This window comes from Bos indicus x Bos taurus, chromosome 13, assembly GCF_003369695.1.
Source record: "Bos indicus x Bos taurus breed Angus x Brahman F1 hybrid chromosome 13, Bos_hybrid_MaternalHap_v2.0, whole genome shotgun sequence".
Taxonomy (NCBI): domain Eukaryota; kingdom Metazoa; phylum Chordata; class Mammalia; order Artiodactyla; family Bovidae; genus Bos; species Bos indicus x Bos taurus.
In genome coordinates this window covers 77,804,316-78,092,673 of record NC_040088.1, presented here as the reverse complement: position 1 = coordinate 78,092,673, position 288,358 = coordinate 77,804,316, and the positions used below count along the sequence as shown (strand labels likewise).

At 42.0% G+C, this 288,358-nt stretch overlaps 2 pseudogenes; both read left to right on the top strand.

The window, feature by feature from the left end:
* Positions 1-118,351: 118,351 nt before the first annotated feature.
* Positions 118,352-118,496, top strand: LOC113903798 (annotated as a pseudogene).
* Positions 118,497-118,625: 129 nt separating this feature from the next.
* LOC113902739 lies at positions 118,626-280,187 on the top strand (annotated as a pseudogene).
* Positions 280,188-288,358: the final 8,171 nt, after the last annotated feature.

The window sequence follows — 288,358 nt, the reverse complement described above, 5'->3', positions numbered from 1 at the left end:
AGTACTTTCTGGTACTTTCTTCCTAAGTGATCTCATCTGTTTCCATGGTTTTATATCCATATTCCTTCATTTAACAAATATTCCTATTTCTAGGTACTGGGGATACAGTAGTTTAAAAAAGGGAACAAAAATCCCTGGATCACAGAGCTTTCTTTCCACCCAGGAGACAGATGATGAGTAAGATGTGGCAGTTTTAAGCATAACCCTAAATTCTCTGTTACTCCATTTAGTGTGAGATAGGGTCAATGGCTACTTGCTTGAACTCCAGTGGTCCTTGGAGTCCGACAGAAGTGATGCTGTGTGACTTCAAAGGCTATGTCAACAAAGGACACGACCTCGTTCAATGGAAATGCTTACTCCTAGAGCCTTGCATGGTCACATTGGAAATATCCTGAGACCACCATGCTGGAGAGTCTACATGTTGGCGTTCTGGTCGACATTGCCAGCTGAGTCTGCCCTTCCGCCCAGGCATGAGATGCAAGAGGGAAGCCAGCTTGGAAGTGGATGCTGCAGCCCTGCTGTTCTGGCCCCAGCCATTTCATCACTTCCAGCTGAGGTCCCAGATATCAGGGGCAGAGAGAACCTGTGTTCACTGTGCCTCCTCCAGTACTGGCCCACAGAGTCTATGAACAGGATAAAATGTGTAAACGGCAGGCACATGGCAAAGCTCAAGAGCTAGCTCCACTATTTGGGGGCAGGATGTATATACTGGGTTCTAAATTCATATCTCCAGCCGAGACCTGAGTTCCAGGTCATATGTATAGCTCCACTATATTCAACTTCATTTGAATCTTTAAGCAGACATCTCAAAATTTCCTCTTCCACCTTCCTCTGCATCATAGTAAGAGGGAAATGTAGACCAATTAAAACAGGGAAATGCGTTTCACATGCCTCTTTTGTTAAATTACTTATTTATTTATTTATTTGTGGTTGTGCTGGGTCTTCGGTGCTGTACCTGGGCTTTCTCTAGTTGCTTAAGTGAGGGTTACTTTCGAGTTGCAGTATGCGGGCTTCTCACGATGGTGGCTTTTCTTGTTGCAGAGTGCAGGCTCAGTAGTCATGGCATGTGGGCTTATTTGCTCCGCAGCATATGGGATCTTCCCAATCCAAGGATCGAACCTCCTGCATTGGCAGGAGGATTCTTTACTGTTAGACCGCCAGGGAAGCCTCCATGCACATCTGCACACAAGCACATACATACACATGCACACATGACAAAAAAGAAGGTTCCTTCCATTCAGCCAGAGAGGTGAACACCAGAGCTCAGAAAGTGGCTGGTGACCCACTGGAATCCTCTTCAACATCAGAGCGTCTGGAGGCATCTGGGAATGGGAGTTCAGGTAGCAACAGCAGTAGCATCAGAGAGAACAGGCGCCGAGGACAACTCCATGCAGAAACGGCCATGTGGACCAGTCGTGTAAGAGAAGCAACTGCAGTTGACAGAAGCAGGGGTTAGAAAGAATTAAACATGAGACAAATATGACTATCATCTGCCAACTCTGCTGGCTGCCGGAGAGACACAGGAAAGGGACAGACTGAGATCTCACCATCTGGTAGCCAGTGAGTCTACAGATTTCAGGGTAAACCACTCAAGTAGCATTCCCTGGATCCTGCAAGCTGGTAAGGTGAGCAAACATTGGGTAATACAAGAGACTAATCTGGAAGGACACATACGGTTCTTTGAGCACTGGCTTGCAGATCAAATCTATAAAATCATATGCAGAAGTTAGCCTCTAAGATGTCCTCATATTCAAATCACTGTGAGGTTCCACACACATGGAATGGAACTAATCTGAGAAACCAGTAGAATATCACACAAACAATGGTGTGGGATTCTGACAACCAGGCCATGGAAGACACCATCAATTCTGAGCTGCCATTTCGGGCCGTTCACTCTGGGGAGGCCAGCAGCCATGTTGTGAGGAGCCTCAAGCCATGCCGGGGAGAGATCCCCGTGGCTCAGGACTGAGGTGTCCGGGGAGAGATCCCCATGGCTCAGGACTGAGGTGTCCGGGGAGAGATCCCCGTGGCTTAGGACTGAGGTGTCCTGACAACAGTCTTGCAAGTTGGTCATCTCAAAAGCAGGTGCTCCAGGCCCAGTCAAGTCTTCAGCTGCCTGCACCCATCTCAGCTTCAACTCCATTAGAAACCCCAAGCCAGACCAGTCCCATTAAGCTGGACCCAGATTTCTGACCCACAGCAACTCCATGGGATAATAAATGTTTATTGTTTTTTAATTACCTACATTTCAGGGCAATTTGTTATGTCTCAAGTGATAAGTAAAACGGGTTTTGGCAGCAGAGGCGAGGTCAGACAAAAGATTCTTTAAAGATTTAATGACTGTATCTTCTCCCAGATTTTCTGGATGCAGTGTTTTCACGAGTTCAAGCCCCATGAAACTGAGGTGACTTTGTGGGCTTCATGGACTGACTCCAGCAGGCAAGGCTGGGCTTGTAAACACAAGAATGATAGGAATCGAAGAGACAAAGAGAAAACACACGAGCACTTCTGATGCGTCTGTATGTGTCAGGCTTACTGGTTTCGTTAGCCAAAGAGCATCACATGTCCAAGCGCAGGGTTTAGGGAGGCTGATACTGAAGGACATGGATACAGGCAATTGTGATGAATCGAGGCTATCAGTATGGTTAATGCACCACAATAATCTACTGAGGTCGCTTTAAATATGTCAAGTTATAGGAACATTTTAAAGATGAAAGGCCTCTTATTCACATGTCCCTGTTTTCCACAGCTGTTTAATCTAATCCAATTTTCCATAAGTTTTAATGAGTGAGTCCTTAAATATCCACAGGGTTTTTAACATTAAATCCACTCCAGTCCATTTGGCCAGTTTTCACACCAAAATTCCTTCTTTCATCAGTTGCCAGAGGCCTCCCCTAAGCTTTGATATGCTGTCTAGTAATAAAAGTCTGACTGCTTACAAATACAATTTTTAAAATGCCTTTAAATCATTTTCTTAGGACTGCAGCTCACTTCTCCCAGTATATGCATGCAATAGGTCTTTTTCTTCCAGAAGCAGAAGGGAGATTCAAGAGAGAAAATGCAGTGCATGGGATGTGGACTCACAGAAACCCCATGATTATCTCTTCCCCCAACTGGAAAGAAATACCATCCTCCTTCCTTAATAGTAGCTCTTGGCCCTTTGAAGTTCAACTGCCATTGCTGATTTTGTCCTGGGTGATTCTTTTGCAACATTTATACCTGTTGGGTTAGCATGCTTATATTGCATATGCTTTCTTTTCCTTTTTAAAAAATATTAAGCATAATTTTTATCTTTTTCCACTTGCATAAAGAAAAAACACCTAGAACAGAAAATCTGAAAGGCATATTTAAACCAAATCTGATGGTGTTTTAATATAACTGCAAAAACAGTTGTTACAAGGCAGTTTCGTGGCACTGATCTGTATTGTAGGAGGAAGCCTCAGCTGCACAAAGCTCCTGAAGAAAATGATGTGTGACTTATGGGCCTTGAAAGTCTGCATCAGATACTCGTGGGGAAATGTGCCCTACTTAGTGCAGTCAGCTCTCTTCTTTGAAGGCTTTCTGAACTTAAAAGATGTGGAATTTGGCCTCTTCATATATATATATATATATATATATATATATATATATATATATATATATATATTTGTAATATATATATTTGTAATATATATATTTGTAATGTATATATATATTTGTAATATGGAGTGTGAGAAACCATTTGCACTTAAAATGTTGACATTGGTGGATTTGGCATATTCATTTCAAGAGTTTTCAAGCAACTGGATGTTTCAGGGCTGTTAGTAACTTGTAACTGTGTGGAGGCAGATGAAATATCTGAAAGTACTGTGAGGCTGGCTTTTGGGTAAGAGCCACTCACCCCCCACCCCTGAGGGGGAGGGGCGCTCCTCATCCTCCCGTTCCATCCTCGCCCACCTGGGAGCTCTTTTGAAGCTATAGTGGTAGCCAGGGTGTTGCCACTGCCTAGCCATCCCCAGGCTTCATTGCTCAGCTGGTAAAGAATCCGCCTGCAATGCTGGGGACCTGTGTTGGGAAGATCCCCTGGAGGAGGGTATGGCAACTCACTCCAGTATTCTTGCCTAGAGTATCCCATGGACAGGGGAGCCTGGCGGGCTACAGTCCATGGGGTCACAAAGAGTCGGAAGCGACTGAATGATTAAGCACAGCACAGCACAGCCATCCCCACTGTCCAGCTGCCTTCTATCCCCTTTCTAATAACCTGTGATGTTCTTTCTGGTTTCCACTTCTGTTGGGTTGGCCCAAAAGTTCGTTCAGGCTTTTGTATCATCTTATGGAAAAACCCAAACCAACTTTTTGGCATCACAGCTCAAGGTGGCCTTGCTTGGATTAGAGTCAGTTATAGTGATTGGCTGTGGGTTGATCAAGTGATTTAAAAAGAAGATCTGCATGTCATTTAGCTATTGCTATGTAACAAACCACCCCAAAACTTAAGTGATGAGCTTTTGTTATAATTCTGCAAGTCAGCGGTGTGGTTCTTCTGCCCTCAGATGGGCTCACCTACGTGTCTGTAGTCCGCTGCAGATCAGGGAGCGGCCCTGCTGCTCCTGGCCGGACTCTCACATGTATGTGGGTGGTTGGTTGTAGTTTGGTTGAGGTTGGTCCCCATGAAGATGGCTTATCTCTACTCTGTGTGGTCTTTCATTGCCCCTAGTTTGTTCTTATGGTGGAGGCAGAATTCCAAATGAGAGTGCAAATGTTTCTCATGAGGCTCAACGCTCAGAACTAACCTTGTCACTTATTCCATATTCTGTTGTCTAAAGCAAATCAGGAAGCTGGCCCAAATTCAAGAAATAGAGATATAGACTCCACTTCATGATGGGAGGAACTATAGGCTCACATTGCAAGGGGCATGGTTTCAGGGAGAAGTGGAGAACTGGGATCCTTTTTATAATCAGTCTACTGGAGCCAGAGTGAAATGTCAAGATTGACTATTACTCTGTCTGTCTCACTTCTCTTTCTCAACAAGGAAGTAGATGGAAGAACTGCTTGAAGCCAGTCTCAAAACAAGGACAGAACCACCAGAATTGCAGAAGCAAAGTTCCACAGCCCTCATGATGGTGTGGACATCTGAATCAAGCCAACTCTCCTCCTGGACTTTACAGATACTTAAGCCAAATTAAGTAAATTCTGATATCGCACCAGCCTGTATGATTGGGGTTTTCTATGTGGAACAAAAAGATACCTAAATGATACTGCAATTCAACTGAACAATAGCTTTTTTTTGCTACCTTAAAACTGCCCTTACCCCCAAGAAATTCAGCTGCTAGTGCATCTATGAAAATCAAAAGAATGCAGAGATACGCGGGAGACTGTTCTTAGTTGGACAAAGTTTCCTATAAATTAAAGAGTAAAATATCTTACTCAACAGAAGCTCACATCTGTGACTTTAATCCTATATTTATGGAATATTCAAGAGTCTGAACGGGTCACTTAAAATTTTCAGTTATAATTTACTGTCTCTTATGGAAAAAAAATTACATGTTTCAGTAGACAGTTACTCAAGCTGTTTTTTTTTTCTTTTAAATTATGTCTTTTGAAAGGCATTCAGCTTATTTTCTCTCTCTTCCCACCCATCGATTTTGTTGACCTTTGTGTTCTATGGCTTATATAAAAAATACCGTTGGTGTGTTGAATATTCTTTTCTTAAATGATACACAATTTCTTTGTGATTCCAACAAAAATGTCTAGGGGCATTGACTTCAAACTTCCCCACCTAGTTTGAGAAGTATAGCTTTAATAGTATTTTAACACTTCTAGATTTACAAAGGACCTTGGGACATATTTTTCCCAAGTCTCAAGTGTCTACTCTATCATTCCTTTAAGCAACAAATGGATATTTGTAAGTCATCATTGTCTAAATGATGTATAAGTAGTTTCAAACTCCAAGAGCTCTGACAGGATTCCCAGGCATGAAGCTTCTAAGCTCAGTCGTGCTGCTGAAGGAAGCCCTAGGCAAGTCACATAAGGACTTCCTAGGACAGTTGTCCTGTTGATCAAATCAGAGTCAGTCCTTTCCTTCACTCACTCGCAGACTTCAACAGTTCAAGTGAAGACTAGGAAGACATACTTCTGAGTGCCTTGAACTCTAGCTGCAAGCAGTTTATAATACAGCATTCACATCAGCAGTAGCAGTGATATAGCTGGGAAGACACAGGCCGTCGTTTCCACTCCATTGTGACGGGAAGGCAAGCATGGGATGGAAACACTCTAAAAAGAGCCTGGGAATCATATACAATCTCACACCTGCCCAAATTCTCAGGAAAAAAAGCTATTCCAAATGTTCAATCAAGTTTGGATGAAGCCCTCACCGATAGAAAGCTGTTAGTGTTTCTAAGAACTAACACCAAACGAACTTAGAGAACCTTCACGTTAGCTTAATAAGTTACGAAGGTCCACCTCCGCAGGGCAGTCACGCACAGCTGTGCGGTTTGTCTACTGCACAACATCGGAGAGCAATGTTTGCATAGTCTGTGAGGTGAATGGCTCCCTCAGGTACAGTATACACACCTATATATGACATCCCTACACTCAGGTCCCTGTGTCATTTGTTAATAGAGCTGGCACCGTCTTATCCAATGTCAGAAACTGTGTGTCTCCTTTCCCTGGCTGTTCAGTCTCCCAGCACAAGCTTTTCCCTATTAAGGAAAAACATGGCTCTGAGACATCATGACCCCTTTGTTGTCCCCAGCCTAAGGACCCAAGCCCTGAAGCTTGTTGTCCTCAAGCCTCTCCTAGGAGACGTGACCAGAGAGGCTGGAAGAGGGGAGGGGATGCGTCCATCCCAAACCCACCAATCAGCTCTTTCTTTCACGGACTGAAAGAAATCAGTTATCAGTCAGATACGTGTGTTTCCTCTCCTTCCTGGGAGAGGCATTTCTTCATCCCACTAAGCTGTTGGCTTAAATATTCATCAAGCCCTTTCCCACCATCAGTAAATAAGCTCCACAAACTCCTGCCACTGCTAATGGATCTCTCTGCCCCACTCTCTCCTCATCCCTCCCGCTCTTCCGTTTACCTTGTCTTCCCAGAGAATAACTGTGATGGTAAAGGCTGTGAGTGACTCAGTTTCCAGTGCATGCTTTCCGCCTCCCCTTTTGAAGATGAACTTGAAGACACTAAGTCAGGTAGGTAGGAATGGGTTCCAGGTCTGTGTGGAGAGCTGTGCTCTGAGTCATGGGATTTCACGATGGGCTGGGCCTGGGGCAGAGAGAACCAGCTCTGGACCATGACACATGGGCACGAGGGCCAGCTCACTGTGTCTTTCCTTCACTGTGCTATTCTTTGAATATAGGACCAACGCTAATTGAAAAGTGAGCCCATTGGTGGGTGCGGAGGAGGCCGTTAGTGACTATTCTCCATTTCTCCTCCGTCGTCACCCCCTCTCCCACCTCCTAACACAACCAAGCCCTGCAGCTGACTGGTCCTGGTGCTGTAGAGGGCGGGTCCCTGCTGACGGCTGGGTCACTCTGAGTGCCCACCCTCGCTGTGCACTCAGCCATGTGGTCTGCCTTCGTTGGGGGATACAGCATGGACTTGCACAGCACAGGGACATTTTCACTCCTCTTTGAGAGAATATGCCTGATTCCCCTGGAGAGGCGTCCAATATACACATGGAGTGGAGGCAAGTCATCCCAGCTGAGGCCACGCTGGAACCGCCAGCCCCCAGCTGACCAGTTAGCAGAGAGTGGACCCACCCACAAGCCTTGCTGAGATGGGCTGAACCCAGCCCAAGTCAACAGAACCACCCAGAAACCCAGAAAAAAGCAAAGATAGCTCTAACAAGTTGGTTACAAAGCAGTAGAAAACTGGTACAGTGTCCATGGATTATTACTGGACTTTAGGCGTAAGTATCCTCCCCAAGTGTCCCTTGGATGTAGGGATGTTTTCCAAGAACAAAGTGCATGCAATCTTTAGCATTCACCTGAGACCACCCCATGGAGATCTCACCTTGAATGAGGCTGCTCCTTGCTGAGGCGGTGATAGTGCTTGCTCCTCAGGCCCTGATCCTTGGCTGACTCTTGCTGTCCACGTGGCATAGAGTCAGGTTGTGCCTTGTGACCAAGGTTAGCACCTTCACTGAGACCTTCACTTTTGCTCACTGTTTTGCCTCCACAAATAAGTCTACTCACTGATGAACAAAGCCTGTGTCAGAGTGAAGCCTTGTGGGGCTGGCACCGGAGGCTTAGGGCCACCTGCCCATGTCATGGCACTGGGGACCCATGCAAAATGAGACAGTAAGACAGCCAAGCCCCAGGACCCGCACAGGCATCTGGAATTTCTGTGTCCACCCGCCTACATCCTGAGCTTCTCTGCCACCAGAGAAGGGATGTGACCTGCCAGTGACATCCCTTGATGTTCTTCAAGGTACCTAGAGCACTCCTCCACTAGCTACAGGTTTTCAGAAGGGCACCCATAAAGATTATCCCTCCTCCCCACCCAAGTTCTGAAGCAACTATTGCTGCTGCTGCTGCTGCTGAGTCACTTCAGTCGACTGTGTCCGACTCTGTGTGACCCCACAGATGGCAGCCCACCAGGCTCCGCCATCCCTAGGATTCTCCAGGCAAGAACACTGGAGTGGGTTGCCATTTCCTTCTCCAATGCATGAAAATGAAAAGTGAAAGTGAAGTCGCTCAGTCGTGTCCGACTCTTAGAGACCCCATGGACTGTAGCCTACCAGGCTCCTCCGTCCATGAGATTTCCCAGGCAAGAGTACTGGAGTGGGGTGCCATCGCCTTCTCTGGAAGCAACTGAGAAGTGAGATTTTAGAAATGGCAGGTGGAGGGGACTTCCCTGGCAGTCCAGTGGTGAAGACTTTGCTTTCACTGCAAGGGGCTCAGGTTTGATCCCTGGTCAGGGAACTAAAATCCCACATGCCACATGGCACACACCCTGCTCCCCAAAAAATAAAACTTTAAAAGTAAAAATGTCAGATGGATGTGGAGTTTTTAAAAATAAAGCTGATATTGGAGAATATGACTTACATTTTGGGGAAGGTGACTTTCTGTATACTAAGCCTCAAGCTTGGAAAGGCTTAATCACTGAGTTGTGGTTGGATTCACTGGGTAGGCTCCCTATTCAAAGGACTGGACACGATGCTTGCTTCCTGTAGGCAGTATGTTCTGTGTCTAGAAAGCACTTCCCCATATTGTTGTATAGATGGCTTTCTGGTCACTTACATCTGAGTGACTTTTGAGTGTGGCCTTTTCTGACTTCCTGGCCACCATCACATTCCCTATGTGGCAATTCTAAGACATGTCTACAAACTCTGCAACACTCCTCTTATCCTGAGATGGGACCTAAGTTCTTCCTCCTTGAATCTGGGCCAACCTTAAAGATGTTGTTAAAACCAATAGGACACAGCAGAAATGATGGCATAGCTCCCATACTTTCTGAAGTCAAGTCATTAAATAAAGGCCGTGGAGTTTCTGCCTTGCCTGCTGAGATGCTTGCTTTTGGAGCTGTGAGCCTGTGTGGATAAAGGTCAGCTGCCTTGAGGCCACCATGCTGGAGGAAGCCCAAACCACAGAGCAGGTGCCCCAATCGGTGCCCACAGCCCAGGTCCCGGGTGACAGTCAGCATCAGCCACCAGACACCTACACTAGATGCCTGAAGCCTGCAGAAGTCACGTGCCCCCATCTCAGAATCTTCTCAGATGAAGCCCTAGGTGTCATGACAGAAGCAATGTATGTCTACTGTGCCCTGCCAAATTTCTAAATTACCCAATCCCTGAACATAGTTAAACGGTCTGTTTAACGCCATTAGCTTTTGGAGCGGTTTGGTATGACATATTTGGAGGAGGAGATAGTATGACATAATAATAACTAGGACACTCTGTTTTTCACTTTTCATAGCACGGTTTATCACTGTCAGAAATCACATTGTTTATTTATTGTGTATTTACTGGTCCCTGTCACTCCTCTTCACGTGTAGGTTAGCTCCGCTAGTGCAGGGGTGTGTCTGTCTTAGACCTGGGACAGTAATGGCCCCTGGGAGGCAGTCAATAAATATTTGTTGAAAGGATGAACAAACGAACATCTTTCCCTTTGCAGAATAGAAATAAGAGCTTCTGGGAGAGTATTTCAGTCTTTTTATTCTTGATCTCTAGGCCCTGGGCAACAACACTCAGGCTATTTGTGTGAAATAGAAGATAGACAGTTCCTTTTATAATATCTGAGCAAACTATCCTGTAAAACATTCAGTTCTTCATTCAATGATATGGGCTCAGCAGCTGCCCTCACCCCAAAAGCCAAGCATTGTAATTCCCACTAGAGACATAGAGGTGGATAAGACACAGACTGCCCCTGCCCGGGACAATCCTCAAGGAGGGGCATGGATGAACTGAAGGGTGGAGAGGACTCTCGAGTAGAACACAGCCTCAAAGGCAAAGCCCTTGAAAGGCAGGGGCAGTGACTGCCACTCACACATCACCTCACCCCCAGACCCTGCTCAGAGCCCACCCACGACAGGTGCCGTAAGTATGTGTTGGCTCTTGAGTGGAGGAAACAGAGAGTGTTCCGAGCTGGGCAAATGGCAAAGGTTCGTATCAGAAGAGAAGCCTAAGTGCCTTTGTGAAAAGAAACTTGTTACATGTCTAAGGAACATCTAGTCCTCAACTGGCCTTGCTCTGCCATCATAAAAAGTCATTACCGAAGCCATGTCATATGGAGTGAAGTAAGTCAGAAAGAGAACAAATATCGTATGTTCATGTATATATGTGGAATCTAGAAAATGGTACTGATGAACGTACTTGCAAAGCAGAAATAGAGACACAGACAGAGAGAGCAAACATATGGGCATGGAGGGAGGGAAGAGACAGTGAGGTGAGCTGGAAGGTTGGGACTGATGTATATATACTGCGAACTATATATGAAATAGTTGACTGATGAGAACCCACTGTGTGGCACAGGGAATTTTATTCCGTGCCCTGTGATGAGCTAAATGGGAAGGAGATCCAAAAAAAGAGTGGATATATGTATACATATTGCTGTACAGCAGAAAATAACACAGCCTTGTAAAGCAACTGTACTCCAATAAAAATTTAAAAAAATAAATAAAATACCAAGGACCCCAGCACAAACACATCGCTATTTTTTCAAAGGAAGCCCATTTGAATGACATGAAAAAGTAATGAGATCTGTCTCAGGTTTCTACTTGGAGAGGATTCATGCAACCTCAGCATTTTATCTTGGGCAACTCCCCCGAGAAGAGGTGCTGGGGAAGCAATTTGTATCTCTTTTAACTAAGATGGGAAGCCTTGATGTCTGTGGGTTGTCCATTTCCGTAAGACTCCAATCCAATCCCACGGAAAGGTGCCAGATCTGAAGCTTCTATATGCTGTTAACTGCATGTGGTTTTTTTACCCGCTGGTATTTACATCTAAAGCAATGCAAAGCCTCCAATTTTACAGCCAAGTTAGGATGCTGAGAATATTCCTGAGTAGAATGTGCCTGAAATTAATTAAGATAGGGAGAAAAATTGAGCACATCACCAGGAACAAAGGAGGTATTATTATTTGTTGAATGAATGAATGAGAATAATGTATAAGATCATTCTGTAGTTTCACATGTTTCAAATGTAGTCTCATCCAGCCAGGCTTTACCAAGACAATTCCATGGAGGGAAAAAGGTAGTTTAAGAAAGCAATGCCAAGAGCAGTCACTCAGTACAAGGACGCAGCAGTTACCGTTTGATGGAGTCCTTAAATGGGATTTTTTTTTTTTTTTTTTTGCACAATTTGGCACAATTTGGTAGCTACAGGACCTTTCTGGCCCCTGAAATATCACCATCAGAAAAGTCCAGGATGGGACTCCGCCAGCGCACAGACAGAAGCAGCTGAATCAGTGGGTGGTGGCGCCCAGGGAAAGGGTGAGTATTGAAATAGTCGGTGATCTCTGAACATCCCCAGCAGTTCAACAGTGCTCTTTTGTGCCGTTTAACCCTCAATAACCCGCCTGACAGTTCTTTTTATTTCTTTATTTTTGGCTGCACTGGATCTTCCTTGCGATGCGCAGGCTTCTCACTGCAGTGGCTCCTCTTGTGGCAGAACACTGGCTGTGGAGCACGCGAGCTTCAGGAGTCAAGGCGCATGGGTTTAGTTGCTCTGCAGCATGTGGGATCTTCCCGAAGCAGGGATTGAACCCATGTCCCCTGCATTGGCAGGCAAAGTCTTTAACCAATGGGCCGCCAGGGAAGTCCCTGATAGTTTTTATGTGTGCATCTTACTTTCCACCCAGGAAGCAGTATAATGTATTGAGGGAAACACAGGTGTTAGTCAAAAAGTTCTGTTTCCTGGACTCCATTAAGCCTTGAGTCCCTCACTAATAAATTAGGGACTATGACACCTATCTTGTAGGATGAGTATGATGACCACATGTTCTAATTTCTATAAAGTCACGTATCCATGGACGGCCACACAGGAAGGCAAACAAACATTAGTAGCCTGTCCTTATATTTAAGCCAGCGTATAAGAACCTTGCAGGCAGAAAGCCAGCACAGAACCTTGCATATGAGATTTTATGAATATTTATTGAATGAGTGAACGCATGAATAACCATGGGATGAAATAGCATATTAATCAGGGTAACTCCCACAGCAGAAACAAATATAGTCCAGTGGCTTATCATAATGCAATGAGTATTGCTTACTCACCTGAGATCCCAGCTGGGGTGTTCCAATCAGCAGATGGTTTCCTTGCCCATGCTGATTCCTAGACCCGGGCTCTGTATGGCTGATGTGTCTTGGGTCTTGATGTCTTTGAAGACCAGCTCCAGCTGCTTCTTAACCTCAGAATTGGAAGGGAGAAGGATACTCACCACTCTCACTCAGATCGTATGGCCATCCCTGGATGCAAGCCAGGCTGGAGGACATAATCTCTCCTTAGCCAGCTGCCTTCCAACCGCCCACCAGGGAAGAGGGATCCAACTGTTACTGCCAAAATCATTTAAACAAAGGAGAAACAGAGAGATGGACACATGGCAGTGTTTTGAATAGAAGTTAGTTCTGAAACACACTTTTTTTTCGCCCGTGCTGGGTCTTTGTTGTGGTGTAGGGCTTTTCTGTAGCTGCAGGTCACGGGGACTTCTCTGGCTGCAGCTAGAGAATCCATAGGCTCAGTGGTGGCAGCACGCAGGCCTAGCTGCTCTGTGACACGTGTGATCTCACTTCCCAAACCCACACGCCTTGCATTGGAAGGTGGGTTCTTCATCACTGGCCCACCAGAGAAGTCCCTCAGAGATGCGTCAACCCATGGCAGTACTTTGAGTTGAAGTTCCTTCTAGAACCTGCTTTAATAAGAGATATCCTTCAATAACTGGCAAACTCAGACGCCTGTAGGAAATAGGCCCCTGACATCATGAGTCAAGGGTGAGATGATGGGGTGAGCGGAGAGCTGACTGGCCGGGGCTGAAACCTCCTTTCTGTCTTGGGCTCCTGGAGCAGGGAGTTAAATTCATCAGGCCCCTCCTTTTGTGTCATAGGTCCTATTTTAACAAATTTTACTTTATTTTGACTTTTAATTAAGGAATATCTACAGAAAAGAGTAAAATCTTAAGTGTATAGCTTGGTGGATTTTGACAAACTAAACACTCCGTTCCACCGCCTCCCAGAGCAATAACCAGAATGTCCTCAGCATCCCAGAAGGCCTCCTCATGCTCCCTTCCATGAGCTCTTCTATTTCACAATGAGCTATAAGTCTGAAGTTTAAAATGATTTCCCCCACATTCTTTTTTCTTAAATATTTATTTGGCTGCAGCAAGTCTTGGCTGCCGCACGCGAACTCTTAGTTGCTGCTTGTGGGATCTAGTTCCCTGACCAGGGGTCAAACCCAGGCCCCCTGCACTGGGAGCACAGAGTCTTAGCCACTGGACTATCAGAGAAGCCCCCTGATTCTTCACAAATTGGGTGGTGACCAGGCAAGAGACATCTGTAGGCTAGACCTGCTAGGCCTTTAAGCACCCACACTGCCCACCAGCCCTCCTCCCAGGGAGGGGGTCTGTGCTTAAGAAACCACCCCAAAATGTAATGGATTGAGTAACCATGTGTGGTTCCTCCTGAGTCTGGCTAGGCTCATGCAAGCATTTGTAGGCATCTGGTAGGTCACCAGGGGGCTGATGGTCTGGGGTAAGCTCAGACATCTCACCTCCACTCCACACGGGGTCCCATCCTCCAGCAGCCCAGCCCGAGCTGGCTCACATGGTGGCAGAGAGGAATTGGCAGCTCAGGCTTAGAGGCAGGAGGGAGACAGGAGAGAGGCAGGAGGGCCAAAGTTGGAGAAAGAGGAGTGATCATAGAGCAAAGGTCTGATGGATGTGACTGGGAACCAAAGAGAGTGCGGCAGCCTCTAGAGTCTGGAAAAGGCAAGGAGTGGATTCTCTCCTCGAGCCTCCATGAGACATGTTGCTTTTGACTCATTTCAGTCTTGGGATCTCCAGCACTCCAATATAAACTTGTGTGTTGCTTTGCTGCTAAGTTGGTGATAATGTGTTGCAGCAGCAACCGCCAACCAGTATCATGTGTTCTTGCCATGTGGCAGACTCTGCCTTTCCCAAGTCCTGGAGTGACTCTCGACTTTCTTGCATGGCTGAGAACACACCACCCAAGAGCCAGGTAATTGGGCCCTGCTCTGGACCCTGCAGCTCAGAGGCAGCCCCTCTCTGGCCCTCCTCCTGTGGTGCCCCTCCCCATGGAGCCACAGGACTTCTAGGCCCACGCTCCTCCAGCTGGATCTGTACAGCAGCGTTGTCTATGTGTTTGTTAGGTGCCAATTCCTGAGTCCACCCAGACCTACTGAATCAGGACCCTTCAGGAGTCTGTGTGTTTTGTTTTGTTTTTAATTTTTGGCGGTGTGGCCATCCCCAACTAGGGATCAAACCCTGGCCCTTTGCATTGGAAGTGCAGAGTCTTAACCACTGGACCACCAGGGAAGTCACAGAACCCTGTGTTTTAACTGCCCTCCAAGAATTCTGAAGGAAGAATTCTGAAGGAGACTTAAGATTCAGAAGCATTGCTACCTGGGGTCTGTGGGGGTCTTTTCCCAGGTTTTGTTCTTCTAAGGATGGACCATGCTCTAACATATGCAGTCTGGGCCCAAGGAGATGGCTGATTGGAGAAGGGTAGGGAGAGGATCAAGCTTAGTCATATCTACAAACATGTCTGTATCATTGCCAGGGGAAGGAAGAGAAGAGGGAGTGGACTGGGGTTTTCATTGAATCCTGGTTCCCAGAACATCTGATCTTAACAATGGACTGTCAGAGAGGAAAAGGTAAGTGCTTTGAAAAGTGCTGGAGAAATTATGATCATCACCTTACTTAGGATTTTAAATTAATTTATGGCATAACTGCAAAAATAAAGGGGCTTCCCTGGTAGCTCAGATGGTGAAGAATCTGCCTGCTAATGCATATTTCTTCCTGACCTGAATCTCCATGGGTCAGGAAGATCCCCTGGAGAAGAGAATGGCTACCCACTCCAGTATTCTTGCCTGGAGAATTCCATGACAGAGAAGCCTGGCAGGCTGCAAATCCAGTGGGTTGCAAATAATAAAAGTAGTTATCCTCATCATCATCATTATTATTCCTGTAATTGCTACCACCTAGGTCTGTTTCCTTGGAAGTGGAGCCTGAGCTAAGGATTCCTGTGCGTGTGGGTTACTGGGAATTGTTCTCATGGGGGTGCTGAGGGGCAGCGGAAGCCGGACAGAAAAGGGGAAGGAGCAAGGCAGCAATTACAGGCAGAGCCCCAGCCTCAGCCCGATCCCGAGGGCAGCACTCACTGTCAAGGGAGCTGGGCTTTGTGACTGCTGCCCAGCAGTCACTGTCTGCTTGGTATGACACCTGGCACCAGGCTGCCTGCGTGAGTGGGTGCCATGGCTCTGAGAGCTTAGGGGCAGGCCTCTGAGAAAGGATTCGGGTGCCTGCTATGAGCAGCGGAGCACAGAGAGCTAGGGTGTGGGCACCCCTAACCAGGACCTGGCTCCCGGAGGGCCTGGACGGCGCACTGACATGTTCGGCTCTTGCCCTGAACCAGGCGCTGTCCTCAGGGCTTCTCTTGTATTCATCCATCAAACCCTTACCACGTGAGAGCAGCTGCCACCCTCCCTTAATGAATGTGGTCCCCGGGCACAGGAGGACAAGTCATGAGACCAAGGATGCAGCAGAGGCAGGAGGTGGCTGCATTGGGCTTCTAAGACGGCAGCACCGCCCCCAGCATCCTGCTGATGGCCCCGTCTTGCCACCACTGTCTCGGGGCTTCACCTGCCCCGCTTGCCTTGGGCTCCTTGTATGGACAATGCTTCTTTGAGGGGCAGCAGGAAGGTGGTTCTCTGAGTCTCCTTTATCCAGGACATAGGAAAGAGGCTTGTGAAGAAAAGGGAATTTTTTATCAACCAAGAGAGAAAAATCTCAATCTATATGCTTAATTAGGTCAGATAACCCCTTTTCCTCTGAGTCTTTTCTGGTTCTTTGAAGTCAGAGGAAGCCCTGGGCATTAGAGAGGGGAAAAAAGTGGAAAGAGAATTGGGAGGAAACCTCCAATGTACACACTTACACCCACACACTAATCAATCATCAATCCTCTTTAAGGACTGAATGCAGATAAAGTCAGTTATCAATCTAATCAACATGGAAAAGAAAAAGAAAAAAAAAAAAAACACTTAAAATAAAAACTAGGACAATCCCCTGAAGGAGGGAAAGCTTGCAGTCTTGTCTGAAGACTTTCCTATATCGAGAGCCTCTCTCCCCCCCAGTCTTACTAAAATTCTGAATTTGTTTGCAGTCAGTCCAAAGACTCCTTGATGTTTCAGAGACTTTAGGTGAAGCAGAAGACTCAAAATATAGATGTGAGTGTTTCAAGGGGATATGCAACCGCTTGCCGTGGAGCTGTGTGCTGGGAGCGCCTGTGTAGACGGTGGGGTCAGGATGTCCGGCCAGCCTTGTCGGATCCGCAGTGAGCCTCACTCTCTTGGCTGTTCCTGCCAGCATCTCCAGGACAGTGCCCTGTGATCACAGGCATGTTTTGTACCTGCTCTCCATTCAGTGACCACTGGCCACACGGGACTATTAAACACTTGAAATGTGGCCAGCGTGACTAAGGCTGTCAGTTTTTCGCTTTGATTTAATGTCAATTAATCAAGTTTAAATTTACATTGTTGCATGTGTCTAGAGGCTACCATTCTGTACAGCTCAGCTCTGGGTCTTAACTTTTTCTAGACTTGGTTTTTCAGAAAACACCTAATAAATGAGATATTTATGTCCTACCCCTTTTTGTGCAGATAAAGAAACCGAGGATGTCAGTTAAACCTTGCCACATAACAAAACCATAGTGACTTTGAATAACAGTCACGTATTTAGTGTATGATACTGTGGGCCACACATTTGGGATGGGTGTAACTGGGCAGTTTTCATTGTCTCCTTGGGCTAAACATGGGCATTTGTGGGCAGCGCCCACTCAGCTGAGAACTGGCTGGTCTAGGAAGGGCTGGGCTGGAATGGTGGATCTGGGCTCTGCGCCGTCTCTCATCCCCTCAAAGGCTAACCTGAGCTTTTGCACACGATGCCAGGGCAGGGCTCTAAGAAAGGGAGCCACTATGTTCCAGGGCCCTGAGGCTTAGTCTCAGACTTGGCATTGCCATCCTGCTGCATTCTATTGGCCAAAGCAAATCACAGGGCCCACCAGACTAAGGGGCAGGAAATAGACTCCTCTTGTTTTTGTTTTTGCTTTTTGCTGCGGTGGGCCTTCATTGCTGCGTGTGGCCCTCCCTAGGTGCAGTGAGGGGGCTGCTCTTCACTGTGGTACGCAGGCTGCTCATCGTGGTGGAGTCTCACGTTGCGGGTCATGGGCACTAGTGTGCACTCCAGGAACTGTGCTCGCGGGCTCTAGAGCTCCGGCTCACTAGTTGTGGCAGATGGGCTTAGTTAGGCTTCCCTCATGAGTCAGACAGTGAAAATCTGCCTGCAGTGCAGGAGACCCAGGTTTGATCCCTGGGTCCGGAAGATCCCCTGGAGAAGGGAATGGCAGCCCATTCCAGGATTCTTGCCTGGAGCATCCCATGGACAGACCATGTAGTTGCAAAGTGTCAGACACGACTGAGCAACCAACATGTTCGTTTTCTTTCATGGGGTTAGTGGCTCTGCTGCATGTGGGATCATCCTGGACCAGGGATTGAACTGCTGTCCCCTGCACTGCAAGGTGGATTCTTAACCACTGGACCACCAGGGAAGCCTGACTCCTCTTCTTGATGGAAGATGCAGGAGAGACACATGCAAAGACCATTGAGGGACTTCCCCGGTGGTCCAGAGGTTAAGGTTCTGAACTCAGCACTCCCAATGAGGGGTGTCTGGATTTGATCCCTAGTCAGGGAACTAGATCCCATATCCCATAACTAAGAGTTTGCATGCTGCAACTAAGGATCCCATATGCTGCAACTAAGACCCAAAACCACCAAATAAATTAATTAATTAAATATTAAAAACCAAACCAACAAAGAGCGTGGATGGGGGAAGCACATTCAGTTGTGGCCATTTTTATAATCAACCACACTGAGGCCCCCAGGGTCCAGTGCTGGGCCTGAGGTCACAAAAGAATAATAATAGATCTGGTCTGGGACATGGGACCCTTGACCCTCAGACCAGGACTGGGCCTTGGTTCATTTCTTGGATTTTCTATATATGCTTTGTTTTGTGTGCCTCATCTTTCTCAGAAAGGTGGAGAGACACGATGATTTCTCTGACTTCTCCAGCTCTCAGTGTAAAGGATGAGCTTGGTGGTTGCCCTTGAGTGGGGTGCAGGGGAAGGGGTAGAAACACGGCCATGGATGATCTGGAGGGGCCCAGGCAGAATTCCTGAAAGATGCCCCTTTTGCAAAGGACTGTTGGAAAACCAGAAATTAAGGCACACTCGACCAACATAAGGTATTTACCATCGAGCTCAACCTTTTAAAAAAAAGTTCTTAAAAGACTGAGTTTGGAAAGAATAGAATTTTTCCTTCCAAGTTTTTCAAATTTACAATCCACCCACTATCTTTTCCTTTCATAAATATGATGTACATGAGGGGAGTGATCTAAATATCTTCCTAGTTCCAGAAGCTTGACAGTATTTTCACATTGATCTCCTGTTAGATAAATCAAGCCTTGCGGATCTGCAAAATGCAAGACCAATAAAAATCCCAGTGGAAAAGGGCTGCTGCTTCTGCGTTTTCAGTTTTGGGGCCGTGAATCTCCGAGATGACATTCCTGCTGATGGAAACGCCTCAGAGCAGCTACCTCGCTACTGTCAGGCCAAATTTGTGTGTTGAGCCAGATTGCTGGCTCACAAGCCCTTACTGGTGACCATAAACAGAAACTGATAGAAGGAAAAGTCTTCTAGGGGAAAGCACCTTCTAGAAGATGACAATGATGACGAACATGGAGATGATGATGAAGAGCTGAGCTGGGGAGTGGGGGAGGGGAGGAGGGAGTGGAGAGGGGTAAAAGGAAGAGGAGGAGGAAAGGGAGAGGAGTGAGAGAGGAAGGGTGGGAGGAGGAAGGAGGAGCAGGAAGGATGGGAGGCAACCCAAGGACAGAGAGGGAGAAGGAGGGGCTGGTGGGGAGGAGAGGAGAGGACAGAACTGAGGAGGGAGGGGGCAGGGAGGGCGGAGCCGGCTCTGAGGAGGGAGGGGCGGGGAGGGAGGAGCCCAGGGGCGGAGCCAGTTCTGAGGAGGGAGGGGTGGGGAGGGAGGAGCCCAGGAGGGAGCCGGCTCTGAGGCTGGTTCCCGGGACGCATACCAACCTCTGCTGCTCTCTGTCTCCTGGGAATCAGTGGGAGGCCCCAGGTTAGCATCAGAACGTGACTCAAGTCCTTAGTATGTTCTGTCCTCGGGGTCTGCATCCCTTCCACGAATTTGATTCACCTCAGTGTGTTTGTCTTTTCAGTGACAGAAACAGGCTTTATGAGGTGGTTTTATTCTAAACTCTTATCAGCTAGGAATCTTCCCTTCATGTGAACTTATGGGAAGAAGCCATATGTCCAGCCCACAGATGAGCAGGGCTGCTCTGTGCTCTGGGTAGGCAGTTGGGGTTAGACGGTCTCTTTGGAGCAGCCCCTGAGGTGAGGGTACGTGAGCCAACAGTCTCTTGAGGGAGTGCTCCCAGGAGGGAGTCAGGAGAGCAGGAAGGAGCTGGGAAGAGACCCAACAAAGATTCAATTTCCGGCAAACTGCCTGCTTCATCCTGACTCCGAGGGCTGTCCTGAAGTATTAATGATGCCCCGGAGTTTATCTCCATTGAGTAAGGCAGCTCAGTTTTCATGCTTTGGGTAGAAGCGGTCAGGAGGGTGTAATTCGGGAATTCCCTGTCACTCGGGAATTCCTTGTCCAGTCTGGTGAGTAGGACTCTGTACTTTCGTTGCTAGCCCTGAGTTCTGTCCTTGATTGAGCACTTAGATCATGCAAGCTGCACAGAGTAGTCAGGAACAAAAAAGGAGGATGTAACTCTTGCAACTGCCAGCTCCAGGAGCTCAAGGGCACCCCTGAGAAGATTCCCTGGGGCCACTCCTCAGCAACAAAGTACAACTCACCCAAGGGGGTGGGCTCGGGGAACCCACCAACTGAAGGGATCCTAGGGTATGAGGCAGGGAGCCAACAGTTTCTGCCATACCATCTTTGTGAGTCTCCCCAGAAACAAGGTCGGCTCTGTAGGCAGCTGAATGAACAGAAAGTGAGGCCAGCCTAGACCAGTGAGTTCATAGGCGACCCACCAGGTGACCGCATAGTGGTGACACGTGGTGGAGCCCAGCCCAGACCAGCAGAGCCATGGGGTAGACCCCCAGATCTTTAATAAATGACTGTTGTTTTGAGGCATTAAGTGTTGGCATGCTATGTATGCAGCATTAGCTCCCTGATACAGAGGAAAAGAAATGATCAGAACCCTGGGTCTCATTTTCATCCCAGCAAAGACCTATCTGTAGCTAGAATTTGAATATGGGGTCAGTACTGGAGTCAGAATTGGCCCGTATCCAAGATTTGCTTTCCTTTCCCCTGCAGTGGTGTTGAACTTCATCAGATCCCAGATAGTTCTGCCTGGAAGGAGGCAATAAGAGTCATGTTTCTCCAGTTATTACTGAATTAATACTAGACAATTGACCCTTTCTTTCAAGTCATCCCTGACATTTCAAGCTACTCCCGGGATTTAATCTACTGCCTTATCATCCTCGAGGTCACGGATACAATGGAATTTGTTATTGAAAGATAACTTAGATTTTTAAAAAAGAAGGAAGCAAATAATATAAAGACAGAAAGAATAAAATTACATGGCTAAGCAAAAAATGAGGGTGAATCAAAGAAGAAGGAATGAGAAATTAATTGAACTGTGCTTTGAATGATTGGTTTTTTGGCCAGCTTCTTATACAGTTAAGATTATAGTGGGGGGGTTATGTCAATATCTCCGTTATATATATTATATATATATCTCTCAGACATTTTCATGACTTTAATTAAAGTTATTTTTAAGCCTCAGGGGAGCCCAAATAAAAATGCTTAGTTCAACTTGACCTTTCTGGAGATTTTGCAGATTGCATGTATCTTGTTCTGGCTGCAGTGAGGTACCTACCATTCTGCTTGACATCATTCTTCCCCAGAATCATATTTGCATAAAAAATTAATATGAAAAGTGTGGTGAGCCGCGAGGCAGATGGAAACGTTTGACTAATTAGTTGAGCACGGTGACAACTTTGGAGACATGCTTCAGAACAGATTTCATCCTGACAGTGCTCTGCAAACAGGGGAACACAGTGTCACTTGCCTGGGAGTTGGGAGGGGAGGGGTATCAGGCTCAGAGAGTCAGTTCCTCAGCTTTGGAAGAGCAGCCACTGAGAGGCCATGCAAGGCCCCGAGGGCCTCACAGACGACAGATCAGTTCACTGAGCTCCTGGGATGCCTGCTTGTCCTCCCTTTTCTGCTCCTTGACCTTGAGGACTGGGGTCCTTCCACTTGATTAGCCCTGGATCTTGCCCTTGACTCCTTGCCCACACCCTGCACATCTGGTACTTAGTGCATCTGGGTCACTGGGATTTTGGTGTATAAAAGGATCACCCGAGGGACTTGTCAAACCCAGAAACCTGGCTCACCCTTCCAGAGGCTGGGTCCAGGACCTCTAGGACGGGGCTTAAAATCTCACCATTCTAAGCAGCTCCCAGGGGATGTTGATGTTGCTGGTACAGGCACCATACCTGGGATAGTTCGCTTTAAGGAAATGGTACAGGGATCAGTCTCAACATAGGATGTCAAATCTGCCTCCCGTGGACCAATTCAAGCTCCATTTTCTTCCTTACAGTATTTTAAGGAGAAATTACCCACAGGTATCTAGATGTTTCATCTTCTTTTGTAAAATAAAACATCTGCTATTGCAATGGTGGAGGTTGCTTCCATGTTAGTACCAGCATCTTCATTTAGAGTGGGCATACATGCCTCAGTTTGCCACAGTCTCCACCATCCCCTCTTGTACTACACGGGGCCTACTTCCATCATGTCCTTTATGTTTCTGGTCTCTGTTGGTCCCTAAGTTTGTGTCTCTTAATTTAAGTTTGCATAATGCAAATGAATTAACGTTAACCTTCGCAGGTAACATATTTGCATTTTTACAAAGGCTTTCTAGTGATAATGCCTTTAGTTCAGAGATATTATACTGATGGAGAATACCGATCTCAGGCTGTGGTGGTCAGCTTCCAAAGAGAACTCTGGGGCTTCTCCAAGGACCTTGCAGGACAGACATCTGTCATGTCTCCATGAGGAGGTTAACCTGGTTTCCCCAAAATTGACATGTAATAATGTGGAGATAGAAGCAAAAAGACTACATATGCCCTCTTGGGAATGAAGAGCCTTTTAAAACCAGAGTTTCTCACCACGGTGAAGGTGGTATAAAAGAGACAAGTTCAGAGATGCAAAATGTTTATAAGGACACTGCTTATGAAAAACTCAATTTTCTCCTTTCTCAATACCCTGAAAGATGCCATGTATAGTTGACATCAGTTCCCGGAGCATTGCCTGGGTTCAGATTCTCCTGCTAGTTTTCTTTCTGTATCGCCTTGTTTACATTACTGAGCATTGGAGTGCTTTGGCTTCCCTATGCATAAATCACAGCAACCTCACAGGTTTATATGTGATGGTTAAACAAGATAAAGCATATAAAGGTCTTAGAACAGCCTGACGCCAAATGAAGTCTTGATAAATGTCATTACCATCTGCTTCCTGTTATAGAAAGTACATTAGAGAAAGCAAGCCAATCTAAGCTCAGATCTCCTTACAAGGAGATCAGACCAGTCAACTGCAAGTTCAGACCAGTCTATCCTGAGGGAAATAAACCCAGAATATTCACTGGAAGGACTGTTGCTGAAGCTGAAGCTCCAGTACTTTGGCCACCTGATGTAAAGAGTCAACTCGTTGGAAACGACCCTCATGCTGGGAAAGATTGAAAGCAGGAGGAGAAGGGGATGACAGAGGATGAGATGTTTGGATGGCATCACCGACTCAATGGGCATGAGTCTGAGCAGACTCCAGGAGATGGTGAAGGACAGGGAAGCCTGGCCTGCTGCAGTCCATGGGGTCACAAAGAGTTGGACATGACTTAGCGACTGAACAACAACAACAAAGCTCAGATTCCTATCCCACTGAGCACTGGTCTTGTGACCTTGAGAAATGTTACTCTTTCTCTTATTCATTCCATTAACTGATATTTATTGAGCCTTTATTTCCTTATTTATAAAATGGAAATAGTAGTACCTATCTCATAGAGTGTTCATAAAGATTAAATGGTATAATCCAGGTAAAAAGGTCTCTCTTAGTACTTGACACATGTGAAGATTTTAATAATACTAGGCTGGTCCACATGAAATTGTGATTTTTGCAAATCAAGTCTGGCAGAAAACTGACAGTTTTCTACAGTTCAAATTGTGCAAGTAGTATTATCTTTGCTTTTAATATGGTTATTGTTGCTATTTTATCCCTACCAACACTGCAGGGGGTATATCAGTTAGCTATTGCTGTGAGGAAAAAAAAAAAAAAACCCTCAAAATTTGAAGGGACCAAACAAGGAACCTATCATTTCTCATGAATCTCTGGAGCAGGTGGGTGATTCTGTTGTTTTAGACCAGACCTGCCTGATCCTGACTGGATTTCTCAGGGGTCTGTAATCATCTGCTAAGAGGGAGGAGGCTGGCTGGTGGTGGTTGGCCTCACTCCCTCGTCTGGGGAAGGGAGGTGTGTGTCTCGTCCTCCAGCAGGCCAGCCTGTGCTCATTCATGAGGTGATGGCAAAGACCCAACTAGAGATCAAGGGCTCTTGGGCCCAGGTTTGGTACTGGCACAGTACCAAGTCTGGTACCATGCATCATTTCTGCTGCATCCTTTTGGCCAAGCCCAGAGTTAGTGTTGGGGAAATAGACTCCACCATTTAATGGGAGGGACCAAAAACTATTCAGGCCTTTTTTTTTTTTTCCGGTCAATCTTGATGAGGTAAAAATAATACTAATTTTTTACCTCATAATTTAACCTCTTTAACTTAACAAGTGATTTTTGAAAAGTTCTCCAGCCTCTGATGATTAGGTAATCTCTATCTTCCCCTCTGTTGACTCTCCTGGAGTTGTAGGAAGCTTCAGCCGGGACATGCATGGGGGGCCTCCTTTAGCACCTTGAAGACTCCATCTTTCTACTTTAAAGTATTAATGCAAGAAGCAGATTCACCTCTTCAGGGAATCAAAGTAGCTACATAGTAACTGGGTTGGTTGAACTCATACCTCTTGCTGATGAAATATGGTTGCTCCTGATATTCTTTTTATCTATCATCTCTAATCATAAGCAAGGACTTCAAAGAAGACACAGCTAAATACACTGTAGCCATACATAGGAGTGGGTAAAAATCTGACCTCTCCAATTTTTAAGACCTCAGCTACAAAGGGCTTCATGAAGACTTTGTAAGGGCGTTATGGATTAAAATAATAAAAGCTAAAATTTCTGTGTTGTTATATATATGCATAAAGCTGTTTTCTCCTCTCAACATTCTAGTGAAGGTACTAATACCTATGTTATAGGCTTAATAAAGTGGAGGCACAGAGAAATTAGAAATTGCCTAAAGTTACACAGCTACAAAGAGAGTCAAGATTTAAACTAGAGGATACTATTAAAAGGTTTGGAGCTATGCATTTAACCATTATTGGATTTGCAACAATGTGAATGACTATTGCCTCCTTACCCAAATGATATTAAGTTTTTTTTTTTTAATTCTACTGAAGATCTAGTAGAATCAGGACTTGTGAACTGACAGTGGAAGCTTACTGCTCTGTAGAAAAATGAAAACATATTTGAAATTTTAGGAATTGCCCAACAGGACAATCAAATATTATTCCCAGATACAAGTGAACATCACGGACAGAAGGTTTCAGGTCTCAGAGACTGGGTTCAAATCCTGGTTCTTCAATTTCTTACTGTGTGAAAGTGTCTGAGGCAATCAAAGTTATCTTTAGCCTCAGTTTCATCTTGAAAAGACAAATAAAATAACAAAACAGGAAACAACCATAAATAGCTCCATAAATTATTGTGAGACTAAGGTAATACATGTAAAGGCCATGATTCATGATAGATCACCAACGAGGACTGATTTCCTTTTCTCCACCATCAAAGGACTTGCAAAATAGAGTTTATAAGAGATCTTACAGGAATAGGAGGGATGGGACTAGGGATTCTCATACCCAGTAAAGGGTTAGTTTAGGTACTTGGTACTGAAAACATCATCTGGGATCCTATTTGACATGCAAATTCATGGACCAGAGGCTGAAGCTGAAGCTCCAGTGCTTTGGCCACCTGATGTGAAGAGCTGTCTCACTGGAAAAGATCCTGATGTTGGGAAGCATTGAGAGCAGGAGGGGAAGGGAACGACAGAGGATCAGATGGTAGGATGGCATCACTGATTCAATGAACAGATTCTGGGAGATGGTGAGGGACAGGGAAGCCTGGTGTGCTACAGTCCATGGGGTTGCAAAGAGTTGGACATGACTTGGCGACCAAACAACAGCAACAACAACCCTTGGCCTACTGAGTCCAGTCATCTTGAGGTGGAGCCCAGCAGTCTGCCCTCCTGGTGATTTTCAGGCTCCATAAACTTTGAGATGTGCTGGGCTAGTTGACCTCCAGAGTCTCTTCCGGCTTTAATTCTGTGGTTCTGGTGTCTCTGGTGTATCCCTTCCTCACCACCACTCATGTAGTAACTGCTACCATTTGTCGACTACATCCTATGTGCAAACATGCTAGTAAATACTTTCCATGCCTTCGTTTTATCCCTGCACCAGTGGGGTTGGTACTCTATCATAGTCTGCACTATGCAGATGAGAAAATTGAGAATTAAAGGAACTGGCAGACTAGAATTCCAATCTGAGTCTGTTTGAGCTCTAGCTCCTAAGTCCTGCTAAACTAATCACCACCCAGGGTCTCCCATAATTCCAAGAAGGACCCTGTGGGGAGCTGTGTATATAGGTCTTCAAATCTATTCCCCTGATAATGCACTGTGCTAAAGGAATTAATCTAAGCATTACAGACAAGTCAGAGAGAGGGCCCGTGTGGAAGGTTCTTGGTTGATAATCTGAGTCCTCCTAAGACTAAAAAAAGACTGTCAGGTCACAGGATAGTGGCGAAGGCGGTCGGGCAGTTCCTCCCAGGAGAAGGCTCCGGGAGGAACAACCAGGTGGGTGGAAAAGCTGCCTTAAGTGCCCTGCAATTGAGAAGCGCAGCTGTAGGTAATTATTTGTTCTCAGCTATAAATAAAATAATCCTAAGAAGAACAAGGGAGAAAGAGCAGTTGGGGAGCTTCATGCAGGCTTCCTCCATCAGCTGCTCTTAATGATAAAGCAATGAGTTGGATTTAACCACTTCCTGCCACCTACTGCCTTTTTGCCGATGATGTCTCTTCAGGGAATAGATCTTAAAGCAGAATTTATGGGCCAGCTGAGCCTGCAGAAGAGGTTTCCACGCCTGGCTTCCTGCCCCCATGGTCCTGATGCAGGAGAAAGCAGCAGCTCAGATCCAGAGTTTATCGGGTGGAGGAGGAGAGAGCTTGTGTCCTGTCCCCCTGGGGCTCTTCCCTGCCCTCTGTGTTTGCTTCAGCCGCCCCCCTGGAGCATCTGGCACCAGCATCGTGCACAGGCACTGCTCAGGGTGCAAGTGTGGCCTCGTGACATAGATCATCAGGATTTCAGATGATTTGAGAAGAATGTCCCCTGCCCCCAACTCAGACCACCCCTAGACTAGAATTTCACAGGAACATCATCCTTTCTTTGGCAAAGCATTCTTCATCTTATAAATGGCAGATTCTCCTGAGGATGGAAAAGCACCAAGCCTCCCTTCTAATGTGAATCTTCATGGTCAAAGGTCAGTTTCAATGATTAGACTTTGATGGCTTATGTACTTTCTGTTCACTCTGTGGTCCTTGGTCAGCAGCATCTCACCCCTGCCCCCAACTTCCAGCCCCTGTTGTAAAAGTAATCTCTGGTATTGCCTCAGAACTTCAGAAGTAGAATCTGCATTTTAAGACATCCCCAGGTGATGTGTGTGTGGATTAAATTTTGAGAGGCACTGATCTAAAAGCCCGAGACTGAATGTGGCCAGGAGCAGCCAGGTGAGGGATGGAAGGAGGACCAGATGAGATAGTTTCGCCTAGTGAGCAAAGCACACCCATTCTAGCACTGCATTTAAAGTTATTAAGATGTACACAGAGCAGAAAGCAGCTGGAAGAGCAAGGCCAAGTCCCTGACTGTGAGTCAACTTTTAGATCAATAGCAACTTCTCCTGGTGGCCTGGTGGGAACAGAACCCTGGGCCTCCAGAGAACACTAATGAAGATAAGGGCGATACTGTCTGGCTGATATCTGCTAGGCAATCTCCCATCACAAAACACCACTTCACAGAAATCTGGACACCACGCGTGGAGGAGGTGGAAGAGGGCAGGGCTAGAAGATTCTGTACTTGGGTCTGGAGCCCCCTCTGTGAGGTTTCTTCTGATTCATTCAGCCAAGCGTGGTGCAAGCCACTGAGATGAGACTAGACTTGGGGCCACATGGCCTCTCCTTGTGATGAATTAAGTTCATAAGTTCAAATTTTACAAACCCATTCCTGAAACGTCAGCATTTCAGTAATTCCAGTGAAATCTCATAGACTCCACACACAGGAGATCTTTGTCATGTCCATGGACTTTTGGCTGACCTAGGTTCTCAACTTCATAGTGGGCCACTTGGAGGCTCCCATCTGAAATGAGCTAAAACGGGAGCTCTCCTCTGCAGGAATTCACAGTGCATCTACATGTGTGCCTGTAAAGTGAGGTGGCTTTCTCATTCAAATCACCGTCAGATCTACTTGAGGTTCCTGGTTAGAATATGTCATCTTCTATGAAATAGACTGATGTTAAAGCTAATGCTTCAGTAGTTTGGCCACCTGATGTGAAGAGCCAACTCATTGGAAAAGACCCTGATGCTGGGAAATATTGAGGGCAAAAGGAGAAGGGTGCGGCAGAAGATGAGAAGGTGAGATAGTGTCACCGACTCAATGGATATGAATTTGAGCAAACTCTGGGAGATACTGAAGGCTTCCCTGGTGGCACAGTGGTAAAGAACTGCCTACCAATGCAGGAGGTGCAAGAGACTGGATTTCAATCCCTGGGTCAGAAAGATCCCCTGGAATAGGAAATGGCAACCCACGCCAGTATTCTTGCCAGGAAAATTCCACGGACAGAACAGGCTGGCGGTATACACTCCATGGGGTCACAAAAGAGTCATATATGACGGAGTGACTGAGCAAGCAAGCAAGTCACAAGATAGTAAAGGAGAGAGGAGGCTGGCATGCTGCAGTCCATGGGGTCACAGAGTTGGATACAACTGAGCAATTGAACAACAGAACAACATGAAATGAAGCATAGCCATAGAATGACTAACACAAATGGAAACGTCGAATCCTTGTGAGGTTCTCAGAGACAGCTCTGGTACCAACAACTGCACTATGCTATCCATCTAAGATATGAATTTTCACTATCTTTGATATGGTCCATGTGTATTTCATCCTGTTAAAACTCTTGACGATTATTTTCTCAGACCCACTTAGTGAATGAGAGCTGGGGACCCTGATTTGGGTGGGGACAGCAATGTATAAAAATGAAAATAGATAAGCTGTAAACTTAATAAAAGAGATGAAGTATTCGCTGAAATGACATGAGAGAATTCATATGAGGGATTTATCTGGTACAGTCTCCTCAGGTCTAGACTTTCAGGGAGAGGCCACTTCTCTTGTTTATGAGCAAGTTTCCTCTTGCACAAGGTTTAATTGGAGATGCTAACATGTGTGAGTGGTATCGCACCCACAATAAACCCCAAGGTTGTGTCTGAATCATGAACGATTGGTGTCCTGTGGAGGGGTGACTGTCCCAAAGCCTGGACCTCGGCACCTGCCCTTCCCATTCCCAGGGAATCAGGTTCACCCATGTTCACATTCCTTCAGCCTCTCATTCACGCAGGTGCTGTTCTAGAGATAGGGCAGATCCTGCTCTTGCTAGGTTTACATTCCAGTGGAGGAGACAACTAAACATGCGTGTGTGTGCTAAGCCGCTTCAGTCATGTCCGACTCTGTGATTCCATGGACTGTAGCCCACCAGGCTCCTCTGTCCATGGGATTCTCTAGGCACAAATACTCGAGTGGGCTGCCATGACCTCCTCCTAGGGATCTTCCCAACCCAGGGATCAAACCCACATCTCTTACGTCTCCTGCATTAGCAGACAGGTTCTTCCCCACTAGCGCCACCTGGGAAGCCCAACTTAAACATATTCAATAAATGCACACCTAAAGCCATGAGAATGAAAAAGGGCACCAGGAATGTAACTAGGGTAGGGGGGCTGCCTATTGCCATGACACTCAGGGAGGGTTTGGTTCAGCCGAAGCAAGAGCAAAGGCCCTGGGGCAGAAATAAGCTTGCATGTGTTTTTCTTTTTAACAAACTTTTACAGCTCTTAGCAGGGACCAGGAGCTGAACTAAGCACTTGACAAATAACACACCATTTAATCCTCTTGGAAACACCATGAGGTAAACGCTGGCACTATTCTTAAAATACTATATCTTATAAATGAGAAAATGGAGGCACAGCAAGTTTCAGTAGTTTGTCTGAGGGCACACAGCTGGTGTGGAGTCAGGAGTCAAACCCAACCCCGTCGCTGCCATCTGTGCTTGCAGCCACTTTGCCAGTGGTTCCCAAACTGGTGCATGTGGGAACACTTTCGGGATCTTTCAAAACTGCTGATGCCTGGCTTCCTCCACCCCCCACTCCCCGTCCCCCACCTTTGGATGTGACTGTAAAAGGCTCCCAGATGATAGGGACGTGCAACAGAACCTGGAGCCCAAGGGCGCAGGGCCAGCCATTTAGTATTGGAGTGTTGGAGCATCTGAAAGAATACCCGCGGGTCTAGGCCTGCCAGACGAGGGCAGAAGTGGTGCTTTCTCCCCTTCCAGCCCCGTTGTCTGATGTCTGTTTGTGACTTGGCTAAAATCAGGATCACCCACATAAAGAAGGGACGGTCACCTTGTAATCAGAAGGACGCTGGTTCTGTGGATGATATAGCACCCACACCAGCAATGTGTGGGTGGCTTCTCCTCCAGGCTGGCCGCCCGGCCCCCTCACTACCTGACCCGGGGAGAGCACCCCCTAAGGCATCAGAAGCCAGCTCCCCTGGGCAGGGGCGGCGGGGGGGCAGAGCTCGTCTCTGACCCAGGGACATCAGCCCATCATCTTTGAATGAGCCTATTTTCCAGGTTTTGCAGAAGTTAATAATACTCCAAGTGGACTCTCTAGTTTACCAAGAGGCCCTTTTGTGCTCCTGCTACACATTGCTCTTCCACTCCCCAGAAAGTTGGATAAAAACAGCTAGTGGTTGATTTCAGGCAGTGGGGGAAAGTCTACACTGTGTCTGCATTGGGATCACAGTTCATTTGAAAACTTAGGAAGCCAGCAGGGAATTTTTGTTGCCCAGAATCCCTGCAGAACTGGATAAGGACAAAAATTATGTCACTGATTCCAATATTTGGCCCAGTCACATCCACGCTCCTAATGCTTAAGGTGAGAACTTGGGGCTGTTTTTCTGGTGTTAAGGTTCTACTTGGTAGGACTCAGAGCAAGTTGAGTGGTAGCTATGGATCAAGTTTTGAGAGGTGTGTGGCTAAGTTGGTTTAAGTATCTGTAACAGGGCTTCCTGAGTGTCTCATACCTGAGTGATGGAAATGATTGCTCTGGAGTCTGAGGAAACGCCAATTAAATAAGAGCACAGGACAGTCGAGAGAGCTTCCTGGCACCGCCTTGCATGAGCTGTTGAACTGGAATTGGAAATGAGGTTGTCTGCGGGGTGTGGCTGTTTCAACTCCACACCCCTGTTCATGCAGCAAGAAGCTTTCCAAGGACTCCTAAGTGGGCAGCAAAGCCATGAAAAGAGGTGATTAAGGCACAGATGCCAAGAGCAGCCTCCATATTCCTTACAATCCTACAGCATAACATTTTATGTGATTATAATATTTCATGAGGGTAGCGAAGGCTGTGCTGTAAAATGCTCCATCAATGTCCCAGCTGGTAAGCAGCGATTATGACACAAAGCTGCACATTAGGAAGCCAGTGCCATCCACATGCTCCATTAATGTTGTGTACAATTAGCATTCACAAAGGATGGCTCAGCACTGACACCAGTGTGAGGATTTGTGGGGCTTTCTATGGAGCAAAATAGGTGGATACATGTCAAAGAAACTTGACTAATTCTATCCCTCCAATAATCCTAAAATTATGACATGCTTAGGACCAAGATGAGTCTTAATCTGCTCACAACTTTGAACACTTTGGAGAGTTCATGAAAAGTAATGTGTTAAGGTGAAGTTTTAAAATGTTGGTAGTGTGTGATTAAATATTCACTAAGTTAATTAAGTGAAAGGAATATCTGGCTTCCAGCCTGTGGGCCGTGGACAAGGGACTGTGGGGAAGGGGTCATGGGAAGAGTCATTATCTTGGCAGGATTGGCATTTAATACAGGAAATCCGAATCTATACATGTGTGTGCGAGGGTGCACACACATAAAGATATTTGAGTAGCCTACGTATATATGCATTTAAGAAAATTTTAAAGAGTTTTTATTTTATTTATTTATTTGGCTGGATCAGGTCTTAATTGCAGCACATGGGATCCTCATTGCGTCGTGCAGGCTTTTGCATTAGAGAGCACGCAGACTCCCTGGCTGAGGCACGTGGGCTCTCTAAGTGTCGCGTCCAGGCTTAGCTGCCATGCCGCATGTGGGATCTGAGTTCTCCAGTCAGCGGTGGACACCCAGCCCCTGTGTTGCACAGGGGATTCTTAACTACTGGACCCCCAGGGAAGCCCCTCAGATGTGTTTTTAATTGAATGCAGGTGCTAGTCAGCTGAATAAACAGCTAATGATTTCATATTAGCCCTTCGCCATTTTCTTAATCAGCAAACACTAGAATTTTGATAACTATCCTGCCCCTTTTCCTTGAAATAAAAGGAATTAATTCCTGGGGTTAATGATGAGGCAGTGAGGAGCAAAACCCAAGCACAGACAAGGCGGGAGGGTGCACACCTGCCTGCACTTCCTCCCAGGGAGGATTCTCAGGGGAAGAGCTCTAGATATTCCTCCAGGTCCTGTGTCTACTCAGGCCACGGGGCAGAGTGGTAGGGCCTGCTGAGATGAGCAGTGCTGGAGAGAGGGGAGGGCGATCGTCTTAAGACTTTGGCAGAAGAAATCCAGGGAGGGAAAAGGTTAGTGATGAAGGACCTGGAAGTGCAATGGATCTGTTCTGATGGAGAGGCAGGAGAGTTTTAAGAGAGGGAATAGAAAGAAGACATTGGAGAAGCTACTATAGATGTGAATATATTAAAAAAAGGAGTAGAGATATCAGGATCCAGACCTTAAGTTGTCTTTAAAGTTAAAATGGACAAGTCCTTTTTCAAGAGATTTCAGAAAAAATTCAGCTTGCTCTGTAGATACCCTTTGGCTAATGGATTATTATTTCCTTGAATATGATACCATATAGAAATGAACTATAGGGAAAACACCATGGAAGGCCTTATCCTACCCCAGTTACAGTGGCTCTGTTATCTCCAAGCCTTTTCTTCTTCCTGCCCAGCTGATCCTCTGTGAGGCTGGAAAGGGCAACTACTGCAGTTGAAGCTTTCTGAGTCCAAGGAAGCCAGCATCTCTGCTGTGACAGGTAGACCCAGAGCTTGACATTTTTAAGGAAAGACTATTAAAGATCTGGTGTTAATGAGCACAGTTTGCTGGCAATAGCCAAGTCATAGGTAGTAGATCAGCAGAAGAGGTCATGAGAGGGAAGAAATAAGGGCATTACATTTCCTGTCTTTTTGTGAGAAGGGGAAGGGCCGACTAGAATTTGGGAGTGAACAGCTTGCCTGTGCAGATGGTCAGTGCCGTTAAGAAGGGGAGCCAAGGGGCAAGAATGTCATGAGGCAGCCCGAGATTAATCTGGAGCTATGGAAGCCTTGGACTCTCCTGCCAACCATAACCTCCATGCCATGTGTGTCTTCCTGCCAAAGGTGAGGGTAGCCGTGCAACACCAAATGCACACCGGTGGCCGTGCTCAAGGGGGAAGGTGAAAGGTCATGGAGGAACCTTAGGATGCTCTTCTTCACTGTAGACAAGACTAAATTTATATAAGAACAGAGGAGATCATGCAAAGTGAAAACTCCAAGGGCTGAGGAGCCTGGTTAGACTTTTCTGCATTATTTGCTCTCACAGCATTCTACAGTTTTCATTCCTGGCATTCTTACAATTACAACTAATTATTGAATACTTATTTGTTGATGTCTTCTCCACGTGAGCAGGAGTAACGTTGTTTGCCCTAGTGCCCAGTGTGGTGTCTAACTTATGGTAGGTGTTCAGTGATTCTTGACTCACTGAATAAGGAAAGTAATTATGATCAGGGGTGGAGGAAGAATGAACACGCATGTTTAGGGGAAGGATGGTGAAGGAATGTGATCCAGAGGACAGAGGTAAGAAGAAACTCTGCAGAAAGTTCTCAGGAGAACTGGGTCTTCCGGAACATCGCTAGACGGAGTGTGGTCTGTGGACCAGAGCATCCGCATCATTGCCGTCACTTTGATGGGAAAGGGGAGTCTTGGCCCTACTTTTTGAAACAGAATCTTCTTTAAACCAATCCAGGTGATTGGTTTGCACACTGAAGCCTCAGAAGCACTGCTCTAGGCCCAGGCAAATGCCCTGCTTTGTAACGTGGCTGAGGAGAGGCGAGAATCTGCCCCACTGAAACTATTGCACAAGAGGTGTGATGTTTAGTCTTGAGATAGGGAAGCCTCTTTAATGTAGACTTCTGGCCAGTCCCAAAGTTGGACTGTGAGTGGTGACTGAAACCAAGCCAAGTTGACTCACATGGAGAAAGACCACGCCATCCAAACAGGAAAATGGCAAGCCTAAAGTGTAGGAACTGTTTGTCCACAGTTTATTTATACCGTTGGCGGAATTTCAGGGAAAGGAGAGAGAAAGTTAAGATAAATGAGTGAGTCCTGGGAGGTAAAGAGTTGGTTGGGGATTCTTGACGGGTCCTTTGGGAAATTACATGAGGGTGGGGAGAGGGAAGGGAGACCAGCAGGAGGCTGTGCTCAGCAGAACTGTTTTGTATGTTTGGTTCTGCCAAGTACTGGAGTGATATAAACAGGGCGTGCATTGACCTGCATGCCATGTCAGAAAGGTGACCAGAAGAGGGAACAGTTTTAATCTAACAATTATAAAAGGTCACAGGGTGTTTCTCCCCTCCTTAGAGACATGGAGAAAAAATACAGACTGAGGACATTTATTTTTGCAGGTACCTAATATTTAACAGAAATACACAGCACCCAAGGCATCATCATGACTCGATCCCAGATCTCTTTTCACTTGATCCTGGGGTTCATCTTAGCAACTCAATCAGGCACTACCAAATGATTAGAAATGGCTCTGGAGATGAAATTCATTTGCCAACTTGGGTTCCAGGAAACAGAAAGACATGTGAGTAGTTTCTCTAGTTATCTATGTTCTAGTAATGTAATGGTGACTTTTTCTGGGGACACAAAGTGAGAATTTGCCAATTTTCCTACTTAGTGCCATTTCAACACCCTGCCTATTCCTGGGATATTTTCAATCTTTTGAACAGCACCTTCCCAAGAAGGGAGCTCACAGTTCATTTCCCCATCTTTCTTTGCAAATAAACTCCACCAACAATGTTTGCCTGCACAAGACTTCTGACTGGAAGAGCACATCAAGATGAAGTGGGCACAGATTCCATTTCAGGTGAAGGGAACTGTGATGACATCCAGCTTTCTAGGACATTAATGGTAGAGATTCTGGCATCTGGCTACCAAGATGCTGTCTGCCAGGCTTAAAGTTCTAAAAATTCCCACCGTATAAAATATAACTCTCAAACAAACACACCTCTTTCTCTCATTTCTGGGGTCAGGAATATTCCATAGTAGCTTGGGTTAGGATCTCATTTGTGCATAAGATGTGAGCTGGGGCTACAGGATTCATTTCCAATGTGGTGACAAGTTGGTGCTAGTTGTTGGTATTTGGCTTCAGTTCCCCTCCATGTGGGCTTCCCAGACGGTGCCAGTGGTAAAGAACCACCTGCCAGTGAAGGAGACGTAAGAGACACAGATTCAATCCCTGGGTCAGAAAGATTCCCTGGAGGAGAACAAGGCAACCCACTCCAGTATTCTTGCCTGGAGAATCCCATGGACAGAGGAACCTGGAGGGGTGCAGTCCACAGGGTTGCAAAGTGTTGAACACAACTGAAGTGACTTAGCACACATGCACATACCTCTCCATGCAGACTCCCCTACAGGTCTGCTCCACTATCCTCATGACAAGCGGATGGTTTGTCCAGAGCAAGAAACCTGTGAATGTGAAGGAGGGAAAGCCAGGCAGAAGCTATCCTTTTTATGACCTAGCTCAGGTGCCATCCCTTCTACAATATTCTGTTTATTAGACGTGAGACACTTCCAATTAACAGAGTTAGTAAGACCAACCCCCATTCAAGAAGAGGGAAAATAGTCCCTGCTTTTAAATGGGCAGTGTTGGAACTTCCCTAGTGATCCTGTGGTTAAGGCTCCGCACTCCCACTGCAGAGGGTGCTGATTTGATCTCTTTCTGGGGAACTAAGATCCTGCATACCATGAGGTGCAGGAAAAATAAATAAATAAATAAATGAGGTGGTGTCAAGGACTTTGTGAACACATTTTAAAACTACCAACCATGCTTTTTGCCATGTAACTTTATAATGCCTTATTACAGTAGATGACCTGAGCCTTTTGAGTTAATTTGGCCAAAAGGATCTTTGGAGACAGGATTCAAGTAGAGACCTGAAAAGTGCTGGCAGGCCTTCCTTCACTGACTGTCCTGCATCTCTGCTCTCATGAGAATGTACCCAGGCTAGCCTATTGAATAATGAGGATTAAGTGGTGTAGGCTCAGTATGCTAGTGATCTATGACTGCATAGCAAATTATCCCAAAGATTAGCAGCATAAAATGATAAGCACTTATTATCTTTTGGAGTTTCTGGAAGATATTAGGAATTCAGGTGGTTTAGCTGATTGGTGCTGGCTCAGGGGTTATAGCCATCCGAAGTCTTGGCTGCGGCTAGACAGCTCTTCCATGTGTCCAGCGAGTTGGTGTTAAATGTTCAGGCCTTGGTTCCTTACCATCTGATTCACTCCACTAGGCTGATTATCTATTTCCATGCCATGCTGTCTGGCTTTCACTTTCTGTGTGATCCAAATGAGCAAGGCAGAAGTTACATTGCCTTTTGTGACTAAGCCTTGAAATGCCCATCTTAGCTTTGGAAGGTTCTGTTCTATACAGGACGCTCTTTGTTCTGTGGGAGGCGACTCCACGAGGGCAAGGACCTCAGAAGGTGAGTATCCCCGGGACCACCTGGGAGGATCATGACCATGTCACGTTGTCCTGGTCATTGCAGTTGAGGCCACTTGTATCAGGTAGTGGCTAGCCTGACCCAGACAGAGGAGCAAGCCCTGGACAATCAGCAGAGCTGAGCCACAAGGGTGAACAATAAAGAAGGTTCTGTGCTTGGTTGTTTGGCAGCATCATTGGGGCACAGTCACCACAGTGTGCTGGTATACAATCTCAAAAATCACAGAATGATCTCTGTTCATTTCCAAGGCAAACCATTCAATATCACAGTGGTCCAAGTCTATGCCCCGACCAGTAACGCTGAAGAAGCTGAAGCTGAACGGGTCTATAAAGACCAATAAGACCTTCTAGAACTAACACCCCAAAAAGATGTCCTTGTCATTATAGGGGACTGGAATGCAAAAGTAGAGTGTCAAGAGACACCTGGAGTAACAGGCAAATTTGGCTTTGGAGTACAGAATGAAGTAGGGCAAAGGCTAATAGAGGTTTGCCAAGAGAATGCACTGGTCATAGCAAACACCCTCTTCCAACAACACAAGAGAAGCCTCTACACATGGACATCACCTGATGGTCAATGCCAAAATCAGATTGATTATATTCTTTGCAGCCAAAGATGGAGAAGCTCTATACAGTCAGAGCTTCTGGTCAAAAACAAAACCTAGAGCAGACTGTGGCTCAGATCATGAACTCCTTATTCCTAAATTCAGACTTAAATTGAAGAAAGTAGGGAAAACCAATAGACCATTCAGGTATGACCTAAAGCAAATCCCTTATGATTATACCATGGAAGTGACAAATAGATTCAAGGGATTAGATCTGACAGACAGAGTGCCTGAGAACTATGGATGGAGGTTCGTGACACTGTACAGGAGATAGGGATCAAGACCATCCCCAAGACAAAGAAATGCAGAAAGGCAAAATGGTTGTCTGAGGAGGCCTTACAAATAACTGAAAAGAAGAGAAGCGAAAAGAAAAAGAGAAAAGGAAAGATATACCCATTTGAATGCAGACTTCCAAAGAATAGCAAGGAGAGATAAGAAAGCCTTCCTCAGTGATCAATGCAAAGAAATAGAGGAAAACAATAGAATGAGAAATACTATAGATCTCTTCAAGAAACTTAGAGATACCAAGGGAACATTTCATGCAAAGACGGGCACAATAAAGGACAGAGATAGTGTGGACCTAACAGAAGCACCAAAGAATTGATGCTTTTGAACTGTGGTGTTGGAGAAGACTCTTGAGAGTCCCTTGGACTGCAAGGAGATCCAACCAGTCCATCCTAAAGGAGATCGCTCCTGTGTGTTCTTTGGAAGGAATGATGCTAAAGCTGAAACTCCAGTATGTTGGCCACCTCATGCAAAGAGGTGACTCGCTGGTCAAAACTCTGATACTGGGAGGGATTGGGGGCAGGAGGAGAAGGGGATGACAGAGGATGAGATGACTGGATGGCACCACTGACTTGATGGATGTGAGTCTCAGTGAACTCAGGGAGTTAGTGATGGACAGGGAGGCCTGGCGTGCTGCGATTCGTGGGGTCGCAAAGAGTCGGACATGACTGAGCGACTGAACTGAACTGAACTGAACAGAAGCAGAAGATATTAAGAAGAGGTGGCAAGAATACACAGAACTATACCAAAAAGATCTTCAGGACCCAGATAACCATGACGGTATGATCACTCACCTAAAGCCAGACATCTTGGAATGCAAAGCCAAGTGGGCCTTAGGAAGCATCACTATGAACAAAGCTAGTGGAGGTGATAGAATTCCAGTTGAGCTATTTCAAATCCTAAAATATGATGCTGTCAAAATGCTGTGTTCAATATGCCAGAAAATTTGGAAAACTCAGCAGTGGCCACAGGACTGGAAAAGGTCAGTTTTCATTCCAATCCCAAAGAAAAGCAATGCCAAAGAATGCTCAAACTACCACACAATTGCACTAATCTCACATGCTAGTAAAGTAATGCTCAGAATTCTCAGGGCTAGGCTTCAACAGCTTCAACTGGGAACTTCCAGATGTTCAAGCTGGTTTTAGAAAAGGCAGAGGAACCAGAGATCAAATTGCCAACATCTGTTGGATCATTGCAAAAGCAAGAGAGTGCCAGAAAAACATCTACTTCTGCTTTATTGACAATGTCAATGCCTTTGACTGTGTGGATCACAACAAATTTGAAAATTCTGAAAGAGATAGAATACCAGACCACCTGACCTGCCTCTTGAGAAACCTGTATGCAGGTCAGAAAGCAACAGTTAGAAATGGACATGAACAGCAGACTGGTTCCAAATAGGAAAAGGAGTACGTCAAGGCTGCATATTGTCACCCTGCTTATTTAACTTATATGCAGACTACATCATGAGAAATGCTGGGCCAGATGAAACACAAGCTGGAATCAATATTTTCAGATGAAATATGAATATCCTCAGATATGAAGATGACACCACCCTTATGGCATAAAGCGAAAAAGAACTAAAGAGTCTCTTGATGAAAGTGAAAGAGGCGAGTGAAAAAATTGGCTTAAAACTCAACATTCAGAAAACTAAGATCATCAATCCACGCACATATGGACACCTTATCTCTGACAAAGGAGGCAAGAAAATACAATGGATTAAAGACAATCTCTTTAACAAGTGGTGCTGGGAAAATTGGTCAACCACTTGTAAAAGAATGAAACTAGAACACTTTCTAACACCATACACAAAAATAAACTCAAAATGGATTAAAGATCTAAACGTAAGACCAGAAACTATAAAACTCCTAGAGGAAAACATAGGCAAAACACTCTCTGACATACATCACAGCAGGATCCTCTATGACCCACCTCCCAGAATATTGGAAATAAAAACAAAAATAAACAAATGGGACCTAATTAACCTTAAAAGCTTCTGCACAACAAAGGAAACTATTAGCAAGGTGAAAAGACAGCCTTCAGAATGGGAGAAAATAATAGCAAATGAAGCAACCGACAAACAACTAATCTCAAAAATATACAAGCAACTCCTACAGCTCAACTCCAGAAAAATAAATGACCCCATCAAAAACTGGGCCAAAGAACTAAATAGACATTTCTCCAAAGAAGACATACAGATGGCTAACAAACACATGAAAAGATGCTCAACATCACTCATTATCAGAGAAATGCAAATCAAAACCACTATGAGGTACCATTTCACACCAGTCAGAATGGCTGCAATCCAAAAGTCTACAAGCAATAAATTCTGGAGAGGGTGTGGAGAAAAGGGAACCCTCTTACACTGTTGGTGGGAATGCAAACTAGTACAGCCACTATGGAGAACAGTGTGGAGCTTCCTTAAAAAACTGAAAATAGAACTGCCTTATGATCCAGCAATCCCACTGCTGGGCATACACACTGAGGAAACCAGAAGGGAAAGAGACACGTGTACCCCAATGTTCATCGCAGCACTGTTTCTAATAGCCAGGACATGGAAGCAACCTAGATGTCCATCAGCAGATGAATGGATAAGAAAGCTGTGGTACATATACACAATGGAGTATTACTCAGCCATTAAAAAGAATACATTTGAATCAGTTCTAATGAGGTGGATGAAACTGGAGCCTATTACACAGAGTGAAGTAAGCCAGAAAGAAAAACACCAGTACAGTATACTAATGCATATATATGGAATTTAGAAAGATGGTAACAATAACCCTGTGTACGAGACAGCAAAAGAGACACTGATGTATAGAACAGTCTTATGGACTCTGTGGGAGACGGAGAGGGTGGGAAGTTTTGGAAGAATGGCATTGAAACATGTAAAATATCATGTATGAAACGAGTTGCCAGTCCAGGTTCAATGCACGATACTGGATGCGTGGGGCTAGTGCACTGGGACGACCCAGAGGGATGGTATGGGGAGGGAGGAGGGAGGAGGGTTCAGGATGGGGAACACATGTATACCTGTGGCGGATTCATTTTGATATTTGGCAAAACTAATACAATTTTGTAAAGTTTAAAAATAAAATAAAATTGTAGTTGGAAAAAAAAAACAAAACTCAACATTCAGAAAACTAAGATCATGGATGGTCCCATCTCTTCATGGCACTAGATGGGGAAACAGTGGAAACAGTGAGAGACTTTATTTTTTGGGCTCCAAAATCACTGCATATGGAGACTGCAGCCATGAAATTAAAAGATGCTTACTCCTTGGAGGAAAGTTATGACCAACCTAGACAGCATATTAAAAAGCAGAGACATTACTTTGCCAACAAAGGTCCATCTAGTCATAGCTATGGTTTTTCCAGTAGAAAAGCTGAGCACCAAAGAAAGCTGAGCACCGAAGAATTGATGCTTTTGATCTGTGGTGTTGGAAAAGATTCTTGAGAGTCCGTTGGACTGCAAGGAGATCCAACCAGTCCATCCTAAAGGAAATCAGTCCTGAATATTCATTGGAAGGATTGATGCTAAAGCTGAAACTCCAATACTTTGACCACCTGATACAAAGAACTGACTCATTTGAAAAGACCCAGATGCTGGGAAAGATTGAAGGCAGGAGGAGAAGGGGACAACAGAGGATGAGATGGTTGGATGGCATCACTGACTCAATGGGTATGAGTTTGAGTGAACTCTGGGAGTTGGTGATGGACAGGGAGGCCTGGCGTGCTGCAGTCCATGGGGTCGCAAACAGTCGGACATGACTGAGGGACTGAACTGAACTGAACAGGTACATTGGTGACACTGGGAGAAATTTAGAGGATTATAAATTAGAACTGAAAGGAAAATCCCTAGCCTCAGTTTTCCAATTGGCTAATATGAAGTATATAAATAGGATTCATGTATAAACAGGATCTCTGCCTTTGAGGACTTCTAATAATTTATGCTTCCTTGGTGGCTCAATGGTAAAGAATCCACCTGCCAATGCAGGAGATGGCAGTTTTATCCCTGGGTCAGGAAGATTCCCTGGAGAAGGATATGGCAATGCACTCCAGTATTCTTGCCTGGAGAATTCCATGGACAAGGAACCTGGCGAGTGACAGTCCATGGGATCACAAGGAATCAGACATTACTGAGTGACTAAACAACAACAAATTCTGATACTTTTTACACACTTCAGCATTTGGGCCTTTGATTTGTTTCTCCTACAAAATAAAGCTCAGGAATAAAAGCAAGTACTTGCTTTTGTTCTGAATTGTTCTCAAACTGCTTTGATGTGTAGAGAGTAGAACTCTTTTTCATAAAATCTTTTAAAAAATAAGTTTTACTAACTAGAGTTTACAGGTAATAAATTCATCAATTTTAACTGTGTAGGTTGGTTAGTATGATCTTGTAATCACCACCGAAGTTGAAACAAAGCACATTTCCATCATCCCCCAAAGTTTACTCATACCATACACACTTTTAAGGAAAGTATTTAGCGAAGTAAAATATACACGCAGAAAAAAGCACCGGCGATACTTGTGTAGCTGATGAATTTTCACAAAGTGTATCTGTCATTCAAATCAAGAAATAGAACATGACTGACATTCCAGGGGTGCCCACATGTCCCCTTTCCCCAGCGGTAACCACTAATCTGGCTTTCATCACCATAAATCGGTTGTCTGCTTTTGAACTTTAATGTAACTGAAGTATTATGATAAATATTCCACTCCATCTGGTTTCTTTTGTTAAACATCATCCTTGTGAGATTGTCTCCTATTGTTGCCTGTAGTTGTAGTTCGTTTATTCTCATTGCTACTATTGCATTGTGTACATATGTCTCGATGTATTTATCCAGTCTATGTCCTGATGAACATTTGGGTTGTTTCCAGGTTTTGGTTCTTATGAATAGACCTGCTGTGAACGTTCTGATGCATGCTGGCTTGCATTTTTCGTTATCTTTGCTTTCGTTTGTGGACAGTAGGAATATAAGAATCAAACACTGCCCGTTCATTTTGATCAAATTTATTAGCTGGGGCACTTGCCAAAGACTTTTCAGAGGAGAATTTACCTGATAGAAGATTAGGCCTCAAACTTACTTTTGTTTTATTATATGAGAAAAAAAAAAAAGAGTGGGTTTCAAGACTTGAGAGGCATGTTACCAAGATGGTCAAATGTTGTTCACATTCTGGGCTCGGTACCAGCCTTTGATCCCTTTCTCCCTCCCATTTTTCTTTGCTTTTCCCCTCTTCCTTCCTTCCTTTCAATCATTTTTAGATGGATATGAATTTCAAAGACTGAGTTGAATTGTCCTCAGTTGGGGATTTTTTTTTTTTTTTTTCATAAAAGTGAAGATGAAGTCAAGTGCTTTCAATTTGCTCTAAATGACTTCTTTTCCTGGGAAATAGTTTGGGCTTTCATAAACACTAGACATTTTTGTTGTCTCAAATTTTGTTCCGCTTATTACATCCTGCCAGATAGGTCTCTGTAAATAATGAAGGCCACGACAACCGTCATAACCCACGTCCGCTCCATCGCAGAAGCCCTGGTAGCCCTGCTATTAGAGGAACCTCACATTTCATCTGCCGTTGGTGATGGGCAAGTTTCAATTTGGGCTGACCAGGCCCTGAAATGATCTACAAATGGCAGGTTGCAGACTGTTATTTTATGAACTATAGGCTAGTTGGAAAGTCTTACTTTTTTCCTAAGGAAGGTCATCTGTTCAATATGGAAATTACTTTTGAGCAAGGACTGCTGGAGGGCATGTCCCACATGCTACATGTTTCTCTAAGGAAAAACATTGCAAATTCTAGTTGCTTCCAGTTCTTTTTGTGGACAAGCCACCAGTTAACCTATTTTTTAAAGGTCCTTCCTGGCCATACACACATGGAGTGAACAGGTTGGGTCAGCTCTTCAGTCACCACTCCCCACCCATCCTTTCTCAAGAGCCTTTAATGACCCAGTTCAGTCCATCTTCCCTCACGGCTTCACCGTGGGCCCTGATGTGTTGAGTCAGCTACTCTTCAGCCTCTGATCTGGTCATTGTCAGCTGCTCATTGTAAGTCAGGCCAATCATGCCAGCACAACTCATTTCTGGACCTTTGGTTTGAAATTTTGAGACAGTTTACTGTTTCCATTTTGTGGGAGCTGGGAGCCATGGGCTTGCTGGCAACTCTCTCTGATGCAAGGCTACCTGCTGCTGTGTAAGGAAGGAACATCAGAGAAGTGATGTTTATGTACTTACTATTTATTTTATGTTTATTATTTATTATCATACAGAGCAATGTATTTACCTTCTGTCATTTCTTCACTCTCCTGAGTGAAGTTGGAAAAAAAGAATTTCTTCTTCCTTTCTCCCAGTTATGTCCATATCAGTAAGCAGACTCATTTCTTTTTTTTTTTTTTTTTTTTAAATTTTATTTTATTTTTAAACTTTACATAATTGTATTAGTTTTGCCAAATATCAAAATGAATCCACCACAGGTATACCTGAGTTCCCCATCCTGAACCCTCCTCCCTCCTCCCTCCCCATACCATCCCTCTGGGTCGTCCCAGTGCACTAGCCCCAAGCATCCAGTATCGTGCATCGAACCTGGACTGGCAACTCGTTTCTTACATGATATTTTACATGTTACAATGTCATTCTCCCAAATCTTCCCACCCTCTCCCTCTCCCACAGAGTCCATAAGACTGTTCTATACATCAGTGTCTCTTTTGCTGTCTCGTACACAGGGTTATTGTTACAATCTTTCTAAATTCCATAAATATGCGTTAGAATACTGTATTTATGTTTTTCCTTCTGGCTTACTTCACTCTGTATAATAGGCTCCAGTTTCATCCACCTCATTAGAACTGATTCAAATGTATTCTTTTTAATGGCTGAGTAATACTCCATTGTGTATATGTACCACAGCTTTCTTATCCATTCATCTGCTGATGGACATCTAGGTTGCTTCCATGTCTTGGCTATTATAAACAGTGCTGCGAGCAGACTCATTTCTGACAACTGTTCTAAGGACCCGTGAGTGGCCATAGACGCTAAGTACGCCTTCATTTAGGATAATATCTATTTGCATTCACAGGAGCTTTCAGGTAGCGTCCAGGGTTGGGATTTGTGTTTCTCCCCCTTAAGGCACGTGGGACTCTGAAGTACGCGGGGTTTGGTGTTACAATCTTGTTCTCGTTGAGGCAGAAAACTCACTCAATAGAAGCCACTTGCATTTCTGTTTGAGCAGCCTGGAGACAAATATAGTGAAATGAATAGCGCTTTAATTTAATTGGCTTCCCAGTGTGAATCCAAAAATAGAAGACACAATCCATCTTGGAGTTGCTGGAGAAATCACTAAGAATCAAGCCCCTGCACATCAGCACATAACTTGGCCCTTGCTCCCCCACCCCTGCCCCACAAGCAGAGTGTTAAGTACCTTTCTCATTGATGCCAGACCTTCCATAGAAACCAGGGTGAGTGGGAGTTTCCAGGGAGGTGGTGTGTCTGGTCCCAAATGGACATACCTGTGTGTCTTTATCATTATTGTTTAGTTTGATTGTCTTCTCTTAAAATATAAACTATGCATGTTAGGAATAAGAAAAAGGTGCTGTTACATATTTGTGTACCTTTCAAAATCAAAATAGAGACAGCAAAGAGAAAAAATCTCATACATTTTGACTTTAAAAATAAAAATAGAAGAGGGTATCATAGCGTGGCTAGAAGTAAAAGCCTGGTTGAAAGGCTGCCAGAAAGTGCTGACACTGCAGTCTTCTGCCTCTTAGAGCTGAGGTCCTGTTGGAAAGTCCTGGAGTTAATTTTGCCTTTGGGCAAAGAAGAAAAAGCTGAGAGGTGTACCCAGTCTGGGTAGTCAACGTTCTGAATTCCTTATTCAATTGAAACATCTCTAAGCAGAATTCTAGCATCTAATGGTCATCCCTTAGTTGGGCTGCACCCTGCAAGCCTTGCAGTTGCCCAGGCTCAAGACCAGAGAAAGAGCCTGGAGACAGGGGCAGATATATCTATAGTTTATTGGACAATGGGATCTTACAGGAAGGGTCCTGGAGCAACACCTTACTATCGCGGCAGACAGTGGGCAGGACACGGCAGACGTCTTCACTACTTGGGGGAGGAGTAGTTTTTATAGAGGAATTGACATCATGAATTCCCATTTATAGGGAAATTGACATCACTTCACTTCATCCTAAAGAATATATTCCCATAAGAGAATTCCAGGTGCTAGGAGGGATTAAGAATATTGATGTTCTTTAGGTAAATCACCATTAGATTGGTTTTGCCCAGGCAGGCTGGTTCTTGCTTCCTGTCTCCAGGGGAGGAGAGAGTGGTTCTATTTGAATTGGAAAAGTGGCCATGAGTTTGAAACAGTGAAAGTGGGGACTGATTCTTAGGCTTTGCAGAAAATGAGTCCCTTTATTTTGGAAAACACTTATCCTCCCTTGATGTCAAGTGTGGCAATGAAAGAGGCAGAATAGAATACAGAACAGGACTGTCAGTTAAAGGAAACATGTCTCACTGCTAGCTCCTTCCACGACTCTTGAAACATAAGGGAGGCCTTGCTTTGGGCTTAAGGATTTTCCCCTATGTGACATGAGAGCTTTTTATTAGGTGATCCTAAGGCCCTGTGTTCACTAAACTTCTGCTTGCTCCTTGAGAAAAGGATTAAATCCCCAATTAATATGCATGGTCCAAATTGGACACCTTTGGGTACAAAGGTTTCCAATCAACTTTTTTTTTTTCCCCACTTTTGCCTTTATCTCTCTCACTTTTGGGATCCATCCTGACTTTCTTCCTGGGCTGTTAATAATTAATAGCACAGGTGTTTATAAGCCAGTGGTAATATGTTTTGATTTTATCGTTTCTTTTCATGAATTATGGATATCATTAAAAAGCACTTTTTTAAAAGACCAAGACAGGAACAGAAGTTGATGGGAGGTCAGAGGGGATAAGAGGGAGCAGGATCTTGCTCTGCCATCATCTGTCAGGTTTAATAAATAGCTTTCAGCTTGAAGGAATTTAAAATTGCTGGTAGCTCCTGTTCTTTCTCCATGTTTCCCTTCGTGGGTGGGAACACACAGCTGCAGCTGGAATACAGATTCACACGAGAGCCTTGAAATCCTCCATCTGCCAGGGACTAGGTCATCCCATAAAGTAGGTCTCTTTTAGATGCAAACAAGAAGGTAAACCTTGAACTGCTCCTGAGTCAACACATCAAATTCTGTATAGACTTAGAATCTGAGAACTGAAGGTCTCATACTGACATTGCTCTGAAAAGCTGTGTGACTTTGAACACAACAGTGAACCTATAAGAGTCCTTATCTCTAAAATGTTAAAACAATACCAGACTCATCTAAGTAACTGTTTTGAGAGTAAAATGAGATTGTCAGCATTAAAAAAAAAAAAAAAAGCACAAGACCCTTGTTTTTGAAAGACACCATAAAGGAAACTAAAAGGCAAGCCACAAGCTGGAGAAAAATTTGCTGACCATAGGTAACAAAGGACTTGAATCTAGAATATATAAAGAACTCTTACAGCTCAATAATTTAAAAAAATCTAACTTTTAAATGAGTAAAAGACTTGAATAGACACTTCACAAAAGAATATATATGGATAGCCTGTAATCACATGAAAAGATGTTCAACAACATTAATCACAATAAAATACAAATTAAATCCATAATGAAATACTAGTATAAATCAGTCAGTCCTAAAGGAAATCACCCCTGAATATTCATTGGAAGGACTGATGCTAAAGCTGAAGCTCTAATACGTTGACTACCTGATGCTAAGAGCCGACTCATTGGAAAAGACCTTAATGCTAGGAAAGACTGAAGGCAAAAGGAGAAGGGCATGACAGAGGATGAGATGATTGGATGGCATCATGGATCCAGTGGACATGAGTTTGAGCAAACTCTGGGAGACAGTGAAGGACAATGAAGTCTGGTGTGCTGCAGTCCATGGGGTTGCATAGAGTCAAATGTGACTTAGCAACTGAACAACAACAGCATACTAATTAGAATGTCTAAAATCAGAAAGCAAAAAAGACTTGACAGTATTAAGTGTTGGCAATGATGTGGAGCAACCGGAACTCTCATGCCTGCTGGTGGGAAGGTAAAGTGAAGCAACTACTTTAGGAAACAGTTTGACAGTTTCTTATACTGTTAAATATGCATTTATCATATGACCCAACCATTCCATTCATAGGTATTTACTCAAAAAAGTGAAGCTCTTTAACAAAAGCTTTATATGAATGTTTAGAACGGCTTTATTCATATTTACTCAAAACTGGAAACAACCTGAATGTTCACCAACTGTTGAATAGATAAACTAATAATGACATCTTCATGCAACCAGATACTGCACGGTGATGAAAAGGGAAGCCTGAAAACTCTCTCTAGATGGTAAGCTGGGGTAATCATAGCTTCACTTTGTTTGCTTTCCTTCTCTTTGGGACCATTGCCCTGCTCTGTTTGTTGTAGAATCTCTGAAAACAATCTCTGAAAACCATAGTTTCATATGTTTTGTCTAGATTTTTAGTTATTTAAAGTTAATGGGGGGGGGGGGGGGCGGATTCCAGTCCTTGTCACTCCATTGCACCTAGAAGCTGAAATTCCAAATGGGTGCATTTTACTTCATGTACATTGTACTTCAATAGAGGTCACCATGCATTCTCATTCATGAGGCTGCACCATAGGCTATTCATTTAGGGTAGCTTTGTAAGACTTTGCCATTGCTGTGTGTGGGCTGGAAGATAACAGGGCAGACTGGCTACAAACTGCAGAGCAGTATATTATTTATCCATTTGCATGCAGCCCTACAGCTCATATCATGGCAGAATTGGCTGGCTTTGTCTGGCTATGCTTCCAGTAGGTAGGAAGTGCTGGAGAATCAATTCCTCCCAGAGCAGCCTCAAGCAATGGCTGGTGGGAGCTGGTGCACAGATACTGGAGCTACTTCTCTCTTCAGGAAGGTGACTCACTCTACATTCTTTCCCAACTTATCCAGCAAGATCAGTCTCAGCTGCTCACACTGGTCACTTGCTTGATGCTGTCCTGTCCTGTGTTTAGTCACTCAGTTGTGTCAGACTTTTTGCAACCCCATGGACTCTAGCCCACCAGGCTTCTCTGTCCATGAGGATTTTCCAGGCAAGAATACTGGAGTGGGTTGCCATGCCCTCCTCCAGGGGATCTTTCCAACTCAGGGATCAAACCCAGGTCTCCTGCGTTGCAGGTGGATTCTTTACCCTCTGAGCCACTATGGACACCTAGGAATACTGGAGAGGGTATCCTACCCCATCTCCAGTGGATCTTCCTGACCCAGGAATTGAGCTGGGGTCTCCTGCATTGCAGGTGGATTCTTTACCAGCTGAGCTACCAGGAAAGCCCCATTTGCTTGATACAATATCCTTTATTCACTGTCTTTCATATCCTATCTTGCATTTTCCTTCCTCTCCTACACATAGTAATTTCCTGGGATCAATTCCCAAATAAGCACTTTTAATTGAATCCTTGTCTCAGGGTCTGCTTCTGGGGAATCCTTGACTATGAGAGCACCCAACTGTACCTAAAACAAAGTCAGGCTTCCCAGTGGTCAGCTATTCCCCATTAGAGAAGAATCAGGGCCCCACAATTCTTTGCTTATCCTTGCCAGTGATCTCACACATGAATGGTGTTGCACATGCCTTTGAGGGTGAAAGTACCAAATGGGCATCCTTTTCTAGACAGCAATATTGGCAGTAAATATAGTTTTGAGGATGCTTATCATTCTTGGTTTACTTTCATTTCTAGAAATGCTTTTAAGAGAACAGATGAGAGACTGTGCAGTATTTGATGCTTTGCAGTGAAGCTCTGTCTTTAATGTCAGAGAAATGGAAGCAACCTAGGTATCAATAACAGGGTAGGTGGAAATGAGAACACACTCCTATAATGGCATATATTGTCATCATTAAAAGCATGTTAAATATTAATATATTTTGATAAAAGAAGATGTTGTTGTGAGGTGCAAAGGCAAGTCATAAAGCAATCAACAGAGTATGGTCTTCTTTATTGTCAGTTTTGTAGTAGATAAAGGAAATTTCTGGTTTGGCTTAACCCCTGCATAACTCAATGCCTGCTTGACTCTTCAACACATCTTACTGGACCCATTTGAGACCCACATTCCAAGAATAAACTACAAATGCAGATGGCATATTCCATACCATACTCTAGTGGTAATCACCCATCCCATAGTGATTTTTCAATCCCCTTCTGCCGCCAATCACAAGGAGCCTTTTGATTCCTCCCTTATTTGGGGAAGACTTCCTCCTCATTGTGGTCTGTCTGGCTCTCACACTCTGCATCAGTGGAGACCAGCTGACCTCTATCCTGATGCAGCTTTCTTTGCTCATTGGCCTAAACAGAGACCTTTCTGGGGTTTTAGTTATTCTGTGACATATTTGAATGTAATTTCTCATTAGTTGTAGTCAAACATGTATTACCTACGAGTCTTCTCTGACTACCTTTTGCATGCCATACACATGTAAATATGTACCATTGAGTTACTGACCCCAGGGGACAGAGGACCTTGAGGAATTGATTTGAATTAGAGCGAAAATTCTTCTACCTCCAACCTTGTCTCCATCTGTTTGCTCTTTTACTTTTTTCCTTCTTGCATTAGGTCCCAGCTGAGCTATAGGTATGAGAGTGGAAGAGATGATTCAGCCATCTTCAAGGAGAGTCTTTTGAAAGTGGCAGGTCTGTGAGTAAGACTTGGGATATAAATAAAAACAAATAGTCCAGAGTTTATTCCATGACTGGGTATATGAGAGAGATATAGTCAGAAACATTTCAAGCCACCTAAGCTAACCTTGCCAATTAACAGCTGAGGGAGAAAGCCCAAGAAAGTGCTACATGATTTTCTAAAGTCTAGCAGTTAATGGAGAAGGCAATAGCACCCCACTCCAGTACTCTTGCCTGGAAAATCCCATGGATGGAGGAGTATGGTGGGCCACAGTCCATGGGGTCACTAAGAGTCTGACAGGACTCAGCGACTTCACTTTCACTTTTCACTTTCCTGCATTGGAGAAGGCAATGGCAACCCACTCCAGTGTTCTTGCCTGGAGAATCCCAGGGACAGGGGAGCCTGGTGGGCTGCCGTCTATGGGGTCACACAGAGTCGGACACGACTGAAGCAACTTAGCAGCAGAAGTTAATAATAATGAATAAGAACCATAGAGTATTTGCATTAAGTGGAATCTCAAAGCTTTTCTATTTATTTACTCGGGGGAGAAGCTGCCTCTCACTGCAACCTCTTGTTTATTTTTAAGGAGGAAAGAGTAGGTAGGTTTTCATTAAAGTCATTTGTGAGCTGGAGGAACCATTTTGAGAGGACTGAGTCTAAAACCAGGCTATGGCCTCCGACGACCTGCAAGACATTTGAAAAATACCAAGCCTCACAACTCACTCATTACAAGTTCTGATTACACAAGTTTGAGGTGGGGCCCAGGGAGATGTGGGCTTCTCTGGTGGCTCAGACAGTAAAGAGTCTGCCTGCAATGCAGGAGACCCGGGTTCCATCCGTGGGTCAGGAAGATCCCATGGAGAAGGGAATGGCTACCCACTCCAGAGATTCCTTGGACAAGGAATTCTGGTGGGATCCTGGTGGGCTACAGTCCATGAGATTGCAAAGAATTTGATACAACTGAGCAACTAACACTTTCACTTTCAGGGAGATGTATTTTAAAGTTTTTACCCAGGTAATCCTCAAGGCAGCAAAATGTTAGACTCTGGTTGACAAAGCTTTGGGCCATCTGGGGCCTAGAGGACAAGAGAGGTGGGGAGTGAAAATAGGAGATTTACTCACAGAATATAGGCCACTTCTCCCTTCCAGAACAAATTCATTATCCACCCTGGTTGGGACATGCTCTCTTAAAGGAGGAAATAGAATCTACACCCTTGTAGGAATTTTGCCAGTTAGGGTGGAGATGAGTTTGGGGGCTGGTACACAGTCTTCCAGTTCTCTAATATGATAAACAGAAACAGACTCACACACAGAGAGAGCAAACTTCTGGTTACCAAAGAAGAAGGGAGGGGAGGGATGAATTAGGAGCTTGGGATTAACAGATACACACTACTGTATATAATAGATAGTCAACAAGGACCCACTATGTGGCACAGGAAACTGTAGTCAATATCTTGTAATAACTTAGAATGCAAAATAATCTGAAAAGAATATACGTATAGAAGACCAAATCAGTCAGTTCTAAAGGAAATCAACCGGGAATATTCACTGGAAGGACTGATGCTGAAGCTCCAATACTTTGGCCACCTGATTCGAAGAGCCGAGTCATTGGAAAAGACCCTGATGCTAGGAAAGATTGAGGGCAAGAGGAGAAGGGGACGACAGAGGATGAGATGGTTGGATGGTATCATTGACTCAATGGGCATGAGTTTGAGCAAACTCTAGGAGATAGTGAAGGACAGGGAAGCCTCGAGTCCTGCAGTCCATGGATCGTAAAGAGTCAGACACAACTGAGTGAACATCAGCAACATGTTTGTGGTTGATTCCCAAGTAGATCAAACAGTAAAGAGTCTGCCTGCAGTCTGGGAGACATGGGTTCATTCTCTGGACCAGGAAGATCTCTGGAGAAGGGCATGGCAACCCACTTCAGTATTCTTGCCTGGAGAATTCCATGGTCAGAGGAGCTTGGTATGCTACAGTCCATGGGGTCGCAAAGAGCTGGACATGACTGAACAACTTTAACTTTCATATATATATATATATATATATATATGTATATGCATATATATTACTGAATCACCTTGCTGTACACCTGAAACATGGTAAATCAACTATGCTGCTAAGTCACTTCAGTCATGTCCGACTCTGTGCAACCCCATAGACAGCAGCCCACCAGGCTCCCCCGTCCCGGGGATTCTCCAGGCAAGAACACTGGAGTGGGTTGCCATTTCCTTCTCCAATGCATGAAAGTGAAAAGTGAAAGTGAAGTCGCTCAGTTGTGTCTGACTCTTAGCGACCCCATGGACTACAGCCCACCAGGCTCCTCCATCCATAGGATTTTCCAGGCAAGAGTACTGGAGTGGGGTGCCATTGCCTTCTCCAAAATCAGCTATACTTCACTTTAAAAAAATGGAAATAGAATTATCAGCTGGAATCTGTTTCTGTCCAGAGTGAGTACCCAGTTGGACTTGGCTCTTTACCTTACACGGAATGGAGTGAAAACTCTTTACCATTTTATTTAAAAGTGAAAGCACTTGACCATTTTATTTAAAAGTCTTCCCCTCCTTTCTCTCCAATATAGGCTCAAATCACAATTTTGTCTCCTTTTTTAGTAAAAAACAAAACAAAACAAAAACAAAATGGGGGCTTGACTATTTGCTAAGACTGACAGATTTTCCTCATGATTTATTTGATTAAAGACACAGGAAACTTTGAGGAGTCCTGCTGATGGTTTCTTCCCATATTTGAATGAAACACAAAACAAAAAGCTTCAAGCGCCAAGGAGTAGGCAGGTATGTTTATGCTGATGCTATCTATAGCTGGTATTTATTTGGTTGTTAGGGAATGGGTTGCGTCCTGCTGCGAACTTTGAAATTATGGAACTTTAGAATGAATGTTAGGCTGAAATGCTCTTTCACTGTCTTCTCATTCCAGCCTTGACCACTTTGGTCCTTGAACCAGTCATGTCCCTAGAATCCTAGTGAGCCTGGATTAGAGCTTCCGTCAGTGGGCAAGCCAGAGACCCCAGCTATCCACGAGACCCCAGCTATCTGGGAGCCCTTGTGGTTTTGAAGAGAGGATGTGAGGCCTCCAGGCCAGGGATTGACAGACTTCTTCATGAAGGGCCAGAGAGGCAACACCTTCAGTTTTGTTGGTCTCTGTCACAATGACCAACTCTGCGTGGCAGTGGGAAAACATGGGTGTGTGCTCAGTTGCTCAGTCGTGTCTGACTCTTTGCGACCCCATGGACTGTAGCCCACCAGGCTCTTCTGTCCATGGGATTTTCCAGGCAAGAATACTGGAGTGGGTTGCCATTTCTTCCTCCAGGGGAATCTTCCTGACCCAGGGATTGAACTGGTGTCTTTTGTGTCTGCTGCATTGGCAGGTGGATTCTTTACCACTGAGCCACCTGGGAAGCCCAGTGGGAAAGCAGCCATAGACAAATAATTGGCTGTATTCCAGTAAAACTTGATTTACAAAAACAGGTGGCTGGATTAGGCTATGGTTCACTGACTTCTGGTATGGGACATTTGAAACATTCACGGTTAATGTACAGAGGGACAGAATAGTAAGTATGCTCACTAGACAGGTCTGGTTTTGAATCCTAGATTGTCCACTAACCAGGAATGTGATCTTGGACTAGTTACTGAAGTTAGCAATAAAATGCTAATAAAATCACCACCTTGTGGGATGGTGGAAAGAGGGCTGGTTCAAGTCCTGGACTGATCTTCAACCACTTGTAGTAATCTGGCTAAGGTATTTACATCCCTGTTTCTGAGATGAAACATGCCTGTTTTCTAGAGTTTCTAGAAATTAGACTTCAGCTGCAGGGGCCCGTGGGCCATACTCAGCTAACTGATACATTTTTAATTGGCTTATATAGTTTTTAAAGACATAAGCAGCACCGTGTATGAATGTTTTTTGATATATTGTATGTTTTCATTTATCTGAGATGACTACTGTGCTGTCTTTTGATTGAATAGTTTCACATTTTAAAATTTCCTACTTGTCATCTATAGGTGTTTAGATTTATGACCCCTTTATGGAAGGAGTCAAAAGTCTTGTCAGACTCGGAAAAGAATGTGGCTCTCCCACTCTCAGAGGATGATGTCAAATGTGTTTTTAGTGTATGTTTCTGTGGAACTAGCCCCACAAGACACAGTGGTTTGAAAAAAGTCATGCGTTACTTCTGAGTCTAGGAGTTAGCCAGGCTGCTCTGCTGATGTGGGTTGGGTTCGGCTGATCTCCCTGGGCTCTCTCATGCTTAGCTGGGGGAGGGCTGGGATAGGTCTGCCTCAGCATCACTCTACTCTCCTGTATGTGTCTCGTAACACTCCCACAGAACAGTGGAGGCGTGTGCTGAGGGAAGAGGGAAGGCGGATACTGTGCTTTTACAAGTGTCTGCTTGCATCTGGTTTGCAGCTCTCCCATTGGCCAAGACAAGTCAGATGGCCAAGTCCAGAGTCAGTGCGTGAGGTCACTACCAAAGTCACAGGGAGGAGTGCAAAACTGGGGCTATTAATGCCATAAATCTTTCACAAACAGGAAGGCAATGGTTTGTATGAGGGGAATGGAGGCACCATTATTCTCTGTCAATTGCTGAAAAATGTGGTACCTTCCCCTAGTCAAAGACAACAGTGAGTGTGGGTGTTTGAGTACACGGTGTGTATGGAAGAGATGATGTTTCATCTTTTCTCTCTCCCTCCTAAAATAAGAGTGAAGAGAGCTTTGGAGACCTTTGAGAAACTTTTCTATTAGTTCTTTTGGGAACTGTAAGACGATGACTTTTAAGGACACTGTCAACTGATATCATTTGCCAAATAAACACAGCCTTCCTTTTTGACATCTTGATTTTAACATCAAGAGCTGCCTGAATTCTTAACTTGGAATTCATTTTTAGAAAGTTGGCCATTTCTTTCTTCCTGGCACAAGCCAAGAGAATACACTTATTTTAAAGGTGAGAGTGAATTTTAAGAAGAAACATAGATTGGTTATGCTTGCAAAGTAGAAATTGTGAGTTTTTCAGAGACCTGTGTTCAAGTGGTGATAGTATAGTAAAAGATGTGGATCAATACTGAGTTTGTAAATCTTTTCCTTTGCACACAAGTGATGCAGATCAAGTCCCATAGGAAGCACTGAGATAACATTCTGAAGGCTGAAATGCTGAGACTACATATCACTTTATTTTTTAGAAGATAACTTAGGGAACATTGAGGGAAAAACACATTTTTTCCAAAGCACTGTGTCTGACTTTTTAATGGAGATAAACAGTGCCAGAGAACAGAACTCTCAGTCCATCTTTCAGCCACTAGGTTGGCTAAATGCTTAAGCTCACAGGAGAATAACGAGAAGAAGGCCACAGCTGAGAAAGCTGAGTCCGCTCGATGTCAGAGCAGAGTCCACTGGCCTGACGATGAGTTCCTTGACACGCACAGTGAGGTCCATGGACATCACATCACCTGGAGGCTGATCTCCACCCACCCTTGACTCCACCCGGACCTGCTAAATCAGTTGGCATTTTCTCAAGACTTGAGGGATTTGTGTGCACAGGAGTATTTGAGGAGCACTGGTTCATCATCAGTTATGATATAAATTAGAGGCTACATCTGGCTTTAATAGAAACATCTTTAATAATGATCCTGGATCTATTATCATTGGGCCTCCTTTTTTACATCCATCTGAAATGGAGCAAGACCTTATGCCTTATGGTCCTTCCCCCAGCCCACCCCACCCCACCCCATGTCCTCTCCCTGCCTTTTGTCTGTGGAAAAACTTTAGCCAAAGAATAAGTTTAATCAGAGAAGAGAGAAAATGCAGAAACAAAGGAAAGCACTCAAATAAGACAAAACAATAGTTTGGACAGTAGGCAAAGTCAGGGATCATTAGTTCCTCCTCAAGTGCTAGAGATAATATATTGAGCCATGGCCTGTGAGCTGTCTTGTAGATACTGAAACCCCGACCCAGGTGGAGAGGTTAACTACATGATGACCAGACTGTAGCCATGACATAAACTGCTGTAATTCTGAGAACTGGCCTCAAGGAAATGTGAACAAAATGACCCTGGAACTGAAGATTAACCGTACCTAAAACAATCAAGATGCCGCTGTTCAGACCACCAATGACCAATTTCAAGCTGACTGTCAGAGCTGCCTGTACTGTTTCTACATGTAGCCCCTTCCCTTAGCCTGTAAAAACTTGCCCACTGGTTGTCAGGGAAAAGGAGTCAGCCTTTGGACAGGAGTCCCCCCGCTCTCCCCCAGTTGCTAGCATCCAAAATAAAACAAACTTTGCTTTCCACCAACCTGACTCTTCTGGCTTTGGAGCGGCAAGCAGCCAGACCCGACCTTCAGTTACATGTCTAACGGGGACTCGTACCTCTCTTGTATGTTTTCCAAAGAGGGTGAGGCCACCAAGCTGTGGCTCTGGTAAGTACTTTGAAACAAGTGAAGAGACATAAATGTTGGGTCTAATTTTTTAAGGAAGTACTTGGATCTAAACATCTCAGTTCAAGTCTTAGATGCTGAGGAAGCTAATGGGACCAAGAAATGCTGTTCTACCTTCATGATGCCATGTATATCCAACTGCCCACCCTGGGAGCTGGCATTCTAGTCACTGTGTCTAGAATCTGCTCCATCTGTCAGTGATGAACCCTGCCTTCAAAGGTGGATCTGAACACCTGTCACTTGATTCCCTCTGAGATTTTGTGACTGATAATGTCCTCTGACGGGCGGCTTCAGCATCACCCAGGGTGTTGTTGGAAATGCACTGCTTCTAGCTGGATGCCCATCTACTGAACTGGAACCTGCAATTTGGTGAGACCTTCCCTAATTCTTGGGTAAATTAATGTTAGAGAAACACTGATCTAAGTGAATATTTCTCAGCCTTGGCTGCACGTTAGAATTCACTGTTGTTGTTCAGTTGCTAAGTTGTGTCTGACTCTTTTGCAACTTGGACTGTAGCCAGGCTCTCTGTCCATGGAATTTTCCAGGCAAGAATACTGGAGTGGGTTGTTATTTCCTTCTCCAGGGTATTTTCCCAACTCAGAGATTGAACCTGTGTCTTCTGCATTGGCAGGTGGATTCTTTACTACTGGCACCCCCTGGGAAGCCAGGAATTCATTGGGGGTTTTAAATACCTGCTAAGTCACTTCAGTCGTGTCCGACTCTGTGTGACCCCATAGATGGCAGCCCACCAGGCTCCCCCTGTCCCCGGGATTCTCCAGGTAAGAACACTGGAGTGGGTTGCCATTTCCTTCTCCATTTAAATACCTAATATTCTAATATAAATGGCTTTAGAATGGGATTGACCCCGGACATCTGTATGTTTTAAAAACTTCTAGATGATACTTTGAGATACAATTTGGGGGTGCAAAATGAGACCCAGATGAAGGCCAGGAAGAATAAAAATAATACAAGGTTTAGAAATATTTGGCATTTGAAGTGAATTGGAGTTCAAATGTAAGAAGAGTAAGAAAAAGAAGTGATGGCAGACAAAGAAAGTGGAGGCAAGTGAAATCCAAATTGTGGTAATGGCAGAGGAACTTTGGGCAAATGCTAGACCCCACATTCAGTGTTAAGTTATATGTGCTGCTGTGATATTAACCCTTCTATCATCTGGGAACTGTAGTAAAGGCGACAGGTGGTTGGCTTGGTTTTTGGCAAATAAGGAATAAGAGCAGCACCCAATGCCTGAGTTCATATAGAAACTCATTACACCACGCATTAAGACTGGTGTGATGATGTAGGTTACAGACTCAGGATGCCTGATTAGATTTTAAATTTCAGATAAAGAATGAAAACCTTTTTAGTATAAGTGTACACCATGGAATATTTGAAATATCTGAAATTTAAATTTATCTGTGTGCCCTGTATTTTTATTTGCTCAAGCCAGCAACCTTATCATGAACTTGAAACTCATTCAAGAGAAGTAGCTGAGGGCCAGAGGCCATCATGAGAATGTTAGTATTGAGTTGGGTAGAGGCTTTGGCAAAGACATTGGACTTAAAATGATCTGAGACATCTTACCTACATTTGGTTTGAATCAGAACCAGATGTATTCCAATCTTTATTCTCCATTTTTCAGTTTTCTTGCCTCTCTCCACTTTCCCCTCTCCTGTTCACCTTTGCCTTTCTTTTGTTTGTTTTGTAAAGTGAACTTTTTCTTGACTTGCTGTATATTGTTTTTTCCCAGCTTCCTCCAGTTTTAGCTAAAGCACAGCTCTGATTCTTCCAGTCAATTCAAATTCCTTGGTATTTTCGGACTGGCTCTTATTTATTTACTGTCTTCTATGGCACTGCAACACTGGGGATTGGGCCATAATTTTACATTTCTAAAGTTCTCTTGTTCTTTGCTATTTGGTGATAGACCCCAGTTTCCTGCAGGCAAGAAAAAGAGTCAGCTCAGGGTGGTGAGAAACATCTGGGGGTGGAGCGGAAAACAACAGCAAAATGAAAACAAGAATGCTGTCTGCAGCCAACTCCCACCAACAACCCTCTCTCCCTGTGCAGTCTACAAAGAGCTTTCTCAGATGGAGTGGTGAGCAGGCAGGGGAACTCTCTCAAAGCCACCAAGTCTGTTGATGTAGATTTTATTTTCTTTTGAAAACTACCTGAAAAATAGCCTTGTGAAGCATCTTTCAAGAGTTACCCCAAACTGTGGGCAAGCTCGGGTGGTAACGGAGGTGCAGAGAGAACAGAGGGCAGGCACCCTGGCATCTTCTTTCCTTGCTTGTTCCATAAAGAGGAAAGAGAAAGAGAAAGGAGTGAGACAGCCAAGTGCTTCTGAAAATGTCTTGTTTAAACCAGCAGCAGCAGCAGCAGCACCCTGAAACTTAATGAGAAATGCACAATCTCTGGCCTGCAAACTCAGAAACTCCAAGTGGGTCCAGCAATATGTTTTTAACAAGTCCTCCAGGTGATTCCAACATACGCCAAAGATTGAGAACCACTAAGACAGACAGTTTTACCTCTTCACCCTCAATAAGAAAACCTCATCTCTGTTGCCAAGTGCCACTGACTTCATCTTGGAGATGAGGATTGCCCAGATGTGCAGGGCTGGGCTAGGGAGATGAAGGCCGAGGCTTCCTTTTGCCTAGGGAAGCTTCTTCTTTAGTTGAGTAATAATAAGAAAGAGTGGCCAGGTAAGGACAGAAGAAAGAGTGCAGCCTCATCTTCTGGGATCGCGATTTGATTGATCCAGGATGGGGCCCCACCATCGCGTTGTTCTCGAGTGTAGCCAGGATGGGGGTCCCTGCTTGAGAGCAGAGGCAGGGAGGCAGCAAACAAACCAGCTAGCCTTGTAACTTGGCCCCAATATTGCTGAGAAAGTCCTCACCCAGAGTGAACCTGGCTTGTCTCCGCACAGCAGGAACCTGGCAGTTGAGTTCAGGATCACTGATGATTCAAATAAGTGCTGTGTGTGAGTCTGTGTCTCTGTGCATGCATCGTTAAGGACAAACACGAATTAAACCTAAGAGGCCTAATTCCCCCTGGTGAAAATAAGACGGCCGGGGGGTACTTTTCTCCCCCCTGTCAGAACATTTACCTTAGAAAATGACAGAATGTTTACTTTATAAATGAAGTAAGTCTTTGCTAGCTTTAGAACCAGGAAAGGCTTCTTTGAGGGCCCAAGAGCAAAATCTTTGATGGTAAAACTCAAGGGAGACAGCACCCTACCTCCTGGTCTCTGGGGAAGGGCAGGAGCCTAAGTCCCTTCAAGGTGCAAAACAGAGTCCTGTTTTCTGGGTAATTAGCAACACACAGGCGCTTCCCTGGTGGCTCACTGGTAAAGAGTCCACCTGCCAATGCAGGAGATGCAAGAGACCCAGGTTCAATCCCTGGGTCGGGAAGGTCTCCAAGAGAAGGAAATGGCACCCCACTCCAGTATTCTTGCCTGGGAAATCCCATGGACGGAGGAGCCTGGCGGGCTACAGTCCAAGGGGTTGCAAAGAATCAGACACGAATGAGCACACACATTCACAGCAACACACAGGTGGTCACCCCCATCCCCAAGTAAAGTTAGGGTGAACTATGTGTGACCAGTAGTCCTGTCAAGTCCTCCACCCAGAGGGCTCATTATTGTTTATCTTGAAAACATGTTTCGTGGGTTGTGTTGGGCTGAGGCGACTGCTTCCTGCCTCCGTGTCTCTTACTCAGCAGGTGGCCTGTGATGTGCTTCACGATCTGGTTTAATACTTACCTGGTAATAACTGACTTTGTGGGGAGGATTTCTGGATTGGGAGAAGACTTTAAAAAAAAAATTATTTCCCTTGAAATAAAAAATATAATTATTTTATTAAAATAAAAATATTATTTCGCTTGAGTCTCTCTGTGTGTGTGTATGTGTGCCGTCAAGCACACATGTATGTGTGTTGAAGGTAAGGGGCTGAGCATATTAGGAATTGCCCCACCCTCACAAGGCCCCATTTCTGCTGCTTTTATCAATTTTTCACTTTGATTTTCCTTGCAAGGTTTACATGAGAAGAGGCTTTGCTCTACTTTAAAAACAGGTTGAACACCAGTGAGCATAGTGTTTTCTGGGTCGCTGTGGCCCTGGCAATCTGGGAATCCAGGGCTCAGGCTAGGACCACGGCCATCATCCTGCTGGACTTCCCGATGCATCAGGGCACCACCTCTATGCAAAGGGAGCTGGGAAGAGGCCCTGTACCACCCGCAGGGAGGGAGGGGTCCTCCCGGGATTGTGCTGTATCTATAGGGTGGGGACAGGCACAGGGCAGGGGGCTGGAGGGGGAAGGCTTGCAGAGAGGCAGTGATAAAAGGAGGGAATTGGGAAATGATCTTCCCTTTGGGAGCAGTCCTGTTTCTTCTGGAGCCCAAGACCTGTGGTTCCAGCCTCATTTATGATAGTGTTTCCAGTAGTTCAAGACCACGACAGCCGACTACAACAATATCCGAGCCGCTGAGAATGCGGACTGGAGTTTGCCCTCGACTAAAGACATCGGTCAGGACAGTGGCCTCTGGAGCTCCTTCTGTTGTACTTCATAGAATTACAGGATTACTGGATGTCATGGGTGGTCTATTTTCGCTTTTCTTTTCTACTTTCACTATTGCTACCATAGTTTTAGTGACTCCTTGATCAGTGGACAGAGAGAACACCAGACTCCAGAACTCCCAGACTCTCTCTCCACCCTTCCACCCACCACTCCACAAAAGGCCTCATTGTGTTCCCTGACCTCTGGGGCCGTGAATGGCGCCTTTATTCCAGCCCCGTTTCTGAGACTGCAGCAAGTTTCCTTAAGCCCAATGTTTTTGACGTCATTTACACAATTAGAAAACAGAAGAGCTGGGAGGAATTTATGAAATGGTTTGATCCAACTTCATTCCTTTCCTCTCTTTTTTTGTAACAGAAATAAGTAAAGGACCAGAAGAGTCAAGACACTTGCCCAGGATAAAGCCGTTGGTTGGCCACGGAGCTGATCTGATACCCTGAGACACTTGGCCAAAACTCTGCAGATTCTTTTTTTCAATTTTGTCCTGTTAACATTGCCATGGGAAAGCTAATGGATATACAATCCCCTTACAAGATACATGGATTTTCTCACATTTACGGGTCCGGGAGAATTTCAGAGCTGGAACTCAGCTCTTCTCTGGTCCCCTGTCTTACTTCTTCAAACGCTTAATTCAGGGTGAGGTTTGCTGTAGAATTTGTTCAGCTGATGGATTTCCAATTCGAAAAGTTTCTGCTGCTTTGTCACTGTCCTAGCAAATGGGGGGATGCTTGTGGGAAAGAAGTTGGAGTCCTGGCTGGTTAGAGGCATGCATCCTTATCACTTGTGTCTTAGAGCTGGAGGCTAATGTTTTCCCTGGTCTCTAGACTAAAGTATGGGACCCTTTGCTGTTCAATAGCTTCTCTTTTTAGGGAGGAAGCTCTTTGTATTTTTGCTTGTCTTATCAAAGATTTTTTTTTTTTTTTTTGATGTGGATCATTTTAAAAGTCCTTATTGAATTTGTTACTATATTGCTTCTGTTTTATGTTTTTTGGTGTTTTGGCCAAGAGGCATGTGGGGTCTTAGCTTCCTGACCAGGGATCGAACCTGCACTCCCTGTACTGGAGAGCAAAGTCTTAACCACTGGACCACCAGGGAAGTCTGGAAGCTCTGCTTTAATGTCTCCTCATCCTTGGGAATTGATTCCTTTGTCTGTATGTTCATTCTTTACCTTAGGAGGCTGTGTTTGACTTTGTTGATCTGAGTCGCAGATTTCTTCCTCTGAGAAGACTTCTGTGACCTGTTGGCAATGTTTGTGCTTGTCTCCATTGCTTCCTGAACATACCTTAGAACAGCCTTGACATAGTGCCCTGGAATTGTTAGCTAGACTATGAAAAAGTGAAATGGAAAATTTCACTCTTACATGCATTATTCCAAGTGAAAGACATCAGACTAAGAAGGAAAGATACTATATAATTCCATTTATATTATATTCTGGAAAAGGCAGAACCATAGGGATAGAAACTGGATCGATGGTTTCTTGTGAGTAGTATAGGGCTTGATTACAAAGGGGCATGGGGACATGTTTGCTCTGATAAAGCTGCTCAATGTCTTGATTGCAGTGGTAGTTACAGGATTGTATGTATTTGTTAATACTCATAGAACTGTATGCCAGAAAGGTAAGTTTTATTGTATATAATTTACACCTTAATAAATGTGACTGCAGAGAAATAAACAAAGACACAAAGAGACCAGGTCTTCAAAAAAAATAAGTTCCAGACCAACCAAAATTGCCAACTCTCATAACTGAGCTAAAATAAATATAGCTTCTTTGTTCTGGGAGTCCAGTTTTTATGCTTAGAAATAAACTTCACTTAGTCTCAGAAATTAAGTTTAACATGGAGGTTCCCTCCAAGATAAATATGCAGATGGTCCCTCTGGAGCCAGCTCTATCACCCTGGCCTAGAAGGGCCCTGCAAGGAGCTGCCTCTCTTCTTCCAGAAGGGTGACCCAAGGTCCAATTTATCTTGTCCAAATGGGGATACCATACACAGGTTGGGTGGCCTCAGAACCGAAGGGGTTTGCATCTGCTGAGTGGGCCATGCTGCTGCAAATCTCCAGGTGTTATGTCTATGCAGTTGGATGGAGGACCAGCTGGAAGCTGAGAATGATACATCATCAGGGCCATACGTGGCAGGCCACTGCTCGATGCTCCAGACCCAACAGAGATGCAGCAACAGAGTGAAAACCAAGGGAATCAGGAGCACTTGATGTCAAGTCAGAGTAAACACATCAGGGATCAGGTGGAGATGCAGCCGAGTAAGTCCCTGAGAGAGCTTGTGATTAGACCAGTTGAAGGATGTGATTTTCTGCCTGTGTTGGTCAAGATGGACTCATGGGTGAGACCAGGTGCATCCAAGGGCTGAGGAACTCCTAACAGAAGCTAGGAGAGATGAGCCCTCTCAGTTGCCTCCCAGCTCACCTCAGGAGGCCAGTTTCTCCAGATGCTGACTGCAGTGGTGAGGTTGTGAGGAGACTGGGTTTTTCAGAAATCTAACAGAAATTTAATGCTGGTTTATTTCCCTTAATGATCATCTGGACTTCTTTCTCTCCCAGTGTCCAGTGCTGAGGGGCTGCTGCAGGCTGTTCTGGGTTGTATGTCTTTGGGAGGCTGAGAAAGCTCTGAGGATTGAATCCCTTCCCTGAAAGGGATCAATCACAGGGCCTGCAGGCCGTCTGGCCAGCACGGTTGAGGAGTTTGCTCCAAGTGACGTCCAACCCCCCTGGCCTTGTCGTCATCCTCAAGCTGTCTTGGCTGCATCTGTCTGCTCTGCAAGGTTTTTCCCAGCTGTGTCCAGGCCTGTGTTTGCATTGGGCCTGTGGTTAAAATTACACTGCTTGCAATTATCTGGGAGAAAAACTTTATCCCAGTGCTGTGCTGGCCAGTGTTTAATAACTGGCTCTCTGGGAGGAAAGGCCTTGATTTGTAGCATTTGCTGAACATCCTGGTATAAATACTCCCACCATGACTGATTTCAAGCTACCAGCCTGATGTCAGGAGCCAAGAGCTAAGATCCACCACACAGATCCCATTGCTGCCAATAACCTCAAGAAGGAAGAGATTGGAAAATGCCCTTAAAGAGTCAAAGGGATGAGTTTTGAGTATTTATTACTTTTGTTTCTATTATTATGTATTATTTAGTTTCTAGAATTAGATTTTACATAATGGCTGAAATCTAAAAAGAAATGATAATGATACAAGTAAACTTACAAAACAGAAAGAGACTCACAGAGGAGTTCTGATTATGAACAAATGGGGCCACATATCTCCGGAATGACCTCTGACCCTTGACCTCTTTTTGGGAGTTCTTGACTGTCAAGATCAAATTCAGGTGTATCCCAAGGGATGTTGGCAGCTCTGTAGCTTTTCTCTGGGTCATTGAATGTAAATGATGCAGCTGGCTTTTAAAGAGCTTTGCATTTTAAGACTTGATATCTCTGCCTGCTAAAGGATCAAGCCAATGTTTGACTCCCTCTGGGTTGTTGTGATTTTGGTTATTTTTGTTACTCCCATGCCTCTCAATGATGCCATGTATCTCAACTCTTTCAGCCCCTTCACTCTATAGGAAAAAAGAGATCTGCTGAGGTTTTCACAGATGCTTCGTAGAGTCTGTTTGGATTTTTTTGTTGCATTTTGTGGGCAATGCATTGAGTATTCTTTCTTATATTTGTACTTTCCTATTTTCCTCTCCAACCCTTACCCCTATCTCCACCCCGAAATAGTTTCTTTTCTACTTTTATGAAACATGCATGATCAACTATAGCTGACAACACCTAAAAGGGTGCTTCCAAGAAGACCCAGCTTTAAGAAAAAAAAAAAAATTATCCCCTCTCCATCTGCCTTTCTGGGCTTCCCAGGTGGCTCAGTGGTAAAGAATCCCCATGCCAATGCAGGAGGCACAAGAGACATGGATGCAATCCCTGGGTTGGGAAGATTCCCTGGAGAAGGAAATGGCAAGCCACTCCAGTATTCTTGCCTGGACAATTCCATGGACAGAGGAGTCAGGCAGGCCACTGTCCATGGGGTTGCAAAAAGTCAGATATGACTGACACACACACACACACACACACACAGCACACACACACACACTGCTTGCTTTCCCCAAGTATGCTGAGGCCTCCTGAAATAAACAGGACTCAGTTTGAGCTGTGTAGTTACCTTCACCAAGCAATTTGGGTCACCCTGAGCATGAGCAACCAATGTTTGCAAACAACTATGTATGCCAACGTTTCTCTAGAGTCTCTTGTGTTAATTTATGAGGTTTTTGGAATTCCTATACCCTGTTAAAAGAAATCACTCTGAAAAAATGGAGTTACCTTTAGCAATTCTGACTTCAGCCAGGAATTGTTAAGGGCTTGGAAACACTAGAAATATTTCAGGGCTTGGAGATGGGACAGAACAGGGCTATGAATGAACAAGGGCCTTGGAAGATGAACTTCAGTCATTCATACTCCACTCCAGCCTGGCCAGTGGTCCTCACAGGATGGTCAGTCTAGTGGCAGCATCAACACCACTTGGGATTTTCACCCAAAGTGCAGAACCTCAAGCAGCTCCAGAGGTGTTTAATCTCTGGGAATGGGGTCCAGAAATTCTGTGTGTCAGTAAGCCCCCCAGGGAATCCTGATACACAGGTAAGTTTGAGAAGCTCTAAACCACTGATTGGAGATCTTCCCTGGTGGCTCAGTGGTAAGGAAGCCTGAAGGGCAGGAGCTGCAGGAGAGGCAAGGTCAGTCCTTGAATGGGGAAGATTCCCTGGAGAAGGGCATGGCAACCCACTCCAGTATTCTTTCCTGGAGAATCCCATGGACAGGAGAGGCTGGTGGGCTACGGTCTATAGGGTCACAAAGAGCTGGACACGACTCAAGCGACTTAGCGCACTGGCACTGATTCAGACCCACTTTTCTTCAACTTTTCTACATAAGTATCAGGAATTTGGATTTTATAAAATATTAGAAGTCCTCTGGCATAAGGAGAATTTAATGAGTGTGTACCTACTCCTCAACATCCTTACAATGTTTGTGCTGAAAGCTTAGATTGTGAAGTAAGGCCAGCTCTCTCTCACTGTGCTGCAGTGTTCCCTTCCTTGTGATTCTTAAAAAAGAGTAAGTTTTGAGACAAATCTTGTGAATGATAACTGTGAGTGACAAAAATGGTGCATGCTCAGTTGTGTCCAACTCTTTGCAACCTGCAAGGTTCCTCTGTCCATGGAATTTTCCAGGCAAGAATACTGGAGTGGGGAGCCATTCCTTCTCCAGGGGATCTTCCTGGTCCAGGGATAGAACCTGCATCTCTTGCATCTCCTGCATTGATAGGCAGGTTCTTTACCACTGGCGCCAGGAGATAATTGTCCATAATCCTCTTTGATCCAGAAATCAGCCATGATTCAAAGAGAATCATGTGGACTCTCAAACCCGTCACTGGTTTGCACCCATAACTGAACACCTGTCTGAGTAGGAACATAGAATACGAAGAAAAAACATACAATGGACTAAAAAGAGGAACAACTATTGAATACCTAAGAATCCTTTTAGCTTTTTTGCTGCTAAGGTAACAGAAGAGCAATTTCCCCCACCCCCATGTCAGGTGGTATATTCTATTTAATGTATTTTGGAACCAAGCAAAAGCAAACTGCACTTCTGAAAAACTCTTAGAGTAAGAAAATTACTGGAGCAGATGTCAGAACACTTGAGCCCTTGTTCTGTTTTGTCCTGGTAACTCACTAGCCGTGTGACCTTGGAGAAGGAGACCGCTTCCTGAGCCTCTGTGCTCTCCTCTGTAAATCGGGGTCGCAGTCCACCCCCTCTCTCTATTGCAGTTTGTTGGGAAGATAAAATAAGAAAATGTGTACAAGTCATAGAAATATGAAGCATTGGGTTGGACAAAAAGTTTGTTTGGGTTTTTCTTTAACATCATCTTACAGCAATATCCAAACAAACTTTTTGGCCAACCCAGTACATAGGCAATATGGTATCCTGGGGCCATGTGCCAGAATGCCTCTCCGTACTTCCACCTCTTCTGCTTCCTTTTTGTAAAAATAAAATAGGCTGAGAGTCAGAGGAAAATCCCTGAGGGCACATTGCTTCTGAGCTTTACAGGGGAGCCAGAGCAGCAGAAGCTAAGAAACCCACACAGAACTGGCTGGCTTCTTCCGGAGGCCTAGACTGAAGTCTACAGGTTTTACTGCTACCCAGGGAGTCTCATCCATGAGGGCCCTGCAGAAGGATGCACCTACTTATCTGGGACTTGTGAGCCTTAGAGGGATTCTCTGAACTTGTGACACTTGTAAGCCTAGAAAAGAAGCACCAGTGGGCTGGGCTGCTACTGGACCTCACGTGTGAAAGGATTAGCAAGTGCACTTGGATAGGTCAGCACTGCACTTCTCGTTAATGAGCAATTTGGAGGGTTCTCTAACCCTATACCCAGCCGAAATATCATATGCCACGGCTGGAAACAGCATCCATTTTCAGAGTTCCAAAGTCTCAGAGAGTATATCTAGAGAATAAAACTTTCTGAACCTTGAGGAAAGTATTCAAGAACACAGTTGAACAAATTAGAATTGATTCACAACATGAATCTCAAGATAGGAATGTGCAAAGTACAGAAAGGTAAGACCAGTAATGGCTCCTGCTTTTCCATATTTATAATCACCAGGGAAAAGGAAAACAGCGTAACAGAGAGCAAACAAAATAGTCTGGACACAAACCATACATCAGTTATTAAAATAAGCATAAATCAGCTGAATTCTTCTTTCAGAGTAGATGATCAGATTGAACTGATGATAAAATATGCATCATAAAGAGTTTATCAAATATATACCAGGGAATAAAATCAAAACGAAGCAAAGTTGAGACTATTAACGCCAGGTAAAATGACATACAAGAGCAAAACATCAAACAGGTAAAAGAAGAATAAATGATGGTGAAAGTTTTATTCAACAAAGAAGATATAATAGTTGCAAAATTGTCTGCATTAAATATCTCATCTGCCATATACAAATCAAAAAATAAAATGGAAACAAAAGCACATTATAAGTTTAAGGAAACTTTGGAAAAGTACTAATACAGCTGTTGATAATTGATAAGTAGCTTTCTGAATTCCAAATAGCAAATAAATAGCAAATAAACAATTTACTGAAGAATAGAATCATTAAACTCAACTAACTAGAAACATGCTACCAAATGGATAAGGCCTTTCTCTTTGTAAACTAGAAACAGAAAGTATACATTCTTCCCTGTTTTGATGGAGCAACTAATAGTATTGATCATGTACTTAGCCACATTGAAAATCTTATTAAAATAATCCAAGCAAGATTATTATAGACCACATTCTCAGATTAGACTCAGTTAAGCTAGAAATCAGCAATAAAAAGGCCAGAAAGGACATTAACTACATGAAAGCTCAAAGTATTCTTCTAAATAATTATTATATCCATGAGAAAATTCAGCTAAATTCACACAGTATTTAAAACACTAGGGAGAGAGTGAAATAAAAAGAACACTTAGTACAAAAAATTATGGGATGTAGCTAAGAATATATTATGCAAAAATATCTTTATTGTTTTATTATTTATAAAAGACTATAAAAAGTGAACTTCATTTTTCAAATGAAGATATTAGGACAAATATGATAAACCAAAAAAAAAAAAAAAGAGGAAAGATGCAATTGTAAACCCTCAAAAAAAAAAAAAAGGGATAGAATAGAAAAAGCACAATAGGAAGGAAACATCAAACAAAAGCAATTTCACTGAAGAGATGAATGAGATTGAGTGACACGCATGACTAGTGAAAAAAAGCAGAAATGTTCAGTGTGTTGCATGAAGAAGAAAAACTGCAGACCCATGAGGGACTTAAGTTTTTATTAGAAAATCATATCTATAGATATAGTATAAAAATTTTATTACCTTGATAAGTATAATCGAGTAAAATGGGCTCAACAAGAATTAAAATATCTGGTTAGGCAATAACCAGTAAGTTGATATTAAAATAATTACATATCTACCATTTAAAATTAAAATCACTAAGCCCAGATAGTTTCATAGTCAACTTTAACTTTTAAAAATATAGGAATTTCTCGGCAATTGAAGTGATTGGAGATGGCATGTAAATGACAGAAAGTTATACATTTGTTTTATTAAAATTATATAAACTCAATACAAAATCTGACAAGGCTTATATAAAAAATAAAGCTCTGAGTCAATTTTCTAAAGTGTCAGCCAAAAATTTCAGTCAAATAGAATAACAATGCCACACTCAAATGTGGCAGTCAAAGAAATCTTATTCAAAGAATTTAAGGAAATTTCAAATTTTGAAATATATCAACCTACTTCCTTACCTCAGTAAATTAAAGAGAGGAAAAGCCATATGATTATACCAAAAGAAACTGAAGTACTTTATAAATCCAGCATCCATTCTCCTTAAAAATTCTAGGTAAAATTTAAATAGAAGGAAGCAGGATAAAGATATACTTAATAAAAAACATGAAGATGAATGGTTGTAAATTTCCTGGCAGTCTGGTGGTTAGGACTCAGCACTTGCACTGCAGGGGACCCAGGTTCAATTCCTGGTCCAGGAATTAATAACCTACAAGCTGCGCAGTCTAGCCAAAAAAAGTGAAAAAAAGATAGTAAAACCCTGAAATGAATCCCATTAAAATATAGAAAAGTTATGGATAACTTCTATTACTATTACAACTGAACACTGTTTAGCAAGTGCTAATTGATGTAATGCTGCTGCTGCTAAGTCATTTCAGTCGTGTCCGACTCTGTGGGACCCCATAGATGGCAGCCCACTAAGCTCCACTCTTCTGGGATTCTCCAGGCAAGAATACTGGAGTGGGTTGCCATTTCCTTCTCCAGTGCATGAAAGTGAAAAGTGAAAGTGAAGTCACTCAGTCGTGCTGGACTCTTAGCGACCCCATGGACTGGGGCCCACCAGGCTCCTCCGTCCATGGGATTTTTCCAGGCAAGAGTACTGGAGTGGGATGCCATTGCCTTCTCCGAATTGATGTAATAAAACTGGTAAATAAAATAATTAATTATTGTGTCCTTACAAAATTCAAGAGACTCCACTGAAACAACTATTAAATTCATTAAGAGAATATGAAAGTTGGGTGGGAGAGGGATTGGATAAATGTACAAAATCAACAAATAGCCTTTCTCCATATTGAAATATCAACTTAGAAATTATTATTTGTAATAATGAAAAAATATATTCAGGAATAAATGAGAAAATACACGTTAGAAATGAATAAAACTATGAAATCTTTCAAAAATAAATGAGAAAACAATCATACTCCTGGGTAGGAGGATGCACTTCATAAAAATACTGATTCATTCTCCTTTAATGTATAAATTTAATGAAATTTCAATCTGAATTGAATCTGGTCAGAATAATTAAAATTCCATTGGAAAACGAAATGATTTTTAAAAAGCCAAGAAATTTTTGAAAAAGAGTAATAATTAAAATATTTATGTATATTTAAATATACCATTTAAATATACAAAAAGTTACTCTGTTAGTGTCTTACTGGTGCCAGAACACATTACTGCACACTTGGTAGCTTCAAATGGCAGACATGTCTCCTGTCAGAGCTCTGAGTCTGAAGTCCCAGGGTCCCAGGGACCCTGCCCCGTGGCAGCTCCAGGGGAAGCCGTCCCTCGTCTCTCTCCGTGTCTGGTGGCAGGGGCATGCCCGCTTCTGACAGCGCCTCCCCTGTCTCTGTCTCCGCGGTCACGTGGCCTCCTCTTTTGCCTTCTAAGAACATCAGTGATGGCACGTAGGGTTCATCCTGATGATCCAAGGTGATTTCCTCCTCTCAGAATTCTTAGCTGAATTACACTAGTAAAGACCCCTTTCCCCAAAACAGGTAGAATTTACCAGTTTCAGGGATTAAGTCATGGCTATCTTTTGGAAAGTCATTTTCCAAGCTACCACATCCATTCAAATCAAAACCTATGGCTGTGAGAAGAAGCAAACAGACCAGTGGACAGAATGGTCAAGAAGTAGAACCACATACAAAGGGGAGTGATACATAGGGCAAAGGTGGGATATTTCAAGTCACTAGGAAAAGATGCTTTATTTGATGATTGGGTATCTAATGAAAATAAAACTAGATCCCTATTTCATTACCATATAAAAATAAGTCCCAAGTATATCAAATTTGTAAAGGCTATCGTGTATTTTTATAGCTAACTTGAAAGTCAATTTACTAACAATTAAGAGATCTGAGAATGTGTGTGTCCACATTAGAGAATGAGGGAGGGGAGTTGGGGGCAGAGAATAAGGATCTACCCCAAACAAAAATTATTAGTTACATCTATTCTCAACTGACATGATGAAGAGAAAACACTTTCTTTCAAAATAAGTATTTCTAAATTTATCATTTAACCTCCAATCTTTTCTAAAGTCTTGAACTGTTTTGTTTTTTGCTTTACATTTATGTTCCTAGTTTCTGGATTTATCTTGCTGAAAGAGGTATTTTTTGAGTTACGTCAGTAAGACTATTGTGGGAATTTCTAAAGTGTTTAGTTAGGTTAAGACGCCTTTGAATTACAAAAATCACATTTTTGCAAACCGATATCCATCATCAGTTAGGACACATTCAAATCTAGGAGATTATCACTTCCCACTTCCCTGGTGGTTCAGTGGGTAAAGAATCTGCCTGCAATACAGGAGACCTTGGTTTGATCCCTGGGTCAGGAAGATCCCCTGGAGAAGGAAATGACAATCCACTCCAGTATGTTTGCCTGGGAAATGCCATGGCTAGCATAGCCTGGCAGGCTATGGTCCACGGGATTAGAAGAGATGGACACGACATAGTGACTAAACCACAACTTCCTGTTTTTTGTTTTGTTTTGTTTTGTTTTTAACAAGTGCCATCACTTTTGGCTCAGATGGTAAAGAATCCACAGGAGACCTGGATTTGATCCCTGGGTCGGGAAGAGGCCCTGGAGAAGAGAATGGCTACCCACTCCAGTATTCTTGCCCGGAGAATCCCATGAACAGAGAAGGCTGGCAGGCTACAGTCCATGGGGTTGCAAAGAGTTGGACATGACTGAGTGACTAATCACACATGCACTTGAATAATAAATTAACATCACTCTTAGAGAATAGGGGCTTCCCTGGTGGCTCAGATAGTAAAGAATCTGCCTGCAGTGCAGGAGACCCCAGATCGATCCCTGGGTCTGGAAAATCTCCTGGAGAAGGGAATGGCAACCCAGTACAGTATTCTTGCCTGGAAAATTCCATAGACAAAGTAGCCTGGCAGGCTACAGTCATGGAGTTGCAAAGAGTTGGATAGGACTGAAAATTAGAGAATGGAGTTAAAGAGTTGAGGAATTCTTTAGTCTACTCACTCTCATCTCAGAGAAGAAGGAACCAATGCCAAGTAATGATCCAATTGACCTTCCATGTCACATAGATTAGGCGGGATAACACCAACATCTCCAAACTCCCAGCCCAGTGTCCTCCGCCCACACCCAAAGACTGTGAGGATCAGATCAGATCAGATCAGATTAGTCGCTCAGTCATGTCAGACTCTTTGCAACCCCATGAATCGCAGCACGCCAGGCCTCCTTGTCCATCACCAACTCCCGGAGTTCACTGAGACTCACGTCCATCGAGTCAGTGATGCCATCCAGCCATGTCATCCTCTGTCGTCCCCTTCTCCTCCTGCCCCCAATCCCTCCCAGCATCAGAGTCTTTTCCAATGAGTCAACTCTTCGCATGAGGTGGCCAAAGTACTGGAGTTTCAGCTTTTTGGGCTCCCCCAAATGGTCTATTGTCTCTACCTCTTGGGGCCTTGAATGGTTACTCTTTTCCTCTATGAAGGAGACTAGAACTGCATTATCCACGTCCAACACCCTACTGTGATTCTTTTCAGTCTGAATTCCATGGACATCACAAAGAGTTCCAAATACTTCCAAATACTAATGAAAGGCCTTAGGTAGGAATCCACTGACTATGCTGATGGATGATCAAATGGGCACAGAGGCCTGATAGGCAGGCTAATGGGGACAGAAATGGGAGACTATATCCCAAGAGAGATGGGACAAATAACTCACCTCATACTGGCATGCCATACACCTGTTCCTAAGTAGGGTTCCCACTGTGGGGACATTTTTCTTTGTACACATAGTAGAGGGAAAACAGTCTCCCTAATCTTTCTGAACTTAATATCAGACAACCAGACCATCCTCCACTGTAACCAGATTGCCAGTAGAGACGTCTCCCTTTCTGTGGACACCTGAGGCTAGGGTTGGGGTGCAAGTCATGTGGGTTGTGCAGGAGGTACTCACAGGGTAGTGAAGTTGAGACAGGGAATGGAAAGAAACATGGTGTGTGTTAATGACATGTGTTAAAGAGAAGAGGTGGCAAGAATACACCAAAGAACTGTACAAAAAAGACCTTCATGACCAAGATAATCATGATGGTATGATCACTCACCTAGAGCCAGACATCCTGGAATGTCAAGTCAAGTGGGCCTTAGAAAGCATCACTACGAACAAAGCTAGTAGAAGTGATGGAATTCCAGTGTAGCTATTTCAAATCCTGAAAGATGATGCTGTGAAAGTGCTGCACTCAATATGCCAGCAAATTTGGAAAACTCAGCAGTGGCCACAGGACTGGAAAAGGTCAGTTTTCATTCCAATCCCTAAGAAAGGCAATGCCAAAGAATGCTCAAACTACTGCACAATTGCACTCATCTCACACGCTAGTAAAGTAATGCTCAAAATTCTCCAAGCCAGGCTTCAGCAATGCATGAACTGTGAACTTCCAGATGTTCAAGCTGGATTTAGAAAAAGCAGAGGAACCAGAGATCAAATTGCCAATATCCGCTGGATCATCGAAAAAGCAAGAGAGTTCCAGAAAAACATCTATTTCTGCTTTATTGACTATGCCAAAGCCTTTGACTGTGTGGATCACAATAAACTCTGGAAAATTCTTCAAGAGATGGGAATACCTGATCTGCCTTTTGGGAAATCCGTATGCAGGTCAGGAAGCAACAGTTAGAACTGGACATAGAACAACAGACTGGTTCCAAATAGGAAAAAGGAGTACATCCAGGCTGTGTATTGTCATCCTGCTTATTTAACTTATATGAAGAATACATCATGAGAAACACTGGGCTGGATGAAGCACAAGCTTGAATCAAGATTTCCAGGAGAAACATGAATAACCTCATATATGCAGATGATACCACCCTTATGGCAGAAAGTGAAGAGGAACTAAAAAGCCTCTTGATGAAAGTGAAAGAGGAGAGTGAAAAAGTTGGCTTAAAGCTCAACATGCAGAAAACGAAGATCATGGCATCCAGTCCCATCACTTCATGGGAAATAGATGGGGAAACAGTGGAACAGTGTCAGACTTTATTTTTGGGGCTCCAAAATCACTGCAGATGGTGACTGCAGCCATGAAATTAAAAGACGCTTATTCCTTGGAAGGAAAGTTATGACCAACCTAGATAGCATATTGAAAAGCAGAGACATTACTTTGCCAACAAAGGTCCATCTAGTCAAGGCTATGGTTTTTCCAGTGGTCATGTATGGATGTGAGTTGGACTGTGAAGAAAGCTGAGCACCAAAGAATTGATGCTTTTTTTTTTTTCTTTTGAATTTTATTTTATTTTTAAACTTTACATAATTGTATTAGTTTTGCCAAATATCAAAATGAATCCGCCACAGGCATACATGTATTCCCTATCCTGAACCCTCCTCCCTCCTTCCTCCCCACACCATCCCTCTGGGTCGTCCCAGTGCACCAGCCCCAAGCATCCAGTATCGCGCATCAAACCTGGACTGGCAACTCGTTTCTTACATGATATTCTACATGTTTCAATGTCACTCTCCCAAATCTTCCCACCCTCTCCCTCTCCCACAGAGTCCATAAGACTGTTTTATACATCAGTGTCTCTTTTGCTATCTCGTACACCAGGTTATTGTTACCATCTTTCTAAATTCCATATATATGCGTTAGTATACTGTATTTATGTTTTTCCTTCTGGCTTACTTCACTCTGTATAATAGGCTCCAGTTTCATCCACCTCATTAGAACTGATTCAAATGTATTCTTTTTAATGGCTGAGTAATACTCCATTGTGTATATGTACCACTGCTTTCTTATCCATTCATCTGCTGATGGACATCTAGGTTGCTTCCATGTCCTGGCTATTATAAACAGTGCTGCGATGAACATTGGGGTACACGTGTCTCTTTCCCTTCTGGTTTCCTCAGTGTGTATGCCCAGCAGTGGGATTGCTGGATCATAGGGCAGTTCTATTTCCAGTTTTTTAAGGAATCGCCACACTCTTCTCCATAGTGGCTGTACTAGTTTGCATTCCCACCAACAGTGTAAGAGGGTTCCCTTTTCTCCACACCCTCTCCAGCATTTATTATTTGTAGACTTTTGGATTGTAGCCATTCTGACTGGCATTAATGGTACCTCATAGTGGTTTTGATTTGCATTTCTCTGATAATGAGTGATGTTGAGCATCTTTTCATGTGTTTGTTAGCCATCTGTATGTCTTCTTTGGAGAAATGTCTATTTAGTTCTTTGGCCCAGTTTTTGATGGGGTCATTTATTTTTCTGGAGTTGAGCTGTAGGAGTTGCTTGTATATTTTTGAGATTAGTTGTTTGTCAGTTGCTTCATTTGCAATTATTTTCTCCCATTCTGAAGGCTGTCTTTTCACCTTGCTAATAGTTTCCTTTGATGTGCAGAAGCTTTTAAGGTTAATTAGGTCCCATTTGTTTATTTTTGCTTTTATTTCCAATATTCTTGGAGGTGGGTCATAGAGGATCCTGCTGTGATGTATGTCAGAGAGTGTTTTGCCTATGTTCTCCTCTAGGAGTTTCATAGTTTCTGGTCTTACATTTAGATCTTTAAGCCATTTTGAGTTTATATTTGTGTATGGTGTTAGAAAGTGGTCTAGTTTCATTCTTTTACAAGTGGTTGACCAGATTTCCCAGCACCACTTGTTAAAGAGATTGTCTTTAATCCATTGTATATTCTTGCCTCCTTTGTCAAAGATAAGGTGTCCATATGTGCGTGGATTTATCTCTGGGCTTTCTGTTTTGTTCCATTGATCTATATTTCTGTCTTTGTGCCAGTACCATACTGTCTTGATAACTGTGGCTTTGTAGTAGAGCCTGAAGTCAGGTAGGTTGATTCCTCCAGTTCCATTCTTCTTTCTCAAGATCGCTTTGGCTATTCAAGGTTTTTTGTTTTTCCATACAAATTGTGAAATTATTTGTTCTAGCTCTGTGAAGAATACTGTTGGTAGCTTGATAGGGATTGCGTTGAATCTATAAATTGCTTTGGGTAGTATACTCATTTTCACTATATTGATTCTTCACAGAAATACAAAGGATCATAAGAGACTACTATCAACAATTATATGCCAATAAAATGGACAACGTGGAAGAAATGGACAAATTCTTAGAAAAGTACAACTTTCCAAAACTCGACCAGGAAGAAATAGAAAATCTTAACAGATCCATCACAAGCAAGGAAATTGAAACTGTAATCAAAAATCTTCCAGCAAACAAAAGCCCAAGTCCAGACGGCTTCACAGCTGAATTCTACCAAAAATTTAGAGAAGAGCTGACACCTATCCTGCTCAAACTCTTCCAAAAAATTGCAGAGGAAGGTAAACTTCCAAACTCATTCTATGAGGCCACCATCACCCTAATACCAAAACCTGACAAAGATCCCATAAAAAAAGAAAACTACAGGCCAATATCACTGATGAACATAGATGCAAAAATCCTTAACAAAATTCTAGCAATCAGAATCCAACAACACATTAAAAAGATCATACACCATGATCAAGTGGGCTTTATCCCAGGGATGCAAGGATTCTTCAATATCCGCAAATCAATCAATGTAATACACCACATTAACAAATTGAAAAATAAAAACCATATGATTATCTCAATAGATGCAGAGAAAGCCTTTGACAAAATTCAACATCCATTTATGATAAAAACTCTCCAGAAAGCAGGAATAGAAGGAACATACCTCAACATAATAAAAGCTATATATGACAAACCCACAGCAAGCATTAACCTCAATGGTGAAAAATTGGAAGCATTTCCTCTAAAGTCAGGAACAAGACAAGGGTGCCCACTTTCACCATTACTATTCAACATAGTTTTGGAAGTTTTGGCCACAGCAATCAGAGCAGAAAAAGAAATAAAAGGAATCCAAATTGGAAAAGAAGAAGTAAAACTCTCACTATTTGCAGATGACATGATCCTCTACATAGAAAACCCTAAAGATTCCACCAGAAAATTATTAGAAATAATCAATGACTATAGTAAAGTTGCAGGATATAAAATCAACACACAGAAATCCCTTGCATTCCTATTCACTAATAATGAGAAAACAGAGAGAGAAATTAAGGAAACAATTCCATTCACCATTGCAACGGAAAGAATAAAATACTTAGGAATATATCTACCTAAAGAAACTAAAGACCTATATATAGAAAACTATAAAACACTGGTGAAAGAAATCAAAGAGGACACTAATAGATGGAGAAATATACCATGTTCATGGATTGGAAGAATCAATATAGTGAAAATGAATTGATGCTTTTAAAGTGTGGTGTTGGAGAAGGCTCTTGAGAGTCCCTTGGACTGCAAGGAGATCCAACCAGTCCATTCTGAAGGATATCAGCCCTGGGATTTCCTTGGAAGGAATGATGCTAAAGCTTAAACTCCAGTACTTTGGCCACCTCATGCGAAGAGTTGACTCATTGGAAAAGACTCTGATGCTGGGAGGGATTGGGGGCAGGAGGAGAAGGGGATGACAGAGGATGAGATGGCTGGATGGCATCACCAACTCAATGGACGTGAGTTTGAATGAACTCTGGGAGTTGGTGATGGACAGGGCGGCCTGGCATGCTGCAATTCATGGGGTCGCAAAGAGTCCATACGACTGAGCGACTGAACTGAATTGAACTGAAAGATTACGCCCAGGGCAATAGTACCTCAATACCACTGGGGGCCTCTAGGGGCAGTGTAGAACCCAGTCCAAGAGTTGTCCTGACTACACCGCCAGAAGCAGGGGACCCACCAGTTCCCTCCCCTCATCCGCTCATGGGACTCCCCAGCTCTTGTGACCACCCCTGTGGGGGGAGCAAAGAGCAAACCTTCAGCTGGCAGCTGCATGCAGCTGGCCACCTTTACTTGAGCACTAACCCACCAATGACCTAGAAAGAGAGTTCACATCTTAATTTTCAATAACTTTATTTCATAAATAGGTTAGGGCTTCTAACTTGGCCTTATAAAGATAATTTAGTCTGTATTCTTAGGAAAAGTGCAAACAGTAAATTCATTCACTAATGGGCATTTGAGTTTTCTGCTCTAATATAAAGGAAAATTATATTTTTAAATTAAGATTCTAAATCTTTTTTTGCTATTACCTGTATTGGGAGTGGCTGGGTCCTGACCTAGAAGCTAAAGATCCATGCAGTTCACTCCTATTGTGATATTTAAGTCCCTACAATCTGATTAACAGGCAATGGGGCTCCCACAAACACTCATTTTTTAAACTGATGAGCAATTAGAGCTGACAGAGACATATACATTAAAATTTTCAGTGCATTTGCATTGGGACTGAAAACCACCATAGTTATCCTGCTCACAAAATCTGGCCAGGCGGTCAGACAAACTCCCTTGGGTATGTGCTTCTCTAGATTTTTCTCTCTTCCTTTGTCTGTGCTTCTTACCTTTCTAGGGGCTAGACCCAAGAATGGACACATTAAAATCAATCTAGTTTTACTTTGTGTCAGAATATTCCCTTACAGTGACATACTTTTCTTTCTCTTTTTTTAAAATTTGATGATTTTCTTCAAATCTAGACTTACTCTTATATTATTAAGGCTGGCACATGCTTGTCACAATGCCATCTGAGGCTTGTCTTATTGCCAGGAGGTCTTAAATCCTAGTTTTCTGTCTAAGATGTAAGGGCGGAAATGTTATTTATGGGTAATTACAAAATCACCTTGCTCCATTTGATTTATTGGAGAAATTTCAATCAAGGTTTCATGCTCATCTCAAGCAGAAAACTATGCTGATAGTATGTAATGATTTTTAAATTCTGCCAACTCCAGCTCTTTCTTGCTTTCAGATTTTAGGTGGTGGATTTGGGGAATGTATCAAATACACTCCATGCTATGGAGCTATTTAGTAGGTCCAAAAACAAAGCCCCACCCTTCCTCTTCCCAGCAGTTGATTTGATTGGTTGTGTTTTCTGCCTGTGTGCTAGCTGGGAGGGGCCTGAGGTATCACCAAAGTTGGCCTGGCTCCTGATTATAGTATCTACTGCCAAGGTGTTGGGATGTGAGTTTAACTAGAGGTGACAGGGCAATCAAGGTCACTGAGTTAGTGATGAATTTAGTGTTTAACAAGGTAGACATTTCTATTGAGTATATATTCCATTTGTGTTATGTTTTCCAGATATGCCAATATTATATTTTTAATTAAATCTTTTTGATAATTGAGGCATAATTTCCACAGAGTGAAATGCATGGCTATTAAGCACATGGATCAGTGAGTGCATATACTCATGTAACATACACCCCAATCAAGAAACTGAACATTTTCATCACCCCAGAAACTTCCTTGTAACTGTTTGCAGTCAGCTCCCCCACCTTCAATCACACTTGAAGCTTCCTATCAGTATAGGACAGTTTTGCTTGTTCTTGAATTTCATGTTAACTAGAATCATATAGGAGAAGGAAATGGCAACCCACTCCAGTATTCTTGCCTGGAGAATCCCATGGACAGAGGAGCCTGGTGGGCTGCTGCCCATGGGGTCGCACAGAGTCGGACACGGCTCAAGTGACTTAGCAGCAGCAGCAGCAGAATCAAATGGATGCGCTTTTTGGTATCTAGTTTCTTTCATCTTGTGTTTGGTTTTTGAAATTCATCTTTGTAGTTGTATAAATCAAGTTTGTTTCTTTTTATTGCTGAATAGAGTTCTATTGTATGAATATACAATAAGGTCTTTCTCAAATCTCTTGTTGATGGATATTTGGATTATTTCCAATTTTTGGCTAGTATGAGTAAGGCTGCTATAAATATTCCTATACAAGACTTTTGTGGACATATGTTTTCATTCCTATTGAATAAAACCTCAGAGTGAAATTGCTGGATCATAGAAACGGTCTATGTGTAAATTCACATCATTTTTATGATTTAGGACTTTTCCCTTAAGGTTCCATGATGAAATGTAATAATAAAAGCACTCCTAAAATTTAGAGTGAATTTTACCTATATATAGTATCCCAGCCATTTCTGTCTCTGACCAACATGTTGTTCAGTAACCCGAGGTATATCTTGCTTTTTTGGCACGTGAGGATGTCACCCAGAGGCCATTTTAAGGAGTATATTCAGCCTGTGACTTCACCCCGGTAGGATTACACCCTTGGGCAAGACAGGAGCCCAGGACATCAATGAATCCTTATTGTGATGTCTCAATTGCATATTCAGCCTTTTCCCTGGAAGAGGCACTCTTGAGACTGGGTTCTGCATGAGCCAGAAAAAGTGATGACTGCTACGATGGCCCACAAAAGATGTATGTGAAGGGGTGCTGGTCAAAGACCTTGTAAACAGCAAAGGGGAATGTGAAGTCAAAGAATCTTTTGGAGGAGCAACTAAGGATGGAGTCAGGATTGCTTTAGAGACAAGGGTGATAGGATTTTAAAACTAGACATTGTTCATTATTTAATCTGCTGTGGTGCCCCCCCTCCCCCCGTTTTCTCTGCAGCAATTTATCAGAGTTAAGCACATAAGCTTCTTGATAGGGTGAGAGTAGGAGTCTTCTGGAGAAACCGTTTTTCATGCTGGGCGCTGGAAAGACATTCTATGGGGCAGAGTAGATTGTAACAGAAAGGGAACCAGCCTCTGTGACCTTAGGAATTTGATGTCTGTAGGCTGATGGCACCCCACTCCAGTACACTTGCCTGGAAAATCCCATGGATGGAGGATCCTGGTAGGCTGCAGTTCATGGGGTCGCTAAGAGTCGAGCACGACTGAGCGACTTCACTTTCAGTTTTCACTTTCATGCATTGGAGAAGGAAATGGCAAGCCACTCCAGTGTTGTTGCCTGGAGAATCCCAGGGACGGGGGAGCCTGGTGGGCTGCCGTCTATGGGATCGCACAGAGTCAGACACGACTATAGTGACTTAGCAGAAGCAGCAGCAGCAGGCTGATGGAAGGAGGTGTCCTTCAGTGCCTGGAGGCTCCAATACTGTTAAATTTTCATCCATTACTATGAATTGACCAACTTATAGCCTTGTGCTGGTCCAATGAATCTGTGCAGCTGTATTCCGACTAAGGCATTGTGTGACCTTGACAAATCCATGTGACATTGCGTTTTGGCAGATTTCCTTGGGCAGTTGTGCTGGGTGAGGGTAATACTGGAGTTTTCTGCTGCTATCCAGGCAAAGGTGACGTAATTCCTTAATTAAATGGTCGAATTTCATTTAGGCTCCCTTTTAGCCTGTGAATTTCCTGCGTAAAGATCACCTAATTTGATGATGTGGGAATTTTGTTTCTTGGCCCAAATCCTCGTTGGCAATTCAACATGATTAAAGTGTCTGGAGAGCATCTTCAAGTAGAGCACCTCTGGTGTCCCATTGTCATCTGGTCCTTGAATAGATGTATTTCTCTTGGCCCTCTTACTCAAAATTTTGATCGTTTATAAAACACTGCCGGTTGAGAAGGTAGCCTCTTGGCGGAGATTTTGAGAGATTAATCCATGCTTTAGTTATTTGGAGGCTACAGGGCTATGACTTTCTGCTTTCAGGATCATGGCAGGTTACCCAAGAACAGATCTCCATGTTCTGAGAAAGTATTAGATGTCAAGATGCCCTGAGACTTACCTGGTGGTCCAGTGGTTAAGGCTTTGCTCTTTCACTGCAGGGATCATGGGTTCAAACCCTGTTCCAAGAACTAAGAGCCTGCATGCCATGTGGCAAGGCTAAAAAGAAAAAAAGAGAAAGACTCTCCCTCCTCCCCTGATGGGAATTGCAGTTTAAAAAAATTTGATATTGGATTCTAAGTTTAGTTAACTATTTTTTTGTTTGTTTTTTTAACCAGGAACTGGACTGAATATATTTACTCAATCTTTTGTCACCATATGTCCCCAGTCACCTGGTGAGAGTGGAAGCAGCAGGCAATTTAATCTGTTCACAGTATCATCTTGGGTCCCTTTGAATAAGAGCTTTCAGCAGCTCTGCTCCCTAATTGTGGAATTTACTACCAATTTCTAGTCACAGTGCCCTAACTGTCTTTGCTTAAATAAGCTAAGGCTTTCTGCATTCCCAGAAGCATCTGAAACCCTCCAGTGGTGGGAGTGGGGGTGGTGGTGAAAGGGCATCTGAAAGAGCTGGGGAGAAATGAATGTTTATTGTTCAGTGCTCAGGTTTTCCCCTGGAAAGAGGGATGCACAGATTCATACTCACATTACTCTTATTTCTGTTTCAGGAGACTGTGTAAGGAAAATAAGAGTAATGATAGTTAAATCAAGGAAAACAGTAGAGGGGAGGTGTGGAGAAGTGCAAGAGGCAAGAATGGAGAGGTGAGCAGAGCTTTTGGAAGAGCCAAAGAGGGAATGAATCAACTTCTTCTCTTATGTCCTTTCCTCGCACTTCTCTGTAATTGCAGTGAATTTAGTGGCTTTCTTAAATCAGTGACATTCACATATATCATAGGCCTGTTCTTTTTGCTGAAATATTTATTTGCCTTGAGTTGGACTGTATGAAACATTAACCACAGACTTAGTAACTGACACTTAATGTTCTCTTGTTTTGCTGGAAGCCACTGCCCAGGGATTAAAGACCTCTGGGGTGGGTAGAATGCCTTGAACATTCCCAGAGATGCTGAAGCCAGACCCCAGACTCCGGTGGTGGCTGGCTCAAGTTCCCTTCTACAACTATCGCACCCGTAAGCCTCTGAGATGTGCTCTGAGATCCAGCATTTTTCCTTTGTTTCTTCTTCATTTAATTTATTAACTGTAAGATTAAGAGAGCACACTTACAAAAATTCTGGTAAAAGCAGAGTGGTGGAAAGAGTGAGCAGATTTATAAATATGATTTCATCATAAGCTTCCCAGGGGAGCTGGAAATCCTTTGCTATTGCTCTATAAGGAGACTACAGAAGGGCTCACGGGAAAGATGTCACATCAGAGGGTGCAAGAAATGGTGTGAATCCCAAGGCTCCTAATGACCTGTATAAGGGACATAAAATGACATCGGACAAGTAAAGATTTCAGTTTTCAAATGGTTAAACACACACAGGCACACCATCTGGACCTCAATAAGATAAGTGCTGCCATCTTGGCAGAATGAGAAGAAATGTTACTCAGGAGGCCTAGCAGGGAGCTGGGACTCTGAGACTCCCACCCAGTTTTTAATGGAATCGGATTACTTATGAGACTTTGGGCATTAAGGGCAGCATCTCTTTTCACTGCTGAGCTTGGAGCCCTTTTGTCCCTGTTATGACATGTGAAGAAAATCTGCTACAGGGCTCCCCACTCTGCACAGGGAGCCACAGTGCATCCATGGTGATGGAGTTTCCTCATTTATAATCAGATTCAGGAACCAAAATTATGTTTTCTAAGAGAAAGCAGTGTCCTTTATGCTGGGAAAATGTAACCGTCTGCCTCTGTTATGAGTCAGCATCCTTTTGAAGGAGAGCTGGTCCAGGTCAGGTGGGCAAGGGTCTGAGAACTGGACAGACCTGAAGGATAGGCTGGTCACAGGGGTCATAAAGGTTCCTGTCAGAGGAAGCAGTGAACTGAGTCAAAGCCAGGTAGGACCAGAGGCTGGGAGGAGGGCGGGGATCCCCAGCATCTGTGGTCTGGGCTGGAGGTAGAACTTGAGTTCCTGAGTTAGATGATAACTTCAAGGAGAATGGATGCTTTTACTGTTTTACTCCCTGACACCACCACCAAGCTTAGCCCACAGTCCAGCCCATAGTTGATGCTCAGTATATATTTACTGGGAGGATGAATGAGTAAATGGATGAGGTTCTGCAGGAACTGAACAATAAATTAGGATATGTGTTGGGGGGAGGTTCAGGGAATAAGACAGTGATACTACTAGTAGAGCAGGGACATTGTATCCCTTCTGGTTACAGGCATAAGCAAGGAGGTTTTTGGAAGTAGACATGAGTTCTAATCTAATGGGTTGCAATTCTAGGTATTTATCCAGAAGAATTGAAATCAGGATGTCAAAGAGATATCTGCACCTCCATGTTCACTGAAACTTAATTTCTACCAGCCAAGATGTGGAGACAACCTAAATGTCCATCAGCAGATGAATGGGTCAAGGAAGCATGGTATATACCTACAGTGGAATATTATTCAGCCTGGAAAAGGGAAATCCTGCTATATGCAAAAACATGGATGAACCTGGAGAACGTTATGTTAAAAGAGAGAAGCCAAACACATAAAAACAAATACCATATGATCTCACTTATAGTAGGAGTCTAAAATAGTCAAAGGCATAGAATCAGAGAGTAACACAGTGGTTGCTAGGGACTGGCATGGGGAATGAGAAGTTACTGTTCAAATGATATAAAGTTTCAATGATAAAAGATGAATAAGTTCTATGTGTCAATAGTTCACAATACTCTATTGTGCACATCAAATTTTGTTAAGAGGATAGATCTCTTGTTAAGTGTTCTTACAATAATAATAATAAAGAATTTGCTGCAAGGATGGTTTGATATGAAATGGTCCATCTTCAGGCCCATGGGCTTTACTTTCCTGCTGGGCAGACAGAGGGCAGTGATCTGGGACTGGTTTAGAGGTAGTCGTGAAAGGTCTTAGCTACGTAGATCTGAAAGGTATAGAAGCCACTTTCCTTGATTCAACTGACTCAGGGCCATGTTTAAGGGTGCAGACAGAAAAGGAGCACTGGTGTGGAAGTTTGTGCCTCCAAATCTTAGGTGGTATGTGCATGCGTGCGTGTGTGTGTGTGTCGCCTTTAAAAGAGAATTTGAGGTTGAGTACACAAAAGGAGGCATCAGAGAAACACACCCAGAGATACACAGAGATATCGAGAGAGAGCGTGAAACAGAGATACCAAGATATATGGACACAGAAAGGGAGCAGGAGAAACAAAGGTAATAGAAAGAGTCACCAGTAGGCCTGTTGGAATTTCTTTCCCCCCATTATTTACAACAGTTGGCATGATTGAGGATGACGTGGTTCTTATCATTAATGAAAAGTCTTTAGGTCTGATTTCTGTTAGATCTTAGAAGGTTTAGAAAAGTTAAGATTAAAAAAGAAGACCATCATTTTCAAAATAGAGAAGAGGAACTCTAAAAAAGAGAGTCGTGTCATAATGAAATAATAAAATTATTTAAGTTCAAAAACACAGAAAATGCATCGTGATGGAGCCCAGTTCCCCAGGATCCCAGTTCCCTACCTGCTGGGTGCAGGTGACGGGACTCACCAGCAAGCCATGGTGTGGGGTGTTTTGGTTGCTAGCTCTCCCCTGAGAGTCCCTCCTATGTCTGTATCCACGTAGATGCCTGGCAGTGTGGTGACTAAAAAATATTTATGGATCAAAACATTAATGAGCAGTGCTCTTTTCTTTGCTCTTACTCACATTCAGGTGAGCTCCAGGCCAGTTTTCCTCTTGGCATCTCTGCCCCACCTCGTGTGTAAACAGAAATAATTATAAATTATACTGCAGGTTAGTCAATAGGAAGTCTTCCAAACCCGGGATCTAATTCTTCGCAGGTGATAGTTCATTTCACACGGCCCTGCCAGACAGGAATAACTTATTTTAATTGGCCATCATTCGTGAACTGCAGCGTGGTCTACTTTCGAAATGACATAGCCACTTTATTGTGACTGTATTTCTCTGACTCACGGTGCTCTAACTGAAGGGAGTGGGTCAGTGTTTCATCAATCATAAAAGTAGAAAAGTAAAGTGGATTTCTTTCCCCAGCCCTTTCTAGCCCTCTACACAATATCACCAGAGAATAGGTCATCACATTCAATGACCATCCAGCTATTTTTGTAATCCCCCAGTGGAAATAGCTTAGGAGGTAAAAGCCAGAGAGACAATGATTAGGAAAGGGAAGAAGGTGAGCTCTTTTCCAAGTTTCTTTGGCCTTTTGTTAACTGCAATGGCTCAATCAAGATTCTCACAGAGTCTTGGTTCTTTATCAGAGAACATTTTGTTTTGGGGGGCTGGGATGATCATTTACCTAATGGCATTCAGACTCCTAGACCCTTCAGATGCCAGGAAGGTAGCAAAGATATGACCGAGTGTGGGCAGATGGAGCACGGGGGTGGGAAGTCCATGTGTTCCCACCGGAAGCCTCTGCAGCCACATCACCACGTGGACAGGAGACCTTGCCGTGAACCCCAGTGTCATTCTCTTTCTCTCCTTCAACCAAAGTCCTTTGGTTGGGAGGGGGTGGAAGGCACTCCCACTCTGCTGTTAAGAATTGCCACCTTAATAAAGACAACCTGGATGGTCAGGTGAATCCAAGTAGAGGCAGTGGAATCGTGTGAATTCCTCCCACGATCACTCTGGATGCCCCCAAGATGGGTGAGGTCTTCCCTTTGGGGTTCCTATGCTACCCTTTTCCTGGGTCTCTCTGCAAATAGCTCTGTGCCACACCTTCTCTCCATAGAAGGCAGCCATATTCTCTTCTTGGACAATATGGTTTCCAAGAAGGAGGAGTATAATTGTAAAGGAGATGTAGATATGTTTGTGGGTATAGATGTGTGTGGTTCTATTCTATCCAGAATATAAGTTATGAATATTTCAAAGATAAAATTTTAAACAATGCCCAAGAGCCATTAAGGATCTAACACATAATGTAGTTAAGTGTATCTGGAGGTCCTAAGTCACTTCTCAGAGGCACCTGGTCTCCTCTTCCCTTTCCTGCAGCTTTTCTGAGCGATCAAAACCCCCACTCCCTCCCTAGCCAACCCACAGTTCTCACTACCTTAGCTGATACATTAGGGAATAAATGGAGGCTCTCATGTAAGTCTAAGGCTGGTGCCAAAATTGGTTGTATTTTGAGGCACCTTTTCATATATTTGCATAAAACAGACTCCTGTATATGTATGTACATGTATATCATTACACATGTATGCATTTTGTGGCTATAGATAAACAGTATAGCTGTTATTTATAAATGTCCATGAATAATCATTCTTATGTAAAACTGATGTACTTTTATATGACGTACTTTAGCAGGCAAATTTTCTTACAGATTATCGTAAGACTTGGAAATATTGCCTGAAGTAATTCAGTGATGTATTTCAAGTATGTTTGCTTGTCCCATATTCCTCCTGATAAATGTTACAGTTTGGTAATGAATAATTGATTCATTGAAGCATATGGGGTGGGGGCTTCTTCATTCTAGTTTTGTAAAAAGTTGTTTGGGCTATTTGCCCAAGTCTCACAGATCTAGAACTGCTGGTTTAGTATTTTGGAATCATTGCTTTGGTGGCTTTCCCTGCTAGTATACCTCTGGGTGATGTCTGTAAATAAAATAACTCTGAGTCACTTTTGTAACGTCTGTCTTCCAGGGTTTGAATTTAGCTTTTAAATGCTGCTCTGTGAGCATACCTTTAAAAAATGAGTTGCCCATAGACAGACATAATACAAAGACAGAATTACCCAGTAAGAAATGCCAGGAGACATCTCTGAGCAGTTATGGAGATGAAGATGTCTGGAAAGTTTATTGCCCTTAATTTGATGGCATTTCCTCCCCTGCCCCTTCCCTCATCTGTAGGTGTTAGATCTTTAAGGGAGCTTGACATTTAGCTTGGAAATGAATATACTTTTTTTGGGTTCTTCTTAACAACCAGGGTAAGTTTTCATAGGTAATTTAGCAAATGTCAAACTTTTCTAATAATGTAGGTTTGATTTATACAGCTAAGCTTGTTAATCTCACTACCTAAAGGCTTCGGAGCTTGGGCAGCTTTCAAACCAAGTTTCAGCACTGGCCTCAGATGCCCACAGCCTCCTAAAGAGACATGTGTCTTCCTCCCTTGTAGCAGTTCAGCCTCTGCCTCTTTCTTGCCTACTCTGATTTTTAACTCCATTGGTCAGGATGCCAGTAGTTACAACTGCTTCTTTTTCTTCCTGATTCCTCCTTAACACAAGAGAACACATTAAAAAAAAAAATCACTTCTTTTGATAATCACACAATTTCCTGTCTTTCAATGATGAGACCAGGTGAACAATTTTGGTTTGTGACCAATCAGTCAAGACTTACTTGTTGAATGACATTGCATGCAGCAAACTCTATACACAGAATTCTCATTTGCTTACTGATCATCCTTTTCCGTTTTTTCCGGTAACCCTTCTTTGTTTGTGTTTTGTGTAACTTGGTTCAGGTCAGCTCCTCCCCAGGTGTAAGTGATTCTGCCCTCCCTCCCTTGTCAAGTGGGCCTGCCTGGCCTATTGGAACTGAACCTCCCCCTGCCCCTGTGATTGGCGAAAGATTGGCATGTGGTCTGATGAAAACCAACCGGAGCTGAGAATGACCATGAATAAGAACCTCTTTTCCCACCGGGGCTGCTGAAGAAAGAATTGCCAAGTCCGAAACCGCACGTGTCCATCTGTGGACTGAGAATGAAGCTCCCTCAGGGAAAATCGGAGTCAGGAGACGGAGAGAGAGGCACACTTTGAGCCCTTGGATTGCTGTACCTCAAGGCAGAGTCCGCTCTTAGCCGATTCTTCACTTTCTTTAAACCGTTTTGAGTTGATTTATTTGTTGTTTACTACTGAATGAGACATGAGACATGTCCCTCTCCTGCAAGAGCTGGTGTGGGAGCTAACACTGCCAGGCTAGGCTTGACACGTGGGCAGGGAGACCTCCCTGTGAGTGAGGGGGGTCGGTGAAGGCTTCACATTTAGGAGGATTCAGCCCTTCAGCCAGACCTTGAAGGGTGGGGAGGATTTGGAGTTCCAGAAAGGGTCCTGGTGTAAGTATATTTTCCTTCTTCAACTGCACATCCCTCGTCTCTGCTGAATGTCTTCTCTCTCCATAGATACTGTAAACAAATGTGTTTTATTTACTTATTCTTGGCTGTGCTGGTCTTTGTTGCCACACGTGGGCAGTTTCTCTCTGTTGCATTTCGCCTGCTTCTCATTGCTGTGACTTCTCTTGTCTTGAAGCACGGACTTAGGGCACACGGGCTTCAGTGGCTGAGGCACTCCAGCTTAGTTGCTCCATGGCATGTAGGACCTTCCTAGACCTGGGACCAAGCCCATGTCCCCTGCATTGGCTGGACCACTGGACCTCAGGGAAGTTCCCACTGACTGATCCGTTAATACTCCTTTTCCTGAGGATTCTGTGCTTGGATGACTTTTCATCATGCTTGGTAGCTCTCAGTTCAATCAACGCTCAGAGTTTTTGATTACCATCTTTGTATGCAGATGATTCCCAAATGCATTTCTCCTACCAAGATGTGAGTTTTGAATTCTAGCCCACATTTACAACTGGCAACAATTTTCACCTTTTAAGTCCTAGAGGATGCTCATACTTAACATATTGAACTTAAACTCATCACCTTCCTCATTCCCACCTTTTTCCTTTTTTCCAGGTTTTAATCCTAATTTTGGCTAATGTGACGCATCATGACAATAAACTCTGAGTTCAACCCAGACTCCCCCCTCTCTAAACTTAAAATAATCAAAAATTTCTTCTATTCACTCAATATCTTAGAACGTTATACCCCTGCCTTTAGTCAAGTATCTGTGCAGATTTTTGCAAGAGTTCTAGATGGGTTACCTTATAACATTTGCCTTTAATGTCAGAAAGATTTGTTTTTCCGAATCTCTTTTTATCATGTACTCAGTCATGTCCGACTCTTTGTGATCCCAGGTACTGTAGCCTGCTAGGCTCCTCTGCCCATGGGGATTTTTCAGGAAAGAATACTGGAGTGGGTTGCCATTGCCTCTCCAGGGGCTCTTCCTGACCCAGCAATCAAAAATCAAATCTGTGTCTCCTGAAATGCTCATGGATTCTTTACCGCTGAGCCATTGGGGAAATCTCCACCCCCCCTCCCCCCCCGCTATTTTTAAAATCTTGTTAGACCTGTATCTTGAATTCCTTTTTGCCTGACAAGATTATATTCAAATTCCTTAGCACCGTATATAACACTATTCATGGTCTGGCCACTGAATTCCTTTTCTTGCATTGTCTTTCACAAATACCAGTGTATTCCCAGCTATATCAAACTAACTGTAGTTTTGAAAGAGTCAACTCCTAGGCAGATTGATAAGAAGTCCAGGGTCCCCAAGGAAGGTCTGGGGCTTTTGAAGCGAGATAGGGGTCTAGAATTCTCAAGGAGGAGGAAAGGACAAACATCTTTTTTTCTCTACATTCCTTAGTCTTAGTCACATAAAACGTTTCTTTGTTTAAGCCTGGAATTGATGATCACATAACAAACAACTCATTTTAAACTCTGTACTAAGGATTATATAACAACAATGTATCCAGTTTGAGGATGGGTTTCTCCTTCCTGAAAACCTTCTGGCTAATCCTGTTGTCTTAAAATGTGAATTATGACAGTGGGTCTAGTAAGATCTTTACAACCTTGAGACATTCTTTTGACTTATTGTAGTGACTAATTTAAAAAGTATCTAACTGCCTTGCTAACACTAGCAAGGGGAGCACTCTCCGTCCCCCTCCTGATGTCTGAGTCAGAAGCTTTCTCTGTCCGTTTTCACTTTAATAAAACTCTGCTACACAAAAGCTCTTAAGCGATCAAGGCTGGTCCCTGGTCCCGAAACTCTGTCTTCTTCAGAGATCAAGAATCCAGCACCGTTCACTGTAAGCTATCAGTTTCCTAAGCACAGTGTGTTCTCTGCACGATTGGTGAATTGGCAAATGATTTTTTTGGCTTAGATGGGCAGCAAGATCATGCACCTGTACTCTTTTTGGTAAACTGAGGCTATAAAGCAAAGTCAAGCACACTCAGCACTCAAGGCAGAGAGATTAGCCATCTTCTCCAAGATGGATGGAAATTCGTTTGTGGGCTACACGGTCCTCACCAAGGGGCAGCTCAGCAGAAGACAGTTGTGTATGGATAAGGGGGATCTCAAGGTAGACCTTCAGGAGGATTCACGACTAGTTTTTCCTCTTAGTTGGAAATATGTCAGAATCATCTCACCTGGGCCAGGTGCCCCATGTACATCTTAGGGTTACACTGTATCCTGTAAAACAATCAGATGTGAACACAAAATCACTCTCATGAATAGGTTAATGCTGCCTTGCTCAAAATCATTCCTGAATTTGGGTTGACTGTCCAGTCACCTCTGGAGTGGTGTCAGTCGGTCTTTAGACCAGCTATAGAGATCACGCTGCAAAGCACAGTGGTCCCCATCTTTGGGCCTTTGAATGTTCCCTATGTCTGATCTGCTCTTTTTCTCCTTCTTTACCTGGAAACTGCTACTCACCTTTTAAAACTCAGTAGGGATGCCACTGTTAGGGCCCACATGGGGTCTCACTGATAAGATGTCTGCCTTGCAAATGAAGAATAAAATCACAGTGATCTGTGAGACTGAGCAAACTGCCCAAATGGCATCCTGAAGGTAATTCTCAACTGTAAGACCACCAGATTCCAGATCTCCAGTGACATGACCATTCCTTCAGAGAGTTTTTCATTGGTGGGGAATAAAAAGGACTCCATCAGAAAGGGAGGGTGCTGGTTCTCCATAAGGGCCAGTCACCCTCTCTTTTCCCTCTAATAAACTTCCTTTTCTTGCCTGACTGCCCAGCTCGCCCTCTTTTTCTCTGCACTTGCCGTGTAGTCACCACCTTTGTAAAGATGCCCCTGTCCTTTCACTGTAATTAGAGAACCAGCTTTTATGTTCTTGACGAATGTTGTCCACCCCCTCTTCTAGAGCTCTCTGTGTCCCTGTGATTGTCTCCTCCACATTCTGTTTATCTTGGCATCCTTGGGAGATACGTAATGTCTGGCATGTAGCAGGTGCCCATAAAGAGTTTTTGAATAAATGATCACATGAGGTGAAGGATGGAATGGGCAAGAGTAACAAATGCAGAGAGTCAAATACACACAGCTTGCTTGTGAGATCTTGTTGGGGAGATGGTGGAGAGTACGTTGCATACATAGATCGAAAAATCAGCTTTATTCTTGTAGTTAAATTTCTCTAAATGTACAACACTGTGAATTTGATAGGACAAAATAGCAATTATTTAAACAAGTGTGTGAATAGGTTCCCATTAAAAATGGTGTTGTAGAAATGTGTTTGTTGATAGACATGGTCAACCTCAACTACAAGTATTGATATAGGACAAAATCTCACAGGGTTGATTCTGGGAATGAACTAGATGTATTTGTCAGCATAGCTGTAACAAATACCTCTCAAATCCAATGTCTTGACCCAATAAAAGTTTAAGTGTTGTTCATGCTTAATGAAATGAGGATATTCTTGGTTGAGGGGCTTTGCTCTAGGCAGTGAATTAGGGACCAAATTGTTTCTATCTTGTGACTGTACCACCTCGTAGCTTCAAGATTGCTAGCAGCAGGCAGAGGCCAGAGGGCAGGATAGTCCCCACAGGAACCTTTCCTTCTGTCTCCTTTTCTGGGGTGTGGCTGATTAGGATTACAAACCATAACTCAGTTTCTTGGCCCTTCTGAAGTTCTAGGGGACTAAGAAATGTGGCCTTCCTTTATGGCTAAGAGGGAAATGATGTGCTTTCATAACCACAGAACATTGTTCTTTCTGCCCTGGAAAATTGGAAAAAGAATATGCATTTAAAATAAGCTATAGCTTAATAGAAATAATATTCACAGCTCTACGTCTACCTTAAAAAGACCTGTAAAAAATTACAAAAGGCATGTGGCATTATTTTTCAACTGTGGAAATAGTTGCTTTGCACTCATTCAAGTGGACAGGATCATTTAGCAGCAGTGATTCTATCAGCATCACCACCACCACCACCATCATCATTATCACATCTTCATTGAAAGCTAATATGATGGATAGGTCACTACACTGGGTAATGGAGTTCTGAGGAGGTATAAAGGCCTTCAAGATCTTATAATCAAGTTGAGAAGTCAGAGTAACTACATCTATAAGGTAAATCATACTGCAAGACTGCATGTGCTTAGTGCTAAATGAATGGCAGTGATATTTTGGAGAAATGGGCCTCCTTGAGATAGATGCAATGGAAGCTGAGAAGTACGTGTATAGAGCATTGTGGGCTGTAAAAACCACAAAGATCTTTAGGGATGTGGGCCACCTCCTTCATTTAATAGGTGAGAGCTTCAAGTCTTCTTTAAAGATGCCCCACTTTCAGATCTTATAGAATCCTAACCCCACTCTTATGTAAGATCCTCTCTCTTCTTGAGTCTGGGCTGGCCCACTGACCTGGTTTTGGCCCAGAGAAAGTGGCAAATGTCACACTGAGCCAGCGGCAGGGCTAAACCTGGCAGCTTCTGCTTTGGTTTTCTTAGAACACACAGTCTGGGGGAAGCCTCCACCAGGTACGTGGGCAAAGCCCCTGAGGTGCCCATGCTGTGAGGAAGCCCAGGCTAGCCAGGCAGGGAGGCCATATGGAGAGAGAAGTGCCCAGCCAGCCCTTAGCCAGCCTGGTTTACATGCCAGGCTCATGAGCCAAGCAGCCCCAGCCACACAGATGACTTCCACCCACCCGCCACTAAACACCAACCGCACAAGAGACCCCAGGTGAAAAGTCCGGGCAACTCATGGGCTTCCCTGGTAGCTCCGATGGTAAAGAATCCACCTGCAATGCAGGAGATGTGGGTTTGATCCCTGGGTAGGGAAGATCCCCTAGAGAAGGGAAGGACTATCCACTCCAGTATTCTTGCCTGGAGAATTTCATGGACAGAGGAGGCTGGCGGACTGCCGTCGATGGGGTCACAAAGAGTCGGGCACAAATGAGAGACTGGCACTTTCACTTTCCAGCCAACTCACAGAATCATTGTTGCTTTGAGCCTCTAGGTTTTGGAGTGGTGAGTCACACTGCCATTGACAATTAGAACAGCGAGGAAACTGGGATCACAGAGGCTGAGTGAGCTCCCCAAGGGTGAGCACAGTGTGGGACAGAGGCCGGAGGATGGCCACGTTCCTCGACTGACTCACAGTCTAGTGGGTCTGGGACCAGGGCTTGACGGATGGTAGTTTGGGAAACTTGCTAAGGCTTAGATTCTGGCGCTTCACCCTCCAGTGTTCTGATTCAGGAGGGCTGAGAGTTTGCTTTCTAATGAGCTCCCAGGTGATGTTGATGCTACTGATCAGGATGCCACTTTCAGTAGCCCTGCCGTTGACCCGGCCAGAGCTGATCCCAGCACACGGCTGGCAAACAGCATCTGCTCCTTTCTCATAGAGCTGCTTCACAATTGTCTGCTTGCTGCATTTCCAGGTAAATAATTGGAAAGTGCAAAGTGACAGGCCCTGTTCAGGAAGGCCCTGATCACAGCTGAGCTGGATTTTAGCTTTTCCAGCTGTAGGTTGAAGAAGCCCATATGGTCCGTGAGAGGAGCCCCATTTCTCTGCACTCTGCTTTCTCTCACTATGATACCCACGTCTCATAACCTTGTTACCCGAAGCAATTAGGGGCATCATCCAGATTTTCAGATCCATTTCCCATGGAGACACATGTTAGGCATCTCCCACAGCGAATTTAATTAGCAGAAACTCAGTTCAGCCAGCGACCTGCAGTGCAGATAACAGTCATGGCTGCCCGGCAATCGCAGCTCCCTTTTCTTGAAAAATGACAAGTTTCCTAAAAGGTGGTGATGAGTCCCAGCCAGACGTCAGGTGGGGCTCTGTGCAGTCTGATTTCCTGTAACCAAGCAACTCACACATCCTGCTTCTATTCAATTTAAAGGACTCACCTAGACAGAGATGCCAGTGAAAGGGAATAATATATTGCAAACGATGGTGTTTCCTTAGCGGACCTGGGCTGAGGTTGGTGGACCTCTGCAGGTGTTTTGGATGTGATACACTGATCATATTTACTTCTGGACTTGTTAGTGGGGATTATCTAATGAGTATTTATATCTTACCTTAGTGATGGGTACACTGTGAATTTGCTTTAGCTATCTGCACAGAAAGTCAGAGGATTCTAGTCTTCTTTCCTCGTGTGTTGGAGATGAAAAGTGACCTTGTTAGGCATGAATGAAAGTCATGGGCAAACATTTGTAAGGCATCAGTGGGGGGAATAAACCCCTCCTATGCAGAATATTCATGCCATTACAATACCTATTAGGTATGATGTGAAAAATTGATTGAATATGCTCCTTGTACTAGAATCCTATATGAGGATTAATGAATATATTAAGTACCAGATGGTGTAATTTGGCATTGACTAAAGTTACTGGTAAACTGAGAATTTTTAATGTCCCCAGTATTTCTGATTTGGACTAATTGATTAATGATTAAAATTTAGCCAGGTTTTTTGAACTAATGGGGCCCTATGACTTAGGGTGGGTGTTCATGGCAGTGTGTAACTCCATCATGAGTTAGCTGTAGAGGATTAGTTGTGGAAGGGGAGCTCTTGGCTCAGTTGGTGAGTGCCTCATTTTCAATTGTGTTACCAATTCACACTACCATAAGCAGCCATAGTTGAAGACATCATGCATTTCTCTTCATCATTTCCAAAGTGGAACAGTATTAAAACAAAAAAAACCTCAGTCCATCTCACACGTCTTAAAAATCACAACTATTTATTTTTATTTGCATTTATTTAATCACTGATGAAATATATATTTTTTTCTTCTTATGTTTATGGGTACCCACTTCTTTCTCTCTTTTTATGAATATTAAGTTTTTTTAATCCATTGGTATTTTTGTCATTCTTTCTCATTGATCAGAAAGATTTTATACAAGCGTATTGAGTCTTGAACCATGTCAATGGACATGGGCATTGAGGGAACTCAAGACTGCGCACAAACCGTGTGGCCAGACAAGTCAGTTGTATGATGGGGTGATGGGTTTCTGTGAACCCCAACTAGGGGTTCACCCACAGAGCAAGAGAAGAATACTTGTAAAGGTGGGGCTAGCAGGCAGTTGTCTAAAGAAGCTGAAGTTTGGGGTAATGTATTACTTTAATTTACATGTACTTTACAGTCTGCACACATGAGAATTATTTGGAAGAGGTTTAATTTTACTAGCTGCTGAAAGCAGGAAGGTCACTAGCAACAGCAGAGAGAGCTAAGCATTTTGTTAATGCCCAGGGGCTGGGGCTATTGTAACAATGCAAGGCAGGGCTACCTGCTGGGGGAGACCATCCACGCGCTGTTCTCTGCCTTTGAGGGTTATTTGTTTTACTGCGCCAATATGTTTTTTCTAGTTAACATTTTCTGTAGAGTTCTGTTTTTACCTTAGTTTGAAAGGCTTGTAAATACAGCTTGAATGTGCTATGCAAGGACAAGGTATTGCCAAATTCATCCTGGTGGATTAAATGTGCTACATTCACTTCTTCTCCCTTGAAACCCAAGCATACTGACCTTGTACGTCTTTTGAAATATGGCAGAACTGAACTTAAAATCTGGACTTTTTCAGGTGAGTGGATCCTCATTTTGAGTAGTCCCCAAAGAACTCTTAAAATAGCCAGAAAATCTAATTTTGCTGCATCACAACCTACCTAACTTTGCCATATTTATTATGTTTGGAGTGACTTGAATGTTTAACCATTTTAATCAGCGGAAAAACTATATTTGGCTGAAATTTTAGTTTGTGACTACTGGGAAATTTGATTTATCTGTTTTAAACAACCATCTGGAGTAAGTTTATTTGTAATACGTGTCATGCATATATTTATGCTGCAAGATCAAAATCCTTAAATTGCATCCTTTTGAAATTATATATATTATATAATGACAATTGCCAACACCACAATGAAGTGATTACATGGCTTTCAAAAATGGAAACCTCATGCAGCAAAAAGATTACCATGTATAACGAACAAGTTCATTTACCAGAATATAAGTGTGTGGTGAATGATGAGATGTGTACACTGTGAGCTGAGATGAATCTTCCATCATTAGAAATACAATGACAGTGTATTGACATTTCCAAAGTCTAACAAAAGCAAATGGATATACTGTTATCCAGCTGAAAACAGATTTAATTCATTTGTGAACATTTTCCTTAATGATGCCATAAATATATTAAGTCATTTACATTTAATAAAGACAGCCTGCCACCTGGGAAGCCCGTGCAAAATACTGAAATGTGTATGTACATATGTGTATTTTTTTTTTCAGCCAGAGAGCAGTGCTCATCTGGGTCTGCTCTGTGTACAATTTGAAGTCGTCCCAGGTAGCTTTCTGTATCTACTCTCATCCCTTTACTCCACACCCTCCGTATCTTGCTGACAGCAACATTGCCTAGCCTGATGCCTTACACTTTCCCTATCAAAATAATTTCACGGGGAAAGATCTGAGGAACACAGTCATACAAAAGAATGAGCTAATGGATACTAATTCTTTATGCATATGGCATGGCAGACCCTTCCTGTCACTGGAGTCATGACAATTTGGGTTGAAATTCCAAAACTGTCACTTTCCACTTGACCTTAATTACTTAACCTCTTTTGAGTTTTCCTTTATGAAATAGGCTATCCGTAACATTCTCATAAGGTTTTGGTGAGGATTAAGTGGTATATTTCATATAATGCTATTAATAGAGTGTGTTGCTCATGATGGGTTAATATGTTACTTCCTTCTACTATTAGTTCCTTTCTTTTGCTAATTGCAACATGATCTTCTTGGTAATTAGCTTCTCACATCTTATTTCCTGGTGTGTCAGATAGGACAGTTCAGCTACAAGTAACGTAAGAGCCACCTAAAAGTAATTTGAACTATGTTTATTATTTCACATAGCAACAAGCATAACAAAAGGGGGTTCAAGGGTTGGAACAGTGGCTCAGTGGTTGCATCAAGGATCTCTCTTTCTGCTTCCCACTTTCATCATATTAGATTGGTTCATTAGCTCTCTCTCCTCATGGTTGCAAGATGGCTGCTACTGTTCTAGGTATCACATGTAGCCATGACCATATCCAACTGAAGAAAAATAGTGTTTCTTCCTTGCAGCTCTTTTTATTGAGGTGAAAAAGTCTTCATTATTTCTAATCCCTCTCTCAGATGTTCTTCCATTGCATTATGTGAGAATTCCCTTGCCCAAGGTATTTGCAGGGGAGATTGGGGGGTTATATTCTTTGTAGCTGAAGATGAAGAAGCTCAATAGAGTCAGCAAAAACAAGACCAGGAGCTAACTGTGGCTCAGATCATCAACTCTTTACTGCCAAATTCAGACTTAAATTGAAGAAAGTAGGGAAAACCCACTAGACCATTCAGGCATGACCTAAATCAAATCCCTTATGATTATACAGTGGAAGTGACAAATAGATGCAAGGGATTAGATCTGACAGATAGAGTGCCTAAGGAACTATGGACAGAGGTTTGTAACATCTTACAGGAGGCTGTGATCAGAACCATCCCCAAGAAAAAATGCAAAAAGGCAAAATGGTTGTCTGAAGAGGCCTTACAAATAGCTGAGAAAAGAAGAGAAGAGAAAGGTAAAGGACAAAATGAAGATAAATCCATCTGAATGCAGAGTTTCAAAGAATAGCAAGGAGAGATAAGAAAGCCTTCCTCAGTGATCAATGCAAAGAAATTGAGGGAAACAGTAGAGTGGGAAAGACTAGACATCTCTTCAAGAAAATTAGATATACCAAGGGAACATTTCATGCAAAGATGGGCACAATAAATGACAGAAATGGTATGGACCTAAAAGAAGCAGAAGATATTAAGAAGAGGTGGCAAGAATACACAGAAGAACTATACAAAAAAGATCTTCATGACCCAGAAAACCACGATGGTGTGGTTACTTACCTAGAGTCAGACATCCTGGAATGCAAAGTCAAGTGGGCCTTAGGAAGCATCACTACAAACAAAGCTAGTGGACGTGGTGGAATTTCAACTGAACTATTTCAAATCCTGAAAGATGATGCTGTGAAAGTGCTGCATTCAATATGCCAGCAAATTTGGAAAACTGAGCAGTGGCCACAGGACTGGAAAAGGTCAGTTTTTATTCCAATCCCAAAGAAAAGCAATGCCAAAGATTGTTCAAACTACTGCACAATTGCACTCATCTCACATGCTAGCAAAGTAATGCTCAAAATTCTCCAAGCCAGGCTTCAACAATACATGAACCATGAACTTCCAGATGTTCAAGCTGGATTTAGAAAAGGCAGAGGAACCAGAGATCAAATTGCCAACATGTGTTGGATCATAGAAAAAGCAAGAGAATTCCAGAAAAAAAATCTAATACTGCTTCATTGACTACACTAAAGCCTTTGACTGTGTGGATCACAACAAACTGTGAAGAATTCTTAAAGAGATAGGAATACCAGACCATGTTACCTGCCTCCTGAAAAATCTGTATGCAGGTCAAGAAGCAGCAGTTAGAACTGAACATGGAACAACAGACTAGTTCCAAATTGGGAAAGGAGTACATCAAGGCTATATATTGTCACCCTGCTTATTTAACTTATATGCAGAGTACATCATGTGAAACGCCAGACTGTATGAAGTACAAGCTGGAATCAAGATTGCCAGGAGAAATATCAATAACCTCAGATACATAGATGACACCACACTTATGGCAGAAAGCGAGAAGGAACTAAAGAGCCTCTTCATGAAAGTGAAAGAGGAGGGTGAAAGAGTTGGCTTAAAACTCAACATTCAAAACACGAAGATCATGGCATCTAGTCCCATGACTTCATGGCAAATGATGGGGAAAAAATAGAAACAGTGAGAGACTTTATTTTCTTGGGCTCCAAAATCACTGCAGATGGTGACTGCAGCCATGAAATTAAAAGACATTTGTTCCTTGGAAGAAAATTTATAACAAACCTAGACAGCATATTAAAAACATAGAGACATTACTTTACCGACAAAGGTCCATCTAGTCCATGTATGAATGTGAGAGTTGGACCATAAAGAGCTGAGGGCTGAAGAATTGATGCTTTTGAACTGTGGTGTTGCAGAAGACTCTTGAGAGTCCCTTGGACTGCAAGGAGATCAAACCAGTCAGTCCTAAAGAAGATTAGTCCTGAATATTTATTGGAAGAACTGATATTGAAGTTGAAGCTCCAATACTTTGACCATCTGATGTGAAGACCTGACTCATTGGAAAAGACCCTGATGTTGGTAAAGATTGAAGGCAGGAGGAGAAGGGGACAACAGAGGATGAGAGGTGTGGATGTCATCACTGACTCAATGGCCCTGAGTTTGAGCAAGCTCTGGGGGTTGGTGATGGACAGGGAAGCCTGGCATGCTGCAGTCCATGGGGTGGCAAAGATTCAGACATGACTGAGAGACTGAACTGAACATGGTGGGTTATAGGATCTGGGAGTTTGCCTTATCTTAGTTATGAGTAGGAAACAGCCATACAGGGGTCCAAATTGATGAGTCCAGGAGGGATAAGGAGCTGCAGAGAAAATGAAGAGCAGTGATACCTCTATTCCAGCCAGAGATCCAATTGTGAGATTTTGGGGGTTTGAGGAAAACACCAACCATTCTAGATTGGCCATGCCTGAATAGTTATGCTTTGTTCATTGGTTGTACAAATATTCATTGAGAATCTTTTTTGAGCAGACATTGGGCTAGATGCTGAGAATTTAATGGGTGCCAAGATAGTCCCTGTCCTCGGGGAGCTCCTATTCAAAGTGACTAAGGCAGCTCTGTGACAACTTTGCTCACTTCAGTTTATTGGGCTGTTTCAGTGACATGTTCCATGGTATACTAGTGGAACCATGGCTCCTGGAGCTTTGCATGGAAGAGGGGTTATCAGGAAGTGTCCATGTTGATGGATGTAGGTTTCAATGTTAGTAAAGGAGGAAGAGGGCAGAAGGCCGTTTTAAGTCATGAAACAATAATAAGTTATACCATCAGCATTGTGTTCCATGCTTCATGTACATCATTACAGTCTTGACAACAGCCAGGCAAGGAGGTGGCATCTCAAGGTGCTTTCCTCCATCTTACAGATTGGTTATCTGAGCCGTGGAACTTCCCTTGTGGCTCAGATGGTAAAGAATCTGGATGCAATGAAGGAGACCCTGGTTCAATCCCTGAGTTGGGAAGACCCCAGGAAAAGGAAATGACCACTTACCCCAGCATCCTTGCCTGGAGAATTCTATGGACAGAGGAACCTGGTGAACTACAGTCCATGGGGCCACAGAGTCGGACACAACTGAACAACTAACACTTTCACTTTATCTGAGGTATGGGGAGGTTAAGTGTCTGTCCAGAGTCCTATAATAAGTAGAGGAGTTGGTGTGGGACACCAAGCAGGTTTGAGGGAGAGTGTATGTTTTTTCTGAGAACAATACTGCCTTTTCATTGTCCCAGGGAGACACCCAGGGTTGAAGAAGTTGACATGGGTGTCACATCACCCAGCTGCATAGAGAAATGCTCTACCCTACCACTCAATTTTTGTTTCACAACAAGATTGCTATACAGTGGTACTGCAAGCCTACAAGTGGTACTGCAAGTCTATACATACATCACTGGTTAGGCACCCCCCCAGAGCAACACCTGAGAAGACAGTTTGGAGAGAAAATGTACATCTTGTAAAGCTGGTAAGAAGAGCCCCAGGAATCCCCTTCAGTCTGGTATTTTGTGTGTTGATTACAGGATGAACCAATATGGAATCTGTGTACTGTGATATCTCAAGCTAAACATCTTGATTTAGCTCACGATATTCTGCTGTATGTGTGTATGTGTATGTATGTGTATATATATATATATATATATATATATATATTCATTTGTATCACTTAGTTTCTGCATTTAGCAAATAAGTTACAGGTTTTCAACTAAGACTTTTAAATCCTGGCTCCACACTTGCTTAGTTTCCATCATTGGTTAAGAGTCTACTGACAACACCTTCTCAGTGTTATTTGTAAAGTCCAATGAGCTAATATTTGTAATGTGCCTGACACATCCATCTGCCTTTCCTCCTCCTTTATACCTTTAAACAATCCACCAAGTTTCAACCAGGGAGACTTGACATTTCTGGGTCTGTTGGTTTAGCCAAGACCCTAGGTGCAGCTCAAGCTACATATTAGAATCACTGGGAAAATTTAGAAAAATACTGACCCCAGGACTCACCCCAGATGAGTTAAATAAGGATCTTTTGGCATACTAGTTCTTTTGCAATAGATTCTCAAGTTATTCTAATATTTAGTCCGGGCCACAGCTGGCCCAAGAAACAAGAGGAACTTCAAGATAAGATTACCTTGTGGACAGGAATATTTTTTGCAATAAAGCAGGGGCAGCTGGATAATGTTCCTGAGCCCTGGTAGGTTACCTCTTATTTGAATTAAACATTTAGGCAGTGGGCTGCATCGAAATGGCTCACAAATTTTGCCTCCTTTATGTCTTCATATTATAAAGCCATAGCAGTGAGGTTTGGGGCCATACACAGAGAATTTAGAGTTACAAGCATGGTTCAGTTCAGTCACTCAGTCGTGTCTGACTCTTTGCGACCCCATGTACTGCAGTACTCCAGGCTTCCTGTCCATCACCAACTCCTGGAGCTTACTCAAACTCATGTCCATTGAGTCAGTGATGCCATCCAACCATCTCATCCTCTGTCGTCCCTTTCTCCTCCCATCTTCAATCTTTCCCAGGATCAGGGTCTTATCAAATGAGTCAATTATTCGCATCAGGTGGCCAAAGGATTGGAGTTTCAGCGTCACCATCAGTCCTTCCAATGAATATTCAGGACTGATTTCCTTTAGGATGAACTGGTTGGATCTCCTTGCTGTCCAAGGAGTTTTCTCCAACACCACAGTTCAAAAGCATTAATTCTTCGGTGCTCAGCTTTCTTTATAGTCCAACTCTTACATCCATACATGACTACTGGTAAAACCATCACTTTGACTAGACGGACCTTTGTTGGCAAAATAATGTCTCTGCTTTTTAATATGCTGTCTAGGTTGGTCATAACGTTTCTTCCAAAGAGCAAGTGTCTTTTAATTTCATGGCTTCAGTCACCATCTGCAGTGATTTTGGAGCCCCCCAAAATGAAGTCTGTCACTGTTTCCACTGTTTCCCCATCTGTTTGCCATGAAGTGATGGGACCAGATGCCATCTTCGTTTTCTGAATGTTGAGTTTTAAGCCAATGTTTTCACTCTCCTCTTTCACTTTCAGAAGTTCAATTTCTGTTAATGAACTGATATTCCTGCTGGAGGACTGATGATGGCTTCCTGAGATACTGTTCGAGGCTGGCACTCCAGAGGACCTTCAGGTTTGTATCAGGAAGTACCTTCACTCTTTAGTGTAGTTCAACACAAAGGGACCACTTAAGTCTCTGAAGATAGTGCATTTCAGAGTTAACTTGCATAGGCTGGGTGTGGGAGTGGGCAGTTGTTCAAACAGATTCCTACCCCAGAGTTTTCTCGTCAGTAGGTGGGGCCTCAAAAATTTGCATCCTAACCAGCTTCTACGTGATGCTGTTGGTCTTGGCTACACTTTGGGAAGGACTCTTTGAAAAGCTAGCCAAAGAACACTTGACTGGGAGCTTCTCCACAGACTGTAGAGGTGGCTTCAGAGCAAAACTTCTCCTACGTCATTTCCCTGAGCTCAAGCTTTGCTGAGAAAAGGTGCAAGGGTGGACCAACCAGGCGGAGGGAGACGTCATTTCTTCCCCATTCAGCCTCCAGAGGTGCAATGGAGAGTAGAATTCAGGGAGACACTACAGGATACTGGGGTGCAGGTGCGTCACCAGCGGCCTTCCTCAACATCTTCAGCTGTCGGCAGGAGGGCGGTGGGTGACAGGCCTGCTGGTTTCCAGGCTGTGAGGATGCTCTCCTGTTGATGTCGGGACTGCCCCCCGCCCCCCTCCTGAAGGGCGGATTAGCCTACCCACTGCTTAGTTACCAACATGGAACCTTCTTACCTCACAGGGGAGCCTATGCCAGGAAGGCAGAGATACGAAGAAGCAACAGTCTCCCCTGGAACCGGAAGAGGTTCCTGAAGTCCCTGTGAGGTGGACACACTGGAGGCAGAAACGCGGAAGAACAACCTTTTATCTGTAATTGAAGTCAGCTCGCTCCCCAGCGCGCCCTCACCCGCGTCTAGGATGACTCTGGCCCTCAGGGTTCACATGTAACATCGGTGAGGCAAATAGGAAGGTGATTCCGACTCTTGAGGGCACTCCTTTCTCAGCAAGACTGTTGTCTGCCTCTACAGGGCTCCTTCCTCTCTTCGTTTCGAGGCGGCTGCGCATCCGGAATGAGAAGAAGGGATGCAGTCCGTGCTTCTCGAGTGCCCACCGTCTGTCCCCACCTCCACCCCACAGCCCCGGCCCTGGGGCCACTGCTCCTGTCCGTCCTGGGCACTTCTTCAGGAGAGTGTCTGCCTTGTGCGCTTCGTTGGGGGCTGGGGTCCTATTCCACTCTCAGAACTTTCTGGACCTCCTTGTGCCATATATAGGGGGAGTGGACGTAGATTGAGGTGGGAACTCTTGATCTTTCTGCCTGAACAGGGCTTGCCTGTCATCCCTGAGGCTGCCCTACAAATTGTGGGGCCCCCTAGGAAAGCCTCATCCTAGGCAGATGGGAACCCAGGCATCTCTCCTCTGCCGACAGGCTGCCTCTGGGTCCTCCACCCGCCCCCAGCCCAGGAAGGCTCCTTTGTCCAGGAAATTCCCCAAGTCACTCACACCCGATTCTGAATCCTCCTAGCTTTTGCTTAGCAAAACAAACAAAAGTAAAAATACTCCTTTTTCTCCTTGAGCCTGCCAAGCTTATACACACACACACACACACACACACACACACACACACACACATAACTTCTCTGGGTTTGCAAATGAAAGCTTTGGTTTTAATAACTAATCTTTTTTTCTCTCTGAAATGGGCTTTCTGAGCCAACTTTGGCATCTGAACATGAGGACTGAGTTCTTTATTCTTCCCTGGACTCTGCTCCACCCCAAGCAATGAAAGCCTCAGCATCAGTGGGAGGGAAGTTGGCAGGAGAGGGTGTGAGAGTCACTGGGAATGAAAATATATTGGATAATAATTCAAATGATGGCGCCAGAGCACTCCCTGGGCCCATGAAGCCCTGCGCTGGCCCCTGCAAACATCCCTATTTGAATTCTTCCTCCTGTCACTCCCCTTTCTCCTCTTCCTTCCTCTCTTCCTCTGTTCTGAGTTCCCTGAGTTATTATAGCTCTGGCAGCGGGACCAATGTGATTGAGCACAATAAATAAAATCCAAAGTATTTCATCTTTTCTGTCCAAAATTCAAAGAAATGACAATTGTCAGAGAACCCATAATCTTTTTCAAATTGTCAATAACATCTAAAAGTTTCTCTCTCTTTAAAAAAAAAAATTAAAGCTAAAGCAAAAGTAAAAAGCAAGCGAGTTTGCACTTCCTATGAAATAATTTCTCTTACACATGGCTTTAGATGTCAAGCTTGGGAGAATATTATTGTGACTTTAATGGAGCCTATTGATGTTTAAAGCTAGTATATGCTAGACGGAAAAGTGTGCATGCATAGAGAATTATTTTCTGGAACTCAGCAGATAGGTATATTTAATGATGTGGCCAGAGGGAAGCTACATTTAAGCATGCTGACTGCCATTTCCAAATGTACACAGGTCTGCCTGTATTGAAACTCTCTCCACCAACAGCCAGGGAAAAGCACTGAAAATCTGAGAAGCAAACTGTAAAAATTCAAGCAGTTGGCTAGAGCCCCAGAAGGCTCAGGGGAGAGACCTCAGAAACCAGGGCTGGGAATGATCATCTAAAGAAATCTGGCTTCTTCTGAATAGTATATTACATTTGGATTTTTTCCACTGACCAAGTTTGTATGGCCATAATTAAGATGCTAGAAGTTAGTGTTAGATTTTAATGTTGAGATTACTTATCTTGATTCAGCTTTTAATTATTCTCATCCCAAATGCTTTATATATCCACCTGGCTCTTTTTTAAACTTAATTTTGATGGTGGTTGGCATTGTTACTGTTTTCATTAGAAGCCTAACCTCTGTTAGGCTACATACTGTTCCTTGTATGTAGTTCATAGCTATTCTTTCACAGAATATAGTGGTCTGAGACTCTGGGGTACAGGTCAAGTTCTAGTTCTTGATTTGGATGGTGATAGCATGGTTACATTTTGTGAAATTTTTAATTTGTCATTTTTCTGTTTGAATGTATTATTTCGCTCAAATAGCTTACTTTGGAAATTCGGAGAAATGGAGGCGTATCTATAAAATCTCTTGTATCTGATTTGTACATTAGAGCCCATTTTATTATTAATTTTGAATGTAGGAATGTCTCAGGGTAATTGGTAAAGGTGCCTGAAAGTGAAAGTGTTAGTCTCTGTCGTGTCCGACTCTTTGCGACCCCATGGACTGTCACCCTCCAGGCTTCTCCATCCATGGGATTTTCCAGGCAAGAATACTGGAGTGGGCTGCCATTTCCTTCTCCAGGGGATCTTTCCAACCCAGGGGTTGAACCCTGGTCTCTTGCTTTGCAGGCAGATTCTTTACAATCTGATCCACCAGGGCCTGGGTGTATAAAATTTGTGAGATATAAAGAATTTAAAAATATTACAACTCATCCCCTTCATTTTGCCAGTGAATAGAAGGGAAACCAGAAAGTCAAGAAACTTAACCAAGAAATCCTGACCCATAAGTGGAAGAGACAAAATCCAGGGCCATATTTCCAATTATGCCATTTGCATAGTAACATATGGACTCTGTACTAGATAATACGCGTCTATCCTTTATTGAATACTAAACATTATATATACAACATCTCATTTAATCCATAAAACCCTCTTGTTTGGAAATGGAATTTTTATTCCCATTTTTCAGATCAAGAAACTGAGGCTTCTTTAGATAAATGACTTAGCCAAGGTCACACAGTGAGTGTTGAATTTGAATTTGTCTATTAGTATCTCTCTCTTTGTTTGTGTACATTATTAGCATCAGCATGCTATCTACTTAAACGAGGCTTTTACCAACCACAGTATGTCTAATTATGACATGAAGCCAGTGAGCACAGGGGCTGCTAGAAAGGATTCAGTCAGTGAACAAAGACCTCTTCAGCCATTGAATGGAAATGAAAAATGTCTGTAGTGAAGTAAAAATAAACTCGGCTTGGCTGCCCACCCTACTAACATGTCCTGTAACCACATCAGTTTAGGGAAGCCAATTGTTGGCCTCAAGGATGCCAGCCACAGACTTGTACAAAAGCCAGGCACCTTCACTCCAGAATTAGGAGCTGAGTCTAGCCCAGAGCTCTGTGAAACAAGTACTTTCTGGATGGCTTTGTCATTGCTCGGATGATGGTGTGTCCGCTAAATGCTATCATTAACTGAGCTATAATTGCTGGAAGTAATTTTCTTTCAGCATCAGGGACCACAGAGAACTTGTTCTGTGCCTGTTATGAGTCAACGCTGGAGAGAAATTCATTTGCTCAAAGAAAGTTATTAAAATGCTCTAATTCAATATTTGTGTGAGAAATCATAAAATTGATAAATTACAGGTGAGCAAGATCAGTGAGCTCTTTTGTTTCTTCCTTCAGGGACCCACTGCAAATTTCCTGTGTTTACTGCGCTACAGCTTCTTAGATGAATGATTTGTCTATTTGAGCGTGGGATTAAAGACACATGTTCTTGGCAGAAAAGCCAAATGCAGCTGAAAGATCTACTCTGCTAGAGTATCACCATTCGTAGTGCTATAAAAACCATCAGTGAGTGTATTTTATCCATAAGTGACCACAGCCCTATTTAGTATAGGAAAGGCTTGATTTGTCAACAATAAATAGATTATTCTAGGAGCCACTGACTCTAGATGTTACCATACCCCTAACTGGTCCCATCATTCAGAGTTTAACAGTTTATCAGAGGGCTGAAAATAAGTGCACACATCATTTTATCTTTTCTTGATTTTCACATTGAAATGCACCATAATTTTTCTCATGTTCCTTTGAAAGTCCTTCTATGGTGTTTTTATTGGGGGAAGCATGGTCTTTTGTTTGTTTTTTTTTCCTGCTTTTCAGCCCCTTAAAGGAATTGTCCAGTGTGCAAACTTTCTTTCCTTTCAGGTATATGAGTATATACCTTCTCCTTCCATGATCTCATCCACTCTTCTCATCCAGTGCTTTTCAAACTTTAGTGCATATAAAATCATCTGCAGAGTTTGCTAAAACACATCTCAGAGATTCTGACTCAGTGGATCTGAGGTACAGCTTAAGAAAGTGCATTTCTTGGGGAGGGGGGAGATGAATTATGAATTTGGGGTTAACATATTTACACCAGTATATGTAAGATAAAATAAGTAAACAGCAAGGACCTACTGTAAAGCACAGGGAACTATACTCAATATCTTGTAACCCATAATGGAAAGTAATCTGAAAAAGGAGACATATATATGTGTGTGTATGTGTGTATATGTGTGTGTGTATATATATATATGTATGTATATTTACACATGAATATATAACTGAATTACTTTGCTATATACCTAAAACTAACACAACTCTGTAAAATCAACTATAGTTCAATAAAAAAGAGAAAAATTACATTTTTTATATTCTTCCAGATGCTGCCACTGGTCTGTTGACCATTCTTGAAGTCACCCTGCATTGGAACTCAGTTGATCACATCTAGGCAATGATACCCAGTTCGAGGCCTTTCCCACGATCTTGACACTGATTTTTCAAACTCCCTTCTGGAGGGTTCTCCTGAATACAGCTACCAGAGTCTTCTGTGTAGACTGCTTTCAGCACTGCCACCCGATCTTCTTCCCTTCCTGTGTCTACTAACAGTGCTTTTATCCCAGGCAGCCAAGCTGGAGGCTCAGTGGCCACTTGCTCTCATCTCTCACCCTTTGGCTTCTGTTCCATCGGGTACCAAGTCCAGCAAAACCTATCTGCTTAGTGACCCTCATAGCCATGCCACGGCACACACACCTGGAACTCTTACCTGCCCGGCTTGTACTCCCCCATTTAGCTACAGCCTTACCAAGCACTCCAATGCCTTCATGTCTTTAAAAGTGCTTTTCGTTCAGGTTGTAGCCTCTGTTTCCTTCTTTTCCACCTGTGCCATGGCTACAGTTGATGGGTCGTGGATGGATGGAGAGCAGGGTTCTATTATTTTAGAGACTATGATCATTTGGATTAGGGAGACCTAAGACAAACTAATTCAATTTAGACAGATAGTTGTTGGGGTAAGTTGGGGTAAGAATCTATTTCTTTTTCTATTTTTCTCAGTTCAACCCAACTGCTTCTGAGGTCCTCACATCACCCACATTGACTGACCGAAGATGCAACCATATCTTTCTTGGTGACCTTGAAAAAGTGAAAAGTGAAAGTGAAGTCCCTCAGTTGTGTCTGACTCTTTGCAACCCCATGGGCTGTAGCCTACCAGGCTCCTCCATCCATGAAATTTTCCAGGCAAGAGTACTGGAGTAGGTTGCTATTTCCTTCTTTTGGTGACCTTAGTTTTCCTCATATTGTATCTTTTGCTGCCCCTTCCACCTTGAGTAATGTGTTACTCTTAATAATTTCAGTCATCCTATCTTCCAAGCAAAAAAAAAAATAAATAAAAAAAAAAGATTTTCTGATGTGGACTATTTTTAGTCTTTACTGAATTTGTTACAATATTGCTTCTGTTTTATGTTGTTTTTTTGGTTTTTTTTTTGGTCCTGAGGCATGTGGGATCCTGGCTCCCCCACCAGGGATGAAACTCGCACCACCTGCATTGAAAGGCGAAGTCTTCACCACTGGACTGCCACGGAAGTCCCCAAGTAAACTTCCTTAGTTCTAATAGAAAGTCTATTTGGGGAACACTTTTTCAGTTTAGGAGAAACCTAGGTCAGAGTACCTGAACTGGAAACTTGACCCATAGATTCAAGGTAGCTCTAAACATTCATGAATATTTCAGATTTTCACAGCTTTAGGGCATGACAGATTTTTGAAACGTTTGTTGAAAGTCTTGCAAAAAACATATTACTCATTTCTGTGCCTTTCAACACAAAAATCCAGAACTAAACTTGTCTTTTCTTGATGATTCACAACTGCCATAACAAACAGCACTTTCTGTATCCTGCTGTGTTTTTCTCTTTTCTCTGGCTTCTGGTTATGACTTTATAGGTAGCTAGCCTCCTGCAGCTCTCTTCCCTTAACAAAGTGCTGATTTTAATCTGCAGAGGCTGGTAAATTAGATAACCAAGGATGGAACAACCCTATGCAATATATGTCAGTAGGCTCAGGGTGAACTGAGGACCCAGCTGTTAAACCATGACTTTCAGCATTCGTACTTTATCACAGTTGTTTCAACAACCCAGAGTGATTCCATCTTTACTTATTTTCCCCTCTTTCCTGCCTCTCTTTTTTTACTTCATTTTATCTTTCCTCCCTTCCTTCTTCCCTGCCTCTATCCTTCCTTCCCCTGCTTTCCTCCTTTCCTCTCTCTCAATCTCTATCTTTTTGTAAACTGACTTTGGGCTGCTCACTGTATCTTCTGGTTTCCAAATAGCTGAGATTTCAGGTGGAAGACTGACCTTCAGATGAGTACAACTCAGTTACATTTTTACCCTTTCATTCATGTAACATGTCTTCATTTCTAATAAATGCACTTAAGTTTAAGGTTAAGATGCTCACTGAAATGTATTACCATGATTTAAAATGTATAGCATGAAAACTGGGGGAAGAATTTAAAGCTCCCATTTGATATGTGGGCTCCATTTGTATATTTTGTTACTTGCAAAATTTAAATTGAAATTTTAAATCATTTTGCATAATGAAGGCTTAGAGTACATGGTCTAAAAATAGCCTTTACTGTAGCGGTATAAATCGTCTTAATTAAAAAAGATTTTGAATTTAATTGGGAAAGAGAAAGGAGAGTTATTACAATATTAGATTAAAATGATAGTGTTAACTACCAATCTCTATTGCTGTTTACATTCTGTATTGACAAACTTAACTTGCTAAGGGCTAAAAATTGATTTGTCCAGCCTCATTTCCATTACAGTTTAAGTCATTATGTGAAACAGCGGCAACTTTTGCAGGGGAGGAAAAAAATGTATCTATCCTTACAATTAACTAGGAAATTGGCATTTTGGCATTTCCGACTATTGGGCTCTTATTGTACAGAACATAATTCTTAAAGATGTGATATTCTGAAATGGCAGCTCCCAACTATGTAGTTAACCTTCTCTATGCTCTGGTAGTAAGGTTAGATGCACACCTTGCTCTATGGAACATAAGTGTAATTGTAGATTTTTCATTTTTTAGCTAATCAGTTAATATATATCTGCAAAACAAGGTACTATGGCATATGAAGTTATAAGAAAGATACATTCCCTGTAAGTGAGGACCTTCCGTTTTGCTGGAAAGACAAGACGAGTGAATAAAACAGATGAGGAAGGCATATTTTGCGCTTAAAGCCAGTACCTAGAGAGTTGTTTCAGGAGCGAAATGGCCTGCACAGACTTTAAGTGAATAAAAAGATGAAAAAGAGATCCATGTGGGCTGGAATTGGGGAGAAGTTTTCCTGGAGGAAATAGAGCTCCATTTTAACCTTGAGTGTTTTCTAGAAAAATGTGGAACAATAAGGCAGAGATGTTTCACCAGAGTTCTGCCCATGATGGAGGTTTCCTGGGATGCATGAAGTCAGAGAAGGGTTAGTAGAAAAAGAGACCTTTTAAGGTGCTGAAGATAATGGCCATGCAGCACCATCCCTGTGACTTGAGAAGCTAGTGTTCAGAGTGAGATATGTGACTTAAGAAGCTGATATTTAGAGTATAGATACTTGGAGGCAGTGGGAGGGAAGAGGGCTAGATGGATATTGATAGCCCTTCTCATGGGCAGCTAGAGACTTTTCAGGGAAGTAGATGTATTTTTGAACTGTGGCTTTGGAGAAGACTCTTGAGAGTCTCTTGGATTGCAAGGAGATCAAGCCAGTCAACCCTAAAGGAAATCAAACTGAATATTCATTGGAAGGACTGATGCTGAAGCTGAAGCTCCAATATTTTGACCACTTGATGCGAAGAGTTGACTCACTGGGAAAGCCACTGATGCTGGGAAAGATTCAAGGCAGGAGGAGAAGGGGATGACAGGGGATGAGATGGTTGGATGGCATCACCGACACAATGGACATGGGTTTGAGCAAACTCAGGGAGACAGTGAAGGGCCAGGAAGCCTGGCGTACTGCAGTCCATGGGGTCACAAAGAGTCTGACATGACTGAGCCACTCAACAACAAGATGTTCTTCGGCTGGGATCCCTAGAAGCTGAGCTGAGACAAGGATTATGGGACAGGTGACTTGTTGAGGGAGAAAGAACAATGGGAGAAAGGAAGGATAGGGCAAGAGAAGTCATTGATACAGGATTTTCATAAAGACCGAACCTCAGCTGACCCCAGGGGAGTTCCAGAAAGTGAATGGCCTGCGAGGGTTGTTCTGCCTAAAGAATCTTCTGGATCCTGTGTCATTAGCCAGCTGTGGGTTGCCCCAGGGTCAGAAGGGAGCGGGCGCAACCTCTCAGGTATTTCCGGGCAGGTGGCTTCTGGCTAGTGCAGGCCATTCTCTGCCAAAGGGGGCAGGTGTGAGTCACCGGCAGCCAGCAGTGCCACAGCTGGGGAAGGGCACACCCGCCCAGGGAAGAGAGGCACCAAGGGATCTGCCACGTGGATCTTGTTGTTGTTCAGTCACTCAGTGTTGTCCGACTCTGCAACCCCATGGACTGCAGCACACCTGAGTCCCCTGTCCTTCACCATCTCCCGGAGTTTGCTCTGAGAAACTCATGTCCACTGAGTCGATGATGCCATCTTACTCAAATAAAATGCTATCAAGCTCCCTCCTCCCGGTTGGTCACATAATGTCACAAAGCAACTCTCTGATGCATTCTTAATTAGAACATAAAAACCGTCTAACAGTCCCTCCCATATTCCCCAGTGATCTACAGCTGTTACCCTCCCTTTGAACCTCATTTTGCCAGATTCACAGCCTGATCTAAATATTAGGTACAATAGCAAAAATGTTTATATGTGTTTAAACCAGCTTCCAGAGGGAAGATAGGGGCTGCCTCTGGGGGATGAATTCTCTCAACCATCCCATAAGTGATAGTCCTGGATACTGGACAAAAATCACTGTTTTCTTGCCTGTACAGACTGATGGACATGTAGAGGACCATCTGCATGTAGGTAGACAGATTTGCCTTGTTCTCAGTGATACCATGTGCAAGAGCAAACACACTTTAGTATCATCCAGGCCCACGACAAGAAAGACCCACTCACCTAGATTTTTAATACTTGGAGAAGTCAGAGGAAGCAAATTTCTAGCCAAGTTGTTTTGACTCTGGCTGCATGTTAGAAACCTGAGAAACTTAAATAGAACAAAATAAAAGAATATCTAGGTGGATTAAACAGAATTTCAGCATAAAGAGAAGTGATTGGTATATTTTAAAACTCTTGGGAGGCTCTTATGTACAGCCAGGAACTAGTCTTTATCAGAGAGTTATTACTACTCAACAGTCCACTTCAAGCTCAATGGACTAAAACAAGACTTTTGTTACTAGACCTTCTGCGTCTGAGGATCAGCTGGATGGTATTTTTGATATAGGCTGGGCTTACTCATGCATCTGGGGGCCAGCTGTGTCTTGAGGTGGTTCTGATAATCTTGGCCAGGTTCTCACATGGCTGAGGGTCTGCTGGCTGCTGACTGATCTAAGGGAGTCAAGGCTGGACAATTGAGCTCTGCTCCATGGGGTCTCTCCTCCTCTGGTATGTTCAGATCGTGGCTTGCCAGAGATCCAAGAAACAGAGCAGAAATACACAAATCCCTCGAGTTCTAGGCTCAGAACTAACAGGGCTTCACGCTAACACATTCTGTTGGCCAACACAAGTCACAGAGCTGGCCTGGAGTCAGAGCAGGGAGAGACCTGAAGTTTCGAGGGCCATGTATGCTTCCTTGTAAGGAAGCCAATAATGGAGGCCAAGAGTGCCCTGGATCTGTTAATTAGATGGAACCCATAACTTTATGGGAGGACAACTGATTTGTCAAAGTGGTTAATTTAAGAGTTTGATATTTAATCACAGATCTGTCCATTTCCCCCCCACCCCCCCACCCCCACCTCATTCTACACCTCTTCATTATAGTATTTGAAGTTTGGCCTATAGCTATGGTATACATATATTTACATAAAATATGTACCTATCTCTACTTTTAAATGTCTAATTCACTTCTATTATATTTGTGCTCTGGACTCGAATTGCAGACAGTAGATCCACAAATAGATGGACAAGTGAAAGCACATACTTGAAATCTATTTTCTAAAGTATTAGCTGTGGAGTATTAATTATGAAGTATGAACATCTGGGGTATGTTCTAAGAAAGTGGACATTTGATCTCTTATGTTTTGACAATCCATTCTAATTACTGTAGTTTTGCAGGTTTTCTTACCTGAAGAGGGCTTCCCTGGTGACTCAGAGGTTAAAACGTCTGCCTGCAATGTGGGAGACCTGTGTTCGATCCCTGGGTCAGGAAGATCCTCTGGAGAAGGAAATGGCAACCCACTCCAGTATTCTTGCCTGGAGAATCCCATGGGCGGAGGAGCCTGGTAGGCTACAGTCCACGGAGTTGCAAAGAGTCGGACACAACTGAGCGACTTCACTTTCACTTTTCACTTACCTGAAGAGGTGTTGCTCTGAAGAGGATGGAAAGATAATGGAAGCGTAATTTCCTGTATACCTTCAAGCAGGATAGAAACACAGTGAAGTAGATTATATACCTGCAGAAGACCTGTCATTCACTCCCCAGCCAGTTTTCAAAGTGCGTATTAAAGAAATTGTTTTCTCCTTGGGTTTTTCTATGACTGGTGCCTTCACCATCTGGCCCAACATTTTGCACTTAGTTTCACTTTCTCTGATCTAGAATCTGGCTGGACTAGAATCATCCTTGGCCCATTAATCACACTCATGTTGTTCTTGTCTCTTCCTTCACCTCCTTGGCATGCCATCTGCTTTCTCTTCTCCCTATCTTTTGAATCCTACCATATTCTCAAGAAACTACTCTAAACTGTCCTTGGGGGGGCTCCTAAAACTGTTTTGGCTACATCAATCCTTCTATTCTTTGAACAGCCATAAAACTTATTATCTGAACCCACTGACACCATTCTGTCTTGAACAGCTGTCTAGCTTTTTAAAGTATCTAAGCTGGCCCATCTGATTGACTGTGAATCTGGTGTGTCAAGGCAGGTTGACCATTTTGGCTGCTCAGCTATTGCTGGACACAGTCATAGGTGTGTCAACTCCACAAGACCAGGGGTTCCATCTGCTTTGCTCACTCCTGTATCCACTCACTGAGCACATAGAAGATGCTCAGCCACATCTACTGAATGAATGAGAAAGAATGGGCAGTCAATAAATATTTAATAAATTGGTTTTCCAGCAATAAGAAACAACAAAAAATTAACATTTTTAGTGTGTCAGGAATCCAATGTCTGTCCACTTATCTATTACAAATGATCCCCTATTGTGGGAAGGCACTGGGGAGTTGAGCATAAACAAAACCTAACTCTGCCATCAAAGATCTCACAGCCTTATGTGGGGAGGGTGCCATTATGTGTTGCCTTTTGTATACCAGGTGCTGATGCTGCATGATGTTGGAGTAACTGGCTTCTGCTATCAGCAACCACAGTAATGTTAAAGGACCCAAACCCTAAGACTTAAACTGTATGGCTATTGACCTCCAAACACCTAAGGACCTTAACTAAGGCATTTATCTGTTCTGGGACTCAGGACTCTCACCTATGAAATGAGGAGAACATCTGGAAGGGACCCTCTAGTTCTCACTTTCTTTGACTGGTTGTCTTAAGAAAGGCTTAACATCCCTCTGATGAAATGATATGACCTCGAATTTATGGGAACAAATCCCAAGCTGAAATGTGTGTCATCATTCTTCTGTCTGGCATGTCTTTCGGTGGCAGTACAACCTTCCTTCATGCCAGTGTGGGTGAGAATATTAAGGTTCTCAAGGCAACTCCCTAAGACATTTATCCAAAATACTATTCAGCATCTCACAAACTACCATTAGGTGAACTGGTTAACACAAAATAAAATGACAAGAACAGAAGTTATTTCTTCCTGACTGGCCTAATCTTAAGGGTGTTTTTGTTGAATCTTGTTGCTCATCCACCTACCCGAATGTTCCCTTTGAATCTGCTCAGGAAAAGAACGTAATTTGTGGAAACTGATCACTCTTAGCAGTTGCCTCAAACTCAATAACTCAGTAGAAGAGAGTTTATTTTGGCTCATTCTGGACCTTAATGAAGAATCCTCAGCATTGCCCCAGGCTGGGCCAGCCAGGATCCTAGCCCCTGTGTGACTCAGGAGTGGTAGGCACACTGCCTCCAGACTCATTGTGGCTGCCATCATCGCTGGGTTTCACCTGCCCCATTTTGGGGAGGCTGATCAATTTTACAAACTTACCAAACTGAGCAAGCTTATAAAATCAGCCCCAAAGACAGCACATATTGCACCTCACATGGGTGCATTAACCTGTCGAAGATGTCAGCAAGGATGGATTCTTTTATGAAACTAACACAATATTGTAAATCAATTGTACTTCAGGTTTTTAAAAGAAGGGTGGTTTCTTTCAGTGCTCTTCTTTCTGAGCCTTTCAGCATTGAAAAATACTCTGTTGCTGGCACTGCACTTACCTGCCCTCCCACATGATAAAGCAAATGTCTCCATGCCAGGTGGGCCACGCTGCAGTCCCCCAAAGTCAGCTGATGGAGAGGCTTATTGAACCAGAGGGAGAACAACCTCCAGAAGCCACAGTGGGAAGCACTCTTTGTCTCAGCCCATTTGGGCACCTATGGGTCTAAGTTGGCTAAAACCTATATGGGTTTTGAGGTTGAAGTCTCTCAGTGACACAGAGGGTTGGTGCTTACCATAGAGGCAACTATTGCAATTTTGTGACAGGAAATGGGAAGGTCAGATCCATCTCTGAGTGAGTTTGTCACTGTGAGTGCAAAATATGGCCTGCAAAAGGAAGGCTCCTTCTCTTGGAAAGACTCTCTGTCCAAAGGAAGGAGCCGTGTACCCACTGGACATTGTCTTCTTGATGACATCGAGGACAGAGACAGTGACCAGCATCTGTGTATCAGCCTGGTGGCTTTCCCGTTAGAGTGAAAGGCAAAGCATTAGCCTTAGTGTGTAAAAGGCCCCAAAGACTGGCCCATTCTGTCCCTTAACTGTATCCTAACCCACTGCCTACTTCACTTGTTTTGGCCATCCAGCCCCCTGACCACCCCAAAACAAAATGGTTGAAAATGACAATCATTCAGCCTTCTCACAGCCCTGCAGTTTGCTCTGGGGTCCTTGGAGAAGGTTCAGCGCTGCTGTTCCCAGTGTCAGGTGAGGGGCTCGGCCCTGGGTCTGGAGCATCTGCTTCTGCTCCTCGCCTGGGCTGTGCTGTCCACTAGACGCTCAGCTTCCCGTGGCTGGGCTTCCTCACACCATGGTGGCTGGAACTGTTTCCAGCATCCAAGAAAGAGAGCTCAGCAGAAGCTGTTCTGCCTTTTATGCCCAAGCCTGGAAGTCACCTAGCATCACTTCTATCAGACAAGCCATAAGCTACAAGTCAGGGCAATCACAAAAGCTCATTCGGATTCAAGGGGAGGAGACACAGACTCTTAACAGAGGACAGAAATGTCAAGGCTCTGGAAGGTCTTGCAGGAAGGGACTATCATGGTGGCCATCTTTGGAATATCAAACCTGGGCTGTGGGGATGCTGTGTGCAATGGCTGCAAACAGCAGCCTCCTTGGTGGTATATTTTGCCTCTGCAGGTTGCGCTAAGGAACCCTGGAGATGGTTCTTTCCAGTGGACATTCATGACTGGCCTGCGACTGGCATGCTATCTCCATTCTAGACTGGAGACAGGTTTGTGCAGTGCCTTTGGAAAACCCCAGGGTACACAGTGCTTGGTTAGTAACATCTATCCACATGAAGCTGCAGAACAAGGAGCACGTGATTGAGTCCCTCTGCAGGGTCAACTTCAAGTTACCTGGCCACCAGAAGATCCACATCTCAAAGAAGTGGGGGATTACTGAGTTTAACGTGAAAGAATGTGAAAATATGGTGGCAGAGTGGTTCATCCCGGATGACTGTGGGGTCAAATACATCCCTAATCATGGCCCCTTCTTCATGGCAAATGGATGGCCCTGCGCTTGTGAGAGCCTTGGTGTTGGCCTCTCCCTACTGAGGCCCACCAAACCTGGGCTGTTCCTGCACCACACCAGATGTGTTCTGTCTCAGTGCTTGACGTTTGCTTTCTGTTTATTAATATACTGCTCTTCCCCTGGATAAGCACATTCCTCACTTCATCAACAACTTGGGTGCTTGACCCAAATATTTTCTCCACTGCATGGTCTTCCCTGAGTGTCCTGTGCCAATGAAAACCCATGTCCTAATCCATCCCCTGCTTTCTTTTTCTCAATAGTACACAACACCATTTATGTACTGTATGTTTTACTTATTGGAGAAGGAAATGGCAACCCACTCCAGTGTTCTTGCCTGGAGAATCCCAGGGGCGGCGGAGCCTGGTGGGCTGCTGTCTAAGGGGTTGCACAGAGTCGGACACGACTGTAGCGACTTAGCAGCAGTAGCAGCAGCAGTTTTACTTATTATTTGGTTTTTGTACTGTTCCTCTCCTTACATTTTAAACTTCCACTAAGGGAGGGGTTTCTGTCTGTTTTGTTCATTGCTCTTTTTCCCAAACTGGAAGAGTGCCTGGTACATAGTATGGGCTCAATGTTTGTTTGAGTAAATTAGTGAACAACTACCCTCATAAAACATAAGACACGGCAGTAGTGATTATTCTCATTTTCTTTGGTCTTGAGGACAGTGCCAGGAATCTCTCCTCATCTACAAAAGAACAGTGCCAGCCAGTATTGATATTAAATCCTGTACTAACAGTGCTGCTCCTGCCTCCAATTAGAGCCAGGGAGTTATCAGAAGAGAAAGAGGAGAAATGGTGGGGGATGCCTAGGACAGGGCTCTGACAGTGAACCTCTGAGTGCCAGCCTGATCTTCCCTCTGTCATTTGTCATCTGAAGGGATTGATCTATAGGTTGGTGGAAGGTGGCTTTCCCCCAGCGTGGTTCAGTGTTCACAATTCAGATAATAGATGTCTTAAGAAATGGGAAGAAAGCAGGAAGACACGTACTTCATGTATTATCAGGCAGTCAGTTGGGCACTTTTGCTGTCTTTGAGGAATGACCTCTCTTGTTTCACTGCCTTGTGCTTGTTAGCACATTCTCTGGAGGTACCTAGAGTATTAACATCTCAAAATGGATTAGTAAAGGATGCCAGGAGAAATATCAATAACCTCAGATATGCAGATGACACCACTCTTATGGCAGAAAGTGAAGAGGAACTAAAGAGCCTCTTGATGAAAGTGAAAGAGGAGAGTGAAAAAGTTGGCTTAAAGCTCAGCATTCAGAAAACTAAGATCATGGCATCTGGTCTCATCACTTCATAGCAAATAAATGGGGAAATAGTGGAAACAGTGGCTGATTTTATTTTTCTGGGCTCCAAAATCACTGCAGATGGTGACTGCAGCCATGAAATTAAAAGATGCTTACTCCTTGGAAGGAAAGTTATAACCAAACTAGACAGCAGAGACATTAAAAAGCAGAGACATTACTTTGCCAACAAAGGTCCATCTAGTTAAGGCTATGGCTTTTCCAGTGGTCATGTATGAATGTGAGAATTGGACTATAAAGAAAATTAAGCGCCGAAGAATTGATGCTTTTGAACTGTGGTGTTGAAGAAGACTCTTGAGACTCCCTTGGACTGCAAGGAGATTCAACCAGTCCATCCTAATGGAAATCAGTCCTGGGTGTTCATTGGAAGGACTGATGTTGAAGCTGAAACTCCAATACTTTGGCCTCATGATGTGAAGAGATGACTCATTGGAAAAGACCCTGATGCTGGGAAAGATTGAGGGCAGGAAGAGAAGGGGATGACAGAGGATGAGATGGTTGGATGGCATCACTGACTCAATGGACAAGGGTTTGGGTGGACTCCAGGAGTTGGTGATGGACAGGGAGGCCTGGCATGCTGCAGTTCATGGGTCACAAAGAGTTGGACCCAACTGAGCTACTGAACTGAACTGAACTGAAAGGATGCTCTAAGTTGAATATATTCTTGAATTCAATTTTGCTCAAATAGCACTCACTAAAGAATACAAGTTGGTATTAAGCTGGAATACCCTGGACTCCATCATCTAATATATTATTCCAGGAGTTCAAAAGGAGTCCACTCTGAGATGGGTTGATGATGACATTTCAATGGATATTGTGTTTATAAATTTTTCTTCTCTGCCAAAGAAAAGAGAAGCAATAAATATGGCCCCAAAGAGCTCTGATTTGGTGGAGAGGATTGTGGTGGTGACCTAGATGTGTCCCCTGAGTCACACATTGCTCCCTCTTAAATCAGGATCTTGAATCTGGAAATGTACAGGAAAGAGGCAGACAGGGCCCTGTTTTCCTTGTTGGGTGTGTATGAGGCAAAGGGGAGCCCAGGGCCTGCCAGGGTGGCTTTCTCCCCAAGCAAAGGTTATAAGAATGAAAGGGTCAAACATGCCTTGAGCTCCTTCTGAGACAAGGTAAGGAGAATACAAACTATTAATGTAATTTATGGGCAGAGCACTTTGAATATAAATGAAGCAACCAATGGCCTCTTTGATTGGCATTTATATCTCGTTTTATAGAGATCACATAGAGTAGTGTTATAATTCTTGACAGTTTTGATTGTAAAATACATGGGACTTTAAGCTCCATGGAAGAAAGCAAAGATGATTAATATTAATAATGGACGACTAGATACACAATAGATATGAGTAATATGTTTTGTATTTATATAGCTACTGTTTTAACTCATTGGAAAACACTGTATACTTTATTGTCAGGAATGCAGTCATAATAAGACACTATATTATCTAGGTCACATAAAAGAAGACATTCAAGCTAATCCCTGAATCCTATTAATTTTTTTACTCACATTACAGAAAAACAAAAAACAAAACAGTAGCTGTTTGACTACACTACTCAAATGAATGCATTCAAAGCAATGCTCCTAATTAAAGATACAGATCAAAATTCAAATAACTTCATGCAAGTGCGGTCAGTCCCAGAATCATTTGGAAATGTTGATAGCCACAAGGAAGGCTATGGATCTCAGAAAAATAAATAAATAAGAGACTGGGCAAATCAAAGCATAGTGATGAATGTGGGGGGTGTGTGTGTGTGTGTGTATTCTTCTAAGTGCAGAATGCTGAGTGAAGCAACTCTGGGCTCTGTCAGCAAAATTACAGCTCTAATAAGAGTGTGCACTGTTATGGAGAAAACTATTTCGATGGAAAATGCACATCTCTTAGATTACATCTAGCACTTGGAAAATTGCAAAATGTTTTACCACCTCTATTTCCCACTTCCTCCTCCCTTCCCATGACTCGTTCCATCACCACGTGGGAAAAAGTAGAAAGAGAAAACAAAGACTGGATGTTGTGGTCACCTCAATTTAAGATGTGCCTCTGATTCAAAATAGAAATAATTCAAAAAGTAAATGTTACCTATGTCAAGTCTTCATTCAAAAGGCATTTGGAGTGTTTCAAAGGCAAATATATTCTGGAAAAAGGTGAAAATGAGGTGGAATAGAAGTAAAAGTTTGTACAATATGTGGAAAATAAGCCCCACACCCGAATAAGTAAATGACCAGTACATTGAATTCTGGGAAGTCCTAGTCATTTCTTAGAAGTAGGACCTAAACTTGATTCTGAATTTTTTTATTAAACCAAAGAGGAGGGAAAAAAACGATGGGCAGCCACATCGTTTACATAAGCAGAACTACTCTGCAGAAAAATACACCTGTTTCATTTTCTAAGATTTGAGAGGAGCTATTATTTTGATTTCACTTTGTATTTTTTATTGTTGTTTGTTTTATCTTCCTTTCCCCTTGGGCTTTTAAAATAAGATTCTGATGACAGAGACAGAAGTAAATCCTTCCATCCTGTCCCCATTACGATTTGCTGTGGTTTGGGAAGCTCACCTTATATGAGGAGATGTAATGGCTCCCCACTGCATCATTCACCTCTGACATCCGATACCTTGTTTTTAGTGATGTGTCCACTAGGGTTTGCTGCATAAATAAGCTATTCCAAAACTTAGTGGCTTATGCCAACAGTCATTTATCTGCTCACAAATTTGTGGGTTGGCAATTTGAACTGGACTAGACTGGGCCATCCTTCAGCCTCTCTTGCCTAAGCTTTGCTCATGTGGCAACTGACCCTGTCAACTGGGTGGGTAAGGATGCCCTCACTCACGTGTCTGGAGGGTGGTGGACTGAAGGTCGGGCGCTTTGGTTTTCCCCAACATGGCTTCTCTGGCAGGCTGGCTTGGGCGCCTTCAACCTGCTATTTCTTTGCATGGCATTTGCTTATGTCCTGTTGGCCAAAGCAAGTCACATGACCAAGCCCAGCTTCAAGGAGGGGAAAAATAGACTTCTTTTTTAATGGTAGGATCTGCAATGAATTTGTGCGTGTGTGTGTGTGTGTGTGTGCACGCTAAGTCACTTTAGTCATGTCCGGCTCTTTGTGACCTTATAAACTAGAGACTTCCTGGCTCCTCTGTCCATGGGATTCTCCAGGCAAGAATACTGGAGTGGGTTGCCATGGTCTCTTCCAGGGGGTCTTCCTGACCCAAGGATCAAACCTCAGTCTTTTATGTCTCCTGAATTGGCAGGTGGGTTCTTTACCACTAGCACCACCTGAGAAGTCAAATGAATTTATGGCCATTTTTTCTTTTTGCAGCAACAAGTTTAATTTTTGCTTCTGGTAAAGGGAAGGGAACACCATACCCCTGCTTATACTGTAGCTTGAAGCAAAGAACTTTAGTTTCTTCTCTCTGCATAAAATCCTGTGTCCCAGAGGGAGGGGAACTATGAGGCTTATGAGATAATCTTTCAGGAAGGAATTCACTTTTCCAGCTGTCATGGCAGGGAATGAATGATCTAAGAGGTGTGGGAGAGTAAGGGGAGGCAGAGAGGATGCAGGTGAACAGCTTGTGTGTGCATTGTCTTGCATCCATATGAGGCGAGAGGTGAATGAACTTGTCCTTCAGGGTTAACCAGCTGTTTTTTTTGTTTTGTTTTTTTGAGAGAGAATAAAGGAGAATTATTGAACAATTTCAGATTTTATAAATCATTATTTTCAAGTCCACACCAGGTGGTGGAGTAAGATAGAGTCAAAAACATCATCTCAAGGCATTCTTTCTTTGGCAGGACCTTTCAAGGTGCCTGCTTTCATTGCTGACAGTCTCCCAGCCTCGTCTGCAATGTTCTCACAGTCACAGTCCTCTGAGCTACCACGGGGTGTCTGCCATTTCACCTGCTTCAGTTCCCTGCAGGGATGTCAGCTGCCGAGGCCTCTGATGCTGCCACACGGCCTTTGAAGATTCTGAGGACACTGTGGTGCTGATGCAGGCTTTGTCTCCAACTCATGATGCAAGCGCTAGCACCAGCATCATTGGCTTGGCAGGTGCCCCCTTGTGTTCTTGTAGACTTGTTAATAAAGCTTTTCCTTCAATAGCCACCAACAGGTTTTCTGGCTCTTTTATTTGGTTCCTTGGTGAAGTTGGATGAGTTCTCTTACTGTATTTTTTCTTTTATCATGAAAATAGGGGTGTGATGGACTTGCTGGAGAAGGAAATGGCAACCCACTCCAGTATCCTTGCCTGGAAAATCTCATGGACACAGGAGCCTGGTGGGCTGCAGTCCATGGGGTCGCAAAGAGTCAGGCAAATCTTGAATCAATGACCTATGGCCATAAGATGCTGTATAAGAACCATCCACAAAACCTCACCAGTCTTTGGGTCACATGAGTGGCTATGGCTTGTTCTGTAACAGGGGTCCTCAACCTCCAGGATTCAATGGCTGATGATCTAAGGTAGAGCTGATGTAATAAATAGAAATAAAGTGCACAATAAATATAATGTGTTTGAATCATCCTGAAACCATCCCCCTACCCCTGGTCTGTGGAAAACTTTTCTTCCATTAAACCTGGTCGCTGGTCCCAAAATGATTGGGGACTACTGCTATAATGATCTACTTCTGCTCAGCTGTGAGTAGTCAGGTGGCTTAGCTGACTTGGCTATGCCCTTTGATGTGTCTGGGGTTGCTTAGCTGGAGGATGTGGCTCCATTCCATGTTATTTCCTCCACAGCAGGCTAGCCCAGGTTCATTCCCAGGCCAGTGGCAGTGTTCCAAGGGAGGGCACATGCACAAAACCTCATGAGGCCAAGGCTGAGAATCTCCACCATATCACCTCTCCTGTTCCTAGGAAGTCACCAGGCCCCTAAGATTCACAGATGGAGAAACAGATTTTATTTCTTGATGGGAGGAGATGAAACATCACGTCACATGGGACATGGATTTGGAAAGTGCAGAGAACTGGAGCCATCTTTGCAAACAATCTAACACACCCGAAAACCTGGGAGCCCTGGGTGAGCACAGTTGGCAACCCGGACAACTTCAAATGCATGTTAGGAAGATGAATTTGGTAATCTTTTTAAAAGGCAGAAGATAAATTGATTTGGGTAGTGGGAGGAGAGGTTAGTGTAACCTGCAGAATGGCTTTTGCTTTAATACAGGTGATAAATCAGGAGGGTCTAGAACAGGGAGAGCAAACAAGCTGCACACCACGTGACCGATTCACATGCCTGCAGTGGAATGTTGAGGAGAATTATGTGGCCGCTTTCCTGGGTGAGCTGAACACTGAGGCTTGATGGATTTGCCCTTGAATGGAGCAGAGACAGCGTAGTCCCATGTGTGTGCCACTTCTGTGCCACCAAGGGCCATGGCGGTGAGGTTAAAGAGCCTTATGAAACTGATAAGGAGGTAGAAGGATCACATATTAATAATCAAGTGTAAATGAGGGAAAATATTATTCTAAAATAAGCCTAGCTTTTGGATTCATTCCCTTAATGGTAATGTCATTTCTCAAAGTGTGTCATATTGTATAAGGGGTAGATTTGAGTCTATATTATATAGATCAGTCCTGTATCGTATCATGGAAGGAATACCAGCTTTTCTGTCATCTATTGAGGCCCAATAAACCACTCAAAGATTAGAAGTTGTGATAGTTAATTTTATGTACCAACTTGAGTGAGTCTATTTGTTTCCAAGGCAAACCATTCAATATCACAGTAATCTAAGTCTATGCCCTGACCAGTAATGCTGAAGAAGCTGAAGTTGAATGGTTCTATGAAGACCTACAAGACCTTCTAGAACTAACATCCCAAAAAAGATGTCTTTTTCATTATAGGGGACTGGAATGCAAAAGTGGGGACTCAAGAAACACCTGGAGTAGCAGGCAAATTTGGCCTTGGAGTATGGAATGAAGCAGGGCAAAGGCTAATTGAGGTTTGCCAAGAGAATGCACTGCTCATAGCAAAGATCCTCTTCCAACAACACAAGAGAAGACTCTAAACATGGACATCACCAGGTGGTCAACACTGAAATCAGATTGATTATATTCTCTGCCACCAACAATGGAGAAGTTCTACACAGTCAGCAAAAACAAGACCGGGATCTGACTGGGGCACAGATCATGAACTCCTTATTGCTGAATTCAGACTTAAATTGAGGAAAGTGGGCAAAACCACTAGACCATTCAGGTATAACCTAAATCAAATCCCTTACATTTATACCGTGGAGGTGACAAATATATTCAAGGGATTAGATCTAACAGACAGAGTGCCTGAAGAACTATGAATGGAGGTTTGTGACATTGTACAGAGGCAGGGATCAAGACGATCCCCAAGGAAAAGAAATGCAAAAAGGCAAAACGGTTGCCTGAAGAGGCCTTACAAATTGCTGTGAATAGAAGAGAAGTGAAAGGCAAAGGAGAAAAGGAAAGATATAACCATCTGAATGCAGAGTTCCAAAGAATAACAAGGAGAGATAAGAAAGCCTTCCTCAGTGATCAATGCAAAGAAATAGAGGAAAACAATAGAATGGGAAAGTCTAGAGATCTCTTGAAGAAAATTAGAGAAACCAAAGGAACATTTCATGTGAAGATGGGTACAATAAAGGACAGAAACGGTATGGACCTAACAGAAGCTGAAGGTGTTAAGAAGAGGTGGCAAGAATACACAGAACTATACAAAAAAATCTTCATGACACAGATAATCATGATGATGTGATCACTCACCTAGAGCCAGACACCCTGGAATGCTAAGTCAAGGGGGCCTTAGGAAGCATCATTACTAACAAAGCTAGTGGAGTTGATGGAATTCCAGTTGAGCTATTTCAAATCCTAAAAGATGATGCTGTGAAAGTGCTGCACTCAATATGCCAGCAAATTTCGAAAACTCAGCAGTGTCCACAGGCCTGTAAAAGGTCAGTTTTCATTCCGATCCTAAAGAAAGGCAATGCCAAAGGATGCTCAAACTACTGCACAATTGCACTCATCTCACAAGCTAGTAATGTAATGCTCAAAATTCTCCAAGCCAGGCTTTAATAGTATGTGAACCATGAACTTCCAGATGTTCAAGCTGGATTTAGAAAAGGCAGAAGAACCAGAGATCAAATTGTCAACATCTGTTGGATCATTGAAAAATCAAGAGACTTCCAGGTAAATGTCTAATTCTGCTTTGACTAGGTCAAAGCCTTTGAACATGTGGACCACAACAAACTGTGAAAGAGATGGGAATACCAGACCACCTGACCTGCCACTTGAGAAATATGTAGGCAAGTCAGGGAGCAACAGTTAGAACTGGACATGAAACAACAGACTAGTTCCAAATTGGGAACGCACCCTCCTTATTTAACTTAATTTCAGAGTACATCATGAGAATCGCTGGGCTGGATGAAACACAAGCTGAAATCAATATTTCTGGGAGAAACATCAATAACCCCAGGTATGCAGAAGACAGCACCCTTATGGCAGAAAGTGAAGAAGAACTAAAGAGTCTCTTGATGAAAGTGAAAGAGGAGAGTGAAAAAGTTGGCTTAAAACTTGACATTCAGATAACTGAGATCATGGCATCTGGTCATATCACTTCTGGCAAATAGATGGGGAAACAGTGGAAACAGTGACAGACTTTATTTTTGGGGGCTCCAAAATCACTGCAGCCATGAAATAAAAAGACTCTTTCTCCTTGGAAGAAAAGTTATGACCAACCTAGACAGCATATTAAAAAGCAGAGACATTACTTTGCCAATAAGGCTGTGTCTAGTCAGTTATTGTTTTTCCAGTAGTCATGTATGGATGTGAGAGTTGGACTATAAGGAAAGCTGAGCACTGAATAATTGATGCTTTTGAACTGTGGTGTTGGAGAAGACTCTTGAGAGTCCCTTGGACTGCAAGGAGATCCAACCAGTCCATTCTAAAGGAAATCAGTCCTGAATATTAATTGGAATGACTGATGTTGAAGCTGAAACTCCAATCCTTTGGCCACCTGATGTGTAGAGTGACTCACTGGAAAAGACCCAGATACTGGGAAAGATTGAAGGCAGGAGAAGGGGATGACAGAGGATGAGATGGTTGGATGGCATCACCAACTCAATGGACATGAGTTTGAGTAAACTCTGAGAGTGGAAATGGACAGGGAGTCCTGGTGTGCTGCAAGTCCATGGGTTTGCAACAAGCTGAACATGACTGAGTAACTGAATTGAACTGAACTGAGTCAGGGGATGTCTAGGTATTCAGTCAAATGCTTTTCTGAGTGTTTCTGTGAGGGTGTTTTTGGATAAACTAACATTTTGTTGGTAGCCTGAGTAAAGTAAACTGCCTCCCTCATGTGTGTGGGCTTCATCCAATCAATTAAAGCCTGGGTAGAACAAAAAGTCTGCCTTTCCCTGAGTTAGAGGGAATTCCTACTGTCTAACCACCTTGAAACTGGGATTGGGCATCTTCTTACCTTCAGACTGACATGGAAACATCGATCTTTCTGAGTCTTGAGTTTCCTGTCCCTTGGACTAGAACTGCACGGTCAGAACTCCTGGTTTTCTGGCAATTGGACTCAGACCGGAACTACCCATCACCTTGCCTGGGTCTGCAGCTGGCTGACTCACCTTGTAAATCTTGGGACTTTTCAGTTTCCATAATTGCATGAGCTTATTTTTTACAGTAAACTAATAAGTAAGGAAAAAATTACTTTATATATATACATACATCCTGTTGTTGGTTCTGTTTGTCTGGAGAACCCTGTCTAAGAATGCAGAAGCTTAAAATAACAGATATTTTACATCTCAGGATTCTGTAGGTGACACATTTGGACAGGATACAGTGGGAATTCTCAGTAACATCAGGGGCCTCAATGCCCCCATGGCCTCTCTTGCTACCTGCCCTCATTACACAGAAGTCTAGTCTGAGCTTCTTTAGAGCTTGGCAGGTGCCCCCTGGAGTGTTCTAAGAGGACAAGCACTTCTTAAGCTGCTGCTTCCGCCATGTTTGATAGCATCCCACTGACCAAGGCAAGTCCATGGCGAAACCCAGGGTCAGTGTGAGAGGAGTCTACACTAGGGCATGGGTGCCTGGAGATTTAATTTATTGTGGTAACCAACGTTAAAATCTGTCTCGAAGGGGAGGTTTGATATTCCATCGTGAACATGTTGGCTCTGATGTGTCCATTTGATGTTAAAGTTGGGAGAGTCAGGTGGCAATATGGGTCTGAGGCCAAGACAAGATAATTTCTTAACAATGGATGGATACATTTGGAAATCATGAATACATAGGGGTACATGAAAATATTCCACAATCAGTATAACATGGACACCATCCTATCAGGACAGATTGATGCCATAGTCTTGAAGCAGAATCTCAGGGTTCCCTGTTAGGCCAAGCGTTTTCCTTTTAGTTATTAGATCTTTGGGAGGTATCAGGAATCCGAGGAAAGGAGGCAGGGCAGTCAGGGTAGTGGGAGGGCAGTGGGCAATGAACCAATTGGCAGGAAATATTGCAATACTTTGGCAACTGGTCTGAGTAGCAACCATATACACAGGAAAGAGCTAAAGCCAGGGGTGGTATGGTTAACATGTCACTGGCATAGGGTATTAACTTAAACTGTATGATTGACCTGTATTTATCCACTTGTGGTTGCGAAGAGCATCATTTTGTATACTTCAAACTAACCCAAAATAAGACAAAACTAGGTCTAAAATGGACACAAATATTTAGTTAACTGGCAGGTGAAAAGGAGGAGCCCTCATAGGAAATTGGAAAGAATGACTCCATGGAAGGCAAAGGAGGATCACAGGAAAGGAAGGGAAGGGGCAAAGATCTTGAAGGTTATATAGTAAAGTTCAGGTGAGATGAGTGTGCATGACTTTAGCTGAGGTGTATATCAAAGGAATGATTTCCATGAACCCAGACTCTTGCATCTTCCCATATATAGAAAAGCGCTAAATACCTCAACTTGACATATCTGATTTTCCTTTAATCTTTTGAGGTTTGGATTACCTGCCTTTTGCTGTAAACTTCTGTATAATCTGTCCCTGCCCCCCTGCCTCCTGGGAGCAGTTTTCTCAGGATTTTGTGAGATGCTACCTCCCAGGCTTGAAGTTCTAAAAATTCCCACCAAATAAAGCATAACTCTCAACTTGTAGGTTGTGAATATTTTTGAAGTCAACAATGAGAAAGACTTGCTTGCATTTATATGAGGAATGGAAAGATCCCTCAGCTTGATGTTGGAAAATAATCTGTTTTAAAAGGTAAGAAGTTTCAGTTGAACAGTGAAGGGACTCACAACATTGTCAATTGGCTATACCTCAATACAAAATGTTTTGTGTTAAAAGAAATAAAATTTTAAAAATATAAATAAAATTACCTCTATTCTCAAAATAAGTAAATAAATAAAAGGTAAGAAGGTGAGAGGAAATAGCAAAGTGTGTGATCACGAGCCTGGGGCTCTTGTCCCAGTACTTCCAGTCTTGAGGACCATCTTGGCCACTTCATAACAGATCTTTCTTTGTAGACAGTGGTCTTCATCTTGATTGCACAGTAGGATAATGACCTGTGGGCGCTTTTAAAATCCTCTATGCCCAAGTCTCATTCAGAGAGTTTACATCAGAATGTCTGAAAGTATCCAGGAGTCAGTGTTTTTAAAGCTCCTAGGTTATATTATGTATGTTCAAGATTGAGAACCAGCACAGCTTTATCTCCTAGTCCTTCAGCTTTCATGCTTTAGGCAACAAAGTCTCCTTGAATACTCATCACCATCAGTATTAGCAGGTCCCATGACAATGGAGGCCCTTGCAAACCTTCCCTCAGGGCAGTCATTCCCAATCCCAGCTGTAGACTCACCTGGAGGCACTTACAACACACTGGTGCTTGACCTCACTCCAGAGACTTTGATGTAATTGGCCTGGGATGGCCCAGGGCTTCAGTTGTGTCTCCTCAAATAGGTATGTTGAAATGCTAATGCTCAGTACCTCTAACTACTACTAATTCACTTCAGTCGTGTCCGACTCTGTGTGACCCCATAGACGGCAGCCCACCAGGCTCTGCCGTCCCTGGGATTGTCCAGGCAAGAACACTGGAGTGGGTTGCCATTTCCTTCTCCGATGCATGAAAGTGAAAAGTGAAAGGGAAGTCGCTCAGTCGTGTCCGACTCTTAGCGACTCCATGGACTGCAGCCCACCAGGCTCCTCCATCCATGGGATTTTCCAGGCAAGAGTACTGGAGTGGGGTGCCATTGCCTTCTCCGCAGTACCTCTTAATGTGACCTAATTTGGAAATGGCATCCTTAAAGAGGTAATCAAGTTAAGCGAAGATCTTCAGGGTGGACCCTAATCTAAAATGTCTAGTGTCTTTATAAAAAGCGGAAATTTGAATACAAGGAAGACATGCAGGAGGGATTATGTGAAGAGATGTAAAGAGATCACTAGGTAGGATTTGTTATTGTTGAGTTGCTAAATTGTATCTGACTTGATTAGATTGGAGTTATGTGGCCACAAGGAACATCTGGGACTGCCAGGTGCAAGAGGCAAGAAGGGGTCCTTCTCCTACAGGTTTCAAAGGGAGCACATAACTTTCAGACTTCTAGTCTCTGGGGCCATAAGACAATAAATTTCTGTTATTCTCAGACAACCAGTTTCTGGTACTTTGTAACAGCAGCCTGAGGAAATTAATACAAATGGTCTTGGATATCGATAGTTTTTAATATGACCCAGGTGGTTCTAATGTGCCAGGACTGATTTATTGATTTTCATAACTATTAAAGGAATTAAGTATACAGTAGGTATAACCAGGATAGAAAACAATGTCAAAATCAGTTTAGGAGCCATGCCAACATAATTATCACAAGTCTAATATTTAAAACTTAGTCACATGTTGAGTAATTTTAATGCCTAGTAATATATCTCTTCTTCACTCGGGGCTCTGTATTTTAAGAGAGGCATTTGCAGTCTTGCTCCTCTGCAGTTCCTGGCCTGGATGCTTATTTTTAGTGTAATTTTTCACCTTGAATGATGAGATTCTGGATTTTCACTTCACATGTACTTTACAGGTCTTCTCATGGTGTATCCTTTATTTTTCATGCCTAAGGGCACTGTCTAACACCTCTCCCTGTTGGACTTGATCCTGTTCATTTATAATGCAACAATTCTCCAATTTGTCAAAGTTACTTAGAATTCTTATCCTGCAACCCAACATTCTAATTCCTATTACTCAAGGAGAGTCCTCAGGACAATTGAATTAAGAATTTTATGAACTCCAGGAGGAATCAATTTGGAGAAGACCAGATAATGGAAGGTTTATTGTATTATGTGCTGCATTAAGGTGCGAAGATGTATGAAGGATAAATGGTCAGTGCGTGAATTATCCAGAGTTCCTACAGTGAGACAGGGGGATCAGTCCTTGCCCCAAACATCATGTGAGATGTGGAACCTTGTCACTGCCACTCAAAGTGTGCTTCACAGACTAGCAGCATTGGCATTACCTGGGAGCTGGTCAGAAACACAGCATCTCTAACTCCATCCCAGACCTACAGAATCTAAATTTACTTTTTTGTAGTTTCTCTAGGTGAAGCACATGCATATTAAATTTTGAGATATGATGTAGACACAGTCCCTAGCTTGAAGAACTCACCAAGTAAGCTGGTTGAATTTGGCAGATCAGTTCAGACTCTCAGTCATGTCCGACTCTTTGTGACCCCATGGACTTCAGCATGCCAGGCCTCCCTGTCCATCACCAACTCCCGGACTTTACTCAAACTCATGTCCATTGAGTCAGTGATGCCATCCAACCATCTCATCCTCTGTTGTCCCCTTTTCATCCTGCCTTCAATCTTTATAAGCATCTGGGTCTTTTCCAATGAGTCAGCTCTTTGCATAAGGTGGCCAAAATATTGGAGTTTAGGCTTCAACATCAGTCATTCCAATTAATATTCAGGACTGATTTCCTTTAAGATGCACTGGTTGGATCTCCTTGCAGTCCAATGGACTCTCAAGAGTTTTCTTGAACAGCACAGTTCAAAAGCATCAATTCTTTGGCACTCAGCTTTCCTTATAGTCCAACTCTCACATCCAAACATGACTACTGGAAAAACCATAGACTTAACTTAATGGATCTTTGTTTGCAAAGTAATGTCTCTGCTTTTTAATATGCTTTCTAGATTGGTCATAACTTTTCTTCCAAGGAGCAAGTGTCTTTTAATTTCATGGCTATAGTCATCACTACGAACAAAGCTAGTGGAGATGATGGAATTCCAGTTGAGCTATTTCAAATACTAAAAGATGATGCTGTGAAAGTGCTGCACTCAATATACCAGCAAATTTGGAAAACTCAGCAGTGGCCACAGGACTGGAAAAGGTCAATTTTCATTCCAATCCCAAAGAAAGGCAATGTCAAAGAATGCTCAAACTACTGCACAATTGAAGTCATCTCAATTGTGCAATAGTTTCACTATGCATTGTGCATACTTTCACTATGAAAGTAATGCTCAAAATTCTCCAAGCCAGGCTTCAGCAATACATGAACCATGAACTTCCAGATGTTCAAGCTGGTTTTAGAAAAGGCAGAGGAACCAGAGATCAAATTGTCAACATCTGCTGGATCATCAAAAAAGCAAGAGAATTTCAGAAAAACATCTATATCTGCTTTATTGACTATGCCAAAGCCTTTGACTGTGTGTATCACAATAAACTGGTAAATTCTGAAAGAGATGGGAATACCAGACCACCTGACCTGCCTCTTGAGAAACCTGTATGCAGGTCAGGAAGCAACAGTTAGAACTGGACAGGGAACAACAGGCTGGTTCCAAATAGGAAAAAGGAGTATGTCAAGGCTGTATATTGTCACTTATATGCAGAGTACATCATGAGAAACGCTGGGCTGGAGGAAGCACAAGCTGGAATCAAGATTGCCGGGAGAAATATCAATAACCTCAGATATGCAGATGACACCACCCTTATGGCAGAAAGTGAAGAACTAAAGAGCCTTTTGAAGAAAGTGAAAGAGGAGAGTGAGAAAGTTGGCTTAAAGATCAACATTCAGAAAACTAAGATCATGGCATCTGGTCCCATCGGTTCATGGGAAATAGATGGGGAAACAGTGGAAACAGTGGCAGACTTTATTTTTGTGGGCTCCAAAATCACTGCAGATGGTGATTGAAGCCATGAAATTAAAACATGCTTACTCCTTGGAAGGAAAGTTATGACCAACCTAAACAGCATATTAAAAAGCAGAGACATTTCTTTGTCAACAAAGGTCCATCTAGTCAAGGCTATGTTTTTCCCAGTAGTGAAGTATGGATGTGAGAGTTGGACTATAAAGAAAGCTGAGCACTCAAGAATTGATGCTTTTGAACTGTGGTGTTGGAAAAGACTCTTGAGAGTCCCTTGGACTGCAAGGAGATCCAACCAGTCCATTCTAAAGCAGATCAGCCCTGGGTGTTCATTGAAAGGACTGTTTTGAAGCTGAAACTCCAGTACTTGGACCACCTGATGCGAAGAGCTGACTCATTGGAAAAGACCCTGATGCTGGGAAAGATTGAGGGCAAGAGGAGAAGGGGAAAACAGAGGATGAGATGGTTGGATGGCATCACCAGCTCAATGGACATGGGTCTGGGTAGACTCCAGCAGTTGGTGATGGACAGGGAGGCCTAGTGTGCTGCGGTTCATGGGATTGCAAAGGTTCTGACACAACTGACTGACTGAACTGAACTGAACATTCACCATCTGCAGTGATTTTGGAGCCCACAAAAATAAAGTCTGCCACTGTTTCCACTGTTTCTCCATCTATTTGCCATGAAGTGATAGGACCAGATGCCATGATCTTTGCTATCTGAATGCTTGAGCTTTATGCCAACTTTTTTCACTCTCCTCTTTGAATTTCATTAAGAGGCTCTTTAGTTCCTCTTCACTTTCTTCCATAAGGGTGATGTCATCTGCATGTCTGAGGTTATTGATATTTCTCCCGGAAATTTTAATTCCAGCTTGTGCTTCATCCAGCCCAGTGTTTCTCATGATGTACTCTGCGTATAAGTTAAATAAGCAGGGTGACAATATACAGCCTTGACGTACTCCTTTTTCCTATTTGGAAACAGTCTGTTGTTCTATGTCCAGTTCTAACCGTTGCCTCCTGACCTGCATACAGATTTCTCAAGAGGCAGATCAGGTATTCCCATCTCTTGAAGAATTTTCCAGAGTTTATTGTGATCCACACAGTCAAAGGCTTTGGCATAGTCAATAAAGCATAAATAGATGTTTTCCTGGAACTCTCTTGCTTTTTCAATGATCCAGCAGATGTTGGCAATTTGATCTCTGGTTCCTCTGCCATTTTTGAAACCAGCTTGGACATCTGGAAGTTCACAGCTCACATATTATTGAAGCCTGGCTTGGAGAATTCTGACCATTCCTTTACTAGCATGTGAGATGACAGCAATTGTGCAGTAGTTTGAACATTCTTTGGCATTGCCTTTCTTAGGGATTGGAATGAAAACTGACCTTTTCCAGTCCTGTGGCCACTGCTGAGTTTTCCGAATTTGCTGGCATATTGAGTGCAGCACTTTCACAGCATCATCTTTTAGGATTTGAAATAGCTCAACTGGAGTTCCGTCAACTCCACTAGCTTTGTTTGAAGTGATGCTTCCTAGGGCCTACTTGACTTCACATTCCAGGATGTCTGGCTCTAGGTGAGTGATCACATCATTGTGATCATCTGGGTCATGAAGATCTTTTTGGTACAGTTTTCTGTGTATTCTTGCCACCTCTTCTTAATAACTTTTGCTTCTGTTAGGTCCATACCATTTCTGTCCTTTATCGAGCCCATCTTTCCATGAAATGTGCCCATGGTATCTCTAATTTTCTTGAAGAGGTCTCTAGTCTTTTCCATTCTATTGTTTTCCTCTATTTCTTTGCATTGATCAATGAGGAAGGCCTTCTTATCTTTCCTTGCTATTCTTTGGACTCTGCATTCAAATGGGTATGTCTTTCCTTTTCTCCTTTGCTTTTCACTTCCCTTCTTTTCACAGCTATTTGTAAGGCCTCCTCAGGCAGCCATTTTGCTTTTTTGCATTTCTTTTTCTTGGGGATGGTCTTGATCCCTGTCTCCTGTGTAATGTCATGAACCTCCATCCATAGTTCATCAGGCACTCTGTCTATCAGATCTAGTCCCTTAAATCTATTTCTTCCATTGTATAATCATTAGGGATTTGATTTAGGTCATACCTGAATGGTCTAGTGGTTTTCCCTGCTTTCTTCAATTTAAGTCAGAATTTGGCAATAAAGAGTTCATGATTTGAGCCACAGTCAGATCCCAGTCTTGTTTTTGCTGATTATATCTCTATCTTTGGCTGCAGAGAATATAATCAATCTGATTTCGGTGTTGAGCATCTGGTGATGTCCATGTGTAGAGTCTTCTCTTGTGTTGTTGGAAGAGGGTGTTTGCTATGACCAGTGTGTTCTCTTGGCAAACCTCGATTAGCCTTTGCCCTGCTTCATTCTATACTCCAAGGCCAAAATTGCCTGTTACTCCAGGTGTTTCCTGACTTCCTACTTTTGCATTCCAGTCCCCTATAATGGAAAGGACATCTTTTTGGGGTGTTAATTCTAGAAGGTCTTGTAGGTCTTCACAGAACCATTTAACTTCAGCTCCTTCAGCATTACCTGTTGGGGCATAGACTTGGATTACCGTGATATTGAATGATTTGCCTTGGTACTGAACAGAGATCATTCTGTCGTTTTTGAGGTTGCATCCAAGTACTGCATTTGCGGCTGTTTTGTTGACTATAATGGTTACTCCATTTCTTCTAAGGGATTCTTGCACACAGTAGTAGATATAATGGTCATCTGAGTTAAATTCTCCCATTCCAGTCCATTTTAGTTTGCTGACTCCTAAAATGTTGACGTTCCAACACTTCTCAAAGTGTGGTCTGGAGGACAGTATGTATTTGAGTGACCTTCAACACTTGGTAAAATACAGACTTACTTTTAAAACATTAATTAGTTAATTTTTTGCCTGTGCTGGGTCTTTGTTGCTTTGCTCGGGCTTTCTCTGGTTCCAGAGAGGAGTGTCTTCTCTTGCTGAGGAACACAGGCGCTAGGCTCGTGGGCTTCAGTAGTTGCAGTGTTCAGGCTCGGTAGTTGTGGCTCATCAGCTATAGAGCATGCGTTCAGTAGCTGTGGCACATAGGCTTAGTCGCTTCACAGTATGTGAAATCTTCCTGGCCCAGAGATTGAACCTGTGTCCCCTGTATTGGCAGGCAGATTCTTATCCCCTGCACTTCCAGAAAAGTCCAAGACAGACTTACTTAATTGGAATCTTTGGTGGTGGGATTAGGAACTTATATTTTTTGTAAATAGCCCAGGTGACTCTGATGCACTTTAAAGTTGGAGAATATCTTCTCTAGAACTGTAGAAATTTATTCTGCTTCAACACATCTGAGGAATAAACCCTCTTCTCTTAGTAACAATGATTTGGAAAAGCAGTTACAGGGGTGGAAGCTGCAGTCTCCTAGACCAGGATCATCCGAAGGATGGCCTGTGGATCAATAGTGTGGCCATCCCTGGGAGCTTGTTAGAAATGCAGAACTTCAAACTTTACCCCGTATCTACTGTTATGGGATAAATTGACTTTGCTAATTCATATGTTGAAGTTCTGATATCAGAACCTCAGAATATAATTATATTTGAAAATAAGGAACTTAAAGAAGTAATTAAATCTAGTTCTCTGGGTCTGCAGACATCTTCGGACCAACATTTAGCAGCTGTTAGTAGAGGCTTGACAGGACACATCCCCTTCATAAGTTATAGATCAGGGAAAAAAGATATTTATTCAATAGTCTCTGTTTGGCTTATATCAGTAATCATTAATAAGTGAAGCTCATTTAGTACTTCATAAGTGTGTTTGAACTTGACTCTATCTTTCTGGCTCACAGCAGTCCTCCAAGTTTAGTTATCACTTTTCTGTAGACATTGTTTTGAACAGTCCATAAACAGCTCCTGCCTGCTGGGTCTTGACACACGTTTCCCTATAAGCACACTTATGAACATGTAACCATCAGTGAGGAAAACATTAAATCAGAGTAACAGAAAGACTGCCAGAATGGCATGTGTATCTTAAAATACTTTACAAATGTGTTCATTGCTGAGAAATGGCTTTGTTCAAACCTAAATCCAGCCTGATTTTTTTTTGTTGTTGTTACTATACAATTAGGCTCTGAGTCAGCCTTGAATCTTATGTTAATGAGATCCCCTACAGTCTTGGCTCATACCTTCAAATTAGAGATTGATCTATAATTAATAAGGCTTATAATGCCAGTACCTGAGACAAAAGAGATGGTCGGGCAGCTGGGAAAGGAAAGAAGACAGGTGCACCACATATCGAGCTGGCTCCTGGTGGCAGAAACGGGTGTCTATGGGTAGTCAGTCTGCTGGTTTGAGCTCTTCTGATGGGGAGAGCAGCTCACTGCCCTCCGAGGTCTCAGGAGGGGACATGGGGGCTGCAGCTAGCTTCCATCCACAGCAAAACATTCCTGCTCAGAGAAACCCTGGCTGGCGCGTGCGTGAGTTTGCCAATGTTACATTAAACTGCCTTTGAATTCTGGGTAAAAAAAAAAAAACCTTCCCAGGCCAAGGAGTCATATGTTTTTTTCCAGCTATTTTTGGAGCCATGTAACCTCCCCACACTGTAGTTTCTACTGCCTCGAAATTCCCAGTGATTGGAAGAGAGGAGTGCTTGCTGATTAATTAAAATCCAATTTTCTTTTCTCTTCTAATTGCAGCAGTAGAGGGGGAAAAAAGGAAGACTTATTATTCCAAAAATGAAAATGATCCTTCAACTGTTTGGGCTTATTATGAGCTCCATGTTGCAGTTTGTTTTAAATTGAGTCAATAGAATAAACATGGAAATGAGCTCTTTGAAATCATATCTTTTGAAACTATTTAAATGAGAGCCTGCATCATTTTGTTTAAAATGTTTTAGACTCTGCCTGGATAGACTTCTTGATAAAGATAAAGGGTAAGGGAGGGTTTAGGTTTGCAGGTAGTCTGACCATACTGTGGGTCTGCCCATGTGTGGCTTTATGACGTGATTTGGGGCACTGTTTAGGACTCTGCAGTGGATCAACCCTCATTAGCACAAAGATGATCTGAACTCCCACCCGCTAACACACAGAACTTAAAACATAATTTCAATTCGCTTTGAATTTGTAGGCTCTCTGTGGTCCTGAAGAGTTGGGGCGGCTGAACTTACAGGGCCCTGATTTAGTGCTGCGTGTGTGTGTGGGGTGGAGCAGGCATCCGCATGGAGGGTGGTGGCCCAGCACCTTGGGAAGGGGGCTGGTTCCCCCAGTAATTGCCTGGTTCACTGGTTCCCATGGGAAGGGAGAGGTGATGTTTACCTCCTCACTTGCCACATAGTCTTTATGTAATCTGCAGTTTTAGAGCCTCTAGTTGGATGGTGGCTATTGGCAGGTGGGGGGAAAGGGAGGCAAAGTCAGTGAAGGACACCTGGAGAATCTAAAATTGGCACTGTGTAACTGTCCTGTATAAATGAGCAAAATGCAATACAACGCTAAGTATAAAAATGTAGGGTACAAAATTGTGTGTGACATTACTTTGCCAACAAAGGTTCGTCTAGTCAAGGCTATGGTTTTTCCTGGGTCATGTATGGATGTGAGAGTTGGACTGTGAAGAAGGCTGAGCACCGAAGAATTGATGCTTTTGAACTGTGGTGTTGGAGAAGACTCTTGAGAGTCCCTTGGACTGCAAGGAGATCCAACCAGTCCATTCTGAAGATCAGCCCTGGGATTTCTTTGGAAGGAATGATGCTAAAGCTGAAACTCCAGTACTTTGGCCACCTCATGCGAAGAGTTGACTCATTGGAAAGGACTCTGATGCTGGGAGGGATTGGGGGCAGGAGGAGAAGGGGACGACAGAGGATAACATGGCTGGATGGCATCACTGACTTGATGAACGTGAGTCTCAGTAAACTCCGGGAGTTGGTGATGGACAGGGAGGCCTGGCGTGCTGCAATTCATGGGGTCGCAAAGAGTCGGACACGACTGAGTGACTGATCTGATCTGATTTTTATTTAGAAAAACTTTATATTATCTATTTATATTATATACTTATATATTATATATTTATATATGTATTTATACACATGCCAATTACATATATAAGTATATACATACTTATATATTAATATTTTAAAAGTTTTAAAATATTTTTGCTATTGTTCAGTCACAAAGTCATGTTCAACTCTTTGTGACCCCATGGACTGCAGCATGTCAGGCTTCCCTATCCTTCTTTGTCTCCTGGAGTTTGCACAAATTCATGTTCTTTGAGTTGGTGATGCCATCCAACCATCTCATTCTCTGGCATCCTCTTCTCCTTTTGCCTTCAATCTTTCCCAGCATCAGGGTCTTTTCCAATGAGTCGACTTTTGTATCACGTGGCCAAAGTATTGGAGCTTCAGCTTCAGCATCAGTCTTTGCAATGAATATTCAGGGTTGATTTCCTTTAGGATTGACTGTTTTGATCTCCTTGCAGAGTGTTCTCTAGCATCACAATTCAAAAGTGTCAATTCTTCAGCTCTCAGCTTTCTTTATAGTCCAACTCTCACATCCATACATGACTACTGGAAAAACCATAGCTTTGACAATACAAACCTTTGTTGGCAAAGTGATATCTCTGCTTTTTAATATGCTATCTAGGTTTGTCATAGCTTTTCTTCCACGGAGCAAGTGTATTTTATTTTCATGGCTGTAGTCACCGTCTGCAGTGATTTTGAAGTCCAAGGAAAGAAAATTTGTCACTGCTTCCACTTTCTCCTCTTTGATTTGCAGTGGAGTGATGGGACCAGACCATGATCTTAGTTTTGTGAATTTTGAGTTTTAAGCTTTTTCACTCTCCTCTTTCACCCCCATCAAAGGGCTCCTTTGTTCCTCTTTACTTTTGACCATTAGAGTAGTATTATCTGCATATCTGAGGTTATTGCTCTTTCTCCTGGCAATCTTGATTCCAGCTTGGGACTCACTCAGCCTGGCATTTTGCATGATGTACTCTGCATGTAAGTTAAATATGCAAGGTGACAATATACAACCTTGATGTACTCCTTTCCCAATTTGGAACCAGTCCATGGTTCTTTGTCTGGTTCTAACTGTTGCTTCTTGACTCACATACAGGTTTCTTATGAAACAGGTAAGGTGGTCTGGTATTCCCATCTCTTTAAGAATTTTCCACAGTTTGTTGTGATCGACACAGTCAAAGCATAGTCAATGAAGCAGAAGTAGATGTTTTTCTGGAATTCACTTGCTTTCTCTAAGATGCCAATGAATGTTGGTAATTTCGTCTCTGGTTCCTCTACCTCTTTGAAACCCAGCTTGTACAACTAGAAGTTCTTGATTCGTGTTGTGCTGACTCCTAGCTTGAAGGATTTTGAGCATAACTTTACCAGCATGCAGAATGAGCTCAATTGTAGGGTAGTTTGAACATACTTTGGCAATGCACTTCTTTGTGATTGGAATGAAAACTGACCTTTTCCAGTCTTGTGGCCACTGCTGAATTTTTGAACTTTGCTAACATAATTTACAGCATCGTCTTTAGGCCTTGAAATAGCTCAGCTGGAATTCCATCACCTCTGCTAGCTTTGTTCATAGTGATGCTTCCTAAGGCCCATCCTTGACTTCACACTCCAGGATGTCTGGCTCTAGGTGAGTGACCACACCATCATGGTTATCTGGGTCATTAAGACCTTTTTTGTATAGTTCTTCCGTGTATTCTTGCCACCTCTTCTTAATTTCTTCTGCTTCTGTTAGGTCCTTACCGTTTCTGTCCTTTATTGTGCCCATTCTTTCATGAAATGTTTCCTTGATATCTCCAATTTTCTTGAAGAGATCTCTAGTCTTCTCCATTCTATTGGTTTCCTCTATCTTTTTGCATTGTTCATTGAAGAATGCCTTCTTATCTCTCCTTGCTATTCTCTGGAACTCTGCATTCACATGGGTATATCTTTCCCATTCTCTTCACCTTTACCTTCTCTTCTTTTCTCAGCTGTTTGTAAGGCCCCTTAGACAACCACTTTGACTTCTTGCATTTATTTTTCTTGGAGGTGATTTTGGTCACTCCCTTGTGAACAATGTCACGAACCTTCGTCCAAAGTTCAGGCACTCTGTATACTAGATCTAATCCCTTGAATCTATTCATCATCTCTACTGTATAATTATAAGGGATTTTATTTTTAATATATGTATTTATTATATGTATGAGTATCATACATAGTATCTGTATATGTTCATATATAATATATGCCATAAATGCATAGGCATATTTACATTTTTACATATAACATGTATGAATATGTATATAAATGTATATTTACATTTAAAAAATGTTTCTCACATATATAGTAGTGAGCATGGGTATATAGTAGTGAGCATGGATATATAGCTAGATAGGATATAGAAGATACACCAAAATATCAAGTGGTTCAAGTGACCTGACCTGGAGAATGGGAATTTTGATTATTTTCTTCATGTCTTTCTGTATTTCCTAAATATTCTATGACAATAAAGTATTGCTTTTGCAATCATAGAAAAGTCACTAAAAAACAAAATAGAGGACCCTTCCTACATGTCCTGTGTATCCCCAGGATAATTCTTCTCCTGCTCTGCTGAGTGAGGGCTCCTGGTTCCCGGGTCACTAGTCCCTTTGTTCATCTCATTTTGTGGGACCAAGGAGCACAGTTTCCAGGCTACTGTTGTAGCCACGTGTTCCCAGAAACAAACTCATTCAGAAGGACAATGCAGATAGTGGAGTGCAGTTTATTACACCAGTGGGCCAAGGCAGAGTCTCCTCTTAGCTAAGGACCCCAACCAGTTTTTGTGAAAACCTTATGTACCCTAAGTGTACGTGCCCAAACCCACCTCCCAAAATCCCTGAAACTACTCTGAGCAAAGGAAAAGAAAGATACAATCAAAGTTAACTCGTGATTCATATGCCTTAAGCCTAGGTAGTTAACAGTGGACAATTATCAATAGGTCTATGGTCACACCCCAATAAGCATAATAGAATGCATGATTCTATTCAGTTACACAGATAATTAGGGCATTCTTTTAGGCAACAGAGCATCTAGGTATGAGCCCCTGGGGCTCTTCCTTCCAGGGGTCTGGTTTTCCAGTTGGTATGTCGTTTCCATAGATACTGGGCATATAGCTCAAAGTCCACAGTCCAGTCGAAGATGGAGTCCTGCTTTCAAGATGGAGCCTGTTCTGTCTGTTTCCTCCTTCACTATGAGGGTTTGGAAGACCCTGTCCTCCTAAGCCCTACCCCATTGCATGCATAAGCTCACTCATCTGATATGAATGCAGAGAATCCCCAGGGTCCCTGAAATGTTCCTGGCCTTTGTATTCAGTGATGCTGATCTGATTGATCAAAAAAAATGTCTTCCCTTCCCGCAGTCTTTCATGGCAGACAAGGGGGAAATGAAGCTTTTTCTAATATACACATGTGAAGCTCGAGTTCTAGACGGGTGTTTTTGTGTGCTTGGGGACTGGGAGGGCCATTCAAACCCAGAGGGCAGGCTTCAATCCTGCAGAGACTGTGAGTCTGTGAGTCTGACTGGGGCCCGGGGTTCTACGCTGCTCACAAGCCCCCAGGTGATCCCCCACTGCTGGACCACCCTTCTCCAAGTATGTACCATGGCAGCACCCACAACTAAAAGGCTGAGGTCCAGGGACTCCTGTGTCTCAGGCCTTGAGACTTGGGCTGAATTGTACCAGCAGCTTGCAGTCGGCAGATTGTAGGACTTGGCCTTCAGACAGTGTGAGCCAATTCCTACAATAAGTCTCCTCTTATAGATCTCTCTATATCTGTTCTGTTTCTCTGGAGAACTGTGACTAATACACTATCTATTTCCAGAACTTTTTCATCACCTCAAGTAGAAGCTCTGTAACCGTTAAGCTGTAATTCCTCAGCCTCCCTTCCCCAGCCCTTGGCCACCTTTAGTCTACTTTCTATCTCTGAATTTGCTTATCTTAGGTAACTCGTATGAGTACAGTCATGCAACATTTTCCCTTTTTAGTCTGTATTATTTGACTTAGCATAATGTTTTCAAGGTTCATCCATGTGGAAGCTTGTATCTGAATGTCATTCATTATAAAGGCTGAATACCATTCCATTGTATGTATAGACCTCATTTTGCTTATCCATCCATTTATTGATGGACGCTTGGGTTGTTTCTACCTTTTGACTATTGTGAATAGCCTGCTATGGACACTGGTATATAAGTATCTGTTAGAGTCCCAGTTTTCCATTCTCTCGGGAATTACTGCATCACATGGTAATTCTGTTTAACTTAAGGAAGTGCCAAAATGTTTTCTGCAATGGCTACACCATTTTTGTTTCTGTGGGTCCTTTTAAAGTCAAAATTTTTTATAATATCTTACCTCTACACATATTACAAAAAAATAATTTATTGTGTTAGCTTCAGTATGCAGTGGTGTCTGCCCTCTTACTCATGAGATGGAGCATTGTCATCCTGTGAATGTATTGCCAAAGCTTTTTTCTCCGAACCTGTGCAAGTGAGGGGCTTGGAGCTTCAGTTCCATTGGCTTCACAATAAATCCATTTCTGTGTATTTCCATCTAAGAGCAACTACTTTTCATTTGCTGAAAATCACTGAAGTTCTGATCTTACAAATAAAATAAAGGGAAAAATGAAAGAATTATTTTTGGTGCTTGGGGACTAATATCTTCATTGGGCCTTAGGATTCCAGACCATCTCCCTGTCATATTTAGGTTAACATCATCCCTTAACTGGCCGCTCCTAAGTACCACCTCAGATCCAGCCAGGAGGGGCTCCTGCTCTAAGCCAGGAGCTTAGGAGGGCCTCATTCTTTCAGTGTTCCTGAGACAAAGGCTTTTTTCTAGATTATTCTTCAGGTACCCAGGGCCCTAAAATGTCTTTCCAAATGGCCATTATTTGCTTTCAGGCAGTTTGTTTTGCAATGGGCTGGTATAGAGGTCTCCCAAGCAGTGAGAGTGTGCTTAGTCACTTAGTCATGTCTGACTCTTTGTGACCCTATGGGCTCTGTCTATGGGGCTTCTCCAGGCAAGAGTACTGGAATGGGTTGCTATGCCTTCTTCCAGGGATGTTCCCAACCCAGGGATCTAACCCAGGTCTCTGGCATTACAGGCAGATTCTTTACCATCTGAGCCACCAGATAAATCCATGAATACTGGAGTGGGTAGCCTGTCCCTTCTCCAACAGAATTCCCAACCTAGGAATTGAACCAGGGTCTCTTGCATTGAAGGTAGATTCTTTACCAGCTGAGCTACCTGGAAGGCACCACCAAGCTCCTTCCCCAGGAACTATACCCAGCATCTCAGCATCAAGCTGCCATAGCTTTGAACAGAGTCTGTGAGCACCTGTGCTTTATCTCGATTTATTTTTTGCATCCATCAGCAAGATATGTTCTAAGGTAATTGCTTCTTCACTTCATGCTATTTTGACTTGTGAAAGGTTTCATTGGAAATTCTACTTTCAGATAATGGGACAGCTTATCCAGTCATCCCTCAGTATATGCAGGATATTGTCTCCAGGACCTCCCTCAGATACCAAAGTCTCCAGATGCTCAAGTCCCTTATGTAAAAAATGGGGTAGTATTTGCATATTGTGTAGGCTTATCCTCCCATATACTTTCAATCATCTCTAGATTACTTATAATACCTAATAACAAGTAAATACTATTTAAATAGTTCCTGGCAGGTGGCACATTCAAGGTTTGCTTTTGGGAACTTTCTGGAATATTCCTTTTCCTGATAATTTTCATTTGAGGTTGCTTGAATCCATGGATGTGGAACCAACGGATATTGAGGGCCAACTATACCTATTTCTAGACAAATGGCAGGCGAAACAGAATGGTTTCTTTGATTGGCTTAGGCCAATTATGATTTGTCCTCTGGCGGCTGGGCACTTTGCTGCCTGGAAAAAAAAAAAAAATCAGGTTACTCTCACCAAAAAAGAAGAGAGAATTTGCTTTAGGCTGGGAAGCCATAGCAACCGTTAGAGAGAAGAGTTACTTTCCTTAGAATTGTAAAGGAGGATTAGCAATTAGGAAGGAAAGAAGGAAAGAGGATTTGTCACAAGATTGAAAAGGCAGCCACAGCTGAACTTGTAATAAGCAGATTGTGAGAAGAGATTGTTCAGATGAAGTTCTGTGGGTCCCCATTGTAAATAGTGAGTGATTAATGACAGTGCCTTTTCTTAAATTTATGACTTGTATTTGTTACATAGCTCATCACTAATAAATAATGTCTGATGAATTAATATTGCTATTCTCCATCTATATTTTCATGATGTCATTTCACCAAAATTAGCTGTAGCCAGAAGAAAAATCAACCCTAAACCCTTCATTGCTCATGAAGTAATATGACTTTATCGGCTCATCTTAGAATAGCTGAAAAGGAATCTGGAGTCACCATTTAAAATCCTGAGGGAGCACTGAACTTCTGACATTCCAAGGAGAGGCAGCTGGGTTTGACTTCTTCTTGCCTTATCCCAGGGAGGAGCATAGATGAATTGTAGGAAAAGGCACAGATGCCATCAAGGTGCCATCTGAAGGCTGCTCACATGCTGTCTGACCCCAAGGTATTTCTTGTGGTGACCTCACTTGCCTGCCACTCAATGTTTACATCCCATTGATTTCAGGTTTATGGTGTCCTTTTCTATGCAAAGAATAATGCATTTATACAACCATAAATATTTTGACCTAAACAGGATGATATCTCAGTAACTACATTTCTACAGTGTCCTGCTAAGTGGGATTTTGAGTTAGAAAGGGGTTTAGATCAATGACAGATGTGCTCGCTACTTTTGGAAGTGACCTGTGGGAGGAGATCACAATGTGGATCTGCCTCTCTAAGGCAGAAGGCTCACAGTGTGCTGCATGGTCTTGTTCCCGGAGCGAGCATCCCCCACCCAGACAGGAAGGAGACCTGGCAGTTTCCTTAAGACCTCAGCCCTGGAAGTGGCATGGGGTCACTTTTGCTTTGTGCTGTTTGTCAGCAGAGCGCCTGGATTCAAGGGGCAATGTGCAGGGACATAGACTTCCCCTCTTGATATGGGAAGAATATGCAAGAATTTGGAGGCTGCATTTCAAGACTACCACATGAGCTTGAATGTCATTTCCTCAGAGAAGTCTTGCAGGCCATCTCCTCTTAAGTACCCTTGTCCACTCCTCAAATCACTGTCTATCATGATACCACTTTGATCTTCCTCATAGCACCATTACCTTGGCTTTCTCTGTGAATGCATTTGCTAAATTGCATAATTTTAATCTCACTTCCTGCCTAGTGTAGGATTTCCAGGAAAGCAGTAACATTAGGGATCATGTTCACAGCTCTATCCCCATGTAGCATAGCAGGGGCTCCATACAAAGTTGGCACACCATAAACATTGGGTGAGCGGATGAAATTTTTATCACCTAACTCTTCCAACAGCACAAAACAGAGAGATGCCTAACACTCCCCATTCAATATTTGGTCCCTCAGCTTTCTTCTATAATCTAGAGCTCTATTAATATGACCACTTTTGGACCTAAGAATCCTTCTAATTATCACAGATGTATCCTAAGAAGCAATTAGTCAAAGCTGCCTAGAATCTTTGTGGATACGGCTGATCCTGGCCGTATGGAAATGTACCAAATTCCCTGTCACAGAAATTCTTAGCTCTGATGGAAAAATTTGGATTAGAAAATGGCTGAGGAAGAGATATTCATGAGGAGGCAGCTTTCAGAAGCACAGAGAAGAAAATTCTCTGTATTTTGTTACCGTCCGTGGTTATAGAGTTATTGGAAAGTGAACAGTAACGTTGCAGTGTAATCCTAAGAAAATGGGCTGAGTGACTTACTGCCTGTTGGTTCAGAGCCTGCAAATCTGTTTTCCAAAGTGCAGCTGGGATAAAGGTACAGAAATAACGTGCAGCTTTTTACCTGCTCCCAAGTCCTTTATTGGGTCCCAGGAGGGGAAAGCTGAGAGGGAGGAGGAATAGAGAAGCTTACACGCTAGTTTCTGTGTATGCTGCAGGCTGGTGAGCTGCAAGATGGATATTTACCAGCCTTCAACTTGCATCTTAAGTTAGTGATATGTCTCCATTAATGGGGCTTCCCAGGTGGCGCTAGTGGTAAAGAACCTGCCTGCCAATGCAGGAGATATAAGAGACATGGGTTCCATCCCTGGGTCAGGAAGATCCCCTAGAGGAAGGCGTGGCAACCGAGTATTCTTGCCTAGAGAATCCTATGGACAGAGGAGCATGGTGGGCTATAGGGTTGTACAGAGTTGGACATGGCTGAAGAGACTTAGCACACATTCCATTAATGAGAGCAGATCTCACCATGATGGTGTATCTCTCTTTCCTCTTGGAAGAAAGACAAAGTCAATTAAATCGTGTTGGAGGGCAAGCAGTTCACACAGGGTTTTTTTTTTTTTTTTTCAGTAGCACAGTGGTGGTGTTTCCCTTTGTTACCAAGACAGCAATTAGCAGGTTTCTTAACGGCGCAAAGGTGGGTGACAAGTACAATAGGCTTTTAGGAAGGTGGTTGCTGTCAGGCCTTAAAGCAGAGTAGGAGGTTGAAGGATTTAAATATAAAATAAAATCCACCAAATTCTATGCCATTGGTGTCTTCTACGAATTTTTACACCTACTCCAGTCTCAGGACTTACACTGTCTGTTTGAAAGCTTTAAAGAATGATATTTTCCAGTGTATCTCAAGGAGTAAAAACTTTTAAGTCACTTTCGAGAAGTGAGGAGTGCATTTGCCTACTTTGATTGCCTTAAGATTCCAGATGGGAGTTTGAGTGGTTATTTTTACATGTTATATAGTATTTATTATTGTTATTTTTTATTCTATTTACACATTATAATAAATACATATTTTTCCCATTTTTGTTCATAAAAGTAACAAGTTCGGCTTCAAGAGAGAATTAAAAGAAATACTTTGTTGGAAGTTTTTGACATTTTCCTCAAGAAGTCCCCATGAGACTGAAGAAAGTCCTAATCAAAGGCCATTAATCTTGTGGCCAAGATTAGTGATAAAAATAGGAAAGGACCCTAGGTCTGTGGATATATTTAAAACTGAGCAGAAAAAGTACTCAACATGGAAAGCTAATATGATCCAAACAGAATTCTTCACTTTCCCTTTAATCCTAAAACTGATTATTATTACTTTTTCTCAGCTTCCCTAACCCTCTCCAAAAATATCACCATTCTCTGGTTTACTGGGCTGGAACATTCTGCTTACGATTCTTTCTATCTCCCTGTCTTTTATGTTGTATTTGCTTAAGATTAAACTTTTGGATGTGTCATTTCTTTCTTTTTTTTTTCTCTTATATCCATCATCTTTTGTTGTTATTAATCATTGCATTTGCAGTTTGGAATGAATTTTTGGTCTAAGTACGGATATACCGACCTTATATATAACATTCAGGATGTAATTTTCCTCAGATGGGTATGAACACAGGGTTGGAATTCAGAGGAAATCTCAGGGTTCTCAGGGAGATTCAAATTTAAAAACCACTCAGAAAGACTCAGTGGTGGGTTTCAAGACACTTAAGTAAATGGAGATGGTCAGAGAAATGTTAGGTTCAAGAATATTCTTGAGGCTAATGGGAGCAGGAAACGAGTCAGAGGAGGCAGTTTCAGAAAGGCAGGAAAGAACATGGTATACTCAGCCCCTCAAAAGCCAAGTAGACCCATGCTTCAAGGAGTGAGCAAGTCATCATTTCCTAATATTGTAAAGCACTTGAAGAAGGTAAATGAGAGGAGGCAGTTGAGTTCAACATTCCGGAGGGGGGCTTTCCAGATTGAGCAGAGTCTCTGGGCACTAACTGGAGCAGAAGCAGAGGATGACTTGTGGTGAAGGAGTCTAAATGGCAATAAAAGTCTTTGAAACAGACGTGAGGCTTCTCAAGTTCTGCTCACATGTGCCCGTTGTCCTGGTCACGGTCCACCTTCCTAAACAGAGCTCAAGGTAGAGTGTGAGTGGAGGTGGGCCCACTCATTTGGTTAATAAGATCTGCTCTCATTAATGGAATGTGTGCTAAGTCTCTTCAGCCGTGTCCAACTCTGTACGACCCTATAGCCCACCATGCTCCTCTGTCCATAGGATTCTCTAGGCAAGAACACTCGGTTGCCACGCGACCCCCAACAGAAGGGGGCGCTGGGGCGCAGGGAAGGGAGAAGATGAGAAAGCCACGCAAGGATGTGTGCCCATCGAGCTGAGGTTGTCTGCCCCTCAGGGCCGGAACGTGGACTCAGTTTTAGGCTAGTCCCCCAATTCTTCTCCCAGTTTCTTCCAAAACCCAACTTTTCTGAAGCTCTTGCTTTGATGCTGCTGGAGAAGCATCTAGCTAGAATATCCTCTACCTCCCTGATGGTCTCATAGACACTTCCCCAAATCTATGAAGGTTTCAGCCCCCCAAGCCCCTGGTACTGGCTTGGCTCTCTCTGCACCTCTTTTTTTTTTTTTTTTTTGATCCCATTCCTGTCATTGGATTTAGGTCTGTGGGGACAAAAGCCAGGATGTCATTCAGACAACATGTGTGGATTCCTTATGTAAGACAGGCCCCCATCAACACACACACACACACACAGAGCCAATAAAGTTTGTAGGTGAATGCTCCTCTCATGCCTCTCCACCAGGAAAATGTCCCTGGCAGGATGGAGCCCATGAACTTGGTAACATGCCCTTGGAACTGGCCTTCTCTCCTCCATCTTACTCTGGAAGAACCTGAATGAGAGAAGGGAATGGGGCAATCTAAAGTGGAGAAAACCATAAATGAGTATCTCTAGGTGTTATAGTCAACCCAATATCTTCGGATGAATACTTGAGTGGGAGAGAGGAAGGACGATAAAGTGAGAGACAGCCGTACATTGATAGTTTCAACTATCACCTAGCCACAGAAGTTTTCTTTTTTTTCTCCTTAGCTTGACTATGATAGGCCATAAATTCATTGGGATTAGGCATATACTGCCTATATTTTATCCCTTTCTATTGCCTCCTAGGATGCTTCACATATGGCCAGCACTGCAGTATTTGTACTTTGGTTAAATCTGTGACTCTGAGAGATTTTTTTTTTTTAATTTGAGGGCTATAGAGGACTTCTCAGTTTCAAATAACTACTAGAGCAAGTGAGTACCCCTCTCCTAGTTGGAGAGCCGTGAAGCATAGGGAAGGGTTCATTAGGTAATCAACAGCCTCAAGAACAGCAAGAAACAGCCAATGGCCTGTGTGAGGGAAACCACCCGCCTGCCTCTCGGCTTAAACGCTGCTCTCTTCAGCACTTTGCAGGGGGAAGTCAGGGTCTGTGCTGTGGGCTTGCTTTTCATTTTCCAGCTCCCTCAGGAGGTCTACTGACTTTAATGGCCCTGGATTTAATGGCCCTAACCTTCCTACTTCACTGGAGTAAAACCCTTGACCTTACCTTCCTTTACATCCTTTCATTGGTAAATATGCCTAGTATGATCAATTCTTGTTGTTTATGCTGTAAATAAATTCTTTCCTCCTGTTCTCATCAGAAAACTCCTGGTTTGTTTAGTATGTAAGACATGCTGAGACACACAAGCGTGCACACACACACACACACACACACATATGCAATTCTCAATACCCTCTATTTGTGTGTGTGTGTTCATCAGTCATGTCTGACTCTTTGAAACTCTATGAACTGTAGCCTGCCAGGCTCCCCTGTCCATGAGATTTTCCCAGGCAAGATGACTGGAATGGGCTGCTATTTCCCCTTGCAGGGGACCTTTCCAACCCAGGGATCAAACCCACATCTCCTACATCTCCTGCATTAGCTGGTAAATTCTTTGCCATTGAGCCACCTGGGAAGCCACTCAACCAAGCTTGTTTTGCCTGGCACACAGCAAGACAAATGCTCAGACACTGAGGTTGGCAGCAGAGAAAAGGTTTATTCAAGGCAATCAAGTGAAGAGATGGGAGGACGGGTCTCAAATCCCCCTCCCAAAAGGGTTGGGATGAGGGGTTGGGATGCTTATGGGCAAAGAGTAGAGAGGATGGTCAGAGATGCAGGGAAGGTGTTTGGAGGCACGGAAAGGCGAGGTGATGGGTGCTCTGCATGGGGGCAACTGAGCTTCCTGCTTCTTTGTAGAATGTCTGTTCAAAACAAGGCTGATTAGCATGATCCAAGGGTAGAATTTTGAGCCCACTGATGTCAGAAGGTCGCCCATCAGACAGTCAGACATGCTCAGCTGAAGGGTCAGTGACCAATTTGAACTAGATGACTAGCTGACTCCAAGTTCCTTAAAAGCAAATTGGGCGAACATCGTAATGTTCATATATCAGAGGTGCTATTTATAGGGGCAGTGAAGGGGTCTTGTCATTTATTGTCTAGGCTACATGACCTGGGATAGCAGTTTTTCAAGAACAAAGGCAGGTTACAATTTTCTACTTGTTAGACAAGCAGGTTATAGTTGATTGGATCTGACTAATGGCAACCCTGGATTTTACTCATATAATTTAAACTGTGTTGTTGTCCACAATTGCATAGATTGGGTAAAGTGAACAGGTTTCTACTACATTGTTACTAGGTCAGACTGAACACCTTCAGACATTTTCATTTTGTTTTTATTTCCAGGGATTAATGTCACTGGGGTGGACATTGAGCGATGATTTATTCCAACATGTTTCCATTCAGATGGCAAGTAAAGGACTCATACTTACTTAGACAATATTCATTTTTAATAGCAAGGAAATATTTCGTAATTTTGTTACCATGCAGCACATTTTTCAAAGATGTTTCCAACTAACCTAAACTCTGAATAGACTTGAAAGGGAGTTCTATAGAAAGGGGTTCTTTCATATTGTATTTTTGATAGAATTGAAAAAATAGCCCCAGATAAAGACTCTACAGGCTGCTCTTGGAAACAGGATGGGAGGAAGAAAAGGGACCCTTTTTCCTTGTGTCTGCTAAAAATGCAGGGGCGGATTAGGACCAAATGGACATTTTAATCCCTAAGAGAGGGTGCTGGCACTTCCCAGTGCACTATCTGGGAGCTTGTATCAAATTCTGATGTTAATGGAAAGTTGTTTTGACTCTTGTTCTCTTGGTTCTGTTACCAGCAAATTCCCTGGTGCAAAGTAACAAACCCTTTTTCTACCTCTTGCCCAAATTTTCCCATTAGGAAGGGGATCTTGTTTCCAGCAGGACTTTCGGTATCTTATTGTGAAACCATTTCTAGAAAGATGATACTCAACCTCACTAATAGGAATTATTTTAGCAAAATATCTTTCCCCTGAAAATCCTTTGTGTTCCAAAAGAATGTTCTCAGGTAATATATATAACCCTGGCAATGATCTCTCCATCATCATAAACAAACATTGATAATCCATCTTTGGGGCATGCATATGTAATTCCTTCTCAGACTCCTTGGAGTAGGCTAGATCAGGCTGTCAAGTTAGGTGAAGGGAGGGACAAGCAAGTGCTGGGATTCTCCATCATGGCCACTGAGAGACTTTCTCCTGGATGATATTATCAACAAGTGTTGGAATTGGAGGAAAAAAAAAAACTTTAATAATTGTGTTCTTTTATGGTTCCGAGAATGGTATCTTCCATACAGACACCCAACAATATCCCAGGGAATGACAGAGTGAGTACAGAGAAGGATTAAATTACACAGGGGATGCTGTTGTTAGGAACTTCTTAGTGTCAAGGCTGTATATTGTCACCCTGTTTATTTAACTTCTAAGCAGAGTACTTAGAAGCATGAGAAACTTCTAAGCATGAGAAATGCCAGGCTGGATGAACCACAGCTGGAATCAAGATTGCTGACAGAAATATCAATAACCTCAGATACGCTGATGACATCACCCTTATGGCAGAAAGCGAAGACGAACTAAAGAGCCTCTTGATGAAAGTGAAAGAGGAGAGTGAAAAAATTGGCTTAAAACTCAATATTCAGAAAACTAAGATCATGGCATCTGGTCCCATCACTTCATGGCAAATAGATAGGGAAACAAGGGAAACAGTGACAGAGTTTATTTTCTTGGGCTCCAAAATCACTGCAGATGGTGACTACAGCCACGAAATTCAAAGATGCTTGCTCCTTGGAAGAAAAGCTATGACCAACCTAGACGGCATATTAAAAAGCAGAGACATTACTTTGCCAACAAAGGTCCATCTAGTCAAAGCTATGGTTTTTCCAGTAGTCATGAACGGATGTGAGAGTTGGACTATAAAGAAAGCTGAGCGCTGAAGAACTGATGCTTTTGAAGTGTGATGTTGGAGAAGACTCTTGAGAGTCCCTTGGACTGCAAGGAGATCTAACCAGTCCCTCCTAAAGAAAATCAGTCCTGGATAGTCATTGGAAGGACTGATGCTGAAGCTGAAACTGCAGCTTTGGCCACCTGATGTGAAGAACCACTTATTGGAAAAGACCCTGATGCTGAGGAAGACTGAAGGCAGGAGGAGAAGGGGATGGCATCACCAACTCAATGGACATGAGTCTGAGTAAACTCTGGGAGTTGGTGATGGACAGGGAGGCCTGGCGTGCTGCAGTCCACGAGGTCACAAAGATTCGAACATGACTGAGGAACTGAACTGAACTGAACTGAGTGTAAAACAACAGAGACCTCAATTTAATAGAGTCAGGAGACCAGAAGGGGGAGCTCTCATGTCCTGTGACAATAGCAGAGCCCAATCAGAAGAAGAAAGACTCCTCTCCTGGCAAGAACTCAGCCAGTGAGAAGCCATGGACCTTGTGTTCTGTATCCTCACCTTCCTTTTTCTCTCTATGAAAGACTGCTCCTTCTCTTGCCGTGGAGGGACTTGTACTGTGACTGGCTGTCATTGCAGACCCTAAATTGCAATTCTCTGCTGAACCCCAATAGACCCATCTCCACCAGGGAAATATCTGGCTGTCTATTTGTTTCAGGTCAACATCAGTCAAGACTTTCTTGGCTCGAAGTGATAGAAACCGAACTGATTTTAGTGTTAAATAATCAGAAGACAGAATTCCAGGCTGTGTCTGGAGTTTACACATCTGCATCTTATGTTTTTTAAGAATGTGATGCCTTTCTTATTCTGCAAATTAAAGGTTTGTTTGGTGTTCCCCTTTTAATCCTTGAAATGATGCTGCTGTGCCCCTTGTAACTACAAGGCTGACTGAGGCACAGTGGCTAAGCTCAAAGACTCTTCTTCTTCAGCTTTCACTTGATTTCGTTAGTCTTTCTCTTCTTTACCTTTGCGATCCCAGGTGGCACAGTGGTAAAGAACCCTCCTGACAATGCAGGAGATGCAAGAAATGCAGGTTCATTCCCTGGGTCGGGAAGATCCCCTAGAGTAGGAAATGCCAATCCACTCCAGTGTTCTTCCCTGGAAAATTCGACGGACAAAGGAGCTTGGGGGGGGGGGGTGGGGCTGCAGTCCATTGAGTCACAGAGTCGGACACAGCTGAGGGACTGAGCGCACGCGAAACAGGTCCCAGAGTGAGATCTTAGCCTTTTGGAAACTTAAGCCCAATTTCTGCACCACTGAGGAAGTGCTTGTTCCTGGTACATTGCACTTTAGTGGAGTGGGGGACCCTTTAAACATGCCCAGAAGCTGCCTTTGTGGAAGAAGTGGAGCCATAGTCTCAGAGCATTTTCCTGGGGTTGGATTTGAGGTGTGTGTCCTGCAACACATGCTAGGCGAGGCTAGTAGTTGCTTGATTCACCGAAAACAAAATCACAAAAAGCAAGAAGTCATAAAAAATGATTCATACGTGCCTTAAACATTTTTATTTTAACATAAAACATATAAACTGACATTCATTTGCCAATCTTTGATGTAAAGCTAAGGTGTTTTCTCTTAATTGGCACTATATGTGGTCTCTCTTAATAAATTACACCCTTAATGCATCCCCTAAGGTTTACAACTCCAGTTTCTTTACATCAGAGCAAGAAATAAAGTGGCTTGCAAAGAAATCTGATTGAATAATCTTTCTCAATTGTTATAATTTCCCCCCAAGTCCTTCACAGTTCTCTTGGCCACAGTAATCCGATGGTTTGCATGAACTTTTACAGGCTCGTGTTCATCAAGCAGTTCTGAAGAATTTGATTTATTTTTCACTGACTCATCTCTTTCCTTATACACTCATATTTCATGGGTTGTATATATTTAATTTACGTAAGCCTCATTTGCTTACATAATAACGATAACAATGATAACTCCAACATGTTTGGGAATAAACCCAAATGATTCTTGGTAAGCAGTGCCAAGTTATCAAGTTGGAATTCACTAGAGAGAAGCCTTTGAGTGAGGGCTCACAGATGCTTAGGGCTGTGTGGTGGGTCCTGGGCTCTGCCCTGCCCTGCCCTGGACTCCTCGGTCCACTTGGATGTCACCTACAGCTTTGGCATCTTCTCCATCTCTTGTGGTGTCTCTTTAGCTAAGGAGAGTCTGGAAGTGGAAGTGCCAGGGTCCTGCACATCATGGAAGAAATTCATGAGGATGGGAGTTGATGGAGAAGCATGCCACCTTTTCATGCTTCGGTGAGATTTTCCTCAGTCACTAGGGGCCCACGGAACTCACCTGCTCAGTAATAGCCTCTTAATTAACTCCTTCCCCTTCCGGCTTCCCTTCCTTATCCCTCATGAGTCTCCTTTGCTTCACCTCCCGAATAAACAACTGGGACCCACATTCTTGACTCTAGGTCCTCTTTGGAGAGAATAAAACCTACGACAAGCATGGCTCAGGATGCTGCATGGGGAGGATGCAGAGGCTTTGTCAGGTGAGTGGATTCAATGGAAGCCACGCAAAAAGCAGCCATGCGGCTGGGAAATCTAACTTGGTCTCTCCCGCCTCAGACTGTGAAGTAATTTCTGCCCTTGTTTTCTGCACACATGGTGCTTCTTCCAATCAGCTTTGGCTTCCTTGTTAGCCTGATGAGGACTTGTCTTGGGGGATCTGTTACAAGTTTCTGGCTGGAACAACAGTTGGATGGGATTTATCTCAGTCCCCGGACCCTGGTCTTATCTTTTTACTTCTTCATTTGCCTTGAACTTTACAAACTGGCCATCCTGGGCTTTTAGCATCATGTGTGTCCTGCTTTCAGTTTTCCATCCTGATTCTTAGGTGCGCCTCCCCTAGACTTCAGTTTACCTGTGGTTCTTCTGGGCTCCTGACTATAGGAATTCACCACTTAGCCGAGACCTGGTCTCGGACTTCTGTCCTGAAACTCCCCAGCCCGCTTCTAACTCTCTTCTCCTCCCCATTTTCCCTCTTACCTCTACTCCGGTCCTGGCCTCATGTCCGGTCCTGGCCTCATGCCCCTTTCTCACCTGTGGACTCTGGCCGGCCTTTCTAATGCATGTGCTGCTGCTGCTAAGTCGCTTCAGTCGTGTCCGACTCTGTGCGACCCCAGAGATGGAAGCCCACCAGGCTCCCCCATCCCTGGGATTCTCCAGGCAAGAACACTGGAATGGGTTGCCATTTCCTTCTCCAAGGCATGAAAGTGAAAAGTGAAAGTGAAGTCGCTCAGTCGTCTCCGACTCTTCACAACCCCATGGACTGTAGCCTACCAGGCTCCTCTGACCATGGGATTTTCCAGGCAAGAGTACTGGAGCGGGTTGCCATTGCCTTCTCCCTCTAATGCATGTCTAATGATAAGTATTTTCCTGCAAAACTTACCTTCCCACCACTTAATGCCATCTAAATGTTTTTCTTCAAAGATACACAATATTGAGTTAATGCTCTTTCAGCAACAGAACGAAACTATTGTACTCTGTCTCTCCCATTCTTAAGAACAAGTGTTTGGATTGTAAAATGATTGAGCCACACTCTATTCTCTCTTATTAATGGAAAATTGGTCATAAATTGCCGAGGCGTGACTAGCTCATTTTCCTAACACAGCTGCAAATGCTTTATGCTGGGCTCACTTTCGATTTCTCAGAATGAAAGGAGAAAACTAGAATTGACACTTCTTTGAATGATTCCCAGTGTCGATCCCTACAGAGACGAGGGATTAAAGGTAGTGCCACCTTTAGTCAAGGCTGTTTCCTAGGATTGTCTGTCTTTATGTTCTCATGGAGTGTTGGAAAAAGCTGCAAACTTTGAGATGACAGGGATTAAACACTTTCTTTAAAAAAATTATTCTAAAAACTGATCTAAAAAGCATATATACAAGTGTGCCTTGGAAGTGCTCTGTATTTAATGCACAATAATTCATAATAATACTTTACTATAATTTTTGAAGGCACATTACATCTTACAAAGCATGTTTAGTCATAAATTGTCTATTTTAATCCTCGACCATCCTGGTGAAATATATCGCAGTGTTGCCATTTGGCCCTTGAAGAAGGTGTTCTGATAGATTTATTAATGTGCCCAAGGACACAATCCATTAAAAAAGACACTTGAGCACCTATGTTCTGACACCACACCTGGCATCTCAGTGAATATTCCTCTTTGGTCTCCGTGAAGTTCTGCTTTCTTTTGGGACCAGTCCTCCCTTTGGGAAACTATTTCTTTCTCAATTTCAAGTGAAAATTGCAGAATGGCTGCCAAACACTGCCCTCACTGCTATCTCTTGCACAGGGTTTGGAGTGTGTGCAATCAAAACAGTCCTAGCAGCAAGAACCAAGGGACAGCATATTAAAAAGCCAAGACATCACTTTACTGACAAAGGTCCATATAGTCAAAGCTATGGTTTTTCCAGTAGTCATGTATGGATGTGAGAGTTGGACCATAAAGCAGGCTGAGCGCCAGAGAATTGATGCCTTTGAATTGTGGTGTTGGAGAATACTCTTGAGAGTCCCTTGGACTGCAAGGAGATCAAGGAGTCAATCCTAAAGGTAATCAACTCTGAATATTTATTGGAAGGACTGATGCTGAAGCTGAAGCTCCAATACTTTGGCCACCTGATGTGAAGAGCCAACTCATTGGAAAAGACCCTGATGCTGGGAAAGACTGAAGGTAGGAGGAGAAGAGGGTGCCAGAGGATGAGATGGTTGGATGGCATTACTGACTCAATGCGCATGAGTTGAGCAAACTCTGGGAGATAGTGAAGGACAGGGAAGCCTGGCATAGTACAGATCATGGGGTTTCAAAGAGTCACATTCAACTGAGCAACAACAACAAAGAACCAAGGCAGGGAGACTCCTCTGTCTCCGGTGGTAAACGTCAAGGCTGTTTGCTGTCATTGGGAAAGACAGTCCAGTTCATGAGGACAGAGTTGACATCGGGAGGGGAAGGAAGATGAGAGGCAGAGATGGGGAGTCCCATGGTCTGACGTGTGTGGTGCCAGCCGGTGTGGCCAGACCACCCCGGTCCGTCATAGCTTTCTGATAGTGTCGGCACACAGTCGACTCCTTCCCCCAGGCCCATGCACTTGGGGTTTGTCCGTTGCATTCAAAAGACACAGCTTTGTTTTCTGGTGCATTATTACTCATTTGAACCTCACAAGAACACCAGGGGTTAGGCACCAGTTAATACAATTTCTGTTTTGGAAATTTACTGAGATTCTGTTCATCTGAGACTCGTCTACAAGAGACACAAATCAGTAGGTGACCAAGTTGAAATTAGAAATCCCCTGTTTTTAATGCCAGCTGCAATAATTTTCTTCCTTTTCCACACAATTTATCTACTGCCAGAGATGAGAAAAAGGAAGATAAGACAGAATCTTCATATTTGATTAGGTGTAATTTTCATTTTTCCTGAAATAAAAAGCTCTATGTCCATGAGATCACAAAGAGTCAGACATGACTGACTGAACACCAAATGTCCTATTAACTGTGATGTCCCCACTCTGAGATTAAGAGATAGGTCTTCTCCCAGTTCACTCCATCCCCAACACATTGCTATTTAGTTTAATCACTGAGTATCTGTCTCACATAAGGACCAATATTGGTGATGGACATTTTAATACATGTAGAAGATCTCACCCTTGAACTTAGAGATTCTTTGGCTTTTAAAAAACTGCGCTGATGTTTTTGTTACTTTTGCCATCCATGACCTGTATGAGGCCGCTTCTCTTGGCTGCAGGGGGTGTTGGCTATAACTGGCTCTCAGACACCCCCTTTTTCTGAGAGAATTGCCTTCAGTTTCCAGGAGCTGCACCAGTTAGAAATGTCTGAAGGTTATGCTCTTCTCTTTTTTTATTTTCAATTGTAATACTTTTATTGGCAGTATAATTGATTTACAATGTGTTAATTTCTGCTGTACAGCAAAATGATTCAGTTATTTGTCTCTTCTTTTCCATTATGGTTTACATTTATGTTATTTGTATTCTGTTTTGTATTTTTTTCCATTATGGCTTATGGAATAAGCCATAGGATATTAAATCTAGTTCTCCGGGCTATACAGTGGAGCCCTGTTGTCTGTCCATCCTGTATAGAAAAGCTCACATCTGCTAACCTCCTTCCCACTACGTTTCTCACTTAAGCCACTTTCTGTTGGCAAGCACCGGTCTATTCTCCATGTTCGTGACTCCGTTTCATGGATAGATTTGTCTCTTGAGGCAGCTTTCAGCCAGTGACAGACTGATCTGGGTGCCACACACATGTCAGAACTCCCCATGGGGTCAAGCTGAGAGTAGGCTTCATGTAAAACACTTCTTTCCTTGCCTTCTTCCCCTGGTCTCTCCTGCATCTATTCCTTCCTGACCAGGTCCCCCTGAGCACTCTGTCTCTCTTACCCAGAATCCCCATCTCACACTCTTCTGGGGACACTTCTGGGGACTCTGGTCTCAGACATCATCTTCTCCCTCTTAGTCACAGCTTCATTTTCTTATCTCATGAATCCTTTCTACTCACTTCTGCACCCAATAATCACATACTTGCTAACTATGTGGGTAAATGGAAGAGAATGAGCAGCCTGGCAGCTTCAGGTTTTGGCTGAACCTCATTGGAAAAGACCCTGATGCTGGGGAAGACTGAAGGCGAAAGGAGAAGGGGATGGCAGAGGATGAGATGGTTAGATAGCCTCACCAATTCAATAGACATGAATTTGAGCAAACTCCAGGAGACAGTGAGGACAGAGGAGCCTGGCATGGTGCAGTCCATGGGTTGCATAGAGTTGGACGTGACTCAGGGACTGAACACACACACACACATACTCCACCGCCCCTGTTGCATAAAGCTGGTTAAGCCAATAGGTCTGAAGAGTGGTGGTTGTCCTGCATTTCCTAAAATAGCAGAGCAGAAACAGTGTTAATTTTAGATAAGGACACAAAATGCCTGGGGATGTAAAGATGTGATTTTCTTTTTTTTCCCCTTACAAGATCAAATATATGAAAAAGGATGCAGGAAGCACAGGAGAGTTAAGTATGTCATGCTTTTTGCTTTAACTGAAGTCAGGGCAAGGCTGTGCCCTCTTCAGAGTGGTGTGTCAGGCTCTGGGGTCCTAAGGCTGCAGCCCAGCACAGTGTGTGTGGTGGGGGGTCTCGCATCCACAGCCAGTATGTGTTGAACAGGGAGTAAGTGCTGGAGTCTGTGCTCCGAAGAACAAGGCAAAAAATAAACCGGAAAACCAAGTCCATAGTTGGTAGTTTATCACAGAGGCAACGGTCACCATGTTTGTAGTGAGAACAGAAGCAGTCATGAGATGGGAAGGGAGAAGCCATTGCCATGGGAAGGAGCTGTCTGTGCCAGAAGAGGTGCTTGCTGACATCTTTTATGTATTTCAGAAAAAGTTTGGTTGGCAGACGTGGCCAAAGGGAATGGTCTGTACTGAGCACATACATTACGAATTGGGCAGAGATGCCTCACATGTAATCATTTTGTGCTGCTGCTGCTGCTGCTGCTGCTAGGTCGCTTCAGTCATGTCCGACTCTGTGCGACCCCATAGATGGCAGCCCACCAGGCTCCCCTGTCCCTGGGATTCTCCAGGCAAGAACACTGGAATGGGTTACCGTTTCCTTCTCCAATGCATGAAAGTGAAAAGTGAAAGCGAAGTCGCTCAGTTGTGTCCGATTCTTCGTGACCCCACAGACTGCAGCCTACCAGGCTCCTCTGACCATGGGATTTTCCAGGCAAGAGTACTGGAGTGGGTTACCATTGCCTTTTCTGATCATTTTGAAGTACGCACAATTGTTGTCTCATATTCAAGTAGAGGAAACCAAACTGAAGGTTGGGTGACTAGCCTGAGGTTACATAGCTAGCAAAGGGTAGGGAGCTAGTGCTTAAATAGGGCTAATTCTGAGCCATTCATTACATACTTTGCTTCCCCTTTCCTCACACCCTTCCCAACCCCTGCCAACTATTCAGCTCTGTAACCCGACTCTGTCCATTTGAAATGCAGATAGTTTCCCCATTTTACAGAGCTGGAAAGCTAAAACTCAGTAATGTCACTGATACCACACAGCTAATTTTAGATCTATTTTTTCTAACTGTAATAGTTGTCACCTACTCAAGGATCACTGTCTTGTCGTGGAGAAGGGATTTGCATAATTCAATGAAGCTATGAGCCATGCCGTGTATGAGTTCCAAAGAATAGTTAGAAGAGACAAGAAGACCTTCTTCAATGAACGTTGCTTAATAATAGAAGAAAACAACAAAAGGAGAAAGACTGGAGATCCTGTCAGGAGAGTTGGAAACACCAACGGAACATTCTGCCCAAAGATGGGCACGATAAAGGATAAAAATGATAGAGACAGAGCAGAAGCTGAAGAGATCAAGAAGAGATGGAAAGAATACGCAGAACTGTATGAAAAAGATCTTAATGAACCAGATTACTATGATGGTGTGGTTAGTCACCCAGAGCCAGACATTCTGGAGTGCAAAGTCAAGTGGGCCTTAAGACGCACTGCTGTTAATAAAGCTCGTGGATATGATGAAATTCCTGCAGAACTATTCAAATCCCTAAAGGATGATGCCATCAAGGTTTTGCATTCATTATGTCAGAAAATCTGGATGACCCAGCAGTGGCCACAGGACTGGAAAATGCCAATCTTCATCCCAGATCCCAAGAAGGGTAGTACTAGAGAATGTGCTGACCATTGGACAGTTGCACTCCTCTCCCATGCTAGTAAGGTCATGCTTAAAATCTTGCATGCTAGACTTCAGCATTATGTGAAACAAGAACTTCCAGATGTCCAAGCTGAGTTTAGAAAGGAACAAGGAACTAGAGATCAAATTGCTAACATTCACTGGATTGCTGAGAAAGCAAGGGAATTTCAGTAAAACATCTATCTCTATTTCATTGACTATGCTAAAGCCTTTGAGTGTGTGGATTATGACCAACTGTGGAAAGCTCTTAGAGAGATGGGGATACCAGATCATTTTACCTGTCTCCTGAGAAATCTGTATGCGGGTAGAAGCCTGTAAACAACCGATAGGTTCAAAATCAAGAAAGGAGTAGGACAGGGCTGTCTGCTGTCACCCCGTTTGTTTAGCCTATACACTGCGCACATCAGGAGAAATGCTGGGCTGGGTGAGTTATAAACTGGAATCAAGATAGGCAGGAAAGAATCAACAACCTCAGACATGCAGATAATACCACTCTAATGGCAGAAAGCGAAGAGGAACTAAAGAGCCTCTTGATGAAGGTGAATGAGGAGCGTGAAAGAGCCGGCTTAAGACTAAATATTAAAAAAGACTAAAATCATGGTCTCTGGCCCCATCACTTCATGGCAAATAGAAGGGGAAAAGGTGAAAGTACTGACAGATTTCCCCTTCTTGGGCTCCAAAATCACTACGGACTGTGACTGCAGCCATGAAATCAGAAGATGATTGTTTCTTGGCAGGAAAGCAATGATAAACCTAGTCAGTGTGCTGAAAAGCAGATGACAAAGGTCCATATAGTCAAGGGTATGGTCTTCCCAGTGGTCACATATGGTCCCATGAGAGCTGGACTGTAAAGGAGACGGAACGCAACAAATTTATGCCTTTGAACTGTGGTGCTGGAGAAGACTCCTGAAAGTCCCTTTGACAGCAAGAAGATCAAACCAGTCAATCTTAAGGGAGATCAACTCTGAATATTCACTGGAAGGACTGATGCTGAAGCTCCAGTATTTTGGTCATCTGATGTGAACAGATGACTGATTGGAAAAGTCGCTGATGCTGGGAAAGATTGAGGCAGAAGGAGAAGAGGACATCAGAGGACGAGATGGCTGGACAGCATCACCAATTCAATGGACATGAACTTGGCAAACTCCAGGGAGACGGTAAGGGACAGGGAGGCCTGGCATGCTGCAGTCCATGAGGTCTCAAAGAGTCAGACACAATTGGATGACTGAAAAACAACAACAACAAAATGGTTGTTATGGTAATAATCAATAAGAAGTTCTGAATAACTTATTATACAAAGAGTTATTTCTTTTGCATAGTGTCAGGTTGAGATGTTTTCTGCTTGTTCTCAGTCTTTCCCTTTTTGTTAGCTTTGAAAGATACTTTCTAGCCAGGTGTAGCAGGAATTATGGGGCATGTCCCCGTCCAGTGACTCAGTAGGGATTATCGTTTGGCTGTTTTATTTATGGTTCCTCTCGCCTCTGCTTCTCCCATCCAGAGGACATTTAAGTGTGTTCTTCTTTGGATCCTTCATCTTTCCCTTCCTTGATTGGGTTGACTGTCTTCCAGTATTACTCAAGTCCAAGGTACAGCCACCATGGTTGCACCAAAACCCTCCTGACTCAACAAACCTGCCTTGATCACCTCCTTGGGCTTAACCAGCTGTTCTTCACCACTGCTCACAGAAGTGAGCAGACACTGCTTCCTGGCCCAGTCACTCACTAATCCCTCCACGTCCCATTTGGTATAATGCCATTATCTCTCTAGGTGTGTGCAGTGTATGTGATTGTGTGTCAGTACATCATTCCTACCAACACATGTATGTAACATATTATTTTGTAGTAGGAAAAGTTCCCCAGAGGTCACCATGAGTTCAGTCTCTCCATTTTATAGATAAGGAACTGAAGCCCAGGGCTGTGACTTTGCTTAGGGTCACATGATTACATGGTGGGAGAGCCGGGACCAGAAGCCATCCTCCTCTTCTTCCTCATCATCATTATTACCATCATCATCCTCAGTGTTTTTTCCCACAACTAGCACTCAGAAACACATGTGCCATGAAGTATGATGTAGGTTCAGGAGCTCATGATAGCTTGGAGGATGACTTAGGGCTGCTTCCCCAGAAACAGACCAGACAGTAAGGTTTTAAGTGAAGGTGAATCATTGAACACGTGCTCCCAGGAGAAACCAGGGAGTGTAGAGAAGAGGCAAGTCCAGGGAAGAGGAAGGAGCCAAGCAAGGTGTGACTCCAGGCAAAGTTTTGCCTCCTCTGGTCCTGCAGGAATCTCAGAAGTGCAGAAATTACGCTGCAGAGACCTCCGCGCTCAGGATCACAGAGCTGGGCTTTCACACCTCTTAATCAGTCACTGTCTTCAGTTTGTCTCAGGAGACATAGAATTCTGATTTTTTGTGCCTAAATTGGCTTCAGGAGCCCAAGAGAAGACCTCTGAGAGAAGCTGCAGGTCCAGGGTGGTAGAAGGGAAGGGTACCAGAGGCTGGTGTGTGCTACAGATACAAATAAAAGGCATGGAAGTAGGACAGGTTCTCTCATGACTTTCCAAAATAAAGGCATGGGAGTGGGATAGGGTCTCAAACTTTCCTAGCAACCTGGTCTTCCATGTCTTCCATCAGACACTCCTTCTCCACGACTCCACTTGGCTGCCTCCTGCATCCTCCATGTCTCAGCTCCCTTTCCAAGAGGCCTTCCATGACCATCATGTCTAATGTAGGTCCCATCTCCAGCCATCACTCCCCCTCCCTCGCCCCTGCTTTATTTTCTTTGGTGTACTTCTTGCTCCATAAATTTGTTTCCAAGTTTTATCTCTCTGCCCAGTAGAAGTTCCATCAAGCCTGAGATTTCATCCTTCTTGTTACTATTTTCTCTTCAATCCTAGAAGAGGGTTTGGCACAGAGTAGGTGTTTCATATATATTTGCTGAATAGGAATGGATGGATGAAAAGAATCACCAGTTGTGAAGTGTCTGTAGAGAAACGTGGAGCTATTATGAGGTTCTGGCAGTGGGTGTTCTGGCTTGCAGAATTCGTTGTTGTTCTCTGATAAGTATGCAAGGGACTAGATATGAAGGATTGTATTAAAGTTCAATCTATAGTCTTCCAAATTATTATAGATAATATTAGTCTTAATGGGGATATGTTACAGTGGTGAAATGCTTCCAGAAAGTTTTTAAAGAAAATTATGGTGTTGAAGGGAGCCTTTTAGTTCTTTGATACATTATGTCACTCAAAGGAATATAATAGCTTCTCTTTTTCTCCCAAAAGATATGTGCATTTCATTATATGTCATTATCTGATAAATGTTTGGCATAAAAGGCACTTTTCCCTTTTACTCTTTCTTTAAAAAAAAAATTGCATGGCATGCATATAATAGAAAATGGCCATGAGTGGGTACCATATTCTACTCTACAGTATATCTCATCTGGGAATAGCCCACCCACCCATTTTTCCTCCTGTGGTGTGGGGGATATATTGATTCATTACATAATTTGTATTCTTTTCTTCAGATCAGAAATTGGCCTAGGCATTCATACAGCACAAATCTCTCCCCCTGCACCAATATTTTTCCCTTTAGCCAAATACCATTTCCCGGAGCAGCAATTTAGTCATTACCCTGTGATATAAAAGAAATGTGAAATCCGTCACAAGGAAGATGATGTTGTGACACAGACAGGGATCCTTTGGGAGGTTTAACCAGCTTTTCCATAAGATTGAAATGAATGTGACACTATGTTCAGATTCATTATTAAATTTACTCTTTTTTTTTTTTTTTAACGTGTGTGGGTTCCTTACTATGGAGAGAATGAGAATGAGGAAATGTGGCTCTTGGTACAGAATAAGGACAGGAATCAATCTGAACCTTGAAATTAGCAGTGTAAACATATGGGTTATGCTTTCACTTAAGTTTCAAGGCACTTCATGTAAAGTGTCAAACTAGAGCTATGACTTCTGGTAGGGGCTAATAATAGAGGGCTAATGTAATCCCAGGGAGAATTGTAATTACCTTTTAAATGCCTTTCTTCTGTGGTAGGCAGGAGTTGCAGCTGTGGCTGGTCTCATCACTCCAGTGTTGGCACATGTAGGCACCTAATAAATATTTATTGAAATTAGAAATAGATATGAGAGGAGAGTCAGGGGTAGGGGAGAAGGGGAGGAAAGTGAAGGGAGGGGGAGGACTTCTGAAACAAGCACCCCAGAGGTTTGGTACTGTGAGAACAACCTACACCCACCGCACAGTGAGGAAGTGCAAAAAGACAAGGGCAGCAACTTGGAGAAGTAAAGGTCTGAAGATGCTGGGTAATCAGGAAGAAAGCAAATAGACTCGGGGTGTATAAGAAGTACGAGACTGCATCCCTGCATGTGTCCATTCCTTCTGCCTTTGACTGCAGGCCTCTCTCCACTGTGGGCTTCCCATGGCTAAACTGTGTGCTTTTGTTTGGCCACTAAAATAACGGTTAAGAGATGTGTTGAGGGTATGTGGGACTCCTGATAATTTTTACAGGATCCCTATCTATATAGACAGTTTGATTTTAAAAGATTTTAGAAAATGAATAGGCCTATCTGACATGTATAGTGATATATTGATGAAGATTTATAGTGATATATTGATGAAGATTTAGAGTACAAGGTGGAGAAGAGGTTCCTCTGTGTTTGGTTGTTGTCCAATCAATGTTTTGGAAGACTCTGCATCGTTTAGGTATCATCTCCTTCTGTTCAGGTCCAGGAATTATCTCTTCATGTTCTTATTGTTAGATGCACTATTCTGGGCTAATTTTGTATTTATCAGTACAAAAGAAAAAAAAAGGTGAAAACTCTGTTATTACTCAGAGCACCATGAAGAACAGGATTTTTCATAATCTGTTTGGATAATAGCATTTGGAAACAATATAGACACTTTTTAACTCTGCAGATCTCTAATACCACGTATTCCCTGAAGGTGATTTATCATCTGTCCATCATCATGGCCCATCATCCATCATGCCACCGTAAGTACTGGAGTCTTTCGAAGGTCATTGCCATGCTTCATCAAGGACCACCTCAACTGTAAGTCCTGCTTAGAATTTGCAGGGACATATACATGATGATTGTTTTCTGATATTGTTGAATTTATGATTGGGCATATTATAGATGAAAAATAGAACAGCATATCTTCCAACCATTTCTTCTCTTAAACTCTTGAGGCTATGGTCACTGTATTTCTAGAATGTGATCTCCTACTCTCCATTCAACAATACCAGCAGGAAGGCCGGGTGAGGGGCCCCGAGGTGGAGGACATAGTGTGGTCCATCCCTCGTGAGGCATGACTTAAGGCTTATTCAGAAAGCATCACTCCACCACATGGAGTGAAGGTCCGTTACAGTGGAGACCCAGTGATCAGCAAACCCTATGGAGAAGATAGGTGTAGTCAACCTTTTACTCAACAGAACAAGAGTCTGAGGGAGGAGCAAGCGTCCATCCTGGGGACCAGCTGCAGAGCGCTCACTGGGTAGAGGATGGCTCTGCCACCCCCATTACCTCAGGTGCTTCAGCCCCCAGAGGCCCCCTGCCAAGAGATGAGCACTGACCAAGCCGAAGGGTAGCCATTGATCACTGGCAGCCAGGAGCCCTGATCTTGTACGACGTCTGATGTGAGTGAGATTCACCCAGATTTAGCAATTCAGCACTGTTTTAGTGGCCCGAATTCATGCAGTCCCACAAAAGAAATTCTGCTGTTCTGACTGCCAGCAAAATGGTTTATTCATCACATCACCCTCCTGGAACCCCCAGGACAACCCCATGGACAAGAGTCCTTGAAGTCTTAGGGACGTCTGGTCAACTCTGTGGACTAAAGGATTAGAAAGTGCTATGAAGGGAGAGACTGTGACTAGGTCCCCATGGGTCCTGCCCTTTGTGAACTTGGCCAGTTTCTTAATACAGTTTTCATTTCCCTGTCTGTAAAATGGAAATAATCATGGTTCTTATTTTGATTATTTATTTTGGTGAAGATTAAATGAGCTATTTCATGCACAGCTCTTAGAAAACTGCCTACCACAAATTGAAGAGTTTGCTATTTGTCTTGAGCTATTTGCCACGATCTGTGTCATGCTCTTCCTCCTGGCATTTCCTTGTTATTTTTGGCTCCCACTGAACAATGTTTGCCTCATTGAAATGCACAACCTCTCCATTTCACAACACAACAAACTTCCTGAGTTCTTAGCCAGCAGTAGGGTAGGAAATGTGAAGCTTTCAGAACAAAGGGATATCCTAAAATACATGTGTGTTGTTCTAACAGAAAAATGAAGACACACCAAGGCCTTTCCTTAGGAGGTGTAGGTGACAGAAAATAGAAATGATGGCTATTGTTCTAGGAGAAAGAAAGGTTGTAAAATGAGATCACAAGTGATATTATGTTTTTCTTCATCCACCTTCTGGTACTATTACTTCTAATGCTATTAGGACTTTTATTGCCTTTTTTTTTTTTTTTTTTTACCATCCAATAAATGTCAGGCACTGTACAAGATATGTGTCATAGAAAGGAAATGAAGGGACAATGCTTTACAGTTCCAGTGAGGGAACAAAATGTATAAATACTTTCAGAGGCTCTGAAGAAATTTCAGGGTAATGTTCATGAAGAAAAGGGTCCCTGGGATATCTGGAAAATACGATTAAAAATATTTATACCCCCAAAGCAATGATGTACATATAATTTTAAAATATTTCCTTTAATACAGCAAGTGCAAAACAGAAAATGATGATGTTTAGCTAAGTGATCAGTGTGTATCTGGATGATTCTTTATACAGCATTATTATGATTAGCCAATTAAAGAGCAGATGAAGGTGTCTCTTCACAGTGAAAAGGCCTCTTGTCCTTGAGGCAGAAGATTTGACTCTTTTGTACACTAGCTGGGCATATTACTTTAATTCTTGCAATTACAAATAAGAATGTTGGAATAAACAGAATCAGCCTGCAATTGTCTGCCTTCAGTAAAAAACTGGGAATATTATTGCTGGCATGTTTATGGCAAATCTAGCAATGTTACTCCGGAGAAGGCAATGGCAACCCACTCCAGTACTCTTGCCTGGAAAATCCCATGTATGGAGGAGCCTGGTAGGCTGCAGTCCATGGGGTCGCTAAGAGTCGGACAGGACTGAGTGACTTCATTTTCATTTTTCACTTTCATGCATTGGAGAAGGAAATGGCAAGCCACTCCAGTGTTCTTGCCTGGAGAATCCCAGGGACTGGTGGGCTGACGTCTATGGGGTCGCACAGAGTCGGACACAACTGAAGCGACTTAGCAGCAGCAGCAATGTTACTCAGTTCTTAGATATCATAATGGCATCTGTCTTACACATACACACACACATACAACACACACACAATTCCTATTACTACTAGTCAGTAATTAATATGAACCATCAGATCTTTGGGAGAGTGATTCCCATTGATCATAGTCCCATTCTTTTATCAAGAAATCTAATTTTTAAAGATCTTAGAGCAATTTTAACTTGTCAATTTATGCTTAGGTAAAGAAAAGTACAAAATATAAGGGGATGCATGACCAAAAAGGATGTGAAGATATGCTTATGTTCACTAGTAATTATGGGGATAACATTAAAAATATAGTTTATTCTATGGTATGACAGAGGAGCCAGGAGGGCTGCAGTCCATGGGGTTGCAAAGAATCAGAGAAGACTGAGTGACTAACACACATACATGGTATTATATAGTAAGGTATAGTTTCACAACCATCTTATTGGTGAAGACAGTAAGTCTGATAATATCAAGTGTTTGGGGGGATGTGGGAAACCTTTGCTGGTGTGAGTATAAATTGGTTCAACTACTTTGGAGAAATATTTAGTGATATCCAGGGGAAATATTTAGCAATATCAAGTGTACCAGTTATCTCTCACTACAATGAAACAAATGACTGTGTGTAACAAATAATAATGTGTAACAAATACCCCAAGACTTGAGTATTTTGAAACAAGAACCATTTACTGTTTTGATGGGCTCTCACAGACATCTGTGGTCAGTAGTAGGTCAGCTAGAAAAGTCTAATAAGTCTCACCAAGTCACATGGTTGGTTTTGGGCTGGCTGGAGCCTGATCTAGGATGGCTGTTGATATGTCTGAGGTCTCTGCTCCACATGTCTCATATATGTCTGTCTGTTCTAACTCTCTAGCAGGCTAGGCACATTCTCCTAGATGTCTCAGAGAAGACAGAATGAGCAAGTTTAATCATGCAAGGATACAAGTAGAAATGCACAATCACTTTTCAAGCCTATGTTTGTATCGCATTCACTATTATCCAATTGGCCAAAGCAAATTATATGGCCAAGCTCTGCTGCTGCTGGTGCTAAGTCGCTTCAGTTGTGTCCGACTCTGTGCGACCCCATAGACGGCAGCCCACGAGGCTCCCTGGGATTCTCCAGGCAAGAACACTGGAGTGGCTTGCCATTTCCTTCTCCAATGCAAGAAAGTGAAAAGTGAAAGTGAAGTCGCTGAGTCTTGTCCGACTCTTAGCGACCCCATGGACTGTGGCCCACCAGGCTCCTCCATCCATGGGATTTTCCAGGCAACAGCACTGGAGTGGGGTGCCATTGCTTTCTCCAATGGCCAAACTCAGTAGGGTTACACTATTCTAGGAAAAAGTGTATGGATGGGGGGATGCCGTTAAATAGGGTCATTTTTCCAATCTGTCTGACTCCTTATGTTGCATGGAAGACTCACATATCCTAAGACCCAACAATTCCATTCATTAAATCTCTGATCTATGTATTCAAGGTGACATATACAGGTGTACTGATTGTGATATCACTTGTAATTATAAAAAGAAATTATAAAGGACCTACATATTCACCAAGAGTTAAAAATTTGATAATCATACACCAGATACCAAGATGGAGTGAAAATGAGTACATTAGATCTATAGCTTGCACAAGACATGACTCTTCAAAACCAAATATTAAGTAAAAGAAGGCAAATCAAGGAAGAATATGGGGAGAATAATATTATTTAGGAAAATTAAAATAACAGAAATACAGCATGAAAGTGATTCTTTGTTTATGAAAACACATGCAGTAAAATACTAACTTATGTGGTTCTCTCTGGGAAGGTGGAAGAGAGGAAGAGAAGCAGAAAGAGAGGGAGGAAAGGGCTGGATTCCTTTGTTCCTGTATTATGTCTTTAAGAAATTGGTAGTAGAACTATAGGTCTGGTTTACTCTTCTGAATTTTGAAATAATTCACAATATTAAAAAATCCTAAGGGAAATATTCTGTATACATGAAACATCCAGAGAGTTTTATCTAGGACAACGTGAAAACTCTTATTACCCATCTAAGAAAAAAGCCTATTTATTAGTTACTAAATGGACCAATGTAAATAAACTGATGTTTTCTTGGGGTGACATGAGAGCAGGGTTGGTGATGTAAACAAGGGTCACAACTGAACTGGATCAAGGAGGCTTCTGTTCAGTATTCAAGCAAATTGTCAAAGCAGACCAGCCTCTGTTAGTCAACACCAAGAGAGGGTCCATTTACAGATAAACTGAGTGTAAGAAAATATCTGTAGAGGTATTGTCACCCACACAACAGTGGCCATAAAAACTTTTCATGTGTGACTGTGTACATATCCATAGCTCAGTCATGTCATGGAATGGTCCTGAGATAGGCCAGGGATGGGAGGGGAAAACGGAACCCTCAGAACCAACTTGTCCAGGTGTACTCCAAGAATGGTCCGTGAGCCAGGAACACGGGCATCATCTTGGAGCTTGAGAGAAATGAAAATTCTCAGGCCCTGCCGAGACCTGCTGAATCAAGACACCTGGGAAGCTTGGTATCTCTTTTAACCAGCCCTCCGGTTGATTCTAGTGCACAGCCAACTTTGAAAAACATGGCCACAACTTCTTTTTAAATACTTAATTAATTGCATCTAAGCAAGGGCATATAATTACTCTAATCTCACTGAAAAATGTTTCCATGAGTTTTCCATGAGATTTTGATGGGAAATGGGAAAGATAAAGCAGGAATTTCAACTCTTATTTCCCTGAAATATATTTATTTCACACTAGTCATCTTAGTACAATACCACACAAAGTTGAGAACTGAAAAATATATTTATTCACACTTTTTATTTTCTACATTTTGAGCATCTTTCTACCTTGTTTATTGCTTTTTGATTTAAAAAATTATAGAGCTTTCTTTTGATATATAACAAACATATTATTGTCTATTCCACAGAGATTTCTAACAGAAGGATGAACTGGTCAGCTTCAAGTCATATTTTTATTTACCTTTATGAAACAAAATGCCTGTGGAATATAATGGAATGCCATAGAGAACTAATTTAAGTTTTATTCTAGTGGTCACATTTATTGAAGAGCAATTTTCAATGAACTTTGAAATTCTGTAAAATTTAATCACCAAGTCCAGAAAATAGCTATGAAATATGTTGTAGTTTTCATTTTTGTGTCCATTTGTATCTTGCAGTCTCAGTGTCTTCAGAAGAGGGTGCATTTTGTTAAAACACTTTCTTTGTTCTCTTATGTTACTATTGATATTCCTATATTAGTATGTCCCAGCCACCATTCTAGATCTTAAGGGTAAATTAGTAACAAACCAATAAAGCTACTAATCTCCTGAGACTTACAAGATGGGTTGGAGTTGGGGAGAGAAACAGAAAAAATAAAAAATGGTATAATATTGATTATACAGAGGGAACAGAGAGTGCAAAGGCCCTGAGGCCAGAATATGCTGGGTTTAAGAGAAATACCAGCCAAGTAACTTGGCCAAAGCTGAGCCAGAGAGGAGATTAGCGGAGGTAAATTATGTAAACCTATTTGATTTGGCAATTTGAGAGCAATCAGGTCTTTTGATGCCAAAAGAGATTTTGGAGCATTATCCCAAATCAATCAACTTCATTTCCTATGCTCTATGGCAACCCACTCCAGTGTTCTTGCCTGGAGAATCCCAGGGACGGGGGAGCCTGGTGGGCTGCCATCTATGGGGTCACACAGAGTCGGACACGACTGAAGCGACTTAGCAGTAGCAGTATGCAAATTATGCAGCTGAAACCAAAATGCCAATCAGGGGACAGCTTGCTCTCCTGTCAGTAATGATGAACTCTTCATACACTGTCTGGGATATAGGGTTGCCTGCGCAGTTGGGCAAACCAGGAAGCAAATGCCAGTGCTGTTAAATGTTGCCTTCCTCCTCCCTATTAGGAAAATGCTCTTATTCCTCTGCCATCATTGTTGGAATTTAGAAACATAATTCCACCTGGGCCATGGCTCAGGGCATGGTGGGAGTGGGGGGTGTGAAAATTAATCATAAGCTCCTTTATTTTAACCTGGGATGATCCTTTGAATTTTGGTGAATTCTCTCTTCCTTCATCTATTGAGTCCCTTGAGTACTTTGCAGCACAAGGTAAAATGTTTGGAAGTAGTTTGGGTGGTAGTAACTGGGAGAGGGCAAGTTTGCATCACAAAGGATCTGCAGTTGTTGGGAGTCTCTGGGGGGCTGCAACTTCCTTCAGCTGAGCCTTCTTTCAGCTTCTGAGATCTGTCGTGGCTCCTGCTACCACAGGGTCTTCGCATGTGCTGTGTTTGTCTGCTTGGATGTACATTGGGATGACCTTGGAGGTGCCCAGACCACATCTCAGACCCATTAAATCAGGATCTCATGGTGGGATCCAGGCATCAGTGACTTCTGATGTTCCCCAGGGGATTCCAAAGAGTGCCCCAGCCTGAGAACCCCTTTCCCAGCATTCTCTCAGCCTGTCTCCCAGCCTGTGTAACACCTGCTCCTCTTTGCCTTCCTTGCTTAATGATCCTTCTTCAGAGACACACTTCCTGGCATTTTCCTGCCCCAGCCCTAAGTCATATCCCTCTTGGTGCCTCCACCTCCCCCCTGGAAACTCTTTTCATGGTAGTTAGGTTATTGGGTTGGCCAACGATGGGTTGGCTGGTATGGAAAACGTTTACTTCAATGTTTTCAGTACCAGCTTACTGAAAAACCCTGACAAACTTTTTGGCCAACTGCATATATTACTTTGTAATATTTATTTAGTTAACGTATTTCTTCTCCATATTTTTACTTATTTATTATTTATTATTTTTTTGGCTATGCCACACAGCTTGCAGGATTTTAGTTCCCCTACCAGGGATTGAATCTGCACCCTCAGCAATAGAAACTCTTGAGTCCTAACTATTAGACCACCAGAGAATTCCTTCTTCTTCCTCTTTTTAAAATACTCCTGGTGTCTTCATGATGAACAAGATTGATGACTGGGTCTGAGTTAAATTCTTCTGCTTTATTTTTCTGAATTAATCAAATGACCTCTGTAAGCATACCAACTTAGTGCTGGTCCAGGTCATTTCTGGCACATTTATCTTTCCCAAACAGGACTTTGTGGTTCAAACTAAAACCATTGAGAAGGCACCTTGAAATATGAGAGGCAGCCCAAGGATCCAAGACTTAAACAAGTGCCTATTTCCTGCCAGATAATTTTTGTGAAAATGAACCTTGCCTTATGAGCAGGAAAACATATGGTGTTTAAAAGGTGTGTTATCTCCCGCTTTTGACTGTTAGCTCCATAAGGGAAGTGACTATATCTGATTTTGTTTACATTAAATAAATCCTCAAGGCCAAGCACCTGGTACCCAGTAAACATTCAATAACTATGTGTTGAATGGATAAACAGGAAAGAAGAAAATTATTCCAGGACTGTTTTTCAGCTGGTCCCAATCCAATTAAGGGAGAAAAGGCAGTGATTTTTATTCCTGAGTGAATATTAGCATCACCTAAGATGGGAGGTTGCTACTTCCCAACCCAGAACCCAGACTCTAACCAAAAAACCCAGATTCTTGGAGGTTGGGGAATTGGTGTATTAGTTTTCTGTTACAATTAACACATTACATGCTTAATTACCAGATTAATTGAGCAGCTTAAAATAGCCAATTCATTATATCACAGTTTCTGTAGGTTAGAAGTTTGTGTGTATGATTGCTGGATTCTTAGCTTAGAATCTCATCAAGCTGAAGTCAATTTGTTGGCTGGGGCTGGAGTTTGTTCTGCAGATCTCGATTCTTTGCTTTTAAAGAGCTTGAGTGATTAGCAGAAGTCTATCCGGATAATCAGAGAAGGCAATGGCACCCCAAATCCAGTACTCTTGCCTGGAGAATTCCATGGACGGAGGAGCGTGGTGGGCTACAGGCCATGGAGTCGCTAACAGTCAGACACGACTGAGTGACTTCACTTTCATGCATTGGAGTACGAAATGGCAACCCACTCCAGTGTTCTTGCCTGGAAAATCCCAGGGACAGGGGAGCCTGGTGGGCTTCCGTCTCTGGGGTCGCACAGAGTCAGACACTATGGGGTTGCACAGAGTCGGACACGACTGAAGCGACTTAGTAGCAGCATCCGGATAATCTTGCTTCCTTCCTTTTTCTGTGTTTTTTTTTCCATTTCATTTTTTAAATTGAAATATGGTATATATAACATTGTGGAAGTTCAAGGTGTATAGCATACTGATTTGATACCTTTATATTGCCACATGCCTGGCAGTGTAGCATAACTAATAGATTATCTCCCTTCCTTAAAGTCAACTGTGGTTATAAAAAGTAATCATAAAAATGAAAGCCATCAAACTCACAGTCCTAGAGATTATGCAGAATATGTAAACTAGGATTGAAAATCTTAGGACCATCTTAGAACTTTGCTTACCATCATTGGTATTAAACAACTACTCAGCTGAAAGTGAAAACTACTGGACTAAATCTATCATATTTTAAGGGCAGTGTAAAAGTGACCTTTAGCCACAGTAATTTTAAAATAAATATATCTTCTAGTCATCAGAAAGACTTGGCATCACTGACTCAATGGACATGAGTTTGAGCAAGGTCTGGAAGTTGGTGATGGACAGGGAAGCCTGGAGTGCTGCAGTCCATGGGGTCGCATGGAGTTGGACACGACTGAGCGACTGAACTGAACTGAGTCATCAGAAAATCTCACCAATCAAGGGACATCAATAGACTGTCTAACTGTGGGGTAGAAGGACTCACAGTAGAAATACCATCTAAGAAAAGCACTGCCTATAAGATTTAAGCTACACCCTTTCTGAAATCTATTGTATCTGTGAAGGTCCCTCCCAGTAACAACTCATCAAAATAGTTCAACCAAAGGGTCATTGGTGGGAAGATTAATTGCAGAAATGTAAGTAGGACTCAGGGAACAATGGAGGGATAAAGATGCAAACGAGAGCACCAGCAGTGGGAGGTCATTACCACCTATGGGGGACTAGGTGTCCTGGAGTCCATGGAGAGCTGGAGAGAAGCTGTAGATGGAGGAGACCAGGTATAAAAGCAGGAAGGGGGGGGAGAATTCCTCTGACCTTTATCATCTGCCGTCCTCTCATCTCCTGCCAGTACTTCCTAGTGGCCCAGCTCAAGGGAAAGCCAGCTGCCAAGTGGGTGGGAGCAGTTGTCCAGAGGGAAAGACCTCCTAGGGTTACCAATCAGGGCAGAGAATGGGAGACAGAACTGCATAGGCAAAATGGACAATAACCATCACACCTTGGAACTGATGCGTTTTAGGCTGAGGAAATAAATTTTGATTAAAAAGAGGCGTAACATGGGAATACTTTATGCCTTATAATTTACCAGAGTGGTTTCCGATACAGGTGGAGACTGACAATTGAATCACTGACTCATCAACCCTGGGCCAGTGTTGCCTCCTTATTTTATTTTTAACTTTTCCAGTTCCCTGTAGGTTATCTAGCTGTAGGGAAATGTGGTTTGCACGGGGGGAACAGGCTGAGAAAGGGAAGTTGATGTATATTTTTATTTTCAAGACCAATAATATTCATACCTTAAAAATAGTATGAGCACAAAGTTATCATGTTAGTAGAATGAGTAGTTCTATTGATAAATTAGGACATTCTTAGGTCATATATCTCACACAAAGTATGCATAATCTATTTGATATGTATGAGTAAAATGGAGATAAAATAGTATTTTAAGCATACAAGGAATTTGAGAGTGTTTGCTAATTTCTAATTTATTCAGAGATTTATAGTATATGCAAATTTGAAAGCTTCTTCCAGTGCTTTTGTAATTCTTTTTCATTTTGATATATGGCAGAACCAATACAATATTGTAAAGTTTAAAAATAAAATAAAATTAAAAAAAAAAAAAACCCACCTAAGCAGCTGCCTGGATATTGGTCTAAATTTTATACCTTTTCTCTCTTGTTTTCACTTCCTTTCTCCATACTACATGTGTGTTTGTATCTCTCAAGTGTTACAAGAATAATCTTGAAAATGTTCTACTAACACCTTAAAATTCCCTAGTTGCATGAAACCTGATATAATATTAATAAGTAATAATTGATATTTAAATTTTAAAATTATTAATAATATTTAAATTCAAGAATCCTGCCTCACTAAACCTTTTAATCTTGTCTCTTCCTAAAAATAAGCATAAAATAAATTTTAAAAACAAAGCAAAACAAAAAGTAAGACACTGAAATGATAGGGAAGGGAGCATCAGCAGAATGAAGATGCTGCCAAACTTCCGAAGGCAGAAGGTAGTTGTAATCATGCCAACAGGTCATTTGAATGAGCTCAGAAGTTGAGTATGGGTTCTTCATTCAGTGACTGGTGAAATCAGATGATACGGAGAGCAGAGCTGAGAGCAGGGACAAAATAGTGGGAGCTGACTTCCTCACTAAAGGCCTGTAAACTCCTTCATTATCCCTGGAGGGCAGTTGCAGAACTCATTCCCAGGTTAATCCAGAGAAATGCTCTCTAAAGAGACAGAAACTTAAAACATCTGTGGAGCAAAGCTTCAGCATCCAGAACAGGGGTTAGCTCTCTAAATGAGGGCCTGTTTCACTACACCATTTGGAAGACAGGCATGGCCTCTTGAGTGCTCCCTTACCAGGGAGTGAAGGAGAAGCTGCCAGATGACACCCTCTGATTATACACACAGGTTTACAGCGGATCTTCTCCTGTGATGTAGGTGAGGGCTGAGCACAGCTGTGATGCTATTAACCTAGTCCGTGAACAGTAAGTCACAGGATAGGACTTCCCTCGTGGTTCAGGCAGTTAAGAATATCTGCCTGCCAGTGCGTGGGACAGGTTCCACCCCTGGTCTGGGAAGAACCAGGACAACTGGTTCTTCTGCTGCTGCAGAGCAACTAAAGCGGTGAGCTGCATCTGCTGGGCCTGCCCTCTCTGGAGCCTGTCACTGCAACAGGAGGAGCCACCCTCACGCCCCTCAGCAAAGAGGAGCTGAAGGGCGGCTCCAGCTCTCCACAACTAGAGAAACCCCACATGCCGTGACAAAGATCCGGCACAAATAATTTTTTTTTAAATGATGATTAAAAATAAATAAATAAATAATGAAACTTAAAAGACAAAAAATCCCTCGATAACCAAATATTTCTAAGTATTTGAAGAAAACTGACAATGCAAAAGAGAAAGAACAAGATAAGCAAAAATAGACTCAAGGGAATACATTAAAAAATGTAGGGAGATGCAAACTCTTAAGATCCTCAGAGGTAATTGAGGTGCTGTTGCACCCATACAAGAGAGAAACAGTATAAATTGAACTCAGAATTGAATAAATCAAATCTGTTAGTAAAATAGTTAAAGAAAAAGGGGAAAAAATATCAGGAAAATATATCTTCTTCAGAATATGTCTGCCAATATATCAGAAACAAATAATACACATTTTATAGACTCTTCCAAAAGTAATGAAAGAAAAATTTTGCAACTCATTTATTAAGTCAGTGTAACTTTGAGAACAAAACCTGTCAATTATATTCTAAGAAAATAAAAATAGCAAGTCAATGTCTTAAGTGAAAATAGGTAGAGACCTTTAAAACTCAGCAAACAATATATACCAATACATAAAATGAATCATGATTAAGTTAAGTTTATTTGGGGAATGCAAAGCTAGTTAAATATTAAAAAATAGAAGTATTGTATCTCATTAACAGGGTCTAAGAGAAAAATTAATCATTTCAATAGAAGCAGAAAAAGCAGTTTATGAAATTCATTCATTTATTATTTATGATTTTAAAATCCTTAGTAAACTAGGAATGAGAAGATCTCTTAATCTAAATCTGACTGTCTAGGAGAAAAATAAAAGGTCAGAATTGAGACAAGAATGTTTGATATCACCATATATTTTTCTCATTTTCTTAACAAGAGGTTCTATCTCCTGCAATAAGGCAAAAACATAAAACTATTATTAAAATTGAGAAAGTAAGAAATAAAATTGCCATTATTTGGAGGCAACATGACTTGATTATTTTGTTTACATAGAAAATGTGAAAGAATCTTCAGCAATAGCATTTAATTTGATTAGTGGATTTAAGGTGACCATTAAAATCATTGTGTCATGTAAAGCAGTAGCAAATATTCAGAACATAAAACTAAAATACATAATACTATTTACTATAGCATCAAAAATATCAAATGCATAGATTAAGTCTAATTAAAAATGTATAGGACCTCTGAATAGAAAATTATGACATTATTGCTAGAAGACCCTTGCTCCTTGGAAGGAAAGCTTTGGCAAACCTAGACTGCATATTAAAAAGCAGAGACATCACTTTTCCAGCAAAAGTCCATATAGTCAAAGCTATCATTTTTCCAATAGTCATGTATGGATGTGAGAGTTGGACCATAATGAAGGCTGAGCCCCAAAGAATTAATGCTTTTGAATTGTGATGGAGAAGACTCTTGAGAGTCCTTTGGACTGCAAGGAGATCAAACCAGTCAATCCTAAAGGAAATCAACCCTGAATACTCATTGGAAGGACTGATGCTGAAGCTGAGGTTCTAATACTTTGTCCACCTGATGTGAAGAGCCAACTCATTGGAGAAGACCCTGATGCTGGGAAAGATTGAGAGAAGGAGGTGAAGGGGATGCCAGAGGATGAGATGATTAGATAATATCACCCACTCCGTGGACACAAATTTGAACAAACTTTGGGAGAAAGTGAAGGACAGGGGAGCCTGGTGTGTTACAGTCCATGGGATCACAAAGAGTCAGACAGGACTTAGTGACTGAACAACAACAAGAATGTATAATGATACTATTTTTATGTACAGGAAGAATTAATATTGTTAAGGGATCAATTCTTCTCAAATACATATATTCAATAAAATTTCAATCAAAACCATAGAAGGCTATTTTGTAGAAATTGGCATACTGATTCTAAAATATATATGGAAATGTGAAGAGTCAAGAATAACAAAAACAATGTGTAAAATTACTGAGTTCGAAGATCTACACTACTAAATATCCCTGCCATATCAGTTTAAAGCTACCATAAATTAAGAATGGGTAGCATGGTGCCAGGGCTCATTGATATGGAAGAAATCAGACTCCAGAAACAGACTAATGGTTTCTCGATTATGACAAAGGAAGCTTTTAACCCAGAGGCAAAGGCCATCTTTCCTTTGAATAAATAGTACAGGGTTAATTGGATATCAGTATAGGAAATTTGAATCTTGACTCCTGCTTTCATAAAAATCAATTCCAGGTGACTATAGATCAGAATGTTAATGGCTAAAGAGCAAAACTTCAAGACCACAAACAAAATATCTTCTTGACCTAAGTGAAAGGAACTTAAAGAACATACAAAAAGCACTAGCAATGAATTGATGAAATCAATTATTTCTATTCATTAAAATGTATCATTTTGTTGTTCAAGTGCTAAATTGTGTCTGACTCTTTGTGACCCCGTGGACTGCAGCACACTAGGCTTCCCTGTCCTTCACCATCTCCTAGAGTTTGCTCAAACTCATGTCCATTGAATCGGTGATGCCATCCAACCATCTCATCCCCTACCATCCCCTTCTCCTCTTGCCCTCAATCTTTCCCAGCATCATTAAAAGAATATAAAAGGCAAGCCAAAGAATGAGAGAAGATAATTGCTACACATTTGACCAAGTGGGGTATTCTATTCAGATATGCCAAGAGCTCCTACAAAATAAAAAGGTATCAACCCAACAGGGAAAATGACCAAAAGGCTTGATCAGCCATATAACGAGCAGCCAGTCCAGGTATTAAAAAGATACTCAATTAAAATTTGAAAAACAAAATACCATTACACAATAGCCAGAATAACCACAATTAAATAGACTGCAATACAAAGAGTTGAAGGTTTAGAGGAACTAGAATTTTCCTATGTTGCTGGTAGGAGAGATATTGGTGAACCACTTTGAAAATGGTTGATAATATCTTCTAAAACAATGTAATCACATTCTATGCTCTAGATGCAATAAAACAGAAACACTAGAGATGTGAATATATGTGTATCAAAAAAAAGTTGTTAATAACTTTATTTCTGAGAGACAAAGACTGGGAAAAAGCCCAAATGTGTTTAAATATTATAAGGATACATTTTTAAATATTCATAAAATTAAATTAAGAAGAGGTGGCAAAAATACACAGAACTGTACAAAAAAGATCTTAATGACCCGGATAGCCATGATGGTGTGATCATTCACCTAGAGCCAGACATCCTGGAGTGTGAAGTTAAGTGGGCCTTAGGAAGCATCACTACAAATAAAGCTAATGGAGGTGATGGAATTCCAGCTGAACTATTTCAAATCCTAAAAGATGATGCTGTGAAAGTGCTGCACTCAATATGCTAGCAAATTTGGAAAACTCAACAGTAGTCATGGAACTGGAAACAGTTTTCATTCCAATCCCCAAAAAAGGCAATGCCAAAGAATGTTCAAACTATAACACAATTGCACTCATTTTACATGCTAGCAAGGTAATACTCAAAATCCTTCAAGCTAAGCTTCAACAGTATATGAACTGAGAAATTCCAAGATGTACAAGCTAGATTTAGAAAAGGCAGAGGAACCAGAGATCAAATTGCCAACATCCGCTGGATCATCGAAAAAGCAAGAGAGTTCCAGAAAAACATCTATTTCTGCTTTATTGACTGTGCCAAAGCCTTTGACTGTGTGGATCACAACAAACTGTGGAAAATTCTTCAAAAGATGGGATTATCAGACGACCTTACCTGCCTCCTAAGAAACCTGTATGCAGGCAAGAAGCAATAGTTAGAACTGGACATGGAACAATGGACTGGTTCAAAATTGGGAAAGGAATACATCAAGGCTGTATATTGTCACCCTGCTTATTTAACATATGCAGAGTACATTGTGTGAAACACCAGGCTGGATGAAGCACAAGCTGGGATCAAGATTGCCAGGAGAAATATCAATAACCTCAGACATGCAGATGACACCACCCTTATGGCCGAAAGTGAGGAAGAACTAAAGAGCCTCCTGATAAAAGTGAAAGTGGAGAGTGAAAAAGCTGGCTTAGTGAAAGTGGAGAGTGAAAAAGCTGGCTTAATTAAAAAGAATACATTTGAATCAGTTCTAATGAGGTGGATGAAACTGGAACCTATTATACAGAGTGAAGTAAGCCAGAAGGAAAAACACCCAATACAGTATACTAACGCATATATATGGAATTTAGAAAGATGGTAACAATAACCCTGTGTACGAGACAGCAAAAGAGACACTGATGTATAGAACAGTCTTATGGACTCTGTGGGAGAGGGAGAGGGTGGGGAGATTTGGGAGAATAGCATTGAAACATGTAAAATATCATGTATGAAACGAGATGCCAGTCCAGGTTCGATGCACGATACTGGATGCTTGGGGCTAGAGCACTGGGACGACCCAGAGGGATGGTATGGGGAGGGAGGAGGGAGGAGGGTTCAGGATGGGAAAAACATGTATACCTGTGGTGGATTCATTTTGATATTTGGCAAAACTAATACAATTATGTAAAGTTTAAAAATAAAATAAAATTTAAAAAAAAAAGAAAAAAGAAAAAGCTGGCTTAAAACTCAACATTTGAAAAACCAAGGAGGAAGGTTCAAGAGGGAGGGGACATATGTACACATATGGCTGATTGATGATGCTTTTGAACTGTGGTATTGGAGAAGATGCTTGAGAATCCCTTGGACAACAGGAAATCCAACAAGTCCATCCTAAAGGAGATCAACCCTGAATATTCATTGGAAAGACTGATGCTGAAGCTGAAGCTCCAATACTTTGGCTACCTGATGCAAAAAGGTGAGTCGTTGGAAAAGACCCTGATGCTGGGAAGGACTGAAGGCAGGAGAAAGGACAGCAGAGGATGAGATGGTTGGATGGCATCACCGACTCAATGAACGTGAGTTTGAGCAAGCTCTGGTAGATGGTGAAGGACAGGGAAACCTGGTGTGCTACAGTCCATGGGGTCTCAAAGTGTCAGACATGACTGAGCGACTGAACAACAACAGTAAAATTAAATACTATTCAGAAACAGAAATAAATAAGCCACTCTAACAAGCAACAATGTGGATAAATCTCACAAACCTAATTTTGAGGGATGGGAGTCAGCCATGAAAGAATATGTAGTATTTTGTTTCTATGAGTGTAAATTTCTAAAACAGCAAGACTAAGAAATCAGGATGATGATGCCTCATGAGAAGGAGAGGGTGGTAATTGAGAAAGGAGCATGAAGGGGCTTCTGTTGTGATTTTACTTATGGGATCATTTTTGAGATAATTCATCAAGCTGTAATTTGTCTTCTTTTCTATATGCTTATTATACCTAATTAAAATTTTTTAAATAAACAAGAACTGAATTACATACTAAAGAATTGGATTGGCATTAAAATTCTCACATCAGCAGCCTTGAATCTTAAAAGATGGTGTAATTATGTCTTCAAAATTTTGAGGCAAAAAAACAGAAGACCAGAATTCTAGGAAATAAAAGATATATTCATTCATGTAAGGATTCATTAAATTCACCTCTTATACACCACTTCTAAAAGAATCCAGGAGAAATTCAAAGGCCTTAGGAAACAATAGAGCTAACTCAGGAGAACAATAAAAAGAAATAATAAGACAGCTGTGCTTTTGACCTAGAAGCATTTTATATCATCCTATAAGTAGCACAATAAGGCAAGTGGATGTTTTAAGTAATGTGATAAAACACAAATTCTTTCTGACAAGAAAAAAGAAATGCAACAAAATTCCAAGAGACTTATAAAGTTGTAGAAGAAAATTATGTTACAAATTCGAAGCAAAATGATGTGTCTTTATATTGAACAGATGATGGAGTGTAATAGGATACTTCAGACTTTGATTGAAACATTTCCCTTCAACTGATTCAGGTTAAGGGGCATAGGATTACTTCTTCGTGAATTCAATCACATCACTGATTTGTGCATAATCATCATATTTTTTAACACTGGGTCATGATTTTCAGAACCAAACTATGGATGCAAAACCTTATTATGAATAGAGATCAGAGTATAATTACTTCATAGTATTGTCAATGTGAGATAATGCTTGGCGGATTCTGACAAGTGGTAGCGATGGTGGGATCTGTGAGAACCGAGTGCAAAGAACGTTAATGCCCCATCTTCTAAGGTGAGAAATTGAGAGCTACAGCTTAAAGCTGATGTGTCTAAAATAGAGAGCTTAGCATGTGATTTAAATTTTTTTAAAATGTAATTAGCAAGCATAGAAAGAGAAAGAGAATGTAGATGGAGGAGATATAGAGAAAATAAATATTTCTTGTGTCACTATAAAAACAGAACGACACTGTTTAGTGTTGATAAACCCAGACACCAAGGCACAATCATTTTACTTAGTATTACATGCAGAGGCCTAAAGGTAGAATAAACAAAAATTGTGGTTTTGAAGAGTGAGGAATGAGAAGAATGTTAGGGAGTATCTTCCTTTTCATTTTGTGCCTCTTTTATTCTTATGCTTTCTTTCTTTCTTTGCATCACATCCATAAAAATAATAACTAAAATATAACACATTCTCAATTAAGAGAATAATCATTGTTAAATTACCAAGTAGCAGAAAGGCTTAAGTAGTAGCCCATACACAAAACTCACCATTAGAAGTCCCATGTTAAAGACCTTATTTTGGTGCCCCTGTGAAATAACCTCGTTTTGCTTTCTGTTTAGATTGCCAAGTTAGCCTCATGCTTTGCAGCTCTTTTCTCTTAGAGGTTGATTTTTCTCATCCCCTGGAATTTAGCAGGCCCTGTGACTTGCTGGGGCTAGTGGAATAGTAGCAAATACGATTCAAGAGGCTTGAAAAATACTTGTAAATTGGGGTTTACACTTGCTACTCTTGGAACCTGAGTGTTTTTTTATATACATATATGTATTTAATTTTCTTTATTTTGGGCTCTGCTGGGTCTTTGTTGTTGCGTGAACTTTTCTCTAGTTGCGGCAGTTGGGAGCTACTTTCTAGCCGTGGTGCATGGGCTTCTCACTGGAGTGACTTCTCTTGCTGGGCACAGGCTCTTGGCCACAGAGGCTCAGTAGTCGTGGTTCCCTGGCTCCAGAGCACAGGCTCAGTAGTGGTGGTGCACGGTCTTATTTATTCTGAGACACGTGGAGTCTTCCTGGATCAGGAACTGAACTTGTGTCTCCTGCATTGGCAGGTGGGTTCTTTACCACTGAGCCACCAGGCAAGCCCAGAATCTGAGACTTCTATATGAGGAAATCTGAGCAGACTGCTGAGTGATGAGAAGCATGTGGTCCCCAAGAGATGCTCAACATCTAGGATACAAGTGAAGCTTTACAGGAAGATCTAGCCACCAGCTGACCTGCTTACTGGCCGTAGATTCCCGAGTGAGCCTGACCAAGACCAGTTAAACAATCCAAGGTCAGATGCACTGTCCAGCCAAATCATAGAATTGTGAGCTAAACAAGTGGTCATTGTTTTATGTTTTGGACTTTAGTTATGTAATAAAGGCCAAAGAATAACACAGTCTATAAGTAGGAGCATTTTGCCTAACATCTCATAGGAAGCTTGTGAATACTAACAAGATCAAAGTGGATAAAATCATTGATATATGAATAGAAAATATTTAATTAATAGTGCATATTTAATAAATATGTCTTTTAATACATGATGAGTTTTTCAGTTCACAAAATTTCTCGTGACTCTCTTCATTGTTCCACGTCTTGTACTAAAAACATTCTTGCTAAAATACTTGTGTCTATATTCACATATATTTACCCAGGTAATGCTTTGCAATGCTCTGTACATCAAACCTGCCTTGAGATACCACCAGAACAAAAAGAACTGGGTTATTAAACGGAGATTGAAGACTGAACTGGAAAGGTTTTGTCATATTTTGTCAACTATAAAATTCATGAGGGAGCATTAGTTAGGATTTTCAGCTCTCCAGCTAATAGAGACAAAGATTTGCTCAGCACTATTCAAGAAACTCAATAGACATTTGCAAAAACTTTCAGAGATAGTGAAAATTAGGTTTCTGTGGGAAATAATTCAGAAGTCCAGTTGAAGTTCAGGATTGAAGGATTATCTTCGCTTTTTAAAAGTCTATCACATTAGAAAAAAAAAAAACTCATAAGGAAAATTTAACAATCAAGGTTTACCACACTTCCAAACAACTTGATTAGGTTATTTAGATTTGACACAACTAGTTCAAGGATTAAACATTGCATGATGGTGCCAAGACCATTCATTGGCAAAGTAATAGTCTGTTCATGTAAATGAAGCCTAGACAACTAGATATCACATGCAATAGAATGAGCTTGGAGCCGCTTTTTACACCATACACAAAAATTTAATTAAAAATGGATTACAGACCTAAATGTAAGAGCTAAAACTATTAAACTCTTGGAAGAAAATATAGTAGTAAAATCTTTGAGATTTTGGATTAGGCAAAGTCTTCTCAGATATGATACCAGAAGTACAAGTGGCAAAATAAAAGAAAGATGAATGAGACTTCATTAAAGTTTAAAACTTCTTTGTTTTCATTTCTTTTGAAGTATAGTTGATTTACAGTATTATGTTAGTTTCAGGTGTACAATATAATGATTCAATATTTGTATAGATTATATTCCATTTGAAGTTATTAGAAAATATTGACCATATTCCCTGTGCTCTATGATATGTCCTAGTAGCTTATTTATTTTACACTTAATACTTTGTAGCTCATAATCCCCCGTTCTTATCTTGTTCTGCCCCTCTTCACCCTCCTCTCTGGGAACGGCTACTTTGTTCTCTATACCTGTGAGTCTGTTTCTGTTTTGTTATATTCATTTGTTTCATTTTTTAGATTCTACATGTAATTGACTCTATCCAGTATTTATCTTTCTCTGTCTGACAATTCACTGAGCAAAATACCCTCGAAGTCTATGCACATTGTTGCAAATGGCAGAAATTCATTCTTTTTTACGGTTGAGAAATATTTCATTACGTGTGTGTGTGTGTGTGTGTAGGTGGCAATGGTGTTAAAGAACCTGCTTGCCAACGCAGGAGATGTAAGAAATGCAGGGGTTTGATCCCTGGATGGGGAAGATCCCCTAGAGGAGGGCATAGCAACCCACTCCAGTATTCTTGCCTGGAGAATCCCAAGGACAGAGGAGTCTGGGGGGTTATAGTCTGTAGGGTCACAAAGAATTGGACATGACTGAAGTGACTTAGCACACGCTCATGAACATTGGAGTATGTGTGTCTTTTTGAATTAGTGCTTTTGTTTTCTTTGGATATATACCCAGCAGTAGAATTGTTGGATCATGTGGTAGTTTGGTTTTAATTTTTTGAGAAACCTCTGTACTATTTTTCATAGTGGCTGAACCAATTTATAATCTAACAGTGTAATAGGATTCCCTTTCCTGCACATCCTTGTCAACATTCATTATATAGAGATTTTTTGACAGTAGCCGTTTTGACAGGTGTGAGGTGAAATCTCATTGTGGTTTTGATTTGCATTTCTCTGATGATTAGTGAAGTTGAGCGCTTTTTTCATTTGCCTGTTGGCCATCTGTGTGTCTTCACATAATATGAATGAACCTTGAAGACATATTAAGTGAAAGAAGCCAGCCACAGAAGACCATGTTTTATATAATTTCATTTACATGCAATGTCCAGAAAAGGCAAATCCACAGAGACAGAAAATAGATTAGTGGATTTCCAGGGGCTGGTGGGAGGAGGGAATGAGGTTTCTTTGGGGGATGATGAAGGTATTCCAAAAGTAGATTGTGGTGATGGTTGCACAACTCTGTGAATATATTTAAATCCACTGAATTGTTTAATTTTGTGAATTGTATGGTATATGAATGATATTTCAATGAAATTGTTATGTTTTAAAAAATATATGACTTGACCTCACGTGGATAAACTACCTAAACCAAAAGTTCTCCACCAAATAAAAATGAATTTGAGAGGTTTTAATATTTAAGTGATGTTGGAAGAATCTCTAATTTTGAGTCCATATTTCTTCAAAAGCTAGATATGTAAAACTCAAATCTTTCAACTCAGGACAGACTTCCTGAACACTAGGAGAAATATTTGGTTTTCCTTCCTTTGTCAAGATAATGTTATACTTTTCTGAACCCTATTTATGAAGTAGTCTATACTGGGTTGTTCAAGCTATTATTTAGGAGAAACATCAAGATACATTTTGAAGATTTTAAAAATATCAAATGTAAGGGGAAAAAATTTAAATGTTTTTTAAGTTCTTTTTTCCCCAGCATATTCATGTGAAAAACACATGCTAATATTTCATCTTTGCTTCTTCACTGAGCTTGCCAAAGAAACAGGCAAGGTGTGATATTTTAATCAACTGTGTTGCTTTAATATTCTAGTAACTTTTTTTTTTTTTGCTCTAAACTCTGCACAGAGTCATTTCTTAAGCAGACACTATGACAAGAAATGAGAGAAACTTTTGTTTTGCATGAGCAACTCATCAGACAAATTGATAATAAAAATAGTTTATGGGGAGGGGGTAGGGAGTGGGTGGTGAGAGAGAGAATTTAAATCAAATTACTATTTCTAGAGTAAAATAAGATTGATTTTAAATTATAATAAGTTACCAGATTGAGTTCAAATTGATATTATTATGTATTTAGGTTAACACCTAATTTGTTTGCTGATTTTTTTCCCTTCCTACATTGTAAAGTTTTCAAAGTCAAGTAAGAAAAAACCAGTTTCCTATCCAAATTATCAGAAAAACCCAGAATGCCTAATAATAATACGAATGGCCACTTTAATCCTGTATTAGATTAAGCATCCTTTCTTGGTCTTTAAGCATTGCCAAGGGTATGGATATATTATTGGTTCTCATACAAGTGAAGAAAAGCAGTTTCAGAATTATTCAGTAGATTATTTGTGCAAAGTTAAATGTATAGTGAGGACTGAAGTCTAAGTCATGTCTGAATCCCGTATTTAACAATTGCACTGTAGGCCTATGCTACTGATTGGCCTATACTAGTGACTGTTCTAGACAAGGATTGACATGGATGTGCTTTCTGCTTGTCTCAAAACCCTGGAAATTGACATGTGAATACATTAAGGTAAATTTCCTGGGACAACTGAATGTGCCCACTGCATTCTAGACATATCCAGCTAGCTATGCAAGTGCCGGCTGAAACCCTACTCAAGACCCTACAGCCTTTGATAAAGCTAAATGTTTCTGCTAACTCTGCTAATTCTCCTGGATTCTGCTCCATTCACACACTCTATTGATGGTCAGCTTGTCCTATTTTTTGGAAAAACAAAAACAAAGTTCTCTCTCATCACTGCCACTCACAAGCCCTGAGCCCATTAACCCTCCACAGCTGCAAAGACCAAGTTGTTATTCCCTCTTATGTTTCATGAGTAAGTGTTCAAAGACAGCTCCTGAGGATGCTTCTTAAAATAGTTTCTTTTCTACACTCCAAAGTATGTTATTTCAACAAGTTTTGATAAGTTGTACAATAGTTGATGTTGTCCATGTGGGTCTTGCATTCATCTCTCTCCCTGATGTGACATTGTATTGGGGTAACTATCCTTGTCCCCATCTATTCCGCATGTTCCAATTTTGTTGACTCTACCACTAGATCCATTTTTCTCATTCTGATGAAGCAGTGAATTCCTCCTGCCTAGTTGTAGGGATGGAATTGCAACTCAACCTAGGCCAATAGAAGCCAACTCCAGGCCTCTGTTGTAACTATTAGGGAAAAAAGAGGCTTACTGCTGGTGTTGCCAAGTGAAGATGTTGAGATGTAATCCCAGAACTTCTAGGAATCAGTACTTGCAGAAAGATTACCTGGGTATGAAGCCCACACAGAGGAAGGCTGTACCAAGAGCTGGAAAGGTGGAGAGAGACTGGGCACATTGCATGAATCCCTAGACAACACCCTACCTAAAGCCAAATATGCCTCAACTTTTCATACACATGTCCAATCAAGTCCTTTTTAAAAAAAATAAGATCATTTGATTTTAATTCTGTGAATTACCTCCAAAATAATCCTTTCTAGAACTATAAATTTCCAGATTCTTCACTCTTTCCCTCTCTATTATGAACATCTTTGGCTAAGGTAATGTGAGTGAATGATGTACTCAACTAACACCCACATTATCAACAGCAAACATACTATGTGAATAGGAGGTGGGTGTCTTAACAGGGAATGAGATTGGATAAGTGTTTTGAGGGTAGCCTTTGAAGACCTTGATTGCCATGTTAAAGGTTTTAGACTTATTTATACACAAAGGATCTAGTTAAAGTTTTTGGAAGAGGGAACTGATATGATGCAGCCTATGTACTTATGCTTAAAATAAAAGACTCTGGAATCAGATGGAAAGCTGTTTTGAAGACTAAAAGGCTTGAAATCATAGAGAAGTTATTCAATTAATGAAGCTGAGAAGCTGAGAAAAGATGAATTCAGTCTGTCTGTGGCACTTTAAAGGAAGAAATAATGGAAATACTGGTAAAAGTTGCAGAATTTCACAATGGTTGGTCACGGAAATAATCAAACAAAATGTGTGGTTCTGAGCCAGAGGCTTTTTCAGAATTTCCTTTTCTTCTCTGTATTCCATTATTGTGCTCATTGGTACTCTCTGAAACTTCAACTTATTTATATTTAAGGAAACCATCATACCTAGTCTCATGTTCTTCACTGAATTACCTTTCAAGGCGCTATTATGAGTTACCTAAATTTTTTTCTTTGATTTTATTGAATTATATTGTAATTTTCTTTTTGGTCTGATATCAAGATTAATTTTCTAGGAACTATAGCTAAATAAAAAACCACCCACAATAAGGAGTCAGTCAATAGCTACCATTTTATGCTGTGTGTGGATTTCTGTGGCCAGGCATTCAGTCAGAGCACAGTGAGAATGGCTTGTCTATGCTTCCTGATGTCTGGGGCCTTAGCCAGGGAATCTGTGTCTGGGACAGTGGGAAGGGTTGTCATCCCCCGGGGGCTGCTGGAACTCAGGTTGGGATAAACTGAAGACTTAGCTCCGGTGGGACCGTCAACTTGAGCACTTACACATCACTTCTCCAATGGCCTGTGCTTCTTCACAACATGGTGACTGGATTCTGAGATGTGGTTTCCAAATGGAAGCATTTAAAGAGTGAGCATCTGGATGATGGGGGAAACTGCAGGGCCTTAATGGGCTAGTCTCAGAACTCACACAGCATCACTTCTATTTAGTAGTTAGAGCAGTCACAAGGCCACCAAGATTCAAACTGAGTGGACATAGACCCCACTTCAGTGTGAAGAATGACAACAAATGTGCACCCGTTTGAAGAAAAAAAATGACAGAACTTCATAGACATTCTATGAATACTTGAAAACTTTTGCTTTCCAGGTGTAGCATGTGATTTCAGCAAATGCCTGTAATCTCTATTCAATTTCTTTTATTGATAGACTCACTGGTATATTTTCATCAAACATTGATACAGTTTCATCTGTCAGATTAATAATGACAGAGTCAGTCAGTGAGTTCAGTCATGCAGTCGTGTCTGACTCTTTGTGACCCCATGGACTGCAGCACGCCAGGCATCCCTGTCCATCACCAACTCCCGGAGCCTACTCAAATTCATGTCTATCGAGTCGGTGATGCCATTCAACCATCTCATCCTCTGTCATCCCCTTCTCCTCCTACCTTCAAACTTTCCCAGCATCAGGGTCTTTTCAAATGAGTCAGTTCTTCACATCAGGTGGCCAAAGTATTGGAGTTTCAGCTTCAGCATCAGTCCTTCCAAGGAATATTCAGGACTGATTTCCTTTAGGATGGACTGGTTGGGTTTCCTTGCTGCCCAAGTAATTCTCAAGAGTCTTCTCCAACACCACAGTTCAAAAGCATTTATTCTTCTGAGCTCAGCTTTCTTTATAGTCCAACTCTCAAATCCATACATGGTTACTGGAAAAACCACAGTTTTGACTAGACAGACCTTTTTTGTAACACAATGTCTCTGCTTTTTAATATGCTATCTAGGTTGGTCATAGCTTTTCTTCCAAGGAGCAAGGGTCTTTTTATTTCATGGCTGCAGTCACCATCTGCAGTGATTTTAGAGCCCCCAAAATAAAGTCTGTCACTGTTTACACTGTTTCCCCATCTATGTGCCATGAAGTGATGGGACCAGATACCATGATCTTAGTTTTCTGAATGTTGAGATTTGAGCCAAAAATTTCACTCTCCTCTTTTACTTTCTTTAGGAGGCTCTTTAGTTCTTCTTCACTTTCTGCCATAAGGGTGGTGTCATCTGTGTATCTTCAGTTCAGTTCAGTCACTCAGTCAAGTCCAACTCTTTACAACCCCAAGAACTGCAGCATGCCTGGCCTCCCTGTCCATCACCAACTCCTGGAGTTTATCCAAACCCATGTCCATTGAGTTGGTGATGCTATCCAGCCATCTCATCGTCTGTTGTCCCCTTCTCTTCCTGCCCTCAATCTTTCCCAGCATAGGGGTCTTTTCAAATGAGTCAGTACTTTGCATTAGGTGACCAAAGTATTGGAGTTTCAGCTTCAACATCAGTCCTTCCAATGAATATTCAGGACTGATGTCTTTTAGGATGGACTGGTTGGATCTCCTTGCAGTCCAAGGGACTCTGAAGAGTCTTCTCCAACACCACAGTTCAAAAGCATCAATTCTTCAGCACTCAGCTTTCTTTATAGTCCAACTCTCACATCCATACATGACTACTGGAAAAATCATAGCTTTGACTAGATGGTCCTTTGTTGACAAAGTGATGTCTCTGCTTTTTAATATTCTGTTTAGGTTGTTCATAACTTTCCTTCCAAGGAGTAAGCATCTTTTAATTTCATGGCTACAATCACCATCTGCAGTGATTTTTGGAGCCCCCCAAAATAAAGTCAGCCACTGTTTCCACTGTTCCCCCCATCTACTTGCCATGAAGTGATGGGACCAGATGCCATGATCTTAGTTTTCTGAATGTTGAGGTATTAGCCAACTTTTCCACTCTCCTCTTTCACTTTTATCAAAAGGCTCTTTAGTTCTTCTTCACTTTCTGCCATAAGGGTGGTGGTATCTGCATATCTGTGGTTATTGATATTTCTCCTGGCAATCTTGATTCCAGCTTGTGCTTCATCCAGCCCAGTGTTTCTTATGATATACTCTGCACATAAGTTAAATAAGCCGGGTGACAGTATACAGCCTTGACGTACTCCTTTCCCAATTTGGAACTAGTCTGTTGTTCCATGTCAAGTTCTAACTGTTGCTTCTTGATCTGCATACGTATTTCTCAGGAGGCAGATCAGGTGGTCTGGTATTCAATCTCTTTAAGAATTTTCCACAGTTTGTTGTAATCCACACAGTCAAAGGTTTTGGCATAGTCAATAAAACAAATGTAGATTTTTTTTCTGGAAGTCTCTTGCTTTTTCAGTGATCCAGCAGATGTTGGCTATTTGATCTCTGGTTCCTCTGTCTTTTCTAAATCCAACTTGAACATCTTGATATTCATGGTTCACGTACTATTGAAGCCTGGCTTGGAGAATTTAGAGCATCACTTTGGTAGCGTGTGAGATGAGTGCAATAGTGCACATGATAAAGTAAAGAAATGTATTATTATAAGTATTTCTTAGATTATTTGATTTAAGTTCTCATCTAATATAGTTCATTATTTGTTTTTGTTATTAAATATTCATTTGTTAACATTGCTCCTATCTTTATATTCAGTGCAGCTCCCTCAGTGGCTCAGCTGGTAAGAACCTGCCTACCAGTGCAGGAGACATAAGAGATGCGGGTTCAATCCCTGGGTCAGGAAGATCCCCTGGAGTAGGTAATGGCAACTCACTCTAGTATTCTTCCCTAGAGAATCCCATGGACTGAGGCACTTAATGGATTATAGCCATGGGGTCACTAAGTGTCCAACACGACTGAGTGACTGAGTATGCAACTCACTCACTCAACTTATTTACTTTATACCTACAACATGCTGATCGTTTTGAACTGTGGTGTTTGAGAAGACTCTTGAGAGTCCCTTGGACTGCAAGGAGATCCAACCAGTCCATCCTAAATGAAGTCAGTCCTGAATATTCATTGGAAGGACTGATGCTGAAGCTGAATCTCCAATACATTGGCTGCCTGAAGCGAAGTATTGACTCATTTGAAAAGATCCTGATGCTAGGAAAGATTGAAGGCAGGAGGAGAAGGGGACGACAGAGGATGAGATGGTTAGATGGCATCACCAACTCAATAAACATGAGTTTGAGTAAGCTCCGGGTGTTGGTGATGCACAGGGAAGCCTGGCATGCTGCAGTCCATGGGGTCTCAAAGAGCTGGACACGACAGAGTGGCTGAACTGAACTGAACAACATTGAGAATTCTTTGAAAGCAGTGGTGTGCATACTCTGAACCATGGGCCAAATCTGGCTTGCTGTCAGCTTCTGGATGGCTTACTAGCTAAGAATGGTTTTAATACTTTTAAATAGTAGAAAAAGAAATCAAAAGAAGAACAATATACATGACACTTGAAAGTTATATAAAATTTAAATTTTGGTGTTCATAATATTTGTTGGAATCCAGCCATATCATTTATTCATTTACATATTGTATGACTATTTTTATACCACAAAGGCAGAATTGATTAGTTGTAACAGACCATATGGCCCACCAGGTCTAAAATATTTACTATTTGGACCATTACAGAAAACATTCACCAGAATCCCTAGAATATATAGTGTTAATAAAACATATAGAAACCCTCATTTTCTGGAGCTTATATTTTGGTGAGAATAATATACATACCATATAAGATAAAACATGTAGCATGCTGCTGCCGCTAAGTCGCTGCAGTCATGTCCGACTCTGTGCGACCCCGTCAATGGCAGCCCAGTGCTAAAGAAGGAAAAGAATGCAGGAAGGGGCATGTCCAGACTAAAGACAGAGGACTAAAGCCTTGTGCGGCATGGCCGGGACAGGCCCATGGTGATGGTGAGTTTTCCCTGAAGACCTGAAGGAGGTACCTTGGGAAAGCACCTTCCAGGAAGATGGAACAGCCAGTGCAAAGGATTCCGATGTGGCTGGGAATGAAAGGGAGAGTAAGTCATAGGAGATGAAGGCAGACAGATGAAGTTAGTTAAAGGTGAGCCAGGAGATTTAGGCCCCTATCGGTCTCTGAAAACAACCATGCTTTTGTCTGGGAGGTTCGGGGCTTGAGGTACAGGCCAGTGGGGAGTCAGTGAGAGAAACAGAGTGTGTGTGACAGAGGAAGGAGAGACAGTGGGGCAGGACCAGCATTCTGGTTGTTCCCGCAGGGACTTGGTGTTGGGGCCATCAACGTAACTTGGGCAGTTCTGAATTCTCCTCTTACAGCATGTAGAACAGAAATAGCTAATAGCAATGATGACTGACTTACTTAGCTATTTACACTGACATGATAGTTTATATTTTTTGCTTTGTTTCCATGGTAACTTATGTTTCACACCACAGTGGCAAGTAGATACTGCCCTTAATGTATAAGGAAGGAAGCCAAAATGTCTCATAAGTGAGGAAAATAAGTGATTTACAGGGAGCATGAGAATTATGAGCCTCAATGGCAGTGTACTAGAAAACCTGAGTTCTCATCCTCAATATTTTCTGAATAATGATAACCTCTAAGATCAGAGAAGGGAAAGTTGGGACTTAAAGTCTACCATTCCCATTTGGACATTATACTTGAGAAGTTCCTCATTTTCCAGATCATCTATGAAACATGTCATTGTTGACATAAGGACACTGAGGTGCACAAAGTTGGGTTGGCTTGTTTTAAGTTACATGAGTCTGGAACAGGGTTCCATCTTCCCCAGCAAAGAACTTCCAGTTCAGACATCTTGATCAGGTATAAAGGTAGTCATAACAATTGCTAAACCATTAATTTTCACTTGTAAATCAGACTTGATGAAATAGCATCAACTGAAGATTAATAATCACATTTTAATGGAGACTGGCAGGTGAATGAATACTAAAATAAATACATAAAGAAGTATTGTGGGCATTTAGAAGTGAGAATAGAAGTTTTAAGGCTGAAATAGGCTCATATTAACATTTCTTATGAAATAAAAATCTTTTTACAATACATTAAATGTATATTGTCTATTCACATCTTTGTATATTGGATATGATTTCTGACTGAGGAAAACTAAACTGTAAAAAAAAATAAGCGAAATCTGGAAGAAACAAATTTCAATAATTAAGAGAAATCTACACATGGAATGTATTCTCCTAATTAATCAGTTCAGTTCAGTTCAGTTACTCAGTCATGTCCGATTCTTTGTGACCCCTTAGATTGCAGCACACCAGGCCTCCCTGTCCATTACCATCTCCTGGAGTTTGCTCAAGCTTGTGTCCATTAAATTGGTGATGCCATCCAACCATCTTATCCTCTGTTGACCCCTTCTCCTCCTTGCCCTCAATCTTTCCCAGCATCAGAGTCTTTTCCAATGAGTCATTTCTTTGCATCAGGTGGCCAAAGTATTAGAGTTTCAGCTTCAGCATCAGTCCTTCCAAGGAATATTCAGGACTGATTTCCTTTAAGATGGACTGGTTGGATCTCCTTGCAGTCCAAGGGACTCTAATTTAGAATCTTAGATAAATTCAATATTTTTATACATCTGCTGCTGCTGCTAAGTCGCTTCAGTGGTGTCTGACTCTGTGTGACCCCATCTAAATCCACATAATTTTCACCCATGCAACCATACTTTAGAGGTTATTACATAATGTTCTCTTGTAAAAGAAGTAATGACACCTAGACAAGGGAGATAAGATCCGAGAAGAAGGTACTGTGACACACAAAAGCAGTGAATAAAAGCCTGGAATGAAGGAAAGACATGACCCAGGATGACAGGCCTAGAGAAAGGGTATCTGTTTTGGAGCAAGAAGACAATAACTCTGGGAGAAGACTCTGTGGAGGCAAACATAAGTGATTGTTAGATGATCTATTCTGATATGCCACTTGGAACAAATGAAACTTCTGGAAGGTATATGGTAGATCTGATGAAATATTTGGAAAAGTAAGGAGACGAATACATAGGTAACTATGTCTGGTAGAATAATAGCAATTATTAATTCCAGGAAAAATAAAAATAATAAAAGGAAGGATATTTATTTATAATACAATAATTGTCTTAGTGAATTATATCTAATTAGGAATAATGAAATAAAGAGATGTCATTGATTAACTGTAAATGTCAGATAACTGTATTAGGAGTATGGGGAAAATGGTTTTAAAGTACTTTGTTATCTATTGCTGCAATAACAAATTACCCCCAAATTTTGCATCTTAAAACAATATATATTGGGTTGGCCAAAAAGTTCATTTGGGTTTTTCCATAACATCTTATGGAAAATCTTGAACAAACTTTCTGGCCAACCCAATGTTCAATCTCCCCACACATCCCATGGATCAAGACTTTGTGAGCAGCTTAGCTAGATGGCTCTGGCTCCCGGTCTCTCATGAGGTTATAGACCAGATGCTGGCTGGGTTTGCAGTCATCTGCAGATCTGGCTGGGCTGAAGGAGCCGCTTCAAGCTCAGTCACATGGCGGCTGTCAGGAAGCCTTTTTTCCTCACCATGTAGGACACCAGGGATGGGGGAGCCTGGTGGGCTGCCATCTATGGGGTCACACCGAGTCGGACATAACTGAAGTGACTTAGCAGCAGCAGCAGGACACCATGGTGGCCATCTTCTCTTAGTGCCAGTGATCTGAGAGACAGACAGACAGACAGAGCCAGAGAAGAGAGAGAAAGGTCACGATGGAGGCCACAGGACCTTTCTATGGCCTGATCTCCAAAGCTGAGCACTGTCACTTCCGGTTTATTCCATTTGTCAGAAGTGAGTTACAAATTCTAGCCCATATTCCAGAGGAGGAAGATTAACCCAAGCAAAGAGTATTAGAGAATCTGTAGACATATCTTTTTAAAAACTCATGTAACAATTTTATCAATTATAAAGTGTCCAAAGATAACTATAAATTGAACCAAAGGAGTATATTGCATGAAACCTTTTTATTATAACATGAAATTCAGTACTATTAAAAATAATTAAAAAGAAAGGACTTCCCTGGTGGCTTAGTGGTAAAGAATCTGCCTGCCAATCAGGAGACACGAGTTCGATCCCTGAGTTGAGAAGATCCCTTGGAGGAGGAAATGGCAGCCCATTCCAGTAGCCTTGCCTGGGAAACCCCATGGACAGAGGGGTTTGGTGGGCTACAGCTCATGGGACTGCAAGAATTAGACAAAACTTGCAACAAAACAAAACAACAACAACAACCAAATGAAGAGATAGCTGTAGTCTCTGAGGAGACTTGTGAAGGTAGGGGGCTACTTTTGTATTATTATTTTTATAGCCCTTTCATTACTATTTATTAAAACTTTTAAAAGTTGAAGGCAAAGAAATAAAGAAAGAAAATGGGAAATAAAAAAACCTTCTGGCCATGTATCTCTACACTATTAATAATGCCATGTCTGTTTACCATCTAAAGCTTCCTTGTATAACATTTGTATCACTTGTTCCATTGTTTGAGAACCACAGACCTAAAGAAGGCAAAGGAATTTTAATGAAAGTCTTCTCCCTAACTTATTTTCCTGAAAGAAAGGGAAAGGAATGGAAGGAAAGGGAAAGTGAGAGAAGACAAAGGGTGGATACAAGAGGGAAGGAGAGAAGGGGGGGGGAAGGAAAGATGATACTTCTGTCTCCTTCAAAGTTTCTGTATTTGACAGCCCTTCAGTATCCTGTGAAGTAAGGGAGCATTCCTTAAATTTAGAAAAGAATCATTATGAGCCAGTTATCAAGGAATTTGATTAATATTTATTGAATGAATTAATGAATTTCCAAAGACCCAAACACATAAATGCTGTCAGTTCTCCAATATTATGGATTTTCTCTATATTCCTAGGGAAAATCTGTCTGCAGGATTTCTCATTTTAATTTCTGTTCTGTGTACATTTTAAAATCTTTGTCTCCATGACACCAAATATTGCTATAGGTATACAGCTTTTGGAAATGGTGTCTGTCCCATGCTGGCCTGTGCTCTAGAGTAGGCTTGTTTCTCAGTCACTTAGTCACATTGCACTTTTTTTGCAATCCTGTGGATGGTAGCATGTCAGGCTCCTCTGTCCTCCACTGTCTTCTGGAGTTTGCTCAAATTCATGTCTGTTGAGTTGGTAATACAACCTAACCATCTCTTATTGTTAGAAATGTGTCACCTCCTTCTCATACTGACTTAATCAATAGTTTCCATGCATCAGAGTCTTTTCCAGTGAGTTGGCTCTTTGAATCAGGTGGCCAAAGTATTGGAGCTTCAGCTTCAGCATCAGTCCTTCCAATGAATATTCAAGACTGATTTCCTTTAGGACTGACTGGTTTGATCTCCTTGCAGTCTAACAGACTCTCAAGAGTCTTCTCCAGAACCACAATTTGAAAGCATCAGTTCTTCAGTACTTAGTCTTCTGTATGGTCTGACTCTCCATATATGACTACTGGAAAAATCAGAGCTTTGACTTGTTGGCCCTTTGTTCCCAAAGTGATGTCTCTGTTTCTTAATATACTTTCTAGTTTCATCATAGCTTTTTATTCAAGGAGCAAGTGTCTTTTAATTTCATGGCTGCAATCACTGCCTGCAGTGATTTTGAAGCCCAAGAAAATAAAATTTATCACTGCTTCAAATTTTTCCCCTATTTGCCATCAAAAAATGGGACCAGATGCCATGACCTTAATTTTTTTGATACTGAGATTCAGACAACTTTTCACTCTCCTCTTTCACCCTCATCAAGTGGCTGTTTAGTTCCTCTTCACATTCTACCATTAACATAATATCATTTACATATATAAGGTTGCTGATATTTCTCCTGGAAATCTTGATGCCAGCTTGTGATTCATTCAGTTCAGCATTTTGCATGGTGTACTTTGTATATAAGCTAAATAATCATGGTAACAATATACAGCCTTGAGGTACTCATTCGCCAATTCAGAGCCAATCTGTTGTTTCATGTCCGGTTCTAACTCTTCGTTCTTGACATGTATATAAGTTTCTCAGAGACAGGTAAGGTGGTCTGGTATTCCCAAACCCAAGAATTTGCCACAGTTTATAGTGATCCACAAAATCAAAGGCTTTAGCATAGTCAATGAAACAGAAGTAGAAATTTTTCTGAAACCCCCTTGCTTGCTTCTTGATGCAGTGAATGTTGGCAATTTGATCTCTGGTTCCTCTGCCTCATCAAAACCCAATTTGTACATCTGGAAGTTCTTGGTTCGTGTTGAAGCCTAGCTTGAAGGATTTTTGAGCATAACCTTGCTAGCATGCAAAATGAGCATGATTGTATGGCAGTTTGACCATTCTTTGGCATTGCCCCTCTTTGGGATTGTAATGAAAACTGACCTTTTCCAGTCCTGTGGACACTGTTGGGTTTTCCAAATTTGCTGGCATATTTAGAGTAGCACTTTAACAGTATCTTTCTTTGGGATTTGAAATAACTCAGCTGGAATTATATCACATCCTCCAGAGTTGTTCATAGTGATGCTTCCTAAGGCCCACTTGACTTCAACTCCAGGATGTCTGGCTCTATGGGAGTGACCACATCATTGTGATTATCCCAGTCATTAAGACCTTTCTTATATATTTCTTCTGGATATCCTTGCCACTGCTTCTTAATCTCTTCAGCTTCTGTTAGGTCCTTATCATTTCAGTCCTTTACCATGTCTCTCCTTGCATGAAATATTCCCTTGATATCTCCAATTTATTGAAGAGATCTCTAGTCTTTCCCATTCTCTTGCTTTCCTCTGTTTCTTCACATTGTTTGTTTAAGAAAGCCTTCCCCTCTCTCCGTCTTGTTCTCTGAAACTCTGCATTTAGTTGGGTATATCTTTCCCTTTGTCCTTTGCCTTTCACTTCTCTTCTTTTCTCAGCTATTTGTAAAGCCTCTTCAGGCTAGCACTTGTTTTCCTGCATTTCTTTTTTCTTTAGAATGGTTTTGGTCACTGCCTCCTGTATAGTGTTATGAACCTCTTTCCACAGTTGTTTCATGCTCTCTGTAAATGAGATCTAATCCCTTGAATTTATTTGTCATCTCTATTGTATAAGGATGTGATTTGGGTCATACCTGAATAGCCTAGTGGTTTTTCCTACTTTCTTCAATTTAACCCTAAATTTTGCAATAAGGAGCTCATGATCTGAGCAATAGTCAGCTCCAAGTCTTAATTTGACTGATTACATAGAGCCTCTCCTTTGGCTGCAAAGATCATAACCAATCTGATTTTGGTATTGACCATCTGGTGGTGCCTACGTGTAGAATCATCTCTTGCACTGTTATAAAGTGGTGTTTGTTATAACCAGCAGGTTGTCTTGACAAAACTGTTAGCCCTTGCCCTGCTTTGCTTTGTACTCCAAGGCCAAACTTGCCTGTTACTCTGGGTATATCTTGACTTCTTACTTTTGTGTTCCAATCACTTATGATGAAAAGGACATGTTTTTTGGTGTTAGTTCTAGAAGGTCTTGTAGGTCTTCATAGAACCACTCAACTTCAGCATCAGTGGTGGGGCATTGACTTGCATTATAATGATATTGAATGGTTTGCCTTGGAAATGAACAGAGATCATTCTGTCGTTTTTGAGATTGCAACAAAGTACTGTATTTTGGATTCTCTTGTTTATGAGGGCTACTTTATTTCTTCTAAGGGATTCTCACCCACAGTAGTAGATGTAATGGTTGTCTGAATTAAATTTGCATGTTCTTGTCCATTTTAATTAAGTGATTCCTAACATATTGATGTTCAGTCTTGTTATCTCCTGCTTGACCATGTCCAAGGTACCTTGAATCACTGACCTAACAATTATGTGATATTGTTCTTTATAGCATCATACTGACCTTGGAGTACAGAATGAAGCAGGGCAAAGGCTAATGGAGTTTTGCCAAGAGAACACAATGGTCATAGCAAACACTCTCTTCCAACAACACAAGAGAAGACTCTACACATGGACATCACCAAATGGCCAACATCAAAATCAGATTGATTGCATTCTTTGCAGCCAAAGATGGAAAAGGTCTATACAGTCAGCAAAAACAAGACCAGGAGTTGACTGGAGCTCAGATCATGAACTCCTTATTGCCAAATTTAGAGATAAATTGAAAAAAGTAGGGAAAACCTATAGACCATTCAGGTATGACCTAAATCAAATCCCTTATGATTATACAGTGGAAGTTAGAAATAGATTTAAGGGACTAGATCTGATAGAGTGACTGAAAAACTATGGATAGAGGTTCATGACATTGTATAGGACACAGGGATCAAGACCATCCCCAAGAAAAAGAAATGCAAAAAAACAAAATGGAGGTCTGAGGAGGCCTTACAAATAGCTGTGAGAAGAAGAGAAGTTAAAAGCAAAGGAGAAAAGGAAAATATACCCATTCGAATGCAGAGCTCCAAATAACAGCAAGGCGAGATAAGAAAGCCTTCTTGATCAATGCAAAGAAATAGAGGAAAACAATAGAATGGCAAAGACTAGACATCTCTTCAAGAAAATTAGAGATACCAAGATAACATTTCATGCAAAGATGGGCTCAATAAAGGACAGAAATGGTATGGACCTAACAGAAGCAGAAGGTTTTAAGAAGAGGTGGCAAGAATTCACAGAAGAACTGTACAAAAAAGATCTTTATGACCCAGATAATCACAATGGTGTGATCACTCACCTAGAGCCAGACATCCTGGAATGTGAAGTCAAGTGGGCCTTTGGAAGCATCACTATGAACAAAGCTAGTGGAGGTGATGGAATTCCAGTTGAGCTATTTCAAATCCTAAAAGATGATGCTGTGAAAGTGCTGCACTCAATATGCCAGCAAATCTGGAAAGCCCAGCAGTGGCCACAGGACTGGAAAAGGTCAGTTTTCATTTCAATCCCTGCAATGCTAAAGAATGCTCAAACGACCACACAATTGCACTCATCTCACATGCTAGTAAAATAATGCTCAAAATTCTCTAAGCCAGGCTTAAGCAATATGTGAACTGTTAACTTCCAGATGTTCAAGTTGATCTTCGAAAAGGCAGAGGAACCACAGATCAAATTACCAACATCTGCTAGATCATCAAAAAGCAAAAGAGTTCCAGAAAAACATCTATTTCTGCTTTATTGACTGTGCCAAAGCCTTTGACCATGTGGATCACAATAAACTGTGGAAAATTCTGAAAGAGATGGGAATACCAGACCACCTGACCTACCTCTTGAGAAACCTGTATGCCAGTCAGGAAGCAAAAATTAGAACTGGACATGGAACAACAGACTGGTTCCAAATAGGGAAAGGATTACATCACAGCTGTATATTGTCACCCTGCTTATTTAAACTTCTATGCATAGTATATCATGAGAAATGCTGGGGTGGATGAAGCATAAGCTGGAATCAAGATTGCTGGGAGAAATATCAGTAACCTCAGATATGCAGATGACACCACCCTTATGGCAGAAAGTGAAGAAGAACTAAAGAGCTTCTTGATGAAAGTGAAAGAGGAGAGTGAAAAAGTTGTCTTAAAAATCAACAGTCAGAAAACTAAGATCATGGAATCTGGTCTTATCACTTCATGGCAAATAGATGGGGAAACAGTGACAGACTTTATTTTTGGGGGCTCTATAGTCACTTCAGATTTTGTGACTGCAGCCATGAAATTAACAGACGCTCACTCCTTAGAAGGAAATTTAGTTATGACCAACCTAGACAGCATATTAAAAAGCAGAGACATTACTTTGCCAACAAAGCTCTGTCTAGTCAAGGCTATGGTTTTTCCAGTAGTCATTAATGGATGTGAGAGTTGGACTATAAAGAAAGCTGAATACTGAAGAATTGATTCTTTTGAATTATGATGTTGAGGAAGACTCTTGAGAGTCCCTTGGCCTGCAAGGAGATCTAACCAGTCCATCCTAAAGGAGATCAGTCCTGGGTGTTCATTGGAAGGACTGATGCTGAAGCTGAAGCTCCAATATGTTGGCCACCTTATGTGAAGAGTTGACTTTTTTGAAAAGAACGAGATGCTGGGAAAGATTGAGGGCAGGAGGAGAAAGGGATGACAGAGGATAAGATGGTTGGATGGCATCACTGACTCAACGGATATGAATTTGGGTAAACACCGGGAGTTGGTGATGGACAGGGAGGCCTGGTGTACTGTGGTCCATGGGGTTGCTAAGAGTCGGACACGACTGATCAACTGAACTGAACTGAGATGAACTGAACTTTACTTTTGCTGCCAGTCACATCCACAACTGAGCATCATTTCTGCTTTGCCCCAGTCACTTTATTATTTCTGAAACTATTAGTAATTTTCCTCCACTCTTTCCCAGTAGCATATTGGACACATTCCTACCTGGAAGCCTAACTTCTGGCATCATAATTTTTGCCTAGGGTAAAGAGCCATCCACTTATTCTAAGGTGGATCCAGGTGGGCTAGTCTTTCTCCCAGCCTCTCTTCCTTGTTCTGTTTAATGCTCTCTCTTCCTTCAGATGTCTATGGTGACCCAGGAAACCTACCTGGAAATGTGTTTTTTAGTTTTTCCTCTCTCTTTGTTATATGGCCATGCCATAGTAAATGCATTGAGTTTCCCATACCAGGACATGACAAAAAGTATTTTTAGTATAAGTGAGGGTGTACACTCATCATTAAGTGACAGAAATGATCAAGAATGGGTTTGACAAGTGGGGGATTATATTTTTCTGATGTTCAAAGTGATAAGGAAGTAGGCTTTTTTATCTACTTTTTCCTGTCCTTGCAGTGCTCATAAGATGTGTCTTCCATGCTCATCATTGTTTGCTTAAGGTTTCAGGATGAGTGCTCCACACCTATGTTGCTTCCATATTCCAGAAAGAAGTGAGAGATTGAAGGCAAAATATGTAAGCTGGTGAAGTCTCTACACCATTTAGTAGCTTTCTTAGAAGCCACAGCTTGTGACTTTCACTTCTCTCTCTTGACCAGAACTGTGTTACCTGACCCTTCTTCAAAGTAAAGAAGGTTGGGAAATATAAAGTAGCTTTTTTTTGGGGGGGGGGGGGTGATATTGCTATTTGTTTGTTATTTTTAACCTGGACTTAGTGAACCTAGGGCAACATTATGCCAGGACCTAAAGAACCATCTGCTGAACCAAAGCCATGATGCTGACTCAGAATCAGGAATGGTGTCTGCTCAAAGTCACTGCATTTTAGGATGGATTATAATATCTCAAAAACTAACTGATGCCCTAAATAAAATTAGGGCTATATATTAGTAGGTTCAGTTCAGTCGCTCGGTTGTGTCTGACTCTTTCTGATCCCATGAACTGCAGCACACCAGGCATCCCTGTACATCACCAATTCCTGGAGCCTGCTCAAACTCATGTCCATCAAGTCAGTGATGCCATCCAACCATCTCATCCTCTGTCATCCCCTTCTCCTCCTGCCTTCAATCTTTCCCAGCATCAGGGTCTTTTTAAATGAGTCAGTTCTTTACAGCAGGTGGCCAAAGTATTGGAGCTTCAGCTTCATCATCAGTCCTTTCAATGAATATTCAGGACTGATTTCCTTTAGGATGGACTGGTTGGATCTCCTTGCAGTCCAAGGGACTCTCAAGAGTCTTCTCCAACACCACAGTTCAAAAGTATCAGTTCTTCGGTGCTCAGCTTTCTTTATAGTCCAACTCTCACATCCATACATGACCACTGGAAAAGCCATAGCTTTGACTAAACAGACCTTTGTTGACAAAGTAAGTCTCTGCTTTTTAATGTGCTGTCTAGTGTTGTCATCACACCCCCACCCATTGCTTACCCAGACGGCGGAGTAGAAGGACAAGCACTCATCTTCTCTGAGAACTCCAAAATTGCAACTTGCTGCTGAACAACCATCAACAGGAGAACGTTGGCTCACACCAAAAATAGATAACCCACATCCACGGGCAAAGGAGAAGCCCCAAGACGGTAGGAGGGGTGAAATTGCATTAGAATCAAAATCCCATACCCACCAGAGATGCTCAGAGGGCTCAAACAAAACCTTGTGTGCACCAGGATCCAGAGATCCCACAGACATTGAGTAAAACCTGCCTTTGAGTGTTTGAGTGTCTCCTGTGGTGGCACGGCTCAGCAGTGGCCTGCTGCAGGGACAGGAATTCTGGCTGCAGCAGACCTGGGAGGCCCAGCATGTGACATAAGCCCTTTTGGAGGAGGTCGCCATCATCCCCACCGTAGAGCAGACAATCCACCAAGCAAACAACCCACAAACTGGAGAACAATTATACCAAAGAAGTTCTTGTGAAAATTCTAGGACCTACAACAGTTTTCCCAACCTGGGGATCCAGCAAAGGGACTGAGAACCCCCAGGGAATTTGACCCTGGAGGCCAGTAGGATTTGATTACAGAACTTCCTTGGGACTGAGGAAACAGTATCTTGGAGGCACAAACAAAATCTTGTGCATATCAGAAGCCAGGAGGAAGGAGCAGTGACCCACAAGAGACGGACCCAGATGGCCTGCCGTGGGGTCATGGGCACTGAATACAGCAGTGCTGGCACAAGCCCTTTTGAAGGCGGTGCCTTTACCTCTACCATAGTTTAGCCTTGGGCCAAACAGCAGGGAGGGAACACAATTCCACCTGTCAATAGAAAATTGGATTAAAGATTTACTGAGCATGGCCCTGCCCATCAGAATAATACTCAGATTCCCCCACAGTCAGTCCTTCCCATCAGGGAGCTTCCACAATCCTCTTTTCCTTATCCATCAGAGGACAGACAGAATCAAAACCACAATCACAGAAAACTCACCAAACTGATCACATGGACCACAGTTGTCTAACTCAATGAAACTATGAGCCATGCAGTGTAGGGCCACCTAAGATGGATGGGTCGTGGTGGAGAGTTCTGACAAAACGTGGTCCCTGGAGAAGGGAATGGTAAACCACTTCAGTATTCTTGCCTTGAGGACCCCATGAACAGTAGGAAAAGGCAAAAAGACATGATACTGAAAGAGGAACTCCCCCAGATGGTAGGTGCCAAATACATTACTGGAGAAGAGTGGGCAAATAGCTCCAGAAAGAATGAAGAGACATAACAAAAGCAAAAACAGTGCCGGGTTGTGGATGTGACTGGTGATGGAAGTAAAGTCTGATGCTTTAAAGAACAATATTAGGAATGTTAGGTCCATGAATTAAGGCAAATTGGAAGTGGTCAAACAGGAGATGGCAAGAATGATCATCATTTTAGGACTCAGTGAGTTAAAATGGACCAAAATGGGCGAATTTATTTCAGATGACCATTATATCTACTACTGTGGGCAAGAACCCCTTAGAAGAAATAGAGTAGCCCTCATAGTCAACAAGAGTCCAAAAGGTGGTACTTGAGTACAATCTCAAAAAACCCAGAATGATCTCTATTTGTTTCCAGAGCAAACCATTCAATATCACAGTTATCCAAGTCTATTCCCCAACCACTAATGCCAAAGAAGCTGAAATTGCACAGTTCTATGAAGAACTGAAAGACCTTCTAGAACTAACACCAAAAAAAAAAAAAAAATGTCCTTTTCATCATAGGGGACAGGAATGCAAAAAGTAGGAAGTCAAGAGATATCTGGAGTAACAGGCAAGTTTGACTTTGGAGCACAAAATGAAGAAGGGCAAAGGCTGACAGAGTTTGGCCAAGAGAATGCACTGGTCATAGCAAACACCCTCTTTCAACAACACACGATATGACTCCACCCATGGATGTCACCAGATGGTCAATACCAAAATCAGATTGATTATATCCTTTGCAGCCCAAGATAGAGAAGCTCTATACAGTCAGCAAAAACAAGACCAGGAGCTGACTGTGGCTCAGATCATAAACTCTTTATTGCAAAATTTAGACTTAAACTGAAGAAAGTAGGGAAAACCAATAGACCATTCAGGTATGACCTAAATCAAATCCCTTACAATTATACAGTGGAAGTGACAAATTGATTCAAGGGATTAGATTTGATGGACAGAGTGCCTGAAGAACTATGGATGGAGGTTCATAACATTGTACTGGAGGCAGTGATCAAGACCATCCCCAAGAAAAAGAAATTCAAAACGGCAAAATGGTTGTGTGAGGAGGCCTTACAAATAGCTGTAAAAAGGAGAAATGAAAGGTAGAGGAGAAAAGGAAACATATATCCATCTGAATGCAGAGTTCCAAAGAATAAGCAAGGAGAGATAAGAAAGCCTTCCTCAGTGATCAACGCAAAGAAATAGAGGAAAACAATAGAATGGGAAAGACTAGAGATCTCTTCAAGAAAATTAGAGATACCAAGGAAACATTTCATGCAAAGATGGGTACAATAAAGACAGAAACAGTATGGACCTAGCAGAAGTAGAAGGTATTAAGAAGAGGCGGCAAGAATACACAGAAGAACTATGCAAAAAAGATCTTGATGACCCAGATAATGATGATGGTGTGATCACTCACCTAGAGCCAGACATCCTGGAATGTGAAGCCAAGTGGGCCGTAGGAAGCATCACTATGAACAAAGCTAGTGGAGGTGATGGAATTCCAGGTGAACTATTTCAAATCCTGAAAGATGATGCTGTGAAAGTGTTGTACTCAATATGCCAGCAAATTTGGAAAACTCAGCAGTGGCCACAGGACTGGAAAAGGTCAGTTTTCATTTCAATACCAAATAAAATTGGTGCCAAAGAATGTTCAATCAGAGATCAAATTGCCAATATCCACTGGATCATAGAGAAAGCAAAAGAATTCCAGAAAAACAGATCTACTACTTCTACTTTATTGACTATGCCAAAGCCTTTGACTGTGTGGATCCCAACAAAGTATAGAACATTCTTAAAGCAATAGGAATACCAGACCACCTTACCTACCTCCTGAGAATACTGGATGCAGGTCAAGAAGTAACAGTTAGAACTGGACATGGAACAACAGACTGGTTCCAAATTGGGAAAGGAGTACATCAGGGCTGTATATTGTCACCCTGCTTATTTAACTTATATGCAGAGTACATCATGAGAAACGCTGGGCTGGATGAAGCACAGGCTGGAATCAAGATTGCTGGGAGAAATATCAATAACCTCAGTTACACAGATGACACCACCCTTATGACAGAAAGTTAAGATGATCTAAAAGCCTCTTGATGAAAGTGAAAGAAGAGAGTGAAAAGCTGGCTTAAACTCAACATTCAAAAAATGAAGATTATGACATCCAGTCTCATCACTTCATGGTAAATAAATGGGGAAATGATGGTAACAGTGAGAGACTTTATTTTCTTAGGCTCCAAAATCACTGCAAATGGTGACTGCAGCCATGAAATGAAAAGATGCTTGCTCCTCGGAAGAACATTTTTGCCCAGCCTAGAAAGCATATTAAAAAGCAGAGCCATTGCTTTGCTGGTAAATGTCCGTCTAGTCAAAGCTTTGGTTTTTCCAGTAGTCATGTAACGGATGTGATAGTTGGACCATAAAGAAAGCTGAGTACTGAAAAACTGATGCATTTGAACTGTGGTGTTGGAGAAGACTCTTGAGAGTCCGTTGGACTACAAGGAGATCAAACCAATCAATCCTAAAGGAAATCAGTCCTGAATATTTATTGGAAGGACTGATGCTGAAGCTGAAACTCCAATACTTTGGCCAGCTGATGCAAAGTACTGACTCATTTGGAAAGACCCTGATGCTGGGAAAGATTGAGGGCAGGAGGAGAAGGGGATGATAGAGGATGAGATGCTTGGATGGCATCACTATCTCCATGGACATGAGTTGGAGCAAGCTCCGGAGCAAGCTCTATTGGTCACTGAGTCGGACACAACTGAACGGCTGAATTGAATTCAAGATTGTCATAGCTTTTCTTTCAAGGAGCAAGTGTCTTTTCATTCCATGGCTGCAGTCACCATCTGCAGCGATTTTGGAGCCCAAGAAAATAAAGTTGTCACTGTTTCCACTGTTTCCCATCTATTTGCCATGAAGTGATGGGACCAGATGCCATGATCTTTGTTTTTTGTTTTTTTGTTTTTTTTTTGCATGATTCACAATTGTATCTATTTATTTGAATTTTTTCACATTTTAATGAATATCGTTTATTTTGTTAATTTATGGATCACAACATGTAAGTATTGACATAAGATATTTTTATCTCAAAACTCTGTATCTTATTTCTTTATTTTTTTAATTTAATTTAATTTTATTTTTTAACTTTACAATATTGTATTGGTTTTGCCATATATCAAAATGAATCCGCCACAGGTATACATGTGTTCTCCATCCTGAACCCTCCTCCCTCTTCCCTCCCCATACCATCCCTCTGGGTCGTCCCAGTGCACCAGCCCCAAGCATCCAGTATCCTGCATAGTACCTGGACTGGCGACTCGTTTCATATATGATATTATACACATTTCAATGCCATTCTCCCAAATCATCCCACCCTCTCCCTCTCCCACAGAGTACAAAAGACTTCTATACATCAGTGTCTCTTTTGCTGTCTCGTATACAGGGCTATTGTTACCATCTTTCTAAATTCCATATATATGCGTTAGTATACTGTATTGGTGTTTTTCTTTCTGGCTTACTTCACTCTGTATAATAGACTCCAGTTTCATCCACCTCATTAGAACTGATTCAAATGTATTCTTTTTAATGGCTGAGTAATAATCCATTGTGTATATGTACCACAGCTTTCTTATCCATTCATCTGCTGATGGACATCTAGGTTGCTTCCACGTCCTGGCTATTATAAACAGTGCTGCGATGAACATTGGGGTACACGTGTCTCTTTCCCTTCTGGTTTCCTCAGTGTGTATGCCCAGCAGTGGGATTGCTGAATCATAAGGCAGTTCTATCTCCAGTTTTTTAAGGAATCTCCACACTGTTCTCCATAGTGGCTGTACTAGTTTGCATTCCCACCAACAGTGTAAGAGGGTCCCCTTTTCTCCACACCCTCTCCACCCTTTATTGCTTGTAGGTTTTTGGATAGCAGCCATTCTGACTGGCGTGAAATGATACCTCATAGTGGTTTTGATTTGCATTTCTCTGATATTGAGTGATGTTGAGCATCTTTTCATGTGTTTGTTAGCCATCTGTATGTCTTCTTTGGAGAAATGTTCATGGATTGGAAGAATCAATATAGTGAAAATGAGTATACTACCCAAAGCAATTGATAGATTCAATGCAATCCCTATCAAGCTACCAACAGTATTCTTCACAGAGCTAGAACAAATAATTTCACAATTTGTATGGAAATACAAAAAACCTCGAATAGCCAAAGCAATCTTGAGAAAGAGAAATGGAACTGGAGGAATCAACCTGCCTGACTTCAGGCTCTACTGCAAAGCCAAAGTCATCAAGACAGTATGGTACTGGCACAAAGACAGAAATATAGATCAATGGAACAAAATAGAAAGCCCAGAGATAAATCCACTCACATATGGACACCTTATCTTTGACAAAGGAAACAAGAATATACAATGGATTAAAGACAATCTCTTTAACAAGTGGTGCTGGAAAAACTGGTCAACCACTTGTAAAAGAATGAAACTAGAACACTTTCTAACACCATACACAAAAATAAACTCAAAATGGATTAAAGATCAAAATGTAAGACCAGAAACTATAAAACTCCTAGAGGAGAACATAGGCAAAACACTCTCCGACATACATCATAGCAGGATCCTCTATGGCCCACCTCCCAGAATATTGGAAATAAAAGCAAAAATAAACAAATGGGACCTAATTAAACTTAAAAGCTTCTGCACAACAAAGGAAACTATAAGCAAGGTGAAAAGACAGCCTTCAGAATGGGAGAAAATAATAGCAAATGAAGCAACTGACAAACAACTAATCTCAAAAATATACAAGCAACTCCTACAGCTCAATTCCAGGAAAATAAATGACCCAATCAAAAAATGGGCCAAAGAACTAAATAGATCCTTGTTTTTTGAATGTTGAGATTTAGGCCAACTTTTTCATTCTCCTCTTTCACTTTCATTAAGAGGCTCTTTAGTTCCTCTTTGCATTCTGCCATGAGGGTGGTATCACTTGCATATCTGAGGTTATTTATATTTCTCCCAACAATCTTGATTCCAGCTTGTGCTTCTTCCAGTCCAGCATTTCTTATGATGTACTCTTCATAGAAGTTAAATAAGCAGAGTGACAATATACAGCCTTGATGTACACCTTTCCCAATTTGGAACCAGTCTGTGGTTCCATATCTGGTTCTAACTTTGCTTCTTGATCTGTATATATCAGTAAGAGAGAGATAAGAAAACACAGTAGTTAGGCAGCTAGGCTGTTTCTGTCATAGGGCTGATCAATATTGCCCAACTCTATGGTATTCTGGGGGCTCAATGGAACTGATGACTTTCTTAATCAATTTTCCCCCCAAATTATTGATACGGTGATAATTATTTAATTGTTATTTTAAATTTAGCTGAGAGATTCAGAATGCATATCAAGTGAGCATGTACTACTGTTATTAAGGAGCACAGGAATTTTCAGGGTCCTGAGCCCCCTGTTTCTTCCTTAGAGGAACCCTCCAGTCATCAGAGTGGCGTGGGCCATTATCAGGTCTATGTGTTTTCACTTTTAATCATACATGGTTTAATTCTTGTCCAGGTGAGAATGATGTTTAGAGGGAAGGAGAAAGAAAGACTGATTAAGAAAAGGTTGAGAGACACCTAAAATCCTATTGAGATTGTCTTTGCCAGATCTGTGGCAAAGGCTCATATTAACTCTTTCTAATATAGCAGGGGAACTGTCCATGGACCTTCAGGAACAAATTCTAAAAAGGAAGAATATAGCAATGATTATTATATTCAAGATGATATATGACATATTATTTAGAAATAAAGACTGACTGTACTTCCATAGAATATTTTAGAAAGAAATTTGCCTAAATATGTCAGAAACCTCCTCTCATATTTACTGATTTTGAGGCATAACACAAAAATTGTAAACATAAACCATTAAACTTGTTACCCAAAATATGGATCACACAGATTCATATTTGGTGGTGTCTATATTGAATTATTTGAAATTATATTTCAAAGTACAGTTTTAGATACAGTCATTACCAAAACTAGTCATGATATATCTTTGATATTAACCTAACAGATATCAGTTAGTAAATGATGATATTTTAAAATGATACTTTATAATCTACTAATACTTCAAATGCAGTATATATGGATATATGTGTATCTGTATGATGTATCTACATCTCATAGTTAATTTGTATTTTGCTTAATATTGCTTCTTTAACACAAATGCATGAGGGTAAATTCTGATTCCATGGGTGACGGTATGACCAGCAGAACACTAAAGATGTAACCAACCAAAGAATTCTCCATGGAGGCCTGTGGCCTTGGGGTACTGGTGTCTTCTCAGACTCTGCACTTTTAATCTCATTCATAAGCTTGATTCTGCATCAGTTTCTTGCCATTGACCCAGGGTGAGGTATTTGCTGAGTCAGCCACTGATGCAGCGGTATCCCACCTGGTCGCCTCCCCCTTCGCAGGCCCCTGTTTTCTCAGTCGTGGGAGACCTCTTATTCACCAAGTTTCACAGCAAGTTGTCTCTTCCTTGTTTCCAAAATGACCTTTCTTTAGCAAATCCTTTTCGTATTGTTGACTCTCTGGGAGTTGAGGGTAAAATTAATTTGGCAGGCATGATTCTTATGATTCTTATTAAAATTTATTTCCAGTAAGCCAGCATCTAATAAAGAGGGATTAATCCAGTGCAGAAGCACTGACATTTTCAGAGATTAAACAGGACAAAAGTATTGAAGGCTGTCTTCTAAGTCTTGACCAGAAGGGTGATGGAAGTCTGGAGTTCCTGACTTTGATGTTCTCAGCCAACAGCCCATTTAAAATTAATTAATATTAGGCGACAACGCTCTGTAAAGATGCAGAAGAGCCTTCAAATAAGGAGGTCCGCATGCTTCATAGCTAAGAGCTGACCTGATTCGTGATAGTTCTGCTCTGTGAACATCCCCGTCCGTGGGCCTCATTTCCTTTATTAGTGCCAGGCACGAGGGCAGAGTGGAGTCATGTGGCTTCCCCAGCTTCCCACAAAATTGTAAGGAATAATTAATGAAGGGCCTATACTGGAACCTTTTTTCAACTCACTTGATATAATTTGATTTTCTAGATGCACAGGTGAGAGTTTCCAAATAACAATAAATGTACATTCTTCAGCTAATTGGCTGCTGTTTTAATTATTATTGCTGTTGGTTAACAATAATACTCCCTGCTGCCAATACTCTGCAACACTATTCTGTCCCACCTCCAAATGTATACTATTATTATTACTAGCAGAGTATTACTGTGATTTTATAGCTTTTAAAGGTCTGGGACCTGGAATTCAGGCTGCTAGTGTTTAGACACTTTTTTTCTCTTTCATTTCCTAACTCTGAGTTTAAGCCAGTTACTAAGCCTGTCTCAGCTGGCCATCTCATCTGGAAAATGGGCATCATATTTACTTTGTGATCTTTAAGGAATATCACAGACAATTTTTTTAAAATTTCCTTTGGGGCATATTAAATGGATTGAATTTCCCTGTGTATCTGAAGGTGGGTATGGTCAGGTGACTTGCCCTTGTGAGTAAAGGTGATTGCACATCTTCCAGGCAGATGTTTTAAGAGGCAGTGAACAACTTGCCATGTCTCACATCCCTTCTGCATCACAGTGTAGGGTTATCGTCTGAGTCTCTGACTATGTGGAGCAGATTCCTCAGACAACCCATGAGGGGCATGGAGCATGAGTGACAAGTAAATCCTACTTGATTTAAGCACTTGAGATGTTGAATTACTTATTTTTGTTACATAAACAAATAGCCTATCTTAATTTAGCTGCTAGAATAACCCAGTTAGTCAGGGTAGGTTAAGTTTGCTGCTATAATACAGAGCCCCATAATGACACTACGTAGCCCCAGAATGTATGCTGTACAGTATATGTACATCATGGGTTGACTGGAGACTCTTATCCTTGTCATTCTTACCTAGGGACTCAGGCTGACAGAATAGCTGGTAAATTACTGGTTGTCATGGCAGAACAGAAGGAGCTTGGAAAACCATGCACAGACCCATAAAGCTTCTTCTTGAAATACTGCATAGCATTTTTGCTCATGTCTGGAGGATTCCAACTAACCAAAAGCATGCAGGGGACAGTATTCCTACCTCTGCTTTAGAGAACTGTAGGTACTACAAGTAATATATTAATAAACAGCACTAACATTATAACCCGGAGAAGGCAATGGCACCCCACTCAAGTACTCTTGGCTGGAAAATCCCATGGACGAAGGAGCCTGGTAGGCTTCAGTCCAAGGGGTCGCTAAGAGTCGGACACGGCTGAGCGACTTCACTTTCACTTTTCATTTTCATGCATTGGAGAAGGAAATGACAACCCGCTCCAGTGTTCTTGCCCAGAGAATCCCAGGGACGGGGTAGCCTGGTGGGCTGCCATCTATGGGGTCGCACATAGTTGGACACGACTGAAGCGACTTAGCAGCAGCAGCAGCAGCATTATAACTGGTTCCAAATTGGGAAAGGAGTATGTCAAGGCTGTATATTGTCACCCTGCTTATTTAACTTATATGCAGAGTACATCATGAGAAACGCTGGGCTGGAGGAAGCACAAGCTGGAATCAAGATTGCCGGGAGAAATATCAATAACCTCAGATATGCAGATGACACCATCCTTATGGCAGAAAGCGAAGAAGAACTAAAGAGCCTCTTGATGAAAGTGAAAGAGGAGAGTGAAAAAGTTGGCTTAAAAAGATCAACATTCAGAAAACTAAGATCATGGCATCTGGTCCCATCACTTCATGACAAATAGACGGGGAAACAGTGGAAACAGTGACAGACTTTATTTGGGGGGGCTCCAAAATCACTGCAGATGGTGATTGCAGCCATGAAATTAAAAGACTTTTACTCCTTGTTAGAAAGTTATGACCAACCTAGACAGCATATTAAAAAGCAGAGACATTACTTTGCCAACAAAAGTCCATCTAGTCAAAGCTTTGATTTTTCCAGTGGTCATGTATGGATGTGAGAGTTGGACTATAAGGAAAACTGGACACTGAAAAATTGATGCTTTTGAACTGTGGTTTTGGAGAAGACTCTTGAGAGTCCCTTGGACTGCAAGGAGATCCAACCAGTCTATCCTAAAGGAAATCAGTCCTGAATATTCATTGGAAGGACTGATGTTGAAGCTGAAACTCCAATACTTGGGCCACCTAATGCGAAGCACTGACTCATTTGAAAAGACCCTGATGCTGGGAAAGATTGAGGGCAGGAGAAGGGGACGACAGAGGATGAGATGGTTAGATGGCATCACCGACTCAATGGACATGAGTTTGATCATGCTCTGGGAGTTGGTGATTGGATAGGGAGGTCTGGCATGCTGAAGTCCATGGGGTCGCAAAGAGTCACACATGACTGAGCGACTGAACTGACTGACTGACTGACAAATTTTACATCTGTTCTCCATTATCTAGTACATTATCTAACATGCATATTATCTATAATGTTACCAGCTTAAAATTTTACATGTTCATGTGTAAATAACCTGGGTTCGGAACAGGATTTGTAAGCAATTTACGTCTTAGTTCCAGGGTTAAAAAATATTTGATTACATCTTTCCAGGTGGAAATTTTGTAATTTGGAAAATTTTTATTAACTTGTATAGAAAATATTCCTTAAGAAAGAAGAAAAAATTGTGAGCTTTATCTTCTACAATACTTACTTATCAAGGCCCTTTATGAGAATATTAAGCTTGGGACTCCTTACTTTAGGCTCAAGGACATTTAAAAGAACAGCTACACAACTCTCCAGTTTCATTTTGTTTCATTCTAGTTTATCCAAAACAAAAAAAATTCTTATTGTGATTATGTTACAATGCAAGTTATAATCATTTGTGTACTGCCTGTCATGTATACCTCATTACCACTCTGCAAAGAAATAACTGTATAAATTATTACATTTGCAATACTGACTTAATTGAAGTTTAGTTTGATTTCAAATCTAAACTTTATTAATACATGCTCAAACTTATTAGTTGGTTATACATGTCATATTGGCTACTAATTTGATTTTAATAAAACACAAGAAAATAAAAGGAATAATGTCTCTGACACCATTGCAACAATTTTTCTCATTTTAATGAGGAATCTATCCAGTGTTTTAATGCATTTGTATGTGCAACCATTCATCTGGAACTTTCAATAATGTGACCATGATGCCCACACAGAACTCCTAAACCACCTGAAGGCTGGGCAGTTTGCCTGCATAGAAAAAATGAATTCTGCTTCCTAGAAAACAAAAGGGACAAGCAGAATGTGAGGATCAATGAAGAGTAATGGCATATTGTGTGATATAAATTAAAATAGACAGAGAAAATGTAGTCTCCTGGGGTTCGTCAGGGACTGATCAGGGTCCAGACTGTTGTTCTAAAATCCAGCAGCAGAACTTATGGTCTGAAATGCAGATGTTGACACAGCCCTGCTGGTTGGCATGTGTATGATGGAATTTGTGGATTTAGTGAAATGGAACAGAGCCGCCATACCAGTATTTGTCAAGGTCTCATGATGGGTGTGACACGTTAGTGACAGGTAAACCTGTGCATGTCTCTGAAAACTCTGGGGCCAGAGTTCACAGATTGTCTCATGCTACTTATCAGTGAGTGTGTTTCCTTCTTGACTTTGCTGCTGGGAAACTCATGACCAATTCTGTAACACAGTTTAAGTATTTTTGCAGAACCAGAGACATTTGGGGGTACTGTTCAGTATTTTATTGAATCTCATATGCTCTTTTTCTCATTACTTCAAGTTGTTTTTATGAAACCACACAGGGGATGAGTGAATTCATAAATTAATTCATCGACAGTCATATGATGAAACCTCAATCTTTAAAGTCACAGTGATGAGATAAAGACTCACCAGAGGCCAACATATTTCATAAGCTGCATGCTACATAAACCTGTAGCTACTGAGGAAGTTACTGAAATGGAATCTAGTTGGAAACTTGTGGAAAATCTCAGAGATATTGTGAGCCAGAAATGTAGTAGATTTTTAAGGAATAGTGGGAAGTGCGGTCTAGAAAATTTTTCTTTTCTTGAGAGATAAAAAGAAAGCCAACTGATTTAGGAAAAAAAACATGTTGACATCTAAGTGGGAAGACTTCAGCTTTGATGGTAGAAGCCAATACTCATTGTGAGTAAAACTGGGGAAATGTTATCAGTATTAACAAGCTCCCTGCATACCTTGGGTAGCCCCAAATTGTTCCAGTCCAGCATAACTAACTGGCTTAGTGAATATGTTGAGGTGGAAGAGAGAGCTGTGATTTGGGTAATGGGTCCCTGGTTCATCCAGAATTAATCACATGGTAGTGAGGTGGGAAGAACAGGTTGTTATTTTGCAACCACTATGACAGTGGAATTAAATTCCTGAGGCTGGTGTTCCCATCAGTCTGCTGGTGGAGGAGAATCCAGAGGAATCCCAAACCACTGTGAAGTATGCACCTTAGAGACAGAAGTAGGCTAGAGGCTCCCATTAGGTGGCTCATTGACAAGGAACATGTCTTTAATAGACTAAGTGGCCGTGATGGCAACGAAGTTCGTGTGTGTGTGTGTGTGTGTGTGTGTGTGTGTGTGTGTCTGTCTGTGTACCTGTATCTGTGTGTTGGTGGAGCTCCAAACCAAGGTGGAATTGTGATTATGGAAGGTGGGGAGGGCAGGAACAGAGTCTCTGTAAAGACATCCTCACATGCAGGTTTTATGAGGAAATGGCATAGCAACTCTTGGTCCAACCACTTATTAAAGTACTTTACATACAATAGCTCACTTCATGTTTTGAACTCTGTGATGTAGATGCTGTTATAACCACTTTACAGAAGAGGAAATGGAGACATGAAACACTTATTTAGCTTTCCCACAGTCACTGAACTTCTAAGCCTGGGAACTCAGGCAATAGGACTTCTGACTTAGCCACCTGGCCTCATCAGAGTTGCTGTTCTGAGTCCCTGCTCAGAACAGCATTGGCATCTGTGAGCTGCTATCAGGATATATTTCAGAAGGACAGACACAGGGTGTGTTCAACCCCTCTTCCCCTCTCCACAATCACCTAACACCTACACCCTGTTTTTGAGCTTGGCTCTCCAACAGAGAATGAATCCCTTTTTCTGAAAAACAGATTCATTGGTGGAGATTTGCTACCATCACCTTCCACCTAACTGGTCTGTGAGGAATGGATTTCTTCACGTGTGCATCTCAAGGACCTGAGGTTGGGTCTTAGTCTTTTCTTTTACCTAAGTTAACCCATTTCCTCTGCTGTGACCATCTTGGCTGAGTATGGCATCTTTGGCCAAGCTTCTAAAAACAGTAGATTCCCCTTCATCCTGTTTCTAGGAAAACGGGTCCCATACTGACCCTGGAAAGGTGTAATGTAAGAAGGAGCCCAAGGGAGCCTCTGCAGGTTGAAGAAAGTCTGTCTCTCTCAGTTAAAGCAAAATTCAACAAAAAGCTGCATCCAATTCATAGTTAAGCTCTCAGAAATTGGACTCATTAGCACCCCTAAGTAGGGACAGCATCACCAATTATCTCATGACTCCTAGAGCCTTGCTTTTGTCACAGATCATGGCCAGACAAGTGCCTCCTTTGCAGGGGAACATCCCTCTGTAATAACTGGCCATAAAGACCATTAGTGGTGACATTCCTTCTGCCTCTGATCTGCAATACCTTCCAATTACCATTGACAAGATATCAGAAGATAATCCACTACGAGGCAGGAGTATTGAAAGCCGTAGCTCTGCTCCTTGAAAAGGGTAAAGGATAGAAAATGTTAATTGTATCCAGTAAGGTAATTTTTTTCAAAGTAAACAATTGAGGTGCAATGATGGAAACAAAGCAAAAAAGAAGAAAATAAGATGGCATTGCCCCTAATTGCTTCCTAGATTTCTCTTTGTCTCTCAATTTACTCTAGATCTGTCTCTTCCCCTCTGTTTACTTTTAAATTCTCTTTGTCTTCCCGAAGATTCATGATAGCAATTAACACCTATAACAGAAATTTAAGAGATATCAGTTACCTGGGAGTTCTACCAGCAATTAGAATGTTATAAGGATAAATTTAAATTCCAACCAAAGAAAAAGAAAATATCACTTAAAAATCTTCAGTGACATTTTAATGCTGGAAACAAAACTCTTCCCAGATCTCATGGGTAATGCTTTGTGCATAGAGAGACCTTTTAAAATAAATGTCACATAGGACAGGGAGGGCTTTCCTGCTTAGAGCAGACTAGGAAGCTTTTCAGAGGCTCCAGGCCACACCCCTGGGTTCTCCGAAGAATGAAGGTTTATATATGGTTCATGCTTGGAGGACCCTAGCAGACAGGGTTTCACCAGGAAAACAGAGCTCCCATGAGTATTATGAAATGAGGGCTTTATTATGGGAAGTAGACCTCGTGCCAAAAAATGCAGCAAGACTGGGTCAGTGCAATCCGGAAGAGGAACCAGAGAATCCAAGCATCAGCTTGGTGTGGATGCCATTAGAACAAGAAGAGACATTCTGTAGCCAACATTCAGGGCATAGACCCTGAAAGAAGGGGCCTGTAGAAGGCTATGGCAGCAGTTGCTCCTGTGTAGACCTCACCTCCACAGCCAAGCACCTGGCAGGGGGCCTGGGCTGCAGTGAGGAGGAGAGCTTGACCAGTGTCTGAAGTGATGAGCCAGAGCAGCCAGATTGTCTGCCTCTGCCATGGCTGTATCGTGCCATCCTGGCATTTAGCGAATAAGGACTTCTGTTTCATTTCCTCCTTCCAAGTCTCAGGCAAGTTCTTCTTTGGCTAACCCTAACTGGGGGCAAGCAGAGGTGGAATTCTTGGAAACGTGGCTGCCAGCAGTAGCCAACTTGACATCACATAATCCAGCCCCTCTGACTCTACAGTAACTCATTCACCTCAAGCTCTCTGGCTACTTAGTATTTCAATAAACATGTCCTGAGTACTCCTCACTATTCTAGGCATTAGTATATCATAAAAAAACATGGTCTTGACCTCTAAGTAGCACATAGTCTACTTAGCAGAGAGAGAGATGTGAATAAAAGCAAAAATTCAATGAATTCAACCCGATAAATATAGCATTTCAGTTATAAACAAAGTTAGGAATGCCAAGGAACAGACTCAAAGGAAGTCAGAGAGGGCTTTCATCAAGTATAAAATGGTAATTAATACAACCCAGCAATTCAGCTCCTAGCATCTACCTAAGAGAAAGGAAAACATGTACAAGCAAAGACTTCCATATGGCAGCATCAGAAATGATGATACCAAACTGAAAACAATTCAAATGTCCATAACGTGGTGAACGGAGAAACACCATCCAGGACATGCACACCACTGAGTGCCGTGCAGCTGTCAAAAAGGAGCACAGTAATGTCACAGGTAACAGCACAGGCGAACTGCAAACTCATTATGCCAAATGAGAGATGCCAGAAATACTACATGAATACTTGTGTTTGCCCAGGGCTGACAGCATGGATTGATTGCATATAGGAATGAGGGAATTTGGGGGTTGAGAGAAGTGTTCTTACATAATTGTATAAAAGTACTAAAACCCATTGAACTATGTACTTACAATGAGTAGGATATGTAAGTTAAACCTCAATAAAGCTGTTAAAAATGTTACTTTTTTCTCACTTGGTAGGTCATGGTAGAAACCCTAAGGTGATGAATATATCACAAACACACTTTGAAGTGAATTCTCTGAGAATCTGGTTCTAGTATTGAGGCATCTACTCTGTTAGGTTGGCTAATGCTAGAAGCCGAAACAAAACAAAACAAAAAAAAAGCTGAAACAGACAAATTCCAATATCTTAGCAATTTAAAGGAATACAGGTGTATTTCCTATTGTTCTAAGTCTATAATAGATGCTCCTCACTGGTAGGCAGGTCTCCCTCAAAGGCTCTTCAGAGACTTAGACCCTTCCCACCTTGAGATTATTCTACTTCCAGTGTAGATTCTAAGAATGTGTTTTCATTGGCATCAAGTCAAGGGAAGATAAAGAAAGGATGGAGGTGGTGGTGGTGGGGTTGATGGGGCTGGAAGTGATAAGCATCACGCCCACTCTTTCAGTTGGCTAAGACTCCAGCATGTGGCTGCACCTGTGGGCCAGGAGGCCTGGGGAAGTAGTCTAGCTGTGTGCCCGGGACAAACAGCAAACGTTTGATGAAATGCTAGCTGCGTTCCAGCCCACCAGCTTGCCGCATTTCCCTTTTTATCTCTTTTTACTTGCTGGTTGGAGGTTTACACAGAAACACACTGGGAAGTCTCTCAGAGGTCTTCTCCAGTGATGACTGATGCTAATGCAGATGTCCTTGCTGACAGTATGGTCACCAGCATGGCAAGGCTGATCAGATGACCCATGTTTTGCTGCATTGATACACACAGATCTTGGGGGAAAGTTGTAGAAAACAAGGAGCAAGATTGCACCAGTACCTGAACTGCTCTGTATTATAAATTAAACGGCGGCAGAAATTACAAGCATCATCCCTCTATGACACTTCTGTTTTTCTTTGGGGACTTGGGAGTTAGTGTGAGGCCTGCGACTCTAGCAATTGGGAGAAATGAATGAGCTTAGCCTTCCAAGGGTCCCGTTTGCTGTAATGGAGCAGGCATGATGATAGCAGGTCTGAGCAAAGAGACAGCTGCTATTTACAGAGCAGATCGATGCAGCCACCTATGTTATCAATATTCTAGCTAATGAGAGTTCTCCACCCAGGGACCATGGGAGAAGTAATAAAAACAATGATGCCCTCTTTGTTGACAGACCCTAAAATATTTCATGCTCAGCTCTACTAATTCCCTGTCTCATAAAGAAATTATCTAAGCGGGTTTATTAAAGCTCTCAGCATCCTCATCACATAGTCCTAGTGTGGCAGGAAGAAGATATTGATGGACTGTCCATTGTCAGCTGTGCATAGGATCGCAGAGAAGAGCTGGATGCTTGTTGCATCTTCATGATGGAAGGGCAGAGGTGCTTAATTACACTGAAGCACTATTATCCCAGCAGCACTTCAGTTATCACTGTGAACACTTGAAATCTTTAGGATGAACTGCCCTGATTTGATAGTGGTAATTGACTGGAAAGGAACATTGAAAACTGTCTCTGCTTGTACATTTACACTTGTCTTAGGATATTATGTGTTCCTGCCTGAAACCTCCCGAGGCCGTCCCTCCAGCCTCAACCCTGTGTATTCAGACCCCACCTCCCTCTCACTCATCACAGCTCTGCTACTCCGTGTTTTCCAAATAAAACCAAGGGTGGTCTGCCCCAGTGCGGTCTGTGTTTTCTGTTCTCACTGTCTGGAGTCTCTTTCCCCAGAAATTCACAAGGCTGGGTTTTCTTCACCCCTTAGTTTTTGGTCGAAATGTCACCTCCTCAAGGAGGGCTTTCTTCACTCTTCAGGATAACATTCTCCACCCACATTACATCATCCTGCCTTGTTTCCTTTGAAATAATTTATCACCACAATGCTAACTTAATTTTTCTCTTTGCTTCCTGTCTGTCTGTCCCAAAAGAATGTGTATCTCACAGTCTCATAAAGGCAGAGATCTCTTCTTGCTGTGTTCACCATGATTCCTAGAACCCAGAACAGGGCTGGGTACATAGAGGTATAGAAACAGACAAAGAGCATCCAAATGAGAATAAGCAAAGGCTGTTAATCCAGAGCCTGTTAGAGCGATGGAGTCAGTTCAGTTCAGTTCAGTTGCTCAGTCGTGTCCGACTCTTTGTGACCCCATGAATCGCAGCACGCCAGGCCTCCCTGTCCATCACCAACTCCCGGAGTTCACTCAGACTCACGTCCATCGAGTCAATGATGCCATCCAGCCATCTCATCCTCTGTCGTCCCCTTCTTCTCCTGCCCCCAATCCCTCCCAGCATCAGAGTCTTTTCCAATGAGTCAACTCTTTGCATGAGGTGGCCAAAGTACTGGAGTTTCAGCTTTAGCATCATTCCTTCCAAAGAAATCCCAGGACTGATCTCCTTCAGAATGGACTGGTTGGATCTCCTTGCAGTCCAAGGGACTCTCAAGAGTCTTCTCCAACACGACACTTCAAAAGCATCAATTCTTTGGCACTCAGCTTTCTTCACAGTCCAACTCTCACATCCATACATGACCACAGGAAAAACCATAGCCTTGACTAGATGAACCTTTGTTGGCAAAGTAATGTCTCTGCTTTTCAATATGCTATCTAGGTTGGTCATAACTGTTCTTCCAAGGAGTAAGCGCCTTTTAATTTCATGGCTGCAGTCACCATCTGCAGTGATTTTGGCACCCAGAAAAATAAAGTCTGACACTGTTTCCACTGTTTCCCCATCTATTTCCCATGAAGTGATGGGACCAGATGCCATGATCTTCGTTTTCTGAATGTTGAGTTTTAAGCCAACTTTTTCACTCTCCTCTTTCACCTTCATCAAGAGGCTTTTTAGTTCCTCTTCACTTTCTGTCAGGCTCTGCCAAATGCAAGTGACTCAAAGGCAGGCAGAAGAGTGGGAAGCTTGATAGTGGGAAAAGGAAAACCAGGAAAGCATCAACTGACCCTGATGGAGGCTGTCGGCGTGGGGAAGCCAGAGCTAAGCCACTAAGAATCGTCCCACGGGATAGGATTTGGGGACATACTTGGCTCTCTCCACTTGCTCACACCTTGGAAGTGGGAAAGATTAGGGGCAAAAATCAGGAAAGCTGTCAGTTATTGATGAGATCCTGGATGTGTGGGGCTGACAGCTGTAGTGGTTGTGGTTTGGCTTTCTGGGCTGGTTGCTGTGGGTTGTGGGTCAGAGTTCTATTTTTCGCTGTGGTCTGATCATTGTCCCTTGGTATTTTCAGTCTATCAAAAGCAACTCAATGCACATTTGTTACCTTGGGATCTTCCCTGCATCTTCAGAGCCTTTGATTTTGCATCTGGCATTCATTTTTGTTATACCTCCTCTGTGGCCTCATTTTGGCTGTTTATCTCAAATGGCTATTTATTTCAGGGACTCCTGCAACTCCACATTCATTTCTCCTGCGAGCATCATTCTCTGAGTGAGGAGGATTCTCAGGCACTAGTTCATCTCCAAACTCTATCCGTGGTCCTTCCTCCTCATTTAATACAGATTTTCTTTTCAACATGTGTCCTCTTTTATTCCTTCTCCATTGGCACCGTCTCTGCCAAATTCTTACATCCCTGCCAAGTATGGAATCCCTTTCCTTACTTTCTTTGTTGGAACCACACCTGATCCTGGGCTTTTCTGTGATGTTCAGGCTGCCCCACTGCACTTGGCCACTTAATGTAATGCAATCCCTTTACTCCATCTCTTGCTTCCATCTCAACAAATATTACTGAGAATCTCCAGATGACGAGAAGGTCCAAGGGCCAACATGTTTTCTTTCCTGGTTCTCTCTTACCACTAAAAATAAACCTGTTTTGTAAGGGACATAAATGGAGACCAGCAGCACCACTGAGCTCCTTTTCATTTTTGAGATTCAGTGATCCTTCATCAGATGTTAGCACAGCAAGAGGTCTTCTGCTCAATCATCAAAGACTTCCTTACTCAGAGACCAGCCTTTTCTCAGCTGGGTGGAAGCAGAACAGGTAGAAGCAAAAGCTTTAGAAAAGAAAAGAAAAAAAAAGCATGCAAAAAGGGCTTAAGATTCCCACAGCACTCCTTACCCCGCAGGTTTAAATGGCTTATTGTCACAGTTGGCTGATTAGCTTAAGCATCACTTACTCATAATTATCCTGATGTAAACTGTATACATGCTCCCCATTTTCCTCCTAAGGGTGTAAGGACTCAGAGGACAGGAATAAAGCGTGACATAGTTTATTTATAGAGCCAAATCAGGGCTGGCTCACTGCAAGCACTTAAATGCTATTGATAAATAATGCACACGCTGGAGCCTTGGTCTGGAACTGAATTGAACCTGGAGTTCAAACACATTCTCCCTCTGGTTATATCTGCTTCATATCCTAGCAAAACACATCCGTGAAGTTATATGTAAGTGACTAGAGGAGTGAGAAACACCCCAGAGAAATGAAGTTTGTGCGTTCTGAGCTATCAAGAAGTGTTGTCCTAGAAACATAAATTTGCGGCTTGAGACAAGGGTTCTGTGACAGGCTTGACATTTACCTTCTGGCTGATTTGGAAATGCAAGGACATAGAAGAGGCCAATCACTGGATTTGAAGCGATGAGTATGCAGTTTTCCAGCTGGCAATTCAGAGAGGGTGATGTGTTAAGACTATAAGGAAGATGCAATACTTCCTACTCTCAATGAGCTTATAGTTTATTGCATGTCAAATTCCAGGAAACTTACCAAAGGACTCCCATGGCCTGCCTTATACATCATTTGCTGTCTCATCTTTTACCACTCCTCATCTAGAAATATACATCACATATAAACCCTACTTCTTCTCTTCCCATCTTTATTTATATCATCAGTTCTACCAGGCATGCTCTGTCCCTTTTCCCTCTTTCTGAGGGACCCTTGCTCAGCCTGTAAGTTGTAGCTTGGGTGTACTGTCCTCCAGGAAGACTTAGACTGAATCAAGTACATCTCTTTTTGTTTCTTGAGCATTCTGTGAATGGGGCCAAGTAATTCTGAGCAACCCTTAGCTCAGTGGACATTGACCCTGTTTTCTTGCTTGTTTTCTCTGGCCTGTGAGACCATTCGGAGTGAGAACTTGGTCTTTTTCATCTTTGGGCACCTGTGACCTGTGGCAATACTGTACCACTGGAGGCTTAACACAAATGTGATGAGGGGATGAATTGTCAGCTCAGGTGGGCTGGTTCCTCTGTTGCTGTTGTCCAGTTGCTGATTTATGTCTGACTCTTCGCCTCTCCACGGACTATAGCACACAGTCTCCCCTGTCCTCCACTGTCTCCCGGAGTTCGCTCAACTTCATGTTGTTGAGTTGGTGACACTATCTAACCATTTCATCCTCTATCACCCCCTTCTTCTTTTGTCCTCAATCTTTCCCAGCATCAGGGTCTTTCCCAATACATTGGCTCTTCATGTCAGTGGCCAAAGTAATGGAGCTTCAGCTTCAGCATCAGTCCTTCCAGTGAGTATTCAGGATTGATTTCCTTTAGGGCTAATGGGTTTGATCTCTTTGCTGTCCAAGGGACTCTCAAGAGTCTTCTCCAACACCACAATTCGAAAACATCAGTTCTTCAGTGCTCAGCCTTCTTTACAGTCCAACTCTCACATCCATACATGATTATTGGAAAAACCATAGCATTGACTATATGGACCTTTGTCAGCAAAGTGATGTCTCTGCTTTTTAATACACTGTCCTGGTTTGTCACAACTTTCCTTCCAAGGTGCGAGTGTCTTTAAATTTCATGACAGTAGTCATCATTCACAGTGATTTTGAAGCCCAAGAAAATAAAATCTGTCACTGTTTCCACCTTTTCCCCTTCTATTTGCTCTGAAGTGATGTGACCGGTTGGCAGGATCTTAGTTTTTTGAATGTTGACTTTTAAGCCAGCTTTTTCACTGTCCTCTTTCACCCTCATCAAAAGGCTCTTGAATTCCTCTTCACTTTCTGCCATTAGAGTGGTATCATCTGTATATCTAAGGTTGTTCATATTTCTCCAGGCAATCTTGATTCCAGCTTGTGGTTCATCCAGCCTGGCATTTAGAATGAAATACTTGGTTGATTCCATAGGGGTTCAGATACTCTTGTGAGTCCACATGCTTACAAGATGTTTTCCTTCAAAGTAAAAAACTGCCTTGGATAAAATTATATTTACTGTAAATTTGGATAATATATTTGAGAGTCCTTAGTCACTGATATTTAAGGAAATAATCAGAATTTTACTTTTAGGGAATTTTCTGGAGGTCCTGTGGTTAAAAAACTGTGCTTTCACTACCAAGGGCCCAGGTTTGATCCCTGCTGGGAAAACTAGGATCCCATAAGCCATGCAGCATGGCCAAAAAATAAAAATAAAAAAGAACTTTGTGTTTTGCATTTTGACAGTTAATTTTGTGGAGTATATAACATTTATTTAGGTGAGGAAAGACTGGGACTGAAATGATACATAAGAGTGGATAGGGTTCTTAAATATTCTTGTGACTGTAGATTAAAAATATAAGTCAGAGTAGAATAAAAAGTAAGCAGATACATAAAATATATATTATATACGTAATAAATAAATATAAAAAATATAAAGAGATAAATTATTTTATCTTTATATTTTTGTTCATATCTTCTGCTCACTTTCCTATAGTTTGTTTTTCTTATTGACGTATAAGTACTTTTAGTATATTAAGGATACTCTCTCTTTTTTTATATGTTTGTAAACATTTCCTAGATTATTTGGTTTTTAATTTTGTTTATGACCTTTAAACATAATTTTGACATATAAAGTAAAGCCCTTCATGATTACTACCCACTCTGCATGAAACTTCAGGGTGAACTCCTGCTTGTCACATGGTCTGAGTTAAGGAATTTGCTTTAATTTGAGAAGGAGGAAATTTAGGAGACCAGGATGGACAGGCTTGAGTGGTCTATGATTGTTGGTTAGAAGATAGATATTTGCCTATATCAAGAATTTTTTTTTTTTTACCAATAATTCATAAAGGTTTCCAGCCTGAAGGAGGATTAATATGTTCAGTTCAGTTCAGTCACTCAGTTGTGTCTGACTCTTTGTGATCCAATGGACTGCAGCACACCAGGCCTCCCTGTCTATCACCAACTCCTGGCGCTTGCTCAAACTCATATCCATCAAGTCAGTAATGCCATCCAACTATCTCATCCTCTGTCACCCTCTTCTCCTCCTGCCTTCAATCTTTCCCAGCATCAGGGTCTTTTCCAATGAGTCAGTTCTTCATATCAGATGGCCAAAGTGTTGGAGTTTCAGCTTTAGCATCAGTACTTCCAATGAATATTCAGGACTGATTTGCTTTAGGATTGACTGGTTTGATCTCCTTGCAGTCCAAGGGACTCTCAAGAGTCTTCTTCAACACCACAGTTCAAAAGCATCAATTCTTCAGCACTCAGCTTTCTTTATGGTCCAACTCTCACATCCATACATGACTAGTGGAATTACCATAGCTTTGACTAGATGGACCTTTGCGGACCTTTGTCTCTGCTTTTCAATATGCTGTCTAGGTTGTTATAGCTTTTCTTCCAAGGAGCAAGCATCATTTAATTTCATGGCTACAGTCACCATCTGCAGTGATTTTGGAGCCCCCCAAAATAAAGTCTCTCACTGTTTCCATTGTTTCTCCACTTATTTCCCATGAAGTGATGGGACCTGATGCCATGGTCTTAGTTTTGTGAATGTTGAATTTTAAGCCAAGTTTTCAGCTCATATATTAAGCTGATAATATACATTTTTTAACTTCTTTGACCTATTGCTATATTTCATGAATAAATTTCTTATTAACAAGTCATCCTCATATTTGAGGGGCTTCCCAGGTGACATGGTGATGAAGAATCTGCTTGCCAATGTAGTAGACACAAGAGACATGGGTTCGATCCTTGGGTGGGGAAGATCCCACCCTGGAGGAGGAAATGCCTACCCACTCATGTATTCTTGTCTGGAAAATTCCATGGACGGAGGAGTCTAGTGGGTTACAGTCCATGGGATCGTAAAGACTCAGACGTGATTGAGCACAACGACAGTCCTCATATTCTTGGAATAAACTCTAGTTTATTAAGGAAAGAGTTTTTAAAATATAATAATAAACTTAGCTAATATTTTATTCAGAATGTTTGCAATGTTCATGAGTGAAATTCATTGATGAGTATTTCCTCATTTAGTGTCATGTGGCAACAAGTACTGAATGGATCTTTTTTGAAAAGAATATTTCTGTGGTCAGGTAATTATAATTTGGATCTCTGCTAGAGATCCAAAATGAACAATTTTGTAGACCAGAATTCTGACTGTTTTTTGTAACTTGGTGTTTTCCAAAACTGTTGGGAGATATTTTCTGTCTGTGACAGTTTTGTTCAAACAAGTATTAACAGAGTTGGGACTATAATGACAGAAAAGACAGGCATGGTCCTTGCACTAAGTAATGTGGAAACAATTTGGTAGAGGATGCAGTCATGAAATTAAAAGATGCTTACTCCTTGGAAGGAAAGTTATGACCAACCTAGATAGCATATTCAAAAGCAGAGACATTACTTTGCCAACAAAGGTCCGTCTAGTCAAGGCTATGGTTTTTCCAGTGGTCATGTATGGATGTGAGAGTTGGACTGTGAAGAAGGCTGAGTGCCAAATAACTGATGCTTTTGAACTGTGGTGTTGGAGAAGACTCTTGACAGTCCCTTGGACTGCAAGGAGATCCAACCAGTCCATTCTGAAGGAGATCAGCCCTGGCTGTTCTTTGGAAGGAATGATGCTAAAGCTGAAACTCCAATACTTTGGCCACCTCATGCGAAGAGTTGACTCATTTGAAAAGACTCTGATGCTGGGAGGGATTGGGGGCAGGAGGAGAAGGGGACGCCAGAGGATGAGATGGCTGGATGGCATCACTGACTCAATGGACGTGAGTCTGAGTGAACTCCGGGAGTTGGTGATGGACAGGGAGGCCTGGCGTGCTGCAATTCATGGAGTCGCAAAGAGTTGGACATGACTAAGCGACTGAATTGAACTGAACTGAACTGATAGACAAGTGCGTAGGTAAGTATGATACATTTTGATAAATGTTACAACAAGGGATGTCGGGGTGCTGTGGGAGGACAGAATTTCCTACCCATGTTTGGAGTGTGTGTGTGTATAGGGGTGTGGGTACTTAAGATAGGATTCTCAAAAGCTCTTTAAGGTTAAACTTATTAGTATTCCAAAGCTCTAAGGCAAATAGGACACATCCTTTTGAAATATGTTGGCTCAAAGTATTGTCTATGTAAGGTTTTGATATAAAGGTTACTTATGCTTGTTCATTAAAAAGGAAAGATATGTATGGCCTTTTTCCAATACAGATTACATGAAAATTTATGTTTCCTTAATTTATAAATATATGACCAAGTTTATAGTCAATCCTGGAAATTTATATTTCTTTCCAGAAAATTTTAACATATTTAAAGAAGTTTCTTTTTATTATCATACTCATTATACAATACTATCTCATAGATCTTGCTATCATGCTACTGTACAATGCTCTTTTTATGTCAGATTGTATTTACTTGTATATTTTTCATATTTTTAAAGTATTAGATAGAATAACTACTGTATATTGAGTACGTACAATCTGCCAGGCACAAAAATGCTAATTGAATGTCACATAATTTATCTTCCTGTGAAAGAGATACTATCATTATTTCCATTTTTGAGATGAAGAGTCTGAGGATCAGGGCAGTTAAGCAACTTGTCTGTCACACAGCTATGTAAGTGATAGACCCAAGATTCATAACTAGAAATGTATAAATTTAGGGACCATGTTGTACCTCAAATTTATAAGCCTTATATTTTCCACTCCTGGAGGAGGTCATTGAGGAGTCATCACCTTCTCCCGCCTGCGACCGTTAATCAGAGGTACCTGGCCCCTCGCCTGTCCTTGGAATGTACATCCTGCCCAGTAGTCCCACCCTGGGAGCCATGTTTGAGGATCCATCCTTGACAGAACATGTGTTTTGGGGACCATCTGAACAGAATAGATGACTTAACCCCATTAAGGCCTCTGTATGAACTTCTAAGATCCTGCAATCAGGTGCCAAGAGTCACTCATCTTGCGATGGATGCCCAAGACAGACCTCGCCAGGTGTGTGAGTCCCGCTGCATATTAACCCCGCCCCTGAGCATCTGTGGTCCTCTGCCTCTTCCTTGAGGCTCTCCTTGCCCTTCAAGGTCCATGGCCAGCTTTGAACCAACATTCGCACACACACACACAATCTAGCTCTCAAATGTATCTATTAATTCTCCTTTTTATTTTCAAATCTGTTAACTGCCCTTTTTTGTTCTTTCTTTCCTTCTGCTGTTTATCATACTTTCATTTTTATTAAGTATTTCCCTTATTTTACTTTCTTCTTTAACATCAAAACCAGTAAAGGATCGACGGCACAACTGAGTGCAAGTTGCAGTATTCCATATATTTGCATCTGAAATACTCTCATGTTTTCTATAATCCAAATGTCATCTCCTTGAATGAATCATCATGAGAAGTACATAGAGGATTATTAAATGTCAAAGAATTGAGCTTTTCTTCTTACTTTCTTTAACAATTTCTAGCTTTACTGAATAATGGTAAAGCAATGTAGTTTATACTTTTCCTTTTGAATCTGATTTCAATTTTCTATTGTGTTTTGTTTATATAAATAGTTTTTGTGGTCTTGGGTATGATATTGGGTATGGTCAGATTTTTCATTAACTCTAAAAATGGTCCCTTTTCAGAAGGGAAAATTAACCTTTTTATATTGCTAAGGAAAACTAATACTTAGCCCAAATTTTGTAGCTATTGTTGAACTTGCCTTTTTTCTTGTGATTGTCTTTTGGCTATATTTTATTTATACTTTCATCTAGTGCTTATTTTAAATATAGACATTTGTTTTAAATTACACATGTGGATAACTTTAACCTTATAAAATCTCTTCTGAAGGCTGGCTCTTTTCATCTATATGTGGAAAAAAGAAGAATATGACACATCTTTTTTTTTTTTTTTTTAGGGGTAAGTTTCTTTTTTTTTTTTAATTTTACTGTGCTTTGCTTTAGTGAACTTTATAGATACATGTTTTTTTTTTTTTTTCCTTGTTAATTTTCTGTTTAGTTGATCTATCCATAGGTGTGAGTGGGGTATTAAAGTCTCCCACTATTATTGTGTTATTGTTAATTTCTCCTTTCATACTTGTTAGCATTTGTCTTACATACTGTGGTGCTCCCATGTTGGGTGGATATATATTTATAATTGTTATATCTTCTTCTTGGATTGATCCTTTGATCATTATGTAGTGACCTTCTTTGTCTCTTTTCACAGCCTTTGTTTTAAAGTCTAATTTATCTGATACGAGTATTGTGACTCCTGCTTTCTTTTGGTCCCTATTTGCATGGAAAATCTTTTTCCAGCCCTTCACTTTCAGTCTGTATGTGTCCCCTGTTTTGAGGTGGGTCTCTTGTAGACAACATATGTAGGGGTCTTGTTTTTGTATCCATTCAGCCAGTCTTTGTCTTTTGGTTGGGGCATTCAACCCATTTACGTTTAAGGTAATTACTGATAAGTATGATCCCGTTGCCATTTACTTTATTGTTTTGGGTTCGAGTTTATACACCATTTTTGTGTTTCCTGTCTAGAGAATATCCTTTAGTATTTGTTGGAGAGCTGGTTTGGTGGTGCAGAATTCTCTCAGCTTTTGCTTGTCTGAAAAGCTTTTGATTTCTCCTTCATACTTGAATGAGATCCTTGCTGGGTACAATAATCTGGGCTGTAGGTTATTTTCTTTCATCATTTTAAGTATGTCTTGCCATTCCCTCCTGGCTTGAAGAGTTTCTATTGAAAGATCAGCTGTTATCCTTATGGGAATTCCCTTGTGTGTTATTTGTTGTTTTTCCCTTGCTGCTTTTAATATTTGTTCTTTGTGTTTGATCTTTGTTAATTTGATTAATATGTGTCTTGGGGTGTTTCTCCTTGGGTTTATCCTGTTTGGGACTCTCTGGGTTTCTTGGACTTGGGTGATTATTTCCTTCCCCATTTTAGGGAAGTTTTCAACTATTATCTCCTCAAGTATTTTCTCATGGTCTTTCTTTTTGTCTTCTTCTTCTGGAACCCCTATGATTCGAATGTTGTAGCGTTTAATATTGTCCTGGAGGTCTCTGAGATTGTCCTCATTTCTTTTAATTCGTTTTTCTTTTATCCTCTCTGATTCATTTATTTCTACCATTCTATCTTCTAATTCACTAATCCTATCTTCTGCCTCTGTTATTCTACTATTTGTTGCCTCCAGAGTGTTTTTAATTTCATTTATTGCATTATTCATTATATATTGACTCTTTTTTATTTCTTCTAGGTCCTTGTTAAACCTTTCTTGCATCTTCTCAATCCTTGTCTCCAGGCTATTTATCTGTGATTCCATTTTAATTTCAAGATTTTGGATCAATTTCACTATCATTATTTGGAATTCTTTATCAGGTAGATTCCCTATCTCTTCCTCTTTTCTTTGGTTTGGTGGGCATTTATCCTGTTCCTTTATCTGCTGGGTATTCCTCTGTCTCTTCATCTTGTTTAAATTGCTGAGTTTGGGAGTCCTTTCTGTATTCTGGCAGTTTGTGGAGTTCTCTTTATTGTGGCGTTTCCTCGCTGTGTGTGGGTATGTAGAGGTGGCTTGTCAAGGTTTCCTGGTTAGGGAAGCTTGTGTCGGTGTTCTGGTGGGTGGAGCTGTATTTCTTCTCTTTGTTCAGTCGCGCTGTGGGGAGGGAGGGAGGGATGCTGCAAACAAATGACACTGGCGTGCGCTCGCAATACCTCAGCCACACTGGGTCTGCCCCCGCTCACGGCGCGTGTAGCCTCCCTGCCCACACTGCTCAGGCTCTAGGTTGTTCCGCCGGGAACAATCCGAGGCTGGCCCTGGGTTGCATGCACCTCCCAGGTCCAAGCCGCTCAGGTTCAGGCACTCAGGTAGTCCTCAGAGGCGGAGACTCAGTTGGGCCTGAGTTTTGTGCTCTTCCCAGGTCCGAGCAGCTCAGGTGATGAGGTGTTTGGCGAGCGCCAATGCTGCGACTTATCGCCTCCCCGCCACTCGGTTATCTGGGTGTAAAACCCGCGCACCTTCTCAGGCAGATGTTGACCATCCAGACCCCCAATAAGTTTTAGTTAGCAAAGAAGCCAGTTTTATAGATAATGTCTCTCTGGGGCTGCGATTGCCCCCTTCCGGCTCTGGCTGCCTGTCACCGGAGGGGGAAGGTCTGCAGCTGGCTATCTCTGTTTAGTCCTTTGTTCCGTGCGCGGGCTGGCGGTGTCTTAGGTTAGGGCTGGCTTTTCGCATGGTAGATATCCCACAGTCTGGTTTGCTAGCCCAAATTATTTCGCTCAGATAGTGCTCAGGGTATTCAGGCCAGATTCTTACTCTCAGCGATGCAGCCTGCGCCGCGCCTCCCTGCCCAGCCCCCGCAGGCGTCTGCGCTGCTTATGACACATCTTTTAACTTTCTTTCCTCCACCTATCTTTTTAAAAAATGTTGGAGACTATTACTAAATAATTACCAATTTCAAGTGGTAAAGAATCTGCCTGCAAAGCAGGAGACCTCGGTTCAATTCCTGGGTCAGGAAGATCCACAGGAGAAGGGATAGGCTGCCCACCCAAGTATTCTTGGGCTTCCCTTGTGGATCAGCTGGTAAAGAATCCACCTGCAATGTGGGAGACCTGGGTTCAATCCCTGGGTTGGGAAGATCCCCTGGAGAAAGGAAAGGCTACCCACTCCAGTATTCTGGCCCGGAGAATTCCATGGACTATACAGAGAGTCAGACATGACTGAGCGACTTTCACTTCACTTCACTTTTGACCAAAAAATTTCATCTTCAGAAATTGTTTCAATTTTGAAACATTATTTACAATTTCATTTAAATAATATATTTAAATTATTTCAACATTTATTTGGAGAAGGCAATGGCACCCCACTCCAGTACTCTTGCCTGGAAAATCCCATGGGCAGAGGAGCCTGGTGGGCTGCAGTCTGTGGGGTCACTAAGAGTCGGACACGACTGAGCGACTTCACTTTCACTTTTCACTTTCATGCATTGGGGAAGGAAATGGCAACCCACTCCAGTGTTCTTGCCTGGAGAATCCCAGGGATGGGGGAGCCTAGTGGGCTGCCGTCTATGGGGTCGCACAGAGTCGGACACGACTGAAGTGACTTTGTAGTAGTAGCAACATTTATTACAACTTGTAACCTGGAGCTTGAATCATGAGTTTTTTTAGTAATATTTTTGAGGAAGGATTCATATCTATTATATTTTCTGTGTTATACAGAACTGAGGATTTCTCCCTGAAAATATCCTGCTTTAGTGATACAATTTTGTGGAGTATGGAATACAAAACCTAAAAGCTTTGCCCTTGCAAACATACAGATGCTGTTTTACTAATCTGATAACAGGCAACATTGTTGAGATGAGTAACACCAAACTGCTTGATTTTATTTGTTGATTTTGCCCTGCCTGAGTGTTCCAGGTTTTCCCCACCTGTTTATTCTAGAAAATAAGCCTTTGGGGTTGGTCTAGATATAGTTTCTTTTGAATTTCCCTAGAATTCAAAGAGATCTTTCTACATGTTTGAAGTTTTCAAGCTTGCTTTATGTCAGAAAAAAAGAAAAAAATCTTCCTTTTTAGCTGAGATTATTTCATTTGGTCTGATGCTCTGTTTTCTGTCCTAAGAAGATCTATATAATTATCTACTTGAATTTGTTTTCTCTACATGTATTCATTTTTTCTTTCCTATTTCTATCTTTATTTGCTTTTTCTCTTCATTCTGAGCCAGGCTTTTTAATTTGATCCTTTGAATTTTCATAGTGACCATAATGTTCTTTATTGCTTTCCATTTTAATTGTGTGAATTGAATTTTCCATTTTCATTTACTTTTAAATTTTATTTCAGTCAGTCTTTCTTAGATCTCTTTTGAGCTCCTTTTGTACTTATTTTCTTAGTTCTTATTTATTGATACTAGCTTTCATATATATATATATATATATATATATATATATATATAGTGGTCTTGGGTATGATATTGGGTATGGTCAGATTTTTCACTAACTCATATATATATGGCTTCCCTAGTGATTCAGCAGTAAAGAACCCATCTGCCAATACAGGAGACACAGATTTGATACCTGGGTAGAGAATATCCCATGGACAGAGGAGCCTGGAGGGCTACAGTCCATGGGGCTGCAAAAAGTCAGACATGACTTAGTGACTAAACAACAGCAGTGTATATACACACATATATATTCTAAATTATTATGGATTGTAGATTTTATTTAGATATATACCTTTCTGAAACATTTAATCTTTTACGTTAAAGTTAAAAAAAATAGTTTCAGATTAATTATCCTTAAATGAAGAGTTCAAATGTTTACTAATTAGAAGAGTGATTACCTTCGTCATGGCCTACCCTCCCCTTCTGTAAAATACAGTCAGAGATTGACTCAGACACTTCTCTATCTCCTAATTACTTTCCCCTATACCTATGCCCAGCCTGGCTTATCCTGAAGGGCCTCACCTTGCCATCCTGCCTTCCAAAGCTTCAGTTCAGTTCAGTTCAGTCTCTCAGTCGTGTCCAACTCTTTGCGACCCCATGAATCGCACCACACCAGGCCTCCCTGTCCATCACCAACTCTCAGAGTTCACTCAGACTCACGTCCATTGAGTCAGTGATGCCATCCAGCCACCTCATCCTCTGTCGTCCCCTTCTCCTCCTGCCCCCAATCCCTCCCAGCATCAGAGTCTTTTCTAATGAGTCAACTCTTTGCATGAGGTGGCCAAAGTACTGGAGTTTCAGCTTTAGCATCATTCCTTCCAAAGAAATCCCAGGGCTGATCTCCTTCAGAATGGACTGGTTGGATCTCCTTGCAGTCCAAAGGACTGTCAAGAGTCTTCTCCAACACCACAGTTCAAAAGCATCTATTCTTCGGCGCTCAGCTTTCTTCACAGTCCAACTCTCACATCCATACATGACCACAGGAAAAACCATAGCCTTGACTAGACGGACCTTTGTTGGCAAAGTAATGTTTCTGCTTTTGAATATGCTATCTAGGTTGGTCATAACTTTTCTTCCAAGGAGTAAGCATCTTAATTTCATGGTTGCAGTCACCATCTGCAGTGATTTTGGAGCCCAAAAAAATAAAGTCTGACACTGTTTCCACTGTTTCCCCATCTATTTCCCATGAAGTGATCCTCCTGTAAATAAACAGTTCAAGACACACTCATCTTTAAATCTCCCGCTCAGCCTCCTGTTCAGTGCATGCTGGGAACTGTAGTCTCAGAAGCATGCAAAAAAAAAAAAAAAGAGAGAGAGAGAGAGAAACTCTTGGGGCCAGAAGTGGAAGGAAGACCCCAGGATGGCTCAGGAAATGATTTCTTAGCTTCTGGGACTTGGCTGCCCGTCTTTCTGAGGGGAGTAGCTCCTTCACCTAGGATGTCTGCTGGAAGGAGGAAGAATCTGTCTTTCTGTGGTTTCTCAGGGCCTGTTTTGAATTTGTTCTGAGTGTAGAGGAAGAATCCTGCAGTCTAAGAATAAAGCCCCTCATCCAATCCCCTGTCATTGCAGTCAGGAGAAGCTCCTCTCCCACTTGGTGTCATCTGCTTATAAGTTGTGTTTGTGTCATTATTGTCATTTTCCATCTTTTCCTTTAACTGGTTTATACATTTGGATGTGCTTATAAAGGTAGAGAGAATGTGTGGCTGACTTTATTTATCCTGGAATCATGTATACATATTCTAAGGACTAAGCAAAACTATCTAAACTCCTCAGGCAGAAAATGTTAATTCCATACAAGCAGTAGCATTTAGAAGGTCCCCTCCTTGATTGAATTTCACCACCACTAAACTTCGAGGAAGCTAAACCACCCTTTACTCTCCTGTCAAAGAGCTATTCTTTACATCTTCTCTTAGCAACATGGCATCATTCTGCTCAGATGCCATTTATACTTCTGAACATCTGGAGACTCTGGTACCAGTCTTGGTGGACAGAAATTTTTTCCTTGGCACCAAGGAAAAGTGGTGTCGTGTGATGCTGTGGATTCACATCCTGATAGCTCTGGTGTTCTAATAATTCTAGGTAGGGTTTCCTCAGCTGTCTGGGGAATAAAGTACCTTCAACATATGGGTATTGTGATGATTTAATAAAGTTATTGTAAGTAATTCAACAGAGTAAAATGCTGAGAGAAGTATCTGACATGTTGTAAGCACTCAATACATATCCTCTTATTAAAATAACCAGACTTTTTTCTTGAATATTTTAAAAGTTATTCTCAACTTAAAACTTACATGATTTTTCGCCTGGAACACCTTTTCTGGTTGTTTTCCTAACTTCTTTGCAAACTTCTTTGCCTACTTCCAGTAAGTTGTTGCAAAAGGAAATTTCTTTCTTTCTTTCGGTTTGATATTTGTCATTTCCTTCAAGCTCAAGTGATAGTGAGGATTGCTTTGACTTTCTCTTCCTCCCCTTCCTGCCATGCGATGGGAGTGTTGTTACTGACTGTAAAGTTTTCATAAAATTGCTCACTGTCATTCTCAAGACACCCACAGCAGTGATTAACCCAGCATGAGAGTGGCATTGCCAAACACACTCTTGAGTTGTATGCAAAACTTCTAAAATAACTCCCTTCCTCTCCTCCAACCAATGCTCCCATTAGATAAGAAGAGGCTAGACGTTGCTGTGGAGTGGGTGGTACAGGAGTGCTTGGAAATTCTCTGATAGTCTAAGGGGCGTGTTGACCTCTCCTAGGTTTACATTTCAAAGCCTGGCCACCCAGCTGTGAGTTGCTGTAATAGAATAGCCACACTTCCCGGAGGCTGCTGGGATGACAAGAGTGATTCATTACATCTTCGGGGCACAGGTTAATGAGGTTGACTTGCCTTAGGGCCCCGACAAAGAACAAATCCTCAAAGTCCTGCTCTGGCTTTCATCTGATGCTGAGCGTGCTGGCCATTACACAAATGTGGGCCTGGTACTGTTGTTTAGTTGTTCAGTTGTGTCTTACTCTTTTGGGACCCAATGGACGGCAGCCCGCCAGGCTCCTCTGTCCATGGGATTTCCCAGGCAAGAATACTGGAATGGGTTGCCATTTCCTTCTCCAAGGATCTCCCTGACCCAGGGATTAAACCTGCATCTGCTGCATTGGCAGGTGGAGGATTCTTTATCTCTGAGCCACCTGGGAAGCCAGGATCTGGTATTAAGTTTAACCAAGTGGTTTGGTGGATATGTCCTGGTTTTACCTTTGAAAGTCCCATTACCTGGGAACCACTTCAGTCCTGAGCAAACCAGTGCAGTCAGTCATTCTGTGTGGACCTAAGGCAAAGGTCTGTCATTTACTAATAGAACAAGCTACATGAACTTGGACAGGTCCCATGGTCTCCTAAGGCCTGACTCCTCTTTACTAAGGTGGAAAGAACAATACCTGCATAGCACTATTGCAGGAACTAAGTGTGGGATCGTCCACGCACAGGCTTTGCGTCTCAGGTGGTACTACACCAATATCAGCAAGTGCAGTCATGCAAGAGGTTGTTTCTTTGGGCCTCCGGGGACTACCTGGAGAATTCCAGAATGGAGGTGATTATACAAGGCTAACAGCCTGTGTCCTGAAGGCTCCTCCAGATCCATAGTGAGCTCGGCTCTAACACCAGTTATCTCAGAGCTGGCAGAGAAAATTGAAAGAAGTTGGGGGTATGGGGGTGGGGGGTGAGTGAGGTGTCTCAAAGATCCACAGCTAAAATTCTGATGACCCCTAATTCTATTCAATATATGCAGTGGGCTCTAGGTATCAGTGTTCATCCAAACCTATTTTCTGTGGTCTAGTTTGGCTTTTCTATTAGAATCTGCTTTTTTTTTTTTTGTATTTAAAAGTGTCATTTTATGTAGAATCAGTAGTCTACAATCAACTTCCTTTCAGCTATAAAATCACATCCTGCCAGAGCATCAGACATCCTTCACTGAGAGGTGGAGAGGCCGCCCCGCCCCAATTCTTCTTCTGTCTTGTGCAATGATCTTTTCTACATCATTACTTTTTTTTTCCCCAAGTCTTTATTGAATTTGTTACAATGTTGCTTCTGTTTTATGTTTTACTTTGTTTTTACCTTGCCCTGCAGTGTGGGATCTTAGCTCCCCAACCAAGGATGGAATTGGAATCCCCTGCACTGGAAGGCAAAGTCTTAACCACTGGACTGCCAGAGAAGTCCCTTCAGTCACCTATTTCTTTCATTTAGTCATCACCCTCTGTAATTATCTCCTCTATTTACTCTTGTTTTCCTATTTTCCCATAGAATATTAAGTTCCACGAGGGCCCTAGAATTTTCCTGTCTTGTTGACTGTCATCTCTCCCGTCAGCATGGGAAGTGCCAGCCAATATGAGTTAAATGGATGAATGGACTAGACATTCATCTGATCACAAGTCACACTAACTTTGTATTTTGGGTATGAATAAATATATCATGGAAACAATTAAATAACCCAAGTATGAAAAGAAATAACACAAATCTTATGTCAACAGTATATATTTTTTTCAAAACCAATCTTTATTTGGTTTTGATCTCCTCCTTAATCTCTTCCTTAATAATGGGGAGAGCAAAAAGATCTGTATTGTCGAGTTTTCAGATCTTTCAGATGGAAGGATGTTAGATATGAGGCCAGCAGATTGCAAGAAATTGCTTGTTAGAGGTTCGAGGTGATCTGACATGCTTATTGAACAGTTAGCTTACAATTAAATAGCTCTTACCCCCAACTTGCTTTTCTTGTCTTATCACAGGTTGTTAATATATTCTAAAGTGAAAGATGGTAACTGATTCAAGAGTACGAAGTGGTGGATTCTTACATTCAATGCCAGTAAACTGCCTGCTAAGACCCTCTTCCCCTCCTCCATCCCAATTCAGCCTCAGGGTGTTGATTGGCATCCAAACTGCAGGAGCAGCCTGGCAGCCCCCAGCAGTGTCAGGAAGAGCAGGGAGTGTGTGTCCAACTCTCGATCAGGGCTGCTTCCTCTAAGGTTCACAGCAGATGTTCTCCGTTAAACACGAACGGCTGATCCTTGATTTAAAGATAATTTGTTTACTATTATCATAAACAGAGTCCATAAATCTCTATCATAGGCTGATGAGATCGGAAGAAAATAGTGTATGCTGGAAAACACCAATGGTCTTCCTAGCTTTATCCGACACCCCCCCCCCGACCGCCCCCAGTAATTGGAAACACTAAGAAATATTGACAATTTCTGAGAGGCATATAAGCTGTAAACAATCCAAGTTTTGTTATATATTAACTGCATCTAGAGTTATAGTTCCAAGTGGAAATCAGGCTCGATTTTGATAATCTACCAAGCAATGTGTTTTAGGGCTGGCTGAGTCTGTCCTGAAGGCCTGTGTCCCTTCAAGCTTTTTGTGTGCCTCCAACTCCACCAAGTCTGCATTCTCAGACAGGGAACTGGGGGTACCCAGCAGAGGGTGTGTCTATACACCCCGGCGTGGCTGTTTGTGCGGCTGTAATCATTATAAATAAATGACTTCATACATCTCAACAAATGAAATCATGTTATTTTATTTTGTCTGCCTTGTCTCTTCTTTGTGCCGCCGGATCGCCAGTGTGTCATTTATTTTGGCTTATTTTTGTTGAGATGAGATTTAAAGAAGAGCCCATCTGAGAGCACTCCTCTCCCCCACCCCCATTTTTTTCGCTATGTGCCAGAAGAGAAAAAAAGCTGAAAATATGAATAGTTAATGAACTGATATAAGAACAATTGGTACTGAGTTCCTGGGGCACATTTCTTTTTTTAGGAATATTGAGGCGTAATTTACATGTAGTAAAATTCACATTATATAGGAATATAGTTATTAGAATTTTGACATACAAGTAGTGATATGACCACCATAATCACATAAAGAATATTTCCTACACCATCACCCTAAAAGTCTCATACCTCTTTACAATCAACACCACTCCCCATTATTGCTGTAATTTCTGTCCTTATAATTTTGCCTTTTCCAGAATGTCATATAAGTAGAATCATGCAGTGTGCAGTCTTTTATATTGAAGTCTGCTGCTGCTGCTGCTAAGTCACTCCAGTCGTGTCTGACTCTGTGCAACCCCATAGACAGCAGCCCACCAGGCTCCACCGTCCCTGGGATTCTCCAAGCAAGAACACTGGACTCGGTTGCCATTTCCTTCTCCAATGCATGAAAGTGAAAAGTGAAAGTCAAGTCACTCAGTTGTGTTCAACTCCCAGCAACCCCATGGACTGCAGCCCACCAGTCTCCTCCGTCCATGAGATTCTCCAGGCAAGAGCTCTGGAATGGGGTACCATTGCCTTCTCCATATTGAAGTATAGTTTATGTATAAAATACAGGTGTTGTACAATATAGTGATTCACAATTTTAAAGGTTATACACTGCTTATAATTATGTTAAAATATTGGCTATATTGGGAGAAGGAAATGGCAACCCACTCCAGTATTCTTGCCTAGAGAATCCCATGGACAGAGGAGCCTGGTGCGCTCTGTTCATAGGACCACACAGAGTCAGACACGACTGAAGTGACTTAGCATGCATGCATGCATTGGAGGAGGAAATGGCAACCCACTCCAATATTCTCGTCTGGAGAATCCCAGAGACAGAGGAGCCTGGTGGGCTGCAATCTATGGGGTTGCACAGAATCGAACACGACTGAAGCGACTTAGTAGCAGCGGCAGCAGCATTGGCTATATTCCCTGCGTTGTACAATATATCCTTGTAGCCTATTTTGTACCTAAGAGTTGGAATCTCTTAGTGCCCTACCCGCATATCGCCCCCCGTGCCACCACCCGTTAACTCTCCCCACTGGTAACCAACAGTTTGTTCCTCCTATCTTTGAGTCTGCTGCTGCTGCTTTTTTTTTTTTTCATTAAATTATAACTCCTTCATGATGTCGTGTTAGTTTCTCCTATACAGCAAAGTGCATCAGCTGTATGTATACATATATCCCCTCACCCCTGGGCCTCCCCCTGGCCCTTCCACCCCACCCTTCTCGGTGATCACAGAGCCCTGAGCTGAGCTCCCTGTGTTACACAGCAGCTTCCCACTTGCTGTCTATTTCACACATGGTAGTATCAAAGTAGATTGATACATATCAATCCCTATCTCCCCACTCATCCCCCCCTACCCCTCCCAACCCGTGTCCTCACTTGTGTTCTCTACATGTGTCTCTATTCCTGCCCTGCAAATATGGGTTCATCCCTGCTATTTTTTTAGATTCCATATGTATATATTAATATACAATATTTGTTTTCTGACTTACTTAACTCTATATGACAGACTCTAGGTTCATCTCAGTTAGTTCAGTTCAGTCGCAGTCAGGTCAGTTCAGTTCAGTTGCTCAGTCGTGTCCGACTCTTTGTGACCCCAGGAATCACAGCACGCCAGGCCTCCCTGTCCATCACCAACTCCAGGAGCTTACTCAAACTCATGTCCATTGAGTCGGTGATGCCATTCAACCATCTCATCCTCTGTCATCCTCTCTCCTCCCGCCTTCAATCTTTCCCAGCATCAGGGTCTTTTCTTATGAGTCAGTTCTTCGCATCAGGCGGCCAAAGTGTTGGAGTTTCAGCTTTAGCATCAGTCCTTCCAATAAACATTCAGGACTGATTTCCTTTAGCATAGACTGGTTGGATCTCATTGCAGTTCAAGGGACTCTCAAGAGTCTTCTCCAACACCACAGTTCAAAAGCATCAATTCTTCAGCAGCAGCTTTCTTTACAGTCCAACTTGCACATCCATACATGACTACTGGAAAAACCATAGCTTTGACTAGACGGACCTTTGTTGGCAAAGTAATGTCTCTGCTTTTTAATATGTTGTGTAGGTTGGTCATAAATTTTCTTCCAAGGAGCAAGCGTCATTTAATTTCATGGCTGAAGTCACGATCTGCAGTGATTTTGGAGCCCCCCAAAATGAAGTCTGTCACTGTTTCCATTGTTTGCCCATTTATTTGCCATGAAGTGATGGGACCAGATGCCATGATCTTAGTTTTCTGAATGTTGAGTTTTAAGCCAATATTTTCACTTTCCTCTTTCACTTTTTTCAAGAGGCTCTTTAGTTCTTCGCTTTCAGCCATAGGATGGTGTATCTGAGGTTATTGCATATATGAGGTTATTGATATTTCTGCACATCTGCAGTTATTGATATTGCTCTGCATATCTGAAGTTACTGATATTTCTCCTGGAAATCTTGATTCCAGCTTGTGGTTCTTCCAGCCCAGTTTTTCTCATGATATAGTCTGCATATAAGTTAAATAAGCAGGGTGACAATATACAGCCTTGACATACTCCTTTTCCTAATTGTAACCAGTCTGTTGTTCCATGTCCAGTTCTAATGGTTGCTTCTTGACCAGCATACAGATTTCTCAGGAGGCAGGTCAGGTGGTCTGGTATTCCCATTTCGTTAAGAATTTTCCACAGTTTGTTGTGATCCATACAGTCAAAACATTTGGCATAGTCAAAAGAGCTGAAGTAGATGTTTTTCTGGAACTCTCTTGCTTTTATGAGTATCCAGTGTATGCTGGCAATTTGATCTCCTGTTCCTATGCCTTTTCTAAAGCCAACTTGAATATATGAACGTTCACAGTTTATATGCTGTTGAAGCCTGGCTTGGAGAATTTTGAGCATTACTTTGCAGCATGTGAGATGAGTACAATTATGCAGTAGTTTGAACATTCTTTGGCATTGCCTTTCTTTGGGATTGGAATAAAAACTGACGTTTTCCAGTCCTGTTGCCACTGCTGAGTTTTCCAAATTTGCTGACATATTGAGTGCAGCACTTTAGTAGCATTATCTTTTAGGATTTGAAATAGCTCAACTGTAATTCCATCACCTCTTTGTAGTAATGCTTCCTGAGGCCCATTTGACTTCACATTCCAGGATGTCTGGCTCTAGGTGAGTGATCACACCATCATGGTTATCTGGGTCATGATGATATTTTTTGTATATAGGTCCATCTACATCTCTACAAATGACCCAGTTTTGTTTCGTCTTATGTCCAATATCCCATTATATGTATGTACCACATCTTCTCTATCCATTCATTTGTCGATAGACATTTAGGTTGCTTCCTTGATGGAGGTAGGTTATGATTGGCTATCATAAATAGTGAGACAACGAACATTGGAGTACACATGTCTTTTTGAATTATGATTGTCTTGGAATATATATCCAGTAATGGGATTGCTGGATCATACGCATCTTTTTTGTTATTAGTGTGTAGCCTTTGTTGTTGCTGTTTAGTCAGTAGATCATGTCTGACTCTTTTGCAACCCCATGGACTGTGGCCCACCAGGCTCCTCTTTCCATGGGATTTCATAGGCAAGAATACTGAATGGGTTGCCCTTTCCTTTTTCAGGGGACTTCCCAAGCTAGGAATCAAACCTGCATCTACTGTATTGCAGGGGGATTTTTTACCACTGAGCAACCTGGGAAGCCTTTAGACTCTGGATTTCTTTGCTTAGCTTGGTGTTTTTGAAATTCATCTATGTTAATACATGTATCAGTATTTCATTTTTTTCTGACTTATATTATCACAGTTTTGTGTCTGTTCCCAAAGGGATTGGGTTAATTTCAGGTTTGTATCATGAATAAAACTCTTAAATATCCTTGCACAGATTTTTTTGTGGACTTGTTTCCATTACTCTTGGGTGCATAACTAGGAGTGGGATTTCTGGTTCATCTAGCAAGTATATGTTTCACCAAATCCTTTCCAAAGTGTCTGTTCCACTTCAAGCTCCCATCAGCAAATGTATAAGGGATCTAGTTGCCTCTGCCTTCTTCCCAGAACTTGGTATTGTCAGGTTTCTTTTCTTAAAGTTATTCCAGTTGATACAAAGTAGAATATCACTAGGGTTTTAATTTGCAGTTTCTTAAAGGCTAATGATGCTGAACATTTTTATTGACTACTTATATCTTCTTTGGAGAAATGTCAATTCAAATCCTTCTCGCCTCTTTCCTTGATCCTTCTCATCTTTTTCTCCATTTTATGCTTTGTCCATTGTGATGAAAATCTATATCCTTTTATTTCATGCTTTGGTTAAGGGCTCTCCCTTTCTTCAATGCTGGATTTAGGGGAAATGGGATGTGACTAGGAAGCTTGTTTTTAATCATGTCTGTGAGTGTATACTTTTGTGTAAAGCCCTATCAGTTTGGGGAAGGAAAAAAACCTGCCTCTAGCTCCATTTCCATAACTAGGAATTTCTTTCTAAATCAGACCATGTTTGCAAAGATGACTTATTTCATGATATTCAGCAAGCATGTAAAAATCATGCAGAGCTCAGGAGGCTCTACTCTAGAGAGAAGTGAGCCAAATGTAAAATATACATGTGCTAATAGCTCTGCAACTGACTTGGCCCACATTTATGAAATGATGGCTCTTCATGTCTGGTCCATCAGTTGACTGAGTTTAAATTCTGATTAACCCAGACATGGAGAAATTATGTTCATCTTGAATCCAGATGGCAAATGTGCTTATGACCTGTGGTACTTGACTACATCGCCATTCTAGTAAAGTTGCTTACAGCTGTCAACTCAATAATGTTGTGTTTCATGTATGGGAGAGATGAAAAACATCTGGGATGTGAAGAATTTAGAGTATAAGTTCTTTGTGCCATTGCTAATATCTAACCAGAGGACTCTATAGCCATGATATAGTTGGTCCAGTAATTGTGCCCATCTAAAAAACTAAATCACAATGATGCACAATTTCTATGAATTATTGTTTCACTCTTGGTTACTTGCATTGCAAAAATGCTCTGAACTAGGGCCTAGGTCAAAGCATAGTATATATGGCAGGCCTAGCCCAGCTGGGAAGAGCCCATCCCATTAATTCATTTATTTACTCAATGAATATTTATTAAAAGCCTGCATTGTGCCAGAAGCCCTGCCTGGTGCTGGAAAGATAGCGGCAAGGGTGATTGACTTTACAGAAACAAAGCTTTGCCTTCTGTTTGGATCAGAAGGTGTTAGAGGAACCATCAATACAAATTTGGTAAAAGCAGGGGCTTCAAGATGAGCAAACTGAACTGCTTTCTCTCTCCTCAGAATTTTGATGTACTGTATAGAGCTGCTCTGTCCAATATGATAGCGATTTGCCATGTGTAGTTCTTCAAATTTAAATGAATTAAAATTATATAATATTTAAGGCTCACTTTGTCAGTCATCTTAGCTTTATTATAAATATTCAGTAAGTCACATGTGTCTAGTGACTACTGTATTGGCTAGCACAAATAGAGGACATTTGTATCATCACAGAAAATTCTATCAATCAGCTCTGATATAGAAGACGCAATGAAACAAACTAGTGACTTCATTTACAGTTTGATTAACATCAGGCACAATTTATGAGTTAACACTATTTCCTGTAATGGGCCCATTTATGAGGACCAGAAATGTTCTAAAACAGGCTTTACAAACTTTGAAGTTACAAAAAGACAGACTTTGCAGTTAACTTAAGAAGTTGTCACATTCTATGTCCTCGTTTTCTTTATACTGAATGTTGGAAAAGATAGTGAGGCAATGCAAAACTATTAGTATGGACTACAGTGGGTATCACTGACTCTTCACCAAAATCTATTGTCATCATTTTTTTTTTAATGTGAGACTATAATGGTACCTGGCTGACCACCTACATTGTGTGCCTACCCTCCTGTAGAGCTGGGTGTGGTGATTTGCTTCTCAACAATGGAGTGTAGACAGAAGTGACATCACTTTTGAATAGAGCCTTTCAATGGGCTCATATGCTTCCTTCATACTCCTTGTTCTTTGCTGCAAGTTGCCTTCTGTACCATGGCCTTCAGGGTACAGAAAAGAATGCCACCCTAAGTAGGGCATGGTGGGAAAGCGTGAGAAGGAGCCTAAGTCTTTAAGACTGTGTGTAGTCAAGCGGTCCGATAACCTGGAAGTCCAGCTGAAAGATTCCACTTCATTTGACTCAATGCCTTTTGAGATATGTTTGTTACAGCAGCTGTTATTACCCTAACTTACCTTAAAGCAGATACAAACTTAATTTTTCTTGGAAATATTTTTTCAGCCATAGGTGTCAGTAACAACCACATTGCCATGAAAAAATAAAAAATAAATACATACCACTTTCCCTGAATAAATATAACTTTTATCCACAGTGAAATTGCTTCTTACATTATAAGGCTCTGGTCTTAGGTTGCATTTCCTAGAAGCAAAGCCAAAGTTGGGGATTCTCTTGCGTTTCACTGAATGAGGACTCTCAAGAGAAATGTATAAAGCACTGAGGGAAGCAAAATAGGGAAGAGGAAAGAGCCAAAAAGATGCAGACTCAGCCAGATGCTAACTTAAACTTGGTTCCACAGAGAGCTCTACAGTGTAAATCTCATCAGTTTCTAGACCCTCTCTATTAGTCAGCCACTGGCTGGTGGACCCTCCCAGGCAGGTCTAGGGTGGCAGGCTCATACTGAATGAGGGAAAACCTGTAGAGAGAAGGACAGCTGTGAACTGAGTCAGGCCAACACTCCCAAAGCTGGGGCTTGGGTGCACCAACCCAGGAAGGGCCCCTGAGCAACTGCCCAGTGTCCACTATAGCTCCTTATCTTTAAACATGTTAATGTGTGATCAATGGCTCCCCATCAGACAAGACTGATGGGAGGATTCTCTTCCCAAAGGGAAACTTTTAATTTTTATGATTTCTAATTTGGCCCCTAATTTTGTAGAGCAAATTCTTTTTGCTCTACAGGAAGATGGGCAGTCAGAAAGTTTTGTTTTGGCATAAATACAAGTTTGAACAGTGGTCTGCAGAAGAAGGCATGGGATAATGATGGAAGGAAAGACTAGCTCTCCCCGGGGATACCAGAAGGCTGTCGCTGATGCGAGCAGGAGACATGAGAGCAATATTATATGATGTTATGGAATTTGAATTCTGGGGCCAGATGACCTCTGCTTGAATCACGGTTCTGTCCCTAACGTGCTATGTGTCACTGAGTGAGTAACCTGACCTGTGTGTGACTTAGTTTCTTCTGTAAAATGGAGATAATGATGGACAATAAAACAGATAGGAGCTGTTAAGAGGATTATACTCCAGTGTGTAAAGGTCTTTGAATGCTGCCTAGAACACAGTCAGTTCCATGTAAAGGAGACTCTGTTAGGAGAGCTAGAGAGGCCAAGCGTCCCACACACAGAGTAGGGGAGGGTAAGATTTAAGCAAGCCCTGGGCCTCTGGAGGCAGGCATTCTAGGACTGAATCCCTGCTCCACTGCTGTGTGACCATGGGCAAACTATCAGAATGTAAATTCTTTCTGCCTCAGGTTCCTTATTCTTAAACTTGGAATAATGATAGGATTTTCTCTTAAAAGTATGGTGAAAATTAAATAAAACAGTAATTGTAGAATTCTTAAAACAATTGCTAGCTTATAACATACTTTAAATAAATGTTGCTGTTATATTGTTATTATTATCCCATGGGAAAATGTAGGGGAACTTTTTCAGAGAACAGAGAAAAGTTCACAGGGACAGGTTTATTGCTTATATACAGATGTGAGTGTGAGACTCTAAAAGACAATTAGAAGATGAGATGGAAATTCCTCCTGTGTAAAGCTAAGGTGCTATAACTTGGTCCCATAGGCATCATAAACCCATTGGACATTAAATATGTTTTCCCAAGTTTCTTTCAGAATAAGAAAACTGGCTAGCTATTGCTGTATTACAAATGATCCCATAACTTAGTGCATTAAGACAAGTATTCATTTAGTTCTTGACTGTGTAGAATGGAAGTTTGGACTGGGATTGGCTGAGAGACTCTTTAGGTCTCAGCAGGCTCCTTTATGATTCTGTGTTTGTTTTCTGCTCAGCTAGTCAGCTCTGGCTCCAGAAGTGGATGGGTGTTGGTTTGGGCACCCTCGTTCTCTTCCGTGTGGCCTCTCATGGAAAGAGCATGTTCTTATGCCACAGGCAGGGTTCTAGTAGCAAGTATACACTAGCTCCCACGGCCTGTGCATGGAACTGCGCAGCATCACTTCTGATGAATTTTACTAGCCAGTGTGAACTCATGGTAGAGCAGAGTCACCGTCAGTGGGCATAGTTACAGAGGAATGAGGTGGATACAGGAAAGCCATTAATTGGGACTGTCAGTGGAAACAGTCTTGCAAATTCTCCGAGGGTCACTTCTTTATGAAAACGGGCAGAGGCAGTAACTGGAACATTGCTATTCTCTTTCAAGTGGTCAGCATTTGTAGGGTCCTGGCTTGGCCTTGCCGTTTCTCCTCGTAAGCCCCCAGCCTCTCTTCCATACATTTCAAAGATTGGTAGTTGGTGCCAGGAAGAGATCCTGCTGGGGATAAACCTGTATCACAGAGGGTAGAGAGACCTTATCATTCCACACGTGATTTAAGCAGAGGAATATGATACTGAGACAAGGAGGATCCATTGTTAAAAAGAAAGGGAAATTTTTTATGAGAACAAAAAGGAAATTTTGAGAACAAAAGGAAATTTAATATGAGGACAAAACTTTTTGGGAAAAAAAATTAACCCTTTCTAGTCCACCTTTATCTCTTTATTCAGAAAGTTAGAGAATTAGTATGATCTTTCAGTTTATAGAACTAAAGAGCTAAACTAGATACTACTGACAAAATGTCATATTAATATATTTGGTAATGTATTTGTAATACAAAGTCATAATATGTAAACTGTACATTAAGCCATATGTGTTTGATGTAATTTAAAACAGGGTTATTTTTCTTGTAAGTAACTTGAATATATATAGAGACTGTATATTTTATTGAGGATCCCTACTCTGTAAGAGGGGTTTCTCTGGTAGCTCAGCTGGTGAAGAATCTGCCTGCAATGCAGGAGACCTGGGTTCCATCCCTGGGTTGGGAAGATTTCCTGGAGAAGGGAAAGGCTACCCTCTCCAGTATGCTTGCCTTGAGAATTCCATGAACGGAGGAGCCTGGCAGGCTACAGTCCACAGGGTCTCAAAGAGTTGGACATGACTGAGCAACTTTCACTTTCACTTTCTCTTCTCTATAAGAAGAGAATCAACTGAAGATCACAGATTAATTAAAAAAAAATCAATGGCTATGTCGTACTGATACTGAATTGGGGGAACAAAATAGGTTTTGAATCCAAGCTTTGCTGACATCCCTTGAGTTTCTTGCCTAAATTCTTTGAACAACAATTTACTTGCTTGTTACCTGGAGGAGCTTCTAGCACAGGATTGTTGCTTTTAATACATTGTCTGGAATTGCCTATGCCCTTAGTAGGAAGTCATCCCTTCATCATTCAGTCATGAAAAGGAATTCAGTTTAATTTTATCTTTAAAGAGATGAAAAGAATATAAAATATAGAAAAAATTGTAACATTTTTTCCTTTGAATATTCAATTCTGATCAGTGCATTCAATGTCATTGGGCAATGTCTTGGTTTGGGTTGGCCTAGAAGCTGATCCAGAGATAAGAATTGGAGTGCAGGTGGTTAACCTAGGAAGGGAGCCCAGGAAACATTGGAAGGATGTGAAGTAGGGGAGAGAAAGTAGCTAATAGGAGGTGCAGTACCAAGCTGTATCAGCTGTAGACACATGGGGCTTAATCCTGCCTGGGGAGCCCAAAAGGCAGGAGGACCGTATATGATGCCCACTTGTGAGGTGAGGGAGCTGGGGCATTTATACCTCCACGGCCATGAGCCTGCGTAGCAGAGGGGACTCCTGCAACCAGAGGGAAACCTCAGTGATACGTGTGGAAATGGTAACTTAGCGAATGTCGATTGTGCCTTGCCATGCGTGTTCCAGGCTCAATCCTGATTTTTGAGATTACGTGTTTTTTTTTTGTCTAGCTGCTCAAATCCCTTTATGGAATATGAAACAGCATATAACACCAGAAAAATTGGAGCAACTGGGACTTCTGTGATGGTGAGTGTGCGCTTGAGCCCAGCATCCTCTTAGTTTTGGTGGTCCGAAAAACCAGCCCAAAGCTGAGGAGTGCAGGGCCTCCCCAGACTATAGTCTGAAAATGTACCGTTTAGGTCTTTAAGGATGCCGCCAGCTCTGGTCTCTGATTGACATCTTTCTACTAAACTGCCTTCTGCAAATACCTTCTCTGCTTCCTCTCCTCTTAAAAACAAAACCAAAACAAGATCCTTCAAAACCTCACGGGAGAAAAAAAATCTAGCAATTAGATTTCATAGTAATAAGAGCCAAAAAAAAAAAAAGACTGGTGGGGGCTGAAAAACACAACAAAATGCAAAAAACCCAGAGCTGATTGGAAAGCTATTTAAAACCCACACGGACTATTCAGAAGAGGGTAGCCATAGTAACACACCCAGGGAATGATGCTCCAAGTAACACAGCCAGGGAATGATGCCTCCAAGCTGGAGGAGGAAGGATTGGGCTGTTGAGGGCAGGGCTTTGCCGGGTGGGGGGCTCTCCCAGCGCAGATCACCACTGAGCCTGCAAAGGAGCAGCCGATCAGAAGCCTCCAATCGCCTCCATGAACATAGAGGTTTATCTATATTTTTGGCAACTTCCTTTTGGATTCCAAAGTTGGCTCCTTTAGGAATGACTTAAGTAGAAGCATATTTAAAAAACAAAATGTTTGATAAAACTTAACACTCTGGGGGATAAAAAAACAACAACAAAAAAAACAAAACCAAAAACCCAAAAGACCGCGTGGAAACTGTGGGCGGGAGCTGCGATCGTGCCTTTTCAAGCGGCTCCTCGGGGGTTAGGCTCTCAGCACGTCTATAGATAGATAGTTGCATTCAGTCACTGAAACCGCAAGGCAGCCCGTGAGGATTTGTGGAAGGTTACTGGTGCCTGCCCGGTGCCCCGCTGTTCAGCCCCTGCACCAGCTGCTGCGAAAGTGGAAAGCTAATGACTCACAGCTGCTTCCTATTCAGAGCTCTGCCCTTGGTCTGCAGGCAGTGCTCTCAGCAAATGCCGGGGAAGCTGTGCCTTCCTTACAGCCCCAAGCCCACAACGGATTGATACTGCGGGACAAAATCCTGGCCCCTAGACTCTTTCACGACATAACTCTGGTTCCCTTCAAGCTTCCCCAAGGACTCAACCTTAAGCCAGACACCAGAGGAGACCATGTCCTTGCTCGGCTTCTCCCTCTGTTCCATTTCCCTCACTTTCTCAGAAGCTTTTTTTCCCGAGATCGTCCTTTCAATAATACACTTGCAAAATACTCTTTTCAGGATCAGCTTCTAGGGAGCCTATTCCAAAACAGACACCAGGAGAATAGCTCTGGAATAGGTATGACCTTGCCCACCTTCAAGGTGGTGACAGTGGTAAAGAACCCACCTGCCAATGCAGGAGACCTAAGAGACCTGACTTCGATCCCTGGGTCAGGAAGATCCCCTGGAGGAGGGCATGGCAACCCACTCCAGTATTCTTGCCTGGAGAATCCCGTGGACTGAGGAGCAGGGCAGACTACAGGCCATAGGTTGCAAAGAGTCAGACACAACTGAAATGACTTAGCACACACTCAGCCATGCACCCACCTTCAAGACCTGGTCCATGACTGGGGAGCTGTGGGGCTGTGGGCAAGTGTCTGGACCTCTCAGGAATGCTGCTACACAGTGGCAAAGTTGGGCTAGATCATTCATTGTTCTTGTTTGTTTTCTCAGAACCCATATGGCGTCTAGTTCCTCCCTCACCCTATTCTTCTCCCCCTCGCTTACAGGTTTCTCCTGAGACCACTCCATCAATACATCACTTGCAAGAACCCCAACATGAGACTTTGTTTCTAGGGAATCTGTCGTAGAAAGTAATAGTTGGAGAGAAAGGCACACGCTAATAGTTGAAGGGAAAATGCATTCCTTGTAGCCCAGTGATGTTATTGTTTAATTGCTCAATTGTGTCTAACTCTTTGCAGCCCCATGGAATGTAGCCCGCCAGGTTCCTATCTCCATGAGATTTCCTAAGCAAGAATACTGGAGTGGGGTGCCATTTCCTTCTCCAGGGGATCTTCCTGACCCAGGGTTCAAACCTGCGTCTCCTGCACTGGCAGGTGAATTCTTTACCACTGAGCCACCAGGGCAAAATGGGAGCTACCAAAATCTGTGAGGGGTTGACTTCCATCCTCCACCCTCAAACCAAGGAAAGTCCCCTTTCATGGGATCTTTACATTGAATTTCCACAGGATTTCTGGTGAGAGTTCTTGGATGCCAATGTCTGAAATCTGTTGGATCAGATCTCTAAAGTTGGGTCTAACACAATTCCTGGAGAGCTTTCTCTACTACCCACTGAATAATTGTGCTCAAGATTTCTTGGGATATAAGAATGGATGTGGACAGGCCACATATCAAAGAAAACATGGTTGGCTGGAGAAGGCCTTGGGCATCACTAAGAAACACTTCAGAACATTCCTGTAGGAGAAGGAATATTTTCATCCTTTAGCTTTCCAAACTCTGTCACACTGTGGCTGCTTCCCTGAAAAACGTGGACTTTTTATGCCAGAGTAGTTGCTGTTATCAGCATGCCTAGATCATCCATCCTCCAGTGGTCCTTAGCTGATGAGAGCCTCAACTGTGAAGATATCTAGTGCTTCTCCCCTAGTCTCCAGAGCCCACCCACCATAAGTCAGTGGGAATCATGGCTGATGGCTGAATGATGTTGGAATTTTCAAGTCTACCCCCTTGCTTTGAGTCAGACCACACTGCTGTGAAAGGCAAAATTCACACTCTGGAGCTCCCCATAGGCTCATGCTGTGTCTAGACTTCAGCTGAGACCACATTCTTAACAGCTTCTTTTCCCTGCTCCATCCCACTTCCTGCTCTCTCTGGTTCCTCCTGGTTTCTCTTGGAAGCACTATGTCAACAAATCATTTGTAGAGTTACTCCTAGGTAGGGTCTTCCTTGGTGGCTCAGCTGGTAAAGAATCTGCCTACAATGCAAGAGACCTAGGTTCAGTTCCTGGGTCAGAAAGATCCCCTGGAGAAGGGAATGCCAACCCATTCCAGTATTTTTGCCTGGGCAATCCCATGAACAGAGTAGCCTGGCAGGCTACAGGCCACGGGGTTGCAAAGAGTCAGACATGACTGAGCAACTAAACACTAGCACTCCTAGGTGAATACAGTCAAAACTAGAATGAGATATCACCTCACACCAGTCAGAATGATGATCATCAGAATGTCTACAAACAATAAGTGCTGGAGAGGATATGGAGAAAAGAGAATCCTCCTGCACTTTTCAGTTCAGATCAGTTGCTCAGTCATGTCCGACTCTTTGCAACCCCATGAATTGCAGCACGCCAGGCCTCCCTGTCCATCACCAGTTCCCGGACTTCACTCAAACTCACGTCCATCGAGTCAGTGATGCCATCCAGCCATCTCATCCTCTGTCGTCCCCTTCTCCTCTTGCCCCCAATCCCTCCCAGCATCAGAGTCTTTTCCAATGAGTCAACTCTTCACATGAGGTGGCCAAAGTACTGGAGTTTCAGCTTTAGCATCATTCCTTCCAAAGAAATCCTAGGGCTGATCTCCTTCAGAATGGACTGGTTGCATCTCCTTGCAGTCCAAGGGACTCTCAAGAGTCTTCTCCAACACCACAGTTCAAAAGCATCAATTCTTTGGCGCTCAGCCTTCTTCACAGTCCAACTCTCACATCCATACATGACTACTGCGAAAACCATAGCCTTGACTAGACAAAACTTTGTTGGCAAAGTAATGTCTCTGCTTTTGAATATGCTATCTAGGTTGGTCATAACTTTCCTTCCAAGGAGTAAGTGTCTTTTAATTTCATGGCTGCAGTCACCATCTGCAGTGATTTTGGAGCCCAGAAAAATAAAGTCTGGCACTGTTTCCACTGTTTCCCCATCTATTTCCCATGAAGTGATGGGACCAGATTCCATGATCTTCGTTTTCTGAATGTTGAGCTTTAAGCCAACTTTTTCACTCTCCACTTTCTCTTTCATCAAGAGGCTTTTGAGTTCCTCTTCACTTTCTGCCATAAGGGTGGTGTCATCTGCATATCTGAGGTTATTGATATTTCTCCCGGCAATCTTGATTCCAGCTTGTGTTTCTTCCAGTCCAGCATTTCTCATGGTGTACTCTGCATATAAGTTAAATAAACAGGGTGACAATATACAGCCTTGACGAACTCCTTTTCCTATTTGGAACCAGTCTGTTGTTCCATGTCCAGTTCTAACTGTTGCTTCCTGAGCTGCATACAAATTTCTCAAGAGGCAGATCAGGTGGTCTGGTATTTCCATCTCTTGAAGAATTTTCCACAGTTTATTGTGATCCACACAGTCAAAGGCTTTGGCATAGTCAATAAAGCAGAAATAGATGCTTTTCTGGAACTCTCTTGCTTTTTCCATGATCCAGCAGATGTTGGCAATTTGATCTCTGGTTCCTCTGCCTTTTCTAAAACCAGATTGAACTATACACCAATATAAAATAAAAATTTTAAAAGCCTTATAACCCTCCAAAAACAAACAACAGCAACAAAAACCCCAAGCAAAAAAAAAACTACTTCTAGGTCACTGTTTGCTGCTAGAGAGCTTGACATAGTAAAGGTGGCTGAAGGCCACAAAGAATGAAGTTTGGTGGGGGCTGACCACAGTAAAATTGAGGTCTGCAATAAATAATTTGGGGACATTTGATTTAGAAATGCAGGATTTCATTCCCTTTTCAAGTTTCCCAAATCTCTCTTCAATGTGTGAAAATCAGGAGAGAAAGTAAGATTTATAGTGTGTTTTCTTATTCAAGAAATTGGAGTTTTTTGTTGTTTTTTTCCCCCAAAGCTGTATCCTTGGTGTTCATAAGAGACAGTGTTAAAATACCTACTGAATGTGTTTGAACAAATATTTCAAAATATCTTGTTGATGGACTTTTCTGAGTGCATTTTGGAATACAATAAAGACTTTAAAAATGGCAGGCTTATGGAATAAAATAGAAGATTAACCTACTTTACTTCTTTTCACTGAAGTGGAACAAGTCTTATTAAATACTAATTATCTTCCTCATTCTTCTGCATTCTGATTTTTTTTTTTTTTTTTTTAGAGAATATGCTTCTTATAGAGAAATTAGCTGTTTCAGAATTGTGTGTTCAAATATCTATCATATCTGGGCTGTAAGCTACCATTTCTATGAATTGCATTACTAGTCATTTCACAAGCCAGTTTGGATGTTTATTCAGACCATCTGAGGTCTCTGGTCATTTGGGGAGACTGTGTGTGGTGCTGAATGAATAATAATAGCATTCCACTACTGTTTAAATGGTTTTGGGAGCAGGAGGTGATATCAGGATCTTTGAGGTATTTGATGGAGTTTATATCTTTCCTGGTATCTTTCTTATCAAGGACCAGGTATACATATTTATTGATATATAGAGAAATGAAAGGAATTTGGAGAAATTTGACCCCAGAATATAAGCTACCCAGGTGGTTCAGTGGTAAAAGAATTTGCCGCCTAAGGCAGGAGTTACAGGAGACACTGGTTGGATCCTGGGTTGAGAAGATCCCTTGGAGAAGGAAATGGAAACCCACTAAGTATTCCTGCCAGGAGAATCTCATGGACAGAGGAGCCTGGCAGGCTACAGCCCATGGGGCTGCAAAGAGTCAGACATGACTAGGCATGCACACATGCCCCACCAGAATATTTTTATTTCAGTTTCCTTCCCACCACTTCTGTTAGAGCCTTTGGTTAGTAGGGGAGTAAAGAGCTGGGACTAGGATAAGGCCCTCATATAAGGTGCAAAATTTAAGAAGATGCCAGTAAAAGGTCAGTAATAAAGACAAATAATATTTAATGTAATATTTTTATTGTGGTAAAAAAATACAATGTAAAATTTACCATCTTCAGTTCAGTTCAGTTCAGTCACTCAGTCGTGACCGATTCTTTGCAACCCCATAAATCACAGCACACCAGGCCTCCCTGTCCATCACCATCTCCTGGGGTTTACCCAAACTCATGTCCATCGAGTCGGTGATGCCATCCAGCCATCTCATCCTCTGTCGTCCCCTTTTCCTCCTGCCCTCAATCCCTCCCAGGATCAGAGTCTTTTCCAATGAGTCAACTCTTCTCATGAGGTGGCCAAAGTACTGGAGTTTCAGCTTCAGCATCATTCCTTCCAAAGAACACCCAGGACTGATCTCCTTTAGAATGGACTGGTTGGATCTCCTTGCAGTCCAGGGGATTCTCAAGAGTCTTCTCCAACACCACAGTTCAAAAGCATCAATTCTTTGGCGCTCAGCTTTCTTCACAGTCCAACTCTCACATCCATACATGACTACTGGGAAAACCATAGCCTTGACTAGACGAACCTTTGTTGGCAAAGTAATGTCTCTGCTTTTGAATATGCTATCTAGGTTGGTCATAACTTTCCTTCCAAGGAGTAAGTGTCTTTTAATTTCATGGCTGCAGTCACCATCTGCAGTGATTTTGAAGCCCCCCAAAAATAAAGTCTGGCACTGTTTCCACTGTTTCCCCATCTATTTCCCATGAAGTGATGGGACCAGATTTACCATCTTAGTCATTTTTAAATCGAGAGTTCAGGTCAGTTCAGTTCAGTTGCTCAGTCATATCTGATTCTTAGCAACCCCATGGACTGCAGCACATCAGGCTTCCCTGTCCATCACCAACTCCTGGGGCTTGCTCTAACTCATGTCTATCGAGTCAATAATGCCATACAACCATCTCATCCTCTGTTATCCTCTTCTCCTTCTGCCTTCAATCTTTCCCAGCATCAGAGTCTTTTCCAGTGAGTCAGTTATTCGCATCAGGTGGCCAAAGTATTGGAGTTTCAGCTTTGGCATCAGTCCTTCCAATAAATATTCAGGTCTGATTTCCTTTGGATTGACTGGTTTGATCTCTGTGAAGTCCAAGGGACTCTCAACAGTCTTCTCCAACAACACAGTTTAAAAACACCAATTCTTCAGTGCTCAGCTTTTGTTATGGTCCAACTCTCACACCCATCCATGACTACTGGAAAAACCATAGCTTTGACTAGACAAAGTCAACAGACCTTTGTCAACAAACTAATGTCTCTGCATTTTAATATGCTGTCTTGGTTGGTCAAAGATTTTCTTCCAAGGAGCAAGCATCTAACTTTCATGGCTGCAGTCACCATTGGCAGTGGTTTTGGAGCCCAAGTAAATAAAGTCTCTCACTATTTCCCTTGTTTCCCCATCTGTTTGCCACGAAGTGATGAGACTGGATGCCATGATCTTAGTTTTCTGAATGTTGAGTTTTAAGCCAACTTTTTCACTCTCCTCTTTCATTTTCATCAAGAGGCTCTTTAGTTCCTCTTCACTTTCTGCCATAAGGGTGGTGTCATCTGCATATCTGAGGTTATTGATATTTCTCCCAGCAATCTTGACTCCAGCTTGTGCTCCATTCAGCCAGGCATTTTGTGTAATGTACTCTGCATATAAGTTGAATAAGCAGGGTGACAATATACAGCCTTGACATACTCCTTTTCCAATTTGGAACCAGTGTGTTGTTCCATGTCTGCTTCTCACTGTTGTTTCTTGACCTGCATACAGATATCTCAGGAGGCAGGTAAGGTGGTCTGGTATTCCCATCTCTTGAGGAACTGTCCAGAGTCTGCTGTGATCCACACAGTCAAAGGCTTTGGCATAATCAATGAGGCAGAATTAGATGTTTTGCTGCAATTCTCTTGCTTTTTTGATGATCCAACAAATGTTGGCAATTTGATTTCTGGTTCCTTTGCCTGTTCTAAATCCAGCTTGAACATCTGGACATTCACAGTTCATGTATTGTGGAAGTCTGGCTTGGAGAATCTTCAGCACTACTTTGCTAGTGTGTGAGATGAGTGTAATTGTGTGGTAGTTTGAGCATTCTTTGGCATTGCCTTTCTTTGGGATTGGAATGAAAACTGACCTTTTCCAGTCCTATGGCCACTGCTGGGTTTTCCAAATTTGCTGGCATATTGAGTGCAGCACTTTCACAGCATCATCTTTTAGGATTTGAAATAGGTCAACTGGAATTCCATCACCTCCACTAGCTTTGTTCCTAGTGATGCTTCCTAAGGACCACTTAACTTTGCATTCCTGGATGTCTGGCTCTAGTGAGTGATCACACCATCATGATTATCTTGGTCATGAAGATCTTTTTTGTATAGTTCTTCTGTGCATTCTTGCCACCTCATCGTAATATCTTCTGCTTCTGTTAGGTCCATACTGTTTCTGTCCTTTATTGTGCCCATGTTTGCATGAAATGTTCTCTTGGTATCTATAATTTTCTTGAAGAGATCTCTAGTTTTTCCCATTCTATTCTTTTCCTCTGTTTCTTTGCACTGATCACTGAGATAGGCTTTCTTACCTCTCCTTGCTATTCTTTGGAACTCTGCATTCAAATGGGTCTATCTTTCCTTTTCTCCTTTGCCTTTAGCTTCTCTTCTTTTCACAGCTATTTGTAAGGCCTTCTCAGGTAGTCATTTTGCCTTTTTTGCATTTCTTTTTCTTGGGAATGGTCTTGATCTCTGCCTCCCGTACAATGTCACGAACCTCTGTTCATAGTTCTTCAGGCACTCTATCAGATGTAATCCCTTGAATCAATTTGTCACTTCTGCTGTATAAATATTAGAGATTTGATTTAGGTCATAACTGAATGGTCTAGTGGTTTTCCCTACTTTCTTCAATTTAAATCTGAATTTTTCAATAGGGAGTTCATGATCTGAGCCACAGTCAGCCTCTGGTCTTGTTTTTGCTGACTGTATAGAGGTTTTCCATCTTTGGCTGCAAAGAATATAATCATTCTGATTTTGATATTGACCATCTGGTGATGTCCATCTGTAGAGTCTTCTCTTGTGTTGTTGGAAGAGGGTGTTTGCTATGACCAGTGTGTTCTCCTGGCTAAACTCTATTAGCCTTTTTCCTGCCTCATTTTGTATGCCACTCCAAGCCCAAACTTGCCTGCTACTCCAGGTATCTCTTGATTTCCTACTTTTCATCCCAGTCCCCTATGATGAAAAGGACATCTTTTTTGGGTTTTGTTCTAGAAGTTCTTCATAGAACCATTCAACTTCAGCTTCTCTAGCATTGCTGGTTGGGGCTTAGACTTGTGTTACTGTGATATTGAATGGCTTGCTAATGAGTTCTTTGGCACTAATTTTATTAATAGTGCTATGAAACAGCTCTCCAGAAGTTTTTTATCTTGAAAATGTGGAACTTGTGAACAATTCCACTTTTATCATTTTTGGTTAAAAAAAAAATTCTGCTTCCTTGTTTCTATGCATTTGATTACTTTAGATATCTCATTCTAGTGGAATCATGTAGTATTTGTACTTGGGTGGCTAACTTATTTCACTTAGTGAAATGTTCTCAGTTCATTCATATTGAGTATGTAACAGGGTTTCCTTCTTTTCATAAGACTGAATAAAAATCCATTGTATACAAAATGTACTTTTTCATTCATTGTATGCCAAATGTACTTTTTCTATTCATCCATTGATGGACATTTGTGTTGCTTCTTCCCCTTGGCTATTGTAAATCATGCTGCTAAGGTCAGGAGTGTTCAAATATCTCTTTGAGACTTTATTTTCAAATCTTTTGGATATATAGCCTAAAGTAAGATTGCTAGATTACATGGTATTTCTATTTTTTATTTTTGAGGAATATTTACTGTTTTCTATAGAGATCACACCATTTTACAATTCTACAAACAGTACACAAGGATTCTGATTTCTCATATTCTTGTCAAGAATTGTTATTATTGGCTTTTGTTTTCAATAATAGTAATCCAAATGGTTATGAGGTGGTGTCACATTATAATTGTTTGATTTACATTTCCTAGATGCTTAATGATATTGAGCATGTTTTCATATGCTTGTTGACTATGACCACTTACATATCATATTTGGAGAAATGTCTATTTATTTGCCCATTTTGTAATCAGGTTATTTAATTTTTTTCCTCGTCGAATTGTAAGAGTTCTTTATATACTCTGTATGTTAACCCCTTATCAGATAACGTAATTTGGAAATATTTTCTCCCCTTCTGTAGGTTTACTTTTTACTCTATTTATACACAATTTCAATGCATAAAAGTTTTTAAGTTTAATATAATCCCATCTTTCTGCTTTTGCTTTTGTAAGCCTGTTATTATGGTGGTGTCATATGCAAGAAATCCTCACTAACTTGAGTGTCAAGAAACTTTTCCATGCTTCCCCCACTGCCCCCCACCCCCGGGAGCTTAATAGCCTTGTGTCATATATTTAGGCTTTTCATTCACTTTGAAGTAATTTTTGTACACATTGAAAGATAAAGTTTCAACTTAATTTATTTTTGCATGTGGACATTCTGTTTTCCCAACACTATTTGAGAGACTATTCTTTCTCCATTTGACTGTATACACGAGGGTGTTTTCATCTTCATGCTCTCATTGGTCAGTTTTTCTATATTTATGCTAATACCCCTTATAAATAGCTGAGAAAAGAAGACAAGCAAAAGCCAAAGGAGAAAAGGAAAGATATATCCATCTGAATGCAGAATTCCAAAGAATAGCAAGGAGAGATAAGAAAGCCTTCCTAAGTGATCAATGCAAAGAAACGGAGGAAAACAATAGAATGGGAGAGACTAGAGATCTCTTCAAGAAAATTATAGATACCAAGAGAACATTTCATGCAAAGATAGGCAAAATACAGGACAGAAATTGTATGGACCTAACAGAAGCAGAAGACATTAAGACAAGGTGACAGAATACACAGAAGAACTGCACAAAAATGATTTTCATGACCAAGATAATCATGATGGTGTTATCACTCACCTAGAGCCAGACATCCTGGAATGTGAAGTTAAGTGAGCCTTAGGAAGCATCACCGGAGAAGGCAATGGCACCCCACTCCAGTACTCTTGCCTGGAGAATCCCATGGATGGAGGAGCCTGGTGGGCTGCAGTCCTTGGGGTCGCTAAGAGTCAGACACGACTGAACAACTGCATTTTCACTTTTCACTTTCATGCATTGGAGAAGGAAATGGCAACCCACTCCAGTGCTCTTGCCTGGACAATCCCAGGGGAGCCTGGTGGGCTGCCGTCTATGGGGCTGCACAGAGTCAGACATGACTGAAGTGACTTAGCAGCAGCAGCAGCAGCAGCAGCAGCAGCAGCAGCAGCAGCAGAAAGCATCACTATGAACAAAGCTAGTGAAGGTGACGGAATTCCAGTTGACCTATTTCAAATCCTAAAAGATGATGCTGTGAAAGTGCTGCACTCAATATGCCAGCAAATTTGGAAAACTCAGCAGTGGCCATAGGACTGGAAAATGTCAGTTTTCATTCCAGTCCCAAAGAAAGGCAATGCCAAAGAATGCTCAAACTACTGCACAATTACACTCATCTCACACACTAGCAAAGTAGTGCTGAAAATTCTCCAAGCCAGGCTTCCAAAATACATGAACTGTGAACATCCAGATGTTCAAGCTGGATTTAGAACAGGCAAAGGAACCAGAGATCAAATTGCCAAAATTTGTTGGATCATCGAAAAAGCAAGAGAATTTCAGAAAAACATTTAATTCTGCCTCATTTATTACACCAAATCCTTTGACCGTGTAGATCACAACAAACTGGAAAATTCTTCAAGAGATGGGAATACCAGACCACCTTACCTGCCTCCTGAGATATCTGTATGCAGGTCAAGAAACAACAGTGAGAAGCAGACATGGAACAACAGACTGGTTCCAAATTGGAAAAGGAGTATGTCAAGGCTGTATATTGTCACCCTGCTTATTCAACTTATATGCAGAGTACATCACGTAAAGTGCCTGGCTGATGGAAGCACAAGCTGGAATCAAAATTGCTGGGAGAAATATCAATAACCTCAGATATGCATATGACACCACCCTTATGGCAGAAAGCAAAGAGGAACTAAAGAGCTTCTTGATGAAAGTGAAAGAGGAGAGTGAAAAGGCTGGCTTAAAACTCAACATTCAAAAGACTAAGATCATGGCATCCAGTCCCATCACTTCATGGCAAATAGCTGGGAAAGCATTGGACATAGTGACAAACTTTATTTTCTTGGGCTACAAAATCACTGCTGATGGTGCCCACAGCCATGAAATAAAAAGACACTCACCCCTTGGAAGAAAACCTGTGACAATCCTAGACAGTGCATTAAAAGCAGAGGCATTACTTTGCCAACAATGATCCATATAGTCAAATAATGGTTTTTCCTGTAGTCATGTATGAATTTGAGTGTTGTACCATAAAGAAGGCTGCATATTGAAGAATTGATGGTCTTGAATTGTGATGTTGGAGAAGACCTTTGAGAGTCCCCTGGACTTCAGGGTGATCAAACCAGTCCATCCTAATGGAAATCAATCCTGAATATTCATTAGAAGGACTGATGTTGAAGCTGAAACTCCAATACTTTGACCACCTGATGCAAAGAACTGACTCACTGGAAAAGACTCTTATGCTGGGAAAGATTGAAGGCAGGAGGAGAAGGGGATGACAGAGGATGAGATGGTTGGATGGCATCACCAACTCAAAGGATATGATTTTGAGCAAGTTCCAGGAGATGGTGAAGGACAGGGAAGCCTGGTGTGCTGCAGTTCATGCAGTCACAAAGAGTCAGACTTGACTGAGAAACTAACAGCACAATTTTGATTACTGAAACATTTTGATGTTTTGAAATCAGGAAAAGTGAGTTCCTCAACTATATTTTGCTTTTTCAAAATTGTTTTGACTATTTGGTGTCTTCTGAGATTTCATGTAAGTTTTAAGATAAGGTTTTCAAAGTGTGCAAAAGTTACTATTGGGCTTTTAACAGGGATTGCTCTGAGTCTGTAGGTCCCATTGGGTAGCACAGACATGTTAACAATATGGAGTCTCTTAATCCATGAACACAAGATGTATTTCCATATCTGTGCCTTCTGGAATTTCTTTAAGCCATATTTCATAGTTTTAAGTATAGTTTTCCTTGGTCAGTTTTATTCCCATGTCTTTTATAATAGCATCTGAATCTATTATAAATGGAGTTGTTGACTTAATTTCCTTTTCAGATTGTTTATGTGTAGGACACACTGATATTTTGGTAATAATTTTTCATCCTGGTTTCCTGCATCTTTGCTGAATTTGATGATTAGTTCTAACAGTTCTCTCTCTTTTTTTTCTTTATATTGAATATTGAGAATTTTCTTCTGATCATGTTGTCTATGAACAGAGAAATTTTAATTCTTTCTTTTTGATTGGTTATCTGTTATTTCTTTTTCTTGTGTAATTTCTCTGGCTCAGTTCAGTTCAGTTGCTCAGTCATGTCTGACTCTTGGACACCCCATGAACTGCAGCATGCCAGGCCTCCCTGTCCATCACCAACTCCCGGAGTTCACTCAAACTCATGTCCATCGAGTTGCTGATGCCATCCAGCCATCTCATCCTCTGTCTTCCCCTTCTCCTCCTGCCCCCAATCCCTCCCAGCATCAAAGTCTTTTCCAATGAGTCAACTCTTCACATGAGGTGGCCAAAGTACTGGACTTTCAGCTTCAGCATCATTCCTTCCAAAGAACACCCAGGACTGATCTCCTTTAGAATGGACTGGTTGGATCTCCTTGCAGTCCAAGGGACTCAAGAATCTTCTCCAACACCACAGTTCAAAAGCATCAATTCTTTGACACTCAGCTTTCTTCACAGTCCAACTCTCACATCTATACATGACCACTGGAAAAACCATAGCCTTGACTAGACAGACCTTTGTTGGCAAAGTAATGTCTCTGCTTTTGAATATCCTATCTAGGTTGGTCATAACTTTCCTTCCAAGGAGTAAGCATCTTTTAATTTCATGGCTGCAGTCATCATCTGCAGTGATTTTGGAGCCCAGAAAAATAAAGTCTGACATTGTTTCCACTGTTTCCCATCTATTTCCCATGAAGTGATTGGACCAGATCCCATGAACAGTATGAAAAGGCAAAATGGTAGTATACTGAAAGAGGAACTCCCCTGGTCGGTAGGTGCCCAATATGCTACTGGAGATCAGTGGAGAAATAACTCCAGAAAGAATGAAGGGACGGAACCAAAGCAAAAACAATACCCAGATGTGATGTGACTTGTGATAGAAGCAAGATCCGATGCTGTAAAGAGCAATATTGCATAGGAACCTGCAATGTTAGGTCCATGAATCAGGGGAAATTGGAAGTGGTCAAACAGGAGATGGCAAGAGTGAACGTTGACATTCTAGGAATCAGCAAACTAAAATGGACTGGAATAGGTGAATTTAACTCAGATGACCATTATGTCTACTACTGTGGGCAGGAATCCCTTAGAAGAAATGGAGTAGCCATCATGGTCAACAAAAGAGTCCAAAATGCAGTACTTGGATACAATCTCAAAAATGACAGAATGATCTCTATTTGTTTCCAAGGCAAACACAGTAATCCAAGTCTATGTCCCAAGCAGTAACCCTGAAAAAGCTGAAGTTGAATGGTTTGAAGACCTATAAGACCTTTTAGAACTAACACCCCCAAAAGATGTCCTTTTCATTATAGGGGATTGGAATGCAAAAGTAGGAAGTCAAGAAACACCTGGAGTAACAGGGAGATTTGGCCTTGGAATATGGAATGAAGCAGGGCAAATGCTAATAGAGTTTTGCCAAGAAAACACACTGGTCATAGCAAACACCCTCTTCCAACAACACAAGAGAAGACTCTACAAATGGACATCACCAGATGGTCAACCCCAAATTCAGATTGATTATATTCTTTGCAGCCAAAGGTGGAGAAGCTCTATACAGTCAGCAAAAACAAGACCGGGAGCTGACTGTGGCTCAGATCATGAACTCCTTATTGCCAAATTCAGACTTAAATTGAAGAAAGTAAGGAAAACAACTAGACTATTCAGGTATGACCTAAATCAAATTTCTCTGGCTAGAACTTCTAATAACATGTTGAAAAGAAGTGACAGAAGCAGCCTTCCTTGCCTTGTTCCTGATCTTAGGGGAAAGGCTTTCAGTCTTTCGTGTTAAGTGTGGTGTTTATCTGTGGACTTTTCCTAAATGTCCCTTTATTATGTTGAGGTTATTTTTGTTCAGTCTCCCAGTCATGTCCAACTCTTTGCAACCCCATGGATTGCAGCACACCAGGCCTACCTGTCCCTCACCATCTCCTGATGTTTGCCCAAATTCATGTCCATCTCACCGATGATGCCATCCAGCCATCTCATCCCCTGGTGCCCTCTTGTCCATCTTTCCCAGCATCATGGTCTTTTCTGCACTCCATCTTCTTTATAGTCCAGGTCTCACAACTGTACCTGACCACTAGCAAGCCCATAGCCTGGACTATATGAATCTTTGTTGGCAGAGTAATGTCTCTGCCTTTCAACATACTGTCTAAGTTTGTCATAGCCTTCCTGCCAAGAAGAGATTTTCTTCTGATTTCATGGCTGCAGTCACCATCTGCAGCGATTTTAAAGCCCAGGAAGAAGAAATCCGTCACTATTTCCACCTTTTATCCATGGTTTTTTCAGTGGTCATGTATGGATGCGAGAAGTTAGACTGTGAAGAAAGCTGAGTGCCGAAGAATTGATGTTTTGAACTGTGGTATTGGAGAAGACTATTGAGAGTCCCTTGGACTGCAAGGAGATCCAACCAGTCCATTCTAAAGGAGATCAGTCCTGGGTGTTCTTTGGAAGGAATGATGCTAAAGCTGAAACTCCAGTACTTTGGCCACCTCATGTGAAGAGTTGACTCATTGGAAAAGACTCTGATGCTGGGAGGGATTGGGGGCAGGAGGAGAAGGGGAAGACAGAGGATGAGATGGCTGGATGGCATCACCGACTTGATGGACATGAGTTTGAGTGAACTCTGGGAATTGGTGATGGACAGGGAGGCCTGGCGTACTGCAATTCATGGGGTTGCAAAGAGTCGGACATGACTGAGTGACTGAACTGAACTGAACTGAACTGAATGGGGCCAGATGCCATGATCTTAGTTTTTATAATATTTAGTTTTAAGCCAAATTTTTCACTCTCCTCTTTCAACTTCATCAAGTGGTTCTTTAGTTCCTCTTTGCTTTATGCCATAGAGTAGTATCATCCACATATCTGAGGTTGTTAATATTTCTCCTGCCTACCTTGATTCCAGCTTGTAACTCATCCAGCCTGGCATTTCTCATGATATGCTCAGCATATAGGTTAAATAAACAGGTTAACAAAAGACAGCCCTGTTGTACTCCTTTCTCAATCCTGAACTGATCATCTGTTCCATACAGGATTCTAACTGTTGCTTCTTGATCCACATAGATGTTTCTCAGGAGACAAGTAAGATAGTTTCCTTCTATTCCTAGTTTCTTGTTTTCTTTTTTTTTTTTTTTAATCATGAAAGAGCATTGAATTTTGTCAAATTTTTTTCCACATCACATAAGATGATCATGTGGCTTTTGTCTTTCATTCTGTAAATGTGTATTGTGTTGATTTTTTTATGTTGAACCATCTTTGCATTCTATGAATAGATCGCACTGGGTCATGGTGTATAATTATTTTCATGCTGTTGAATTTGACTTGAGAGTAATCTTTAAGGAATTGTCACAGATATTAATCAAGAATATTGGTCTGTAGTTTCCTTTTTCATAGTATCTTTGTCTGGCTGTGCCCTCATGCAATTAGCTGGAAGTGTTCCATCCTCTTCTTTTTATTTTTTTGAAGAGTTTTGGAGAATTGGCTTAATTCTTTACTTTATTTAGAGCAATTTAAGGTTCTCAGCAAAACTGAGAAGGAATAGAGTTTTCCCAAATACCTCCAGCACCTACATGTGCATATTGTGCTTCATTATCAATATTCCCCTCCAGAGTGATACATTTGTTACCAAGAATGAACCTACATGACACATCATAATCACCCAAAGTCTGTAGTTTGTATTGCAGCTTACTCATGAGTTTAGGAGGATGGAGGGGTCTGGTAGGCTGCAGTCCATGGGGTCGCTAGGAATCAGACACGACTGAGCGACTTCACATTCACTTTCGACTTTCATGCATTGGAGAGGGAAATGGCAACCCACTCCAGTATTCTTGCCTGGAGAATCCCAGGGACAGGAGAGCCTGGTGGGCTGCCATCTATGGGGTCTCACAGAATCAGACACGACTGAAGCAACTTAGCAGCAGTAGCAGCATGAGTTTAGACAAATGTGTAATGACATGTATCTATCATTATGATATTCTGAATAACTTGACTCTTCTAAAGATCCTATGTGTTTCACTTATTTGTGAAACCTCTTGTGTATTGAGTTTTAAGAGTTAAGAGTATTTTCTTATAGTTCTTTCTATTTCTGTAGCATAGGTTGTAATGTTCTCTCTTTCACTTGATTTTGCTTATTTGAAACTTCAGGCATTGCTCTCCCCTACCTGGGCCTTGCATTTAAACTTTATTTTGCTGCAAGAGTGAAGCAATGGACAGTACTTAAAAAAATCAAAATTAATGCATAAAATTGACTGTTATATTTTTAAGGTAAAATTCTAAGAAACCATGGACATAGGGAATGAATATTCAGTGCAAGAGGAAAAAATTATGTGTGACTTAGTGAGTTGTTACTATTTGAGACTCACAGGCTGAAATGGTCACAGCTATTTGAAACTAGATTGGATATAATCATCATGTTTAAAACAAATGTGATGAAAGTTAGGGTGCAAAGTTTGAGAAAGAAAAGAAAATAGAGGCACTTATGGAAATACCAGAGGTACACTGTGTCTTGCTTAATATGTGCAGACTGTGGTCAATAGATAAGAATGAAGAGGAATCCAAGTCAAAAAAGTTAAGAGATGCAAAGTATTAGTTATGTAGTACATTCATGAATTTAATAGAAATTTTTCTTAGTCTTTCTACTTTTTCCAAGTGAAAATGTAAATTTTGAAAAACAAAAGCATCTTTTCCTTTGGAAAAAGCATCTTCCATTTTGTAAGACAGTTTGGAAGCAGGTGGTAACCAAAGGTTTAAAGAACAAACTTTCAACTCTGTGTAAAAGCTATTGTATATTCAAATTACCCCCAGATGGGTAGATTAAGGCTGCATTTGTTTTGTTTTCTTTCATCCTCTCCTGACTCTTAGGCCCCCAGGCCTCAGATCTAAAATCTCTGGCTTCAGAGCTCTTTGTGAATCTGCTTACCTTCATTTGTCTCAAATCTACTCTCAGAAACCCACCTAAGGAAGAATATAAGCCATTGTTCTTACCTACTTGAGGCTTGGAATCTAAATCCTCTTAGTGAAAGAACAAACAGGCTTTCCCCTTACATGGATTTCAGGGACTTTCCTGGTGGTCCAGTGGATAAGACTTGGGTGCCATCAGTACAGGGAGCCAGAATTTGATCTCACACGCTGCAACTAAAGACACCGCATGCCACAACTAAGACCCAGTACAGTGGGTAAATAAATATTTAAGCAATGCAATTCAGGCTTCTCTGAGGTGGCTCTGACTACTGAGTGGAAGGGCCTACTGAGGGCAGGTGGGAGACATCACATAATCAACATTGCTTCTGCAAGGGCTACTGTTAGTGGCATTGGTCAGCAGAAAGAACGACTTCTATGAGATAATATTTGATATTGAGATGGTATTCATAAATTGACATGAGAAGCCTTTATAGAGAGACAATGTGGTAATTCTATACCATTTCTGAGTTTTGTTCCCTAAACGGTCTGAAGAAATTAAGCAATGGTTGTTTTCTAAGAATCCTCTGGATAGTCCAGTAGGAATGGCAGCATGCAAAACTGAAAGCCTCAGGTAGAGTTAATGGTTCTCCTTTGAGTAAGGAGGATGCCTCAAAACACATTTTATGAACATAATCATTCATTCCTCCATTCAACACATACTTCACATCAGATCAGATCAGATCAGTCGCTCAGTCGTGTCTGACTCTTTGAGACCCTATGAATTGCAGCACGCCAGGCCTCCCTGTCCAACACCAACTCCTGGAGTTCACTCAGACTCATGTCCATCAAGTCCATGATGCCATCCAGCCATCTCATCCTCTGTCGTCCCCTTCTCCTCTTGCTCCAATCCCTCCCAGCATCAGAGTCTTTTCCAATGAGTCAACTCTTCACATGAGGTGGCCAAAGTACTGGAGTTTCAGCTTTAGCATCAGTCCTTCCGAAGAAATCCCAGGGCTGATCTCCTTGAGAATGGACTGGTTGGATCTCCTTGCAGTCCAAGGGACTCTCAAGAGTCTTCTCCAACACCACAGTTCAAAAGCATCAATTCTTCGGTCCTCAGCCTTCTTCACAGTCCAACTCTCACATCCATACATGACCACAGGAAAAACCATAGCCTTGACTAGACGAACCTTTGCTGGCAAAGTAATGTCTCTGCTTTTGAATATGCTATCTAGGTTGGTCATAACTTTCCTTCCAAGGAGTAAGCGTCTTTTAATTTCATGGCTGCAGTCACCATCTGCAGTGATTTTGGAGCCCAGAAAAATAAAGTGTGACACTGTTTCCACTGTTTCCCCATCTATTTCCCATGAAGTGATGGGACCGGATGTCATGATCTTGGTTTTCTGAATGTTGAGCTTTAAGCCAACTTTTTCACTCTCCACTTTCACTTTCATCAAGAGGCTTTTGAGTTCCTCTTCACTTTCTGCCATAAGGGTGGTGTCATCTGCATATCTGAGGTTATTGATATTTCTCCCGGCAATCTTGATTCCAGCTTGTGTTTCTTGCAGTCCAGCATTTCTCATGATGTACTCTGCATGTAAGTTAAATAATCAGGGTGACAATATACAGCCTTGACGTACTCCCTTTCCTATTTGGAACCAGTCTGTTGTTCCATGTCCAGTTCTCACTGTTGCTTCCTGACCTGCATACAGGTTTCTGAAGAGGCAGATCAGGTGGTCTGGTATTCCCATCTCTTTCAGAATTTTCCACAGTTTATTGTGATCCACACATACTTATTGAGCTTTTAATATGTGTCAGACATTATTCCTGGCCCTTCGTTTACAGAAGAAAACACAACTTTGAAGAAATCTGTGTCATCTAGGGAGATCATGGGAGGAAGACATATAACTTTAGAAATGTGATCTTTGATTTAAATTGTAGAGAATATGAAAAACTTCTGAAAGAATGGAGCTTGGTGTATTAGGTTCTAAAAACTGTTTAATCTGCATATTATTGACTGGAAATCCTGCTTAACTGGCAAATGATTTTCCTAATGATGATGATTAAGTGGCATAAGGGTAAAAATGCCCTCTTAATCATCAAAGAAAATTAGATTGCATTTAACACAGAACCTGTGTGAGATATATTTCTTAATTATTTGAAAACCTGTGTGTCTCAATTAATAAAGTAACATGATTAACTAGACAAGATTATTCTCTGGCCTAGTGGGATAACCCTGAATTTACTGTAATTTGATTGCTCAAAGCTGACAAGTCTGTAAAAATGTCTAGGACGGGGCAAGATGAAAATATATTTTATCTATTTATATATTGATATGAAAGCCAAAGTAAGGGAAATTGAGATACCCAATCAGTCAGACTGTTCCTTAGGAATTCAAAGTACTTATGGTAACCAGTGTGTGTGTGAGTTCAGTTGCTCAGTCATGTCTGGCTCTTTACAACCCCATGGACTGTTGCCCATCAGGCTCTTCTGTCCATGGAATTTTCCAGGCAAGAGTACTAGAAGGGGTTGCATTTCCTATGTGGGATTTTCCCAACCTAGGGATTGAACCTGCATCTCTTTTGTCTCCTCTATTTTCAGGCAGATTCTTTACCACTAGAGCCACCTGGGAAGTCCCTTGTACATGCTATCCAGTACAAGGCTACAAATTGCAGATAACATGGCACCTCTGCTTGGGTTTTATTTCTTCTTCTGATGAGCAGAGAAAAGTCTTCAAAAAGGCCTTAAGTGGCCATCACAATTCACTCATTGCTTTTTGCATCCTGTAATTGTCACATATGCCCTGTAAGTGTTTGAAATGATTATGTGGTATGTCACTGTATAAAGAAAGAATTCCTAATGACTGAGTCACTATGACAGCTTTCTTTATAAGTAGGGTAAAGAGAACATTTAAGATGCAATAATGAGTTTTAGGCCCAATGGACTTGGGGTAGAGAAGGTTAATAACCATAATCACAGGGAAGAAAACATCAGTGAAAGAAGCCACTTTTAATCAGAACAGTAAAGACAGCTTTGGCTAAGAAAATTTAGAGTGGAAAAAGAGAAATAAAGAGGCGAGGGAGAGAAAGGAGGAGCTCATCAAACTCATAAAAGAAACACAACTCATTAAGGAAAAAAAAAAAAAAGTAAGTGCACTTTTGGTATCTGGCCCAGCATGCATAGAGCTTGGAAGTGATCACTCCACTATAACAATAAATAAAAAGCTGAACAAACTGAAAATCAACAATCCTTCTCAGCTCTGTCAGAAAATTGAGGTCACAAGGATAAACCACTGCCCCCAAAATTGGAGATGGACAGGCAAATCCAGTGGGTCACAACTTACCAGATAATTAAGTTATAAGCAAAAGTCTTTGTAAGAACCACAGCTGGGACAGAAAACCCACAACTATAATTGATGAATTGGTTTAGTGGGGACAGGCCTAAGAGTTAAAAACTCCAGGGGAACCCAGTCATGGTGAGTGGGGAAGACGGGTGTAGAACACTTATGAGTTTTATTTCCAGGAGCCCTACCAGATTCCCATAATATCAGATTCTCAGAAGCATGAGAAAAATCCCCTCATGCTTCTAGAAGGGGGATGGATCTATGTTTAACCAGTGCTTCCATCTTTGAAAAATTATCATTTAAAAGTAAGTATTTATAAAATGGTTCTTTGAGGGGCATGGTCTATTGCATTTTTTGAGACTGTACAGTGAGGAAAGTTTGGTAGCTTTATGCTTCAAAATATAATTTAGTAAAAACTAGTAAAAAAAATGATCATTAAATATATATTCTATTATATTAAGACAGTATTCCCTTAAAAAGTGTCTTGATTTAAAGAGTGACCTAAAACAAACACTAAAACAAGCATTTTAAGTGGAGGCACCTTATTTTATGTGTGATCTCAGATTCTCAATGAAGCAGAGAAGTGAGAGAGGAAAGAAGAAAGTCAGTAATGGGAACATTGATTGCTGACCTGCTTCCTTGTGCAACTGGGATTTAACCCTGTTGAGATGCTCTGGGAGACTTTATAAAATATACTTTATAACTGTTCCCTGGAGAGGGGAAGAAAAAGGAAAGTTTGTCTGCCTCTTCCTATTCTTGGTTCACTGAAGTTTGATCCATTAGCCGAAATGGCTTCTACATCAGAAAAAAAAAAAAAAAAAAAAAAACAAAGAAAAACACCATACAGAGACATAGATGTCAAGTCTTGAGTGGGAACCTGCTTCCAGTCAGGACCTTCCCTCCAGAGCTGCATGACTTCCAAGGAGGGCTAGGGGAATGCCAGCAGGTGGGTCTGACCAGGCTCCTTTCAAATGACTGCTTCTGCCCTAAGTCCAGGGGGAGGTGAGACTTTGTGTACACTCTTTAAGAGTGGAGTCTATTTCCTCTGGCCCTCTGGCTCTCCCAAAAGGAAATCTCACTGACCTTCAGAGCCAAACATTCTGGGGACTCATCTTCCCAGTGCAGAAACCCCAAGCTGGGGAGCCTAATGTGCAGCTCAAACCCATTCCAAGTCAGAACCTCTGACTTGTAATTATCCTTTTGTTTGTGGTCACTCTTTGGAGGGTGTGGGTCTTGATTATATCCCATCTCTGTACCTCCTATCTGTCTCATTGTAGTTCTTCATGTCTTCAGGTGTGGGCATTTTCTGCTAGTTTTCTCGTCAACAGTTGCCCTGTAGTTTTTCTCTTGATATGCCCACTCGAGAAAGTGAGCCCAGGGTCTTCTTCCTGCACCATCTTGGCCATTCTAGTTCCCGATTTTTAGAATGAATTGGTAAAACTTAGGTATCTTCTACTGAAAAATTTATAAAACTAATCTTTATACACGGAGGAAACTATTCACTGTGTGAAAATAAGATGTTTACCGAATCCTACAGAATCTTAAATTACTCTTTCTTTCACTGACATATTCAAACCACTGAAAAGAAGAATCTTCAATCTAGTAAAGTATCTTTACCTTAAGATTAATTTTACTGCTACCCCAGTGAATAGAATCAAGGAACCATAGATGGAAGAGTGGTTTGGGATTGTCATAAAATTGATTTCAGGCTCAACAGGGGAATGGACTAGCAGGGAATGTTCTCTGTAATATCAGCCAGATGCCCAGAGGAAATTAATATGTAGATGCAAAAAGCGTAACTAGACACCTCATACTGAGTCAGACATGGAATTCTGGTAGCAGAGTGACTGGACAAGAGATTCTAATTAGGAAATGAGAAGAAAGGAAATGAGTATATTCCCCTAAGGACCTGACTGAAGGGTGAAGTTTCATTCACTTGTGTAGAGTATTACAGTCAAAGCTGGTTTTGTTCCATCAGCCGGGAGAGAGCTGTAGATAGGAGCTGGGTTTAGATGCGTTTTGTGTGGCATGCCCTGTGCTCTCTCTTCTTTCCATTGTCTGATTTCATGGGGATGTGAATATGTGAAGAAAATTGGTTACAGGTTTAAAAATTTTAAATTCTTTGGAAGACAAAATTGCATATATTTAGAGAAGGGATGCTCAATGCTCTTGGTCATTAATATGATCGATATGCTTGTGTGAGTCAAATGAATCTATATGTTATCTTATAATAATGAAAGATGTGCTGCCCAGAGTATTTCACTGATTTATCAATAAGTTTACAAGGCACGTCCCAGTCATTTTCATTCATTCAGCCAATGTTTAAAAACTCCTAGTGTACCCATGATTCAGTGTTAGACATTGGTGAAACCTTATGATCTTATAAAGGAACAGAGATACAAATGGAACTCTACATCAGGGTGCAAATGAATGTGTGGTTAATGACAAACATGAAACACCACAGGGGTTAGAAAGAGAAAAATCATCTTCAGCTACAGTGACTGCTACAGGAAAATGTAGCCTATATCTGCCATCATCATCTATATCATTACAGATATTACTGACTAATTCTACATGTTACGTAGGGACAAACAGGGCTATGATTTCATGAGTTAATCTCCTTATATACTACAATCATCTTCTAGTAATTTTCAGTACTAGAAACTGTCCCCAAACTCTTTGAGAATCTAAAAACTTTTTAAAGAAAGCTCCCAAGCTTGCCTGATAGCTCAGTGGTAAAGAATCTGCCTGCAATGCAGGAGACCCTGGTTCAATTCCTGGGTTGGGAAGATCCACTAGAGAAGGGATAGGCTACGCACTCCAGTATTCTTGGGGTTCCCTTGTGTCTCAGCTGGTAAAAAATCCACCTACAATGTGGGAGACCTGGATATGATCCCTGGGTTGGGAAGATCTCCTGGAGAAGGGAAAGGCTACCCACTCCAGTATTCTGGCCTGAGAATTCCATGGACTGTATAGTTCATGGGGTTGCAGAGTTAGACACGACTGAGCAACTTTCAATTCACTTCCAAGAACTTTAGAATAACTCACTAAATGGAAAGCTCTCTTCTGAAATCTCTACAAAGTCTCAGGGAAGAGTCATTTTGATGAAGTCCATGTATTAAAATAATGCTTTTTCTAGCATCTTTTGAAAATGAAGAATCTCATTTTGAGCAGTTAAGGTTTTTAGGGTCACAGGTTTTCAAAAGTCATCAAAAATAAAAAGGGAGAAAGTAGACTACTAAGTCACATCTCATTTCTAGATTTCTGAAACACAGAGGGAGGAATGGGAAGAGAGAGGGAAGGAGGAAGAGAGAGAAGAAGAGAGCAAATGAAAGAGAGAGAACATACACGTACTAATAAATATTAGCTTGAAAAAGTCCTGTATTCATATATATTGGGCCATTTTTTTTTTCAAATAAAAAAGGGAAAACTTCCACTGTTTGAGAGTGAAAGTAAGATAGAGAGAGAATAAAAGATAAAGAGAGAATGAAAATATCACAAGTACCAGAATGTTTACTGTTACATTCTCCTGTTTGAAATTTGAAGCAGATTTCCAGAGTCTGTTTCTTGGTTGTATGTGTGTAGAAGAGCTATATTCTAAGACAGAAAAATAAGAGGAACTGGCCTCAGTACTCAGTGCCTGCATACCATTTATTTATTCATCAACTATTTATTGGGTATCTACCATGCCAGACACTGTCTATCAGTTATACAGAGATAAACAAGATTCAGTATTTACAACTTTGAAATCCAATTAGGTTTCAGAGAAACAAATATAATTCTCTCATAGATGATAAATTTAGCACATACAATGTTTCACATACTCTGCCAAGCACCTTATATTCATTTATAAAGAAAATAGGATCGTATCTTCCTCATCGGTAAATAAGCTGGAGCCTTGGGAAGTTATTTAAACTTGCCCATCATTTCATCTGCTGAGGTCAGGCTTCTAATCACTTTATTGTGTATTTTTAAAGAACTATGTTTGAGCTGTTTTTATTTTTACAGAGGAAGTGAGAAACTCTTCCTGGAGTTGGAAGGAAGGAAGAAAACTTGTGGATGTTCTCCAGCACTGGTCATATTTTAGATGAGTTGTAAAGGATGGGTGGATGGGGCAATGAGAAGAACATATTAATAGATGGAAGAACAGCAACATGAACAAATAACAGTTAGCTCAGGATGAAACGCTGGGGAAACTGGGAAGGATGGGAAAGTCAGCATGATGCTAGTGAGCCTAACGTGTTGAGATGCTTGATAAGACATCAAAATTATTACAGAAGATGGCATCTTAGGACAAATTCCACAAAAGCAAATCCTGAGACAGGGATCCAGATGCAAGTGATTTATTAAGGAAACACCCTTTAGAGAAGTTAAGTGGATGAAGGAAGACAGAGAAGGGAAAGAGGTCAATCAATAGCTCTTTTTAGTCTTTCAGCCATCTTGGACCCTGTGGAGGCCTGATGGGTTTCTAAAAGGACGCATAGAAGGCTGTGGTCCAAGGTGATTTTTGCTAGCTATGAGCAGGGTCTATGGAACCAGAGGGAGCACTCAGCTCTTCTGAAAACTGAAGGTGTGTGTGCTCGAGATGAAACTGAGCGCTACCTAAGCAAGAGATGTGCTTGTGTGCAGAAAGCAAAGAAGAACACAGTAACTACTGGTGGAAAATCTTACAAAACCAGAGTGATCTGGGGAAGAGAACTCAGGCTCATGGAAACAGTGGCATGGTTCAGGCCAAATTCCAAAGCAACTGTCCTGTTAGGGCCACTGGGCATAGAATCTGTGTGATGCGGTACTGTTCAAGGATTTAAACTAACTGAAAAATAAATAAATGAAAGTGTGGATTTTTTCTCTTGGTTAAACAAAACAAACTCACTTTCAGGTAAAATCCCAGTCTCAGCCTAATCCCATTGGAGAGTTCTGGAGCTGAAATTACATCTCAAAAGAAGTTATGTAGTACATAGTACTACATAGTACATAGTAGTACCTAGTAGTAGGTATAAATGTTTCTATATTTTTTTTAATTTCACAACGATCAGTGTTACTTACTTTGCTGAATACTCCAATATCCCTTATGTCCTATAAGTTAAATACTTTTCATTGTAGCAGCATCGAAAGTCAGCTAGCAAATGTGCCATCATGGCACAGCACCAAAGATTGCCGAGTACCTCACTGTGGTGCAGTTACAAATTGGTAGCCTACATACGTGGCTGTAGGTGTATTCATAATGATGAAATCAGGTAAGTATACATAACCTCCCAGGCTGGAAAGGTGTGCTGATTCTCCCTTCACCCAGCAGCCCTAGCCTGCATGACCTCAGTAAGACTGGGAGAGCCTCATAGCTCCTCTGAGCAGTGCTTACCAGGCGCAGACTCTAGGGAAGCTATGTCCACGTCCCTGTTCTGGCATTGCAGCCATGGATGCTGTCACACTTGTAGCTTTTCTATAACCCAGCTTAGTCCAGTGGCCTCCTTTAAAAGACCTCCACTTGTTTAAATGTGTTCGTCAGTTATTTGGAGAGAAACACAGAGCTGTTAGGTTTTTAAGGGTTTGTTTTGCCTTTGCTGTAGTTTATTTTTTAAAACGGTACTTTATGAAAATACAGTCCTTTGGTTATCAGGATAAAAAAAGTAAAAAAAAAAAATTCCAACTTTAAAAAGATGATTAGAAAGTGCTACATGCAAATAGATGGTCTCATTGTATTGAGTGTGTAATGTGGTTAAAAATGATCATTGTAGTGACACAGAGTTAATCCAGTTATTTGTAAGTTTTATTTCTGTTCATTGTAGAGACAATAAATTGGCTTGTCAGAAAAAAAAAAAGAAGTTATGCTCACAGGCAAACAATCTAAGATTCTTACTCCCCCAGTAGGTCATTGGCTATGCCAGGGATATGATCTAACAGAGACTGCTAGTTCTGTGTGAAGACTGGTGAAGCAATTCCAATAGCCCAATGGTTGACCTCTAAAACCCAGTCTGCAAGACAAGCAGAAGCTGTAGAATGGGGGTAGAGAACATGACCAGAGCAAAACGGTGTCTGTTATAGGTGGTAATGCCCTAATTGTCATCAGAATGACATTTTTTAGAATTAAAATTGTCACTCAAATGACTTTAGAGTGACACTGACTCAGAGACCCTGAAATTCTTGAATTGAAAAACAGTAAAATCTTCAGACCAAAAATAGTCTATGAAGTTGTGAGAGCAACCAAGGCAGAGATGAGAGGCCCATAGAATTATAGATCAGGACAGAAATTCATAAGATGCGTAAATACAATCCAACCCGATGATGATTTGAAGATGAAGAAAGCATAACCGAGGAAATCACAACCAAGGAAATCACCATGCCCACAAAATTAGGGGCAGAGCCCAAACAGAGTATTTTTCCCTTGACTCAAACTTGAGTCCACTTGCTAGTCCACATCTGCAGTTTTGGAGAGGCATGATATTCAAACACCAATTTGGACCAGTAAGACAAAGGATTCTCCATCATTGAGACTTTAGATTTTCTAACCTCCCTTGTGGTTGGATGTAGCATGTGACTCAGTCCTGGGTTGTGATGTGATGTGCCTGGAAGCATCACTTCCAGGCTGCCTCATAGACAAACACTCAGGAAGCCATCTGTGTTCTCTTTTTGTATCAGCTGGTCAAGTAATGAGGACTCAAAGGAAATAGAGATCAATGGACAAAATGGAAGGATCCTGGATCACTGGATGACTGTATGAAACAATTCCTCCTTCTCAACTCAACCACTAATCACCCCTCATTGGACTGTAACATGGGCAAGGAATAAATATTTTAGTCCCTGGGTGAAATTTGGGGATTATTTGCTTTAGCAATGAGTCTGTCCCAACCAATACATAAAATCATTGACCAAACTTTATCAAGCAGTTTTTTTATACTATTAAAATTCATTAAAGGTCCACATTTATTTAAAATACTCTTCAATGTTCTTTTCTTTTTTATTGGAGTATAGTTGCTTTGGAAAAGACCCTGATGCTGGGAAAGATTGAAGGCAAAAGGAGAAGAGGGCAGCAGAGGATGAGATGATTAGATAACATCACCAAGTCAATGGACATGAATTTGAGCAAACTCTTGGAGATAGTGAAGGACAGAGAAGCCTGGCATGCTGTAGTCCATGGGGTTGTGAAGAGTTGGTCAAGACTGAGCAGCTGAACAACAGCAGCAACATAGTTGCTTTACAATGCTGCATTAGTTTCTGCTACATCAAGCAGTTTTGAGCCAAGGCACCAGGCTGCTAGTAGGTAATCCAAAGATAGACGAAATATTGCCCTGCTCTAAAGTACTCTTTTGCATCATAGCAGGAGGGGGAAAACTTGAATAAATGAGGACAGATCAAAAACATAGATGCCATAGGAGTTAGGAACAGTAATACAACTCTTCTGGTGATATTGATCTTGAGAATCTTCATAGAAGAGATGACAGGGCTCCAAAAACTTGAAGGGTTCATCAAGATTTTGATAAGATAGTAGAGTGCTGGTGCTCCATAGAACTCATTCCTTAGAGTGACCCAACATGATATGGAATACTCTTGAGATAAAACTTAGGACTCTGGCAAGACGTTGACACCAAAGTTTTGAAGACTTGGAATTTTAAGCAAACAGTTAAATAAATTAGCTGTTGTTGTGCAGAAAACAAACCTGAAATGTAACAACTGCTTATTATTTTTTACAGGAGAGTTTTGCTGCTATGGTTCAGGCCTTTAGCTGATCTCTGTTCATTTCCAAGGCAAACCATTCAATATCACAGTAATCCAAGTCTATGCCCCAACCAGTAAAGCTGAAGAAGCTGAAGTTGAACGGTTCTGTGAAGACCTACAAGACCCTTTAGAACTAACACCCAAAAAAGATGTCCTTTTCATTATAGGGGACTGGAATGAAAAAGTAGGAAGTCAAGAAACACCTGGAGTAACAGACAAATTTAGCCTTGAAATACGGAATGAAGCAGGGCAAAGACTAATAGAGTTTTGCCAAGAAAATGCACTGATCATAACAAACACCCTCTTCCAACAACACAAGAGAAGACTCTATACATGGACATCACCAGATGGTCAACACTGAAATCAGATTGATTATATTCTTTGCAGCCAAAGATGGAGAAGCTCCATACAGTCGGCAAAAACAAGACCAGGAGCTGACTGTAGCTCAGACCATGAACTCCTTATTGCCAAATTCAGACTTAAATTGAAGAAAGTAGGGAAAACCACTAGACCATTCAGGTATGACCTAAATCAAATCCCTTATGATTATACAGTGGAAGTGAGAAACAGATTTAAGGGCCTAGATCTGATAGATAGAGTGCCTGATGAGCTATGGAATGAGGTTCATGACATTGTACAGGAGACAAGGATCAAGACCATCCCCATGGAAAAGAAATGCAAAAAAGCAAAATGGCTGTCTGGGGAGGCCTTACAAATAGCTGTGAAAAGAAGAGAAGTGAAAAGCAAAGGAGAAAAGGAAAGATATAAACATCTGAATGCAGAGTTCCAAAGAATAGCAAGAAGAGATAAGAAAGCCTTCTTCAGCAATCAATGCAAAGAAATAGAGGAAAACAACAGAATGGGAAAGACTAGAGATCTCGTCAAGAAAATTAGAGATACCAAAGGAACATTTCATGTAAAGATGGGCTCGATAAAGGACAGAAATTGTATGGACCTAACAGAAGCAGAAGATATTAAGAAGAGATGGCAAGAATACACAGAAGAACTGTACAAAAAGGATCTTCACGACCCAGATAATCACGATAGTGTGATCACTGACCTAGAGCCAGACATCCTGGAATGTGAAGTCAAGTGGGCCTTAGAAAGCATCATTACGAACAAAGCTAGTGGAGGTGATAGAATTCCAGTTGAGCTGTTCCAAATCCTGAAAGATGATGCTGTGAAAGTGCTGCACTCAATATGTCAGCAAATTTGGAAAACTCAGCAGTGGCCACAGGACCGGAAAAAGTCAGTTTGCATTCCAATTCCAACGAAAGGCAATGCCAAAGAATGCTCAAACTACCGCACAATTGCACTCATCTCACACGCTAGTAAGGTAATGCTCAAAATTCTCCACGCCAGGCTTCAGCAATATGTGATCCATGAACTTCCTGATGTTCAAGCTGGTTTTAGAAAAGGCAGAGGAACCAGAGATCAAATTGCCAACATCCACTGGATCATAGAAAAAGCAAGAGAGTTCCAGAAAAACATCTATTTCTGCTTTATTGACTATGCCAAAGCCTCTGACTATGTGGATCACAATAAACTGGAAAATTCTGAAAGAGATGGGATTACCAGACCACCTGATCTGCCTCTTGAGAAATTTGTATGCAGGTCAGGAAGCAACAGTTAGAACTGGACATGGAACAACAGACTGGTTCCAAATAGGAAAAGGAGTATGTCAAAGCTGTATATTGTCACCCTGTTTATTTAACTTATATGCAGAGTACATCATGAGAAACGCTGGACTGGAAGAAACACAAGCTGGAATCAAGACTGCCAGGAGAAATATCAATAACCTCAGATATGCCGATGACACCACCCTTATGGCAGAAAGTGAAGAGGAACTAAAAAGCCTCTTGATGAAAGTGAAAGTGGAGAGTGAAAAAGTTGGCTTAAATCTCAACATTCAGAAAACGAAGACCGTGGCATCCGGTCCCATCACTTCATGGGAAATAGATGGGGAAACAGTGGAAACAGTGTCAGACTTTATTTTTCTGGGCTCCAAAATCACTACAGATGGTGACTGCAGCCATGAGATTAAAAGACGCTTACTCCTTGGAAGGAAAGTTATGACCAACTTAGATAGCATATTCAAAAGCAGAGACATTACTTTGCCAACAAAGTTTCATCTAGTCAAGACTATGGTTTTTCCTGTGGTCATGTATGGATGTGAGAGTTGGACTGTGAAGAAAGCTGAGCACCGAAGAATTGATGCTTTTGAACTGTGGTGTTGGAGAAGACTCTTGAGAGTCCCTTGGACTGCAAGAAGATCCAACCAGTCCATTCTCAAGGAGATTAGCCCTGGGATTTCTTTGGAAGGAATGATGCTAAAGCTGAAACTCCAGTACTTTGGCCACCTCATGCGAAGAGTTGACTCATTGGAAAAGACTCTGATGCTGGGAGGGATTGGGGGCAAGAGAGAAGGGGACGACAGAGGATGAGATGGCTGGATGGCATCACTGACTCGATGGACATGAGTCTGAGTGAACTCCAGGAGTTGGTGATGGACAGGGAGGCCTGGCTTGCTGCGATTCATAGGGTCTCAAAGAGTCGGACCCGACTGAGCGACTGATTTGATCTGTGTAGCAAACAAACCTGAAATGTAACAACTGCTTATTATTTTTTACAGGAGAGTTTTGCTGCTATGTTTCAGGCCTTTAGCTGATCTTGGTTAGATTCTCTCATGCATCTGCATTCAGCTGATAGGTTAGTTGGATGACCTCAGCTAGGGCAAATTGTCTCTGATCTTTGTTTCTAGAATTTTCCAGTATGGTAGCCTGAGATTACTCCCATATTGGTAGCAAGTGATAGAAATGTTTTTTGTATGTGTGTGTGTGAGTGCTCAGTCACGTCCAGCTCTTTGTGGCCCTATGGACTATAGCCAGCCAGGCTCCTCTGTCCATGGAGTTTTCAAGGCAAGGTTAGTGGAGCAGGTTCCCATTTCCTCCTGCAGGTGATCTTTCCAACCCAGGGATTGAACCCATGCCTCCTGTTTCTCCTGCATTGGTAGGTGGATTCTTTACCACTAAGCTACCTGGGAAGCCCTAAGGGACATAGGAGAGAACACCAAAATGCACAGGTATTTCATAAAGATGCTGATTGTAATCATGGGACAATGCAAGTCACATGGTCAAGGGCAGAGTCAGCATGGGAGGGCATTACCAAAGGCTATGGCTAGGAGCACATGTGAGGACTTGGGACTCTTCAGGCCAGCGATATCTGTAATTGGTGTATTCACTCAAAGGTGTGAACCCAGGACTCAGCGTGTATAACTGCTTAGATTCTATTCCCGTCTCTGAAATTTCCTGACTGCGTGATTTTGGTTAAATGACATTTAACCTTTCAGAACCTCAGCTTCCTCAAGTAAAAAATTGAGATAAAAATTTTGCTTACATCACAAGGTTGTTTGAGGATTCAGTAAGTTAATTTATGGAAGATGTTTAGAGCAGGGCTTGGTATATGTTAAGCTTCCTCCATATAAATGTTAGTCTCTGTTTCCAGGTCGATTTTAGAAATGTGGTGCAGTGAGTATGTTTCTATATGTAAACCTGAGCAGATAGGAGTGGGAGGATAAGGTGTCCTGGAAAAAGACTTTCCTTAATACACCATTTTGCCTCATATTGTTCTTGATAGCGATTACAGTTTATTTATTAATTGACGGCATGTCTGTAGACTGTCAGAGCAAAGATGTCCCTGGAGAAAGTTAAATAGATAAGAAAGACTTTATTCAAGGCAATTGCAATAGGAGAAAAGCCAGAGCTGACTCTGAATTCAGCTCTGATGATGCAAAAGAGAGTAAGGTTTTTAAGAGCTGAGGTGAGAAGATCATAGCTCACCATGGTTACTAACTGGGCTTTATCTGAAATAAAAGTAATCTTTGTTATGTTTTCATGATAGAGGTCATTTTACAACTTGAGAAGTCAGGGATCTACTCTTCCCACAGAGACTGGGAGACAGAGGTGCTCTCTTCTCGGTGATTAAAGGAGATGTCCCCTTCCTCCTACTCCACTGCTAGGAATGTAAATTGGTGTAGCCACTTTGGAGGTTCCTTAAAAAACTAAAAATAGAGCTATCATAGCATCTAGCAATCCCACTCTTGGTCATATATCTGGAGAACACTATAATTTGAAGACACACGCACCCCAGTGTTTGTAGCAGCACTGTTTATAATAGCTAAGACATGGAAGCAACCTAAATGTACATCGACAGGTGAATGGATAAAGATGCGGTGTATATACAATCAATGTATACGCAGCCATAAAAGAGAATGAAATAATGCTATTTGTAGCAACATGGATGGACCTAAAGATTATCGTATTAAGTGAAGTAAGTCAAAAAGAAAAAGACAAATACCACATGATATTGCTTGCTTGTGGAACCGAATAAACCATGATACAAGTGGACTTATTTACAAAACAGAAACAGACTCATAGAGATAGAAAATGATCTTATAGTTACCAAAGGGGAAATGGGAGAGGGATAAATTGGAGTTTGGGATTAACATACATAAACTTCTGTATATAAAGTAGATAAACAATAAGATTCTATTGTACAGGACAGGAAACCATATTTCCTTGCAATAAATATCTTATAATAAACTATAATGGTAAAGAATATCCATATATCTGTATCTGTCTATATAACTGATTCACTTTGTTGTACAACTAACACTGTAAATTATGCTTCAATGCAAAAAAAAAAAAAAAAAAGGAGTGTTTCCCGGATCCTTGAGAAAGACATTTCTGGCTTGGAAAACTGGTAAGGGGCTATTTAAGAAAAGATTTACATATCAAAAAGCAGAGAAAGCAATTACAAGTTCCTAAAGTTGGTGCTCCAAAAAAGGAAAGGCTTCTGAATTAGAGTCTAGAAGAAGCCCTTGTAGGGTTTGGTCAAGATGAGGCGAGTGTTTTTAGTCAAGTTGGTCCTTCAGAGTTTCTGTGCTTTGCCACTTCCACCTTAAACATGGAAATTAAATCTCAAGTTCAATAGTTGGCTACTCAGCACATTTAGCAATATATCTGGTAGGATTTTAAGCGTGTGGTGAGTTACTACTTTAGACACTAAACAGGGCCCTATTTAAAATGTCTGCTTTCTATTCAAAATGCCTGCTTTCTGGCCACAACTTTTGTAAGCAAAAAGCTTTATATGAATTAAGAGAAGAGCATTTAAAAATTCTAGAGAAAATAGCTTTAACCAGAACAATGAGCCAAAAGGAAGAAGGTATACATTTAAAATTTCTATTACATATTTTTATGTTTAGCTT